We start from the raw sequence: 238,460 nt of genomic DNA, 5'->3' as shown, positions 1-238,460 counted from the left end.
CAGGACCACACCGGACGGACAAGACAGGAGACCACACCGGACGGACAAGACAGGAGACCACACCGGACGGACAAGACAGGAGACCACACCGGACGGACAAGACAGGAGACCACACCGGACGGACAAACAGGAGACCACACCGGACGGACAAGACAGGAGACCACACCGGACGGACAAGACAGGAGACCACACCGGACGGACAAGACAGGAGACCACACCGGACGGACAAGACAGGAGACCACACCGGACGGACAAGACAGGAGACCACACCGGACGGACAAGACAGGAGACCACACCGGACGGACAAGACAGGAGACCACACCGGACGGACAAGACAGGAGACCACACCGGACGGACAAGACAGGAGACCACACCGGACGGACAAGACAGGAGACCACACCGGACGGACAAGACAGGAGACCACACCGGACGGACAAGACAGGAGACCACACCGGACGGACAAGACAGGAGACCACACCGGACGGACAAGACAGGAGACCACACCGGACGGACAAACAGGAGACCACACCGGACGGACAAGACAGGAGACCACACCGGACGGACAAGACAGGAGACCACACCTTACTTACAATACATTATACCACACCTTACTTACAATACATTATACCACACCTTACTTACAATACATTATACCACATCTTACTTACAATACATTATACCACACCTTACTTACAATACATTTTACCATACTATTGTGTTTTTCTTATATTACATTGCTGCTATTCGATACTCAAATTCATAGACATTTCGGCACTCGTTATTTTTGGTTTGTACAGTCCTGATAAATTTGATATAACTTTGTTCTTTTACAGAATAATTTGAGAGTTCTCCAGTCTTTATACTCAATATATTTATTACATCCATTACCATTTCATGGACGAGAGTACATCAGGTGTTTATGTAATATCGTCCACCTGTTCCTACACGCTGTAGTCGTATATAATCATTTTGGGACGAAACGTCTCTTACATTTCGGCATTTGCACGCGCGGGATATTTTCAAATGTCTTGGCCGAGACGTAACATAGCGTTCTATCATAGAGCATGGCTTTGTACATGCCACGCTAACCACCGCCTTTGGCCCACGCCAGCCGAAGGGTTCATGGTTGTTATTTCAATTACTACCAATAATACTAGTCTTACTGTATCCCATTGTATTTTCTAGTACTGTTTATACATCATGTGATTATATGTGTATTCTCCTCGTCTTGATAAAGGGTCGGATTGCCTCGAAAATTTGACATATCTCATTGTCCACACTGTTAGAATTACTTCTTTACCATATATACTTTATCGGACAGGAGATATCACTGTATCTACACGACAGTTTTAACAGATAACGACCGTGACATCAGACATGATCATAATCTAGGTGACAGGTTCGGCAATATCAACACGTAACCTTCTCGCCGCCTCATCATATCGCCAGTACCATAAAACTAATTTATCGGCGGAATGCGAGTCTTGTACAGAGATTTGTTTGGTTTGTTTGGTTTAACGTCCTATTAACAGCCAGGGTCATTTAAGGACGTGCCAGGTTTTGGAGGTTGAGGAAAGCTGGAGTACCCGGAGAAAAACCACCGGCCTACGGTCAGTACCTGGCAACTGTCTCACGTAGGTTTCGAACTCGCAACCTAGTGGTGGAGGGCTAGTGATAAAGTGTCGGGACACCTTAACCACTCGGCCCCCGCGGCCCCACAAAGAACAGAGAAAGATGTACAGAGAAAGGTTGAAGTAGTCCTCGACCAATACATATACACGACCTAAATCCATTGTTTCATTGTGACACCTATGTCCATCCATAGTTTGTAAAACTGATAACAGCTGTAAAGTTTTTTTGTGTTTGCATGTGTCAAGGTTATTAAATATATATATGCATACCGACAGCGATATTCAATAAACTACTAGTGTTTCTCGGTTAATATCAAGATAATCTGCTCACGGTCAATAATACGTACCATGTAAGTTCTCGCAACTCATAATACTTATTATTTTGTTAGAGCAAAAAAAAAAAGTCATTTTAATAATACTTTACCAGAATGACAATCGCTCCCGGTTAAATACGTAGAGTTCTATCCGTGTACTTATACATATATATGTACATATATCTCTTATTGTAATCCGTGTACTTATACATATATATGTACATATATCTCTATCCGTGTACTTATACATATATATGTACATATATCTCTATCCGTGTACTTATACATATATATGTACATATATCTCTATCCGTGTACTTATACATATATATGTACATATATCTCTTATTGTAATCCGTGTACTTATACATATATATGTACATATATCTCTATCCGTGTACTTATACATATATATGTACATATATCTCTATCCGTGTACTTATACATATATATGTACATATATCTCTATCCGTGTACTTATACATATATATGTACATATATCTCTATCCGTGTACTTATACATATATATGTACATATATCTCTATCCGTGTACTTATACATATATATGTACATATATCTCTATCCGTGTACTTATACATACATATGTATATATCTCTATCCGTGTACTTATACATATATATGTATATATCTCTATCCGTGTACTTATACATATATATGTATATATCTCTATCCGTGTACTTATACATATATATGTACATATCTCTCTATCCGTGTACTTATACATATATATGTATATATCTCTATCCGTGTACTTATACATATATATGTATATATCTCTATCCGTGTACTTATACATATATATGTACATATATCTCTTATTGTAATCCGTGTACTTATACATATATATGTACATATATCTCTATCCGTGTACTTATACATATATATGTATATATCTCTATCCGTGTACTTATACATATATATTTACATTCTGTGTTGCATTTGTCTGTATGTCGTTAGTAAACCAAATTGTATTCATGAGACTGTATACTACAATTTACAGTGATTCGGTCAGTGGAGGAATATTACAGCTCCAGGTGTTGTAGGTTTAACAATGGCCGCCAGTTACTTTCGGCCTAGAGATCTTTCGAATGCTAGCATTTATTAACAGAAGCCACAACAAAAAATAAAGCAATGTCACAAGTTATGAGAGTATAATTTTATAATACTAAAAATGTAGTCAACACGAAATTACTATAAGCGCCATTCTTGATCTATACGAAATTATCAAACTGTCAATGTCGTCACACTCACAGGGGCTCGTTTCCAAATTTTCAGAAATGAAAGACACGACAACATTAAAAGTCAAGTATTTATATAAAAAAAAATCTTGTAAAAAAAAATCGGGAGTATCGGCATAGTTTCCGGTTGTGTATGTATATGCCTACTGGATTTTAGGTTTGTGATTATTCACTGGTAACAAAGGCCTACCTTACAAAATCGAGCCCCTGTGAAGTTGAAAATCGTCTGCTAAGTTAGCGACACTGATGTGACCGGTTAGACTGGAATCTGTTTCGAACGAAATATCCTTGGAATCGTTTTCACCTACTATCAAGACAACTTTCATTAAGAATTAAGAGCTGTTATTCTTCTGAAAATAACGTAAATCCAGTCAATACCAGAAACATAGGAAGTGTTTCCGAGGAATCGAGTCTGTCCTGTGCAATGCCCGTTCAACGCCGCATTACTTCTAAATGTTAATCGTACATCATTGCGCATAAAAACGGTTTCGATTTTAAACAATCAGAAATTATGTAATTATGAACAATTTGACGATACCTACACACGTATATGAAATATAAAATAAAGCCAAATTTGTGCAAAAACTACTGTATGTGTTTGCTATTAATAACGTCATGAGGGACTATTATTATTATTATTTCTTTATTTCCTCCAAATTGAAGAGTTCCGGTATTTGAACTTGATGACGTCAGTGATAGGGTAAGTGGCAAATTTAAACGCGTCATAACCTACAGTAAATAAAAAATCTTTATGAATGTAAATATAAGCATTGAACTGTTACCAAATGGTAGTATACAGTCGATATGAATAGAATTTGGGTGACAGATAAATATTTCATGTCGCCCTAACGGGCGACATTCTATTTATCTGTCACCCAAATTGTATTCATATCGACTGTATACTACCATTTGGTAACAGTTCAATGCTTAAATATGTACATATATCTCTATCCGTGTACTTATACATATATATGTACATATATCTCTATCCGTGTACTTATACATATATATGTACATATCTCTCTATCCGTGTACTTATACATATATATGTATATATCTCTATCCGTGTACTTATACATATATATGTACATATATCTCTATCCGTGTACTTATACATATATATGTACATATATCTCTATCCGTGTACTTATACATATATATGTATATATCTCTATCCGTGTACTTATACATATATATGTACATATATCTCTATCCGTGTACTTATACATATATATGTACATATATCTCTATCCGTGTACTTATACATATATATGTACATATATCTCTATCCGTGTACTTATACATATATATGTACATATATCTCTATCCGTGTACTTATACATATATATGTACATATATCTCTATCCGTGTACTTATACATATATATGTACATATATCTCTATCCGTCTACTTATACATATATATGTACATATATCTCTATCCGTGTACTTATACATATATATGTACATATATCTCTATCCGTGTACTTATACATATATATGTATATATCTCTATCCGTGTACTTATACATATATGTACATATATCTCTATCCGTGTACTTATACATATATATGTACATATATCTCTATCCGTGTACTTATACATACATATGTATATATCTCTATCCGTGTACTTATACATATATATGTACATATATCTCTATCCGTGTACTTATACATATATATGTACATATATCTCTATCCGTGTACTTATACATATATATGTACATATATCTCTTATTGTAATCCGTGTACTTATACATATATATGTACATATATCTCTATCCGTGTACTTATACATATATATGTACATATATCTCTATCCGTGTACTTATACATACATATGTATATATCTCTATCCGTGTACTTATACATATATATGTACATATATCTCTATCCGTGTACTTATACATATATATGTACATATATCTCTATCCGTGTACTTATACATATATATGTACATATATCTCTATCCGTGTACTTATACATACATATGTATATATCTCTATCCGTGTACTTATACATATATATGTACATATATCTCTATCCGTGTACTTATACATATATATGTACATATATCTCTATCCGTGTACTTATACATATATATGTATATATCTCTATCCGTGTACTTATACATATATATGTATATATCTCTATCCGTGTACTTATACATATATATGTACATATATCTCTATCCGTGTACTTATACATATATATGTACATATATCTCTATCCGTGTACTTATACATATATATGTACATATATCTCTTATTGTAATCTGAACCGTCAGTCATGTACCCAGTTCAGGAATAAGCCTTCAAAACAAGTCCACTGGCATTGATTTTGGCATAAAGCCGGAACAGGACGGGGCGATATTACTTCGACGCATTTGATTGGTCAATATTAAAATCGATGAAATAGACACTGATTCTTGACCACTAGTTGCCTCTTTCCGGGCTTTGGCAAAGTATTTAGTCCGTTCCAATTTCGGCCAAATGCCAAAAATTGGTTTTCCCTTTTAATGTCAGCATAATATGACCGGGTGGATTGTATGTCTTCAGCAGTATGATTCAGTGAGATAGCACTATAAAGACGGCGTCATTTAAGGGTAAACTTGAATACTTTTTTAAGTTATGGAGATATAACTAAAAAAAACCGGAGGTTTCTCAAAACTAACCGCAAAATGATGAGAGTACACTTCGTTTTTTGAGTTATTTTTTAACATTTAGCCAATTATAATACTCTTTACAAGCAATTTAATTTCATTAATATGAGAGAAAACACTTGGGATCTGAAAGTTTCCGTTTGGTATTTGAGTTATATCATTGTAATTAGTAAAATATATTGATATTTGATAGAATATACTTGGTATTTGAAAAAAAAAAATCGGATTAAAATGAGATGTTGCTCGATACAATGTATTTCTAAGAAAAGCGCGATATTTCTGAAAATAGACATTTATGGTATATGAGAGAAATCTATATGATGTAAACTAGATATTGTGAAATATTTTACTACATAATGTCATATCTAACCCAGACTATAAACATTTTACTACATAATGTCATATCTAACCCAGACTATAAATATTTTACTACATAATGTCATATCTAACCCAGACTATAAACATTTTACTACATAATGTCATATCTAACCCAGACTATAAATATTTTACTACATAATGTCATATCTAACCCAGACTATAAACGTATCCAGAGTGTTATTTGAACATTAGTATCCGAAGTAATCCAAATGGACAGGATATTGATCCAAATGGACAGGATATTGATCCAAATGTAGCTTGATTTAGACAAAACATTTTATCTAAGGTTTATTTACGTAGCAAATCCAGTGATATTTTACAAGCTTATAAATCACTTTTCTATAGAAATGGAACGTAAGTTACTTGATCAATCGTTAATATGTATCATGACTAACCATGGGTCTTCATATCAATCGTTAATATGTATCATAGCTAACCATGGGTCTTCATTTTGACATTAACTTCAGCTGCCTGATTATTTAGGCAAAACATGCGTAAACTATAAGTTTCAGGAGAACACAGAAAGCTCATGTGGATCAGACATATTGCACAAAATAGCCATGCTGTTATGGTCCCAAGTGTCTACAGCAGGTAGTGTAAGCATTTGTTTGCCAGGACCTGACTTTAAAGCATAAACATTGATTTTCTTTTTACCTTGAAATGCAAATGGCGGCTGTGATCAATATTAAAGAATTGTGAAATATAGAACATTATAATCATCAAAAACGATCTAATAAAGACACTATGAAGAAATCTGAACATAGCAAGAAGCCCGATTTTAGGAAAAAATAATTCAACTGCAGAATTAGAGGTAAAATTGGCAGATTTCTGAAAATAACCCTCGAAAACGTTCTTCTTACTGTACTATGATGTCTCAATAGTATCTAATATGGGCAATTTTATTCATTGAAATGCCTCCCTATATACCATAATTGTGCAATATACATGTAAGTCACAACCGCCATTTGCATTTCAAGAAACTTCTGTTCCTTGCACCACAGGTTAATATTTACAGATAAATCATTAACCCCAACTCCGACTATTTCTGGTTAATATTTACAGATAAAACATTAACCCTTTTACTATTTCTGGTTAATATTTACAGATAAAACATTAACCCTTTTACTATTTCTGGTTAATATTTACAGATAAAACATTAACCCTACTCCAGTATTTCTGGTTAATATTTACAGATAAAAACATTAACCCCGACTCCTACTATCTCTGGTTAATATTTACAGATAAAACATTAACCCCCTACTCCTACTATTTCTGGTTAATATTTACAGATAAAACATTAACCCTACTCCTACTATTTCTAGTTAATATTTACAGATAAAACATTAACCCCGACTCCTACTATTTCTGGTTAATATTTACAGATAAATCATTAACCCTACTCCTACTATTTCTGGTTAATATTTACAGATAAAACATTAACCCCAACTCCTACTATTTCTAGTTAATATTTACAGATAAAAACATTAACCCCGACTCCTACTATTTCTGGTTAATATTTACAGATAAAACATTAACCCTACTCCTACTATTTCTAGTTAATATTTACAGATAAAAACATTAACCCCGACTCCTACTATTTCTGGTTAATATTTACAGATAAAACATTAACCCTACTCCTACTATTTCTTGTTAATATTTACAGATAAAACATTAACCCAACTCCTACTATTTCTGGTTAATATTTACAGATAAAACATTAACCCCAACTCCTACTATTTCTAGTTAATATTTACAGATAAATCATTAACCCTACTCCTACTATTTCTGGTTAATATTTACAGATAAAACATTAACCCTACTCCTACTATTTCTGGTTAATATTTACAGATAAAACATTAACCCTACTCCTACTATTTCTGGTTAATATTTACAGATAAAAACATTAACCCTTACTCCTACTATTTCTGGTTAATATTTACAGATAAAACATTAACCCTACTCCTACTATTTCTGGTTAATATTTACAGATAAAACATTAACCCTACTCCTACTATTTCTGGTTAATATTTACAGATAAAACATTAACCCTACTCCTACTATTTCTGGTTAATATTTACAGATAAAACATTAACCCTACTCCGACTATTTCTGGTTAATATCTTCAGATAAAACATTAACCCTACTCCTACTATTTCTGGTTAATATTTACAGATAAAACATTAACCCTACTCCTACTATTTCTGGTTAATATTTACAGATAAAACATTAACCCTACTCCGACTATTTCTGGTTAATATTTACAGATAAAACATTAACTCTACTCCTACTATTTCTGGTTAATATTTACAGATAAAACATTAACCCTACTCCTACTATTTCTGGTTAATATTTACAGATAAAACATTAACCCTTTTACTATTTCTGGTTAATATTGACAGATAAAACATTAACCCTACTCCTACTATTTCTGGTTAATATTTACAGATAAAACATTAACTCTACTCCTACTATTTCTGGTTAATATTTACAGATAAAACATTAACCCTACTCCGACTATTTCTGGTTAATATTTACAGATAAAACATTAACCCCTACTCCTACTATTTCTGGTTAATATTTACAGATAAAACATTAACCCTACTCCGACTATTTCTGGTTAATATCTTCAGATAAAACATTAACCCTACTCCGACTATTTCTGGTTAATATTTACAGATAAAACATTAACCCTACTCCTACTATTTCAATAAGGTGTGAGAAGGCTATCTATCTCAGAGCTGTTTTAAAACAGGCAGTCTGATTGGTTGAGTATTATAATTTAAGTAGCTGTCGACAGTCCCGATTATACGGAAACCGAATAGGACCAATATAAAAATAATAACTTAGTTGGTATCATTAAAAAATAAATAAAAAATCTCGTATATACGAGTTTATTTCTCGTAATAACCAGATTATTTATCGTATATACGAGTTTATTTCTCGTAATAACGAGATTATTTCTCGTATATACGAGTTTCCTTCTCGTATATACGAATTTATTTCTCGTAATAACGAGATTATTTCTCGTATATACGAGTTTCCTTCTCGTAATAACGAGTTTCCTTCTCGTATAACGAGTTTATTTCTCGTAATAACGAGATTATTTATTCGGCTTCCGTACGATTACCTGTTCTAAAACTGCTCTAAGATATATAGCCTACTTCCGTTCCACACTCGATACAATGTCCGCTATCACGACCGTTTTTGGCCCATCTTCTTATCATTAAATCATTGTCACACGACAAAAGTATAACATGCATTGAAACTTATTGAAGCTCATCCCCACTCCTGACTTTTCCAGTGTTACATCTTGTTCATATAGAAGAGGAGCTAGTTATCTATTCTATGAATATTAACCAGAAACAAACGAATGCACTAATGTAATGTTTACATGGTGAATCTTAAGTCCATATGTCGTTATGTACCTGTCCTGCACCGATCGTTTCCACGGCATTGTTGCCCGCGAAGCCCTCCTCTATATAGATCATAACCGGAAGCTCAAGCTTTGATTCGTAAAGCTCCTTCAGTGTGAAGACTTTCCTCTGTCGTCTAAATATTGACGCCATCTTGCTTACATCAAAGAACAAACATCCGTGTATATACTTCTGTTGTTATCAGTCAAATGTGTATTTTATTTGGGTGATAAGAACTAAACCATCCGAGCATAAGTGTCAATCATTCATGTATTATCTCATATATATATAACCTGAGGACGGGTGAACTCACCGCGCGGCGTTCATAGACACACGGTATGTTGTATGGTATGGTATCCACAGACACACGGTATGATGTATGGTATGGTATCCACAGACACACGGTATGATGTATGGTAAGGTGTCCACAGACACACGGTATGATGTATGGTAAGGTGTCCACAGACACATGGTATGTTGTATGGTATGGTATCCACAGACACACGGTATGATGTATGGTATGGTATCCACAGACACACGGTATGATGTATGGTATGGTATCCACAGACACACGGTATGATGTATGGTAAGGTGTCCACAGACACATGGTATGATGTATGGTAAGGTGTCCACAGACACACGGTATGATGTATGGTGTCCACAGACACATGGTATGATGTATGGTATGGTATCCACAGACACACGGTATGATGTAGAGTGTCCACAGACACATGATATGATGTATGGTGTCCACAGACACACGGTATGATGTATGGTGTCCACAGACACACGGTATGATGTATGGTGTCCACAGACAGACGGTATGATGTATGGTAAGGTGTCCACAGACACACGGTATGATGTATGGTAGTGTGTCCACAGACATACGGTATGATGTATGGTAAGGTGTCCACAGACAGACGGTATGATGTATGGTGTCCACAGACAGACGGTATGATGTATGGTAAGGTGTCCACAGACAGACGGTATGATGTATGGTGTCCACAGACACACGGTATGATGTATGGTAGGGTGTTCACAGACAGACGGTATGATGTATGGTAAGGTGTCCACAGACAGACGGTATGATGTATGGTGTCCACAGACACACGGTATGATGTATGGTAGGGTGTTCACAGACAGACGGTATGATGTATGGTAAGGTGTCCACAGACAGACGGTATGATGCATGGTGTCCACAGACACACGGTATGATGTATGGTGTCCACAGACAGACGGTATGATGTATGGTGTCCACAGACACACGGTATGATGTATGGTGTCCACAGACACACGGTATGATGTATGGTAAGGTGTCCACAGACACACGGTATGATGTATGGTAGTGTGTCCACAGACATACGGTATGATGTATGGTAAGGTGTCCACAGACAGACGGTATGATGTATGGTGTCCACAGACACACGGTATGATGTATGGTAGGGTGTTCACAGATACACGGTATGATGTATGGTAGGGTGTTCACAGACAGACGGTATGATGTATGCTAGGGTGTATACAGACACACGGTATGATGTATGGTGTCCACAGACGCACGGTATGATGTATGGTAAGGTGTCCACAGACACACGGTATGATGTATGGTAAGGTGTCTACAGACACACGGTATGATGTATGGTGTCCACAAACACACGGTATGATGTATGGTGTCCACAAACACACGGTATGATGTATGGTAAGGTGTCCACAGACACACGGTATGATGTATGGTGTCCACAGACACACGGTATGATGTATGTAGAGATACAGAGCTTAGAGGAGTAGAATTTAGAGACACAGAGCTTATAGGTGTAGAATTTAGAGATACAGAGCTTAGAGGTGTAGAATTTAGAGAGATACAGAGCTTAGAGGAGTAGAATTTAGAGACACAGAGCTTATAGGTGTAGAATTTAGAGATACAGAGCTTAGAGGTGTAGAATTTAGAGATACAGAGCTTAGAGGTGTAGAATTTAGAGATACAGAGCTTAGAGGTGTAGAATTTAGAATACAGAGCTTAGAGGTGTAGAATTTAGTGAAACAGAGCTTAGAGATGTAGAATTTAGAGAGATACAGAGCTTAGAGGTGTAGAATTTAGAGACACAGTGCTTAGAGGTGTAGAATTTAGAGACACAGAGCTTAGAGTCGTAGAATTTAGTGAAACAGAGCTTAGAGGTGTAGAATTTAGAGATACAGAGCTTAGAGGTGTAGAATTTAGTGAAACAGAGCTTAGAGATGTAGAATTTAGAGAGATACAGAGCTTAGAGGTGTAGAATTTAGAGATACAGAGCTTAGAGGTGTAGAATTTAGAGATACAGAGCTTAGAGGTGTAGAATTTAGAGAGATACAGGGCTTAGAGGTGTAGAATTTAGAGATACAGAGCTTAGAGGTGTAGAATTTAGAGACACAGTGCTTAAAGGTGTAGAATTTAGAGAGATACAGATCTTAGAGGTGTAGAATTTAGAATACAGAGCTTAGAGGTGTAGAATTTAGAGATACAGAGCTTAGAGGTGTAGAATTTAGAGATACAGAGCTTAGAGGTGTAGAATTTAGAGAGATACAGGGCTTAGAGGTGTAGAATTTAGAGATACAGAGCTTAGAGGTGTAGAATTTAGAGACACAGTGCTTAAAGGTGTAGAATTTAGAGAGATACAGATCTTAGAGGTGTAGAATTTAGAATACAGAGCTTAGAGGTGTAGAATTTAGAGAGATACAGAGCTTAGAGGTGTAGAATTTAGAGATACAGAGCTTAGAGATGTAGAATTTAGAGATACAGAGCTTAGAGGTGTAGAATTTAGAGGGATACAGGGCTTAGAGGTGTAGAATTTAGAGATACAGAGCTTAGAGGTGTAGCATTTAGAGATACAGAGCTTAGAGGTGTAGAATTTAGAGATACAGAGCTTAGAGGTGTAGAATATAGAGAGATACAGAGCTTAGAGGTGTAGAATTTAGAGAGATACAGAGCTTAGAGGTGTAGAATTTAGAGATACAGAGCTTAGAGGTGTAGAGTTTAGAGAAACAGAGCTTAGAGGTGTATAATTTAGAGAGATACAGAGCTTAGAAGTGTAGAATTTAGAGAGATACAGAGCTTAGAAGTGTAGAATTTAGAGATACAGAGCTTAGAGGTGTAGAATTTAGAGATACAGAGCTTAGAGGTGTAGAATTTAGAGAGATACAGAGCTTAGAGATGTAGAATTTAGAGATACAGAGCTTAGAGGTGTAGAATTTAGAGAGATAAAGAGCTCAGAGGTGTAGAATTTAGAGATACAGAGCTTAGAGGTGTAGAATTTAGAGATACAGAGCTTAGAGGTGTAGAATTTAGAGATACAGAGCTTAGAGATGTAGAATTTAGAGAGATACAGAGCTTAGAGGTGTAGAATATAGAGATACAGAGCTTACAGGTGTAGAATATAGAGATACAGAGCTTACAGGTGTAGAATATAGAGATACAGAGCTTAGAGATGTAGAATATAGAGATACAGAGCTTAGAGGTGTAGAATATAGAGATACAGAGCTTAGAGGTGTAGAATTTAGAGATACAGAGCTTAGAGGTGTAGAATTAAGAGATACAGAGCTTAGAGGTGTAGAATATAGAGATACAGAGCTTACAGGTGTAGAATTAAGAGATACAGAGCTTAGAGGTGTAGAATATAGAGATACAGAGCTTAGAGGTGTAGAATTTAGAGATACAGCGCTTAGAGGTGTAGAATTTTTAAATACATAGCTTAGAGGTGTAGAATTTAGAGATACAGAGCTTAGAGGTGTAGAATATAGAGATACAGAGCTTAGAGATGTAGAATATAGAGATACAGAGCTTAGAGATGTAGAATTTAGAGATACAGAGCTTAGAGGTGTAGAATTTAGAGATACAGAGCTTAGAGGTGTAGAATTTAGAGATACAGCGCTTAGAGGTGTAGAATTTTTAAATACATAGCTTAGAGGTGTAGAATTTAGAGATACAGAGCTTAGAGGTGTAGAATTTAGAGATACAGAGCTTAGAGGTGTAGAATTTAGAGATACAGAGCTTAGAGGTGTAGAATTTAGAGATACAGAGCTTAGAGATGTAGAATTTAGAGATACAGAGCTTAGAGGTGTAGAATTTAGAGATACAGCGCTTAGAGGTGTAGAATTTTTAAATACATAGCTTAGAGGTGTAGAATATAGAGATACAGAGCTTAGAGGTGTAGAATTTAGAGATACAGAGCTTAGAAGTGTAGAATTTAGAGATACAGAGCTTAGAGGTGTAGAATTTAGAGATACAGAGCTTAGAGGTGTATAATTTAGAGATACAGCGCTTAGAGGTGTAGAATTTTTAAATACATAGCTTAGAGGTGTAGAATATAGAGATACAGAGCTTAGAGGTGTAGAATATAGAGGTACAGAGCTTAGAGATGTATAATTTAGAGACACAGGGCTTAGAGGTGTAGAATTTAGAGAGATACAGAGCTTAGAGGTGTAGAATTTAGAGAGATACAGAGCTTAGAGGTGTAGAATTTAGAGAGATACAGGGCTTAGAGGTGTAGAATATAGAGATACAGGGCTTAGAGGTGTAGAATTTAGAGACACAGAGCTTAGAGGTGTAGAATTTAGAGAGATACAGATCTTAGAGGTGTAGAATATAGAGATACAGAGCTTAGAGGTGTAGAATTTAGAGATACAGAGCTTAGAGGTGTAGAATTTAGAGAGATACAGATCTTAGAGGTGTAGAATATAGAGATACAGAGCTTAGAGGTGTAGAATTTAGAGATACAGAGCTTAGAGGTGTAGAATTTAGAGAGATACAGGGCTTAGAGGTGTAGAATTTAGAGATACAGAGCTTAGAGGTGTAGAATATAGAGATACAGAGCTTAGAGGTGTAGAATATAGAGATACAGAGCTTAGAGGTGTAGAATTTAGAGACACAGAGCTTAGAGGTGTAGAATTTGGAGATACAGAGCTTAGAGGTGTAGAATATAGAGATACAGAGCTTAGAGGTGTAGAATTTAGATACAGAGCTTAGAAGTGTAGAATTTAGATACAGAGCTTAGAGGTGTAGAATATAGAGATACAGAGCTTAGAATCACGGAGTATAATGATTATTATCAAAAAGGTTGATACATGAAATAGAAAATAAGATGAAAAAAAGAATAAAGCTACTATATTGGTGGAGGAATACTTATTTTTAAAACCCCTATAATAATAATACAATATAATGCAATGATTACAGTATCTTAAGATTATAATGATTTTCTGAATAATTAAATTTGATAGGAAATGTAAATGTTGTAACTTGGTCTCAGCATTAAGGTCCTGAGCTGTCTATCTTAGAACATATGTGTTACAGTAGAGTAACGTTATCTCGAACTTTGATAGAAACAGAAATAACCTACACAAAGTACTTATTCATTTTTATTACCAACATGTCACTCTTTACTTCCAGTACAGCTATCTGCTGTTACACGTGTTTCTTACATTACGTATGTATCCGTTTGTTGTTCACACGTAAACGTCCATACTATTACGTCCGTCGTTTATATATAAACAGTCAGTTTCAAACTTAGTATATGGTTTGTTCTTCATGGCTTCGCCGCCATCTTTGTTCCAACCAGGAACAGAGTTTAAATGAAGATAACAGCGGATATTGAGACGTCATCAACTTGTGTGTACAAACTAATGAATATTCATACATATTAATTTGAGATTATATTTCTAGAGTTTCCAGCATGGCAGCGACAAGTTTCTGTACGTCTTTACTTCGTAAGACTCCGGCTTCTAAAACTTCCTTGTGGTTTGCGACCTGTTCTACATCATACTCCATCACGGCTTTGTTGGTAACCAGAGACATTCCAAACACCTCCATTCCACAATGAACTGCTACAATCACCTCAGGGCACGTGCTCATACCTAGACATGACAAATGTATTATATGCAATAGTGTCGTGGCATTATTTTCACGTTTTGTGCTTTTACCGAAATTAAAAGTAAAAACCTGTTCTGTTGATACATTTGTATTTGATTTTCAATTGATATTTTTATGCAAATTAACTCTGTTCTTGAAAAGAGCGAAAATTTTACCAACTGTTGTAATGATGTTCCTCGCTAAATTTGATACACCAAGAATATTTCATAAACATAATTCTAGGTAAAACAACTGTCTTTAATTATCTAATGTCGTATGATGGGATACAGTGTTAAATGTATTATCTATTGTCGTATGGTGGGATACAGTGTTAAATGTTTTATCTATTGTCGTATGGTGGGATACAGTGTTAAGTGTTTTATCTATTGTCGTATGGTGGGATACAGTGTTAAGTGTTTTAAGACATAACCTTGTTTTTATTATTAACGTTACAATCAGAAATGTCAATCAAATATCATTACAAGTCAATTTTAATTCTAGAATTTTGACTTTAAATCTTACTGTTTGCAACTCTTCGTTAAAAAACTTTCCAATTAAAATTACCTACTCAATGCGATATCTAAAATAGAAGATATTTATTTTACCAGCTACCGGCTACTTTTTGAAACTTCTACCAACATCCCGTGCCTACCTACGACATCAACACCAATGTTATTAAGAAATTTGCACTCTGTGACGGTCTCGTAGGAGGGTCCAGCAAGCATACAGTACACTCCTTCGTGGATGGCGAAACCTTCAAATCCAAGCGTCTTGGCTGTATGCTTGGCATGGTCACGCAGACGCTTGGTGTATGCTTTTGAGATTGCCGGGAAACGGGGACCAAATCTTTAAATGAAAATATAAAGAGAATTTCCTATTATTTTACCTTGAAGACAAAATTGGAATGAATAGGGCATGTCCTTCACATTGCAATATACTATACTGTAAAACTCGTTGTTCAAATGATTTGGTGGTTTATGCCTTAAAAATAAAGCACATGTGATGTCTTTATATCAAATAAAAGAAAATGAAAGTTCGATTCCTTGTTCGATTTCTGTCTGACCATCTAAATCGTTACGTACAGAGGATGGTCCCTTCAAAGTCAGGTATGATTGTATATGACGTTACAAGGGTGAAAAAAAATGTCGACAGTAAATCGATTCTGTTTCTAGTGACTAACTGTGAAGGAGAATACCCACACCAAACACACGAGCAGGTATCCAACGCTCTCCCCAAGCCTCACTTAACAATACAACGTCCTAATGTGCAGGACTTGTCATACGTTACCATATTCAGTAATTGTAATTATTATTTTTGCATATCGTACGCGCATTGTCATTGGACAATAAGACCAAACCTGTTCACATGTAAAAACCTGCAAACCTTGTAGAACAAAATAATACTAACCTGGTGACGTCAGATCATGGCATATCAGACAATGACATTAGTGACATAATTACACAAACATATGTAGCGTGGAAATATATTTCACGCTTATGTTTATTAAATTAGAAATGTAGTTTAATTGTACTATTGTTTAGGGTAATATAGTAGTGGGCTATGTAAATGTATTACATAGGGTGTGTATAGGGTCTATATATGTATGTGTATATACGGGGCAGCAGGGAGCTAGTTTTCCTTATAAGGAGTTGTTTACATTCTGTAGCATCGTGGAGCTGTGTATTAGGGCCCAACCTGATTGACAGGTTGCATAAGGCCCGTATAAATTTAGTAACAGGTCCTATTTATAACTAGTGTTTAACCAATCAGAGAGAGTGAGGAGCGAGCTGTAAGTAGGTCGGAGGAGCGAGAGGAGCAGGTCTTAACCAATCAGCGTGAGTGAGGAGCGACAGAGGAGCCAAATCTAGGTCGGAGGAGCAGATGTTAGCCAATGAAAATGCAGTATGAAAGTGGTATATAAGGGGTGAAAGTGACGAAAACAAGGAGATAAAGTTTTGCTTTGGGAAATACTCCACGCAACTTGTGATAAGATATTGATACTTGGATTTAACTTACATTTTTATGGGATTTACTAAGTGTGTTATTCTCACTATGGAATACATATTACTACTGGAAGTTATCACCCGTGGATATTATGTGAAACAGTGTATATTCGATGCGAAGTGTGTACATGTGTACGTCTGAATGGTATTTATGTGAACCTAATGCATGATATGTTGAACTTCATAGATGTGTAAATAAAATTATGTGAACTTTAGTCTGGTGTCATAGTTGTCCCTGCCGTAGTCAGCTTCCATCTCGAACTTTTATTAATAGCGTCTCGTGTATACCCGAGTGGAACGCTACAATTGGTGGCAGCGGTGGGATGGAATGTTTTATGACTACGGTAGCTGGACTTTCACATTATAAGACTATTTGGATTTTACATCTGTGATAATTTTCGACAATGATATTCCGGACACACCAAGGAGACCATCTCAGCGTGGGCTTACTTCACCGCGTGTGCGTCGAAATTTAAGTTTTGATTTCGATGAGGGTGAAGTCGGGAATAGCGATGGGTCAAGTAGCCCGGCTCGGACTTTAAGAAGTCCAGATGTGGATACACCGGATGTGAACGATATTCCGCATGTAGGGCAAAGGACTCCGGGGAGTAGTTATGGATGTGAGACTACTTCACAGGCGAGAACCACTAATTCACGCATAACGGGGAATCAATACAAAGGATTTATTTTGAAATGGATTCTTGTGTTGGTGTGTTTGGGAAGTTGTGTTGGTATTCTGTACCACAGATACCCCAACCACGTCATCGTCTGTTTCACTAAGGAGTTTATAGTTTTGGGAACTCTTGTGATACTCCTGTTAATCACATGTTCGCTCGTAGTGAAGTTGTTACGGAATCCCATGATGATAGACATGGTGCAAAATATGTCTCAGGGATTAGATGTATTGGAGACGCCCAGTCGTGAATATGGAGAGCAGTCCACCCGGAACGATATCAGTTTAAGGGGTCAACAAGTTCCGTTGAAGCGGACATTCAGTGGTACCGGTAAAGATATATGGAGTGAATATATCCGGTATTTCGATAATGTAGCTGACCTGAATGGCTGGACACCTGCCCGGACTTTGCGTATATTTTTCACTGTACTGCGTGGTCAAGCCGAGGTGTATGCTTACGGTCTGAATAATACCGTTAAGCAGGACTGGGATACATTAAAGAATAAAATGGACGACCGGTTTGGCCACAGATCCATGAAAGAAAGTTATGTAGCGGAGGCTAAATTAAGGAAACGGAAAACAGACGAATCGTACAGAGATTTCGTACAGACTATGGAAGACTTGTACAGACGAGCATACCCCAACAACAGAGAATATGTGGAGGAGAGCAGTTTAAAAACTTTCCTTAATAACTGTCATTCTTCCGATAATTTCCGTTTAGCGGTTAAACGCATGCGCCCCAAGACATTACAGGAGGCGGTGACATTTGCCATGCAGGAGGAATGTATTCTGTTGGGAGAAAAACGGAACGCTAAGGACCAAAAGCGCTCAGTGTACAATGTGCAAAATACCTCGTCAGCCAAGCAACCCGGAAACGGAAGTACCGGGAAACGTACCACCAAACCGCCGAAACCACTGAAGTGCTTTGAGTGTGGTAGTGAAGAACATCTGAGAAATAAGTGCCCGGATGTTAAGAGAAATTCGATCTCCAATCAAACAAATGAACTGTCGTTAAACGAGTCACGGCTGGAGCAGTAGGCCGTGCGTCCGCCGAGCAGGAACAGAGGCCTAATACAGGAGTGAAACAAAATTTAACTGTACCCAGCGGAACCTTGAGACAAAAAGAAATTGTCCTAAGTGACGCCGAAAACAGGGATACATAAACAGATTTTTGTAGTGCTATTTCTTCCGCGGGAAACTGCAGACAGGGAGAGATTAATAACTTACTCGAAGTGAGAGTAAAGTGCGATGCTGCTATGAAAGTGCGTGGTATGGTGGAAGGTACGCCTTTAATCTGGAAAGTCGACACCGGAGCGAGACGGACTTTTATCACCGAAGATACCTACTATAGCATTTATGGAAAGGATCGTCCTATATTGGAGCCTGCTCGTTCCAAGTTCGAGACAGCCGATGGAAACGAGTTGTCGGTGTTAGGGACTACTATTATGTGTTTGACTTTTGGCGATATTAGTGTAAACTTTAGAGTTTTTGTGGCCAATATTAAATCAAATTTATTGGGCCAGGACTTCATAACTCAATTTAAATGTCAATGGGACTATGACAACTGGATGTTTATCATCACGGACAGAAAACCTAAAGATGAATCTGTCAACAAAAACGGATTTAAAAGCAGCAGAGTGGTCAGTATGGACACTGTAACTATACCTGCTAAACACGAAATGGTGGTGAGATCAAGACTGACCAGAACAACTAACTCACATGTTGGAGTTCTCGTACCTGAGAAAGTGTTTATTCATTCTCACGGATTAGCATTAGCGAATGTTCTCGTTGATACTTCACACAAATCGCTATATACGAGATTATTTAACCCTGGTGACGAGCCAGTCACAGTGAAGAAAGAGACCAACATGGCTGTTTTTGTACCGGTGAAAGATATCGGCAGGACTGTTTCAGACGTTGATAACATTGCCGAGCACGATGACATGTTACCGGAATATTTGGTGGAAATGTACGAACGTGGATGTACTAACCTTAATTCTGAGGAACGTGCGCAGTTCAGGCAGTTCTTGATAAAACACCAGACCACATTTGCGGATCCTAAAGGAAAGATGGGAAGAACTACGTTGGGCGAGCATACTATAAAATTAAAGGATCCCGTACCATTTAAGGAGGCACCACGGAGAGTGTCTATATACAAACGTAAAATCTTGGATGAAGAAATAGCCAAGTTAGAACAACAAGGATTGATAGAGCGATCGGAGAGTCCATGGAGTTCACAACTTGTTTTGGTACAAAAGCGGGACAATTCCTGGAGAGTGTGTGTGGATTACCGGCGACTTGATGAGAAAATTATTAAGGATGCCTACCCCATTAGTCGTATTGACGACAATCTGGACGCGTTGAGTGGAGCTAAATGGTTTTCATCTCTGGATCTCAATATGGCTTATCATCAGGTGCCTATGAACGAAGACGACAAAAAGTTGACAGCCTTCGCCACTCCAAGAGGGGGATTGTACCAATATAAAGTGATGGCGTTTGGTTTGACTAACGCCCCGGCCACTTTCTCCAGAATAATAAGGAAAGCGCTGAGTGGATTACAATGGAACATTGCAGTGCTTTATCTGGATGATATTATTGTGTACGGGAAGGATTTCGGACAACATTTGGACAACTTGACGGCAGTCTTGGAAAGGCTTGACGGTGCCAATTTAAAGTTGAAGGCCAAAAGTGTCACTTTTTCTGCAGAGAAGTGACGTTCCTGGGACACGTGGTGTCAAAGGATGGCGTCCGGACCGATCCTTCAAAAACAGAGGCAATATCGAAGATGAAAGCGCCAGAGACCGATTCAGAGTTAAGAAGTTTCCTAGGACTAGCATCCTATTACAGGAAGTTTGTGAAAAACTTCGCATTAATAGCGAAGTGTCTGCATGACCTTACCCAGAAAGGTAAACCATGGATGTGGACGGAAGAACATTCCAAGCTTTTAATGAACTGAAGGAACGGTTAACCTCGACTCCCATTTTGAGCTATCCAGACGTGAACGGGGGAAAATTCATACTTGACACGGATACCAGCAATTACGCAATAGGGGCAGTGTTGTCACAAGTCCAGGACGGCCAGGAAGTAGTTATTGCGTACGCAAGTAGGACTCTTAGTAAGGCTGAGCGTAATCATTGTGTTACCCGGAAAGAGATGTTGGCCGTGGTTTTCTTTGTAAAATACTTCCGGCACTATCTCATTGGACGTGAATTCTTGTTACGGACGGATCATGGATCGTTGACGTGGCTGTACAAATTCAAGGAACCAGATGGGCAGATTTGTAGATGGATACAGCGACTGAGTCCATTTGATTTTAAGATACAACATAGGCCTGGGAAACGTCACTGCAACGCCGACGCCATGTCTAGATTAATTAATGATAAAGCCGCAAACAATGCAAAATGCCGTTGGATATTTATGTTCACCGCGCAAACTTTCCAAAACGTGAGCTTCGTTGTAGACATTCTACAAACAATGGTAAAATATCAGATAGAGTCATTCTTTTTCGAATATATCCTTTCTGGTACGTGCTGTAGAGAGTTTCAGTGGAAATCGTTTGTTAAGAAAGTCGTGACAAACTATCATTTTGATGCATGGTGTCAAACGTGCGAAACTCGTCCCGATTTGTTATACTATAGAGCTGTCCATCAAGATATTGGACCAAATCCACTATGGTTACTGACTTTGAAGTTCCCTAAAATGACATGGAAAATCTGTGAACTAATCAAACTTTCCTACAGAGTTGATCTCAAAAATGTGATGTGCAAACTGTGCAATAAAGCTGTTAACAACGACGTTAAGCACTTTCTATTACAATGTCCTGCACTGTTCCAAAGCAGAGACATGTTACTCGAACAAATTGTTAATTGTATAAGTGTTGACAAGTATGTGCAATACGATATGATAGGAGAAGACGAGAAGTGTTCATTCATACTCGGCGGAAGGCACGACATCATCTTGGGTGACGAGGAATGGGACAATTTAATTGTTGCTATTAGTGACAAACTTACTGAGATGTTTTCCGAAATGACCAAACTTCTTCAGAAGCGTTCTTGACTTTTTATAATCTGATCAGAACCATGATTATGTACATAAAATAATTCTTTGTTTAAATCGTTACACACAAAATGACATGATAATGTAATCTCTCAAGAGGAAATAAAGAATGTGTCTGTCTGTCTGTCTGTCGGTAAGGCTGAGCGTAATTATTGTGTTACCCGGAAAGAGATGTTGGCCGTGGTTTTCTTTGTAAAATACTTCCGGCACTATCTCATTGGACGTGAATTCTTGTTACGGACGGATCATGGATCGTTGACTTGGCTGTATAAATTCAAGGAACCAGATGGGCAGATTTGTAGGTGGATACAGCGTCTGAGTCCATTTGATTTTAAGATACAACATAGGCCTGGGAAACGTCACTGCAACGCCGACGCCATGTCTAGATTAATTAAAGATAAAGCCGCAACGTGTAAACAATGCAAAATGCCGTTGGATATTGAACAATCCGAGGCTATCGATACGAATATGTCGAAATTACAGGACATTCCGGAAGTAATAATAGACAAACCTGAAGTGGACATAATCGATCAACCGGAAGTGGATAGTATTGAAAGCATAAAGATACTTTTCAAACCGGATATGAACTGTAGAACTCATTTAGCGTGCCAATATGGGGACGCGCCAATACACAGAATTCGATGTCTGAATGGATTTATTAATGAGACTTTTAGATGCTGAAAAGACATTCAATGGATTTTATTGTGTGACCATTTTAACGAACCTGGTACATGAATAATGAACTTTATTTGGATAACGGTACGTTCTCCGATATTTGGTCCGGATATGATAAACACTGTGTTAACGATTAACTTTAACCATAAAAGCGAACATTACGTTATCATCATGTGGAACATTTTTCTACTAATTGTGATATTTTCTCACTGGGTTTACATCGTGTTTTGTGTTCATAACATTATGATTGACGCTGTATTTTATTTGAATCATTTGTGATTGAAATATTATTGTGCGAGTGAGTTGATAATGTAAACCGTTTTCAATGCTTATACATGTATATTGAACATTTTTCTGAAATAGACAGGATTTGATTGTTATCTCTTTAACTTTTGTCGGAGAAAGTTGGGGGTAGTGTAGCGTGGAAATATATTTCACGCTTATGTTTATTAAATTAGAAATGTAGTTTAATTGTACTATTGTTTAGGGTAATATAGTAGTGGGCTATGTAAATGTATTACATAGGGTGTGTATAGGGTCTATATATGTATATGTATATACGGGGCAGCAGGGAGCTAGTTTTCCTTATAAGGAGTTGTTTACATTCTGTAGCATCGTGGAGCTGTGTATTAGGGCCCAACCTGATTGACAGGTTGCATAAGGCCCGTATAAATTTAGTAACAGGTCCTATTTATAACTAGTGTTTAACCAATCAGAGAGATTGAGGAGCGAGCTGTAAGTAGGTCGGAGGAGCAGATGTTAGTGGAGATAAAGTTTTACTTTGGGAAATACTCCACGCAACTTGTGATAAGATATTGATACTTGGATTTAACTTACATTTTTATGGGATTTACTAAGTGTGTTATTCTCACTATGGAATACATATTACTACTGGAAGTTATCACCCGTGGATATTATGTGAAACAGTGTATATTCGATGCGAAGTGTGTACATGTGTACGTCTGAATGGTATTTATGTGAACCTAATGTATGATATGTTGAACTTCATAGATGTGTAAATAAAATTATGTGAACTTTAGTCTGGTGTCATAGTTGTCCCTGCCGTAGTCAGCTTCCATCTCGAACTTTTATTAATAGCGTCTCATGTATACCCGAGTGGAACGCTACACATATGACATCAGTAAAATTATCAAATATTGTGATCTATACTGTAAAAAGATCTAGTGTTGTTGTTGTTGATAACGATGTTGTTGTTGTTGTTGTTGTTGTTGTTGTTGATAACGATGTTGTTGTTGTTGTTGATAACGATGTTGTTGTTGTTGTTGTTGTTGATGATGATGATGATGATGATGTTGTTGTTGTTGATAACGATGTTGTTGTTGTTGTTGTTGTTGATTTTGTTGTTGTTGATAACGATGTTGATTTTGTTGTTGTTGATAACGATGTTGATGTTGTTGTTGTTGTTGTTGTTGATAACGATGTTGTTGTTGTTGTTGATGATGATGTTGTTGTTGATAACGATGTTGATGTTGTTGTTGTTGTTGATGGTGATGATGATGTTGTTTTTGATAACGATATTGTTGTTGTTGTTGTCGTCGTTGTTGTTGTTGTTGTTGATAACGATGTTGTTGTTGTTGTTGATGATGATGTTGTTGTTGATAACGATGTTGATGTTGTTGTTGATGGTGATGATGATGTTGTTTTTGATAACGATGTTGTTGTTGTTGTTGTTGTTGATAACGATGCTGTTGTTGTTGTTGTTGTTGTTGATAACGATGTTGTTGTTGTTGTTGTTGATGATGTTGTTGTTGATAACGATGTTGATGTTGTTGTTGTTGTTGTTGATGATGATGATGATGATGATGTTGTTGTTGATAACGATGTTGTTGTTGTTGTTGATAACGATGTTGTTGTTGTTGATGATGTTGATGATGTTGTTGTTGTTGTTGTTTTTGATAACGATGTTGACGTTGTTGTTGATAACGATGTTGATGTTGGTGTTGTTGATGATGATGATGTTGTTGTTGATAACGATGTTGATGTTGTTGTTGTTGTTGTTGTTGATAACGATGTTGTTGTTGTTGTTGTTGATAACGATGTTGTTGTTGTTGTTGTTGATGATGATGATGATGTTGTTGTTGTTGATGATGATGATGATGTTGTTGTTGTTGTTGTTGTTGATAACGATGTTGTTGTTGTTGTTGTTGATGATGATGTTGATGATGTTGTTGTTGTTGTTGTTGTTGTTGATAACGATGTTGATGTTGTTGTTGATAACGATGTTGATATTGTTGTTGTTGTTGTTGTTGATGATGATGATGATGATGATGATGATGATGATGATGTTGTTGTTGTTGATAACGATGTTGTTGTTGTTGTTGTTGTTGATAACGATGTTGTTGTTGTTGTTGATAACGATGTTGTTGTTGTTGTTTTTGTTGTTGTTGTTGTTGTTGATGTTGTTGTTGTTGTTGATGATGATGTTGTTGTTGTTGTTGTTGATAACGATGTTGTTGTTGTTGTTGATGTTGTTGTTGTTGATGATGATGTTGTTGTTGTTGTTGATAACGATGTTGTTGTTGTTTTTGTTGTTGATGATGTTGTTGTTGTTGATGATGATGATGATGATGATGATGATGATGATGATGTTGTTGTTGTTGTTGTTGTTGTTGTTGTTCCAGATTTTAAACTGTTCTCTCACCTTTCATCATTTTGTCCCCGTAGAGGGTTCATTCCAGCAAATCCTGGCATGTTGACGTGGTCCTTTATAATCATGAGGTCGCCTATCTCATACGACTGGTTCAGACCCCCAGCAGCGTTAGTCACAAAGAGAGTCCTCACGCCCATCAGCTTCATGACTCTTATAGGCAGGGCAGTCTGTCGATGTAACAAATACATCACCAAAGGATTAATTAGGTTAAACACTCGGGATCTAGTCAACAGAGAACCCGGTGTAAAATTCGAACCATAGATATCTCATTCAGACTGCTTCACCTTTTTACAGCATTTAGTTTTATGACGTATTTGAAAGACATATATTCCTTATTTATATATCTATCTATCTACATTAATTTTGTACTTCATAAACGAATATCTTTGGCAACTGAACATTGTATATCTGGACACTATTTCCCAGCTTGTTCGTGACTACAGGTTGTTGAAGCGGTTAAGACAATGTTTACTAGATATCCATTTACCTTTTGTATTGAAATCCCTTCATAGAAATGTACACGTCCCTTCATCAGGACCACGGGCTTCCCTCCGAGCTGTCCAAATACCAACTTTCCTGCATGGCCGGTCACTGTAATCCGAACAGGATTAAAATCAAAATATTTAAAAGAAGGTCTGCATGTGTCATTATTGCTTATAAATCTAGAGCTTTACATAACACATAATTATTTACATAAAATGACAAATGAAATGCAATTCAGGAACGGGGAATAACTCGTACTGAAGATTTTAGAAAAAAATGTGGGTAATTGTTTCAATATGACGGTTGTAGAAAGTGCAGAGAGGGGAGTCTTTTACGGTGATCACATGTAAACAAATATTTGTACTAATTATTCCATGTATTATTCTGTATTGAAACCATTTAAGTTTACAGTCTATGGTGGATTTAAATGGGATTATATTGATTTTTTTCCACCATATTGTGTCTTTCACCAAATCAAGTTCTTCGGACCATTTAGTTATGTATTTGTTGTTTGTTTTGATATTTTTTACTTATAAACTATATATAGAAGAGCCTCTTTGTTTATTTGTTATTATATGATGTATGTGGGTTGGACAGTGTGGTAGTAAGATAGTATGGTATCTGTTTTGGAGTACATTCCATGCTGTTGTGATGGCTTTCCGAAGACCGTAAAACTGAGTAATTGGTGGATAAAAATGATGTTTTATGCAGAAAGCTTCATAAGACTGGATCAACTCTCCATTTTCATCTAATAAATCATATATATATATATGTCTTTAGCACGAGTACAGAAATATGATACACGTAAACTATAAATATATATATAAATATATAAAAAAAAAAAAAAAAAAACAGACTTTGCCGCAAGGCCTTTCTGCCCTCTCAGGCTTCTTCAGGCGGACTGAAGAAGCCTGAGAGGGCAGAAAGGCCTTGCGGCAAAGTCTGTTTTTTGTTATTTTTTTTATACATTCACCTTCGCAAGGACAGATTTCAATTTCTTTTATAAATATATATAATTAAAAGTAAATAGTGTCCTTGTGATGGATATACATAGTAATAACAATAAAAAACACAAACTAGAAAATCACAAGCGCTTTCACATGCTTTCATTACACCTGAAGAGCTTGCTCTCAAAGCAATCAATCAATCAATCACGTGTATAATAAAGTACATCAACAATAAGGTCATGAACTCGACACTGAACGATAGCCCCTTCACGAGACTTGACAGGGGTTGTGCAACGTGTGCAAGTAATCTTCATTGTAAGATGAAGAATTTGTCCCGCGGCCAGACTGACCTCCAGTTTACCTGTGTAAATATTTCCCGTATTTTTCATTTGATGACATTATTTTACCTGTGCTGACAGGAAATCCAGGTATTTCCTCATAAGCCATGGTTTCATCGTCCTGTACCATATTGGCCAGTTCTCCTAGCCCTGATCCACAGACGATTCCGACCACAGGTCGACATTTAATTTTGGCCATGATATCATCTGCTAACTTCTTGACTTCCAGATAGCTATCCGCTTCACTTTAATATGTAAAATGAAAACCTTTATCATAAGATAATGAAAACACTTACATGTGAACAAACTCGCAATTACAACTGAAAATCGATTAAAACGAGAACAATGTATGCAAACAATGTAGATTAATACTTTGAATCTTTATTTTTTGTCCGTATTCTGTCCTCGTTTTGTTTATTTTGTCCGTATTCTGTCCTCGTTATGTCTATTTTGTCCGTATTCTGTCCTCGTTTTGTCTATTTTGTCCGTATTCTGTCCTAGTTTTGTCTATTTTGTCCGTATTCTGTCCTCGTTTTGTCTATTTCATTGGTATTCTGTCCTAGTTTTGTCGATTCTGTGCGTATTCTGTCCTAGTTTGTCTATTTTGTCCGTATTCTGTCCTCGTTTTGTCGATTCTGTCCGTATTCTGTCCTCGTTTTGTCGATTTTGTCCGTATTCTGTCCTCGTTTTGTCGATTTTGAATTAATCAATTACTTAATTTTAAGAATAATTACAGTTAAGTTTTAATGGTAATATTCTCTTTAGTTCTTGAAACATCAGCATAACGATAAATATAGTCGATTTCGTGTCATTTACAATATCAGCGAAATACCAAACTGATTAATGAAGGAGTTAATTCTCACACCCTTGTAAATTTGAACTTTAAACCTATTTTAAATAGCTCATTTAAACACAATACTGTGGATCAACAGTTCCATAGATTTCTTACATATCTAAAGGGCACCAATCTACGTCCTCAACAAAATCATTAAATAACTGAATCAATATTGGACCCGAGTGTTTGAACACGGCAAGGAAGTTTTACGTAAACACATACACACCTTCAATATTGACCAATCCGATAGTACCATAGTTACACACCCTCGATCTATAAATAACTATATTTCACCCCACACTGAATACCACAATGAGTCTCAGACTGACCAGTGTTACGTGTACGTGTAAATATCAGGTGTCCAGCTTTGTCCAGGAAAGAGGTCATTGTGAGTTTAAAAATACCCTGCCAGCGCTGGACGTCAAAACTAGTGCTCTCAAAGTGAAGGTTCCGAGTTCCATTGAAGTAAAATGGAACTCGAAACCTGTTCCGAGTTCCGGAACTGGTTCCTAGTTCCGTTTATCTTGGTTCCGAGGAACCTTCCCGTGCTGTTCTCTCCTCATTGACAATGGATACTCACAGACCATGAACCTCTCTTTATATCCATGAATCTCCTTAATTTGCATGCACTTCATTAGGCCTAATATGAAATATTCGAGTGAATTTTCGTTCGTGATTTAATCTTTAAAGTTTTAGGCCGTCCTTAAATGACCATCGTATATGATAGGACGTTAAACAATACACAGGGGAGGCCGTCCTTAAATTACCACAGATGTTGAACCTAACAGTTTAAATGATAATTCCCTAAGCTACATTGGGCATTTATACAAGTTTAGAGAACAATGCATATTAGTATATCCATGTTTATCCTACTTTCCAATTTAAAATGGTTTGGCTTGATGAAGTTTAACTTCCTATAAACAGCTATGACCATTAAGGATGGCCTCTGTGGTGTATGCGAGATCGATGTATGTGGTGAGTGCGAGTTTTGGGAGGCTACGGTATGTTCATGTTTTTCTCTTGTGATAGCTGACTTTATAGTACAATCTCACTGAAAATACAAATAAAATGCTGCAACCTCCGAATGTACCTATCACACAGGGGAAGCCGTCCTTAAATTACCATAGTTTATGATAGGACGTTAAACAATACACAGTGGAGGCCAGCGGCTGCCGTCCTTAAATTACCATAGCTGTTGCCGAAGGCACCTGAAAACGAACGAATCAATCATCCCACCTATTCAAAGATGGTGAACTTCAAACAAAAGTAACAACTTTTGAAATAAGAGATATTGTCTCAAGAACGGTAGTTTCTAATTCTCATTATCACCAACAAAACTAGTTGCAGTCAATCTATATTTATATTTTCGCACAGGAAATCCTTAAAATGCTGTACAAAATCTCTTATCTAAATAAGTAAAATTCATCGATAGTTGAGCTATTGTATATATATATAAACCAAACCCAGCTTTAAAGTCTTGAAGGGCGAACTTCTGAAGTTGTGGTTAAAGTTGTTTGTATTGTTCCATAAATATCTTATGTTTCATCATTTACGCTTTCCGAGATAAAAAAAAATCTTTCTAATATACCAACGATACAATAGTATAACTAACTACCACCGACCTTCACATTTCCTCAAATTCATTGGTAAAGGAGCTTTAGCGTTCGTCACGCTTGATCAAGCACACACTACCAATACGTTCATACACAATTTGAAATTTGTTTTTATCAATACCATTGTTTTGATTTAAAGTAAAAAGAAAGAATTATATAAGCATTGTTAAAATCAACGTACCCCATCGTTCCATTCATGGTTCGCCGGACTCGGAAGGTTCGTAAACTGTAGTTCCTGTCAGTGACTACTGACGCTGTGAACTCTACACCTGTGTACAGTACCTGTAGTATAGATATTCTAGCCTTTGTTGGTATTAATATATAGGTATATATAGATCTTTACGGCTAGTATTTACTATACACACACGTACTCATTTCATATGTATACATATGCACAGTACCAATCTGACATGGTCATTTATAATTCTATGTACTTACAAGATTTTTTTCTCGTTTTTTCCTGGTTTTTACGACAAAATATGTGGGGTTTTGTGTGTGTGTTTTTTTGTTTTTGTTTTTGTTTGTTTGTTTGTTTGTTGTTTTTTTTCGATAAATGTTTAAAAGGGATAATAATTTCCTGTGTAGAATATTTATTCATTTATCTATCTATTTATTTATTTATTTATTTACTTATTTATTTATTTATTTTGTCCACTAACCATAACAACCTTTCCGGGTATTTGCCTTTAAATGTCATATACAAAGATGCTTACATAATATGCTCACTTGTATATTTATGATATCCAGATCATAACGTGTAGCACGTGCTTGTTTAGACATACGTTTTTGGAATACAAAACAATATTTACCCTGAAAAACAATAGAGGGCACGTAATGGCAAGCACTCTGAATATTTCACGGACCCCATACATAATTAATGTTTGGATTTCCAGCTACAGTCAATTACGCCAAGTCTCATTACAATAGTTGTTACCGTTTGTAGTTAGACTACAATGGAATTATGTCATAAATGTGGATTTTTATGAAGACCCCCATCACACATCTAGTGATTGATATATCTTCGAAATGTAATTTATACAAACATATTGTGGATACCTTCAATACTCAATTTTATCTTATTAAGCCAATTGATTATAAAGGGCCTGTTTCCAAAATGGCCCCTTCTCTGATTCAAATTTCCTGTTGGTGGTTTGCCCATGCCGTTGTGGTCACAAATCTATAAAGTATAAAGATTTAGGTCACTTGGTTTGTTTTTATGGCTCCTCAAAGTTGTACCTTTCAGAAGCTGTCTAAGTGTTGATAAAATGTGCATATTATGTAAAATATTAATGAAAATCTAATCAAATGATGGTCACCGTAAAGAATACATTCATGGCATGATTATGACAAAAAATCATGTTTCCATCGCGACATTTGGCTGTTTTATGGAAGAAACAATCTCAAAAATGCCATTTTCGATGATAACATTTTAGAGAATACACCCTTTTATGGGCGTTGGATGCAAACCAATTTTTATCCTATTAAACAGTACGTAATATGCTATTGATGAGAGGAAAAATCATCAACATGTAAGTGGTCGAACATTTTCAAATCTTGGGTTGAATTAGCCTATGGTTGAATTGCCGATTTTCGACTTTCTTTAGATAATTAACAAAAACACGAGAGTATTTGCTCGGTATGTTGAGAATATGTACACAGATATGAAAAAAGGTGAGAGAAACACTTTTTCATAAAAAAAATCCAAGATGGCTACTTCACAAGTCCCCGTGGTTGAAGACATTGGCTGACAAATAGACAGAACAACAAACAAAACGTGTTCCTTATGATTTTGGTTGGTTTTCGCATTTACGGAAGTGTTCATAGCTACGGGTGATTGTATAATACCTATATTTATAAGTTTGGTTAGTCACATGGTAACGGGGATCTTTCATATCGAGCCCCAAACATACTTTCGACATATGCACTCCGTTGCCGCATGGAAAACTATTTCAAGTTTTGTCGGAATTTCTTCACCTGTGGTTGTAATGGTCGAGGGTTTTCCAGCGCCCTGTAATACCCAAGGTAGTACAAGATACTGGAGATGTGCGCACACATTCCCATCGTTCTCTCTCCAACTGGGCACTGGCAGTAGTAGTCCTTTATTGGGGCCTCATCATCGGGTGAAACGGTGAACCGTATCCAAACGTTATATTTCGTTTGGCTTTTGTGTCGAGAATGTATTTGACATCGGAGAAGGTCTGGGGAGTGCTGGTAAAGCCACACCTCATAGTCTCCGTCATCACTTAAATGTTCGGCGATGTAACCAGGAGCCAGAGATATCTGATACATTCCACACGTAATGGTTCTCAAGTAATCGAGATCGAGACGGGGAAACAGTACGGAAGATGCATCCATCTTGACAAACTCGGACCTTGCACGTCTAGATAGATCCGGATCTGTCTTGACTCTCTGAGCTTAACCATTCGGTGTTGTCAAACGGTCCTTCATACGTTCAGCCATTAGCCTATCTTTGGCATCTCTCTCTGGAGATCTCTGGTAGATCGGTCCTCTAATACCATTCAGACAGGCTGTGACGGTTCGAAGCAAAGCCTCGATGACATTGATAAAGCTGTTAGACACCAATTGTGTTCGGAAGAACGTTCAGTGTTTCAGACGACCATGATAGGATTCCACAATCCACCTCGATTTGGTGATAGTTCTGTCAAGATTTGCTTGGACGTCAGAATGTTGACTTTGACCGGGTTTCAGGTATGACGGCATGCTAGCATTGAGGCCAGAGGCTTCGAGAACTGGTAGGACATCTCTAAAACCTCGGTCAACGACAACATTGTCATCTGGTTGTAGCCAAGTAACTAGCTTGTCCATGACTTTTTTTTGTAATTGTAGCATCATTTTCGCTGCCAGTGAATGGTCCTACTGTGTCCAGAATGTAGCCATCTGGTAAGGCGATGCTCATGAATTTGAGATAGTTTCTCTTCTTCTGGCCACAGTAGGACATTCTCTGGAGCTTGTGGTTGGAGCTTTTCTGGATATAAATATAGGTGCCATCTAATATGGCAGTGGCTTTATCTCCAAGAAATGCTTCTGAAAAGACAGTATTGTGCCCGAGCAACTGTTCTCTTGTCAAGTGATCCGGACCTAGAAATTGTGGGACTATCGATGTGTCTAATGCCTGTACTATGGAGTGGAAAGTTTTGGACACACTTGACTTGGAAATTCCAAAAAGAGAAGAACACTGACTCCAGGAAATGTCGGTTTTCAGTTTTACCCAGAACAGTAATAGAGCATCGTGTGTAGTCTTGGTATATATACCAGATGAAAGATATGGGGAACAGTGCGAGGATTTCGAGGAACTGATCTTTGGACCAACCTGTCCAGGCCATGCATGCCGAGTCATCAAGAGAAGAAAAGCTTATTGCAAACGCAGACTGGTTCTGTGAAAGGACGTGCGACACCTCTAGGATGTCATTAATGATTTCGAACGATTTTGATGGTAACTGAGATTCCAAGGAACCTCTACAATCAAGGACAACCTCTGTAGACGGATCTAAGTCGTTACCAATAAGGTGAATGGAGCAGGAACTTGATTGGGTAAACTGTTGTTACATGCCACTGCAGAAAGAAAATCTCGCCTCGTAAGTAATTAAATTAAATGTGTTTTGGAAATTAAGATGACAGTTTTCATATATAGTGTTCTTGTGTATATTTAGAATGTATGTTACTTATATTGAATGGTACAGTTTAGATTATGACGTCATACTAGCATGACGTCATAGACTTGCAATACGTAAATGCTGAATTGATATGCATCAGTTACAAGTTTTCAAAATCATTATGTTATTCATTATTATGTGTCGTAAGTATATTGCCTGTGTTGTGTCCTCCGCCATCTTGTCATTCAAGTTGCAATATGTATACATATTATATGAATATGTGTTATCCTATATGCTGTGTTGCATCTGGAATAAATAAATTGAATTGAAAAGTGCTACAGTGTAAGTATACTTCCGAGAGGGACCAGCTCTGGTGCTGTTTAATTAACATCAATGATATTCTGTTAAGTGTCTGTTTACACTCGCTTCCAGATTCTGAGATATTACATGTATCAATTGGAGGAAATATTACCTACGAAATTAGTGAAGACGAGATGAATGAGTTCGAGAACAAAATCAGTCATTTTTGTGTACAAAATGTGTAAACTATACTTTGCCTGAAGTATACAATAGTTTTGTTTAAAAAAAATACTTATATAAAGTATAATTTTGTATAAGCTATATGCACACGTAGTAAAATATACCGATATAACATGAGATATACCAGTATACGCGTATGAGGAGGTACCACATCGCCAGTAGGAGTCGCCCCCACCCTTGTGTGACCCAGACCCACAAAGGTGTTCTCCGCAGCTGTGGTTTGGTTTGGTTTGTTTAACGTACTATTAACAGCCAGGGTCATTTAAGGACATGCCAGGTTTTGGAGGTGGAGGAAAGCCGGAGTACCCGGAGAAAAACCACCGGCCTACGGTAAGTACCTGGCAACTGCCCCACGTAGGTTTCGAACTCGCAACCCAGAGGTGGACGGCTAGTGATAAAGTGTCGGGACACCTTAACCACTCGGCCCCGCCCACAGCTGTGGTCTGTATTTTAGATTATGTTACATTACAGATAGACTCCTCTATTTAATGTATGTATATATACGTCGATACTTGAATTGTCTATATAGTTATGCATTAGTATTGTGTATCACGTATCAATATATTATAATTAAGTTTAAACTTTTTAGGTAAACTCTAATATCATCTATTGATTTTACACTTTTAATACAAATTCATACATATCAAGTGTATATATGTCATGTTTATTATGTTATTGCACAGGAGGCTTTGTGTGTATGTTATATATGATCGCTATATAATAACAACAGGAGAGACATAACCTTAACACCAACAGGCGACACCTGTCCTTAACACGAACAGACGAGACCTGTCCACAACAGCGAGACTTGTCCTTAACAACAACAGACGAGACCTGTCCTTGACAACAACAGGCGAGACATGTACTTAACACTAACACACGATGCCTGTCCTTAACACCAACAGGCGAGACATGTACTTAACACTAACAGACGAGACCTGTCCTTAACACCAACAGACGAGACCTGTCCTTGACAACAACAGGCGAGACATGTACTTAACACTAACAGACGAGACCTGTCCTTAACACCAACAGACGAGACCTGTCCTTGACAACAACAGGCGAGACATGTACTTAACACTAACAGACGAGACCTGTCCTTAACACCAACAGGCGAGACCTGTCCTTAACAACAACAGACGAGACCTGTCCTTAACAACAACAGACGAGACCTGTCCTTAACACCAACAGGTGAGACCTGTCCTTAACACCAACAGGCGACACCTGTCCTTACCAACATCAGACGAGACCTGTCCTTAACACCAACATACGAGACCTGTCCTTAACACCAACAGACGAGACCTGTCCTTGACAACAACAGGCGAGACATGTCCTTAACAACAACAGATGAGACCTGTCCTTAACACCAACAGACGATACCTGTCCTTAACAACAACAGACGAGACCTGTCCTTGACAACAACAGGCGAGACATGTACTTAACACCGACAGACGAGACCTGTCCTTAACACCAACAGACGAGACCTGTCCTTAACACCAACAGACGAGACCTGTCCTTAACACCAACAGGCGAGACCTGTCCTTAACACTAACAGGCGAGACCTGTCCTTAACACTAACAGGCGAGGCCTGTCCTTAACACTAACAGACGGGACCTGTCTTTAATACTAATAGGTGAGGCCTGTCTTTAACACGAACAGACGGGACCTGTCTTTAATACTAATAGGTGAGGCCTGTCCTTAACACTAACAGACGAGACCTGTCCTTAACACCAACAGGCGGGACCTGCCCTTAACACCAACAGGTGAGGCCTGTCCTTACCACCAACAAGTGAGACCTGTCCTTAACACCAACAGGTGAGGCCTGTCCTTAACAACAACAGGCGAGTCCTGTCCTTACCACCAACAGGCGGGACCTGTCCTTACCACCAACAAGTGAGACCTGTCCTTGACAACAACAGGCGAGACATGTACTTAACACCAACAGGCGAGACCTGTCCTTAATACCAACGACGAGAGTTGTCCTTAACACCAACAGGCGGGACCTGTCCTTAATACCAACAGAGGAGACCTGCCCTTAACAACAACAGGTGAGACTTGTCCTTAACAACAACAGGTGAGACTTGTCCTTAACAACAACAGACGAGACCTGTCCTTGACACCAACAGACGAGACTTGTCCTTAACACCAACAGGAGAGACCTGTCCTTAACACTAACAGGCGGGACCTGTCCTTAACACCAACAGACGATACCTATCCTTAACACCAACAGGAGAGACCTGTCCTTAACACGAACAGACGATACATGTCCTTAACACCAACAGGCGAGACCTGTCCTTAACAACAACAGACGAGACCTGTCCTTAACACCGGCAGGCGAGACCTGTCTTTAACACTAACAGGCGGGACCTGTCCTTAACACCAACCTTACTTTTGAACACCAAGCAGAGAGCAGCGAGTACGGGTCCTATTGACGGTTGATCTGTGACCGAACGCACAAACTGGAATCATTTGCAGAACTTATCAGTGATATTAAGGACATAATTGAGCTGGTCTGTCCTTCTATAACTCGTCATTGATGTTAGGGATATCATGGAGCTGGTTTGACCTTCTAGGACTCATAATTGATGTTAGGGACATTATAGAGCTGGTTTGTCCTTCTAGGACTCGTCAGTGATGTTAAGGACATCACACATCTGTTTTGTCCTTCTAGGACTCGTCAGTGATGTTAGGGACATCATACAGTAGTTTCGACCTTCTAGGACACGTCATTGATGTTAGGGACATCATATTGTTGTTTCGTCCTACTAGGACTCATCAGTGATGTTAGGGACATTATAGAACTGGTCCGTCTTTCTAGAACTCACAGTGATGCAAGAGACATCATACAGCAGTTTGGTCCTTCTAGGACTCGCCATTGATGTTGGGGGCATAATATTAATAGAGCTGTTTTGTCCGGCTAGGAACTCATCAGTGATGTTAGGGACGTTATAGAGCTGGTCTGTCCTTCTAGGAGTCATAAGTGATGCCATTGCACTAAGCTTTTACCCAAAAGGTCGAAATAAATATCAAATTCTGGCTGGGGAGGCACATCAGCCCCGTATTTCAATGAATTCTATCATTTTCAATATTGAATTTCAAATGAACGTCCAGTAAATTTGTATATTGTGAACCGTGTCAATTTGAAAGGTGAGATATACATAAGCATTTAGTGTCAAATTCGACCTTTATGAATGCCCCGTGTTTGATATATGTAACTATATACATGAACATGAATTGGCTTAGAGTCTAATTTGACCACTTCGTCAATATCGTGAAATCTGGATTAAAACGTCCTATAAGGAGAAGGTGTATAGGACGGCTGAGAAGGTCCACGCTGATGTTCTACCTAGTAGCATTATTTTTGTCAAAAGCATGATATCCCTGATCATCATGATTAAGTGGAAAGAATCATCTTCCATTTCTCTATGTATATTCTCCGTTTTGGGTGGTTTTATATTTTTTGTGCAAAACAACATTAGAAGCTATGTTTTGACCAGTAATTATTATAGAACACTTTGTAATTTCTCTTTGTGAAATAAATTAATCCCATTTATTCACAGTTTATATGCACCATCACGTTCCGCGACACTAAAATTAAATTTCAACCTAACTTGATAGCTTCTTTGCGAAAATCTGTTTTCAGCTTTTCATTTTAAAGTCTGATACCACAAAGCAATTAAAGGAGCACTATCGAAATATTCGATTAGAAATAATCTATGGATATCAACAAATTTCTTATGAAAAAATATATTTTGTGAATTACTGTACATACCAAGTTTTTTTTATGTTGTGTACATGCCCCCAATTTTATGCAACATATCAAAGTACTGAAAGTCATGAAAAATAGAGGAAAATGTTGCAAAAAGTACATCAAATGATGACGTTCAATAATAATTCGATTGTTACTCATTATGTTGTCGAGTGATATAATAAGTAACCACGCCATACAGCTCCGTGTAGTCTACCATTTGGTTATATTTACATTTACACTGCAGCACAATACAATAATAACTAGAAATGGGATTCTCTGTACAAATATATGTATATCGAATATTAAATCCAAAGATGATATCTCGTTTGGGATTTATGTCGGGATTCTCTGTACAAATATATGTATATCGAATATTAAATCCAAAGATGATATCTCGTTTGGGATTTATGTCGGGATTCTCTGTACAAATATATGTATATCGAATATTAAATCCAAAGATGATATCTCGTTTGGGATTTATGTCGGGATTCTCTGTACAAATATATGTATATCGAATATTAAATCCAAAGATGATATCTCGTTTGGGATTTATGTCGGGATTCTCTGTACAAATATATGTATATCGAATATTAAATCCAAAGATGATATCTCGTTTGGGATTTATGTCGGGATTCTCTGTACAAATATATGTATATCGAATATTAAATCCAAAGATGATATCTCGTTTGGGATTTATGTCGGGATTCTCTGTACAAATATATGTATATCGAATATTAAATCCAAAGATGATATCTCGTTTGGGATTTATGTCGGGATTCTCTGTACAAATATATGTATATCGAATATTAAATCCAAAGATGATATCTCGTTTGGGATTTATGTCGGGATTCTCTGTACAAATATATGTATATCGAATATTAAATCCAAAGATGATATCTCGTTTGGGATTTATGTCGGGATTCTCTGTACAAATATATGTATATCGAATATTAAATCCAAAGATGATATCTCGTTTGGGATTTATGTCGGGATTCTCTGTACAAATATATGTATATCGAATATTAAATCCAAAGATGATATCTCGTTTGGGATTTATGTCGGGATTCTCTGTACAAATATATGTATATCGAATATTAAATCCAAAGATGATATCTCGTTTGGGATTTATGTCGGGATTCTCTGTACAAATATATGTATATCGAATATTAAATCCAAAGATGATATCTCGTTTGGGATTTATGTCGGGATTCTCTGTACAAATATATGTATATCGAATATTAAATCCAAAGATGATATCTCGTTTGGGATTTATGTCGGGATTCTCTGTACAAATATATGTATATCGAATATTAAATCCAAAGATGATATCTCGTTTGGGATTTATGTCGGGATTCTCTGTACAAATATATGTATATCGAATATTAAATCCAAAGATGATATCTCGTTTGGGATTTATGTCGGGATTCTCTGTACAAATATATGTATATCGAATATTAAATCCAAAGATGATATCTCGTTTGGGATTTATGTCGGGATTCTCTGTACAAATATATGTATATCGAATATTAAATCCAAAGATGATATCTCGTTTGGGATTTATGTCGGGATTCTCTGTACAAATATATGTATATCGAATATTAAATCCAAAGATGATATCTCGTTTGGGATTTATGTCGGGATTCTCTGTACAAATATATGTATATCGAATATTAAATCCAAAGATGATATCTCGTTTGGGATTTATGTCGGGATTCTCTGTACAAATATATGTATATCGAATATTAAATCCAAAGATGATATCTCGTTTGGGATTTATGTCGGGATTCTCTGTACAAATATATGTATATCGAATATTAAATCCAAAGATGATATCTCGTCTGGGATTTATGTCGGGATTCTCTGTACAAATATATGTATATCGAATATTAAATCCAAAGATGATATCTCGTCTGGGATTTATGTCGGGATTCTCTGTACAAATATATGTATATCGAATATTAAATCCAAAGATGATATCTCGTCTGGGATTTATGTCGGGATTCTCTGTACAAATATATGTATATCGAATATTAAATCCAAAGATGATATCTCGTCTGGGATTTATGTCGGGATTCTCTGTACAAATATATGTATATCGAATATTAAATCCAAAGATGATATCTCGTCTGGGATTTATGTCGGGATTCTCTGTACAAATATATGTATATCGAATATTAAATCCAAAGATGATATCTCGTCTGGGATTGATGTCGGGATTCTCTGTACAAATATATGTATATCGAATATTAAATCCAAAGATGATATCTCGTCTGGGATTGATGTCGGGATTCTCTGTACAAATATATGTATATCGAATATTAAATCCAAAGATGATATCTCGTTTGGGATTTATGTCGGGATTCTCTGTACAAATATATGTATATCGAATATTAAATCCAAAGATGATATCTCGTTTGGGATTTATGTCGGGATTCTCTGTACAAATATATGTATATCGAATATTAAATCCAAAGATGATATCTCGTCTGGGATTTATGTCGGGATTCTCTGTACAAATATATGTATATCGAATATTAAATCCAAAGATGATATCTCGTTTGGGATTTATGTCGGGATTCTCTGTACAAATATATGTATATCGAATATTAAATCCAAAGATGATATCTCGTTTGGGATTTATGTCGGGATTCTCTGTACAAATATATGTATATCGAATATTAAATCCAAAGATGATATCTCGTTTGGGATTTATGTCGGGATTCTCTGTACAAATATATGTATATCGAATATTAAATCCAAAGATGATATCTCGTTTGGGATTTATGTCGGGATTCTCTGTACAAATATATGTATATCGAATATTAAATCCAAAGATGATATCTCGTTTGGGATTTATGTCGGGATTCTCTGTACAAATATATGTATATCGAATATTAAATCCAAAGATGATATCTCGTTTGGGATTTATGTCGGGATTCTCTGTACAAATATATGTATATCGAATATTAAATCCAAAGATGATATCTCGTTTGGGATTTATGTCGGGATTCTCTGTACAAATATATGTATATCGAATATTAAATCCAAAGATGATATCTCGTTTGGGATTTATGTCGGGATTCTCTGTACAAATATATGTATATCGAATATTAAATCCAAAGATGATATCTCGTTTGGGATTTATGTCGGGATTCTCTGTACAAATATATGTATATCGAATATTAAATCCAAAGATGATATCTCGTTTGGGATTTATGTCGGGATTCTCTGTACAAATATATGTATATCGAATATTAAATCCAAAGATGATATCTCGTTTGGGATTTATGTCCGGATTCTCTGTACAAATATATGTATATCGAATATTAAATCCAAAGATGATATCTCGTTTGGGATTTATGTCGGGATTCTCTGTACAAATATATGTATATCGAATATTAAATCCAAAGATGATATCTCGTTTGGGATTTATGTCGGGATTCTCTGTACAAATATATGTATATCGAATATTAAATCCAAAGATGATATCTCGTTTGGGATTTATGTCGGGATTCTCTGTACAAATATATGTATATCGAATATTAAATCCAAAGATGATATCTCGTTTGGGATTTATGTCGGGATTCTCTGTACAAATATATGTATATCGAATATTAAATCCAAAGATGATATCTCGTTTGGGATTTATGTCGGGATTCTCTGTACAAATATATGTATATCGAATATTAAATCCAAAGATGATATCTCGTTTGGGATTTATGTCGGGATTCTCTGTACAAATATATGTATATCGAATATTAAATCCAAAGATGATATCTCGTTTGGGATTTATGTCGGGATTCTCTGTACAAATATATGTATATCGAATATTAAATCCAAAGATGATATCTCGTTTGGGATTTATGTCGGGATTCTCTGTACAAATATATGTATATCGAATATTAAATCCAAAGATGATATCTCGTCTGGGATTTATGTCGGGATTCTCTGTACAAATATATGTATATCGAATATTAAATCCAAAGATGATATCTCGTCTGGGATTTATGTCGGGATTCTCTGTACAAATATATGTATATCGAATATTAAATCCAAAGATGATATCTCGTCTGGGATTTATGTCGGGATTCTCTGTACAAATATATGTATATCGAATATTAAATCCAAAGATGATATCTCGTTTGGGATTTATGTCCGGATTCTCTGTACAAATATATGTATATCGAATATTAAATCCAAAGATGATATCTCGTTTGGGATTTATGTCGGGATTCTCTGTACAAATATATGTATATCGAATATTAAATCCAAAGATGATATCTCGTTTGGGATTTATGTCGGGATTCTCTGTACAAATATATGTATATCGAATATTAAATCCAAAGATGATATCTCGTTTGGGATTTATGTCGGGATTCTCTGTACAAATATATGTATATCGAATATTAAATCCAAAGATGATATCTCGTTTGGGATTTATGTCGGGATTCTCTGTACAAATATATGTATATCGAATATTAAATCCAAAGATGATATCTCGTTTGGGATTTATGTCGGGATTCTCTGTACAAATATATGTATATCGAATATTAAATCCAAAGATGATATCTCGTTTGGGATTTATGTCGGGATTCTCTGTACAAATATATGTATATCGAATATTAAATCCAAAGATGATATCTCGTCTGGGATTTATGTCGGGATTCTCTGTACAAATATATGTATATCGAATATTAAATCCAAAGATGATATCTCGTCTGGGATTTATGTCGGGATTCTCTGTACAAATATATGTATATCGAATATTAAATCCAAAGATGATATCTCGTTTGGGATTCATGTCGGGATTCTCTGTACAAATATATGTATATCGAATATTAAATCCAAAGATGATATCTCGTTTGGGATTTATGTCCGGATTCTCTGTACAAATATATGTATATCGAATATTAAATCCAAAGATGATATCTCGTTTGGGATTTATGTCGGGATTCTCTGTACAAATATATGTATATCGAATATTAAATCCAAAGATGATATCTCGTTTGGGATTTATGTCGGGATTCTCTGTACAAATATATGTATATCGAATATTAAATCCAAAGATGATATCTCGTTTGGGATTTATGTCGGGATTCTCTGTACAAATATATGTATATCGAATATTAAATCCAAAGATGATATCTCGTTTGGGATTTATGTCGGGATTCTCTGTACAAATATATGTATATCGAATATTAAATCCAAAGATGATATCTCGTTTGGGATTTATGTCGGGATTCTCTGTACAAATATATGTATATCGAATATTAAATCCAAAGATGATATCTCGTTTGGGATTTATGTCGGGATTCTCTGTACAAATATATGTATATCGAATATTAAATCCAAAGATGATATCTCGTTTGGGATTTATGTCGGGATTCTCTGTACAAATATATGTATATCGAATATTAAATCCAAAGATGATATCTCGTTTGGGATTTATGTCGGGATTCTCTGTACAAATATATGTATATCGAATATTAAATCCAAAGATGATATCTCGTCTGGGATTTATGTCGGGATTCTCTGTACAAATATATGTATATCGAATATTAAATCCAAAGATGATATCTCGTCTGGGATTTATGTCGGGATTCTCTGTACAAATATATGTATATCGAATATTAAATCCAAAGATGATATCTCGTCTGGGATTTATGTCGGGATTCTCTGTACAAATATATGTATATCGAATATTAAATCCAAAGATGATATCTCGTTTGGGATTTATGTCCGGATTCTCTGTACAAATATATGTATATCGAATATTAAATCCAAAGATGATATCTCGTTTGGGATTTATGTCGGGATTCTCTGTACAAATATATGTATATCGAATATTAAATCCAAAGATGATATCTCGTTTGGGATTTATGTCGGGATTCTCTGTACAAATATATGTATATCGAATATTAAATCCAAAGATGATATCTCGTTTGGGATTTATGTCGGGATTCTCTGTACAAATATATGTATATCGAATATTAAATCCAAAGATGATATCTCGTTTGGGATTTATGTCGGGATTCTCTGTACAAATATATGTATATCGAATATTAAATCCAAAGATGATATCTCGTCTGGGATTTATGTCGGGATTCTCTGTACAAATATATGTATATCGAATATTAAATCCAAAGATGATATCTCGTCTGGGATTTATGTCGGGATTCTCTGTACAAATATATGTATATCGAATATTAAATCCAAAGATGATATCTCGTCTGGGATTTATGTCCGGATTCTCTGTACAAATATATGTATATCGAATATTAAATCCAAAGATGATATCTCGTTTGGGATTTATGTCGGGATTCTCTGTACAAATATATGTATATCGAATATTAAATCCAAAGATGATATCTCGTTTGGGATTTATGTCGGGATTCTCTGTACAAATATATGTATATCGAATATTAAATCCAAAGATGATATCTCGTTTGGGATTTATGTCGGGATTCTCTGTACAAATATATGTATATCGAATATTAAATCCAAAGATGATATCTCGTTTGGGATTTATGTCGGGATTCTCTGTACAAATATATGTATATCGAATATTAAATCCAAAGATGATATCTCGTTTGGGATTTATGTCGGGATTCTCTGTACAAATATATGTATATCGAATATTAAATCCAAAGATGATATCTCGTTTGGGATTTATGTCGGGATTCTCTGTACAAATATATGTATATCGAATATTAAATCCAAAGATGATATCTCGTTTGGGATTTATGTCGGGATTCTCTGTACAAATATATGTATATCGAATATTAAATCCAAAGATGATATCTCGTTTGGGATTTATGTCGGGATTCTCTGTACAAATATATGTATATCGAATATTAAATCCAAAGATGATATCTCGTTTGGGATTTATGTCGGGATTCTCTGTACAAATATATGTATATCGAATATTAAATCCAAAGATGATATCTCGTTTGGGATTTATGTCGGGATTCTCTGTACAAATATATGTATATCGAATATTAAATCCAAAGATGATATCTCGTTTGGGATTTATGTCGGGATTCTCTGTACAAATATATGTATATCGAATATTAAATCCAAAGATGATATCTCGTTTGGGATTTATGTCGGGATTCTCTGTACAAATATATGTATATCGAATATTAAATCCAAAGATGATATCTCGTCTGGGATTTATGTCGGGATTCTCTGTACAAATATATGTATATCGAATATTAAATCCAAAGATGATATCTCGTTTGGGATTTATGTCGGGATTCTCTGTACAAATATATGTATATCGAATATTAAATCCAAAGATGATATCTCGTTTGGGATTTATGTCGGGATTCTCTGTACAAATATATGTATATCGAATATTAAATCCAAAGATGATATCTCGTTTGGGATTTATGTCGGGATTCTCTGTACAAATATATGTATATCGAATATTGAATCCAAAGATGATATCTCGTCTGGGATTTATGTCGGGATTACATTGCACAACGTATTAAATCAGCTGAGTGTTGATGTACAGGAATCTCAAAATCACCTTGTGTAGTCAAATCAACTTTTATATTATACAAGGACCTCTTTAACTGATATCTGCCACATACCAGAGTTCTAAATATTCTTTATCTAACGTTGGGAAGTCCGACAGCTCTACTGATTCTATTTTCTCACAATCTTTCCTGGTCCCTTTGTAGAGATCTGAGTCATCTTTCACTCGTTTTGCAAGGTAATTTTCTCTTGCATTAAGATCTTTTACTCGTCTGGCAATTCTGGCGCCTGTTTCTAGTTTTAGTGAAGTTGGCTGGTAAATTGGACCTCTCAACCAGTTTATTAAAGCTGCCACAATCTTCAGTAAAGTTGAAATAAAGTCGAGAAAATAGCTAATGAAAGTTCTGTTTTAAAGAATCTAAATTGTTTCAATCCTGAACGATAGCTTTCCTGCTTGTCTTTGTAATGTATCTGACAGAATTCGTGTTTTCTGTATTCTGTTGGCTTTCTCTCGGTTTTTAAAAAAATTGGCATAAAATGCTTGTACCCAGATCCATTTAGCTTTGAAAGAATATCTCAAAACCCACGATCTGCGATTAAAATATCATCTTCATTTAATATTTCGCTAAGTCCATTTATAAACGACAGAATTTTCTCGGTGATTTTCGCTACCAACGAACGATAATCATAAACTTTACGTATTTTCGTTTCTTTTGACCACAATAACGGTTTCTTTGGAAGGTATGGGAGTAGATTACAATGGAACAGTTTTAAAGTTATCCGAACAGACACCATATATCTTGTTAATAAAATAATGAACAGAAGGTGATTGGTAGATAAGTTAACGCTAATCTCAAGTAAGTCATTGATAACATCCTTAGACTTATCTTCTAAAGGGTCAGTTAACCTATCTCGATTAGACAAATCAACATTAATGATTCCTTTCCAATTAGATGTTCTGAACATAATCTTGAGGTTTTTGAGTACCAAAGGTTATGTTTAAATATCAGCTGCTGCCTTCCTTTGGTTTATGGTTTATTTTGTTTAACGTCCTATTAACAGCCAGGTTCATTTAAGGACGTGCCAGGTTTTGGAGGTGGAGGAAAGCCGGAGTACCCGGAGAAAAACGACCGGCCTACGGTCAGTACCTGGCAACTGCCCCACGTAGGTTTCGATCTCGCAAACCAGAGGTGGAGGGCTAATGTTAAAGTGTCGGGACACCTTAACCACTTGGCCTTGCCTGCTATGGAATGACATAGTGTCTTCCATATACCACTGGTGCTTATTGCATATACTCCAATTTCGGTGAGATAATACAGATCTTCAAAGTTAGACTGTCTTAATCAGTAGAGTTCAGCAGAAATCTTCAATTTCGTCTTCACTTCTAGAAGGATCTTGTCTCTGACGTTTTTTTGAGTACTTTAAATAACATTTTGGACATTAACGCGGATCATCATTCTGTTCAAGATCTACATCGTCCTCTTAAAGAATGACGTTCATCCATTTTTGTGGACGTTGTGGATTCCTTCCACTGTCAATTAAACTTTAACCTAATTCCACAGCCCATTAAACTTTAACCTAATTCCACAGCCAATTAAACTTTAACCTAATTCCACAGCCCATTAAACTTTAACCTAATTCCACAGCCCATTAAACTTTAACCTAATTCCACAGCCCATTAAACTTTAACCTAATTCGCCCATTAAACTTTAACCTAATTCCACAGCCCATTAAACTTTAACCTAATTCCACAGCCCATTAAACTTTAACCTAATTCGCCCATTAAACTTTAACCTAATTCCACAGCCCATTAAACTTTAACCTAATTCCACAGCCCATTAAACTTTAACCTAATTCGCCCATTAAACTTTAACCTAATTCCACAGCCCATTAAACTTTAACCTAATTCCACAGCCCATTAAACTTTAACCTAATTCCACAGCCCATTAAACTTTAACCTAATTCCACAGCCCAAACCAACACAAGACTTTTCCATAGGTGTGCCATTATTAAACTTTAACCTAATTCCACAGCACTGAACCAACACAAGACTTTTCCATTTCAGATCACTTTCAGATAAATGATATTGAGGAACAACTTAATAGGCATAGTAATAGCATTTATACATAGTAGACTATATCAACACAAATAAAGTACATACATTCTACTGCTTGTGTCCCACAGTGTGCTCGTTTTTAACCCTTGCGTTTTATAAAAAGTTACTTCATGACCTTTCTTTGAATGCAAAAATCTTTTGTTATCCAGTAATTTTTAATGTACAATGTACATGTTTGCCTGTACTTTAAGATTAATACACCAACATGTTTTTAAACAACAAAATTTGATAGTACCTCAACGACATTTGCACTGTATCCACTTAACGAAAAAGAGGTTTTTCAAGATGCTAATTTTTTTTATGGTTATTTTTTTTTTTTAGAAAAGCTGTATTTACAGTTTCAATTTTACACATTTATAATAAACACACACTTTTTTATATAAACATAATTTGTAATTTATAAAGTACTTTTTTACGAGATATGTATTGAATTTATCAGAGACAGTACAGGGTACATATTTTTTGTACAGAAATTATTATTTTTTTCAGAAACCATGTTAGGTGGTGTTGCTTTTTTAGCATTTACGGATTAGCCACGGGTGTGCGTATCATATTAACCAAGTTAGAATGAATTCCAAATTAAATAAAACAAATGATAGTCGAAAATGTGATTTCCCCATGTAAAATTTACCCCCTCCCCATAGGCAAACGTGAGATCCCAGGGGTCACGAAATTCACAATTTTGGTAAAACATCTTCAGATTCTTCTATCTATAAAGAGTATTAGATTCTACCTTATTTGGGTCTTATGAAGAAGTATTTTGAAATTACAGTTAATTTGACCCTTTTTGACCCAGCCCCTCAAGTCCCTGGGAGTCGGTCAATGCCAGTATGAATGTATACTATTGAACAAACATCTCATACTGATAATTCTAACCAAGTATGTATTACTTTCCAATGTCAATTGGAACAGATAGTGGTCAAAAATGTGATTTCCCTATATAAACTATAGTAAAATTTACCCCCACCCCAGGGGGAAACGTGAGACCCAAGGGTCAAGAAATTCACAATTTTGGTAAATGACCTTATCATAAGACCTTTCTATCTATGAAGAGTATTTGATTCTACCATATCTGGGAGTTGAGAATTAGATTTTTGAAATTTTGATCAATTTGACCATTTTTGGCCCCGCTCCCTATTAGGCCCCTGGGGGTGTGACCATATAATTCACATTTTTGGTTGACCTTTAGCCATAGAAGCTTCCTGCCAAATTTCATCGGACTTCGTTCAGTGGTTTTGGAGAAGAAATCGAAAATGTAAATTGTTTATGACCGACGACGGACCACACTGGACAAAAGGCAATCACAATACGTCAACTGAGACTTTGTCTCGGGTGACTAAAAATAGAAATGTTACCTTGACAGTCATTTTGACAGAAGTAATCCCTAAAGATATAAAATACAGGGAAAAATGCAGGTACTGGTGTTTGTAGCCCGAGTTTCCTCTGGCCCCGACACCATGTCTGCCTACACCAGACATGGTGTCAGGGCCAGAGGAAACTCAGGCTATGGTGTTAGGTACAGTATATCACTAAAGCAGATCTATTTCAGGTCAGTCTACAATTCAGCAGTAAGACTTAGAATGCTTTGTATAATTGTTTTATTTATTTGTCGACATACAATGGTAAATATAATTGTTTTGATAATACATTTAATGTTGACATGGACTTTTGCACAAACTTCAGTAACTTAAGTTTGATATTGGATTTACATTGTGTTTTTCTTTCATTTTAAATTGTTTTTCTAAGTTGTTACATATGTATAAGATATATTTTTTCCAAAGTATGTACACTGCATTGCACAGAAACCTGACACAAGTCCCTAATCCCTAATAATATAAGTAATATGGAGTGTGGTTTGGAGATTCAGGCCAAGCATACCAAAATAAGGCAAAACTGTCAAGTCCAAAACACTGTAAAAACCAGTGTGAGAAAATAGTTTTTGCCTGACTTTCATAACAATAAAAAAGCAAAAATAATATTTAAGAAAATAAAAACATGTGTAGTTTCCAACAATCACAATAATCATTAACAAATAAAACAAAAAATCACAGAACTCATTTAAATACAAAGGATTTTTCAGATCAGGTAATGTAAATGATCCATATAAAATGTAAGTTTCACCAAGGGCACTACAAACTTGTTAACTTTTGATCAAGTGCCTGTGTGCAAATAACACGAATTTCTAAGTAATTAGTTATTAAAGGCAGATGTTTCTTACTTCAAATATTTCCCCTAAAATACTTTTAAACATATAAATATCATTTTGTACAACAATGGATTTTGCATCTCTTAACAATAAATATGGCTTTATATCCAATATTACAGAGAGTTTATCTTCTAAGTTCCATGTTTATTTCCTGTGAACAGGCCAATTAATGCATACATCTTTGGATATTAAGTTTGAGTGACCCAAGGTTTTGTTGTAAATATTACATACTTAGACTTTTATAGTAGGATTGTTAGTCTGAAGCTTACATATCAAATGTATATCCTCACATTTATAATCCCAATGTTATTACATTAAGTTTGTAACTAAAGAATGTTAAAATTATAACAACTTAAGACTAAGAGATCTACTACAAATTAACCAGAATACAATTAGAACGACTTATAACTGAGAGAACTAATCCAAAACCAAAATAAAATTAGAATGCCTTATAACTGAGAAATCTACTCCAAATTAACCAGAATACAATTAGAACGACTTAAGGGTGAGAGATATATTCCAAATCACCCAGAACGCAATTATCACGATTTATAACTGAGAGATCTACATTTAAGTAACAACCACTGAAATGAACTATGATTATATGATTAACAAGAGGCCCAGAGGGCATGTATCACTCACCTGGATATTTCAGTAATTATGTAAAAATAAACTAATTTAAGTTATACCAGGTATTTCAAATATTTTCCTACTTTTGAACTGCCTCTGCTAGCAATGGTTCAAACTACAGGTGGACCAAATCCTGTTATATTCTCAAAATAGATTTCTGAAACCTTTTTTTTTCTATATTCCCCTATTGGGCCCCCTTTGTTCCACCCCAACAGGGTCACATCCTCCACTTATACAACATTAGATTTTCTTTACCCAGTAATATTCCAGACAAAATTTCTTAAAAATAAATTCAAGTGTTCAAGACTAGTAGGGATTAAAAGGATTAACCTCAATTTCCCCTATTTGGCCCCACCCCTCCAGCCCCAGGGTAGTCACACCCTCCATTTATACAACATTAGATTCCCTTTGTCTAAAAATGCTCTAGACCAAATTTCATCAAATTCCATTATGGTGTTCAGGACTAGAAGCAATTTAAATGATTTAGCCCAATTTTCCCTATTGGGCCCTGCCCCTCCGGCCCAAGGGGAGCTACACCTCCATTTATACAACGTTTGATCTCTCTTGCCCAATGATACTCTAGACCAAATTTCATCAAAATCCATTCATGCGTTCAGGAGTAGTAGAGATTTAAAGGATTTACTCAATATCCCCTATTTTGCCCCACTCCTCCAGCCCCAGGAGAGCCACACCCTCCATTTATGCAACGTATAATCTCCTTTGCCCAATAATGCTCCAGACCAAATTTCATCAAAGTCCATTCAGGCGTTCAGGACTAGTATGGATTTAAAGGAAATGCTGACGGCGATGGACGACTGATGCTACACCATGGCATAAGCTCACAGGCCCTTTGGGCCAGGTGAGCTAAAAATATCATAAAAGCAAAACTTGAAGGGTTTATCACACAGATCATTATACAACAGAAGTTACAGGGTTTGTTAAAACTATTGTTATATGAATCATAACAAAAAAAAAAACAAAAACAAACTCATCATGTCATAATAATTTCATAAATTGTGGTCCTTTGTCAGATTTAATTCAAAATTACACCTGTGGAATGCTGAAGGGAATTTTATATTCTTATATGCATCCGCCCAGCCATCAACAAATTGACTAAAAGGGGTGTGTGCATGGGGTCAGTGTAGGTATAGGGGTCAGTGTAGGTATATATACAGTAATTACACAATTATTAATTATTAAATCTACAGGAAAATTATCAAAGGAATTTTCTTAATTCTTCGTAAGTTATAAGATTTAACACTCTTAACATTTTATTGCTAAAACTTAAGGGTTATTTTATTAAAAGTTACTAGTAAATGTCAATTAATTAAGTTTTTTAAACATGTGATTATATATACAAGTCTAATAAAAAGAAAAAAAACAAATGATACTTTGTGATACCATATAGATTGGCTGTCCAGCAGTAGTTTTTCTTCACTAGGTTCACTTCAAAAATACCAAGGAGCGTAGCCTGGTGGCAAGAAATGGTACTAAGGGTGAGGTAATTCTGGATGCAATATTCTCCATCAAAAATAACAAATAAAAGGGAGATAACTGCAACAGAAAACTCCATGTTATTTTACCTGCTATATTGAGAAGTTTTCTTAAGACTTATGAATTGTATGGAAAAATTTAAGATGAAATCCACAGGACGAAATACTATTAAACAGGTGATGGATTTATGTAAAGTTATCATTGCACATCATTACAATAATAGTTATATGAACTTTGGTTCTTCTGTCAGTAACAAAAAATAAAATGTCAAAACATACTTCTGTAAAATGATTTTATACAAAAACAAAATAAACAACAAAATATAATGTTTGAGATTCTCAAAACAGCTTTGTTAAATCTGAAATTAAAAGAAAAATGAAAATCTTTTTATATGACAACTTTTTCAAACAGAAACAAATATAACAAAGTTTCGTTTGTCATTTAAGGAACAAAATAAAAATAGAACAATAGAACAAAACAGATTACAACAGTGGACAATTTTTACAACCCACACCACCAGTACAACATATACATACAAATCTCGCTCGTCAATGTTAGTAATGATACTGTCTGTCATTGGGAGATACCACTACAACAGATACGGACAAATCCCGCTCTCGTCAATGTAACGATACTGTCTGTCATTGGGAGATACCACTACAACAGATACGGACAAATCTCGCTCTCATCAATGTAAGTAACGATACTGTCTGTCATTGGGAGATACCACTACAAAAGATACGGACAAATCCCGCTCTCATCAATGTAAGTAACGATACTGTCTGTCATTGGGAGATACCACTACAACAGATACGGACAAATCTCGCTCTCGTCAATGTAAGTAATGATACTGTCAAAACTTGACAACATGTCTTTAGTACATGTATACATCACATGTTGGTGAATCTTCACACTGAAATGGTGTTGTTGCTTCCATAGCTATATATATATACAATAGATATATTTAAAAACAAAAACAACTCCAGGTAGGTAAAATTCTATTCCTTTGTTATTCAATATGACACCCCAGAACAATGTCCAAATCCTGAATCTTATTCTTGATTAAGTCTTCTTTAATAAGGAAAATAAACTGCGTAGTTGAATGTGTAAAATGTGATTAATTATTTAAAAGGACAAATATCTACACAGATGTGTAAATTATTATTTAAGGGCCATAAGTGGTCTTTAAAGTCATCTCGCTCACTTACAAAGTAGTAAATAAAACCTGATGAAATATATTGTCTTTATGGTTCAAATTAACGTAAAAAATTATCCAGATACTTGCCCTAGCTGTGAGCCTGCAACACACATCTTCAGACTGAGAAACAAACAAGAAATCAACACACATCTTCAGACTGAGAAACAAACAGGAAATCAACACACATCTTCAGACTGAGAAACAAACAGTCAATCACAGTACCTTAACAGTCTTAAATCAATTTTACATTTGTAAACTCGACTAAATAAAACTAACTCGACTAAATAAAACTGAGGCAGCAGTACAATTATTGTTTTACCTAAATCAGAGATGGAGACACATATAAATAAATTTGTTAAATCAATATCATAGTTTATCAATAGCAATGGAAGGCCGATAATTCATATTAATCAGGTCACATACTGGCCAACATCAGGTCACAAATTATTATAAGATCTGAGAAATGTTCTTTTCTGTTATGATAAGATATATTCCGTGGAGTGTGTGTTATAGTCACCTGGTCAAGAGAGGTGTCCATCACTGAGGAACAGTTTAATGAGACATTTTGAAATTCATAGTAAAATACAGAGCCAAAAAAATGTATCTGCATATCAAACTTGTATTTACTTAACAACATTTCCCTAAAATAATCAATGGAACATTTCTGTAAGGTTGATATCCTAATATTGCTTTTCTCTTTATTTTCAGTCTAAAAAAAATTCTCTTGTATTCAAAAAATTCAACATCCAGAATTGAAACTGAGAACTTCAACATTTTGTTCATTATTGAATAGAAACAGGTAAATTCTAACTGGAATCAAGGAGGGGCAGTGTCCCTTTGTGATCTGCCACCGTCTTCCTATAAATGCATGACCTCAATTTTTGTTTAACTTTAATGTTAGACATATTATAATCGTTTCCGTAACGACAACAAAATATACTCTCTAGAAAAGTTTCTGTGTCTACATATTTTCTTAACAGATTCACAGACCAATTATACTCCGTCTGTGATTTACAGACCAATTATACTCAGTCTAAGAATCACAGACCATTTATACTCCATATATATACACAGGCCAATCAAAAGTTGTGTCAAACCACAAATGGATTTTAATTTGCATTATGCTTTCTACAGGTTGGCCATACAATAGCTGAGACTACAATTTTTTTTAATTAAATCTTAAACTTCATTCAACAAACAAATATATATACATGTATACATATATATATATAACATCTCTATAAACAAACGTATTTACATTGTTTTATGTGAGGATACATAACAGTAACTGATCAGAATAAATACTGCTTTGTGACTAGGTACATTGAAAAACTTGGACGAGAACATCAAATTTACAATATTTGAAAAAAAACCTATAAATACATGTTGTCCCATCAACATACCACAACAAACCTTTTAAATATCCAACGATGTTTTATCGATGCAATCACAACATGATGCTGAGTTTTTTTTTTAATTTAAAGCAACTGGGCCGTCATATACTTTTCCCCATCACAAACTGGAGAATAATTTGTTCATATGTGTATATATGCAGTACGTCAACTTAAGTTGTGGGATAAGTTTTCTCCAATGGGTTGATATATCTATCTAGCCCCCAAAAAGAATGAAAGGCCGAGTCGAAAAACTTACTGTGAATAAGCTAATACATTACATTTGTAGCTTTCAACCATCAATTCTCTAGCCTACAGCTGTAATCATTTTAATTTACCAGAGTTATTTCCCTTTGTTTGACAGGCGATGGGTGTCACGAATGCACTGTTATATGCTACGGTAGTACTAACATCTAAAATTATCACTTCTTAATTTATCCAAAAATTGACACAACATTGATTATATCAAATTAGTCAGATTGATCATTTCACCATAAACATTGAAATTATGAAAAATAAAAAAAAAATTAAAAAAAATAAAACTGTTTGGTGTTCGTTTCCTGTTTCAAACTAGGGGGAGATAATAGACGAATGTTTCTGACTGTTTAATGGAGGCCAGCACACCTCGACAAAATGACACACTCATTATCTTCATCATTTACACTTGACGCATTTTAGAACATTTTAATGTTTCACATTTTAAATATGACTTTCATGAATTATTTTCTCTTGTCTGAAAAATGTCTGAATTTGTTTTCTTAATTTCTGATAAAGTATAGGGTTAACACCAAATTACAACAGAATACATTTCTTACCTGTATAATAAGATAGTAAAATAAACTATAAACTGGACACAGATATGTCAGTATTTCTGTTACAGAAAACAAATCAAGTTTTATGTAATGTGATACTGTGAGGATAGCTATATATAATACCATCAGACACAAGTTTATAACATTGTCCAATCTCGATGGTGGATATCCTAACACAGGCGTGGATCCAGGCATTTGGAAAGGGGGGGGGCAGTATTTTAGTGGTAATGCGAGCGCCATAGGGGCGAGCCAAATTTTTTTTGGCGAGGGGTCTGGGGGCCAAAATTTCGGAAAATCTTTTAAGTTGTAATAGCAATACATGAATGTATACTGTAGGGGAAATGTGCCATCATGGGAAAAAGAAAAAAAAAGTTATGAAAATAAAAAAAGAAACATAGGTAGATGTCTAATAAGGAATTGTTTGTTCTTTACAAATAATTAGCCCACAATTATAAAATATTTTTAACATTTAAGTTTGTTCTCTTTCTTTTTATTCTCCTTATTTTTAATGATTGAAAAAAATTGTATAAAATGCAATAAAATGTTGATCATTTTAACATACTGTTAAACTTGTTAGTGAAATTGTTTTTACAGCATATTGATAACTCAATTTTTAAACGTAGTTCAAGAAAATGGAATGTACAATTTACTATTATACCTAAACACAAATAACAACCGTATTATTACACACAACATCACATGTAAAATATAACTGAATAATTAATATTTAACATTGAGTTCTATATACAATATCTTAAATAAATATAGGGTCATTATAACCATAATCACATTCATTTTAATTTTGTGAACACAATACCACTTATTTTTTTCAGTCTGAATCATAATCGTCAAAGTTTTCTCCTCTTACAACTTCAGACTGATGGTAGCGCCCCCTGTTGGCAAAATCCTCATTATCTTCCGTGAGCTGAGCAGCCATAGTGTGAACTGCGGGGGTTGATGGTGCTACTACTATTTCCTCATGTACTGGTTTTCCTCTCCTGAAATGTGAAAACAGATGATAAAATTTACAGTTTAAACAAGAGATTACAGAGGGATCTTCACCAGGTGCCCACCAATAAGTGAACAATATCAGTCAAATGAAAGACTGATCTTTTCTCTTCTTTTTCCTTCGTTCAGTCTTCCATCAAAACATTTATAAACTGTATATAATACAATATAGCAGGAGTAACCTGCAATAGTCAAAATCAAAGATGACCATACCCTCTGTCATCCATTTAGTTCTTTCAATAAGACTTGCTACTCCTATAACATAAGAGGCCCCTGATCAGCCCATTTTTCTATCGGTTATAATGATTTTTCCGACTGTGCCTGTCAAAAGTATCTTGCTGTGTAAAACCTCTAAAATTGTTGGAGTATAAGACTTGCATGCAAAAGTGGAGACCAAGGGGAATCTCTACATTTAAATTTGAGAAAGACCCATAATGGCCATTTAGTACTTTAAGAAATTGTTAATGAAGTTTCAATTGTCAGAATCCAAGATGGCTGCCTGTTGGCCATGTTGTTGTCAGGTTGGTCCTATACATGAATATGCATAACCAGGGATCAAGGGGAACCTACATATGGAATTTGAGAACTAGCAGTAACAAACTTCAATTGTCAAAATCCAAGATGGCCACATGTCAGCCATGTTGTTTTCCGATTGGTTCATATACCAAAATGCAATTTGCACAACTTAATATAGGAATCAAGGGGACCTACACATGAAATTTGAGAGCCACCCGTTCAGTACTTTCCGAGAACTAGAAATAACAAACTTCAATTGTCAAAATCCAAGATGGCCACTTGTCCATCATACCCACAGATGTACACTAGCTATAATTGCTTTAAGCTAACTTTGCTATCATTGACACATTGTTCATTTAAACAAACATATATATCTTACCTGCAACACCGCTGGACACCCTCCTTGACCCATTCATAAAAGTTAAAATCAGCAATACCTGTAATACACAATATACAGAATGTTTATATAATGAAATGGTTCTTTTTCATAGTTTGATGTACTTTATTAATGTATCTGTATAAATATCATACATGCACCTGTACCGGCCTGTCCTAGGCAAAAGCCCAGGACAGAGAATAGATGTTGTTCCTCTGCCTCCAAAGGTAGTCTGACTCAATTAACAGATACAAGCTGGTCCTTTCATACATGTGAACAGGCCAATTCTGCTGACAAGTACTGCAAACATAAATGTTTGACCTCTAGACCTCTATTACATCACACTATTACATGATTTTATAGGGAATAACAGGCCATGGGTAACTACATCAGTAAGTCAATACACTTTGGCCAGGTAAACACAATGGTCAGACATTGGCCAGTTAAGCACAAGGGCCAGACATTGGCCAGGTAAACACAAGGGTGTGGTATACGTATTGGCCAGTTAAGCACAAGGGTCAGACATTGGCCAGGTAAACACAATGGTCAGACATTGACCAGTTAATCACAAGGGTCAAACATTGGCCAGGTAAACACAAGGGTCAGGTATTGGCCAGTTAAGCACAAGGGTCAGACATTGGCCAGGTAAACACAACGGTCAGACATTGGCCAGTTAAGCACAAGGGTCAGACATTGGCCAGGTAAACACAAGGGTCAGACATTGGCCAGATATACACAAGGGTCAGACATTGACCAGTTAAGCACAAGGGTCAGACATTGGCCAGGTAACACAAGGGTCAGACATTGGCCAGGTATACACAAGGGTCAGACATTGGCCAGGTATACACAAGGGTCAGGTATTGGCCAGTTAAGCACAAGGGTCAGACATTGGCCAGGTAAACACAATGGTCAGACATTGGCCAGTTAAGCACAAGGGTCAGACATTGGCCAGGTAAACACAAGGGTCAGACATTGGCCAGATATACACAAGGGTCAGACATTGACCAGGTAACACAAGGGTCAGACATTGGCCAGGTATACACAAGGGTCAGACATTGGCCAGGTATACACAAGGGTCAGACATTGTCCAGGTAAACACAAGGGTCAGACATTGGCCAGATAAACAAAAGGGTCAGACATTGGCCAGGTAAACACAAGGGTCAGACAGCTTTACCTAGGAAGTGTGGAAGTCTCGTATAGATCGATGTGCGTATGTGTGTGGATAGGCCTGTCGACTGGTGTAAGGTGTATGTGAGAACTATGCAAGTGTCACTCGATTGTTGTATCTACTGGGTATGTGTACGATGTGGGAATGGGATGGTAGTATATGTATATGTAAATACCTTTATTGTTTACGGTCGCTGGGAAGTCTGTAGTCCGCCATGTTGTATGTACGCGTATGTTTCCGTCGAGTGTTAGTTGTCGTGTGATTGGTTGGGTGTATCTGAGTTTGTGTGTGTTGGTTCGGCGCCACTGATTGGCCCGTTGTAGGGTATTTATAGCGGGTGCACGTGTGTTTCGTGAGTCCGTCGGTAGCCGTCAACATGTTGTCTGGGTGGGGGCTGTCAGGTACGTGTCTGTGTATTATATTATATATTCATTGTCGGGGAAAAGCCGGGAGCTGGCCCCATGTTATATGTCATTATGTAAGCTCGTCCGTAGTATGTGCGTGTCTGTCCCAGCGACTTGTATATTGTTATGTTGACTAAGTATATGGCTAGAGAATAAACTTTAGAGAAATGTTTATGACTTTCGTTTTTCTTGAACTACCGAAAGCCCCAAGCCAGAACCTGGGTCAGGTGTGCAATAGGCAATACGCCTACAGAAGTATCTGGGACTAGCTTGGTCTATATACACACTTACCTGGGAAGTATCTGGGACTAGCTTGGCCTATATAAACACTTACCTGGGAAGTATCCGGGACTAGCTTGGTCTATATACACACTTACCTGGGAAGTATCCGGGACTAGCTTGGTCTATATACACACTTACCTGGGAAGTATCCGGGACTAGCTTGGTCTATATACACACTTACCTGGGAAGTATCCGGGACTAGCTTGGTCTATATACACACTTACCTGGGAAGTATCCGGGACTAGCTTGGTCTATATACACACTTACCTGGGAAGTATCTAGGACTAGCTTGGCCTATATACACACTTACCTGGGAAGTATCTGGGACTAGCTATATAGGTTGGCCTATATACACACTTACCTGGGAAGTATCCGGGACTAGCTTGGTCTATATACACACTTACCTGGGAAGTATCTGGGACTAGCTTGGCCTATATACACACTTACCTGGGAAGTATCCGGAACTAGCTTGGCCTATATACACACTTACCTGGGAAGTATCTGGGACTAGCTATATAGGTTGGCCTATATACACACTTACCTGGGAAGTATCCGGGACTAGCTTGGTCTATATACACACTTACCTGGGAAGTATCCGGGACTAGCTTGGCCTATATACACATATACTATAAGGGCTGCGGTCAACTCGGCTAGGCCATACCCCCATTGTATAGAAAACATTATGAAAAAGCACACCAGTGTCTGAAACATAGAACAAGAAGAATTTTATACTCAAAATTAAATGTATATGCGCAATTAAGGATTTCAGATGATTTCTTTATAAACAAGAGATCCCAGAGGGATCTTTGCACCTGCCATTGAATCATCTTTATTATTCTTATGAAAGACTCATCTTTTCTCTAAATAATTTGATAATATGGGGAGCATATGTATGAAGTCTAAGATTGTAGGAAGGACTTTGTGAAATACATCAATAACAAATTTCAACTGTCAACTTCAAAGCTTGCCATCTGCTGTTAGCCATTTTATCATCCCACATCACACCTTAATTTAAAGGCCACAATTAGTAATAGAAGGACCCCAAGAGGAGCCTGTGAAATATGAGAAATATCCCTGCAGTAGCAATAACAAACTTCAACTGTCAAAATCCAAAATGGCTGTCTGTCTGCTTTTTCATTTTCCTAATCAGACTCAGAGCTGAATGGGCACATAGAGGATCTTAAAAGGAGACTATGTTGTACGCCACACTTCTGTTCTTCATCTGAGTTTGAAACAGTACAATGAGTTTCAGGAGCTTCCCAATAGAATGCTTTACACTAGAAAATTTTTGTGTTTTTAAATTTTTTCTAAAAATATCTTTCTAAAGTATTTAAAATAAAAACAAGAATTACTGTGTTTTCGTCAAATAGTACAAAAGTTTATCACAGGGAGGCCTCATTTGTGAATCACTACAATCTTATAATTGATGATTCAGCAAAAAGGATGACCAAAGGCGGCTTATTTTTGAGCAGTGGCTTATTTGTGTTCGGGGCTTCCGTGTTGACAGGGACTTATATTTACAGATAGATACAGTACTTATATTTACAGATACAGTACTTATATTTACAGATAGATACAGTACTTATATTTACAGATAGATACAGTACTTATATTTACAGATAGATTCAGTACTTATATTTACAGATAGATACAGTACTTATATTTACAGATACAGTACTTATATTTACAGATACAGTACTTATATTTACAGATACAGTACTTATATTACAGATACAGTACTTATATTTACAGATACAGTACTTATATTTACAGATAGATACAGTACTTATATTTACAGATACAGTACTTATATTTACAGATAGATACAGTACTTATATTTACAGATAGATACAGTACTTATATTTACAGATAGATACAGTACTTATATTTACAGATAGATACAGTACTTATATTTACAGATACAGTACTTATATTTACAGATAGATACAGTACTTATATTTACAGATAGATACAGTACTTATATTTACAGATACAGTACTTATATTTACAGATACAGTACTTATATTTACAGATACAGTACTTATATTTACAGATACAGTACTTATATTTACAGATAGATACAGTACTTATATTTACAGATACAGTACTTATATTTACAGATAGATACAGTACTTATATTTACAGATAGATACAGTACTTATATTTACAGATACAGTACTTATATTTACAGATACAGTACTTATATTTACAGATACAGTACTTATATTTACAGATACAGTACTTATATTTACAGATACAGGACTTATATTTACAGATAGATACAGTACTTATATTTACAGATACAGTACTTATATTTACAGATAGATACAGTACTTATATTTACAGATAGATACAGTACTTATATTTACAGATTGATACAGTACTTATATTTACAGATAGATACAGTACTTATATTTACAGATACAGTACTTATATTTACAGATAGATACAGTACTTATATTTACAGATAGATACAGTACTTATATTTACAGATACAGTACTTATATTTACAGATACAGTACTTATATTTACAGATACAGTACTTATATTTACAGATACAGGACTTATATTTACAGATAGATACAGTACTTATATTTACAGATACAGTACTTATATTTATAGATAGATACAGTACTTATATTTATAGATAGATACAGTACTTATATTTACAGATACAGTACTTATATTTACAGATACAGTACTTATATTTACAGATACAGTACTTATATTTACAGATACAGTACTTATATTTACAGATACAGGACTTATATTTACAGATAGATACAGTACTTATATTTACAGATACAGTACTTATATTTATAGATAGATACAGTACTTATATTTACAGATAGATACAGTACTTATATTTACAGATAGATACAGTACTTATATTTACAGATAGATACAGTACTTATATTTACAGATAGATACAGTACTTATATTTACAGATAGATACAGTACTTATATTTACAGATAGATACAGTACTTATATTAACAGATAGATACAGTACTTATATTTACAGATAGATACAGGACTTATATTTACAGATACAGTACTTATATTTACAGATACAGTATTTATATTTACAGATAGATACAGTACTTATATTTACAGATAGATACAGTACTTATATTAACAGATAGATACAGTACTTATATTTACAGATAGATACAGTACTTATATTTACAGATACAGTACTTATATTTACAGATAGATACAGTACTTATATTTACAGATAGATACAGTACTTATATTTACAGATACAGTACTTATATTTACAGATACAGTACTTATATTTACAGATACAGTACTTATATTTACAGATACTTACAGATACAGTACTTATATTTACAGATACAGTACTTATATTTATAGATAGATACAGTACTTATATTTATAGATAGATACAGTACTTATATTTACAGATAGATACAGTACTTATATTTACAGATAGATACAGTACTTATATTTACAGATACAGTACTTATATTTACAGATAGATACAGTACTTATATTTACAGATAGATACAGTACTTATATTTACAGATACAGTACTTATATTTACAGATAGATACAGTACTTATATTTACAGATAGATACAGTACTTATATTTACAGATACAGTACTTATATTTACAGATACAGTACTTATATTTACAGATACAGTACTTATATTTACAGATAGATACAGTACTTATATTTACAGATAGATACAGTACTTATATTTACAGATACAGTACTTATATTTACAGATACAGTACTTATATTTACAGATACAGTACTTATATTTACAGATAGATACAGTACTTATATTTACAGATAGATACAGTACTTATATTTACAGATACAGTACTTATATTTACAGATACAGTACTTATATTACAGATAGATACAGTACTTATATTTACAGATAGATACAGTACTTATATTTACAGATACAGTACTTATATTTACAGATACAGTACTTATATTTACAGATACAGTACTTATATTTACAGATAGATACAGTACTTATATTTACAGATAGATACAGTACTTATATTTACAGATAGATACAGTACTTATATTTACAGATACAGTACTTATATTTACAGATACAGTACTTATATTTACAGATACAGGACTTATATTTACAGATACAGTACTTATATTTACAGATACAGTACTTATATTTACAGATAGATACAGTACTTATATTTACAGATAGATACAGTACTTATATTTACAGATAGATACAGTACTAATATTTACAGATACAGTACTTATATTTACAGATACAGTACTTATATTTACAGATAGATACAGTACTTATATTTATAGATAGATACAGTACTTATATTTACAGATACAGTACTTATATTTACAGATAGATACAGTACTTATATTTACAGATACAGTACTTATATTTACAGATAGATACAGTACTTATATTTACAGATAGATACAGTACTTATATTTACAGATAGATACAGTACTTATATTTACAGATAGATACAGTACTTATATTTACAGATAGATACAGTACTTATATTAACAGATAGATACAGTACTTATATTTACAGATAGATACAGGACTTATATTTACAGATACAGTACTTATATTTACAGATACAGTACTTATATTTACAGATAGATACAGTACTTATATTTACAGATAGATACAGTACTTATATTAACAGATAGATACAGTACTTATATTTACAGATAGATACAGTACTTATATTTACAGATACAGTACTTATATTTACAGATAGATACAGTACTTATATTTACAGATAGATACAGTACTTATATTTACAGATACAGTACTTATATTTACAGATACAGTACTTATATTTACAGATACAGTACTTATATTTACAGATACTTACAGATACAGTACTTATATTTACAGATACAGTACTTATATTTATAGATAGATACAGTACTTATATTTATAGATAGATACAGTACTTATATTTACAGATAGATACAGTACTTATATTTACAGATAGATACAGTACTTATATTTACAGATACAGTACTTATATTTACAGATAGATACAGTACTTATATTTACAGATAGATACAGTACTTATATTTACAGATACAGTACTTATATTTACAGATAGATACAGTACTTATATTTACAGATAGATACAGTACTTATATTTACAGATACAGTACTTATATTTACAGATACAGTACTTATATTTACAGATACAGTACTTATATTTACAGATAGATACAGTACTTATATTTACAGATAGACACAGTACTTATATTTACAGATACAGTACTTATATTTACAGATACAGTACTTATATTTACAGATACAGTACTTATATTTACAGATAGATACAGTACTTATATTTACAGATAGATACAGTACTTATATTTACAGATACAGTACTTATATTTACAGATACAGTACTTATATTACAGATAGATACAGTACTTATATTTACAGATAGATACAGTACTTATATTTACAGATACAGTACTTATATTTACAGATACAGTACTTATATTTACAGATACAGTACTTATATTTACAGATAGATACAGTACTTATATTTACAGATAGATACAGTACTTATATTTACAGATAGATACAGTACTTATATTTACAGATACAGTACTTATATTTACAGATACAGTACTTATATTTACAGATACAGGACTTATATTTACAGATACAGTACTTATATTTACAGATACAGTACTTATATTTACAGATAGATACAGTACTTATATTTACAGATAGATACAGTACTTATATTTACAGATAGATACAGTACTAATATTTACAGATACAGTACTTATATTTACAGATACAGTACTTATATTTACAGATACAGTACTTATATTTACAGATAGATACAGTACTTATATTTATAGATAGATACAGTACTTATATTTACAGATACAGTACTTATATTTACAGATAGATACAGTACTTATATTTACAGATACAGTACTTATATTTACAGATAGATACAGTACTTATATTTACAGATACAGTACTTATATTTACAGATAGATACAGTACTTATATTTACAGATAGATACAGTACTTATATTTACAGATAGATACAGTACTTATATTTACAGATACAGTACTTATATTTACAGATACAGTACTTATATTTACAGATAGATACAGTACTTATATTTACAGATACAGTACTTATATTTACAGATAGATACAGTACTTACATTTACAGATACAGTACTTATATTTACAGATACAGGACTTATATTTACAGATACAGTACTTATATTTACAGATACAGTACTTATATTTACAGATAGATACAGTACTTATATTTACAGATACAGTACTTATATTTACAGATACAGGACTTATATTTACAGATACAGTACTTATATTTACAGATACAGTACTTATATTTACAGATAGATACAGTACTTATATTTACAGATAGATACAGTAATTATATTTACAGATACAGTACTTATATTTATAGATAGATACAGTACTTATATTTATAGATAGATACAGTACTTATATTTACAGATACAGTACTTATATTTACAGATAGATACAGTACTTATATTTACAGATACAGTACTTATATTTACAGATACAGGACTTATATTTACAGATACAGTACTTATATTTACAGATAGATACAGTACTTATATTTACAGATACAGTACTTATATTTACAGATAGATACAGTACTTATATTTACAGATACAGTACTTATATTTACAGATAGATACAGTACTTATATTTACAGATAGATACAGTACTTATATTTACAGATACAGTACTTATATTTACAGATAGATACAGTACTTACATTTACAGATACAGTACTTATATTTACAGATACAGGACTTATATTTACAGATACAGTACTTATATTTACAGATACAGTACTTATATTTATAGATAGATACAGTACTTATATTTACAGATAGATACAGTACTTATATTTACAGATACAGTACTTATATTTACAGATAGATTCAGTACTTATATTTACAGATAGATACAGTACTTATATTTACAGATAGATACAGTACTTATATTTACAGATAGACACAGTACTTATATTTACAGATACAGTACTTATATTTACAGATAGATTCAGTACTTATATTTACAGATACAGTACTTATATTTACAGATACAGTACTTATATTTACAGATAGATACAGTACTTATATTTACAGATACAGTACTTATATTTACAGATAGATACAGTACTTATATTTACAGATAGATACAGTACTTATATTTACAGATACAGTACTTATATTTACAGATAGATACAGTACTTATATTTACAGATAGATACAGTACTTATATTTACAGATACAGTACTTATATTTACAGATAGATACAGTACTTATATTTACAGATAGATACAGTACTTATATTTACAGATAGATACAGTACTTATATTTACAGATAGATACAGTACTTATATTTACAGATAGATTCAGTACTTATATTTACAGATAGATACAGTACTTATATTTACAGATACAGTACTTATATTTACAGATAGATACAGTACTTATATTTACAGATACAGTACTTATATTTACAGATAGATACAGTACTTATATTTACAGATAGATACAGTACTTATATTTACAGATACAGTACTTATATTTACAGATAGATACAGTACTTATATTTACAGATAGATACAGTACTTATATTTACAGATAGATACAGTACTTATATTTACAGATAGATACAGTACTTATATTTACAGATAGATACAGTACTTACCCCAAACAGTGCAAGCCAACGATTGCAAAATAATGAATACCAAGATCTTGGCATTTTGGTAATTTCTGTACTGCGTGGTTTCTTTGGAGGCTCTGTAAAAACAAGAGAGGTTTAGAGCTACTAATGAAAAAGAATTATATCTTGTAATAAGTCAATGTGAGATATACATTTTTGTACACCTGGTAAAAAACTTTGACTCGAAGAAATGAGAAGGTTTATTGCAGGATAACAAAATATCAACATTTAATATGGTTTTACTGAACAGCGAAATGATACGGGAGTAGGTTTTACTGAACAGTGATATACAGTAGTAGGTTTTACTGAACAGCGAAATGATACGGGAGAAGGTTTTACTGAACAGTGATATACAGTAGTAGGTTTTACTGAACAGTGATATACAGTAGTAGGTTTTACTGAACAGTGATATACAGGAGTAGGCTTTACTGAACAGTGATATACAGTAGTAGGTTTTACTGAACAGTGATATACAGTAGTAGGTTTTACTGAACAGTGATATATACAGGAGTAGGTTTTACTGAACAGTGATATATATATACAGTAGTAGGTTTTACTGAACAGTGATATATATATACAGTAGTAGGTTTTACTGAACAGTGATATACAGTAGTAGGTTTTACTGAACAGTGATATACAGTAGTAGGTTTTACTGAACAGCGAAATGATACGGGAGTAGGTTTTACTGAACAGTGATATACAGTAGTAGGTTTTACTGAACAGTGATATACAGTAGTAGGTTTTACTGAACAGTGATATACAGGAGTAGGCTTTACTGAACAGTGATATACAGTAGTAGGTTTTACTGAACAGTGATATACAGTAGTAGGTTTTACTGAACAGTGATATACAGGAGTAGGTTTTACTGAACAGTGATATACAGTAGTAGGTTTTACTGTACAGTGATATACAGTAGTAGGTTTTACTACTGAACAGTGATATACAGGAGTAGGTTTTACTGAACAGTGATATACAGTAGTAGGTTTTACTGAACAGTGATATACAGTAGGTTTTACTGAACAGTGATATACAGGAGTAGGTTTTACTGAACAGTGATATACAGGAATAGGTTTTACTGAACAGTGATATACAGTAGGTTTTACTGAACAGTGATATACAGTAGTAGGTTTTACTGTACAGTGATATACAGTAGTAGGTTTTACTACTGAACAGTGATATACAGGAGTAGGTTTTACTGAACAGTGATATACAGTAGTAGGTTTTACTACAGAACAGTGATATACAGGAGTAGGTTTTACTGAACAGTGATATACAGGAGTAGGTTTTACTGAACAGTGATATGCAGGAGTAGGTTTTACTGAACAGTGATATACAGGAGTAGGTTTTACTGAACAGTGATATACAGTAGTAGGTTTTACTGAACAGTGATATACAGTAGTAGGTTTTACTGAACAGTGATATACAGAGTAGGTTTTACTGAACAGTGATATACAGGAGTAGGTTTTACTGAACAGTGATATACAGGAGTAGGTTTTACTGAACAGTGATATACAGTAGTAGGTTTTACTGAACAGTGATATACAGTAGTAGGTTTTACTGAACAGTGATATACAGGAGTAGGTTTTACTGAACAGTGATATACAGGAGTAGGTTTTACTGAACAGTGATATACAGGAGTAGGTTTTACTGAACAGTGATATACAGTAGTAGGTTTTACTGAACAGTGATATACAGGAGTAGGTTTTACTGAACAGTGATATACAGTAGTAGGTTTTACTGAACAGTGATATACAGTAGTAGGTTTTACTGAACAGTGATATACAGAGTAGGTTTTACTGAACAGTGATATACAGGAGTAGGTTTTACTGAACAGTGATATACAGTAGTAGGTTTTACTGAACAGTGATATACAGTAGTAGGTTTTACTGAACAGTGATATACAGTAGTAGGTTTTACTGAACAGTGATATACAGTAGTAGGTTTTACTGAACAGTGATATACAGTAGTAGGTTTTACTGAACAGTGATATACAGTAGTAGGTTTTACTGAACAGTGATATACAGGAGTAGGTTTTACTGAACAGTGATATACAGTAGTAGGTTTTACTGAACAGTGATATACAGTAGTAGGTTTTACTGAACAGTGATATACAGTAGTAGGTTTTACTGAACAGTGATATACAGGAGTAGGTTTTACTGAACAGTGATATACAGGAGTAGGTTTTACTGAACAGTGATATACAGTAGTAGGTTTTACTGAACAGTGATATACAGGAGTAGGTTTTACTGAACAGTGATATACAGGAGTAGGTTTTACTGAACAGTGATATACAGGAGTAGGTTTTACTGAACAGTGATATACAGGAGTAGGTTTTACTGAACAGTGATATACAGGAGTAGGTTTTACTGAACAGTGATATACAGTAGTAGGTTTTACTGAACAGTGATATACAGTAGTAGGTTTTACTGAACAGTGATATACAGGAGTAGGTTTACTGAACAGTGATATACAGTAGTAGGTTTTACTGAACAGTGATATACAGTAGTAGGTTTTACTGAACAGTGATATACAGTAGTAGGTTTTACTGAACAGTGATATACAGGAGTAGGTTTTACTGAACAGTGATATACAGGAGTAGGTTTTACTGAACAGTGATATACAGGAGTAGGTTTTACTGAACAGTGATATACAGGAGTAGGTTTTACTGAACAGTGATATACAGTAGTAGGTTTTACTGAAACAGTGATATACAGGAGTAGGTTTTACTGAACAGTGATATACAGTAGTAGGTTTTACTGAACAGTGATATACAGTAGTAGGTTTTACTGAACAGTGATATACAGTAGTAGGTTTTACTGAACAGTGATATACAGGAGTAGGTTTTACTGAACAGTGATATACAGTAGTAGGTTTTACTGAACAGTGATATACAGTAGTAGGTTTTACTGAACAGTGATATACAGGAGTAGGTTTTACTGAACAGTGATATACAGTAGTAGGTTTTACTGAACAGTGATATACAGTAGTAGGTTTTACTGAACAGTGATATACAGGAGTAGGTTTTACTGAACAGTGATATACAGGAGTAGGTTTTACTGAACAGTGATATACAGGAGTAGGTTTTACTGAACAGTGATATACAGTAGTAGGTTTTACTGAACAGTGATATACAGTAGTAGGTTTTACTGAACAGTGATATACAGTAGTAGGTTTTACTGAACAGTGATATACAGTAGTAGGTTTTACTGAACAGTGATATACAGTAGTAGGTTTTACTGAACAGTGATATACAGGAGTAGGTTTTACTGAACAGTGATATACAGTAGTAGGTTTTACTGAACAGTGATATACAGGAGTAGGTTTTACTGAACAGTGATATACAGGAGTAGGTTTTACTGAACAGTGATATACAGGAGTAGGTTTTACTGAACAGTGATATACAGGAGTAGGTTTTACTGAACAGTGATATACAGGAGTAGGTTTTACTGAACAGTGATATACAGTAGTAGGTTTTACTGAACAGTGATATACAGTAGTAGGTTTTACTGAACAGTGATATACAGGAGTAGGTTTTACTGAACAGTGATATACAGTAGTAGGTTTTACTGAACAGTGATATACAGGAGTAGGGTTTTACTGAACAGTGATATACAGGAGTAGGTTTTACTGAACAGTGATATACAGTAGTAGGTTTTACTGAACAGTGATATACAGTAGTAGGTTTTACTGAACAGTGATATACAGGAGTAGGTTTTACTGAACAGTGATATACAGGAGTAGGTTTTACTGAACAGTGATATATAGTAGTAGGTCTTACTGAACAGTGATATACAGGAGTAGGTTTTACTGAACAGTGATATACAGGAGTAGGTTTTACTGAACAGTGATATACAGTAGTAGGTTTTACTGAACAGTGATATACAGTAGTAGGTTTTACTACTGAACAGTGATATACAGGAGTAGGTTTTACTGAACAGTGATATACAGTAGTAGGTTTTACTGAACAGTGATATACAGAGTAGGTTTTACTGAACAGTGATATACAGGAGTAGGTTTTACTGAACAGTGATATACAGGAGTAGGTTTTACTGAACAGTGATATACAGTAGTAGGTTTTACTGAACAGTGATATACAGTAGTAGGTTTTACTGAACAGTGATATACAGTAGTAGGTTTTACTGAACAGTGATATACAGGAGTAGGTTTTACTGAACAGTGATATACAGTAGTAGGTTTTACTGAACAGTGATATACAGGAGTAGGTTTTACTGAACAGTGATATACAGGAGTAGGTTTTACTGAACAGTGATATACAGGAGTAGGTTTTACTGAACAGTGATATACAGTAGTAGGTTTTACTGAACAGTGATATACAGTAGTAGGTTTTACTGAACAGTGATATACAGTAGTAGGTTTTACTGAACAGTGATATACAGTAGTAGGTTTTACTGAACAGTGATATACAGGAGTAGGTTTTACTGAACAGTGATATACAGGAGTAGGTTTTACTGAACAGTGATATACAGTAGTAGGTTTTACTGAACAGTGATATACAGTAGTAGGTTTTACTGAACAGTGATATACAGGAGTAGGTTTTACTGAACAGTGATATACAGGAGTAGGTTTTACTGAACAGTGATATACAGTAGTAGGTTTTACTGAACAGTGATATACAGTAGTAGGTTTTACTGAACAGTGATATACAGTAGTAGGTTTTACTGAACAGTGATATACAGGAGTAGGTTTTACTGAACAGTGATATACAGGAGTAGGTTTTACTGAACAGTGATATACAGTAGTAGGTTTTACTGAACAGTGATATACAGGAGTAGGTTTTACTGAACAGTGATATACAGGAGTAGGTTTTACTGAACAGTGATATACAGTAGTAGGTTTTACTGAACAGTGATATACAGTAGTAGGTTTTACTGAACAGTGATATACAGGAGTAGGTTTTACTGAACAGTGATATACAGTAGTAGGTTTTACTGAACAGTGATATACAGTAGTAGGTTTTACTGAACAGTGATATACAGGAGTAGGTTTTACTGAACAGTGATATACAGGAGTAGGTTTTACTGAACAGTGATATACAGTAGTAGGTTTTACTGAACAGTGATATACAGTAGTAGGTTTTACTGAACAGTGATATACAGGAGTAGGTTTTACTGAACAGTGATATACAGTAGTAGGTTTTACTGAACAGTGATATACAGGAGTAGGTTTTACTGAACAGTGATATACAGGAGTAGGTTTTACTGAACAGTGATATACAGGAGTAGGTTTTACTGAACAGTGATATACAGGAGTAGGTTTTACTGAACAGTGATATACAGTAGTAGGTTTTACTGAACAGTGATATACAGTAGTAGGTTTTACTGAACAGTGATATACAGGAGTAGGTTTTACTGAACAGTGATATACAGTAGTAGGTCTTACTGAACAGTGATATACAGTAGTAGGTTTTACTGAACAGTGATATACAGGAGTAGGTCTTACTGAACAGTGATATACAGGAGTAGGTTTACTGAACAGTGATATACAGTAGTAGGTTTTACTGAACAGTGATATACAGGAGTAGGTTTTACTGAACAGTGATATACAGGAGTAGGTTTTACTGAACAGTGATATACAGGAGTAGGTTTTACTGAACAGTGATATACAGTAGTAGGTCTTACTGAACAGTGATATACAGGAGTAGGTCTTACTGAACAGTGATATACAGGAGTAGGTTTTACTGAACAGTGATATATACAGTAGTAGGTTTTACTGAACAGTGATATACAGTAGTAGGTTTTACTGAACAGTGATATACAGGAGTAGGTTTTACTGAACAGTGATATACAGGAGTAGGTTTTACTGAACAGTGATATACAGGAGTAGGTTTTACTGAACAGTGATATACAGTAGTAGGTTTTACTGAACAGTGATATACAGTAGTAGGTTTTACTGAACAGTGATATACAGTAGTAGGTTTTACTGAACAGTGATATACAGGAGTAGGTTTTACTGAACAGTGATATACAGGAGTAGGTTTTACTGAACAGTGATATACAGTAGTAGGTTTTACTGAACAGTGATATACAGTAGTAGGTTTTACTGAACAGTGATATACAGTAGTAGGTTTTACTGAACAGTGATATACAGTAGTAGGTTTTACTGAACAGTGATATACAGGAGTAGGTTTTACTGAACAGTGATATACAGGAGTAGGTTTTACTGAACAGTGATATACAGTAGTAGGTTTTACTGAACAGTGATATACAGAGTAGGTTTTACTGAACAGTGATATACAGTAGTAGGTTTTACTGAACAGTGATATACAGTAGTAGGTTTTACTGAACAGTGATATACAGGAGTAGGTTTTACTGAACAGTGATATACAGTAGTAGGTTTTACTGAACAGTGATATACAGTAGTAGGTTTTACTGAACAGTGATATACAGGAGTAGGTTTTACTGAACAGTGATATACAGGAGTAGGTTTTACTGAACAGTGATATACAGGAGTAGGTTTTACTGAACAGTGATATACAGTAGTAGGTTTTACTGAACAGTGATATACAGTAGTAGGTTTTACTGAACAGTGATATACAGTAGTAGGTTTTACTGAACAGTGATATACAGGAGTAGGTTTTACTGAACAGTGATATACAGTAGTAGGTTTTACTGAACAGTGATATACAGGAGTAGGTTTTACTGAACAGTGATATACAGGAGTAGGTTTTACTGAACAGTGATATACAGTAGTAGGTTTTACTGAACAGTGATATACAGGAGTAGGTTTTACTGAACAGTGATATACAGGAGTAGGTTTTACTGAACAGTGATATACAGTAGTAGGTTTTACTGAACAGTGATATACAGTAGTAGGTTTTACTGAACAGTGATATACAGGAGTAGGTTTTACTGAACAGTGATATACAGTAGTAGGTTTTACTGAACAGTGATATACAGGAGTAGGTTTTACTGAACAGTGATATACAGGAGTAGGTTTTACTGAACAGTGATATACAGGAGTAGGTTTTACTGAACAGTGATATACAGTAGTAGGTTTTACTGAACAGTGATATACAGTAGTAGGTTTTACTGAACAGTGATATACAGTAGTAGGTTTTACTGAACAGTGATATACAGGAGTAGGTTTTACTGAACAGTGATATACAGTAGTAGGTTTTACTACAGAACAGTGATATACAGGAGTAGGTTTTACTGAACAGTGATATACAGGAGTAGGTTTTACTGAACAGTGATATACAGTAGTAGGTTTTACTGAACAGTGATATACAGGAGTAGGTTTTACTGAACAGTGATATACAGTAGTAGGTTTTACTGAACAGTGATATACAGTAGTAGGTTTTACTGAACAGTGATATAAAGTAGGTTTTACTGAACAGTGATATACAGGAGTAGGTTTTACTGAACAGTGATATACAGGAGTAGGTTTTACTGAACAGTGATATACAGGAGTAGGTTTTACTGAACAGTGATATACAGTAGTAGGTTTTACTACAGAACAGTGATATACAGGAGTAGGTTTTACTGAACAGTGATATACAGGAGTAGGTTTTACTGAACAGTGATATACAGTAGTAGGTTTTACTGAACAGTGATATACAGTAGTAGGTTTTACTGAACAGTGATATACAGTAGGTTTTACTGAACAGTGATATACAGGAGTAGGTTTTACTGAACAGTGATATACAGGAGTAGGTTTTACTGAACAGTGATATACAGTAGTAGGTTTTACTGAACAGTGATATACAGGAGTAGGTTTTACTGAACAGTGATATACAGGAGTAGGTTTTACTGAACAGTGATATACAGTAGTAGGTTTTACTGAACAGTGATATACAGTAGTAGGTTTTACTGAACAGTGATATACAGGAGTAGGTTTTACTGAACAGTGATATACAGGAGTAGGTTTTACTGAACAGTGATATATAGTAGTAGGTCTTACTGAACAGTGATATACAGGAGTAGGTTTTACTACAGAACAGTGATATACAGGAGTAGGTTTTACTGAACAGTGATATACAGTAGTAGGTTTTACTGAACAGTGATATACAGTAGTAGGTTTTACTACTGAACAGTGATATACAGGAGTAGGTTTTACTGAACAGTGATATACAGTAGTAGGTTTTACTGAACAGTGATATACAGGAGTAGGTTTTACTGAACAGTGATATGCAGGAGTAGGTTTTACTGAACAGTGATATACAGGAGTAGGTTTTACTGAACAGTGATATACAGTAGTAGGTTTTACTGAACAGTGATATACAGTAGTAGGTTTTACTGAACAGTGATATACAGTAGGTTTTACTGAACAGTGATATACAGGAGTAGGTTTTACTGAACAGTGATATACAGGAGTAGGTTTTACTGAACAGTGATATACAGGAGTAGGTTTTACTGAACAGTGATATACAGTAGTAGGTTTTACTACAGAACAGTGATATACAGGAGTAGGTTTTACTGAACAGTGATATACAGGAGTAGGTTTTACTGAACAGTGATATACAGTAGTAGGTTTTACTGAACAGTGATATACAGTAGTAGGTTTTACTGAACAGTGATATACAGGAGTAGGTTTTACTGAACAGTGATATACAGGAGTAGGTTTTACTGAACAGTGATATACAGGAGTAGGTTTTACTGAACAGTGATATACAGTAGTAGGTTTTACTGAACAGTGATATACAGTAGTAGGTTTTACTGAACAGTGATATATACAGTAGTAGGTTTTACTGAACAGTGATATACAGTAGTAGGTTTTACTGAACAGTGATATACAGTAGTAGGTTTTACTGAACAGTGATATACAGTAGTAGGTTTTACTGAACAGTGATATACAGGAGTAGGTTTTACTGAACAGTGATATACAGAGTAGGTTTTACTGAACAGTGATATACAGTAGTAGGTTTTACTGAACAGTGATATACAGTAGTAGGTTTTACTGAACAGTGATATACAGTAGTAGGTTTTACTGAACAGTGATATACAGGAGTAGGTCTTACTGAACAGTGATATACAGTAGTAGGTTTTACTGAACAGTGATATACAGTAGTAGGTTTTACTGAACAGTGATATACAGGAGTAGGTTTTATTACTGAACAGTGATATACAGTAGTAGGTTTTACTACAGTGATATATAGTAGTAGGTCTTACTGAACAGTGATATACAGGAGTAGGTTTTACTACAGAACAGTGATATACAGGAGTAGGTTTTACTGAACAGTGATATACAGTAGTAGGTTTTACTGTACAGTGATATACAGTAGTAGGTTTTACTACTGAACAGTGATATACAGGAGTAGGTTTTACTGAACAGTGATATACAGTAGTAGGTTTTACTGAACAGTGATATACAGTAGGTTTTACTGAACAGTGATATACAGGAGTAGGTTTTACTGAACAGTGATATACAGGAGTAGGTTTTACTGAACAGTGATATACAGTAGTAGGTTTTACTGAACAGTGATATACAGTAGTAGGTTTTACTGTACAGTGATATACAGTAGTAGGTTTTACTACTGAACAGTGATATACAGGAGTAGGTTGTACTGAACAGTGATATACAGTAGTAGGTTTTACTACAGAACAGTGATATACAGGAGTAGGTTTTACTGAACAGTGATATACAGGAGTAGGTTTTACTGAACAGTGATATGCAGGAGTAGGTTTTACTGAACAGTGATATACAGTAGTAGGTTTTACTGAACAGTGATATACAGTAGTAGGTCTTACTGAACAGTGATATACAGGAGCAGGTTTTACTGAACAGTGATATACAGTAGTAGGTTTTACTGAACAGTGATATACAGTAGTAGGTTTTACTGAACAGTGATATACAGGAGTAGGTTTTACTGAACAGTGATATACAGGAGTAGGTTTTACTGAACAGTGATATACAGGAGTAGGTTTTACTGAACAGTGATATACAGTAGTAGGTTTTACTACAGAACAGTGATATACAGGAGTAGGTTTTACTGAACAGTGATATACAGGAGTAGGTTTTACTGAACAGTGATATACAGTAGTAGGTTTTACTGAACAGTGATATACAGTAGTAGGTTTTACTGAACAGTGATATACAGTAGGTTTTACTGAACAGTGATATACAGGAGTAGGTTTTACTGAACAGTGATATACAGGAGTAGGTTTTACTGAACAGTGATATACAGTAGTAGGTTTTACTGAACAGTGATATATATATACAGTAGTAGGTTTTACTGAACAGTGATATATACAGTAGTAGGTTTTACTGAACAGTGATATACAGTAGTAGGTTTTACTGAACAGTGATATATGCAGTAGTAGGTTTTACTGAACAGTGATATACAGTAGTAGGTTTTACTGAACAGTGATATACAGGAGTAGGTTTTACTGAACAGTGATATACAAGAGTAGGTTTTACTGAACAGTGATATACAGTAGTAGGTTTTACTGAACAGTGATATACAGTAGTAGGTTTTACTGAACAGTGATATACAGTAGTAGGTTTTACTGAACAGTGATATACAGGAGTAGGTCTTACTGAACAGTGATATACAGTAGTAGGTTTTACTGAACAGTGATATACAGTAGTAGGTTTTACTGAACAGTGATATACAGGAGTAGGTTTTATTACTGAACAGTGATATACAGGAGTAGGTTTTACTGAACAGTGATATATAGCAGTAGGTTTTACTTAACAGTGATATACAGTAGTAGGTTTTACTGAACAGGGATATACAGGAGTAGGTTTTACTGAACAGTGATATACAGGAGTAGGTTTTACTGAACAGTAATATACAGGAGTAGGTCTTACTGAACAGTGATATACAGTAGTAGGTTTTACTGAACAGTGATATACAGGAGTAGGTTTTACTGAACAGTGATATACAGTAGTAGGTTTTACTGAACAGTGATATACAGTAGTAGGTTTTACTGAACAGTAATATACAGTAGTAGGTTTTACTGAACAGTGATATACAGGAGTAGGTTTTACTGAACAGTGATATACAGTAGTAGGTTTTACTGAACAGTGATATACAGGAGTAGGTTTTACTGTACAGGGATATACAGGAGTAGGTTTTACTGAACAGTGATACACAGGAGTAGGTCTTACTGAACAGTGATATACAGGAGTAGGTCTTACTGAACAGTGATATACAGTAGTAGGTCTTACTGAACAGTGATATACAGGAGTGGGTCTTACTGAACAGTGATATACAGTAGTAGGTCTTACTGAACAGTGATATACAGTAGTAGGTCTTACTGAACAGTGATACACAGGAGTAGGTCTTACTGAACAGTGATATACAGGAGTAGGTCTTACTGAACAGTGATATACAGTAGTAGGTCTTACTGAACAGTGATATGCAGGAGTGGGTTTTACTGAACAGTGATATACAGGAGTAGGTTTTACTGAACAGTGATATATACAGTAGTAGGTTTTACTGAACAGTGATATACAGTAGTAGGTTTTACTGAACAGTGATATACAGGAGTAGGTTTTACTGAACAGTGATATACAGGAGTAGGTTTTACTGAACAGTGATATACAGTAGTAGGTTTTACTGAACAGTGATATACAGTAGTAGGTTTTACTGAACAGTGATATACAGGAGTAGGTTTTACTGAACAGTGATATACAGGAGTAGGTTTTACTGAACAGTGATATACAGTAGTAGGTTTTACTGAACAGTGATATACAGTAGTAGGTTTTACTGAACAGTGATATACAGTAGTAGGTTTTACTGAACAGTGATATACAGAGTAGGTTTTACTGAACAGTGATATACAGGAGTAGGTTTTACTGAACAGTGATATACAGGAGTAGGTTTTACTGAACAGTGATATACAGTAGTAGGTTTTACTGAACAGTGATATACAGTAGTAGGTTTTACTGAACAGTGATATACAGTAGTAGGTTTTACTGAACAGTGATATACAGTAGTAGGTTTTACTGAACAGTGATATACAGTAGTAGGTTTTACTGAACAGTGATATACAGAGTAGGTTTTACTGAACAGTGATATACAGGAGTAGGTTTTACTGAACAGTGATATACAGTAGTAGGTTTTACTGAACAGTGATATACAGTAGTAGGTTTTACTGAACAGTGATATACAGTAGTAGGTTTTACTGAACAGTGATATACAGTAGTAGGTTTTACTGAACAGTGATATACAGTAGTAGGTTTTACTGAACAGTGATATACAGTAGTAGGTTTTACTGAACAGTGATATACAGTAGTAGGTTTTACTGAACAGTGATATACAGGAGTAGGTTTTACTGAACAGTGATATACAGGAGTAGGTTTTACTGAACAGTGATATACAGGAGTAGGTTTTACTGAACAGTGATATACAGGAGTAGGTTTTACTGAACAGTGATATACAGTAGTAGGTTTTACTGAACAGTGATATACAGTAGTAGGTTTTACTGAACAGTGATATACAGTAGTAGGTTTTACTGAACAGTGATATACAGTAGTAGGTTTTACTGAACAGTGATATACAGGAGTAGGTTTTACTGAACAGTGATATACAATAGTAGGTTTTACTGAACAGTGATATACAGGAGTAGGTTTTACTGAACAGTGATATATACAGTAGTAGGTTTTACTGAACAGTGATATACAGTAGTAGGTTTTACTGAACAGTGATATACAGGAGTAGGTCTTACTGAACAGTGATATATGCAGTAGTAGGTTTTACTGAACAGTGATATACAGTAGTAGGTTTTACTGAACAGTGATATACAGGAGTAGGTCTTACTGAACAGTGATATATGCAGTAGTAGGTTTTACTGAACAGTGATATACAGGAGGAGGTTTTACTGAACAGTGATATACAGGAGGAGGTTTTACTGAACAGTGATATATATATATACAGTAGCAGGTTTTACTGAACAGTGATATACAGGAGTAGGTTTTACTGAACAGTGATATATATATATACAGTAGTAGGTTTTACTGTACAGTGATATATTATATAGCTGTACTGGCCATTGATCAACAAATAATGAGATCACGGTTTCTAATGTACTTTTGACTGACTGATACAATAATGTATAAAATAACTTTTAAGAGTTTGTCAATAAAAGCAGAATCATATATTGCTTAGATAGTTTTAATTCAAAAGCTTTACAAATAAGCCCTCCGCAAACTTTAATACTAAACTTTTATACAAGGAAAGGGGGCTATTTTAGGATAAATACAGTAAATTAGTTCAATGGCAATATAAAGCAACGTCCCAGACAAATTGTTGATGTCAGACCAAATGACGGACAAATCTGTAATTCCCTTCAGTTAAACCAGTGGAGAGTTGTGATACACACAAGGGTAAGATAATTAACATAATTTATCAATTATCCTTAACTGATTTTTAACCATTCTTTTTGAAAAATCAATTAGAGTATGAGAAAAGTTCTTAATATATCCATGATTTCAAAATTCCAATAAGTCCATCAGCTATACCATTTTAAAATTTGGAAATTTTCAGGTATAATTTAGTTTGTCAAATTGAAGTCTAAAATGTTATTTTCAAGGTCAGTTTTACAACACAAAATCTCCTCCATGAAGTTAAAAAAAAATCGTCAGTTATACAATTAAATCACTAAAAGTATTAAATGATAGGATTTGAAATTTCAATAAAAACTTGTCAACCCCACCTGCAGCATCAGCAGCTCCAGAAGTTCCCAATTTCTCTGGTAAAAGTAAAGCCGTATCACTTTGTTCTGAAAATGTATCAAGTGACTTAGATTTTTTTGTCGCGTCAAAGTCGGCCTCTGGCGTAGTACTTCCACTTCCAATGCTGCCCTGACGCACTAGATGGTGCTGCCCCCTTTGAGTCATTCTCTCCGGAAATAATTTATCCAAATCACTGGCAAATTTTTCAAATGAATCTTTTGGGCGTTGACCTTCTAAGTGTGTTCCTGTAGCCCCGTAATTCCCAGTTACTGTGCCGTTGATCGCATCTCCCTGTGACGTTGCACTCCGAACCTTTTTAGAATTAGTTGGGGTAACATTGAGATTTCTTTCACGTTCTTGTCTTTTTTCATACGTCATGGCTAATGCAAAATAGGAATAGTTGATGGCAGCGTACGTCATCATGAATGCTGTGGTGACTATAGGAGCTAATGTGTTCACATCTCCCACACATATAAATAATAACACAACAAGTGTCACGAGAATTAGGGAATAGATAGGGACTTTGTTTGGTCCTCTCTGGAAAGATGAAAATGATCAACTCATTAGTTCAAAAACATACTAGAGATGTACATAAACAAGCAAAAGTATAAAGGAATAAGTACTAAACTGTTAATCATAAATTATAAAGGAATAAGTACTAAACTGTAAATTAAGTACTGAACTGTTAATTAAGTACTGAACTGTTAATTAATGTATAAAGGAATAATTACTGAACTGTTAATTAATGTATAAAGGAATAATTACTGAACTGTTAATTAATGTATAAAGGAATAATTACTGAACTGTTAATTAATGTAGAAAGGAATAATTACTGAACTGTTAATTAATGTATAAAGGAATAATTACTGAACTGTTAATTAATGTATAAAGGAATAATTACTGAACTGCTAATTAATGTATAAAGGAATAATTACTGAACTGTTAATTAATGTATAAAGGAATAAGTACTGAACTGTTAATTAAGTATTGAACTGTTAATTAATGTAGAAAGGAATAATTACTGAACTGTTAATTAAAGTATAAAGGAATAAATACTGAACTCAAGTGTTAATTAATGTATAAGGGATTATTATTGAACTGTTAATTAAAATATAACTTAATACAAACAATTTCACATATTTTATGAGATGCTTACACTCCAGAAAACTAACAAATTATGTTTTTTACTCGTTTAAAATTTAACCTGACCATATCTTAAAATGTTCCCAGTGTAGTTAGTAGTAAAACTGTTACATATGAGCTGTTCTTTCATGGTGGAAAAAGACAAAACTTTCCTGGTGTACAGTTTTTATTTCCTAATTGTAAATGTAGTCTTTTTCAATGGTTCTAGTTTATGTGGTTTGCAGCATTTTCTTGAATATCTCACAAAATAATATTAATTAAATATTCCTTAACAAAGATTAATAAGTACTTGTATAAATACTTACTCCTTGGCCAAGAACCCGTATAATTGGAATGACATTTTCATTGGCAATAGACTGGAGGATTCTGGGAGGTCCGTAAAGACTGCCCATGCACGAAGAAACGGAAGAAATATACAGGCCAATCAGCCACACATAGCCGACGAACGCCACCTAAACACACAACAAAAATATCATAAAACACAGAACTAATACAATTGAATTTGCTTCACTGATTCACTTTACTGATACCCTAACACTCCATACATTTTGTAATATAAACCTTAAACAAGAGGCCCATGGGGCCTGTATCGCTCACCTGGTTGGATTTGACCAAATGTCAAAATAATGTTCATGTTCAATTTGTTAATACACATACTCTCTAAGGGACTGAAAGACCCTATGGATTATTTTTACAACCTAATTGTGTTTGAAGAAACTAAGTCCCTTAGGGTGGGGAAAGACCCTTGGGCCTATTTTTACATCAGAATTGTGTTTATCCCTTAACGTCCAGCGATGTTATACATAGTTATGGGATGGAGGGTCACAGTAACCATTTATGCAAAATCTGTTCCCCTTTCACCAAGGATGTTTCTGACCAAATTCGGTTCAAATCCATTTAAAACTTTATGACTAGGAGCGATATAAAGACAGATCTCTATTTCCCCTATTTGGCCCCACCCTTCAGGCCCCTTGGGGGTCAGAGTCAATATTTACATAAACGTTCTTTCCCCTCTTCCCCCAAGAATATTCCAGACCAAATTTGGTTCAAATCCATACATAACTTTATGATAAATAGCGATTCATAGGATAAACCCCTATTTTCCCTATTGGGCCCCGCCCCTAATGCCCCTGGGGGTTCAAAGTAAAAATTTATACAAACACAGTTCCCCTTCTCCCAAGGATGTTCCTGACCAAATTTGGTTCAAATTCATTCATAACTTTACGACTAGTAGCAATTTAAAGGATTAACCCCTATTTCCCCTCTTAGACTCCGCCCCTCAGGCCCCTGGGGGTTCAGAGTAAAATTTATACAAACTCTGTTCCCCTCCCCCCAAGAATGTTCCTGGCCAAATTTGGTTCTAATTCATTCATTACTTTATGACTTGTAGCGATTTAAAGACTAATCTCTATTTCCCCTATTTGGCTCCGATCCTCAGGCCCCTGGGGGTTCAGAGTAAAAATGTATACAAACTCTGTTCCCCTTCTCCCAAGGATGTTCCTGACCAAATTTGGTTCTAATTCATTCATAACTTTATAACTAGTAGTGATTTAAAAGATTAACCCTATTTCCCCTATTTGGCCCGGCCCCTCAGGCCCCTGGGGGTTCAGAGTAACAATTTATACAAACTCTGTTCCCCTTCCCCCAAGGATGTTCCTGACCAAATCTAGTTAAAATCCATTAAACCTTTATGACTAGTAGCGATTTAAAGACTAATCTCTATTTCCCCTATTTGGCCCCGCCCCTCAGGCCCCTGGGGGTTCAGAGTAAAAATTTATACAAACTCTGTTCCCCTTCTCCCAAGAATGTTCCTGACCAAATTTAGTTCAAATTCATTTATAACTTTATGACTAGTAGCGATTTAAAGGATTAACCCTATTTCCCCTATTGAGTCCTTTGGGCCAGGTGAGCTAAAAATAAGTCAACACAAACTGTCTAAGGTAAGGATAAATCACTCAATTCAGATACTACCAGTACACAAACTTGACCATAATGTACCTGCATACCATGTCAGATGTTCAATTCTTGAAACATTGGCCATGAAACCTAATCATTATACTCTTGTTCAAAGGGTATGAAAAGGGGAGATAACTCACCTCCTTAGCTATCATCTAGTCAAGGATCTAAAAGGGGAGATAACTCACCTCCTTAGCTATCATATTGTCATGGATCTAAAAAGGGGAGATAACTCACGTCCTTAGCTATCATATAGTCGTCAAGTAGGTAGGATCTAGCACAAGTAGCTCCCAGGACCAAAGTGAAGGATATGTACAGGATGGTTCTAAAATACAAGAAAACAAATTCTACATACTCACATAACATTATCATATTATCTCACCTAACATTATTAAATAAAATATATCTCTCAACTTACAATAAAATCAACAGGGTTAAGATCTTTGAACTTACAGAAATCAAGGGTCAAGATCTTTGAACTTACAGAAATCAAGGGTCAAGATCTTTGAACTTACAGAAAGCAAGGGTCAATATCTTTAAACTTACATAAATCAAGGGTCAAGATATTTGAACTTACAGAAATCAAGGTCAAGGGTCAAGATCTTTGAACTTACAGAAATCAAGGGCTAAGATCTTTGAACTTACAGAGATCAAGGGTTAAGATCTTTGAACTTGCAGAAATCAAGGGTCAAGATATTTGAACTTACAGAAATCAAGGGTCAAGATCTTTGAACTTACAGAAATCAAGGGCAAGATCTTTGAACTTACAGAAATCAAGGGTTAAGATCTTTAAACTTACAGAAATCAAGGGTCAAGATCTTTAAACTTACAGAGATCAAGGGTCAAGATCTTTAAACTTACAGAGATCAAGGGTCAAGATCTTTCAACTTACATAAATCAAGGGTCAAGATATTTGAACTTACAGAAATCAAGGTCAAGGGTCAAGATATTTCAACTTACAGAGATCAAGGGTCAAGATCTTTCAACTTACATAAATCAAGGGTCAAGATCTTTGACATAATAGAAACCTCATAGTCTCTGATCATATGGAAACACAGAGCCAAGGTCTCTGAACTTATGGAAATATGTAAAAGTAGAGAGTATAGGTCACTTTACTAGCTCAGACTAGCAGGGATTTCCCTTAAGTGGTAGGTTGTTTCCCTTGAGAGTTTGACTAAACCTATCACCCTCAAACAGACAATTATTATGGGGTATTTTACTTTAGTGACACCAAGCTTCTTTTGCCTCCGTTAATCTGATAATTCCAGGGTGTTTACTCACGCGACACCTAGTGAGGCGAGGGTGCCGTTTGGGATGTTGTGGAATGGATCTCTGAGATCACCACTCATATTAATTCCAGCGAGGATGCCGGTCACCGTGGAGAAGAAAAGTCCCAGAATGCTGAAGAAATTCTCGCCCTCTTCGTAATCGGGCCCCGAGTTGTTACGTAGGTTGAACTCGGAATAACCAGTAACTCCGTGTTCTGTGAACATAAATAAATTTTAAACAAGCTCCTTAAAATATACATTTTTTAGTCATTTTAAAACAATTGCGAAAAGAAGTTATCCTAACTTCTATAAACTAATCATTGACCTAGATTGAGGCATGCGAGGGTGAAAACCCACAGGGGCAGGCAGGTGATCTAGTCATGTCTGATCAGGGAATCCAACCCCAGCCACCTTAAGGTGAAAAGCAAGCACTTTACCAGCACCACTGAGCCACCTGACCACCAAACAAGATCCTTATCTTCATGTAATATATGGAAAAGTTCACCATTTTCTGTTCAATTTTGTTGATGTTGTTTTTTCCAATATTTATCATTTTTTAGAATTGCATCCTCAAAAAACATCAACCGATTCAAGAATGCCTTGAAAATAAAGCTCACCAATATCTGTGTGTAGAAAAGAGCCCACAATCATATCCATGGCCGACAGGAAGAGCGCCATCAGTAGTACAAGCTGTAGTCGGATCACCCACTTCACTCCGGCCACATTTATACCTAGAACCAAACAGCTCACAGTCTAATACATGTAGACCTGCTTTATCAGTAAGCACCTTTTTTTTTTTTAACTTTTCAGCCTTTTTTTCCATGATTTAAATTTTGTGTGGTTTTACCAACAATTGAAGCAACAGAATATCTTTATCAAGAAAATGATAAAAAAGACAATTTTTTCCATTGAATTAGTTTTAAATGCATCTATTTTTTAGTGACTCTATTATAGGATAAGAGGCCTAATGGGCCTGCATTGCTCACTAATGATTTATGTAACTTTTAAGTTAACTTTTGTCATTGATGTAGATGGAATACCTCTTCATTTCACGGATAGTCAGGATTTTCGTTTGATATTTTTATTGAGAAGAAGCTGTTTAAATGAAAATAATGACAGACGACCAACAGACAGATGACAGACGCCTCATCACCACATGAGCTCACTTGCCCTTCAGGCAGATGAGCTAAAAAAACCCAGAAAACTTTGAAATAAATTCTACACTTTTACTAAAGACAAAGGTATAATACTATGGTAAACCTTTCTATTTTACACTTCATTCAAGAAACTTTGGTGAAGTCTACATTAAAGAATAATTTATACAAGACATTTTCAATTGTTTTGGATAGCATATGGTGGGCCTTCTGTATGATCCTTAGTGAGGTAGCCACCAGTTACAACAAGGAGACTCTAAATGACCCTGTTTCTTGCCAATGTGACAAACCCCGTCTGACAGTACATACCCAGGAGGAGTAGAACCAGTCCGACTGCCACACCCTTTGCTATCCACTGGTTTTCTACGTGGGCTAGACCCACGATAGATTCTCCAAACCCCATCACTGACAAAGAGCAGCTCACAGACTGTAAAAGGAAAACAATTATATGTTTGTTATAAAAATCAGCTACCGAAAATGTACTAATACACTGCTCACTCACAAAACAGTGTTATAATACACTGCTCACTCACAAAACAGTGTTATACAATAATACACTGCTCACTAACAAAACAGTGTTATACAATAATACACTGCTCACTCACAAAACAGTGTTATACAATAATACACTGCTCACTAACAAAACAGTGTTATACAATAATACACTGCTCACTAACAAAACAGTGTTATACAATAATACACTGCTCACTAACAAAACAGTGTTATACAATAATACACTGCTCACCCACAAAACAGTGTTATACAATAATACACTGCTCACTAACAAAACAGTGTTATACAATAATACACTGCTCACTAACAAAACAGTGTTATACAATAATACACTGCTCACTAACAAAACAGTGTTATACAATAATACACTGCTCACTAACAAAACAGTGTTATACAATAATACACTGCTCACTCACAAAACAGTGTTATACAATAATACACTGCTCACCCACAAAACAGTGTTATACAATAATACACTGCTCACCCACAAAACAGTGTTATACAATTATACACTGCTCACTAACAAAACAGTGTTATACAATAATACACTGCTCACTCACAAAACAGTGTTATACAATAATACACTGCTCACCCACAAAACAGTGTTATACAATAATACACTGCTCACCCACAAAACAGTGTTATACAATAATACACTGCTCACTAACAAAACAGTGTTATACAATAATACACTGCTCACTAACAAAACAGTGTTATACAATAATACACAGCTCACTAACAAAACAGTGTTATACAATAATACACTGCTCACTCACAAAACAGTGTTATAAAGTAATACACTGCTCACTAACAAAACAGTGTTATACAATAATACACTGCTCACTAACAAAACAGTGTTATTCAATAATACACAGCTCACTAACAAAACAGTGTTATACAATAATACACTGCTCACTCACAAAACAGTGTTATAAAGTAATACACAGCTCACTAACAAAACAGTGTTATACAATAATACACTGCTCACTAACAAAACAGTGTTATACAATAATACACTGCTCACTCACAAAACAGTGTTATAATACACTGCTCACTCACAAAACAGTGTTATAATACACTGCTCACTCACAAAACAGTGTTATAATACACTGCTCACTCACAAAATAGTGTTATAATACACTGCTCACTCACAAAATAGTGTTATACAATAATACACTGCTCACTCACAAAACAGTGTTATAAACCTACAATGTCCAGATTTACCATATTCATATTATTGCAAAGAATTTACAAAAAAATTATTTCGGAATTGGTAGATATCGTTTCCTAAATATTTACATTTGCTCCGCATTTCCCCATTGACACAATACTAAGAGGCAGTTGCCACCATACGCCTATAACACCCAGTGCCTCAGGCTATAACACCCAGTGGGTCATGTGACATTAAAAAAGGCGGGATTTTTTTGTGTTGGTTTAGTTTTTTTCAAAGTTGACGGAAATGGTAAGACAATGTAAATATAAGTATTGAACAGTGGTTTTAATGTTGTTATAGTCGATATGGCGGCAAGATGTACGGTGGGCAAATGTAGCATGGGAACCTAAATGGGAACCTAACGGGTTCCCATGCCATTTGCCCACCATACATCTTGCTGTCATATCGACTATAACAACATTAAAACCACTGTTCATTGGTTAAATTAAGGAATTTACCTGTGCAAAGCAGTAAATGACACCAATACTTCCTCCAATTCGAGCTCCCAGAACATGAGACAGAAGGAAGTAGACACCACCTGACTCCATCTTACATCGCTCACACACACCAATAGCAGACAAGGCCACTATCAGGACTATCACCACGGCAACGATTATTGTCAAAATCGTCAGGCCTATACCGGAATTTCCCTGAGAAAATAAAACATTGATTAGTGATTTCAACAGTTTCAAAATAAAGGAAAATATATCATGTGCTTGAAAGCTTCAAAAGGCTGTGATTTTGTACTGTAAAAGTTTTTTATTTGAATGGTTTTTGTTCCCACCTTTTTTAAATGGTTTTTGTTCCTTTTTTATTTAAATGGATTTTGTTCCCATTTTATTTGAATGGTTTTTGTTCCCAATTTATTTGAATGGTTTTTGTTCCTATTTTACATTTGTATATGAATGGTTTTTGTTCCCTTTTTTTGAATTTTTTTTCCCATTTTATTTAAGTGTTTTAATTTTGTTCCTATTTTGTTTGAATGCGTTTTGTTCCCATTTTATTTGAAGTTATTATTTAACTGCACTAATTTATGCAGTTTTTGTGAAAATTTTGAAACAACAATAATTTTCTGTGATTTTAACCGTATCCTAAATTAGATTGCAAATAATGCCATGTGTATAGTTTACCTATCAATATTTTAAAATTAAACCACCGTGTCAATAACCCCTACATGTCGTTTACTTATTGAAATCACGAAATTAAACCCCATGAAAGTTATCGCATTAACAGCATGTCATAAATATCATACAAGAGATATATGTAATAATTACCCAGGTATAAAGAACTAATTGTGACATCATAAATGATTAAGGACATCTTATAATAACTGTCACATGATTGTCACATGACTGTCCATGTAAAAACAAACACAATATCTAAGTTGAAATATTTCTGTCTATACTGAAATCAATTTGAAAGTTTTTACTTACATTCTCTTAAATTAGTTCTTTCTATTTTGAAATCAATTTAAATTTAAATTCTCATAAATCAGTTATATGATAAACAGAATCTTACACTCTTAGACTTAAGATCCTCTATTTGCAAAATAATTCTAAACCAATGGGGCTAATAAGGGCTTGTTTTTACTCAAATCTTTTTTGTGAAATCCAAGGTCTATCGACCGGCAGGACATACCACGATCCATCCCATACGTAGGAAGATGATGACACCCAAGATGTTGATCATACAGGAAGTAAACACTCCGTCCCATGTTCCGAATAATACCGGCTCCGAAATAAAGAAGTTAGCCTTGTACCATGGCTTCTGTGGTGACAGACTCTATAAAACACAAAATAGAATGCTGGAATTAATTGAATCAGTTTTGAGAGAACAATTTTTGAAACATGCTAATTTCCTATTTCTAGGGTCAAGATTGGCTTAAGAACATGTTTTTAACATTGATTGAGACTTTATATATCATGTTGGTGACATTGTAATTTGATACATTGTATATTGTTTTAACAGTGGTATATATACAATGTAACACCATACAGGCATTTGGTGCAGAAAAAAAAATCATGATTTTAAAATCTACAAATTTTTTCAAATACTTCGGTTTCAAAAGGAACAACACTTTTTTTCTTATTATATCTATTTGATAATCATTTGCAATCCAAAAATATAAGGTCATTGGTTTTCTTAATCCCTATATAGCTTGTTATTAAATTTAAGAAATAGCGATAACGATCTTCAATTGTCAAAATACAAGATGGTCGCCTGTTGGTTTGAGAAAGATCCTTTCAGTACTTTCTGAGAAATAGCAATAATAAACTTCAATTGTCAAAATCCAAGATGGCTGCCTGTCGGCCATCCTGTTTTCCAATCAGTCCTAAAATTTTATAGATTTCTTTAATTTCAAAATCCATGTTAGTACTAAATTTTATCTACGGATAAGCTAGCCTAGCTCGAGCTCATTAATATTTGATCTCCCTCTTCAATTTTGGATTTTTCAATCTAAAAGTGGTTCACAAGTGAGCCCTCTCCACATCAACTTTGATATCAAACTTTAATACTCTTGGGCCTAGGTGGGGATTTTTGAAGATAAATACACTGTAACAAATGCATTTCACAAATAAGCCATCAAACTTCTGAATCAAAATTTCTGACTAGGGGATGGGAGGTTTATTTGAGAATAACACAGTAATGTGTGAGACAGAAATCTGTGTTTAGCAGTGTCAGGCTTATCAGGAGAGACACAGGGAGACACAATCAATATTGACAATCTGAATGGTGACAGTGTGCTAAATATAGTAATGTCAGCAGCATAATGTACCAATCAATCGCTATGGAAACATCAACATGGGGTCAGCATAAGGTTACTCTGTAAGGGTATATCACATTTACAGGGACTTAGTACCCTGTTTCTCTGAGTGTCAAATCAAGGACTTTTAAAGGAATGTTATCTGTATGCTACCCTCCCCTGACTAAAACCAGATGATTATACTAATTAATAAGTAGCTACATATAAATCATGACTTTTACAAACAATTACAGATAATCAATGCCCTAATCAATACAGTATTTCATACAATGGTGATCTGATACGCATTTCCACCTGTCAAGTAAGTAAACTCCAGCAAAACGTGACCCCATACCTCTTCACGTCCGATCAGGGAATCGAAACTCTGGCTGCCTAACTAGGTGAAAGCTAAATAAGGCATTAGCAATCTCTCATCTCAACATTAGGGGCTTTTGGTTTTTGGCCGGATGAATTAGATGGATGGTTTTTTTTCTGTTTATTAAGTATGTGACAAAAGAAATCAAACACATACAGGTTTGTTCAGTGGAGAGGGGTATTCTCAGCCCTCGAGTAATAGTTTGGCTGAAAAAGCATATGACAAGCCCCTTGCTCACAGACTAGCCAAACGCTTATGCTGAAGTTAAGATATCTCATTGTCCACGTCAGAACAAACCCATGTAAGATTGTATTAGTCAGGGACAGGATGTACTCAGGTACAGACAACATAATGTATGGGATAAGACAGGCAACAGAAGGCCATTGATTTTATATTTCTTACAGTAATTCAATACCCCTCCTTTCCGGCCTTTGTATTATAAACTGTCCTGGTGCATCTACATAACAAACATGCACCACCACCATCACCACCACTGTGTGATTCATTGGATCGTAAATTCACTGAAACAGACCTCACAACTTGCCTGATTTACATATATATACATGTATGTATCTCAGAATCAAACAAGTCATGTGACCTATCAACATTTCACATCAAAGTCTAGATTTTCTAGGAACTGGGTGTAAAGTATTATTTTATTCTGACTTTTGTATACCTCACAGTATGAATCAGAGTTATGTACATTATACATAATGGAAATTTTATATAATTTCTACATCAATGGCACAATTTCCTAACTAACACTAAATGACTATAAATCGACGACCCACAGTCAGATTATAGATCCTAACCCACAGTCTGACTATACATCCTAACCCACAGTCTGACTATAGATCCTAACCCACAGTCTGACTATAGATCCTAACTCACAGTCTGACTATAGATCCTAACCCACAGTCTGACTATAGATCCTAACCCACAGTCTGACTATACATCCTAACCCACAGTCTGACTATAGATCCTAACCCACAGTTCGACTATAGATCCTAACTCACAGTCTGACCATAGATCCTAACCCACAGTCTGACTATACATCCTAGCCCACAGCCTGACTATAGATCCTAACCCACAGTCTAACTATACATCCTAACCCACAGTCTGGCTATAGATCCTAACCCACAGTCTGACTATAGATCCTAACCCACAGTCTGACTATAGATCCTAACCCACAGTCTGACTATAGATCCTAACCCACAGTCTGACTATAGATCCTAACCCACAGTCTGACTATAGATCCTAACCCACAGTCTGACTATAGATCCTAACCCACAGTCTGACTATAGATCCTAACCCACAGTCTGACTATAGATCCTAACCCACAGTCTGACTATAGATCCTAACCCACAGTCTGACTATAGATCCTAACCCACAGTCTGACTATAGATCCTAACCCACAGTCTGACTATAGATCCTAACCCACAGTCTGACTATAGATCCTAACCCACAGTCTGACTATAGATCCTAACCCACAGTCTGACTATAGATCCTAACCCACAGTCTGACTATAGATCCTAACCCACAGTCTGACTATAGATCCTAACCCACAGTCTGACTATAGATCCTAACCCACAGTCTGACTATAGATCCTAACCCACAGTCTGACTATAGATCCTAACCCACAGTCTGACTATAGATCCTAACCCACAGTCTGACTATAGATCCTAACCCACAGTCTGACTATAGATCCTAACCCACAGTCTGACTATAGATCCTAACTCACAGTCTGACTATACATCCTAACCCACAGTCTGACTATAGATCCTAACCCACAGTCTGACTATAGATCCTAACCCACAGTCTGACTATACATCCTAACCCACAGTCTGACTATAGATTCTAACCCACAGTCTGACTATAGATCCTAACCCACAGTCTGACTATAGATCCTAACCCACAGTCTGACTATAGATCCTAACTCAGTCTGACTATAGATCCTAACCCACAGTCTGACTATAGATCCTAACCCACAGTCTGACTATAGATCCTAACTCACAGTCTGACTATAGATCCTAACCCACAGTCTGACTATAGATCCTAACCCACAGTCTGACTATAGATCCTAACCCACAGTCTGACTATAGATCCTAACCCACAGTCTGACTATAGATCCTAACCCACAGTCTGACTATAGATCCTAACCCACAGTCTGACTATAGATCCTAACCCACAGTCTGACTATAGATCCTAACCCACAGTCTGACTATAGATCCTAACCCACAGTCTGACTATAGATCCTAACCCACAGTCTGACTATAGATCCTAACCCACAGTCTGACTATAGATCCTAACCCACAGTCTGACTATAGATCCTAACCCACAGTCTGACTATAGATCCTAACCCACAGTCTGACTATAGATCCTAACCCACAGTCTGACTATAGATCCTAACCCACAGTCTGACTATAGATCCTAACCCACAGTCTGACTATAGATCCTAACCACAGTCTGACTATAGATCCTAACCCACAGTCTGACTATAGATCCTAACCCACAGTCTGACTATAGATCCTAACCCACAGTCTGACTATAGATCCTAACCCACAGTCTGACTATAGATCCTAACCCACAGTCTGACTATAGATCCTAACCCACAGTCTGACTATAGATCCTAACCCACAGTCTGAATATAGATCCTAACCCACAGTCTGACTATAGATCCTAACCCACAGTCTGACTATAGATCCTAACCCACAGTCTGACTATAGATCCTAACCCACAGTCTGACTATAGATCCTAACCCACAGTCTGACTATAGATCCTAACCCACAGTCTGACTATAGATCCTAACTCACAGTCTGACTATAGATCCTAACCCACAGTCTGACTATAGATCCTAACCCAGTCTGACTATAGATCCTAACCCACAGTCTGACTATAGATCCTAACCCACAGTCTGACTATAGATCCTAACCCACAGTCTGACTATAGATCCTAACCCACAGTCTGACTAGAGAGATCATAACCACACAGTTTCTGACTATATATCCTAACCCCAGTCTGACTATAGATCCTAACTCAGTCTGACTATAGATCCTAACCCACAGTCTGACTATAGATCCCTAACCCACAGTTCGGGACTATAGATCCTAACCCACCAGTCTTAGACTATAGATCCTAACCCCACAGTCTGACTATAGAATCCTAACCCACAGTTCGACTATATATCCTAACTCACAGTCTGACCATAGATCCTAACCCACGTCTGACTATAGATCCTACTCACAGTCTGACCATAGACCGACCTGATCTGACTATGAATTAACCCGTCTGATATGATCATCAACCGTCTTATAATCAACACGTTGGTAGATCTACCATCTGACTCCTAAACAGCTGCATTTAGATCCACCACATCGTCGACTTGTGCTAACCGTCCTCAACATTGACTATACTCTGGTCTCGCCAGGACTCTGTGCTACCACTTGACCAAACCACTCCAGTCTGCGACTTTTCCTCTCCGCCTCGACTGATCCTACCACGCTGCACGATCCATCATCCAGTTGTATGATCTACGACCCACAGTGGTAAAAATCGACCAAGTTGTGGTCCCGTCTTATAATCCTACATAGTTGCTGGCATTCTAACACTTTACTATAAAATTACAGGACATGTCTAATATGTATTGATCATAGATTAACCCAGCCCACTGATCATTAACATACTAATAGATCCAACCACAGTTGGATATCAGAAACTAAAGTTGGTTGTCCTCAAACGACAGATGACTATAGAAAAGTTGAAATATAGATCCTAACCCACAGTCTGACTATAGATCCTAACCCATAGTTCGACTATAGATCCTAACCCACAGTTCGACTATAGATCCTAACCCACAGTTTGACTATAGATCCTAACCCACAGTCTGACTATAGATCCTAACCCACAGTCTGACTATAGATCCTAACCCACAGTTCGACTATAGATCCTAACCCACAGTCTGACTATAGATCCTAACACACAGTATGACTATAGATCCTAACCCACAGTTCGACTATAGATCCTAACTCACAGTCTGACTATAGATCCTAACCCACAGTTCGACTATAGATCCTAACCCACAGTTCGACTATGCCATATGGAGTAGGTCCATGTTATATCTTTGTTACGTTATGACAACTTACCTGGTATGTTACATGTGTGTTGTAGTGTGCTTGTAGTTTATATAATACATATGTATATTCACCCTTTGATAAATACCCTGAATTTCATGACCTAAACATTTTGTAGTGACCTTGAACTTAACTTGCACTAATTGATCCTTCCTTTATAAATGATATAGACCTCGTTCTATATATGGCTCAAATCGGGGTTGCTACAATAAAATCAACCTTTTTGTTTTATCTAAATGACCTTGATACTGAAATGACATTAACCTTGTCTGGTTCATCAACTCTTATAAACCTTGGTATTACCTGATCCTCTCTAAACAGCTCATTTTGCTTTCCATCGTCGACTTGTTGGTAACCGTCCTCAACATCTGCGGGTGTATACCTCTTTGTCTCGCCAGACTCCTGTTGGTCTGCACTGAGTCCAAAACGACTCCAGTCTGGCGACTTTTTCCTCTTCTGCCTCGATCCTTCACCTGCCGATGCCATCAGTGCAGCGTTTTCATCGGACGACCCAGACATAGTGGATAACAACTCACAAAGTTTGGTCCGTCTTTATATCCCATATTTTCGTGGCATTTTAACTTTCTCCTAAAATTAAAGAACATGTTATTAATATGTATTGATCAATATTAACTCCAGCCTATGATCATGTACATATTAATTACATCCAATCCAGTTTGGAATTCAGAAAATAGAAGTTGGGTTCCCTGAAAGGACATATATGTATTTAGAAAGATTGTTGATAATGTACATAGTCTTCCATTAAGTTGATTCCTTGATGTTGAAGGCAATATCCAAGACTTTAAATGGAAATGTTATCATCTCTCAATACACATGTACACATCTCTCAATACACATGTACACATCTCTCAATACACATGTACACATCTCCCAATACACATGTACACATCTCTCAATACACATGTACACATCTCTCAATACACATGTACACATCTCTCAATACACATGTACACATCTCTCAATACACATGTACACATCTCTCAATACACATGTACACATCTCTCAATACACATGTACACATCTCTCAATACACATGTACACATCTCTCAATACACATGTACACATCTCTCAATACACATGTACACATCTCTCAATACACATGTACACATCTCTCAATACACATGTACACATCTCTCAATACACATGTACACATCTCTCAATACACATGTACACATCTCTCAATACACATGTACAGACAGGCTTCAGGTAAAATCAGAGCAAAACATTTTGTGATGTACCCAGCCTGTTTACCAATATAGCTTAAAAAAGGTGGAAATTTACACAAGGGGAACATTTATACGTATTACGCTGAGTCCTTTTGATTACAAAAAATTTCCCCGTGCATATTATTTTGCTATCAATTTGCGCAATCTCGAACTTCAAACAAAGGTGGATCAATCGCAAAAATTACTTCTATGTGTATGTTTACATATCGAAATCGTGAAATTTACAGTATCAAAATATATATCCTACAACTAACTGAAACTCAAATCAATGTAATACTGCAGGCAGAATATACACTATAGCTATCAAATAGTGCCGTCAAAACACTGTATATAGCTATCAAATAGTGTCATCAAAACACTGTATATAGCTATCAAATAGTGTCATCAAAACATTATATAGCTATCAAATAGTGTCATCAAAACACTGTATATAGCTATCAAATAGTGTCATCAAAACACTGTATATAGCTATCAAATAGTGTCATCAAAACACTATATAGCTATCAAATAGTGTCATCAAAACACTGTATATAGCTATCAAATAGTGTCATCAAAACACTGTATATAGCTATCAAATAGTGTCATCAAAACACTGTATATAGCTATCAAATAGTGTCATCAAAACACTGTATATAGCTATCAAATAGTGTCATCAAAACACTGTATATAGCTATCAAATAGTGTCATCAAAACACTGTATATAGCTATCAAATAGTGTCATCAAAACACTGTATATAGCTATCAAATAGTGTCATCAAAACACTGTATATAGCTATCAAATAGTGTCATCAAAACACTGTATATAGCTATCAAATAGTGTCATCAAAACACTGTATATAGCTATCAAATAGTGTCGTCAAAACACTGTATATAGCTATCAAATAGTGTCATCAAAACACTGTATATAGCTATCAAATAGTGTCATCAAAACACTGTATATAGCTATCAAATAGTGTCATCAAAACACTGTATATAGCTATCAAATAGTGTCATCAAAACACTATATAGCTATCAAATAGTGTCATCAAAACACTGTATATAGCTATCAAATAGTGTCATCAAAACACTATATAGCTATCAAATAGTGTCATCAAAACACTGTATATAGCTATCAAATAGTGTCATCAAAACACTGTATATAGCTATCAAATAGTGTCATCAAAACACTGTATATAGCTATCAAATAGTGTCATCAAAACACTATATAGCTATCAAATAGTGTCATCAAAACACTGTATATAGCTATCAAATAGTGTCATCAAAACACTGTATATAGCTATCAAATAGTGTCATCAAAACACTGTATATAGCTATCAAATAGTGTCATCAAAACACTGTATATAGCTATCAAATAGTGTCGTCAAAACACTGTATATAGCTATCAAATAGTGTCATCAAAACACTGTATATAGCTATCAAATAGTGTCATCAAAACACTGTATATAGCTATCAAATAGTGTCATCAAAACACTGTATATAGCTATCAAATAGTGTCATCAAAACACTGTATATAGCTATCAAATAGTGCCATCAAAACACTGTATATAGCTATCAAATAGTGCTGTCAAAACACTGTATATAGCTATCAAATAGTGTCATCAAAACACTGTATATAGCTATCAAATAGTGTCATCAAAACACTGTATATAGCTATCAAATAGTGTCATCAAAACACTGTATATAGCTATCAAATAGTGTCATCAAAACACTATATAGCTATCAAATAGTGTCATCAAAACACTGTATATAGCTATCAAATAGTGTCATCAAAACACTGTATATAGCTATCAAATAGTGTCATCAAAACACTGTATATAGCTATCAAATAGTGTCATCAAAACACTGTATATAGCTATCAAATAGTGTCATCAAAACACTGTATATAGCTATCAAATAGTGTCATCAAAACACTGTATATAGCTATCAAATAGTGTCAATCAAAACACTGTATATAGCTATCAAATAGTGTCATCAAAACACTATATATAGCTATCAAATAGTGCCATCAAAACACTGTATATAGCTATCAAATAGTGTCATCAAAACATCGTATATAGCTATCAAATAGTGTCATCAAAACACTGTATATAGCTATCAAATAGTGTCATCAAAACACTGTATATAGCTATCAAATAGTGTCATCAAAACACTGTATATAGCTATCAAATAGTGTCATCAAAACACTGTATATAGCTATCAAATAGTGCCGTCAAAACACTGTATATAGCTATCAAATAGTGCCGTCAAAATACTGTATATAGCTATCAAATAGTGACATCAAAATACTGTATATAGCTATCAAAAAGTCCCGTCAAAATACTGTCAAATACAAAACAATAAGCTCCTTAAAGACACTGACTGATGTTATCAAAGCACTCATTTGAAACAGATCCAGAATGTTTCTGTGGCAGGAGTGATGGTTGCTTGGTGAGTAAAGTTGTTTAATTCAGCACAGTCAGGAAGTAAAATTACTCCCTCCTGGGGAACTCCAGATCCACTTTTGTAGAATTACTTCCCAAAACACCTCTAGATAAGCCCTTTTAACATGACATTTATTATACCGCATAAATGACTTGAACCTTTTATTACTAACAAAATGATCATTAGGTTCTGAGGACCAAGGAAAGTAACATGGTGAGTTTGATGATAAAGGCAGGTCATCATTATACAAAGGAACACCAGGTGGATAAAGGATCTAGGTCTGGTCATCTAACTATAAGTCTCAGGGAAAGTGGAATGTTTATTGTAGCTTTTGTCAGGCCTTAAAATTAAGCTGAATAGAATATGTCTGACAGTGTTGATGAATGATTAAACCTTTTAATAAACATGTACACCTCCTTGTAGGTAAAGACGCATGTATGGGGACTAATAGGTATATATATAGCTAATGTAGAAGATCAAGGAAACTGGAGTCACTGTAGAGGGTTGGGTGACCCAGGATTTCCATGTGTGATCTGGGTACCAAATTAACCCCATACATGTACTGTTGTAATTAAAAATATAAGGTGAGTGTGATATCTGGGTATCATATTAACCCCATACATGGACTGTTGTAAGGTGAGTGTGATCTGGGTATCAAATTAACCCCATACATGTACTGTTGTAAGGTGTGTGTGATATCTGGGTATCAAATTAACCCCATACATGTACTGTTGGAAGGTGTGTGTGATATCTGGGTATCATATTAACCCCATACATGTACTGTTGGAAGGTGTGTGTGATAAAGGGTATCATATTAACCCCATACATGTACTGTTGGAAGGTGGGTGTGATATCTGGATATCAAATTAACCCCATACATGTACTGTTGTAAGGTGTGTGTGATAAAGGGTATCATATTAACCCCATACATGTACTGTTGGAAGGTGGGTGTGATATCTGGATATCAAATTAACCCCATACATGTACTGTTGGAAGGTGTGTGTGATATCTGGGTATCAAATTAACCCCATACATGTACTGTTGGAAGGTGAGTGTGATAAAGGGTATCAAATTAACCCCATACATGTACTGTTGGAAGGTGAGTGTGATATCTGGATATCAAATTAACCCCATACATGTACTGTTGTAAGGTGAGTGTGATAAAGGGTATCAAATTAACCCCATACATGTACTGTTGTAAGGTGAGTGTGATATCTGGGTATCAAATTAACCCCATACATGTACTGTTGGAAGGTGAGTGTGATATATGGGTATCAAATTAACCCCATACATGTACTGTTGGAAGGTGAGTGTGATAAAGGGTATCAAATTAACCCCATACATGTACTGTTGTAAGGTGAGTGTGATATCTGGGTATCAAATTAACCCCATACATGTACTGTTGTAAGGTGAGTGTGATAAAGGGTATCAAATTAACCCCATACATGTACTGTTGGAAGGTGAGTGTGATATCTGGGTATCAAATTAACCCCATACATGTACTGTTGTAAGGTGAGTGTGATAAAGGGTATCAAATTAACCCCATACATGTACTGTTGTAAGGTGAGTGTGATATCTGGGTATCAAATTAACCCCATACATGTACTGTTGGAAGGTGAGTGTGATATCTGGGTATCAAATTAACCCCATACATGTACTGTTGGAAGGTGAGTGTGATATCTGGGTATCAAATTAACCCCATACATGTACTGTTGGAAGGTGAGTGTGATAAAGGGTATCAAATTAACCCCATACATGTACTGTTGTAAGGTGAGTGTGATAAAGGGTATCAAATTAACCCCATACATGTACTGTTGTAAGGTGAGTGTGATAAAGGGTATCAAATTAACCCCATACATGTACTGTTGGAAGGTGAGTGTGATATCTGGGTATCAAATTAACCCCATACATGTACTGTTGGAAGGTGAGTGTGATATCTGGGTGTCAAATTAACCCCATACATGTACTGTTGGAAGGTGAGTGTGATATCTGGGTATCAAATTAACCCCATACATGTACTGTTGTAAGGTGTGTGTGATAAAGGGTATCATATTAACCCCATACATGTACTGTTGGAAGGTGGGTGTGATATCTGGGTATCAAATTAACCCCATACATGTACTGTTGGAAGGTGAGTGTGATAAAGGGTGTCAAATTAACCCCATACATGTACTGTTGTAAGGTGAGTGTGATATCTGGGTGTCAAATTAACCCCATACATGTACTGTTGTAAGGTGAGTGTGATAAAGGGTATCAAATTAACCCCATACATGTACTGTTGTAAGGTGGGTGTGATATCTGGGTATCAAATTAACCCCATACATGTACTGTTGTAAGGTGAGTGTGATATGGGTATCATATTAACCCCATACATGTACTGTTGTAAGGTGAGTGTGATAAAGGATATCAAATTAACCCCATACATGTACTGTTGGAAGGTGAGTGTGATATAGGGTATCAAATTAACCCCATACATGTACTGTTGTAAGGTGAGTGTGATATCTGGGTATCAAATTAACCCCATACATGTACTGTTGTAAGGTGAGTGTGATAAAGGGTATCAAATTAACCCCATACATGTACTGTTGGAAGGTGAGTGTGATATCTGGGTATCAAATTAACCCCATACATGTACTGTTGGAAGGTGAGTGTGATATCTGGGTATCAAATTAACCCCATACATGTACTGTTGTAAGGTGAGTGTGATATCTGGGTATCAAATTAACCCCATACATGTACTGTTGTAAGGTGAGTGTGATAAAGGGATATCAAATTAACCCCATACATGTACTGTTGTAAGGTGAGTGTGATATCTGGGTATCAAATTAACCCCATACATGTACTGTTGGAAGGTGAGTGTGATAAAGGGTATCAAATTAACCCCATACATGTACTGTTGGAAGGTGAGTGTGATATCTGGGTATCAAATTAACCCCATACATGTACTGTTGTAAGGTGAGTGTGATCTGGGTATCATATTAACCCCATACATGTACTGTTGTAAGGTGAGTGTGATATCTGGGTATCAAATTAACCCCATACATGTACTGTTGTAAGGTGAGTGTGATAAAGGGTATCAAATTAACCCCATACATGTACTGTTGTAAGGTGAGTGTGATAAAGGGTATCAAATTAACCCCATACATGTACTGTTGTAAGGTGAGTGTGATAACTGGGTATCAAATTAACCCCATACATGTACTGTTGTAAGGTGAGTGTGATAAAGGGTATCAAATTAACCCCATACATGTACTGTTGTAAGGTGAGTGTGATATCTGGGTATCAAATTAACCCCATACATGTACTGTTGTAAGGTGAGTGTGATAAAGGGTATCAAATTAACCCCATACATGTACTGTTGTAAGGTGAGTGTGATAAAGGGTATCAAATTAACCCCATACATGTACTGTTGTAAGGTGAGTGTGATATCTGGGTATCAAATTAACCCCATACATGTACTGTTGTAAGGTGAGTGTGATAAAGGGTATCAAATTAACCCCATACATGTACTGTTGTAAGGTGAGTGTGATATATGGGTATCAAATTAACCCCATACATGTACTGTTGTAAGGTGAGTGTGATAAAGGGTATCAAATTAACCCCATACATGTACTGTTGTAAGGTGAGTGTGATAAAGGGTATCAAATTAACCCCATACATGTACTGTTGTAAGGTGAGTGTGATATCTGGGTATCAAATTAACCCCATACATGTACTGTTGTAAGGTGAGTGTGATAAAGGGTATCAAATTAACCCCATACATGTACTGTTGTAAGGTGAGTGTGATATCTGGGTATCAAATTAACCCCATACATGTACTGTTGGAAGGTGAGTGTGATAAAGGGTATCAAATTAACCCCATACATGTACTGTTGTAAGGTGAGTGTGATAAAGGATATCAAATTAACCCCATACATGTACTGTTGGAAGGTGAGTGTGATATCTGGGTATCAAATTAACCCCATACATGTACTGTTGTAAGGTGAGTGTGATAAAGGGTATCAAATTAACCCCATACATGTACTGTTGTAAGGTGAGTGTGATATCTGGGTATCAAATTAACCCCATACATGTACTGTTGGAAGGTGAGTGTGATATCTGGGTATCAAATTAACCCCATACATGTACTGTTGTAAGGTGAGTGTGATATCTGGGTATCAAATTAACCCCATACATGTACTGTTGTAAGGTGAGTGTGATATCTGGGTATCAAATTAACCCCATACATGTACTGTTGTAAGGTGAGTGTGATATCTGGGTATCAAATTAACCCCATACATGTACTGTTGTAAGGTGAGTGTGATATCTGGGTATCAAATTAACCCCATACATGTACTGTTGTAAGGTGAGTGTGATAAAGGATATCAAATTAACCCCATACATGTACTGTTGTAAGGTGAGTGTGATATCTGGGTATCAAATTAACCCCATACATGTACTGTTGTAAGGTGAGTGTGATAAAGGGTGTCAAATTAACCCCATACATGTACTGTTGTAAGGTGAGTGTGATATAGGGTATCAAATTAACCCCATACATGTACTGTTGTAAGGTGAGTGTGATATCTGGGTATCAAATTAACCCCATACATGTACTGTTGTAAGGTGAGTGTGATAAAGGATATCAAATTAACCCCATACATGTACTGTTGTAAGGTGAGTGTGATAAAGGGTATCAAATTAACCCCATACATGTACTGTTGTAAGGTGAGTGTGATAAAGGGTATCAAATTAACCCCATACATGTACTGTTGTAAGGTGAGTGTGATAAAGGGTATCAAATTAACCCCATACATGTACTGTTGTAAGGTGAGTGTGATATCTGGGTATCAAATTAACCCCATACATGTACTGTTGGAAGGTGAGTGTGATAAAGGGTATCAAATTAACCCCATACATGTACTGTTGTAAGGTGAGTGTGATATAGGGTATCAAATTAACCCCATACATGTACTGTTGTAAGGTGAGTGTGATAAAGGGATATCAAATTAACCCCATACATGTACTGTTGTAAGGTGAGTGTGATAAAGGGTATCAAATTAACCCCATACATGTACTGTTGTAAGGTGAGTGTGATATCTGGGTATCAAATTAACCCCATACATGTACTGTTGTAAGGTGAGTGTGATATCTGGGTATCAAATTAACCCCATACATGTACTGTTGTAAGGTGAGTGTGATATAATGGGTATCAAATTAACCCCATACATGTACTGTTGTAAGGTGAGTGTGATAAAGGGTATCAAATTAACCCCATACATGTACTGTTGTAAGGTGAGTGTGATAAAGGGTATCAAATTAACCCCATACATGTACTGTTGTAAGGTGAGTGTGATAAAGGGTATCAAATTAACCCCATACATGTACTGTTGTAAGGTGAGTGTGATATCTGGGTATCAAATTAACCCCATACATGTACTGTTGGAAGGTGAGTGTGATATCTGGGTATCAAATTAACCCCATACATGTACTGTTGTAAGGTGAGTGTGATAAAGGGTATCAAATTAACCCCATACATGTACTGTTGTAAGGTGAGTGTGATAAAGGATATCAAATTAACCCCATACATGTACTGTTGTAAGGTGAGTGTGATAAAGGGTATCAAATTAACCCCATACATGTACTGTTGTAAGGTGAGTGTGATATCTGGGTATCAAATTAACCCCATACATGTACTGTTGTAAGGTGAGTGTGATATAATGGGTATCAAATTAACCCCATACATGTACTGTTGTAAGGTGAGTGTGATAAAGGATATCAAATTAACCCCATACATGTACTGTTGTAAGGTGAGTGTGATAAAGGGTATCAAATTAACCCCATACATGTACTGTTGTAAGGTGAGTGTGATATAGGGTATCAAATTAACCCCATACATGTACTGTTGTAAGGTGAGTGTGATATCTGGGTATCAAATTAACCCCATACATGTACTGTTGTAAGGTGAGTGTGATATCTGGGTATCAAATTAACCCCATACATGTACTGTTGTAAGGTGAGTGTGATAAAGGGTATCAAATTAACCCCATACATGTACTGTTGTAAGGTGAGTGTGATAAAGGGTATCAAATTAACCCCATACATGTACTGTTGTAAGGTGAGTGTGATATCTGGGTATCAAATTAACCCCATACATGTACTGTTGTAAGGTGAGTGTGATAAAGGGTATCAAATTAACCCCATACATGTACTGTTGGAAGGTGAGTGTGATAAAGGATATCAAATTAACCCCATACATGTACTGTTGTAAGGTGAGTGTGATATCTGGGTGTCAAATTAACCCCATACATGTACTGTTGTAAGGTGAGTGTGATATCTGGGTATCAAATTAACCCCATACATGTACTGTTGTAAGGTGAGTGTGATATAGGGTGTCAAATTAACCCCATACATGTACTGTTGTAAGGTGAGTGTGATATCTGGGTATCAAATTAACCCCATACATGTACTGTTGTAAGGTGAGTGTGATAATAGGGTATCAAATTAACCCCATACATGTACTGTTGTAAGGTGAGTGTGATAAAGGGTATCAAATTAACCCCATACATGTACTGTTGTAAGGTGAGTGTGATAAAGGGTATCAAATTAACCCCATACATGTACTGTTGTAAGGTGAGTGTGATATCTGGGTATCAAATTAACCCCATACATGTACTGTTGTAAGGTGAGTGTGATAAAGGGTATCAAATTAACCCCATACATGTACTGTTGTAAGGTGAGTGTGATAAAGGGTATCAAATTAACCCCATACATGTACTGTTGGAAGGTGAGTGTGATAAAGGGTATCAAATTAACCCCATACATGTACTGTTGTAAGGTGAGTGTGATAACTGGGTATCAAATTAACCCCATACATGTACTGTTGTAAGGTGAGTGTGATAAAGGGTATCAAATTAACCCCATACATGTACTGTTGTAAGGTGAGTGTGATAAAGGGTATCAAATTAACCCCATACATGTACTGTTGTAAGGTGAGTGTGATAAAGGGTATCAAATTAACCCCATACATGTACTGTTGTAAGGTGAGTGTGATAATGGGTATCAAATTAACCCCATACATGTACTGTTGTAAGGTGAGTGTGATAAAGGGTATCAAATTAACCCCATACATGTACTGTTGTAAGGTGAGTGTGATATCTGGGTATCAAATTAACCCCATACATGTACTGTTGTAAGGTGAGTGTGATATCTGGGTATCAAATTAACCCCATACATGTACTGTTGTAAGGTGAGTGTGATAAAGGATATCAAATTAACCCCATACATGTACTGTTGTAAGGTGAGTGTGATAAAGGGTATCAAATTAACCCCATACATGTACTGTTGTAAGGTGAGTGTGATATCTGGGTGTCAAATTAACCCCCTACATTTCTTTTTAAAAAGGGGGTTTGATAAGGGGGTCCCCAAAATTAACCCCCTACATTCTGTTGTAAGGTGGGTGGGGATTCTGGGGGTCAAATTTCCCCCTACTGTTGTTTTTTAAAGGGGGGGGTGATAAAGGGTTTCAAAAAAAACCCCCCTACATGTCTTTTTTAAGGTTTTTGGGGGATAAAGGGTTCAAAATTTAACCCCCCTAAAATTACGTTGGAAGGTGTTTTTATATCGGGTTTTCAAATTAACCCCATAAAATTACTGTTTTGGGAAAGGGATTAAGGATTAATTTTTTAAATAATTCAAATTTGTTTGGGGTCAAAACCCCCCCCAAAATTTCCAAAGGGGGATGGGTTTAAAACCCCGAAAAGTTTTTTTAAGGGGGTTGTACTAATTGGGGTTAAAAACCCCCCCCGCTTTTTATAATTTTTTAAAAAATATCAAATTAACCCCCTTCTTTCCTTTTTAAAAATGGAAAATTTTTAAAATTACCCTTTTTAAATTAATGTATAAAGGGACAAAAAAATTAAACCCCTAAATTACTTTTTTTTGGGGTTTAAAAAAAGGGGATCAAATTAACCCCAAAAACTTTTGGGAAATATTTGAATTTGGGGTAAAACCCCCACATGCTTTTAATGGGGTGGATCTTCCCCCAAAAGTCTGTTTTAATGGTGTAATTTAAGGAAAATTCCTTCATTTCTTTTTAAATTAAAAAAATTTAAAAAATGTAAGTTTAATAAATGTGAAAAAGGGATTAAATTTTAAACCCCCTAGGAGGAAATATTGTTTTTGTCAAAATTCCCCACCCTTTGTTGAATTTGTATATCCCCCAAAACAATTAAACCCCATACAGATTTTTAAAGGGGGTATTCTTTTAAAAATTAAATTTCAAAATTTTCTTGTTTTTAATAAAAAGGGTAAACTTTTACCCCCTCATTTTTTTTGGTTATAAAAGTGGATATTTTCAAAAAACCCAAACAAAGGATTTTGAAGGGGTGTTTAAAATTTAAAACCCTACATTATTAAAATTTGAAAAGGGAACAAATTAACCCAAAATTCAAAGGGGTGGGAACGGGGAAACCCCCCCATTCCGGGGGGTTGGGATTTTGGGAACAAAAACCCCCCAGTACGGAATAAATTGGGAAAAGGGCAAAATTAAAACCCCCCCACAGATTTGAAGGGAAAAAATCAATTAAAACCCCCCCACAGATTGGAAAGGGAAAAAGGGGAACAAAAAACCCCCAAAATGAGTTGTTTTTGGGTTAAAAGTGAACGGGTTTTCAAATTAACCCCCATACATGGACCGGGTTTTAATAGGGATAAGGGGCCCCTTCCCCAACATTTACCCAAAATATGTATAAGGGAAACTATTTAAACCCCAAAGTTGGAAATGATGTGAAAAGGAAAAACAAAAACCCCCCCTTTTTCATTAATTTGATAAAACCCCAAATTAAATTTTAAATTAATTTTGGAATATAGTGTTTCAAAATCATACCTATTGAAATCAAAACTGTCATCACAGCACAAAACAAGATAAATTTCATAAATTTACTACAATGTTGAAAATATAATGTATGACAAATCAAGCTGACAAAACTTTAGAAATATATAGCCAATGGAGTGGAACAGGACAATACAATGCTTGACTGGAGTGATCTCCCCAACAGTTTTGTGTACATGTGTGTAATGGACAGATCTGCATTGAAACCTTACAAAAATAAAAAGTGTAAGTCTATACCAATGTATATAAGTAGTATATTTAAAGCCAGAGAGAGCTCATCTGGTCTGGTCAATGTCACACTTGTCTGACTTTGTATATACCCACAACCATCATAGGTACAAGTCATAAACACTCATGAATATACAAGGGTATTCGTTGCATAATTAAGACTTGAATTTTATACAAATTTTACTTGTTTTATAGGTGTATATATACCAATCATGACTAAAGCTCATAACTTGATGTATAATTTCAGAGAAAACAGAAAAAATTTGGATTTTGGATGTAGAAACTCAAGAATGCATGACATCTATAACATCTGAACAGGAACAATCAGGTGACAGCAATCACAGATCTGAACAGGAACAATCAGGTGACAGCAATCACAGATCTGAACAGGAACAATCAGGTGACAGCAATCACAGATCTGAACAGGAACAATCAGGTGACAGCAATCACAGATCTGAACAGGAACAATCAGGTGACAGCAATCACAGATCTGAGGTTGTTGAGTGGGATATATTTCAAGGTGCACAGCAGGTGAAGGAATTCAAAGCCACCTGATATGCAGCAGTGGACCAGTTCTTAATAGGGATGAGGGGGCCCATAGTCTCTCTCACACATCTATGACCAAAACAACTACATGTATAACATCTATAAACAAAGTGTAGCCAAATGACTTCTGCACAAAGAAGGCAAAGCCACTTGCATTAATTTCTGATTACCACATAATTAATGTATATTATTTATAGTACTATAGTGTAGACGACTTTTTAAACTATTGTTAGCATCAAAATATCTTTTCCTGTGGTCAGTTTGGATTCCTGTGGTCAGTTTGGATTCCTGTGGTCAGTTTGGATTCCTGTGGTCAGTTTGGATAAGTGAAATTGGTGAGAATATACCCGACAAATACAGACTACCTAAACATAGGTAATTTGGGAATCAGGTAACAGAGAACACTGGATGATACATTTTAATATCTACTCTGTATAAATAAATACTTATACTTTCTACTGGAATCACAATTTCATATTACTTCCTTTAAATAACGCTCTCTTCTTGTAAAGTCAAGTGGTCTAATAAATATAATTGGCTGTGCTTTTCAAAAATGACAATTCTAAAATCCCGTTTTGGAAGGTATAAAATCATTTCACATAAATACAGCAGTACACATATTTAACCAATAAAACTAAGGCATTTTTCTTGCTAATCATTTCAAACACCTCTCATGCTTGTCATTTCTTGACCGTTATACTCCATCGACTGTATTTGTTCTATGTTTAATACAGACTCTATGTAGTGTATCACTATCTACATGTAATTATAGATAAGCATGTCATACTAGAATGTCAACATATTTAGCGTATTAATCAATAACATCACCATATATATCATCACAAAATCTCTCCATATATCATATCACATGTGAGAATAGCAAGTACACTGCATTTAATCCATGGATCCAATGATCTGATCTATAGATTAACATTAATAAAATTGTATCTATATGTTGAATAGATTTCAGATCATTACCATATGTATCATTCAAAAACATCTAAAAATGACAGTTCAAGCTAACTCTGACACAGCATCTGTAGCATCTGTTAATCTATGTTTTATAGTAAATTCTCATCTAAACAATCAGAGTCAACTGAGCCCAATATCTATAATTACAGTATACAACGTTCCCATATGTGAAGAAATCTAAACGCTTCACAAACCTTTACATGTTGGTAAATATAGCTGTGAAAATTCCTACAGCCGAAGGCTACCTGGTAGCAAGGAAAGATTGCAATCACCACCGTGCAAATATGAAATTATGGGGTGTCAAATATGCTTATAGTCCATATTACAGTCCAGTAGAAATCTACCTTGGTGACAATTTGCTGGAGTCCACACAGTGAGGTAGCTGAAGTCAGCATCTCAAGGATTGCTACACACACTATAATGTACCAGCCTTCATCTTAATGGGGCCCCAGAAGGGGTTTCTGGTATGTCAGACTTAATGTTCTCCTGTTGTAAATTGTATGTATCAAAATGTAATTGGCACAAGAAGATGTTATAAGCTTACATTATACAGTATGATTTTCACAACTATATATATATTTTTATAAATTAATTACATGTGCACTAGGTGGGCCATCTATTGTATATAGGGTATTCTTCACATTACATCACATCCATATCAACGTGATAATAGACCCGAAATATATCAATAAGTAAAATTAACAATCGAGTGTCAACGACCATACTTGTTCTACAATTACCATTATATACGTATACATGCATGACTGCGCAAGATATTTCGTACAATGAATACGTAATTTCATAGCTTATATATATATATCATCACTGTTTAATTCCATTCTCACTATATATATATATATAATAGGCAGTACTTGGTATAGTGCAGCAAACAAAACCTTAAAAAATAAAGAAATGGCAAACTGGCTAATTGGCATTCAACGCAACAAGTCAGACACTTTAAAATGACATAAAACATATATATGGAGTTATCTTTCTGGCATCAAAGCGGTAACTAAAATTAAATTCTGTTCATACAGACCATGAAAACATAGCCCATTGTCCTGGCTATTGAAACTGTCAAACACAGGCTAGTGGTAATACATCAAGATGGGACATGTTCAGAATACTGGGTGTTCATGATCACAACAGCTGAAGCATGTTCAGAATACAGATCGAGTGTTCATGATCACAACAGCTGAAGCATGTTCAGAATACAGATCGAGTGTTCATGATCACAACAGTTGAGGCATGTTCAGAATACAGATCAAGTGTTCAGGATCACAACAAGTCAACAGTTGAGGCATGTTCAGAATACAGATAGAGTGTTCATGATCACAACAGCTGAAGCATGTTCAGAATACAGTAGTGCGAACAACAGCCTTCAGCTTGATTCAAATCCCTTAAGTGCTGACAATGATTTTCTAGAAAACAAAATGTGACCTTGACCTAACATTCCTTATATTCATATTTGTCCGAGATAAATAAAATGTTCACTTTTATACTGTATACAGATCTCTACAGACAGGTGTGAAGGTAGAGCGTCGAGTGTCCCACCACTTTTATACTGTATACAGACCTCTATAGACAGATGTGAAGGTAGAGTGTCCCACCACTTTTATACTGTATACAGACCTCTACAGACAGGTGTGAAGGTAGAGTGTCCCACCACTTTTATACTGTATATACAGACCTCTACAGACAGGTGAGAAGGTAGAGTGTCCCACCACTTTTATACTGTATACAGACCTCTATAGACAGGTGTGAAGGTAGAGTGTCCCACCACTTTTATACTATATACAGACCTCTACAGACAGGTGTGAAGGTAGAGTATCCCACCACTTTTATACTGTATACAGACCTCTATAGACAGGTGTGAAGGTAGAGTGTCCCACCACTTTTATACTGTATACAGACCTCTACAGACAGGTGTGAAGGTAGAGTGTCCCACCACTTTTATACTGTATATACAGACCTCTACAGACAGGTGTGAAGGTAGAGTGTCCCACCACTTTTATACTGTATACAGACCTCTACAGACAGGTGTGAAGGTAGAGTGTCCCACCACTTTTATACTGTATACAGACCTCTACAGACAGGTGTGAAGGTAGAGTGTCCCACCACTTTTATACTGTATACAGACCTCTACAGACAGGTGTAAAGGTAGAGTGTCCCACCACATTTATACTGTATACAGACCTCTACAGACAGGTGTGAAGGTAGAGTGTCCCACCACTTTTATACTATATACAGACCTCTACAGACAGGTGTGAAGGTAGAGTGTCCCACCACTTTTATACTGTATACAGACCTCTACAGACAGGTGTGAAGGTAGAGTGTCCCACCACTTTTATACTGTATATACAGATCTCTACAGACAGGTGTGAAGGTAGAGTGTCCCACCACATTTATACTGTATACAAACCTCTACAGACAGGTGTGAAGGTAGAGTGTCCCACCACTTTTATACTGTATACATACCTCTATAGACAGGTGTGAAGGTAGAGTGTCCCACCACTTTTATACTGTATACATACCTCTACAGACAGGTGTGAAGGTAGAGTGTCCCACCACTTTTATACTGTATACATACCTCTATAGACAGGTGTGAAGGTAGAGTGTCCCACCACTTTTATACTGTATACAGACCTCTACAGACAGGTGTGAAGGTAGAGTGTCCCACCACTTTTATACTGTATACATACCTCTATAGACAGGTGTGAAGGTAGAGTGTCCCACCACTTTTATACTGTATACAGACCTCTACAGACAGGTGAGAAGGTAGAGTGTCCCACCACTTTTATACTGTATATACAGATCTCTACAGACAGGTGTGAAGGTAGAGTGTCCCACCACATTTATACTGTATACAGACCTCTACAGACAGGTGTGAAGGTAGAGTGTCCCACCACTTTTATACTGTATACAGACCTCTACAGACAGGTGTGAAGGTAGAGTGGCCCACCACTTTTATACTGTATACAGACCTCTACAGACAGGTGTGAAGGTAGAGTGTCCCACCACTTTTATACTGTATACAGATCTCTATAGACAGGTGTGAAGGTAGAGTGTCCCACCACTTTTATACTGTATACAGACCTCTACAGACAGGTGTAAAGGTAGAGTGTCCCACCACTTTTATACTGTATACAGACCTCTACAGACAGGTGTGAAGGTAGAGTGTCCCACCACTTTTATACTGTATACAGACCTCTACAGACAGGTGTGAAGGTAGAGTGTCCCACCACTTTTATACTGTATACAGACCTCTACAGACAGGTGTGAAGGTAGAGTGTCCCACCACTTGTATACTGTATACAGACCTCTACAGACAGGTGTAAAGGTAGAGTGTCCCACCACTTTTATACTGTATACAGACCTCTACAGACAGGTGTGAAGGTAGAGTGTCCCACCACTTTTATACTGTATACAGACCTCTACAGACAGGTGTGAAGGTAGAGTGTCCCACCACTTTTATACTATATACAGACCTCTACAGACAGGTGTGAAGGTAGAGTGTCCCACCACTTTCATACTGTATACAGACCTCTACAGACAGGTGTGAAGGTAGAGTGTCCCACCACTTTTATACTGTATACAGACCTCTACAGACAGGTGTAAAGGTAGAGTGTCCCACCACTTTTATACTGTATACAGACCTCTACAGACAGGTGTGAAGGTAGAGTGTCCCACCACTTTTATACTGTATACAGACCTCTACAGACAGGTGTGAAGGTAGAGTGTCCCACCACTTTTATACTGTATACAGACCTCTATAGACAGGTGTGAAGGTAGAGTGTCCCACCACTTTTATACTGTATATACAGACCTCTACAGACAGGTGAGAAGGTAGAGTGTCCCACCACTTTTATACTGTATACAGACCTCTACAGACAGGTGAGAAGGTAGAGTGTCCCACCACTTTTATACTATATACATACCTCTATAGACAGGTGTGAAGGTAGAGTGTCCCACCACTTTTATACTGTATACAGACCTCTACAGACAGGTGTGAAGGTAGAGTGTCCCACCACTTTTATACTGTATACAGACCTCTACAGACAGGTGAGAAGGTAGAGTGTCCCACCACTTTTATACTGTATACAGACCTCTACAGACAGGTGTGAAGGTAGAGTGTCCCACCACTTTTAAACTGTATACAGATCTCTACAGACAGGTGTGAAGGTAGAGTGGCCCAACACTTTTATACTGTATACAGATCTCTACAGACAGGTGTGAAGGTAGAGTGTCCCACCACTTTTATACTGTATATACAGATCTCTACAGACAGGTGTGAAGGTAGAGTGTCACACCACTTTTATACTGTATACAGATCTCTACAGACAGGTGTGAAGGTAGAGTGTCCCACCACTTTTATACTGTATACAGACCTCTACAGACAGGTGTGAAGGTAGAGTGTCCCACCACTTTTATACTGTATACAGACCTCTACAGACAGGTGTGAAGGTAGAGTGGCCCACCACTTTTATACTGTATATACAGATCTCTACAGACAGGTGTGAAGGTAGAGTGTCCCACCACTTTTATACTGTATATACAGACCTCTACAGACAGGTGTGAAGGTAGAGTGTCCCACCACTTTTATACTGTATACAGACCTCTACAGACAGGTGAGAAGGTAGAGTGTCCCACCACTTTTATACTGTATACAGACCTCTACAGACAGGTGTAAAGGTAGAGTGTCACACCACTTTTATACTGTATACAGATCTCTACAGACAGGTGTGAAGGTAGAGTGTCCCACCACTTTTATACTGTATACAGACCTCTACAGACAGGTGTGAAGGTAGAGTGTCCCACCACTTTTATACTGTATATACAGACCTCTACAGACAGGTGTGAAGGTAGAGTGTCCCACCACTTTTATACTGTATACAGACCTCTACAGACAGGTGTGAAGGTAGAGTGTCCCACCACTTTTATACTGTATATACAGATCTCTACAGACAGGTGTGAAGGTAGAGTGTCCCACCACTTTTATACTGTATATACAGACCTCTACAGACAGGTGTGAAGGTAGAGTGTCCCACCACTTTTATACTGTATACAGACCTCTATAGACAGGTGTGAAGGTAGAGTGTCCCACCACTTTTATACTGTATACAGACCTCTACAGACAGGTGTGAAGGTAGAGTGTCCCACCACTTTTATACTATATACAGACCTCTACAGACAGGTGTGAAGGTAGAGTGTCCCACCACTTTTATACTGTATACAGACCTCTATAGACAGGTGTGAAGGTAGAGTGTCCCACCACTTTTATACTGTATACAGACCTCTACAGACAGGTGTGAAGGTAGAGTGTCCCACCACATTTATACTGTATACAGACCTCTACAGACAGGTGTGAAGGTAGAGTGTCCCACCACTTTTATACTATATACAGACCTCTACAGACAGGTGTGAAGGTAGAGTGTCCCACCACTTTTATACTGTATACAGACCTCTACAGACAGGTGTGAAGGTAGAGTGTCCCACCACTTTTATACTGTATATACAGATCTCTACAGACAGGTGTGAAGGTAGAGTGTCCCACCACATTTATACTGTATACAGACCTCTACAGACAGGTGTGAAGGTAGAGTGTCCCACCACTTTTATACTGTATACATACCTCTATAGACAGGTGTGAAGGTAGAGTGTCCCACCACTTTTATACTGTATACAGACCTCTACAGACAGGTGTGAAGGTAGAGTGTCCCACCACTATTATACTGTATACAGACCTCTACAGACAGGTGAGAAGGTAGAGTGTCCCACCACTTTTATACTGTATATACAGATCTCTACAGACAGGTGTGAAGGTAGAGTGTCCCACCACATTTATACTGTATACAGACCTCTACAGACAGGTGTGAAGGTAGAGTGTCCCACCACTTTTATACTGTATACAGATCTCTATAGACAGGTGTGAAGGTAGAGTGTCCCACCACTTTTATACTGTATACAGACCTCTACAGACAGGTGTAAAGGTAGAGTGTCCCACCACTTTTATACTGTATACAGACCTCTACAGACAGGTGTGAAGGTAGAGTGTCCCACCACTTTTATACTGTATACAGACCTCTACAGACAGGTGTGAAGGTAGAGTGTCCCACCACTTTTATACTGTATACAGACCTCTACAGACAGGTGAGAAGGCAGAGTGTCCCACCACTTTTATACTGTATACAGACCTCTACAGACAGGTGTGAAGGTAGAGTGTCCCACCACTTTTATACTGTATACAGACCTCTACAGACAGGTGTGAAGGTAGAGTGTCCCACCACTTTTATACTGTATACAGACCTCTACAGACAGGTGTGAAGGTAGAGTGTCCAACCACTTTCATACTGTATACAGACCTCTACAGACAGGTGTGAAGGTAGAGTGTCCCACCACTTTTATACTGTATACAGACCTCTACAGACAGGTGTAAAGGTAGAGTGTCCCACCACTTTTATACTGTATACAGACCTCTACAGACAGGTGTGAAGGTAGAGTGTCCCACCACTTTTATACTGTATACAGACCTCTACAGACAGGTGTAAAGGTAGAGTGTCCCACCACTTTTATACTGTATACAGACCTCTACAGACAGGTGTGAAGGTAGAGTGTCCCACCACTTTTATACTGTATACAGACCTCTACAGACAGGTGTGAAGGTAGAGTGTCCCACCACTTTTATACTGTATACAGACCTCTATAGACAGGTGTGAAGGTAGAGTGTCCCACCACTTTTATACTGTATATACAGACCTCTACAGACAGGTGAGAAGGTAGAGTGTCCCACCACTTTTATACTGTATACAGACCTCTACAGACAGGTGAGAAGGTAGAGTGTCCCACCACTTTTATACTATATACATACCTCTATAGACAGGTGTGAAGGTAGAGTGTCCCACCACTTTTATACTGTATACAGACCTCTACAGACAGGTGTGAAGGTAGAGTGTCCCACCACTTTTATACTGTATACAGACCTCTACAGACAGGTGAGAAGGTAGAGTGTCCCACCACTTTTATACTGTATACAGACCTCTACAGACAGGTGTGAAGGTAGAGTGTCCCACCACTTTTATACTGTATACAGACCTCTACAGACAGGTGAGAAGGTAGAGTGTCCCACCACTTTTATACTGTATACAGACCTCTACAGACAGGTGTGAAGGTAGAGTGTCCCACCACTTTTAAACTGTATACAGATCTCTACAGACAGGTGTGAAGGTAGAGTGGCCCAACACTTTTATACTGTATACAGATCTCTACAGACAGGTGTGAAGGTAGAGTGTCCCACCACTTTTATACTGTATATACAGATCTCTACAGACAGGTGTGAAGGTAGAGTGTCACACCACTTTTATACTGTATACAGATCTCTACAGACAGGTGTGAAGGTAGAGTGTCCCACCACTTTTATACTGTATACAGACCTCTACAGACAGGTGTGAAGGTAGAGTGTCCCACCACTTTGATACTGTATACAGACCTCTACAGACAGGTGTGAAGGTAGAGTGGCCCACCACTTTTATACTGTATATACAGACCTCTACAGACAGGTGTGAAGGTAGAGTGTCCCACCACTTTTATACTGTATATACAGACCTCTACAGACAGGTGTGAAGGTAGAGTGTCCCACCACTTTTATACTGTATACAGACCTCTACAGACAGGTGAGAAGGTAGAGTGTCCCACCACTTTTATACTGTATACAGACCTCTACAGACAGGTGTAAAGGTAGAGTGTCCCACCACTTTTATACTGTATACAGATCTCTACAGACAGGTGTGAAGGTAGAGTGTCCCACCACTTTTATACTGTATACAGACCTCTACAGACAGGTGAGAAGGTAGAGTGTCCCACCACTTTTATACTGTATACAGACCTCTACAGACAGGTGTGAAGGTAGAGTGTCCCACCACTTTTATACTGTATATACAGACCTCTACAGACAGATGTGAAGGTAGAGTGTCCCACCACTTTTATACTGTATACAGACCTCTACAGACAGGTGTGAAGGTAGAGTGTCCCACCACTTTTATACTGTATATACAGATCTCTACAGACAGGTGTGAAGGTAGAGTGTCCCACCACTTTTATACTGTATATACAGACCTCTACAGACAGATGTGAAGGTAGAGTGTCCCACCACTTTTATACTGTATACAGACCTCTACAGACAGGTGTGAAGGTAGAGTGTCCCACCACTTTTATACTGTATATACAGACCTCTACAGACAGGTGTGAAGGTAGAGCGTCGAGTGTCCCACCACTTTTATACTGTATACAGGCATCGAAGATATTCTATTATTATAATTATATAGTTTTTACACAAAATTTGTAAACAAGTTTTTTCCTTTTGTTAAAATTTGCCCTAGACTTGCTCTTTGTATTTCTACAACTGACTTGAAACATTTGTCAGTTGTATATATACAACATAGAAAAAAATCAATGTTCTCATTTTTCAACATGGAACATAAATTGCTTAATTACTGAAGACAAATTATGTTGGAATTGGTTTACCGGTACTCAAACGAGTATTGCTTATTGTACAGTAATTATAATACAACTTTTTGTTTAAACTATGGTACAGTCTAAAGTATAGTTATTTTTTATGTGAAGGAACCATTTCACATTACCTGAAAATTTTTAATACTCTGAAAATGAATAAAAAGTTGTTTGGTCAATATTCCAAGTGACACAATTCAAAGCAGCCTTTTTTTCATTTTCTAACCTTAGAAATGAGCTTATAATGATGATATAAAATTTTAGACAGAACTAATTTAATTTTAATTTGGTTGATAAAAACTTTCACAAATTCCATAATGACTTCTTTGTATCAATAAAAGAATGATTCCTATCTGTTTCATTGATGGGAATCGGTCGGAAAACACATGATTTTGGAAAGTATCAAAATTTTAATGCAAACTAGTTTAACCTAGTGTAACCTATTTTAACTCAACATGATGATAACTTTTCAACACAAGTGAAAATAAAAAGAAGTACTAGTACAAAATCATTTCTGTCCCACACCAAATGACATCCTGGTAGAATTACAATTCATGTCTGTCCCCAACCAAGGGGCACCCGGGGGGAATGTACAAATTTAGGGCTGCCCCACCCAAAAGGGCACCTGGTAGAATGTCTATATTTTGTCCCCCCCCAATGAATCCCGGGTAGAAGACAATATCATTTTTGTCCCAACCAAAGTGAATCCTGGGAATTACAATATCCTTCTGTCCACACCAAAATGACATCCCCCGGGGAGAAAATCAAATTTATGTTGTCCCAACCAAAATGAATCCGGGGGAGAAATTACAATATCATGTCTGCCCACCCAAAGGACCTCCTGGGTAAATGCAATACATTCGTCCCCCCCAAAATGAATCCTGGGGAAATTCAATATCTGCTGCCCCACCAAAATGACATCCCGGGAGAAGTCTATCATGTTGTCCCACCCAAAAATAATCCTGGGTAGAATGTACAATATCATGTCTGTCCCACACCAAAGTGACATCCTGGGTAGAATGTACAATATCATGTCTGTCCCACACCAAAGTGACATCCTGGGTAGAATGTACAATATCATGTCTGTCCCACACCAAAGTGACATCCTGGGTAGAATGTACAATATCATGTCTGTCCCACACCAAAGTGACATCCTGGGTAGAATGTACAATATCATGTCTGTCCCACACCAAAGTGACATCCTGGGTAGATATGTACAATATCATGTCTGTCCCACACCAAAGTGACATCCTGGGTAGAATGTACAATATCATGTCTGTCCCACACCAAAGTGACATCCTGGGTAGAATGTACAATATCATGTCTGTCCCACACCAAAGTGACATCCTGGGTAGAATGTACAATATCATGTCTGTCCCACACCAAAGTGACATCCTGGGTAGAATGTACAATATCATGTCTGTCCCACACCAAAGTGACATCCTGGGTAGAATGTACAATATCATGTCTGTCCCACACCAAAGTGACATCCTGGGTAGAATGTACAATATCATGTCTGTCCCACACCAAAGTGACATCCTGGGTAGAATGTACAATATCATGTCTGTCCCACACCAAAGTGACATCCTGGGTAGAATGTACAATATCATGTCTGTCCCACACCAAAGTGACATCCTGGGTAGAATGTACAATATCATGTCTGTCCCACACCAAAGTGACATCCTGGGTAGATAATGTACAATATCATGTCTGTCCCACACCAAAGTGACATCCTGGGTAGAATGTACAATATCATGTCTGTCCCACACCAAAGTGACATCCTGGGTAGAATGTACAATATCATGTCTGTCCCACACCAAAGTGACATCCTGGGTAGAATGTACAATATCATGTCTGTCCCACACCAAAGTGACATCCTGGGTAGAATGTACAATATCATGTCTGTCCCACACCAAAGTGACATCCTGGGTAGAATGTACAATATCATGTCTGTCCCACACCAAAGTGACATCCTGGGTAGAATGTACAATATCATGTCTGTCCCACACCAAAGTGACATCCTGGGTAGAATGTACAATATCATGTCTGTCCCACACCAAAGTGACATCCTGGGTAGAATGTACAATATCATGTCTGTCCCACACCAAAGTGACATCCTGGGTAGAATGTACAATATCATGTCTGTCCCACACCAAAGTGACATCCTGGGTAGATAATGTACAATATCATGTCTGTCCCACACCAAAGTGACATCCTGGGTAGAATGTACAATATCATGTCTGTCCCACACCAAAGTGACATCCTGGGTAGAATGTACAATATCATGTCTGTCCCACACCAAAGTGACATCCTGGGTAGAATGTACAATATCATGTCTGTCCCACACCAAAGTGACATCCTGGGTAGAATGTACAATATCATGTCTGTCCCACACCAAAGTGACATCCTGGGTAGAATGTACAATATCATGTCTGTCCCACACCAAAGTGACATCCTGGGTAGAATGTACAATATCATGTCTGTCCCACACCAAAGTGACATCCTGGGTAGAATGTACAATATCATGTCTGTCCCACACCAAAGTGACATCCTGGGTAGAATGTACAATATCATGTCTGTCCCACACCAAAGTGACATCCTGGGTAGATATGTACAATATCATGTCTGTCCCACACCAAAGTGACATCCTGGGTAGATAATGTACAATATCATGTCTGTCCCACACCAAAGTGACATCCTGGGTAGAATGTACAATATCATGTCTGTCCCACACCAAAGTGACATCCTGGGTAGAATGTACAATATCATGTCTGTCCCACACCAAAGTGACATCCTGGGTAGAATGTACAATATCATGTCTGTCCCACACCAAAGTGACATCCTGGGTGAAAGTTATTTTACAAGAAAACAGTTTTAAAAGCTACCCCAATAAAATAATTTAAATTCAAAAAACAGTTTAAAATTGAAAATTTGTTCAAAAAAACTTCTGACAAAAACGGGTTAAACCTATCAAACACAAATTAATTTTTTGTTTAATTTTTGTTTCCCCAAAAACACCGGGTATTAAGACTGCCCCAGGTTTTGGAGGGGAGGAAACTGGCCCGGGAAAAACCCGGGGTACAGTCTTACCCAAAATCCCCCCGAGGGTTTCAACTTTGCAAAACCCGGGGAGGCAGTTTAAAATGCCGGGAAAAAAAAACCTTGGTAATTAACCATCGGGCCCCCCGTGCCCCTTCGTTACACCTTCCACCGGCCCCCGTGGCCCCTTTGTAAAAAAACCTTTAACCCCTCCCACTGTGCCCCCCTTCACTGAATTTTAAAATTCAATTCAAGTTTCCACACAAATTATGTCCCCTATATTGTCCCCCAAGCCCCTTTATTATAGTTTCAACCCCCTTTGGGGGTTATTAAATTTTCATCGCAGAAATTCAAACGGGTTGTAAATTTTTTAAAATTGTAAAAATTTCAAAGGGGAAATCAAATTCGTCAACATTTTTTCCCCGTGGGGAACCCCTAAAGCCAAATAATTGGGAAATGTAAACTGCGTTGTCAACCAGGACACATATTATTTGTTTTGGGCCCCCATTTGAAACAACTTTGCAAAAGCACAACCTGTAAGGCAAAGCAGGGGCCCAAAATAATCCTGGGGGTGTACATTTTTCTTTTTTACACCAGGCAAAACTTAATTGGACATCTTTTGTTGTAAAAAAAATTGAAAATAAAATTTTGTAACCTTGAATCCCCTATAAAATTATTCCTGTCACAAATCTGTAGGAGCCTATGTCTGTAAAGTACAAATTTTTAAAGGTAAATTATGCTTTTCCCCAAAAAAGTGACATTTGATTACTTCTGAACATGATCCTGGGGGATGTTTCTTTCTTTAAAACCCAAAACCTTACATGTTGGTAAATATAGCTGTGAAATTCCTACAGCCGAAGGCTACCAGGTAGCAAGGAAAGATTGCAATCACCACCGTGCAAATATGAAATTATGGGGTGTCAAATATGCTTATAGTCCATATTACAGTCCAGTAGAAATCTACCTTGGTGACAATTTGCTGGAGTCCACACAGTGAGGTAGCTGAAGTCAGCATCTCAAGGATTGCTACACACACTATAATGTACCAGCCTTCATCTTAATGGGGCCCCAGAAGGGGTTTCTGGTATGTCAGACTTAATGTTCTCCTGTTGTAAATTGTATGTATCAAAATGTAATTGGCACAAGAAGATGTTATAAGCTTACATTATACAGTATGATTTTCACAACTATATATATATTTTTATAAATTAATTACATGTGCACTAGGTGGGCCATCTATTGTATATAGGCTATTCTTCACATTACATCACATCCATATCAACGTGATAATAGACCCGAAATATATCAATAAGTAAAATTAACAATCGAGTGTCAGCGACCATACTTGTTCTACAATTACCATTATATACGTATACATGCATGACTGCGCAAGATATTTCGTACAATGAATACATAATTTCATAGCTTATATATATATATCATCACTGTTTAATTCCATTCTCACTATAATAGGCAGTACTTGGTATAGTGCAGCAAACAAAACCTTAAAAAATAAAGAAATGGCAAACTGGCTTATTGGCATTCAACGCAACAAGTCAGACACTTTAAAATGACATAAAACATGTATATGGAGTTATCTTTCTGGCATCAAAGCGGTAACTAAAATTAAATTCTGTTCATACAGACCATGAAAACATAGCCCATTGTCCTGGCTATTGAAACTGTCAAACACAGGCTAGTGGTTATACATCAAGATGGGACATGTTCAGAATACTGGGTGTTCATGATCACAACAGCTGAAGCATGTTCAGAATACAGATCGAGTGTTCATGATCACAACAGCTGAAGCATGTTCAGAATACAGATCGAGTGTTCATGATCACAACAGTTGAGGCATGTTCAGAATACAGATCGAGTGTTCATGATCACAACAGCTGAAGCATGTTCAGAATACAGATCGAGTGTTCATGATCACAACAGCTGAAGCATGTTCAGAATACAGTAGTGCGAACAACAGCCTTCAGCTTGATTCAAATCCCTTAAGTGCTGACAATGATTTTCTAGAAAACGAAATGTGACCTTGACCTAACATTCCTTATATTCATATTTGTCCGAGATAAATAAAATGTTAACTTTTATACTGTATACAGATCTCTACAGACAGGTGTGAAGGTAGAGTGTCCCACCACGTTTATACTGTATATACAGACCTCTACAGGCAGGTGTGAAGGTAGAGTGTCCCACCACGTTTATACTGTATATACAGACCTCTACAGGCAGGTGTGAAGGTAGAGTGTCCCAACACTTTTATACTATATACAGACCTCTACAGACAGGTGTGAAGGTAGAGTGTCCCACCACTTTTATACTGTATATATAGACCTCTACAGACAGGTGAGAAGGTAGAGTGTCCCACCACTTTTATACTGTATACAGACCTCTACAGACAGGTGTGAAGGTAGAGTGGCCCACCACTTTTATACTGTATACAAACCTCTACAGACAGGTGTGAAGGTAGAGTGTCCCACCACTTTTATACTGTATACAGACCTCTACAGACAGGTGTGAAGGTAGAGTGTCCCACCACTTTTATACTGTATATACAGACCTCTACAGACAGGTGTGAAGGTAGAGTGTCCCACCACTTTTATACTGTATACAGACCTCTACAGACAGGTGAGAAGGTAGAGTGTCCCACCACTTTTATACTGTATACAGACCTCTACAGACAGGTGTGAAGGTAGAGTGTCCCACCACTTTTATACTGTATACAGACCTCTACAGACAGGTGTGAAGGTAGAGTGTCCCACCACTTTTATACTGTATACAGATCTCTACAGACAGGTGTGAAGGTAGAGTGTCCCACCACTTTTATACTGTATATACAGACCTCTACAGACAGGTGTGAAGGTAGAGTGTCCCACCACTTTTATACTGTATACAGACCTCTACAGACAGGTGAGAAGGTAGAGCGTCGAGTGTCCCACCACTTTTATACTGTATATACAGACCTCTACAGACAGGTGTGAAGGTAGAGTGTCCCACCACTTTTATACTGTATATATAGACCTCTACAGACAGGTGTGAAGGTAGAGTGTCCCACCACTTTTATACTGTATACAGATCTCTACAGACAGGTGTGAAGGTAGAGTGGCCCACCACTTTTATACTGTATACAGACCACTACAGACAGGTGTGAAGGTAGAGTGTCCCACCACTTTTATACTATATACAGACCTCTACAGACAGGTGTGAAGGTAGAGTGTCCCACCACTTTTATACTGTATACAGACCTCTACAGACAGGTGTGAAGGTAGAGCGTCGAGTGTCCCACCACTTTTATACTGTATACAGGCATCGAAGATATTCTATTATTATAATTATATAGTTTTTACACAAAATTTGTAAACAAGTTTTTTCCTTTTGTTAAAATTTGCCCTAGACTTGCTCTTTGTATTTCTACAACTGACTTGAAACATTTGTCAGTTGTATATATACAACATAGAAAAAAATCAATGTTCTCATTTGTCAACATGGAACATAAATTGCTTAATTACTGAAGACAAATTATGTTGGAATTGGTTTACCGGTACTCAAACGAGTATTGCTTATTGTACAGTAATTATAATACAACTTTTTGTTTAAACTATGGTACAGTCTAAAGTATAGTTATTTTTTATGTGAACGAACCATTTCACATTACCTGGAAATTTTTAATACTCTGAAAATGAATAAAAAGTTGTTTGGTCAATATTCCAAGTGACACAATTCAAAGCAGCCTTTTTTTCATTTTCTAACCTTAGAAATGAGCTTATAATGATGATATAAAATTTTAGACAGAACTAATTTAATTTTAATTTGGTTGATGAAAACTTTCACAAATTCCATAATGACTTCTTTGTATAAATAAAAGAATGATTCCTATCTGTTTCATTGATGGGAATCGGTCGGAAAACACATGATTTTGGAAAGTATCAAAATTTTAATGCAAACTAGTTTAACCTATTTTAACTCAACATGATGATAACTTTTCAACACAAGTGAAAATATACTAGAATGTACATAGTACAATATCATGTCTGTCCCACACCAAAGTGACATCCTGGGTAGAATGTACAATATCATGTCTGTCCCACACCAAAGTGACATCCTGGGTAGAATGTACAATATCATGTCTGTCCCACACCAAAGTGACAACCTGGGTAGAATGTACAATATCATGTCTGTCCCACACCAAAGTGACATCCTGGGTAGAATGTACAATATCATGTCTGTCCCACACCAAAGTGACATCCTGGGTAGAATGTACAATATCATGTCTGTCCCACACCAAAGTGACATCCTGGGTAGAATGTACAATATCATGTCTGTCCCACACCAAAGTTGTATTCATCCTGGGTAGATAATGTACAATATCATGTCTGTCCCACACCAAAGTGACATCCTGGGTAGAATGTACAATATCATGTCTGTCCCACACCAAAGTGACATCCTGGGTAGAATGTACAATATCATGTCTGTCCCACACCAAAGTGACATCCTGGGTAGAATGTACAATATCATGTCTGTCCCACACCAAAGTGACATCCTGGGTAGAATGTACAATATCATGTCTGTCCCACACCAAAGTGACATCCTGGGTAGAATGTACAATATCATGTCTGTCCCACACCAAAGTGACATCCTGGGTAGAATGTACAATATCATGTCTGTCCCACACCAAAGTGACATCCTGGGTAGAATGTACAATATCATGTCTGTCCCACACCAAAGTGACATCCTGGGTAGAATGTACAATATCATGTCTGTCCCACACCAAAGTGACATCCTGGGTAGATAATGTACAATATCATGTCTGTCCCACACCAAAGTGACATCCTGGGTAGAATGTACAATATCATGTCTGTCCCACACCAAAGTGACATCCTGGGTAGAATGTACAATATCATGTCTGTCCCACACCAAAGTGACATCCTGGGTAGAATGTACAATATCATGTCTGTCCCACACCAAAGTGACATCCTGGGTAGAATGTACAATATCATGTCTGTCCCACACCAAAGTGACATCCTGGGTAGAATGTACAATATCATGTCTGTCCCACACCAAAGTGACATCCTGGGTAGATAATGTACAATATCATGTCTGTCCCACACCAAAGTGACATCCTGGGTAGAATGTACAATATCATGTCTGTCCCACACCAAAGTGACATCCTGGGTAGAATGTACAATATCATGTCTGTCCCACACCAAAGTGACATCCTGGGTAGAATGTACAATATCATGTCTGTCCCACACCAAAGTGACATCCTGGGTCAGAATGTACAATATCATGTCTGTCCCACACCAAAGTGACATCCTGGGTAGAATGTACAATATCATGTCTGTCCCACACCAAAGTGACATCCTGGGTAGAATGTACAATATCATGTCTGTCCCACACCAAAGTGACATCCTGGGTAGAATGTACAATATCATGTCTGTCCCACACCAAAGTGACATCCTGGGTAGATAATGTACAATATCATGTCTGTCCCACACCAAAGTGACATCCTGGGTAGAATGTACAATATCATGTCTGTCCCACACCAAAGTGACATCCTGGGTAGAATGTACAATATCATGTCTGTCCCACACCAAAGTGACAACCTGGGTAGAATGTACAATATCATGTCTGTCCCACACCAAAGTGACATCCTGGGTAGAATGTACAATATCATGTCTGTCCCACACCAAAGTGACATCCTGGGTAGAATGTACAATATCATGTCTGTCCCACACCAAAGTGACATCCTGGGTAGAATGTACAATATCATGTCTGTCCCACACCAAAGTGACATCCTGGGTAGATAATGTACAATATCATGTCTGTCCCACACCAAAGTGACATCCTGGGTAGATAATGTACAATATCATGTCTGTCCCACACCAAAGTGACATCCTGGGTAGAATGTACAATATCATGTCTGTCCCACACCAAAGTGACATCCTGGGTAGAATGTACAATATCATGTCTGTCCCACACCAAAGTGACATCCTGGGTAGAATGTACAATATCATGTCTGTCCCACACCAAAGTGACATCCTGGGTAGAATGTACAATATCATGTCTGTCCCACACCAAAGTGACATCCTGGGTAGAATGTACAATATCATGTCTGTCCCACACCAAAGTGACATCCTGGGTAGAATGTACAATATCATGTCTGTCCCACACCAAAGTGACATCCTGGGTAGAATGTACAATATCATGTCTGTCCCACACCAAAGTGACATCCTGGGTAGATAATGTACAATATCATGTCTGTCCCACACCAAAGTGACATCCTGGGTAGAATGTACAATATCATGTCTGTCCCACACCAAAGTGACATCCTGGGTAGAATGTACAATATCATGTCTGTCCCACACCAAAGTGACATCCTGGGTAGAATGTACAATATCATGTCTGTCCCACACCAAAGTGACATCCTGGATAGAATGTACAATATCATGTCTGTCCCACACCAAAGTGACATCCTGGGTAGAATGTACAATATCATGTCTGTCCCACACCAAAGTGACATCCTGGGTAGAATGCATTATTTACAAGAAAACAGTTTTAATAAAGTCTATACATATAATAAAAATGATTAAGATTCAAAAAGATCAGTTTAAAATTGATAGAGATTTGTTGACAAAAAAACTACTGACAAAAATCAAGGGTTATAACTCTATCAAACATCACGGAATTAATTTTTTTGTTTAACTTTTTTGTTTAACGTCCTATTAACAGCCAGGGTCATTTAAGGACGTGCCAGGTTTTGGAGGTGGAGGAAAGCCGGAGTACCCGGAGAAAAATCACCGGCCTACAGTCAGTACCTGGCAACTGCCCCACGTAGGTTTCGAACTCGCAACCCAGTGGTGGAGGGCTAGTGTTAAAGTGCCGGTACACCTTGGTACACCTTAACCACTCGGCCACCGTGGCCCCTTCGTTACACCTTAACCACTCGGCCACCGTGGCCCCTTCGTTACACCTTAACCACTCGGCCACCGTGGCCCCTTCGTTACACCTTAACCACTCGGCCACCATGGCCCCTTCACTGAATTAAAGGATTGCACATGCTTAAAGATTTCATCAGCACAACATTATGTCGTATATATTGTCATCAAGCCTGTTATTACTAGTTTCAACCCACTTGTTAACTTATTAATTATGGACATCTGCAGACAAATTCAACTGAATTGTCAACATCTTTTTAATTGTAATAATTACAGAAGGGATCAAGATATCAGTATCACTATTTGTTCCCCGTGGGGAACCCCTGAAAGCCAAATCAATAATGAGGATAGGATGTAGAGCTAGCGTTTGATTGGCAGACACAAGGAGGCAACATATTGATTTGTTGGCTGGGTTTTCTCACATTGAAACAACTGGCAGATAAAGCTACAGACCTTGTAAGGCAAGCCTTATGTGGCCCTATATATATATATACCTGGGGGTGCTGACAGTTGTCTTATTAGGATAGCTGACCATGGCAATCTCATACTTATCTGGACATCTTCTGTTGTAGAATAGAATATATTTGACAGATAAATGTATTTGTAACCTTCGATTATGGCCAGCTGCATATTATTCCTTGATCACATATTATCTGTAGTGAGGACTGATGTAGCTGTGAGAAGTAGCAATTTACATGGATATATATATATGTGGCTTCAATCATTACAGCTGAGGCATTTGTACTTACTTCTGAACTATAGAGTCATGTCGTATGTATCTCTCTTTAAACAGGAGCTTTAATCGACCTTCATACTAAATTATTGTTTAGGGTGTTTGGGTATATGTACGTGGCAGTGATATATATGGACCGGGTTCGATTCCCCAATCTAACATGAAAAGGTCACCTGTCCTACCACATGGTGTTTTCCCCAGGTACTCCAATTTCATCCCGCAATAATTATAAATAAGACCCCTTGTGTGCTTCTAACCACGTCAAGAGAGATTACTGTAAGTTGATATAACTTTTTAGTTTACATTTACTACTTATATCGACTGGTATGGTCCAAATATTACAAAAATATACATTATTTTTGGTGAACTGAATTAATGGAGGGGTTGACTTCTGTGAACAGAATTAATGGAGGGGTTGACTTCTGTGAACTGAATTAATGGAAGGGTTGACCTTCTGTGAACAGAATTAATGGAGGGGTTGACCTTCTGTGAACTGAATTAATGGAGGGGTTGACTTCTGTGAACTGAATTAATGGAGGGGTTGACCTGTGAACTGAACTAATGGAGGGGTTGACCTTCTGTGAACAGAATTAATGGAGGGGTTGACTTCTGTGAACTGAATTAATGGAGGGGTTGACCTTCTGTGAACTGAATTAATGGAGGGGTTGACCTTCTGTGAACTGAATTAATGGAGGGGTTGACCTTCTGTGAACTGAATTAATGGAGGGTTGAGATCTGTGAACTGAATTAATGGAGGGGTTGACCTTCTGTGAACTGAACTAATGGAGGGGTTGACTTCTGTGAACAGAATTAATGGAGGGGTTGACCTTCTATGAACTGAATTAATGGAGGGGTTGACCTTCTGTGAACTGAATTAATGGAGGGTTGAGATCTGTGAACTGAATTAATGGAGGGGTTGACCTTCTGTGAACTGAACTAATGGAGGGGTTGACTTCTGTGAACAGAATTAATGGAGGGGTTGACCTTCTATGAACTGAATTAATGGAGGGGTTGACCTTCTGTGAACTGAACTAATGGAGGGGATGAAATTGACTTCTGTGAACAGAATTAATGGAGGGGTTGACCTTCTGTGAACTGAATTAATGGAGGGGTTGACCTTCTGTGAACTGAATTAATGGAGGGGTTGACCTTCTGTGAACTGAATTAATGGAGGGGTTGACTTCTGTGAACTGAATTAATGGAGGGGTTGACCTTCTGTGAACTGAATTAATGGAGGGGTTGCAATTGACCTTCTGTGAACTGAATTAATGGAGGGGTTGACCTTCTGTGAACTGAACTAATGGAGGGGTTGACTTCTGTGAACTGAATTAATGGAGGGGTTGACCTTCTGTGAACTGAATTAATGGAGGGGTTGACTTCTGTGAACTGAATTAATGGAGGGGTTGACCTTCTGTGAACTGAACTAATGGAGGGGTTGACTTCTGTGAACAGAATTAATGGAGGGGTTGACCTTCTGTGAACTGAATTAATGGAGGGGTTGACCTTCTGTGAACTGAATTAATGGAGGGGTTGACCTTCTGTGAACTGAATTAATGGAGGGGTTGACCTTCTGTGAACTGAATTAATGGAGGGGTTGACTTCTGTGAACTGAATAAATGGAGGGGTTGACCTTCTGTGAACTGAATTAATGGAGGGGTTGACCTTCTGTGAACAGAATTAATGGAGGGGTTGACTTCTGTGAACTGAATTAATGGAGGGGTTGACCTGTGAACTGAATTAATGGAGGGGTTGAATTCTGTGAACTGAATTAATGGAGGGGTTGACCTTCTGTGAACAGAATTAATGGAGGGGTTGACTTCTGTGAACTGAATTAATGGAGGGGTTGACCTTCTGTGAACTGAACTAATGGAGGGGTTGACCTTCTGTGAACTGAATTGATGGGGGAGTTGACCTTCTGTGAAGTTAGAAGGAGATATTGATACACATAATTGTGTGTAGTCGAAACCAAAGGGCAACTTTAAATGATGAAGGTGTATATATGTTGCAAATATGGGAAACCTTGGTTTAGACACAACAACACAAAAAATAGTTCACATGTTTATATACAGAATATATACATTAAAAGAACCTCCTTGCAAAGAATCAGCCTCCTAATACCGTTATTAAGTGAATGGTGAGCAATTACAAAATCATCAAAGGGGAATAACTCCACAAATACGGGGGAAAGGGGCACGATTTTTGTGTGCGACACTCCGGCTCATCAAGATGTATATTTGTGTCAAGTATGGAGAGCCTGGGTCGAGTAGTACTGGAGATATGGTCCGGACACCATATGTGCCCAAAGTAAAATCATCAAAGGGGAATAACTCCACAAATAAGGGGGTAAGGGGCATACTATGTATATTTGTGTCAAGTATGGAGAGCCTGAGTCGAGTAGTACTGGGGTTATATGGTCCGGATAAGTAAAATCATCAAAGGGGAATAACTCCACAAATAAGGGGGTAAGGGGCATGATTTTGGTATTCGACACTCCGGCTCATCAAGATGTATATTTGTGTCAAGTATGGAGAGCCTGGGTCGAGCAGTATTGGAGTTATGGTCCGGACACCATATGTGCCGCCCGGACGCCAACATGATAACATAATACGTCCCGTCTTTCGACGGGCGAATAAAAATATTACTTATAATAAATATTTGGTTTATAAGTACAATCTATTGATTATCACGTTCATCCTTAAATATATCTAGATCAACAAGATGTATCAAAATACATATGAATGTAGCAGGCTACATCAGCATGTTTAAATATAAATTCGTATTCAAAAATATTATATAACTTATAATAAAAATGTATTTCATGTGCACCTCAATGCATGCTGCAGATGTTTACTTACATTATACAGATAAACTTTTACCATTTCTTTCATTATATAATTGTTATGGTAATCATCGACTATCAGTATTGTATATCTATATGTTAATTGCCTCTAGGCAAAGATCACACCTGTGATACCTATATATTTATATATATATATACCACTGAATCATGAAGGTGGTCCACTGACATTTATTTACCATTGAAAAAGACAGATAAAAAGGCTTTTAAAGTACATTCTCCAAGTCCATCTAGAATTTTGTTTGTTGACTCCAGACTCCTTGAGCTCTCATCTTTTGTAGTTTGTACCATATTCATTCTCAGTTTACATTGGCAGGGCCCCTTCAGCGATAAGTTTAAGTATTAAAATTTGACGAGGGCTTATTTGTGAATAACTTTTACCTTACATTTCATATGTAAAAGGAGATACATAAATAAACCGTATTTATATATTACAATTATAAAATAAGTTATATCAACTTATCATTAATCACAGATTTTGACCTGGATGGAAGTGCACGAAACAGGAGTATACTATAGTATAATTATATAAACCCCCATGGTCAGGTAGGTACCTCTACATTTTGGATAACAGTTTCAACAATACAATAATGTTGATGAAAACATTATTTATTTTACAACAATTGTGAAATAATGAGGTTACATATCAACTTATATTAATCACACTTGTAGGCTCTGATAGGGTTAGGAGCTAGGTAACCAATTAGAGTACATCCTATAGGGGAATGAAACCCTTGCCACCTAGATGCAGGCTTTTCCCTGTAATTGTGTTATGCAGGGTCCCAGGGACCCTCAGACATGAAATGGGAGTCCCATTTTGAAATGCATGCAGGAGTCCCATGACAGCAGTTAAGTAAGTAATAAAATACTTTTGTTTGTTTGTTTGTTTTTGTTTAACATCCTATTAACAGCCAGGGTCATTTAAGGACGTGCCAGGTTTTGGAGGTGGAGGAAAGCCGGAGTACCCGGAGAAAAACCACCGGCCTACAGTCAGTACCTGGCAACTGCCCCACGTAGGTTTCGAACTCGCAACCCAGAGGTGGAGGGCTAGTGATAAAGTGTTGGTACACCTTAACCACTCGGCCACCGCGGCCCCTCAATAAAATACAATACAAACACCGCGGCCCCTCAATAAAATACAATACAAACACTGCGGCCCCTCAATAAAATACAATACAAACACCGCGGCCCCTCAATAAAATACAATACAAACACTGTGGCCCCTCAATAAAATACAATACAAACACAATACAATACTAGTATCTTAACATCAACTGTTATTTCTTTATTGTATGGCAGATTTTGGAATTACAATGCATCCCAAGGGAGCTCAGACACTTAGTTTGGGGGTCATTTATATATATGTTTTTACTGTGTTTTAATTATATATAAGACGCAGGAAACCTGTGTCAGGGAAAACCCTGTAGATGAAAGGCATGTTTGTTACCACTGTGATACCCGACCAACCAAGGATATATTTTGTTTACCATGGTAATTTTTAAACAGCTCAGATCAGAAACAACATCTTAACATTTTAAGATACAATTACACTTTAATCAGTATTCATTTTTTTTTTTTTTTGTATACATAATGTATTTCATAATACAAATGAAGACCTATACTGTACAGGTATGTAGATCTACGTATTAATAATTAGTTTATTTATGAATCATAATTATTAAATCCATTCAGTTGACTACAGAATTATTTTGTGTTACTAAACCTGGTATGAATCATATACAAGCTAAAACAGTAAAGTTAGGCACAATTGATTGTGACGTATATATATATACATGTATTGATATTTGGTATTAGGGTCCCTGCAGACCAGGGTCATACAATGTACTATCCCCTTCAAGAGTCGAACTAAAAGATTTTTTTGGGAAAAAGCCTGCTTTTGACATATTTTGGACTGAGACTTTTTAAGTGGATACAAACTAAGTTTTTGATGCAAATGTTGAAAGGCATTAATATCATATACTTTATAATTCTGCAAGGGTACTGATATTTGACATTAGGTTCTCTCTGGAGTAAGAATATATATACATATATGCTATCACATGCCAGAACTGAAATATTTTTGGAAAAAAAACCCTGCTATTTGACATGTTTTAATTTGACTTAAATTTTTGAAAAATTCTTGCATAATAATTGAAATTAGATTGGAATATCCCAGTCCTCTATGTCTTCATTTACTCCCGAGACTTATCTCCAGGTCCTATCACATGAATGTCATTTTGATCTGATGACAATCTGTCGCAGGGCTGGATTAATCCCTTACACTTGATCAAGATCATATCATATAGAAAATAAAATAAACAAAGTTGAAAAATCTATATTTCACAAATGTTTTTGCATGTAAACAACAAGTGATAATCAATTGCACTCCATTATCAAAAACATCAATATCTGAATCCTGTTAAGTCTATATTAACCAAAAATGTAACATATTGCAACAAAAAGTTGGAAACTAATCTACATCTATAACAGCTATCACAAAATGATCAGCCACCACAGCTGTGATGCAACTCGTGTCAGAGTTTCATCAATAATAAAACAAGTCACCACCCAAACATAATGTCAATAATGCACAATCAGCAAAGATGGTGTTATATCAGCAAAGATGGGGTTATATCAGCAAAGATGGTGTTATATCAGCAAAGATGGTGTTATATCAGCAAAGATGGTGTTATATCAGCAAAGATGGGGTTATATCAGCAAAGATGGGGTTATATCAGCAAAGATGGGGTTATATCAGCAAAGATGGGGTTATATCAGCTTCATTGGAGTAGGCAATGAAACTCTTTAATTTTCTCAATTTCCAGATAAAAAAATGTGTCCGTTGTCTGCATTTGGAAGGTGTCCACTATATATATACAATATGATTATCATATTGGGGGTTCTCAATGTGGTGGCTGTTATAAGCTGGGTGTCCACTGTATAAGCTGGGTGTCCGCTATAACAGGTTTGACTGTATACATGTATGTAACAGTTCTGAATTAAAATACAGTATTATGATGGTGCAGAATGAAGAGTATAAAGGAATCGAAAAAAAAGAAATACAATTATAGTTTATTTTCTGCTGGAACAGAATATCATAGAAATATCTTTGATACACAAACACTAAAAATGATGTATCAATATATGGCTGCATCTATTCCAGTAATGCTGTTTGAATTGGTGAACATCAACATTTCCACTTCAAGAAGAATTAAACTTCTGTCTATTAAAAGATTTCCATAATTCTGTTATCAATAAAAGGGAGGGGGGGGGGGGGGGGGGGGGGGGATATATGGTCTAGACCCCCCCCTCCCCTTTTTTTTTCGGATGAGGAATCTTTTTTGTAGTCTTAACGTGTAGTCATGCTGGTCAAATAGGGTCTAAAGTACCCCCACCCCACTTATCAAAAACCCTGGATCCGCACCTGATCCCGAAAGATTGCAAATTTGTTATATTTGGCGGCCCCCAGAAAAAAACTCGCGCCTATGGTGCTCGCATTATCACTAATTTACTGCCCCCACCTTTGAAAATCCTGGATCCGCGCCTGGACAGCACAATCTTACCAGATTTACCTGATGAGAATTTCGCTATTTTGACCCCCGGAAGCAATCTAAACTATACATTCACAATAATTTTACTACCAATCAAAAGTGCTCATACATGTACAATGTATACTGAAATGTGTTGTCCATGCTGACCAGCCAGAACTGAGCCTAGAGCCTAGTTTCTCCTTTTGGTGTGAAATAGCCCAAGGTTCCTCTAGCCCTGACTATAAACCAGACATGGTGTTAGGGCAAGAGGAAACTTGGGCTAGTGTGAAAATGCACTGAAATGATAAAATTCTATACACTTTAGCTGTAGTTCATATTGATGTCACACCAGTATACATCTGTAAAAGTGGAAAGCAGGAATTTCCCCTTAGCCTATATATAGCTACTGGTAAGATGTTTGCCTTCAGAGTGAAAGGCCGCTAGTTCAAAGCCAAGGATGGGCAGGGTATTTTTCATTACTCCTTCCTTATACAGACTTGGTGCCATTGAGACCACTCCAAGTCAAAGCTACGTGTACATGTATATATATATATATATATATATAGATTGTGGGGAAAGGCTTTCTTGGCGCAATAGAACCTGGGTTGTGGTTATCTTGTGGGCAAAGACTTTGCGAAGGAGGGAGCTCAATAGTGTAAATTGGAGATCGAGAACAATTGTATTAAGATCACCTTTCTACCTTACAGACTAGCAGGAATTTGTCTTTTGACTAGTGGCCATGGTAGGATGTTTGCCTTGCGAGCCAAAGGTCAGTAGTTCAAGCCCCAGGATGGGTAGGGTATTTTTCATTACTCCTTCCTACTACACATCAACTTTATGGCTACAACATATGTATACATATGTAAAGAGCTTATTTAGTGTACAGTACTAATAACTTTGTACAACTGTAATCTTTATATACGTACGCATGTACATGTATAGCTAGATATCAGTCACTGGGTAATGATTTGTTAAAAAGATACATAAATTTCAGGTTATGAGTTTTGTCACTGATGGAAAGAAAAAGATGCATATATAAATTATATATTGACAATTTATTTGTCTGTACTGTCGTTATTACTACTTCACAAATTATACATATATATACCATTGCAATAAAAATACTTCTTTTAATTTTTTTTGTATCTTTTTTTTAGTTTGAAGGTTTTGGAATGTTTTACAATCAACTATGTGCCTTTGCATCTAAATCTTCTTCATTACTGCATAACTTCAAAAAAAGCAATCCGTATTTATACTATATATAGACTAGTCTAGTTGTATTATCTTAATTAATTAAAACATTATTAAATGTAATTTATAATTAGAGTCGAAAGTACAATCCTGTGGGTTTTTTTTTAATGTAACATACCACACTCACAGAACTCCCAATATCATAGCTATCTTTATCAGAGTGGGAGTCTTTGACCATGAGACCATGTATTCTACATATAAGATAATAAGAGATCTACTGTATATAGAGTGTGCTCTCTCTATATATAACTGTATATTATATGCTACCGTACAGGTAATTGAATACGCTTAGCATCCACCTACTGTATAGACTAAAATAGTGAGCAGCATTAATGTAAAATGACATCAAACATAACATACAAACGGCAAACGATATCAAATTAAGTCAGTTCTCATACAATATACCTTACCTGTATCATCCACGAAAACACCAAACACATACTTTCATTATTGTCATGCGGGGTCAATATTCGACCTTTACCCTTTACCTCGAGTAAAAGCTTTGAGCCAATCAGCATGCTTATCACATCATCCGTCGGAAACGGGAACCTGCCACGACTAATTATTCACAAAAGTAAATATGTGATTTTTTTTGTTATTTGTTATCTAAATAGTAACAAAACTAAAATATTAAGCTCAAATTGACGCACTCAATAAATTTCAACGACGATGAATTAAATAATCACATTTTCCGTCTCCTTTTCGACCAATCACAACTCACGTTTCTTTTGCAGACAGTCTACGTTTGGTCAAAACACCGGGTAAGAACAAGAATGTTGATTAGGCTAGTTTGTGTAATTTTAGTGCAACGCATCGTCAGTGTCTAGTTATTTTAAATATATTTATTTAACTGTTGATATATATAAACCAAAATTTTCGAAAACAGAGATAAAAACGGCATGCCAACCCGTAAACCGGTTTGGCCCTTTAGACTACACGTGCTGATGTGGCAGACCTACTGTACACATTGACTTTTCAATCATAGGCTGAGTTTCAATCTTAAATGAAGATAAACTTTTAAAAGAAAGAAACTTTCATTTGAAATAACGTAGTGGAAGCTAAATTATCCCGATTGTGTTTGTGCGTGTAATGGCCGTGTGAGTGATGGTATGCATTTCCACATTTGGCTGAATGAGAGGGTGGGGTGCAAAGCTAACGGGATGTTTTGAAATTGAGAGATATTTTATAATGATCGAGGTGTATCCGCTTCAGAATAGCGAAAGTTTGCTATACTTTCAAGGAAGAAAAACATTAAATATGCAGGTTGTCATTTGTTTCAACAATTTTCGTATTTTCAGATGATTTTATTGAATTCAAATTACCATTTATTTGGAAGGTGTAAAAACTGAAAACTTTGTCAAAAAATGTAAACTTTACAAACCAAAGTTGTTTATATAAGCAAGACAGCTGTCATGCATAAACTCAAATTCCAAATTGAGATGCTGTTTACATAGAGCTCGCTCAATTGTAAAAATATACAGTCGTTTTACAAAATTGAGATTGTTATGACTTTCCAAGAAAGGAATTCCAAACTGTTCAACCTATATCTAGTGAATTTCTGTGACAGCTAGTTTCAACTTAACAGATCTAGATGTCTATAGGTTGAGTATTCAATTGAATGTTGAAACAACATTGGAGCTATGAGATCATATTCTATAATTAAGTGTACCAAGCTTAAAACATAAAAAAATGTTCAAATCAATAACTAAAAGGTTATTTTTCATCTAGTGTTAATTCCAACGGTGACTACCCAATCATGAAGACCAGTAGCAGCAGTCCTGTTTTTGGGATGTCTTGGCTTCTCAAGATGTCTCCTGATAAGCAGGACACCCTACTTAAGATGTCTATCCTCACTATAGCTGGAATCTTGTGTAAGTTTAATTTTCTGTGTTTCTGTTAAACAACCAAATCTAGGCTTTGGAAAGGCAGAGTGTCGATTATATCCATATTTTTCGTTGTCTTTTATACACTCATACTACACCTATATAGTCTTGAAATCATTGGCCTAAAAAATAACAAGTGTTCCACTGACCATATATTTTCAGGCCTACTCTGAATTATTTTGTCTATTTTTATTGAAGGACTATAAAAGTTGGATTCATTCTTCTGTAAAAGCTTGTTTAAAACTATTAATTGATAAAAAAAACCTTCCTGATCAATATATACCATGTAATCTTATTTTCTTGACATGTTAGTAGAAACATATGTTATTAATTCTGTAATTGTAATTTTATTTCCCATTCAACTTCCTTCCAGTTTTATTTTAGACTGGAAGTATATACAGTGGGAAACATAAAAAATTTAGCTTTTTTATTTGATTTTCCCTTTGAAGGAAACATCATAATAAAGCAAAAAAACATTTTAATGTGCTGATGCATGTTCACATGATCATTCAGATGATATCCCTCACATTATTCAAAGAGAAGAACCAGAAAAAAACACTAACCAGTAATCCAGTCATAATCCATGGGTCAACACAAACATTTTGACCAGAAGTAGAAAATGGACTTAGTCTTCTCTCATGAAGTACAATGATTGATGTACATTAATGGAACTTTTCAAACTTCAGTTGGAATCTTTATTCAGGAGAATTTTATGATTATTTAGTATATATATGACAAACACTATATATACTAAGACAATAAATGTTGGTGTCACTGAAGATTTCTTTGTAGTTCCAAAGTGTTAAATTTTGACGGAATATATATATACTAGGGATATTATATAATGTTTTAAAGAGTCAGTGTGAGTTTGCAGATTTATGGATACTTTTATAATTCTTTTTAAGCTTTTTCCACAAGGCTGTTTTCTGTGTTGAGATTTGAGAGTGTTATCCACGAATTTGATCCCTACTTCAATTATCGTACAACACGTTACCTGACAGAAGAAGGCTTCTACCAATTCCATAACTGGTTTGATGACCGAGCCTGGTACCCACTGGGCCGTATCATTGGGGGAACCATCTATCCAGGTAATGTTCACTCATCCAGGTAACAGACAAAAGTGTCTGAAGTATAGCATTAATAATCAATGTTTTTCCTGGCCAGTTTTGGAAATTGGCTCATTGCAGAAATTGGGAATATTTTGTTTAGGAGGTAATTTTTAAATGAATAACATAAATGGCCGGATTTTGTGTCCTCACATGGAAAATATCAGTTTTACATATTTTGATAGTTTTGTTTACCTCATTGCGAAAATTAGGCAACTTGATCAATTTGAAATGGGGTCTTTTAAGTGTGTTAACTAACATGAGATATACCATTTGATTTATCAGGAATATTAAACACATTGTTTCCTAACATAAGATATACCATTTAATAGATTAGGACTATTACATACATTGTCAAATTATCTAGCAGGGCTTTTTCTGGGGGCTTTTTGGGGCCATTAATGGGCCCCATTCCCAATTGGAATAATTTCATTTTAAAGCTAAATTCCTGAAATTTGCAGTTTACTCCTGAAAAAAATCTTTCCCAATTCACCAGTTTTCTTCCCAAAATGGGACAAAAAGGCCCCACCTCAAACCAGTGAGAAAAAGACCTGTCTATAACCTTCGAGTATGTTAGATTGGACAACAATGATGACCTCTGTTGTGTTTTGTACGGTATGTTTACTTGTTTGTAAATATCAGTTTTAATGGCTTAGCAAAATAATATATATTTTGATTTGAAAACAGGTTTGATGGTGACCTCTGCGGCATTGTATCATGTGATGAACTTTTTCCACATCACCATTGACATCAGGAATGTTTGTGTGTTTCTGGCTCCTCTCTTCTCCAGTCTAACCACACTCGTCACTTACCACTTCACCAAGGAGCTCAAGGCAAGTTTCATCAATATTGTGATGTATTGAGATGGCCTCTAGTTAAAAAATTTAAATACCTGATATCTGTTTTTGTAACTTTAGGTTTTTCCAATAAACATACATATCTACATAACTGGAGGGCTGCTTGTTTGTCACACAAGAACCATAAAAACTGATCTAATTGAAATGATTTTATATAAAAAGACTCGTTTTCTGCCATACTCACTGTAGATTGAATTTCTGGAGCCTCTCACCGAAGATATTTTACTGTATATCATTAAGTTCAAGTATAATACCTTTACAATATATCTGGCACTAAGATATTAAAGCTCAGTAAAAATTCTAATAAATCTAATAATCCTTACCTAGTGTTATCCTGGCCACCTGGGCTAATTATAGGATAAATAAGGTATTTAATTGATATATTGTGATGACATTGGCAATTTCTACAGATGATTTTCTAGTATTTTTGTGTAAAATTCATTGCTGATACTTTCATTAATTAAAATTATCCATATTTTCTATTGATTTAAGTGTCCTTGAAGCATTACATTTATTTACATGTATTAGAGTTTAATTCATGACCTGTTAACAGAATGGTTAGAATTTTTGTGTGATTTTGTCCTTATATTGCAGGATGCTAGTGCGGGTCTAGTAGCAGCAGCCATGATTTCCATAGTCCCAGGTTACATCTCCCGTTCAGTGGCTGGGTCTTACGATAACGAGGGTATTGCCATCTTCTGTATGTTGTTGACTTACACCCTGTGGATAAAGGCAGTGAAGACAGGCTCCATTTTCTGGGGATGCTTGTGTGCTCTAGCTTACTTCTACATGGTGAGTATTACAAGATTTCTCGCACGTTTCTGAGGAACAAGCCATAATAAGTGATTAACAGGTGCTTTTTCCATCTCGGTTGTGTCACATTACACAATGAAGCACTCAAATATTACAGAATATTAAGAAAAAAGTGAAAATAATTGTCTCCCCAGAAAATGAGGGGAGACGTAATGTATTAGTACTTATATCTTCTTCAACAATACACTGCTGTGAGGTCATGTTGAACGTATTGTCAAAATCAAAGGTCGAATACAATTTCTTCGAATATTTTGTATCCAGTGATAACTTTTAAACTGTTCAAGTCATTATACCTTCATTGAAAGTAGCTGTAGACCTTTATATCACAACTGATGATATGCAGTGCTCTGCATTGGATGATTGTGACCTTGACCTCAAGGTCAAAGGTCAATTGAGTTCAAAATATTTAACGCCTAGTAAAGGAGAAGGGGAGATCTAGTTTTGTACTTTGATAATACTTGCTGTGCTGTTCTTACTTGCAATATAGCAATTGTGCATCATGTATAGAAAATTATTATCATTAATAATCCTTGGTTGGGATTCTACTATTTATATTGGTAAACTATTTAGTATTATGTGGCTATTGACACCACAAACAATGAACAACTCTTTTTTTGTAATTTTTGCTTGGTTTAATAAAAAGTTGTTTCTCAACTTTCTTTGCAAGCTAACACTCTGTACTCTGCCTGTTTGTGGTGGTGTGCAATTCAAAGTCTTGCTACAGTGAGTGGTCAGCTGGTTACCTCTTTGACCTTGGTTTACTGGCCAGAGGTCATCATACCATCTGGTACAGCTATTAAAAACATAATCCTCTTTATTTTCAGCTTCCTATTGTCTGTGTTTGACTATAGCTAAATGGTGACCTAGAGAGAATCAAAGGAATTTTCCAGTCATGGTTTTTATGTCGCTGGCTGCAACAATTTGAGAGCACATTACTGTATTAAGTTAAACTTCATGTGACTTATATTTCATGCCTGACTCAGTCGGACCTAGTTTGTGGGGAGTAAATTTTCCTTTCGCGGGGGAATATTGCTTGCTATTTGTGTCAATCTGATTTTTGTTAGACTTGTATATGTTTCTAGCCTTTATCCTCATAGAACAGAAGTCCCAAGATTCATCATAATTCAAATGTGGACACCATCTTGGAGAACTATACCATTATTTCAGTAATACTCGACTACAAAGGGGTAGCCAGGTGACCGTGGATTTTTTAGCAATTTCAGACGTCATCTCACTATTTCTCAAAAAACAGAAGAGTTAGTCTCTTCAATCCCAAGCATCAGATCTGAATTTCTGGAGTCAGAAACATTCTCTCAAGGGTCTACATGATGGCCCGTACAACACATATTTTCCTCTTCACTGATTTATTGTATTTGACAGGTGTATTTGACGAGGGTCTACATGATGGCCTGTACTACATATATTTTCACTGATTTGTTGTATTTGACAGGTGTCATCTTGGGGAGGATATGTGTTTCTCATCAACTTGATCCCTCTTCACGTTCTTGCCCTGATGATGACTGGCCGATTCTCTCATCGCATCTATGTTGCATACTCCTCGGTAAGCGTTATACACTGTATTTATCTGCAAATCAGCCTCGTTCTTCATTTTTAGGTTACCCACGTGCACCTAAAAGGCAAGTGAGGTTACTCTTTAGTGCAGCATCCATTGTCTTTCTAGCGTCAACTTTTGTGTGGATCAACAGCTAACATCCTTGGGTGTTGATATTTACATGAGTAAACTATATGTATTTTCTAGGTCAGAGAAATCATAGATTATAAAAAATTTATAACATCTTCTTAAAAAAATTTAGTAACAAAGCAAACTCATACTTCAATAACACAATAAATATTTTATCTTAAACCAATTTCTCAGATCAGAGGTGAGAGAAACATTCCCATTGGGCCTCTTATTGCAGAATCATCAATTTTAGAATAGTGAGCTAAAAGTGGTTTCATCATTAAGCTCTCCTCAGACTTTAATACGTAACTGTTATTCTAGGGGAGGAGGATTATTTGAGGATAAATACAGTACTCAGAAAAATTTAAATATCTGGATATGTTTTAAAAAATAAATCACTTACAACTTACATAAAATAATATAAAATTTGATTATTAACTCCACATGTTTCCATCTAAATTTGCAAATTTAAATATTCATATTTACTCCTTACACTTCACCAAAAAATGTGTCGTCTGTCCACACATTCCTCTGAGAGGAATCAGTTTAGGTTGGTTATTAAATCTAATTGATATAATTATGTTTGATGTCAAAGTATCCTTTCAAGTCTATATACTCTTCAGGTCATTTGTATATGAGATGCTTTCTCAGAAAATCATGCGATATTGAAATTTCTCCATGAAATCACTGTATGCTCCTGTAGAATTGAATAATAACCAGATATAGTGTTTGATGTCAACTGAACTAACCACATTTAACTGTTCTTTCATTTTCTAGGTGTACTGCTTGGGAACAATCCTGTCCATGCAGATCTCTTTTGTGGGTTTCCAGCCTGTACAATCCAGTGAACACATGGCTGTAAGTTTTATATTGGTATTTTATAGTAAGCTGACTTTATAGGGAAAATACAGTGAAAATGGGAAATGTATAGGATCTAACTCCATCAATATACATGTGTTTTGATTATGATTTAAATGTGGTCCTCTTCCAGGCTATAAAATGTTGGGAGAAAATATCAAATATCACACTTTATACATTTTGCCTCCTAGACGTCCATTCCTTCTTTCTTTGACTTTATGGGACACTCTAGTGTCCATCTTTACCAGGAAAATACATTCTTATAGTTATCCGCCCTAAAGTCTATATTTAAGTCAGTGACATGATAATATTGAAAGGGAGGCAACCATGTAATATAGGTTTGGGTGAAAATTATATGCTGGTTCCAGGCAAGATTCCGGTACACAGACTGTGAACTTTATTTTGGTTCCAGACAAGATTCCGGTACACAGACTGTGAACTTTATTTTGGTTCCAGACAAGATTCCGGTACACAGACTGTGAACTTTATTTTGGTTCCAGGCAAGATTCCGGTACACAGACTGTGAACTTTATTTTGGTTCCAGACAAGATTCCGGTACACAGACTGTGAACTTTATTTTGGTTCCAGGCAAGATTCCGGTACACAGACTGTGAACTTTATTTTGATTTCAACAACGGCTTTATTAAAAATTGGTTGTTTAATTAGTTTTTGTAGAAAGTTTGATTTTTAGCCCAAAACATCAGATGGTAGGCTATTCAAATTGTCCTGTGTCTGCCATCTGTCCGTAAACAATTCTTATCACTATTTCTTGAAAAGTACTTCACATGTAGATTCCCCATTGCCCCTAGTTTTGAGTCTGATCAGAAATCGAAATGGCAGATACATGTAGCCGGTGCTCTTGTAATTTGATGCTTGAATATGTATTTGATATACAGTCAAACCTGTCTATAAAGACTGCCCAAAAGGAGGCAGAAAAACGGTCACTATAGACAGGTTGCCTTTATAGACAGGTCAAAATTATCGCACCAACCAGTTCTGTTTAGATCTTCCTTCATATGTAGGTTACCCATGTAATCAAACAATAAAGAGGAAGTGGGGAATGATTTCATAGGACCGATAAAGGCCAGTCAATGGTGGGTGCCAACATCTCTTTATTACATATAGACCAGAATGAAATATGGACATGTCAAATGATATTTGATTTGTGTAGTAGCTACATGAAGTTACGTATACATTTGCTTTAAAGAGAGATGTTCATAATTGGTGAAATAAAAATAAAAGAATTATATTATGTATTATTTCAGGCCTTCGGCGTGTTTGGTCTCTGTCAGATACATGCTTTTGTTGACTACATTCGATCCAAATTGACCTCTGAGCAGTTCAACACCTTATTTAGGAGCATCATCCTCTTGGTCGGAATTCTGGGAACAACTGCTGCAGCCATTGCCACAGCAACTGGCAGTATCCTTCAAAAAGTCAACTGGCTTTGTTTTAATTTTTCACAGGCATGAGGGATTTATGCTCCGTCGGTAACCCACACTCCCGAGATTCTCGTTTTGGCTCTAAAATAGCAGCCAATAAAAAGCCAGCTTACATATAAAACTTTGGAACTCTAGTGGGAAACATTTTTTGGCGATCCCCATCTTGGGGGCCGCCACCAAAGCATGCAATATATTTGTTACTAATGGTCAATGAATTTATGGACAAATACACATCTTGATTTTTAGGTAGGACTCTGTCCATGAGCACTTTATCACTATTCCTCCACCCCTGGGTCTCGAGTTAGAAACCCACGCGAGGCAGTTCCCTGGTACAAATCCATTAGTGTCCAAATGCATAGAACAGAGAATACCAAGTAGCTACAAAAACAAAAGTCTCCTTCAATACCATAATTTCCAGCTTGGGATCTAAAAATAAAATGCTCTAAGGTTGTCAAAGAAATATTAAAAAGCAACTTAACAATAAAATATACATCATGTTTGCCTTGAGCTGATGATGAATATTATAACCTTAACTGTGATAAGAAATCTCGCCATGGACTGGACGTTTCTACTCCTTGCTGGACCCATCCTACGCCAAAAACAACATCCCCATCATTGCGTCTGTATCCGAACATCAGCCAACCACATGGAGTTCCTTCTACTTTGACCTTCAGCTTCTTGTTTTCATGTTCCCGGGTAAGTTAATTAGATAATAGGTAGTGGATACATAACTCTGGCCTGTGATGTTACTCACTAAACGTTAAATCTCCTATATTTAGGCTCTAGTCAGAGGTGTATGGTGTGGCCTTTCATCCACAAGTTGGATTAAGAACTTGGTAGTTTGTCATGTACTCATGAATAGTTAAGTGATAGGTTGCTGACATTTTGTATGAAAGTTGTTTTGAAATCATATTGGGGGAATTAAATTTATTTTTTTTTACATCAAAAATGTTTTTATTAAAAAACAAGAACTTAAATTTTGCATTTGAATCATCTTGATTAAAGCAGTAGCAAATGCTCAGCACCATTATTGTTATTCTGGTGTTTTCCATTCTTGTAAAATAAAAAAAATCTAGGTTTAAATACTTTGAAAATCTATTATTAATTATTATCTATTATTATTATGAATTGACAGTACTTTTAACATGAGTATTATTATTTCACAGTGGGTCTCTACTTCTGTTTCACTCACTTGACTGATGCCAACATCTTCATCATCATGTACGGAGCCACCAGTATCTACTTCGCGGGTGTCATGGTGCGTCTGATGTTGGTCCTGGCTCCAGTTATGTGTATCCTCTCAGGAATCGGTATCTCGGCCACTCTCATATCGTATATGAAGAACTTGGACATCACAAAGAAAGCCAAGAAGGCCAAGAAAGGGGAGATAACCAACTATCCATTTAAGAATGAGGTATTGTTTGCCGAGTGTGTCTTTAGGTCATAGGTACTATTATCAGATGTAATTGCCTGCTTTCTCCTGGGAGTCCACTTCATATGATTATCAAACCAGGGGAACAACTATAGGTTTCCATCCCTCTTGTACCTGTACATAACACCAAAGTTTAGCCCTACTCTTGTGCTTTATTCCTTGAGGGATTTTTATCATCAAACTTCACACTTTGATAATGGACTATGATAATGGACTATAATATTTTTGGACAAGTTTGGGTTCAGAGTTTTTGGGTAAGGGTCAAGATCACTGTTAATGATTTAGCGAGGGCCTGTGTGCTTGTTATTTTTGATAAGCTTAATTTTTATGTTTAATAAATACTTAAGAGAAAGTTTATCAGCAAGTTAACACTCTGTACTCTGCCTGTTTGTGGCTGTGTTCAATTCAAAGTCTTGCTACAGTGAGTGATCAGCTGGTTACCTCTTTGACCTTGGTTTACTGGCCAGAGGTCATCATACCAGCTGGTACATTTTGTTATTAGTTCACCTGCCCGAAGGGCAAGTGAGCTTATGCCGTGGTGCGGCGTCCGGCCGTCCGGCGTCAACTTTTTCATTCAAACAACTTCTTCTCAATAACCAAGAGGCCCAGGGACTTGATATTAGGCCTGTAGCATGCTGGGGTGAAGGACTACAAAGTTTGTTCAAATAAATGACCTTGACCTTCATTCAAGGTCACATTGGTCAAATAGGCTATAATCTTCAAACGACTTCTTCTCAATAACCAAGAGGCCCAGGGACTTGATATTGGGCCTGTAGCATGCTGGGGTGAAGGGCTACAAAGTTTGTTCAAATAAATGACCTTGACCTTCATTCAAGGTCACATTGGTTAAATAGGCTATAATCTTCAAACGACTTCTTCTCAATAACCAAAAGGCCCAAGGACTTGATATTAGGCCTGTTGCATGCTGGGGTGAAGGGCTACAAAGTTTGTTCAAATAAATGACTTTGACCTTCATTCAAGGTCACATGGGTCAAATAAGCAATAATCTTCAAACGACTTCTTCTCAATAACCAAGAGGCCAAGGGACTTGATATTGGGCCTGTAGCATGCTGGGGTGAGGGGCTACAAAGTTTGTTCAAATAAATGACTTTGACCTTCATTCAAGGTCACATGGGTCAAATAGGCTATAATCTTCAAATGACTTCTTCTCAATAACCAAGAGGCCCAAGGACTTGGTATTGGGTCTGTAGCATGCTGGGGTGAAGGGCTACAAAGTTTGTTCAAATGAATGACCTTGACCTTCATTCAAGGTCACATGGGTCAAATAGGCTTTAATCTTTAAACGACTTCTCCTCAATAACCAAGAGGCCCAGGGACTTGATATTGGGCCTGTAGCATGCTAGGGTGAAGGGCTACCAATTTTGTTCATATAAATGACCTTGACCTACATTCAAGGTCACAGTTGTGAAATCGGCTTAAATCTGTAAACAATAATTTTGCGATAGCCAAGAGCCTCCGAGACCTGATATTAGGCCAATAGATTGCTGGAATGAAGGACTAGAAAATTTATTAATAGGAATAAACCTAGCTTACTATGATATTTGAATAAAGAGGTAATCAGCATAGTATCTGTAGAAATGACCTCAATCAACTTCAAAGTTGCTGTAGAGCCAGGTGAGCGATACAGGCCCATTGGGCCTCTTGTTAAAATTTTGCACAAATTTGTCAGTTTTTGGTATACTATGCCAAAGTGAAATCTAAACCAAGGGGTTACTTAATTAAGATTGTACAGTAGTGAGAATGTGACCTCTTGGTATGGATCTGATAACAGATTGTTTATACGATGAATATAAGATTATCTCAACTCTGTCCAATGTGGACACATAAGTGATGATTCAAGAGGCCAAAGAGTGGAACTGGGAAGTCATAGGATAAGTTGCTGTGGATTTTCAGAATAGGTGATAACTCTAAAGAATTCATGGGGAAACAAATTATAATATTGTTTCATTTTTCATTGCATTGTATGCTTATCAAATGACTCCCATAAAAAGTTGAGGTTTTAGAAAAAGCGCTTTAAAGAAAAGGGGTTTTTTTTGCTGAAATTCTGAAAAACAGACTTTTTTATTTTCCCAGAAATTTGTACTTTCAAGGCAAGTATTCTTTGTGATGTTTAGCTCACCTAAGTGGCTGTGGTGAAGTGTCCTTCATCTGGCTAACTGCCTGGCTTCAACTTTTCCATTTAAACAACTTCTTCTCAATAACCAATAAGCCCAGAGACCTGATATTGGGCCTGTAGCTTGCTGAAGTGAAGGATACAATTTTATACAAATGAATTACTTATGATCACAGCCTTCCTCATCACTTACTATTAAATTGATATTTCCTTATCTTAGGTAGCCTTGGGTGTGGTTTTTAGCTCACCTGCCCGAAGGGCAAGTGAGCTTATGCCGCGGTGCGGCGGCCGGCCGTCCGGCGTCAACTTTTTCATTCAAACAACTTCTTCTCAATAACCAAGAGGCCCAGGGACTTGATATTAGGCCTGTAGCATGCTGGGGTGAAGGGCTACCAAGTTTGTTCAAATAAATGACCTTGACCTTCATTCAAGGTCACATGGGTCAAATAGGCTATAATCTTCAAACGACTTCTCAATAACCAAGAGGCCAAGGGACTTGATATTGGGCCTGTAGCATGCTGGGGTGAAGGGCTACCAATTTTGTTCAAATAAATTACCTTGACCTACATTCAAGGTCACAGGGGTGAAATCGGCTTAAATCTGTAAACAATAATTTTGCGATAGCCAAGAGCCTCCAAGATCTGATATTAGGCCAATAGAATGCTGGAATGAAGGACTAGAAAAATTTTAATATGAATAAAACTAGCTTACAATGATATTTGAATAAAGAGGTAATCAACATAGTATCTTTAGAAATGACCTCAATCAACTTCAAAGTTGCTGTAGAGCCAGGTGAGCGATACAGGCCCATTGGGCCTCTTGTTCATGATCACAGCCTTCCTCATCACTTACTATTAAATTGATGTTTTACTATTTTAGGTAGCCTCGGGTGTGGTTTTTATGATCACAGCCTTCCTCATCACTTACACCTTCCATTGTACCTGGGTGACCTCTGAAGCCTACTCCAGTCCTTCCATCGTCCTCTCCGCTCGGGCTGGAGATGGTGGCAGAATTATATTCGACGACTTCAGAGAGGCTTACTACTGGCTGAGACACAACACCGCTGAGGTATGTACCTGATATGATAGGCTGGGGAGATATAACACTACTGAGGTATGTGTACCTGATATGATAGGCTGGGGAGATATAACACTACTGAGGTATGTGTACCTGATATGATAGGCTGGGGAGATATAACACTACTGAGGTATGTACCTGATATGATAGGCTGGGGAGATATAACACTACTGAGGTATGTACCTGATATGATAGGCTGGGGAGATATAACACTACTGAGGTATGTGTACCTGATATGATAGGCTGGGGAGATATAACACTACTGAGGTATGTACCTGATATGATAGGCTGGGGAGATATAACACTACTGAGGTATGTACCTGATATGATAGGCTGGGGAGATATAACACTACTGAGGTATGTACCTGATATGATAGACTGGGGAGATATATCACTACTGAGGTATGTACCTGATATGATAGGCTGGGGAGATATAACACTACTGAGGTATGTACCTGATATTATAGACTGGGGAGATATAACACTACTGAGGTATGTACCTGATATGATAGGCTGGGGAGATATAACACTACTGAGGTATGTACCTGATATGATAGGCTGGGGAGATATAACACTACTGAGGTATGTACCTGATATGATAGGCTGGGGAGATATAACACTACTGAGGTATGTGTACCTGATATGATAGGCTGGGGAGATATAACACTACTGAGGTATGTACCTGATATGATAGGCTGGGGAGATATAACACTACTGAGGTATGTACCTGATATGATAGGCTGGGGAGATATAACACTACTGAGGTATGTACCTGATATGATAGGCTGGGGAGATATAACACTACTGAGGTATGTACCTGATATGATAGGCTGGGGAGATATAACCGCTGTATTTAATATGTTTGCTGTATAATGGTATATCAGACGGGTGTAATATAACAAAATAAATACGGGCAAGAATTGAAAATTACATATTAGTTTGTCAATGAAACTTTGTAAAATAGATAAGGGGTTTATTAGATTCAGTTCACATACTACATGTATGTCAAGAAATGTCTATAAATTACAGTTACAACGACATTGTAGGAGATTACCAGACATTTCCTGATTACATTGTGTCACTTCTTATGTACATGTATATGTATATATGTAACCATTTAGGAATATTACCGACTGCACTGAGACAATAATTCATGTGTAAAGGAGTTAGCTGTTAGGCTGGCTAAGAAAACACTATTTACCTATTGATTAAAAGTACCAGAATAATTATCATTGTGATTTCACTCTGATCAATAACAAAAAAACAACTGGCTAAGAAAACACTATTTACCTATTGATTAAAAGTATGAGAATAATTATCATTGTGATTTCACTCTGAACAATAACAAAAAAACAACACCAGATTACTCTTTCTGTTTTCATTCGATTTTACAAGTTAAAAATCAGTCTGTTCTACACTTTCTTCACAAAATATATCGTAAGAAAGGGGTTTAGCTAGCTGAATTATACACACTCACCACAAACTTCTGTCAGTCTATGGTGAGTGGTGTCATAACTCTAGTTTATTACTATGATATATAAAGAAGGATCAATTCCTTACATCACCACTTCGTTCTTTGACCGATTTTGAGAATGAACAGTTTTGGGAAGTTACACTGTAATCAAATTTGAGGTCATCAAAAATAACAATTTCAGAGAGACAAATTGTAAACATCAAATGTTTATTTTATCTATGTCATCAGAAAAAGGTATGCTGACCCACCTTATCTAGTATAGTAATACTACAGGAAGTTTTTCGGCATAGCCGTATAATATTCTTTTGGCGCCGGATATGAGGCGACAGGTGGCGTTACTGGTCAAGATGAAGTATGTGATTGGTCAGTGTAGCAGTAAATGCAAAATGCAGATATGCAGTTAAAACGAAACAAAGTTAAGAATACAAGCTGAATAAGTGGATGTATCTTTTCAAATGACACATTAATATAATTATATTCCTGATTCAAATGCAGTCTTATCACCAAAATGATTCAAACCGATATAATTTTGTTATCCTTGCTGAAACGCATTAGTTCGTTGATTTATTTCACCAGCAGTTTTACATTATAACCACTAGCACTAAAATTATGCCGTTTAGGCCAAACAAAATTAATGTCTTGTTTCTCAGGCACATTTTTCCAAAAAAGGATGAGGGAGGGAGTTTTTTTTTTTTTTTTTTTACTACCTAAAAATGTGATGAGGGAGGGACTTTTTTATTTTTTTCTCTCAGTCACATAATGATACATATACATGAATCATGTAATTTGAAATTGTGTCAATTGTTAAATGCATAAAATGAATAAAGAAATCTTAATTTTAAACTATTGTCTTTATTTTCTGGTATTAAACTTGCAATTTAAATTGAAAAACAATTGAAATACAATTTTATGTTCAATGTTCACCAGATGTACACAAGTGATCAGGAACTCCCTATGTTTTAAGATTTGGTTCTTACATAATGTCCAAACAGTTTTGTTGCTTCGTTTACCTTCAAAGACATCGATCATTACTTTATCAAAAACATCAGCTTTCCGTTTGCCGATCGCGGCCGACACATCATGATCTGTGAATTTTGGCGGAAACGACCAGTCGTCGGGACCAAGCGATCCATCGCGCAGACCCTTGTAAAGTTCGCCAAACGAACAAGTGTCGCTATAATTCGATATGATTGTCCAGGGTAAAATAACACTGCCAGAAAAAGATATTTGAATGGAAATCATTGCTACCATGTGCAATCGAAAAATCAAGCTTCTAAAAGATAAACAAACGTTTCAATGATCTGATTTGGGAGATTCTAAAACACGGATCGGGCAAGTTCCGGATATTGCGGCAACCAACGTCGAATTTTTTCCGGAATTTATTTTTCGGCGCGGACGTTTTTATTTTTTTGATTTCAATAAAAAGTGAGTGGTGCAGGGGGTTCATATTGGATGCGGGCGGGCCTGAGAAACAAGAAATTAATTTTATTTGGCCTTATCTTTTTTTGTTATTATTGGTTTTGTATATATAATTCCTCCTAGCAAGCTGTGCATTATGAAGCCAGTATACTTCAGTGCCTTCTTTGTACACTTGCCACATGCAAGTCGGGGGCAATTCCTGTTACAGAGAATCATTCTTTGGAGACATCAAGGCTTCTGAAACACGTGTATACGCTGTCTTATTCTATTGTGACTGAAAACAGTGTAAGGTATAATAAATTATGTATTCACCTGGAGAGTTGTTTTCCCTAAAAATTACATATTTTTCATGTGAATATTGTAGACCCTTCAGGGAAGGAGGTAACTCCATTTCTTGCAATGCATAGGCAAAAAATGTTTGAGAAATATTTTCAGTTTTTCTTGAATGGGTATTTGAAAGTATCTTGTCATTTAAGTTTTTTTTGTGTTGATATTTACAGGATGCAAAGGTTATGTCTTGGTGGGATTATGGTTATCAGATAACAGCGATGGCCAACAGGACTATACTGGTGGACAATAACACGTGGAACAACACACACATATCGCGTGTTGGTCAGGTAAGTGTTTACAACAACACACACATATCCCGTGTTGGTCAGGTAAGTGTTTACACCTGTACAACACACACATATCATGTGTTGGTCAGGTAAGTGTTTACACCTGTACAACACACACATATCCCGTGTTGGTCAGGTAAGTGTTTACACCTGTACAACACACACATATCATGTGTTGGTCAGGTAAGTGTTTACACCTGTACAACACACACATATCACGTGTTGGTCAGGTAAGTGTTTACACCTGTACAACACACACATATCACGTGTTGGTCAGGTAAGTGTTTACACCTGTACAACACACACATATCACGTGTTGGTCAGGTAAGTGTTTACACCTGTAACAACACACACATATCCCGTGTTGGTCAGGTAAGTGTTTACACCTGTACAACACACACATATCACGTGTTGGTCAGGTACGTGTTTACACCTGTAACAACACACACATATCCCGTGTTGGTCAGGTACGTGTTTACACCTGTACAACACACACATATCACGTGTTGGTCAGGTAAGTGTTTACACCTGTAACAACACACTCATATCCCGTGTTGGTCAGGTAAGTGTTTACACCTGTACAACACACACATATCCCGTGTTGGTCAGGTAAGTGTTTACACCTGTACAACACACACATATCCCGTGTTGGTCAGGTAAGTGTTTACACCTGTAACAACACACACATATCCCGTGTTGGTCAGGTAAGTGTTTACACCTGTAACAACACACACATATCACGTGTTGGTCAGGTAAGTGTTTACACCTGTACAACACACACATATCCCGTGTTGGTCAGGTAAGTGTTTACACCTGTAACAACACACACATATCCCGTGTTGGTCAGGTACGTGTTTACACCTGTAACAACACACACATATCCCGTGTTGGTCAGGTACGTGTTTACACCTGTAACAACACACACATATCCCGTGTTGGTCAGGTAAGTGTTTACACCTGTAACAACACACACATATCGCGTGTTGGTCAGGTAAGTGTTTACACCTGTACAACACACACATATCCCGTGTTGGTCAGGTAAGTGTTTACACCTGTAACAACACACACATATCCCGTGTTGGTCAGGTAAGTGTTTACACCCGGGTCCAGACAATACCGACATTTATCTCCCCTTACACATAGGCTATCTCTCACACACCATGGTTTCCAGTACACCCTTAAGACTCCCGGAATTAGCCAAAATGATATATAACATTTGGGTGTGAAGGGACATGACTATTATTATGTCAATGGTTTTAGGCTTCAGATTTCTGAGAAATGTTTCAGGCTTTTCAGATTTCTGAGAAATGTTGGTTTGACTTATGAAATTGAAGCCAGTTTTCCTTCAACAAACTTTGACTTAATGTCCCATTATAATAACTTTGAGATATTGACTAAATAAGAAAATGTCCCATTATGGTAACTTTGTGATATTGACTAAAAAACATAATTTCATACTTAGAAATTAACTAAAATCTGAAAATTGTATTTGTTTGGTATGAGAAATATTAAGTTTGTGTGAGTTTTTGTGCCAAGCTGCTACAAAGTGGTCAAAGGCATAAAGCGCAATCTTGCATCCATCAACAAATTTGGTTAAAGAGTTTTGCTGAATTTGTCATTCATTTATTAATGGTAATTGGTTGCATATTGAAATTCATTTTGAATCAAACGTTTCTGTGCAGTCTAATCTGAACTGTTAGATTTTGTGTACATCTTCATAAATGGTTTAGATACATTCTCTTTATTTCTTTTATTATATTTTATTTTTTAATTTTTTTTCAGGCCATGTCATCAACAGAAGATAAAGCATATGAAATAATGCGTGAATTAGATGTTAATTACGTGCTTGTCATCTTTGGTGGATTGACAGGGTATTCCTCTGATGGTAAGAATTTGATACATGTAACTTAAAAGTCCTTACTGTCATAGAATATGGTCATAGAATTCTAAGTTGCCTTCTGGCCAAGAAAAGTCTTTAAAGTTGTAGAGAAAGTTCTGTTTACAAGATCATGATAAGATACTTGAAATGCTACCAAATGCAATTTTTTAGGTCACCTGAGACAAAGTCTCAAGTAACCTATTCCAATCGCCTTTTGTCCGTCATCGTCTGTCGTCCGTCCGTAAACAATTTACATTTTCAACTTCTCCAAAACCACTGAACCAAATTCAATGAAATTTCGCAGGGAGCTTCTATGGCTAAAGGTCAACTAAAATTATGAATTATATGGTCCCCATCACCCAGGGGCCTGAGGGGCAGGGCCAAAAAGGGTCAAATTGACTAAAACTTCAAAAATCTTCTTCTCTACTCTCAGATAAGGTGGAATCAAACACTTTTCATAAATGAAAGGGTCTTAAGATACTTTACCAAATTGTGAATTTCATGACCCTAGGGTCTCACGTTTGCCCCTGGGGAGGGGGTTAACTTTACTATAGTTTATATAGGGAAATCACATTTTTGACTATTATTTGTTGGATTTCTATTGTAATTCATTCTAACTTGGTTCAAATTATCAGCATTGGATGACAGTTTGATGGTATGTACATGTTGGCCCTGGTTGACCCCCAGGGGCTGGTGGGCGAGGCCAAAAAGGGTCAAATTGACTGAAATTTCAAAAATCTTCTTCTCTACTCTCAGATATGGTAGAATCAAATACTCTTCATAGATGGAAGGGTCTTGAGTTGCTTTACCAAAATTGTGAATTTCATGAACCTGGGGTCTCACGTTTGCCCCTGGGGAGGGCCAACATGTATGCACATGTTGGCCCCGACTGATCCCAAAAAGTGTCAATCAAATTTCCTGACATATTTCAAAAATCCGGTGACCGTTAAGGCCCATGGGCCTTTTGTTTATTCAAATCGCTCGTGGTCAGTCGTCCATTCTGCAGCAATCCTTGTTATTGCTGTTTTTTGAGAAAGACGGGAAGGATTTTTCTCAAACTTCATAATATTATGTAGGTTGCCCTTGGTCCCTAGTTGCACTCATTTGATTTTGAGTCTGATCCAGGAGGGGAAAAGGCCACAAGATGACCATCTTTGATTTTGAAATTTTGAAGTTTGTTATTGCTATTACTTGTACTTTAGAAGTACTGGAAGGATTTTTATCGAAATTCACTACCCGTTTGATTTTAAATCTGATCCAGAAAACAAACGGACTGAAAGTTTGGTGTTACTATTTCTAATTGCAAGTTCTAGAATCTCTCTTAGATTTCATATGTAGGATCTCTATGTTATCAAATCATTGAAGTAAAGCTCTGTCTTACTTTGAATAAATAAAAATCATTCGATGGTGGGTACAAGGTCTATCTTTGATCTCTTGTCCTTCTGCTAGGCTCCAAAGTGTCATGTGAGCAATCATCTATGAACTAACTAAAATTAATTATCGTTCTAATTGTAGTGGTTAACAAATGATTGCAGCAAAAAGAACCTGCTTTCACTCAAATATTGTGATGGGCTAATTTTCCTTATAAGTCCCCTGCCGTTTGAAAAACGGTGGGACTATAGGTTTACCCTCCGTCTGTCTGTCTGTCTCTGTCACGCAATAGTTGTCCGGACAACTCCTTCTAAAGTACTACTCCGATTTTAACGAAACTTGGTCTACATGATCAGTATAACATGTAGTTGTGCATCCCACATTTTTTTCCCCGAAAAACCAATTTTCAAAATGGCCGCCGACTTCTCATTGGTTGAGACTTGTCCGGGCAACTCCTCCTAAAGTACTACTCCAATTTTAACGAAACTTGGTATACATGATCAGTATAACATGTAGTTGTGCATCCCAATTTTTCTTTTCGAAAAAAAACATTTTTCAAAATGGCCGCCGGCTTCTCATTGGTTGAGACATGTCCGGACAACTCCTAAAGTACTACTCCGATTTTAACGAAACTTGGTATACGTGATCAGTATAACAGGTAGTTTAAAAAATGGGAAATAAATAGGTGCACTCCTGGGTCAGGCAGGGGACTTTGTATTGCTGTTGCAATACTATCCATACTTGTTGAGTTTGTTTTTCAATTTTGCTACATTTAGCAATTTTATTGTATCCTCAAAAATGTCCTCTTTTTTTTTTAATTTTCTCCTTTTTTAATTTTAGGAGTTCCTACTATGTACATTTATTTAATAAACTTTTTTCGTCTTTTTGTGTTTGTATGAAAATACAATGAAAAATTACTGAATTATTTAATACACCGTCATACAGATATCAACAAGTTCCTGTGGATGGTTAGGATTGGAGGGAGCACAGATCGAGGAGCTCACATAAAGGAATCTGACTACTATACACCACAGGGAGAGTTCCGTATTGATAAAGACGGTTCCCCGACCCTCCTTAACTGTCTGATGTACAAAATGTGCTATTACAGGTTCGGGTCAGTCTACACAGAGGGAGGTAAGATTCTAGTTTATTACAGAGTTATCTCCCAACAAAATGGCTGCCATTTCCTGGCCTCTTGATTGGTCCAAATTTAAATAGTCTGTTTTTAATGAAATTTGGTATGTAGGTGCACCATGGGACATTGGTCACTTTCACCGCTTCACATTTATACAAAATGTTGGCCATTTCCGTCACTTTCGTGGCCTCGGTTTCACATTTATACAAATTGTTGGCCATTTCTGTCACTTTTGTGGCCTCAGTTTCACATTTATACAAAATGTTGGCCATTTTCGTCACTTTCGTGGCCTCAGTTTCACATTTATACAAATTGTTGGCCATTTCCACCACTTTTGTGGCCTCAGTTTCATATTTATAAAAATTTTATGCCATTTCCGTCACTTTTGTGGCCTTGGGTTCACATGAATTGGCCCCTGTACAACCATTCTAGTTTGCTTTGACATCTAGATTATAATATGTATGGCTTCTTCATGACTCAAATTTCAAATTGCCTTGAAATAGACGGATACTTCTCAAACTTCACATGTAGGTTTTACTTGCTTTGACAGGTGGCCATTTTGGATTTTGAGGGTTGAAGTTTCTTACCATTATTTAATGAGAGGTATTGGAGTGATATTTCTCAAAACTTCATGTGTAGGTTCCACTTGATCCAATTCAAGTTGTGTCTATTTAATTTTGGGACTGATTGGGAATACAAAATAGACGACAGACAGCTTTCTTGAATTTTAAAAGTTGAAATTAGTTACCAGTTTCAGAAAGTTCTTAAACTTCATATCTAGATTTCCCATGTAGACAACGATTCATATGACCGATAAACAGTAAATAGTGGGCAACACGATCCCTCAGGGATCTCTTACTATATCTTATCAGCATAAAAAAATAGTTAGGTGTTTGGATTAATGATGTAGTTATATTCACTTTTGTTTTTACATTTCAGGAAAACCCACTGGTTACGACCGAGTACGTAATGCTGAAATTGGAAACAAAGATTTTGAACTTGATGTTTTAGAAGAAGCTTACACAACAGAGCACTGGCTCGTCCGCATTTACAAAGTGAAAGATTTAGACAACAGGGGACTCTAAACAGTGTTGTAGCTGTCAGAAAAGACATTTATTTTTAATATACTGACATGTAATTATGCTGATGATAGACATTTCTCACTGGAAGTATTTAATATCATATGAGTGCAGTTCATGTAACATCCAGTTTTTATAAATCCTACATAACATTTTGTCTCAAGATTTTAAAAAAAGTAATATGTTCAGTTGAAGAGATATTTAAGAATCAATTTATTAAGGTTAAGATTGAAAGGAAACTGTTTGTGGTTGTCTCAATTATTGTGACTGGGGATATTTTTTTCTATCAGTTTTGTGAAAAGACCCCAAAAAACAAGGAAATTTTAAAAAGAGTGATGGGAGTGAGAAGATTTTCGATTTAATTTAAGATTCATGGAACAACAGGAAAGTTTATAACTTTTACATTCAAGCCACATTTATCTCCACTCTTGTCATCCAGAAGTTTACAATCCAGGCATTTGTTCTTGAGAACTGATTTTCAAAACTATAATTGTGTGTTGAGTTGTAAAGTCATATAAAGAAATATTGTGCCTGTTCTTTCTTTCCTTGAAATCTGTGTTGTATTCAGGTTATAAAAGTTTTCATTCTTTGATCCTTAAAATATGACTAAACGCAAACATTGATAAATAAAAAACAGAACCAGCTCTACATTGCATGGATGAAAGTGTTCAGTATTGATACTGAATTAGTGTTTTGAAAATATTATGCCTATGTAAATTTTGACAAAACCAGCTATTTCAGTATTTGAGGAACCGGGACACTTAACCCATGACATTGTCCCTCACACTTTTTATAAAGACAGGTTCAGAACCAGACATAGAGATCTTTAATAGAAGAACCTATGCATATGTCACATAAAGCAAAATTTGGTATCTCAAAGCCTGTTTCAGAATTTTAATTTGTTAAGTGTAAAGAATGACTTCACTTTAGTTTATAAGCTATGATACAAATTTGGTTTAAAGTGGGATTCTATACTGCTGGAGTAGCTTGTGTCTCCATCTGCTGACAGGGACTGGTGATGTTCTCAATATTTATTGAGGCAGATTCCATGTTTCTGATCATCTTACAGATGAGTTTATTCTTTTTGGCAAAAAACAAAATAATTAATTTGAAGTTGAACAAATATACAAACTATAAACATCCATATTTTAGCCACTATAATTGAAGTACGTATATCTAATTTCAGCATAAAGCACAATAATAATTTAGGTAATGTTTTCAGTGCACTGCTAAAATTCAAAAAGATGCTATTTTAATCCATATTTAAGGTGTACAAGGATAGTTATCGAGGTTGCCATGTTTTGTAATTTTGTTTACAACATTTTTGTTTGACTGAAGTGCTACTACTGGTCTTTTGACACAACAAGCTTTAATCAGTCAATAATGAAATTTAATAATAACAGGATTCCCATTCTTCATACTTCAGTATCTTTTCTGAAATTATGATTTTCTCCACCATTTCTTATTGTAGTGGCTAACTTGAAGGAGAAATTGTGAAGTTTTAACTTTTTCAGATTCACAAAATGCTTAGCTTTAATTCTGCAGTAGTGCTACTGACATTTAAAAACCTTAAGTATATTATCTACTTAAACAATGACCAGAGAACATGGAAAGAATTTCAGTATTTGGTGAATATGCATTCCTAGAGAAAATGAAGACTAGTAGTGAAAGAGAGTGTACTTGTCTCTGTGTTAGAGCTTTGTTTAGGTCATCACATCTCGTTATTAACTGTTAGGGTGAACATTGTATACTTTCATTGTCAGAAATAAAGTTATCTTTTATTTAAGATGTGTATCTTTTTTTTATGTTGGTTTAAGTGGAAATAAATATATTTCGGACCATAATATGATCTTACCCCAGTGAAGAGATTTGAGAAAATTTTGACATGAACAACTATAATGGATTATTGTTAGCTTGTCTGGTCTGAAGGACTGGTGAGCTAATGCCATGATGCATGTCTGTCTGTCATTCATAATATTCAAAGATAAGTTGCACATTCAACTGAAGTTTGATTAATTTATATTAGTATTTGCATTTCTTTAAATAGATCGTATACACAATATTTAGGTTATAAACCTTTATTGTGAGAGCGATATGAAAACAACATGGCGGACAGGCGGCCATCTTGGATTTTGACATTTGAAGCTTGGTATCGCTAAATCTAAGAAAGTACTGAAGGGATCTTTCTCGAATTAAACATGCAGGTTTCCTTTGATCCTAGTTGTGCATATTCCACTTTGGGAGCAATTGGAAAAGAACATGGCCGACAGGCAGCCATCTTAGATTCTGACCATTGAAGTTAGTTATCGCTATTTCTCAAAAAGTACTGAAGGGATCTTTCTCAAATTTCATATGTAGGTTCCTCTTGATCCCAAGTTGTGCATATTGCATTTTGGGATTGATCATAAAACATGGCCGACAGGCAGCCATCTTTGATTTTGACTATTGAATATTGTTATCGCTATTTCTAAGAAAGTAACCAGGGGATCTTTCTAAACTTTCATATGTAGGTTCCCCTTTGTCCTTAGTTATGTATATTGCATTTTGGGACCAGTCTGGAAACAACATGGCCGAAAGGCAGCGATCTTGGATTTTGACAATTGTAGCTTGTTATCGCTATTTCTTAGCAAGTGATGAAGGGGTCCTTCTGAAATTTCATATATTGGTTCCCTTGGGATTGATCAGAAATTAACATGGCCGACAGGCAGCCATCTTGGATTTTGACAATTGAAGTTAGTTATCGCTATTTTACATAACATACTGAAGAGTGAAGGGATCTTTCTAAAATTTGGTCCCTATTTACGCATATTGCATTTTGGAAGCAATCTGAAAACAATGTGGCCGACAAGTCTCAAAAACCAAGAGACCCAGGGACTTGATAGTTGGCCTTTAGCATGCTTGGGTGGAGGGCTACCAAGTTTGTTCTATGGAATGACATTGACCTTCATTCAAGGTCACATGGCATCAAATAGCCTAAAATCTTTGAACGATTTCTTCTAAATAACAAAGAGTCCCGGGGATTTGATATTGGGTCAGTAGCATACTTGAGTGAAGGGCTACCAAGTTTGTTCAAATGAATGACCTTGACCTACATTCAAGGTCACGGGTATCAAATTGGCTAAAATCTTGAAATGACTTCTGAGAGGCCTAGGGAGTTGATATTTGGACAGTAGCATGCTTTAATAACGGCCTAAAAATTTGTTTAAATGAATGACCTTTACCTACATTCAAGGTCATAAAGGTAAATGTTCCCTTTAGTTTGTCAAAGGTGTGAAAAGCCCGTCAAATTGTCCATGACAATTTCTAGTTACAATTGTATCACTTTTTTGTAGTGTATTATACAATTAATTTCATCAGGGATCCTGGTAGTCACTATACTCATGACTTGCACCACAAATGATAGAACAGTATTGTAATAGCAGTTGTAGAAGCTATTTGCAGTAGATTTTAATCCATTTAATCCATTACAGCAAGGTTTGTTCTGATTAAATAATTTTGTTCTCCAAACACAATGCACTTATCATGAAATTGCAAAAGTGCATTGTTAAAAGATTCTATATAATGTGTATCGAGACAGCATTTGTATTGTTCCAGCTATTTGTATACATGTAGCTTCTTTAAAAATGTTGTCAAGCATGTTTAGGTCATTTGACATATAGTCATCATGTTCGTCCGTCGTCGTGTGCCGTCCGTCGTGTGTAAACTTTTCACATTTCAAACTAATTCTAAAGTTCCACTGGTGGGATTTAGCTGAAACATTCCTGGAATGATCCTGAGATGGTCCTGACCAAGTGTTGTAATTTTTTGGGTCAGTCCGAAATTCAAGATGGCCGCCATATTGAAAAACACACTTTAAACTTCTCCAGTTCCAATGGTGCCATTGAGCTGGAAATTGGTGAGGATGCTATGGGAGGGGAGTCAACAAAGTATTGTTATTTTCCAGCCTCGTGAAAACTGACATGGCAGCCACGGCGGCCATTTTGTAACATGATTGCGCAATCATGGTTTTCCTGAACAACACCTATTTCAAACTTCTTCTCAAGTTCCACATGTGGGATTTAGCTCTAACTCTAAAGTTATCCTGAGATGGTCCTGACTAAGTGTTGTTATTTTTTGGCTCAGTCCGAAATCCAAGATGGCTGCCATGGCCAACAGTGCCACCATACTTGTTACTGATTATGTATACTACAATAGTCCAAGAGTTTTATAGTCAGATGACCGTTAAGGTTTGTGCTGCGTCTGGTGATTTTATAAGATATTTTGTTGGCTCATAGCTGGGATCTGTTTTACATCTGGATGAGTCAAAACATTTTGGTTGTTCTCCTTGATGATGTTGAACATAATTTAGTGTTTTTACATTCCTCCCACAATTTTTCATGGACAAATATAGGTGGGTTTTTATGGATGAAGCTTTGTCACTTAGCTCTTCATGCCATGTTTTCCCTCGCAGACGTAACGGCCCGGATGTAATTGTCTTGGCCTCCCTTCCTATCCCTTTTGTGCAATGTCGTGTGCCATTTGCATTTTCTGTTGTGGAACGTTCCTTATTTACAAAGCTTATAACTTGACTGTTTCTATCATGTGCGAGGAACTTTATAGGATAATCTTCTTCGTCAAAATAGTCCTAGATTTTTTTTCCCGCCTACTAATTCATGTTTTTGTGAATATATTTCATCCTTTTTACTGACCGTCACTGCCTTCAAGATCTTATGAGTTTTAACTCCTATGCAAACTACATCACTGAAATGTGCATTTTTTATGCCAACAGTGTCGCGCATCTGTAAGTATATCTATGTCTTTATGTATCTCCTCTGGGTTTTCTAACGTTGCAGCTGTTGTAACAATTTCCTCCAAGAGTGAATCTTTGGAGTTGGTCTCCGTTTCATCCTCTACAATTCAAAAATATTCATATTGTGTAAACAAAAGCCCAGAGGTTAGATAAGCATGTGCCATTTTCAGGTTGGCCAAAAGTTTCCCAGAACTGGTATAGGGTGGCCACTGGAACAGATGTTCATATTGTTCACAACCTTTTGACAAACTTCCACAGTGACGAAATTGTGTTGTATTTCTGATAAGGAGATCCCTATCGCTCTTCCCCGAATTATTTTGGTCATCAATTGTTAATGGATGATTTTGTGCAGACAAATAGTTCCGCATTCAATGCATCTTCTTCTGAAGTACATTAATACCATGAATCAGGTTTGGCTGCGTGATTTCGATCATTTTCTGTAGGCAGACAAGAGTCAATGAAATAGTCCATTACTCTGTAAAGAAGTGCAAATGTTGAGACTTTGTTGTAGTGACCTTCTCCCATGTACAATTCCACTTTATCATCTTGTTGTAGTGACCTTCTCCCATGTACAATTCCACTTTATCATCTTGTTGTAGTGACCTTCTCCCATGTACAATTCCACTTTATCATCTTGTTGTAGTGACCTTCTCCCATGTACAATTCCACTTTATCATCTTGTTGTAGTGACCTTCTCCCATGTACAATTCCACTTTATCATCTTGTTGTAGTGACCTTCTCCCATGTACAATCCACTTTATCATCTTGTTGTAGTGACCTTCTCCCATGTACAATTCCACTTTATCATCTTGTTGTAGTGACCTTCTCCCATGTACAATTCCACTTTATCATCTTGTTGTAGTGACCTTCTCCCATGTACAATTCCACTTTATCATCTTGTTGTAGTGACCTTCTCCCATGTACAATTCCACTTTATCATCTTGTTGTAGTGACCTTCTCCCATGTACAATTCCACTTTATCATCTTGTTGTAGTGACCTTCTCCCATGTACAATTCCACTTTATCATCTTGTTGTAGTGACCTTCTCCCATGTACAATTCCACTTTATCATCTTGTTGAATAGATCAGTTTTATCTTCTTCCTCTTTGTAATAAAAATCAAGTCGTCCTCTCAACAGATACTTTTTCTGGTTTTTCTTTTCATTCCGGAGTTTGTGTGCTTCAGCATTATCTGATGCATAACGCTTTCGATTTTGTTTCAATTCTTCCTTTATTCTTGAGACTGGTTCTCTAATGTTTCCCTCCATTTTATTACCATATTGTGTTACCAGGTACAGCTCATGTAAAATACCCAACTCACTGGGGACAAATTTGGCGCAACCAATACAATGTTTGTGTTGTGTCTTTGTGTGTAATGTTTTAGTATTACTTCATATAGCAAGGAACAAGTTGAAACATACATATTTTTTTCATTGGCCTTATTTGTTTGGAAGCAAAATGTCTCTTAGTTGATGCCAATTATTTGTGAAATATTTCAGCAAGATATCAGGAAGTTATAATCAAATGTCTGGTTAACATTTAGGGGTAAACAACGTAAAGGCAAAGGAACCGACCAGTTTTAGTTATATACACATGCCGATATCCGTACCACCACCCCTCGTCCCCCTCCCCATCACATTCCTCTACACACATTTTCTATTGTCCTTTCATTTTCCCGCACTTTTCAGTATAGCTGCAGACATGGCAGGGAATACATCAGATAAAAAGAAAGAGCAGTGACAGGCGATCGAGACATGTTTTAACATGAACGAATGGGATTTAAATATAGTTCAGGAAAAAGAATACGGATGTGAAACTGAATCGAATAATACAAAGGGAATATTAATCAGTGAAGACAGTACACACGTCGACACACGTACATGTGATCAAGGGGGTCCTGATGGGGAACCTGGAAACATTGGACAGGAGTTAGATGTGGAGGATCATTGCTAATGCAACCCATGTGGAACCCTATTACGACAGTTATGATTAGGAAATGGGCAATCAGTCAAACCAGGAAACAATAAGATCAGAAAAGATAAATACAGAAAATTTTGGAAACTGTTAGAAAGTAGAAGTATTTGGAGAAACCAAATATACTTGGAAAGAAAACAACGTGCTCTGCAGTCAAATGCTGATGATGTGTGGACATCGTATGGTACCAGGAGGGAGATTATGTCTTTGTGTGTTCTAAATCTAGTGCGATCTTTGTACCCTTATCCCAAAAACATACCCTATGTTGGCCATCAATGGCAATGACTTAACATTTGTTAGAAGATGAATAAATAATCTAGGAGTCTAAATAAGATCATCTGATGGTGAGTATGGAGGGTTAAAAGTGACATAAGTCAAACATATTATTTTCATTCTTTTTTCTTACTTTTTTTTTTACTTTTCTAATTGCAACTTCTCATTATTTGTCATTACTGCTTTATTTCTCACAATATTAATGCTTCATTTTACGTTATTACTTTTTTTAATTCAAAACTCTTTATTTTAACATTTTATCTTCAATTTTGCATTTTGTCTTTTTTTTTTTTTTTTTTTACTATTGTTTAGATTTTATATTTAAACTTTAAAGTTTGAAATAAAACTGTATTGTTCTCCAATTTTACAACTTGTAAAATAACTATTATTGCTAAAACATGTTACATGAAAGATGAAAACTAAAAATGAAGAGAGAAAGAAAGGGGAAAAAGTAAGAAATAGAAAGTTAGAATTATGTCCCAAAAAAACCCTTACGCATTTATCATCTTCATTCTATCGCCAGAGGGTGCTCAAATCAATCGCTTCGGAAGTAAGGATTACTCCCTACAGCAGCCATGGCAACAGTGACTCTCAAATTCCTACCAATGCCCGACTGAAACACTTCATCATTGTTTGGATTCAGCTTTGGCCCTAAATTATACACTCACTGCTTTTTATCCTTAATATTCGAAATAATATCAATATTATATCCTCAGATGATAAAATCCTAGTTTAAAAAGAAGTGTTTACGACACCGAGCCCGTTTTTTCGTGTCTGCTCCGGTTGAATGGCACAGGCAGTAGGCCAAGAGCTCGAAGTACTAGACTGGTTTTCGTAGTTCCGCATATTATACAGCAATCAAATTAAAATCTAGATGGTCATTCTCACTATGTTATGAGCTACGTGTAGTGATAATGACCATTTAGATTTTAATTAGATTGATCATACAGCGCCCGTACTGCCAGTTCCAAGACTTCGGATATAGGCATATATCAATCGATGATATTGCCGAAAATTGATTCAATATATTAATTTCATTTCGGGACTTTCCCCATAGTTCAAAGTCAGTATCAAGCGTCTTTGTCAGTGGTCCGTGTCAAGCAAATTGGGAGATTGTCTATTTTTTTTATTCGAAAACTTCTTCAGTAGTGTTGGGAATCGCTAATAAGTTCATTATCAATCATCATCATATCGATAATTGATCGATATGAATAGAACTTTAGGGAAATATCTTATTACCCATGTAATTTAATACAAAATACGATACGTACAAAACAGATACCACAACACAAGTTCAGTACAAGACATGATGGACAAACTCAACTGGCCCACACTTCAAACACGTAGACTCAAGACCAGACTCATACTATTATACAAAATCATTCACCATCATGTCGCAATAGACCCACACGGCATCATGCACCCAGCAGACCCTAGGACAAGGCAAACACACCCCTACACCTTCATACACCTATCTGCCACCAATGACACATACAAATACTCCTTCTTCCCACACACAATAACACAATGGAACCTCCTCCCGGTGGCAGCAGTACAATGCTCTACACTAGAGATCTTCAAGGCAGATCTCAAACACACACCATAAACACACCCTCATAATGTTTTATCTTATAGTTTCCACTAAAAAAAAATAATTTAAAAAAAAAACAAAAAAAACTCCCACTGTACCCAAATCCCTGCACTTTTTTAATTCTTTTAAAGCATACAACGATCCTTCCCGCAACTGTAATCGTCATTTTTGACGGAGGTTTGTCAATCAAAGAAGAATATCAAGTAATTAGCAAGTTTTAAATTATTTATGTGAATTTGACCAATAATTCATGTAAAGGAAGCTTAATAATGCATAATAAATCATATTTTTATTTTTAAATATTTTTTTTCAACCTTTTATCAGGTAGCAGTGTACACCAGTTTGCCCTGGAGTTTCTGAAAATTAAGTGGCAAATTATCTCTTACTCTTATATATATTTACTTTGTTATTTGTTAGCTTTGTTTATCACCCTTTTGTTTGAGTCAGTTTGAGGCAGGGTCTCCTTGTAGTAGTTAGTGACTACCTCTGAACAACATGCAGGAGACCTGTCTGTCCACATGCCATCCAGGAAATGGAGCTTACCAAGCAAAATAAATCATATTTTCTTTTCAAATAAATGATTTAAACTTCTTGTAAGGTAGCAGTGTAGACCAGTTTGCCAAGATTCTAAAAAAGAAGTAGCATCTTTAAGTCTGAGGCTGGGTCTCCTTGTAGTAGTTGGTGACTACCTGACTGAACAACATACAAGAGGCCCATTGCATGCCATCCAGAACAAAAAGGGTAAAGTGGTCTTGCCCAAAGACATAACCATGACAGCACATACCGGACCGATTGTCAGCTTCCCTTTTCTTCTGCAGGATAACTGTTCAAACTATACTTCTTCTATATATATAATACTAATATACTTGGTGTATTTGGTTTAACGTCCTATTAACAGCTAAGTTCATTTAAGGACATGTCAGGTTTAGAGGTGGAGGAAAGCCGGAGTACCAGGAGAAACACTACTGGCCTACGGTCAGTACCATGGCCAGTTAACTTCCAACGTAGGTTTCGAACTAACAACCCAGAGGTGGATATATAGTGATATTAAGTGTCATGACACCTTAACCACTCGGCCACCGCGGCCCCTCAATAATAAATAATTAACTATCTCACAGTGGCAATAGTACCAAAGAAGTGAAAATTGTGGAAATTTGTTTCTTAATATCTAAATGGATTGAAATTGAGAGAGTAGTTCTACAAAATGAAATGAAAACCATATTTTATGCAAAGTCTCAAAAACATTTTAATGAATTTTTTTTAAGAAGAACATAGAGGATAATTACTTGCGGTCTAAGGCCTGCAATTTCAGTACCTGTTTAAAACTTTTTAATTTTTATTTGTCACAGTTGCAATTGTAAAAGATGTGAAAAGAAAAGAAAATGGTGTTATCCCAATATCAAAATAGTTTGATATTGAGAGAATAGTTATACAATATGAAATTAAAACCAGATTTTATGTAAAGTTTCAAAATCCTGAATTTGTTTCTTCAATAGAATATAGAGGGAAATTAACTGCAGTCTTTGGCCAACAATTTGTAACACCCTTCCTAATGTAAATGTTTGCATATGGTGGTGTTGGCCTAAAAAAAAAGAAACGTAAACTTTTTACATGTACACTAGTCCTACTGTAGTGTTACTGTATTTCACCTGTGTGGAGATGACATTATGAAGAAGACTATCTTGTAGAATGGTTATCATTAAATCCTGGTCATTGTTTGAATTTGTCAAATAATTTTCTATAATACCTTTATATAAGTAAAGTTTAAATTCAAAAGATAAAAAAAACAACTACTTTGTTCCCCAACATTGAATTTAACATAGTGCAACACAATAAATACATAATAGTTCTAAAAACTTAAGTATAAATTTGTCAGAATTGGTGTCTTGCACAGTGTTTCCTTTGTATATGTAAGCGAAAGGTTGAAATATGTCGGAATGGTATTTAAAGCAAAGATATTTCAAAATTTACCAATTGCTACCTATGTGCAGATGAAATTTTGGAGAAAAACTATTTTGTAACATAGTGATAACAAAATATTAGTAATTCTTTAATTTTGACAAGTAGTTTTCTATTATACCTTTTGTAATAAGCTGAAACTGATTACAAATTCAAAAGACAAAACTACAACATGGTTCCACACCCTAAATTAGTTAATTAACTTAATGTGATATAACAATCAACATAATTTTAGTAAAATTTTCTCAGAACAGGTTTCACGCACATGGTTTTCTTTGGCACATGTAAGCCAAGGGTTGAAATATGTTGATATGGAATTGATAATAAAGCAACTTATAGATATTTGAAAATTTACTAATTCATGAAATTTCAAAGTCAACTTTTTTTGTAAAATTGTGATAGCTAAAACCTGGTAACTCTGATTTTGTCAAATAATTTTCTATCTTATACTTTTTTGCAATAAATTGAAATTGATTTAATTTTAAAAGATAAAAAAAAAATGCATGACATCTTTCTATACACCCAAAGCAACAGAATTTTTCCTAATGCAACATAATAATTGACAATATTTTAGCTTAAAATTTGTCAGAGCAGCTTTCTTGCATATTGCTTTCTTTGGTGCATAAACATATCTAGATATTTCATTAAGAATTTGAGAAAAGAACTTCTATTACTGAAAAAGAATTATTTAATATACTGCTAGTGTGTACTGAAGTACATGTACAGTATACGTAGTTCCTTGAAAGTTCGTGTCATCGTAAGCTAATATGTACGAGATATGATTCTCGAAACGTAAACAAATATCAGCTGATCAAGACATCAAAGCATAAACTAACGACACAGTAATTTCATTAGAGAGGCTTACCCGCAGACGGACCGGTAAACGGCACAATTCCGATCACTAAATAAACTTCAGTACACGTTTCTATGTGACAAAATTAGAGGCTTACCGACTTTATTTCTTGAAAACAATTACAGAATATGTATTTAAAAGACGTTTTAAAACTCAACCTGAGAGGGAAATGTATGGAATATAGCGGCAAATCTTCTTTGTAAATCGCCGCTGCCTTTGAAGTTATCACTGTGCGGCACTGTGCACGTGCTTGTTTCTTTGATGTGTCAATCAAATTAGACTTATTGCGGGTTGCGATTAAATAAATAATATTAAAAATGAGGTTTTGATATCACTTTTCAGCGTTTTATAAGGAAAATAAAATGAAAAACTCAACAATTCCAACAATCTGTCATGTGTAAAAAAATCTTTTTCTATTAGCCAATTTTTCTGATCTCTCTGCGGGCAAGCCTCTTTAAACAAACAAACAATAAAGACATTAAATATTACATATTTAAACGTCGCCTATCTCTAAAACGTGAATGAACACGTAACATTTACACTAGACCTAGGAAACCTACTGGAAACCTACGACTCCGTAAGAGTTTAGATTTGTTATCGAAAAGATGAACGCTGGTCTAGCTGATTGACCCACTTCCGTCACAAAAGTTGAGCGATGTCGTAAAACGACACGGAAAAATCGTCAAAAACAAACATTTTATTGGTACACAAACGGTGTGTCAATGCTAATAATTACATATCTAATAAGCACAATGCCTAGGATTTAACCGTTTTGATAAAATCATAATATGGAGTTACCAGGTGGTGGTTGGGGGAGCGCCCCGTGATTATATATTGATGTTCAGATTTTACTGCCCCCTGGTGTAAGAATAGTTTGAAAAAATGCATCAAGGGTTTTTTGGGACATAATTCTGAAACACTTACATTGTTGTGAAACAAAATATACTTAAATAACCAAATAGGAAAAGAAGAAATTGCGATATTAAACCACTAAATTTGAAAACCATAAAACTATCAAGCAGAAACTGAAAAAATGACATATTAAATCAAAGTTTTTGGTCACAAAATAGAAATAGCCGACTAATATCTAAAATTGTTAAACACAATTTTACTTAGTGTATAGCATCAGTCTGCAGCAATAGGAATATAAAACAAAGAAACACACTATCTACCGCTGAATAAAAGAAATTAAATATCAACACTTATCACGATGTAAAAATAAAGAAATGAAAAAATAAGATAAAGGAACAATAATCAAAACAATAAGTTAAATGGTTAAACAAACAAGAAAAGTTCAACATATAATTATGTCCCTTTTAACCCTCCATAGGTGAGTACATTGTTATTGCATGCTTTGATTTCCCACCATATAGGAGGAGTCTAATGGAGTAAACATTACATATGACCCTTTTAATTCAGCCACTACAATGCTCAATCATCCACAGGTCATTAGATCTTAATGAATGTCTTTTTAATACAAAACTATTTGAAAATAACCCCTCCAAATCTGTATGATGTCAATTTCAAATTTGCCTCTCCATTATGGGAACTCTCGGAAATCTCGCCTTTTATATGAGAGGTGGGGTTTAAAATAAATACAGAATATTTCATACCGTGACTACTGTTATAATATTTAGTACATTGTAAGATCAGGAGATTTAATTTTATTACCTAGAATAGACAAATCTTCTAACATTTCATGTTTGATTACTTAAATTATCTTTTATTTGTGATGGAATATGAGCTGTAGCTGAAATAGGAAGGAGAATGAAAACAAAATCAGCCCAGGCCGACCTTCGAACTTGCAACCTTTCGCTCCCGTAGCATAGGCTAAAGTTAAATTCCCACTAGTCTGAGCTAGTAAGCTGACCTTATACCCTCTTCTTCTACAATATATGGCGCCACAGATGAAAGGGTCCCAGGGTCACGGGATTCGCCGTTTTGGTTGGATACCTTGGGACCTTTTCATCTGTGGGTCTTGAGGGAACTGTTTTTGAAATTTCGATTAATGTGGGGCCCCCACCGAATACCCACAGAGGTGGTATAGGGTTTCGTGTGTCTTCGGGGTCGAATGCGATATGAGGCAGGGCTATGTGACCGAAAGAGTTACGGTACAGGCACCGTGTCGTGATACTTTACTAGTTGTATTCCAGTCAACTCAGCTGTGAATGAGTACGTGGTAGGGAATTGTCATTTGACAGTATCATAAGGCAGTATTTCGTGTAAAGGATTATCATTAGACAGTATTATAAGGCAGTATTTCGTGTTTAGAATGGACGATGTGTAGGTAGCGCACACAGGTTATCGGGCATGTGTAAGGGTGCTTGTAGATAAGGATCTCTATCTGCAGGCACAAACCTGTCATGGAGATAGTTGATGAACTGTGGTTTTGACATTAGAACAAAGAAAGACGAATCTGTGTTTTTCATTCTGAATGATACTAATTATCCTGCCCAACAAGATTGGCGGCCGATATAGAAAGTGATTCTGTCCGTCCAATGGCATCTCCTAAACCGTTCAATATAACCGCAAAAAATGGTCTAGTAGTTCCTTCTGCTACAGAGGAGTTGTCAACTTTGGTAATTCTTTGGTTATCATAGAAATAGTCAAGTCCCCTGTCAATGATCTCAGCGTGTCTAGAACATGTACACACCCACATTGCGTGGACTATCGCTCCAATGTGTTTATTAGACTCACCGCTTGTGTTCCACCATTTATACATACATATATAACATTACTTCGAAACCTTCTATCTGACACTTGTCGAGTTATCATGCCTCGGTCTTTTAAAAATATTATTCAACCACACTGACAGAGAATCCAGTGAACATTTCGGTTTACTAATTTGATGGTATAAGTATTCTTCCATAGAATCCATAAGTATCTTGAAATTCAAACTCTATTCGATGGAATGAGCTTGATATTTAAGAAATTACCTGAAAAGCTCTGGTTGCTCGATTACTTTGGATATGGTGAGACGTCCACCAGTTGCTACATGCCGTTGAAGGAAGAGTTTTTTTACTTATAAATTCAACGTTTGGAAGGCATGAGCTTTTACCTGTGAGAAATGACAGGGTTACCTGTATAACAAAGGTATACTGGCATGTTACCCTAGCGAAGAATATCACTGGTGTTATTATTCCCTTTTTTGGAAAACTCCACTTTCAAATGGTGCCAAGTTTCCGCAGCAATGTGGCTATCCTCAAGGACAGGGTTGATATGTCACTTTGTACAATATCATCAAAAATGTCATGAAGTCTCCATGCTGTTTTCAGCAGGGACAGTTTTAGCCGAATCATCTTGTCAGGAACGTGACAACGACAAACTTGAGGAAGTGAGTACAAAGTATTTCGAACATGATTCACCAGTTGGCTTGTAATACTGCATTAATTTGTTAGTCTGCATCATGGGGAGGACAATTTCCCTTCCTAATCCAGGCGGCCATTGTAACTATATGGCCCAGCAGTGCAATGTCTTCTGTAGTTCCTCTGGCTGACTACGGTACGGTGTATCATTTCCTCTGGCTGACTACGGTACTGTGTATCCTTTCCTCTGGCTGACTACGGTACTGTGTATCCTTTGTGGCTTTGTGTGATGGTAAACTCGAGATTACAGACCATGATCACAGTATTGAATAAGGCTGTCAGGGAAGTTAATATGTTGATACAAACATCGACTCTTCCCTTGGTTCACTGCAGACTGTTTACCATTCATATGTTGTCGTATAATTGTCATTTGTTTCACCAACTTAACCAAGGCACGCTCAATACATACACTATTGACGACAAGACTTAACACGAAAGCGTTTGAAAGTACACTGTTCCTCGACGACAACACCCATGCTTATATAAATCTAGGTCACATCATCAATACGAGAACCACGTGATAACCCAACGTCCCTGAAAGACGAAACAGTGATTTTATATCCTTAAAAAGCATCACTGACGAGTCCTTGAAAGACGAAACAGTTATTTATATATCCGTAGCATTATTGACGAGTCCTTGGAGGACGCAAGTTATTGGATATCACTTCAAAAGCATCACTGACGAGTCCTTGAAGGACGAAACAGTTATTGGATATCACTTAAAAAGCATCACTGACGAGTCCTTGAAGGACGAAACAGTTATTGGATATTCCTAGCATTACTGACGAGTCCTTGAAAGACGAAACAGTTATTTATATATCCGTAGCATTATTGACGAGTCCTTGGAGGACGCAAGTTATTGGATATCACTTCAAAAGCATCACTGACGAGTCCTTGAAGGACGAAACAGTTATTGGATATCACTTAAAAAGCATCACTGACGAGTCCTTGAAGGACGAAACAGTTATTATATATTCCTAGCATTACTGACGAGTCCTTGCAGGTCGAAACAGTTATTTTATATTCCTAGCATCACTGACGAGTCCTTGAAGGATGAAACAGTTATTATATATCCCTAGCATTATTGACGAGTCCTTGAAGGACGAAACAGTTATTTTATATCCCTAACATCACTGATGAGTCAATTGAAGCCATTCTCGTTGTACCAAGGTATTGTTACAGGTTACACTGTTTTGTCATTCCGTGCTACAACAAAGGCTCGCAAAAATGAAAACGTTTAAGGGTCATTTCATGAAATCACACGTGAGATGAAAGACGTACAATTTCCTATTTCAGTGTCAAGGTTTAGTAAAGATCAAGGTTAAGGTTGCTTGACTTTATATACGTCTATATCACTAAAAACGTTTCTAGTCCCGTCACCAGCGAGTTAACGTCTTGGCATATCTTGTATAATAGATAATAGATTAATATCGATAGTTAGGATATGGTCAGAATAAAGAGGGGGGAGGGGGGGGGGGGGGGGGGGGGGGGGGGCTTTGTATACGAAATAATCAACCAATTCAACAATATCCCGCTATAACAATGTCTTGAGGGATTGTTACATAATAAAACCATGTTTACGAGATTTAATGTATACAATATTTCTAGCGTTAGTGCAAGAATATTCAAACAGAAATGTAATATCCGACAGGTTTTCCTAATAAGTACCAGCCCATTGTTTTCCTGCCAGTCCCACGACGTTTGAAACAGAAAATTGATTTTGTAATAAAATTAACGGCCTATTGTATTATGTGCGTTGTTCGTGTAAAATTCAATAGAACAAGAGTCTGGAGTAGACAAGTAGCGAAGGAGACTGGCAGTACTGGCGGGTAAGGATAGCGGTCGATAACGCATGACGGAAGACATAAGGCCGAAACTGCCAGCACAGCACAACGAAACAAAAAATCCAGCTATCCAGTCAAAACATATCTAAAAATAGACAACCCTAACACATATCTGTCGCCGTGGTAATGGGGGATCGAGCTTACCCTTCGAGTGATAGATGGTGAGTATTGACATGCTAACTCTATTGTCTAGAAATCACATTTTTCATTTCTCTAAGGTGTCCATTTTTAATCGTTATCAGAAGATGTGAAAAGGTGTTGATTGTTGAATGATTGTAAATTCATTTGAGGATACGTGAGTGAAAATGGGGTGCTTCTCGAATCCACGTTCTGGACCAGTAAACGTGTATATAGGAGATGGTCTAGCATGGTTATATCCTGTACATTTAGTTTGTGACTCATGTCAAATATATATATTATTCATATATACCTCGAGTATATTGGAGATGTATTCACACAGTATATGTGAAATACAATAATGGCTTGTGTGTGTTACACATGTCCTTTATATATTACAGTGTACATGTTGTTTGATGTTGTATAGTTGAGACGAATATTCACGTCTCGGTCGATGGAATAGACCCTGACTGAATTACAACAATGTATAATTATCGTATGTGTATTGCAACCCGGAAGCATGTACAAGTGTATTTCTTATCACTCTATCAATTGGTTATAAAGACCAGTATGCTTCATATACACGTATGGCAAATTTTGTGGGGATCCCGGCGGGTTTAAATGGGGTTAGATCATACTCTATCTTATGGTATAATTATCATAGTAAAAAATAATATACACATATTTCGTTACCATGACAGAAAGAGAAGCTTTATGTTTTATACAATGATGTCTAACGTACAAGTAATCTCGTAGTGTGATTTACCAACCACCAGACCAGGGTATTTTAATAGGGCCAGTTTTATAACGACCCTGTCAATGTTACCCCCCCCCCCCCGACCCTGTCAATGTAACACCCCCCCCCCCCCCCCCCCGACCCTGTCAATGTAACACCCCCCCCCCCCCGACCCTGTCAATGTAACACCCCCCCCCCCCCCCCCCCCCCCCCCCCCCCCCCCCGAGAAAAGAGGCGAATATTATATTAAAGTAATTCATAAAATGTTTATACACCAAGACAGTAGATACACATGTCAATCAATCCACTGGTACCAAAGTATCATAAAACATCCTCCCGTACATCTGGAACCTGTGCTACCGTGGTGTCGAATTAGACCATAATTAGCCCATCCCTTTGACGGGGTTTGTTCAAGACTACATATTTTGGTACTAAGTTACACCTTAACCAGCTACCAACCCTCGTAAACATGTCAAGTTAAATTCTAAAAATAGCTTATCTGCATCTACTTTGAAATCGGACATATGAAGAGACCTCAGTTTACAATGCCAGACCGTTCTATATTACAGAAATAGCTGTTCAATTTCAATTTCAACATATTTTATTGACTGATGTTAATATCAAGATAGGATAGGACATCAGACAGAGCCTATATAAGTCCTCTCCTTACATAAAACAGGTAAACAAACTTAAACATATTTACATACAACCAATATGGATTATACAATAAGAAGGGAGGTATCTTCTTAGTTAGTTCTGATTTTTACATGATTAGAAGAAAGTAACTTCTTAAAAGATGATTGAATTGTTGTGAGATGTATAGATATGCCTATTTGGTCAAATTGAGCTTATTCCCCCAACAGCTACAGAAATAGCTGTTAACATAAAGTACGAGTAACCTTAATGTCAATCTGTGAACAATCTGTTAACACCCGTGGTTTTAGTCCACACTGTGGACTGTTCGTCACATGTGATATATTTTATCAACCACGGTGTCGTTAACATGCAGCAGCGTCCTAGCCTACCACATCGTCTGTTTACTGGTGTGGAGCTCCACTGAACCGTTTGTAAGAAAGAGAGAACGCTTGGTTAAGTACACAAACCAAGATCGTTTTACATTAAATGTCTGGATGAAATGTAAACCGTCAACCAACAAAAAGGTAGTGTAAACAGGAAGATATTTACACATACTTAAATACCATACGTCATAATATATTTGTCGGGAGTAATAAATTGTACCTTCCGTCCCCAGCATGATCGTAAGAGGTGACTAAAGTTGGGATCTTCCTTCTTCCCAGACACTGTTTTTCTTTTGGCCTTTAATTGAGCCCCCGAGAGAAAAACTTTGGGTTCTGATCCCTAAGCCGAGACATACCAGAGTCTATCACAATGATAGTTACTTTAACTGATTACCGTTCAGTATTTTGGGAGGAGGACGGCTGGGTCGCCCGTTGTCAATGTAATCGGGTGAGGTGTCCTGCTGGATGTCTTCAGCAATATCACCGTGCACGTGTGCAGCCTCACAATCGGGGATGCGGTATTGTGGAATATGGGGAGTCGGCACCGAACCAACAGACCTTACAGGACAAGGACAATTACTATCTTCTTCTAAACGTATCTATTTTACTTAAATACTGTGCATGGGTTGAGGGGATGTTTCGGTGACTTCAGTGTCTAAAATATTTAGTACACTTCCATGCCAAATGAGCAAACACTCGTGGACAATGTCAATACTATGCTAAATTCGCTATGATTTCACCAGACATGGTGACAGGGCCAGAGGAAACTCGGGCTAAATGGGAATAAGTCCTTGACTGTCGAACTAACTATATGTAAACACCGTGATAGGGGAAGCAGATATATTACTTTACTGAAAAATAATTGAAATCATCAAGCTTATCGGACAAATACTTTCAGAATTTGGTCACTTGTGTATTGGCTCATTGTGACAATATGCTAAGTATACAGACTTAAAATATAACAAGTTTAACATGGTGATGTCTATAAGTTGAGATATTAGGTCGTATGATTAGATCACAATGTCTCTTTGGATTCATCATTTACCTTACGGTTAAGCTAATCCTGTTTTATGTCGGAGAGACGATTAGATTCCTGGATAATCTAATCCGCATTCAGGATCCAAATCCGTATTTTTTATGTTGGTTATAACATACATCAACAAAGTTCCCGATTTGAAATATTGCGATAAAGACACAAAATATATGTTATACATTGTATGTCAAATAATGAATATATACGGCATATATCAAATAATATTTACATTCTGTGTTGCATTGGCCTATATGTCGTTAGTAAACCAAATTGTATTCATCAGAGTGTATACTACAATTTACAGTGATTCGGTCAGAGTAGGGATACAGCCCCATGTGTTGCTGGTCAAAACAATGGTCCCCAGTTACATTCGGCCAGGAGAGATTTCGAATGCTAGCATTTATCTACGTAAACCACCACAAAAAAAGCAACGCAAGTTATGGGAGTAAAATTTAATAATAGAAAAAATGAAGTCGATCGACTCGACACAAAATTATTATAAGCTCTATTTCTGATCTATAGGAAGTGATCAAATTGTCACTGTCGTCACACAGGGGCTCGTTGTCGAATTGTCAGAAATGCTAGACACGACAACATTTAAAGTCCAGCCTTTTTAAAAAAAAAAATCTTGCGAAAAATCGGCAGTATCGACATGGTTTCTGGTTGTGTATGCATACTGAATTATAGTTATGTGGTTATTCACTGATGTCAAAGGCCTACCTTACTCCAAAATCGAGCCCCTGTGAAGTTGAATATCGTCTGCTAAGTTAGCGACACTGATGTGACCGGTTAGACTGGATTCTGTTTCTAATGAAATATCCTTGGAATCGTTTTCACCTACTGTCAAGACGACGTTCATTTAGAATTTAAGAGATGATATTCCTCTGAAAATAACGTAAATCCAGTCGATAGAAACATAAGTGTTTCCGATGAATCGAGTCTGTCCTGTGCAGTACCCATTCAACGCCGCATCACTTCTAAATGTTAACCGTATATCATGCGCCGAAAAACGGCTTTATTTTTAAACAATCAGAAATTATGCAATTGTGAACAATTTGAAGATATCTACAAACGTTTATAAAATATAATATAAAGCCAAATTGTGCAAAAAACATTTCATGTGATTGCTATTGATAACGACATGAGGGACTATATTATTCCTTCTGGAAATTTCGGCTGTTCCGGTATTTGAACTTGATGACGTCAGTGATAGGAGAAGCGGCAAATTTAAACGCGTCTTAAGCTACAGTAAATAAAATAAAATTATGAATGTAAATATATAAATGAATATATACAGTTTATATCAAATAATGAATATATACAGTTTATATCAAATAATGAATATATACAGTTTATATCAAATAATGAATATATGCAGATATAACAGTTATATCAAATAATGAATATATACAGTTTATATCAAATAATGAATATATACGTTATATATCAAATAATGAATATATACAGTTTATATCAAATAATGAATATATACAGTTTATATCAAATAATGAATATATACGGTTTATATCAAATAATGAATATATACGGTATATATCAAATAATGAATATATACAGTTTATATCAAATAATGAATATATACAGTTTATATCAAATAATGAATATATACGTTATATATCAAGTGCTAAATATATACGGTTTGTATCGAATATTGAATATATATACGGTTTATATCAAATATTGAATATATATATATACGGCATATATCAAATAATCAATATATACGGTTTATACTTTACAACAAATAATGAATATATACAGTTTATATCAAATATTGAATTTATACAGTTTATATCAAATAATGAATTTATACGGTATATATCAAATAATAAATTTATACGGTATATATCAAGTGCTAAATATATACGGTTTATACTTTACATCAAATAATGAATATATACAGTTTATATCAAATAATGAATATATACAGTTTATATCAAATAATAAATTTATACGGTATATATCAAGTGCTAAATATATACGGTTTATACTTTACATCAAATAATGAATATATACAGTTTACATCAAATAATGAATATATACAGTTTACATCAAATAATGAATATATACAGTTTATATCAAGTGCTAAATATATACGGTTTATATAAAATATTGAATATATATATACAATTTTATATACGGTATAGATCAAATTATGAATATATACGGTATACATATATATCAAATGATGGATACAATACTGCAACGTGTTTTGTCCATTTAGAACTAGACAGTGATGCCAGGCTCTAGTAGGTTAAAATAAAGACGTTATTTTGCTAAACCAATAATTTTAAAAGAGTATACATGTGTGCACGTTCAAAACTGGAGCGTATTTTCTAGACTGAGTATTATCATTCAACATTTTGATTCCACGAAACATTGAGATTTCAGTTGTCATTTTTTTCTCTTCAGACACATGATACTGATGTCACACATGTGACCCGTGAGAGAAGATGATGTTTAAAACAAGATGGCGGACGAGTACCATTTGTCTGTTGGCAGTGATTACTGTTATTGTCATTATATTGATGAACATACTTGACCTTCGGTTCGGCCTACTGGACAAAGGTTTCACCGTCCAACAGAGCCCACCTCAAGTCTCGCAAGGTAAACACCGCTTCTCGTTAATTTCTTTAAATGTTTCAATTAACCGTAACACTTCATACAGAGCTTGCGTTTCGGGAAAGTTTAATATAATAATTGTCATGCTTGAATTTTATTATCGTCGAAAATACTTCGACTGAGAACGTTTTGGTTTGGTAATAAAATTTCCCGTTAATTATGAAAATACTCCCCGTTGTCTATTATGTTTAGAACGTTTCCTTGTAACGATTGTTTGCATTAATAAATCTAAACATTTTTGTTCTCAGAAAAAAAGACACTTTTTAACTGACTTAATTCGTTGGGAATGTTTTCTACGTTTCTTTATTTTGACAGAAATCTGTGTTCTTCATTTATTGTAAGACCAGAACGCCTATCTACCTACCATGTAGGTATAAAGGTTAGTTTTAACACCTTTATACCTACCATACAGGTGTAAAGGTTAGTTTTAACACCTTTATACCGACCATACAGGTGTAAAGGTTAGTTTTAACACCTTTCTACCTACCATACAGGTGTAAAGGTTAGTTTTAACACCTTTCTACCTACCATACAGGTGTAAAGGTTAGTTTTAACACCTTTCTACCTACCATACAGGTATAAAGGTTAGTTTTAACACATTTCTACCTACCATACAGGTGTAAAGGTTAGTTTTAACACCTTTATACCTACCATACAGGTGTAAAGGTTAGTTTTAACACCTTTCTACCTACCATACAGGTGTAAAGGTTAGTTTTAACACCTTTCTACCGACCATACAGGTGTAAAGGTTAGTTTTAACACCTTTCTACCTGCCATACAGGTGTAACACCTTTCTACCTACCATACAGGTGTAAAGGTTAGTTTTAACACCTTTATACCTACCATACAGGTGTAAATGTTAGTTTTAACACCTTTCTACCGACCATACAGGTGTAAAGGTTAGTTTTAACACCTTTCTACCTACCATACAGGTGTAAAGGTTAGTTTTAACACATTTCTACCGACCATACAGGTGTAAAGGTTAGTTTTAACACATTTCTACCGACCATACAGGTGTAAAGGTTAGTTTTATCACCATTCTACCTACCATACAGGTGTAAAGGTTAGTTTTAACACCTTTCTACCGACCATACAGGTGTAACACCTTTCTACCTACCATACAGGTGTAAAGGTTAGTTTTAACACCTTTCTACCTACCATACAGGTGTAAAGGTTAGTTTTAACACCTTTCTACCGACCATACAGGTGTAAAGGTTAGTTTTAACACCTTTCTACCTGCCATACAGGTGTAAATGTTAGTTTTAACACCTTTCTACCGACCATACAGGTGTAAAGGTTAGTTTTAACACCTTTCTACCTACCATACAGGTGTAAAGGTTAGTTTTAACACATTTCTACCGACCATACAGGTGTAAAGGTTAGTTTTAACACATTTCTACCGACCATACAGGTGTAAAGGTTAGTTTTATCACCATTCTACCTACCATACAGGTGTAAAGGTTAGTTTTAACACCTTTCTACCGACCATACAGGTGTAACACCTTTCTACCTACCATACAGGTGTAAAGGTTAGTTTTAACACCTTTCTACCTACCATACAGGTGTAACACCTTTCTACCTACCATACAGGTGTAAAGGTTAGTTTTAACACCTTTCTACCTACCATACAGGTGTAAAGGTTAGTTTTAACACCTTTCTACCTACCATACAGGTGTAAAGGTTAGTTTTAACACCTTTCTACCGACCATACAGGTGTAACACCTTTCTACCTACCATACAGGTGTAAAGGTTAGTTTTATCACCTTTCTACCTACCATACAGGTGTAAAGGTTAGTTTTAACACCTTTCTACCTACCATACAGGTGTAACACCTTTCTACCTACCATACAGGTGTAAAGGTTAGTTTTAACACCTTTCTACCGACCATACAGGTGTAACACCTTTCTACCTACCATACAGGTGTAAAGGTTAGTTTTAACACCTTTCTACCTACCATACAGGTGTAACACCTTTCTACCTACCATACAGGTGTAAAGGTTAGTTTTAACACCTTTCTACCGACCATACAGGTGTAACACCTTTCTACCTACCATACAGGTGTAAAGGTTAGTTTTAACACCTTTCTACCGACCATACAGGTGTAACACCTTTCTACCTACCATACAGGTGTAAAGGTTAGTTTTAACACCTTTCTACCTACCATACAGGTGTAACACCTTTCTACCTACCATACAGGTGTAAAGGTTAGTTTTAACATCTTTCTACCTACCAAACAGGTATAAAGGTTAGTTTTAACACCTTTCTACCTACCATACAGGTGTAAAGGTTAGTTTTAACACCATTCTACCTACCATACAGGTGTAAAGGTTAGTTTTAACACCTTTCTACCGACCATACAGGTGTAAAGGTTAGTTTTAACACCTTTCTACCTACCATACAGGTGTAAAGGTTAGTTTTAACACCATTCTACCTACCATACAGGTGTAAAGGTTAGTTTTAACGACTTTGTATGAATTTAAATAACGATGTAGATATCATATATGCTAGAAATGTTTGGGATTATTTGAGACGAAGTGAGTCATCTTGCAGTATACTTTTTGATGAGGATTTCTGTGACATTCATTATTACAAAAACATGTACATATAAAAATGAATAAGTTTACTCTGGTGAATGAGCATGCTTCATATAGTGTACACAAGTGATACAAAAAACACTGTGTTTAGTAAACATATTGAGTTTTACTTTACGTTAACTAACACGCTATTTTTTCTCAGTACAGTTTGTTGTTACTGTGAAAATGAACTGACATGGTGAATATGTTTTAATGTTTAGAACTCTTTGCTATAGTAAAAAGGGAAATAACTCTCAAGATAAAAACGTCTACAAAAAGACACAACATAATGTGATGATATACCATAATATGATCAGGTTATTATGTCTCTCTGTCTTTTATATTGCAGCATCGGTCTTGGTCATCCCGGAAGTTGAAGTGTATACATTCCAGGAAATGACGTCATGGACTCGTGATTTAAACGTGTGTTCATCCATTGATGATCAGATCTACCATGGAGATTTTTTCCGTGTTCCTTTAGAATCTCAGGTTGGCAGTTTGTCCGTATTTATCCATAATCCAACCAAGGATGGACTTTCCGGGAAAATCTACAAGGAACGGAGATGGGAGCCAAACATCTTAAATGTAATATTGTTGTTTCTCAGAACAGATGATGACACAAATTTTATAGATATCGGAGCAAATATTGGTTTGCATGGTTTACAAATCGCAAAGTACGGACGTAAAGTCTTAGCTTTGGAAGCTAGCTCACATAATGTCCAGCATATCTGTGCCTCGACGCACTACGGACGTTTCCATGACTACGTTAAAATTATATATAATGCTGCAGGAAAGGATCACAGTATATCAAACATAATACTCGGAGGTGGTGGAGATCTTACCGGAAATTTTGTGAACATATCAAATATAAGAAAACAGAAATTTAAAACGGATGGTAGATACTCCTACCAGGAAGGCTCTGTCTCAGTACCGACTGTCATGCTTGATGATTTACTGACGTGGCAGCATTTTGCATTATTCAAGAAATCTTTCATCAAAATGGACGTTGAAGGCTCGGAGCATCTCGTGATGGAAGGGGCCAAACGGTTTATGCAAAATTCAGTGATAAAGGGAATTATAATGGAATGGACTTGGCATAAAGGTCAAAGTTCAGCTGAAACAATACTTAATATTATGAAGTCTTATAAATTCCAACCTTACGATTTCTCAAACACCAAAATCACCCGGAAGAAATTCTTTTCACAAGACACTTTGACAAAGTTGTTTCAAAGTTTGAATCCCAATGAATCAAATTCTTGGCCTTCTAATGTACTCTGGGCGCCAGCATCGTAGTCTTAAATGAGTGCAGTTAAGGGAGTTTTGTCTATGGATCTAGTTGTCTCTCTTACGTCAGAAAACATCCTGATATTCAGGAAAACATGAATTCATAAAAGATTTAGGTCAAACCAATGCTTATTTATTCAGGAGCAACTCGTTCTGTGTAACACGAAATGCTCGCTGTGGATAGACATCCCCTATTTTCGTGTTTGATCATATTTTTAGTTGCTACTCCTGCTTAGCGCTCAGCATATTGGGAGTGGGACGACTGGTTCGCCCGTTGTCAGTATAATGTGACCGGGTGCGGTGTGCTGCTGGGTGTCTCCGGCAGTATGCTTCAGTGAGGTAGCACTATAAATCGGAAAAAGATCCGGCCTACCACAAGGAGACTTAACACAAACATACCGCAGCCTCCCAAAACACACATACGCACTCGCCACACGCGTGCATGTCGCACGCACGGGAGGCCGTCCTTAAATGACCTTAGCTGTTAATAGGACGTTAAACAAAATAAACCAAACCAAATCATATTTTGAAAGCACAAAAGGTTACCCTACGAGGATAACCACGAACAGTCAACATTATGAAGTATTTTGAGATAAGCAATTATAGTTTCTCAGCAAGTGAATGGTTGGTACTCAAATAAAGCCTCGCCTTGCTAGATACGATAAGCTTAGTTTTACAGTGTAATGGTGTGCTAACCTCTTTGTATTTGAATAATGATGTGCTATTTTTTATACATGTCATGATGCGCTAAGATGAGTACATTAGAATCTCACTTAAGTTATATGTTGGTAATTATTTTGATACATACTTTACAAGTTCTAACGATGTGTTCCATTTGTATACATCTGAGCTTTTTTAGTTTAATAATTAAATATATAATTCCTTAACAAGATTTAAGATGTGACCTTTGAACTTCATAATGTAACAATTATATAAATGATAAAAGATGTTTAAAAAAACCAATTGTTTAACTGTGTCTGACATGTATTAAATGTGTTCCAGTTGTTGTACCTGAAAAGAGGGGACCAAATTGGCTTACAATTTTGATGATAAGCATAATTGCTCTTATCCTTTCAAGGTCAATGTGCGTGACTATACCTAATATATAATCCGATACATAACCTCAACCTGTCTGTATGAAACATAAGCCTTTCAAACGCGTTAATGAAACATACCTACATGAAATGAATCGTGTATATATAATTCCATATACAATAATGATTTTCATGTCATATAAAATTTTGTCACGTGACGTTTTCTCCATTTCTCCATCTTTACAGATTAGGATGAATTTGTCCATCCACAGTAATTGTTACAAAAAACAATATACATAGTTAAACGCAACTATAACTTAGCGGAATATTTTCAATGCGAAACGTATTTTATATAGGGTAACAGTGTGTTTAAAGCTGTCCACGGAATCAAATAGCGACCAGGCGTCCATGATCTCTTCATAATCTTATCCTTTATAGAGCGAGATTTATTTCTTATTGTTCCTGTATATCTGCTTTTCTCGCTGTAAAAGGGAGGTAAGTATGGTAGCAATAAAACAAATATCAGACCAATGTTAACTCTAGGTTTTTCCAGAACGCTATGTAAGGGAAGCTTTATATTTTAGTTCTCATGACTATTTGTAGAAAACATATGTTATGTGAGAAGTGAAGAGATAATACCATATTTATTCAGTAATGAGTCCAAATGATGGCCGAATAAATACGGTGATTACAGATTGGTTGTTTAAATCCTCGCTTATATAACATCCTCTTATCTACTAGAGTGGATTAGAACTTCAATAAAACACATTTTCTTTGTGGAATATTTTTGTACAATGCGAACAATCACTTCTATTTCATCTGTTATCATTGTATCATTGGTTATCATTTATAAATTTTTTTAACAGGGATATACTGTTTAGTTGGTAATGTTCGCAGGGATATAGTTTCGCTACATTTAGATGATTATCCAGCGAATATTTATGTATTCAAGCAAATATACAGTGTTTACTGCAGAACTTGCACAGGAGTGACTGCGCGAAATTTGATACCCGCGAACTAAAAACCGCGAAATATTAGTCCCGCGAAAATTAACAACTATAAAGTATTAAGAACATTCCATTCGATTATTCGCAGTTCATATCTGGCTTTTTATACAGCGAACACTTTTGAATCGATGTTTTTACCTATACATACGCATTAAACAAGCTTGATGTGGATTATACTTTGTGTTTTATTATGAGCCTATTAAAATCAGATGAAGCTTAATAATATATTTTTTACCACATGGAATTCATTTAGTTATGAACGCATCTTTTGAACATTTGTTACCTGGAATTCCTGTATTCATGGCGTATGATTTGTATCTCGATTATTAAAGCTCAAAACTTATCACTTGAGGAAGACAGGGTGATTTATTTAATCCAAGCTGTGTTATACAATTAGCATAGTGTGTGTGTAAATAGAGAGAGAGAGCGAGTAAAGATAAATGAGAGAAATGGTAGTGACAGAAATAGAATGTACAGTAATAGTAGTAGTGTTTTGGGGGTCTGTACGGTCCCACAAGGTCCCTGTCATGAGAGGTCCCTATAGGTCCCGCTATGGTAATAAAACGAGAGGTCCCGCTATCATGAGAGGTCCCTATAGGTCCCGCTATGGTAATAAAACGAGAGGTCCCGCTATCATGAGAGGTCCCTATAGGTCCCGCTATGGTAATAAAACGAGAGGTCCCGCTATCATGAGAGGTCCCTGTAGGTCCCGCTATGGTAATAAAACGAGAGGTCCCGCTATCATGAGAGGTCCCTATAGGTCCCGCTATGGTAATAAAACGAGAGGTCCCGCTATCATGAGAGGTCCCTGTAGGTCCCGCTATAGTTATAAAACGACAGGTCCCGCTATCATGAACGGTCCCTATAGGTCCCGCTATAGTTATAAAACGAGAGGTCCCGCTATCATGAACGGTCCCTGTAGGTCCCGCTATGGTAATAAAACGAGAGGTCCCGCTATCATAAACGGTCCCTATAGGTCCCGCTATAGTTATAAAACGAGAGGTCCCGCTATCATGAGAGGTCCCTATAGGTCCCGCTATGGTAATAAAACGAGAGGTCCCGCTATCATAAACGGTCCCTGTAGGTCCCGCTATAGTTATAAAACGAGAGGTCCCGCTATCATGAACGGTCCCTATAGGTCCCGCTATGGTAATAAAACGAGAGGTCCCGCTATCATGAGAGGTCCCTGTAGGTCCCGCTATAGTTATAAAACGAGAGGTCCCGCTATCATGAACGGTCCCTATAGGTCCCGCTATAGTTATAAAACGAGAGGTCCCGCTATCATGAACGGTCCCTGTAGGTCCCGCTATGGTAATAAAACGAGAGGTCCCGCTATCATAAACGGTCCCTGTAGGTCCCGCTATAGTTATAAAACGAGAGGTCCCGCTATCATGAACGGTCCCTATAGGTCCCGCTATAGTTATAAAACGAGAGGTCCCGCTATCATGAACGGTCCCTGTAGGTCCCGCTATGGTAATAAAACGAGAGGTCCCGCTATCATGAACGGTCCCTATAGGTCCCGCTATAGTTATAAAACGAGAGGTCCCGCTATCATGAGAGGTCCCTATAGGTCCCGCTATGGTAATAAAACGAGAGGTCCCGCTATCATAAACGGTCCCTGTAGGTCCCGCTATAGTTATAAAACGAGAGGTCCCGCTATCATGAACGGTCCCTATAGGTCCCGCTATAGTTATAAAACGAGAGGTCCCGCTATCATGAGAGGTCCCTGTAGGTCCCGCTATGGTAATAAAACGAGAGGTCCCGCTATCATAAACGGTCCCTGTAGGTCCCGCTATAGTAATAAAACGAGAGGTCCCGCTATCATGAACGGTCCCTATAGGTCCCGCTATAGTTATAAAACGAGAGGTCCCGCTATCATGAACGGTCCCTGTAGGTCCCGCTATAGTTATAAAACGAGAGGTCCCGCTATCATGAACGGTCCCTATAGGTCCCGCTATGGTAATAAAACGAGAGGTCCCGCTATCATGAACGGTCCCTGTAGGTCCCGCTATAGTTATAAAACGAGAGGTCCCGCTATCATGAACGGTCCCTGTAGGTCCCGCTATAGTTATAAAACGAGAGGTCCCGCTATCATGAACGGTCCCTATAGGCCCCTCCATCATGAACGGTAGGTCCCTCTATATAGAAAGCTTCCTATGTGAAGTCCCTAAGAGTCCCTGGATAATGAAAGGTTTCCTAGGGGTCACCGCTTTTCTGGGGTACATATACATGAACTGAGGTTTATGTTCGTCACATTCGATGGCTCAAGCTCACATCGAAGACAAGAAGACATCAGTGTAACAGACAGTTTAACTAACAGAGTCGTTTGCCGTCTTAGTCTCACACAGGAAGTCGTCGTTATGAAACTTAAAGGCGAGCTTAAAATTTGTTTGATTGAAAATGGGAAGAAAACGAGACTATCGGGAGAATTTTTGAAGAAACTTTTTAACTGTGTCAGAGAGCTTGTGGTGTATTTGTACATTTGTAGAAAAATAACATAAGCATCGAAACAGACAGTGTGAGCGTTAATAACTGTTTATCCGTGATAAAACCCCGCCATCCATCATTAGTCAAATGTTGTGATCGTATGAACACTTTTGTACACTGGTCAAGACATCATCACCAGACTCCTCAACAACGGATTGTTTATACTGGGATAGAAGACTGTGTGTGTTTATACTGTGATAGAAGACTGTGTGTGTTTATACTGGGATAGAAGACTGTGTGTGTTTATACTGGGATAGAAGACTGTGTGTTTATGCTGGGATAGAAGACTGTGTGTGTTTATACTGGGATAGAAGACTGTGTGTGTTTATACTGGGATAGAAGACTGTGTGTGTTTATACTGGGATAGAAGACTGTGTGTGTTTATACTGGGATAGAAGACTGTGTGTGTTTATACTGGGATAGAAGACTGTGTGTGTTTATACTGGGATAGAAGACTGTGTGATTTGTTTATACTGGGATAGAAAACTGTGATTTGTTTATACTGGGATAGAAGACTGTGTGTTTATACTGGGATAGAAGACTGTGTGTGTTTATACTGGGATAGAAGACTGTGTGATTTGTTTATACTGGGATAGAAGACTGTGTGTTTATACTGGGATAGAAGACTGTGTGATTTGTTTATACTGGGATAGAAGACTGTGTGATTTGTTTATACTGGGATAGAAGACTGTGTGTTTATACTGGGATAGAAGACTGTGTGATTTGTTTATACTGGGATAGAAGACTGTGTGATTTGTTTATACTGGGATAGAAGACTGTGTGTGTTTATACTGGGATAGAAGACTGTGTGTTTATACTGGGATAGAAGACTGTGTGTGTTTATACTGGGATAGAAGACTGTGTGTGTTTATACTGGGATAGAAGACTGTGTGATTTGTTTATACTGGGATAGAAGACTGTGTGTGTTTATACTGGGATAGAAGACTGTGTGTTTATACTGGGATAGAAGACTGTGTGTGTTTATACTGGGATAGAAGACTGTGTGATTTGTTTATACTGGGATAGAAGACTGTGTGTGTTTATACTGGGATAGAAGACTGTGATTTGTTTATACTGGGATAGAAGACTGTGATTTGTTTATACTGGGATAGAAGACTGTGTGTGTTTATACTGGGATAGAAGACTGTGTGTGTTTATACTGGGATAGAAGACTGTGTGATTTGTTTATACTGGGATAGAAGACTGTGTGTGTTTATACTGGGATAGAAGACTGTGTGTGTTTATACTGGGATAGAAGACTGTGTGTGTTTATACTGGGATAGAAGACTGTGTGATTTGTTTATACTGGGATAGAAGACTGTGATTTGTTTATACTGGGATAGAAGACTGTGTGTGTTTATACTGGGATAGAAGACTGTGTGTTTATACTGGGATAGAAGACTGTGTGTGTTTATACTGGGATAGAAGACTGTGTGTGTTTATACTGGGATAGAAGACTGTGTGTTTATACTGGGATAGAAGACTGTGTGTTTATACTGGGATAGAAGACTGTGTGTGTTTATACTGGGATAGAAGACTGTGTGTGTTTATACTGGGATAGAAGACTGTGTGTGTTTATACTGGGATAGAAGACTGTGTGTTTATACTGGGATAGAAGACTGTGTGTTTATACTGGGATAGAAGACTGTGTGTGTTTATACTGGGATAGAAGACTGTGTGTGTTTATACTGGGATAGAAGACTGTGTGTTTATACTGGGATAGAAGACTGTGTGTTTATACTGGGATAGAAGACTGTGTGTGTTTATACTGGGATAGAAGACTGTGTGTGTTTATACTGGGATAGAAGACTGTGTGTGTTTATACTGGGATAGAAGACTGTGTGTGTTTATACTGGGATAGAAGACTGTGTGTTTATACTGGGATAGAAGACTGTGTGTGTTTATACTGGGATAGAAGACTGTGTGTGTTTATACTGGGATAGAAGACTGTGTGTTTATACTGGGATAGAAGACTGTGTGTTTATACTGGGATAGAAGACTGTGTGTTTATACTGGGATAGAAGACTGTGTGTGTTTATACTGGGATAGAAGACTGTGTGTGTTTATACTGGGATAGAAGACTGTGTGTTTATACTGGGATAGAAGACTGTGTGTGTTTATACTGGGATAGAAGACTGTGTGTGTTTATACTGGGATAGAAGACTGTGTGTTTATACTGGGATAGAAGACTGTGTGTGTTTATACTGGGATAGAAGACTGTGTGTGTTTATACTGGGATAGAAGACTGTGTGTTTATACTGGGATAGAAGACTGTGTGTTTATACTGGGATAGAAGACTGTGTGTGTTTATACTGGGATAGAAGACTGTGTGTGTTTATACTGGGATAGAAGACTGTGTGGTTTATACTGGGATAGAAGACTGTGTGTGTTTATACTGGGATAGAAGACTGTGTGTGTTTATACTGGGATAGAAGACTGTGTGTTTATACTGGGATAGAAGACTGTGTGTTTATACTGGGATAGAAGACTGTGTGTGTTTATACTGGGATAGAAGACTGTGTGTGTTTATACTGGGATAGAAGACTGTGTGTGTTTATACTGGGATAGAAGACTGTGTGTGTTTATACTGGGATAGAAGACTGTGTGTGTTTATACTGGGATAGAAGACTGTGTGTGTTATACTGGGATAGAAGACTGTGTGTGTTTATACTGGGATAGAAGACTGTGTGTGTTATACTGGGATAGAAGACTGTGTGTTTATACTGGGATAGAAGACTGTGTGTGTTTATACTGGGATAGAAGACTGTGTGTTTATACTGGGATAGAAGACTGTGTGTGTTATACTGGGATAGAAGACTGTGTGTTTATACTGGGATAGAAGACTGTGTGTTTATACTGGGATAGAAGACTGTGTGTGTTTATACTGGGATAGAAGACTATGTGTTTATACTGGGATAGAAGACTCTGTGTGTTTATACTGGGATAGAAGACTGTGTGATTTGTTTATACTGGGATAGAAGACTGTGTGTTTATACTGGGATAGAAGACTGTGTGTGTTTATACTGGGATAGAAGACTGTGTGTTTATACTGGGATAGAAGACTGTGTGTGTTTATACTGGGATAGAAGACTGTGTGTGTTTATACTGGGATAGAAGACTGTGTGTGTTTATACTGGGATAGAAGACTGTGTGTGTTTATACTGGGATAGAAGACTGTGTGTTTATACTGGGATAGAAGACTGTGTGTTTTATACTGGGATAGAAGACTGTGTGTGTTTATACTGGGATAGAAGACTGTGTGTTTATACTGGGATAGAAGACTGTGTGATAATGTGTGTTTATACTGGGATAGAAGACTGTGTGTGTTTATACTGGGATAGAAGACTGTGTGTGTTTATACTGGGATAGAAGACTTGTTGTGTTTATACTGGGATAGAAGACTGGTGTGTTTATACTGGGATAGAAGACTGTGTGTGTTTATACTGGGATAGAAGACTGTGTGTGTTATACTGGGATAGAAGACTGTGTGTGTTTATACTGGGATAGAAGACTGTGTGTGTTTATACTGGGATAGAAGACTGTGTGTGTTTATACTGGGATAGAAGACTGTGTGTGTTTATACTGGGATAGAAGACTGTGTGGTTTGTTTATACTGGGATAGAAGACTGTGTGTGTTTATACTGGGATAGAAGACTGTGTGTTTTATACTGGGATAGAAGACGTGTGTGTTTATACTGGGATAGAAGACGTGTGTGTTTTATACTGGGATAGAAGACTGTGTGTTTATACTGGGATAGAAGACTGTGTGGTGTTTATACTGGGATAGAAGACTGTGTGTTTATACTGGGATAGAAGACTGTGTAGTGGTTTATACTGGGATAGAAGACATGTTGTTTATACTGGATAGAAGACTGTGTGTGTTTATACTGGGATAGAAGACTGTGTGTGTTTATACTGGGATAGAAGACTGTGTGTGTTTATACTGGGATAGAAGACTGTGTGTGTTATACTGGGATAGAAGACTGTGTGTGTTTATACTGGGATAGAAGACTGTGTGTGTTTATACTGGGATAGAAGACTGTGTGTGTTTATACTGGGATAGAAGACTGTGTGTGTTTATACTGGGATAGAAGACTGTGTGTGTTTATACTGGGATAGAAGACTGTGTGTTTATACTGGGATAGAAGACTGTGTGTGTTTATACTGGGATAGAAGACTGTGTGTGTTTATACTGGGATAGAAGACTGTGGTGTTTATACTGGGATAGAAGACTGTGTGTGTTTATACTGGGATAGAAGACTGTGTGTGTTTATACTGGGATAGAAGACTGTGTGTGTTTATACTGGGATAGAAGACTGTGTGTTTATACTGGGATAGAAGACTGTGTGTGTTTATACTGGGATAGAAGACTGTGTGTGTTTATACTGGGATAGAAGACTGTGTGTTTTATACTGGGATAGAAGACTGTGTGTTTATACTGGGATAGAAGACTGTGTGTTTATACTGGGATAGAAGACTGTGTGTGTTTATACTGGGATAGAAGACTGTGTGTGTTTATACTGGGATAGAAGACTGTGTGTTTATACTGGGATAGAAGACTGTGTGTTTATACTGGGATAGAAGACTGTGTGTGTTTATACTGGGATAGAAGACTGTGTGTGTTTATACTGGGATAGAAGACTGTGTGTGTTTATACTGGGATAGAAGACTGTGTGATTTGTTTATACTGGGATAGAAGACTGTGTGTTTATACTGGGATAGAAGACTGTGTGTGTTTATACTGGGATAGAAGACTGTGTGTGTTTATACTGGGATAGAAGACTGTGTGTGTTTATACTGGGATAGAAGACTGTGTGTTTATACTGGGATAGAAGACTGTGTGTGTTTATACTGGGATAGAAGACTGTGTGATTTGTTTATACTGGGATAGAAGACTGTGTGTGTTTATACTGGGATAGAAGACTGTGTGTGTTTATACTGGGATAGAAGACTGTGTGATTTGTTTATACTGGGATAGAAGACTGTGTGTGTTTATACTGGGATAGAAGACTGTGTGTGTTTATACTGGGATAGAAGACTGTGTGTTTATACTGGGATAGAAGACTGTGTGTGTTTATACTGGGATAGAAGACTGTGTGTGTTTATACTGGGATAGAAGACTGTGTGTGTTTATATTGGGATAGAAGACTGTGTGATTTGTTTATACTGGGATAGAAGACTGTGTGTTTATACTGGGATAGAAGACTGTGTGTGTTTATACTGGGATAGAAGACTGTGTGATTTGTTTATACTGGGATAGAAGACTGTGTGATTTGTTTATACTGGGATAGAAGACTGTGTGATTTGTTTATACTGGGATAGAAGACTGTGTGATTTGTTTATACTGGGATAGAAGACTGTGTGATTTGTTTATACTGGGATAGAAGACTGTGTGATTTGTTTATACTGGGATAGAAGACTGTGTGATTTGTTTATACTGGGATAGAAGACTGTGTGTTTATACTGGGATAGAAGACTGTGTGATTTGTTTATACTGGGATAGAAGACTGTGTGTGTTTATACTGGGATAGAAGACTGTGTGTGTTTATACTGGGATAGAAGACTGTGTGTGTTTATACTGGGATAGAAGACTGTGTGATTTGTTTATACTGGGATAGAAGACTGTGTAATTTGTTTATACTGGGATAGAAGACTGTGTGTGTTTATACTGGGATAGAAGACTGTGTGATTTGTTTATACTGGGATAGAAGACTGTGTGTGTTTATACTGGGATAGAAGACTGTGTGTGTTTATACTGGGATAGAAGACTGTGTGATTTGTTTATACTGGGATAGAAGACTGTGTGATTTGTTTCATGTGTGGTGTCACTTTAAAGCAATGGAACTATTTCGACGAGACCATAACGGGACATGTTAGGTGGCCAAAGGACTGTCTCTTCCAACACATGTTATTCGTGTTATAGACACTGGGGGAAGGTTCACTTTTTGTCAGTTGCGAGTTGGAAAATGCGAGTTGCGAGTTGGAAAATGCGACGAGTACGCTTTCAGTATCCAGACTGTGCCGACAGATGCCATTGTAAGGAGTGTGAAGTGTGGGTACACTCAAGCAATATCGAATCACTCCAAGAGAAAGGTTGGTCGTACGATAAAAGGGAGATAAAAGAGGAACAAATGATAGAGTTGTTGAAGTTATTGGTAAAACTGGTGGAAGAAGACGGATATACCGACGACGAATATATTAGATTGCTATTTGTATTTAATGAACATATAGGTGCTGAAGTAACTCTGTAAAGGGTACGGACTTGTTCGATAAAAGATTCCAGAACTATTTGTTAGAAAAAACTGAACTAAACGCCTATTTGACGATATTGAAAAAAAAACTATCGTATCTTTCCTATGCATATGTGGTTAGATCGAAAATAACGGAACTTCCTGTTTGTTCGGGATGTAAAGAAGGGCTTGCCAATCAACTAGGACATCCATGTGTGATGCTTTCAAGTGATGATGTAATTGATATTTATTTTGATGAAGCACTGATCCGTGTTGATAATTTAGAAGTGGAAAAGACTTGCCGTGAACTTGCCATACATTCGTGTATATACCTACGAGTACATTACATCATTTCATTCAGGATGATGGTTTGCGAGACGAGAATCACGTAAAACAACGTTATTGTGATAAAATAAAGAAATACGTGAAGAAAATCGCTGACGCTGCAACACATCTATTCATTTAACTGTGAACAGTCGGGAGATAGGTAGACGTATACGGGGTAGAGATCATTTAATTGTGAACAGTCGTAGATAGGTAGACGTATACGGGGTAGAGATCATTTAACTGTGAACAGTCGTAGATAGGTAGACGTATACGGGGTAGAGATCATTTAACTGTGAACCGTAGATAGGTAGACGTATACGGGGTAGAGATCATTTAACTGTTAACAGTCGTAGATAGGTAGACGTATACGGGGTAGAGATCATTTAACTGTAAACAGTCGTAGATAGGTAGACGTATACGGGGTAGAGATCATTTAACTGTGAACAGTCGGAGATAGGTAGACGTATACGGGGTAGAGATCATTTAACTGTGAACAGTCGTAGACAGGTAGACGTATACGGGGTAGAGATCATTTAACTGTTAACAGTCGTAGACAGGTAGACGTATACGGGGTAGAGATCATTTAACTGTGAACAGTCGTAGATAGGTAGACGTATACGGGGTAGAGATCATTTAACTGTGAACAGTCGTAGATAGGTAGACGTATACGGGGTAGAGATCATTTAACTGTTAACAGTCGTAGATAGGTAGACGTATACAGGGTAGAGATCATTTAACTGTTAACAGTCGTAGATAGGTAGACGTATACGGGGTAGAGATCATTTAACTGTGAACAGTCGTAGATAGGTAGACGTATACGGGGTAGAGATCATTTAACTGTTAACAGTCGGAGATAGGTAGACGTATACGGGGTAGAGATCATTTAACTGTGAACAGTCGTAGATAGGTAGACGTATACGGGGTAGAGATCATTTAACTGTGAACAGTCGTAGATAGGTAGACGTATACGGGGTAGAGATCATTTAACTGTGAACAGTCGTAGATAGGTAGACGTATACGGGGTAGAGATCATTTAACTGTGAACAGTCGTAGACCTAGACGTATACGGGGTAGAGATCATTTAACTGTGAACAGTCGTAGACCTAGACGTATACGGGGTAGAGATCATTTAACTGTGAACAGTCGTAGATAGGTAGACGTATACGGGGTAGAGATCATTTAACTGTGAACAGTCGTAGATAGGTAGACGTATACGGGGTAGAGATCATTTAACTGTGAACAGTCGTAGATAGGTAGACGTATGCGGGGTAGAGATCATTTAACTGTTAACAGTCGTAGATAGGTAGACGTATACGGGGTAGAGATCATTTAACTGTTAACAGTCGTAGATAGGTAGACGTATACGGGGTAGAGATCATTTAACTGTGAACAGTCGTAGATAGGTAGACGTATACGGGGTAGAGATCATTTAACTGTAAACAGTCGTAGATAGGTAGACGTATACGGGGTAGAGATCATTTAACTGTGAACAGTCGTAGATAGGTAGACGTATACGGGGTAGAGATCATTTAACTGTGAACAGTCGTAGACCTAGACGTATACGGGGTAGAGATCATTTAACTGTGAACAGTCGTAGATAGGTAGACGTATACAGGGTAGAGATCATTTAACTGTTAACAGTCGTAGACCTAGACGTATACGGGGTAGAGATCATTTAACTGTGAACAGTCGTAGATAGGTAGACGTATACGGGGTAGAGATCATTTAACTGTGAACAGTCGGAGATAGGTAGACGTATACGGGGTAGAGATCATTTAACTGTGAACAGTCGTAGATAGGTAGACGTATACGGGGTAGAGATCATTTAACTGTTAACAGTCGTAGATAGGTAGACGTATACGGGGTAGAGATCATTTAACTGTGAACAGTCGTAGATAGGTAGACGTATACGGGGTAGAGATCATTTAACTGTGAACAGTCGTAGATAGGTAGACGTATACGGGGTAGAGATCATTTAACTGTTAACAGTCGTAGACAGGTAGACGTATACGGGGTAGAGATCATTTAACTGTGAACAGTCGTAGATAGGTAGACGTATACGGGGTAGAGATCATTTAACTGTTAACAGTCGTAGATAGGTAGACGTATACGGGGTAGAGATCATTTAACTGTGAACAGTCGTAGATAGGTAGACGTATACGGGGTAGAGATCATTTAACTGTGAACAGTCGTAGATAGGTAGACGTATACGGGGTAGAGATCATTTAACTGTTAACAGTCGTAGACAGGTAGACGTATACGGGGTAGAGATCATTTAACTGTGAACAGTCGTAGATAGGTAGACGTATACGGGGTAGAGATCCTTTAACTGTTAACAGTCGTAGATAGGTAGACGTATACGGGGTAGAGATCATTTAACTGTGAACAGTCGGAGATAGGTAGACGTATACGGGGTAGAGATCATTTAACTGTGAACAGTCGTAGATAGGTAGACGTATACGGGGTAGAGATCATTTAACTGTGACCAGTCGTAGATAGGTAGACGTATACGGGGTAGAGATCATTTAACTGTGAACAGTCGTAGATAGGTAGACGTATACGGGGTAGAGATCATTTAACTGTGAACAGTCGTAGATAGGTAGACGTATACGGGGTAGAGATCATTTAACTGTGAACAGTCGTAGATAGGTAGACGTATACGGGGTAGAGATCATTTAACTGTGAACAGTCGTAGATAGGTAGACGTATACGGGGTAGAGATCATTTAACTGTTAACAGTCGTAGATAGGTAGACGTATACGGGGTAGAGATCATTTAAGTGTGAACAGTCGTAGATAGGTAGACGTATACGGGGTAGAGATCATTTAACTGTGAACAGTCGTAGATAGGTAGACGTATACGGGGTAGAGATCATTTAACTGTAAACAGTCGTAGACCTAGACGTATACGGGGTAGAGATCATTTAACTGTAAACAGTCGTAGATAGGTAGACGTATACGGGGTAGAGATCATTTAACTGTTAACAGTCGTAGATAGGTAGACGTATACGGGGTAGAGATCATTTAACTGTGACCAGTCGTAGATAGGTAGACGTATACGGGGTAGAGATCATTTAACTGTTAACAGTCGTAGATAGGTAGACGTATACGGGGTAGAGATCATTTAACTGTTAACAGTCGTAGATAGGTAGACGTATACGGGGTAGAGATCATTTAACTGTGAACAGTCGTAGATAGGTAGACGTATACGGGGTAGAGATCATTTAACTGTAAACAGTCGTAGATAGGTAGACGTATACGGGGTAGAGATCATTTAACTGTGAACAGTCGGAGATAGGTAGACGTATACGGGGTAGAGATCATTTAACTGTGAACAGTCGTAGACCTAGACGTATACGGGGTAGAGATCATTTAACTGTGAACAGTCGTAGACCTAGACGTATACGGGGTAGAGATCATTTAACTGTGAACAGTCGTAGATAGGTAGACGTATACGGGGTAGAGATCATTTAACTGTGAACAGTCGTAGACCTAGACGTATACGGGGTAGAGATCATTTAACTGTGAACAGTCGTAGACCTAGACGTATACGGGGTAGAGATCATTTAACTGTGAACAGTCGTAGATAGGTAGACGTATACGGGGTAGAGATCATTTAACTGTGAACAGTCGTAGATAGGTAGACGTATACGGGGTAGAGATCATTTAACTGTGACCAGTCGTAGATAGGTAGACGTATACGGGGTAGAGATCATTTAACTGTGAACAGTCGTAGATAGGTAGACGTATACGGGGTAGAGATCATTTAACTGTGAACAGTCGTAGATAGGTAGACGTATACGGGGTAGAGATCATTTAACTGTTAACAGTCGTAGACAGGTAGACGTATACGGGGTAGAGATCATTTAACTGTGAACAGTCGTAGATAGGTAGACGTATACGGGGTAGAGATCATTTAACTGTTAACAGTCGTAGACAGGTAGACGTATACGGGGTAGAGATCATTTAACTGTGAACAGTCGTAGATAGGTAGACGTATACGGGGTAGAGATCATTTAACTGTGAACAGTCGTAGATAGGTAGACGTATACGGGGTAGAGATCATTTAACTGTTAACAGTCGTAGATAGGTAGACGTATACGGGGTAGAGATCATTTAACTGTGAACAGTCGTAGACCTAGACGTATACGGGGTAGAGATCATTTAACTGTGAACAGTCGTAGACCTAGACGTATACGGGGTAGAGATCATTTAACTGTGAACAGTCGTAGATAGGTAGACGTATACGGGGTAGAGATCATTTAACTGTGAACAGTCGTAGATAGGTAGACGTATACGGGGTAGAGATCATTTAACTGTGAACAGTCGTAGATAGGTAGACGTATACGGGGTAGAGATCATTTAACTGTAAACAGTCGTAGATAGGTAGACGTATACGGGGTAGAGATCATTTAACTGTTAACAGTCGTAGATAGGTAGACGTATACGGGGTAGAGATCATTTAACTGTGAACAGTCGTAGATAGGTAGACGTATACGGGGTAGAGATCATTTAACTGTTAACAGTCGTGGATAGGTAGACGTATACGGGGTAGAGATCATTTAACTGTGAACAGTCGTAGATAGGTAGACGTATACGGGGTAGAGATCATTTAACTGTAAACAGTCGTAGATAGGTAGACGTATACGGGGTAGAGATCATTTAACTGTTAACAGTCGTAGATAGGTAGACGTATACGGGGTAGAGATCATTTAACTGTGAACAGTCGTAGACCTAGACGTATACGGGGTAGAGATCATTTAACTGTTAACAGTCGTAGACCTAGACGTATACGGGGTAGAGATCATTTAACTGTGAACAGTCGTAGATAGGTAGACGTATACGGGGTAGAGATCATTTAACTGTTAACAGTCGTAGATAGGTAGACGTATACGGGGTAGAGATCATTTAACTGTAAACAGTCGTAGATAGGTAGACGTATACGGGGTAGAGATCATTTAACTGTTAACAGTCGGAGATAGGTAGACGTATACGGGGTAGAGATCATTTAACTGTTAACAGTCGTAGATAGGTAGACGTATACGGGGTAGAGATCATTTAATTGTGAACAGTCGTAGATAGGTAGACGTATACAGGGTAGAGATCATTTAACTGTGAACAGTCGTAGACCTAGACGTATACGGGGTAGAGATCATTTAACTGTGAACAGTCGTAGATAGGTAGACGTATACGGGGTAGAGATCATTTAATTGTGAACAGTCGTAGATAGGTAGACGTATACGGGGTAGAGATCATTTAACTGTTAACAGTCGTAGATAGGTACACGTATACGGGGTAGAGATCATTTAACTGTAAACAGTCGTAGACAGGTAGACGTATACGGGGTAGAGATCATTTAACTGTGAACAGTCGTAGATAGGTAGACGTATACGGGGTAGAGATCATTTAACTGTTAACAGTCGTAGATAGGTACACGTATACGGGGTAGAGATCAGTTTGTAGACATTGACATTGATGGTGATGAGATTTCCGTAATCGTTGAAGACCGCGGGAGACGTCGTAGATACATTTGTCCTATATGTATTTATTTTCGTGAAAACTACTCTGACAGAGGTGAGAAACGACTTGTGGAACATATTGGAAGAGTACCCAAAAGATACTTTGGTAGAATCGTTTTAAATCACACTGTGGGAAAGAATATTAGCAACATATTTATTCTTTCTACTTATAGATGGACTCTGCTACCACTCATCCAGTTCATCGATGACGACTGTGTTGATCGGATGATGACATTTTATAATTGGAACTGTAAACCTCGCCAGACGCCATATCAGCTAGTTTGTGACAGATTTTATTACCGAGGTGTCGGCGACTATGTGACTTGTTATAACTGTGGGACAACATTAAAATATTGGGAACATTAAAACTTGTCAGTGACATGTATTGACAAACATTGTGTTTTACCGTATCCCCCCAATTCAAGCCTTGTATAGATATGGAATTATCATCAGAAGGCGTCAATATGCAGAACTTGTAAGTTTTAGAACAAATCAAGAGAAAAGGTGTGGTTACATCTATCATTGATTTAAAGAGGCTTGCCCGCAGAGAGATCAGAAAAATTGGCTAATAGAAAAAGATTTTTTACACATGACAGATTGTTGGAATTGTTGAGTTTTTCATTTTATTTTCCTTATAAAACGCTGAAAAGTGATATTAAAACCTCATTTTTTTAAAATATTATTTATTTAATCGCAACCCGCAATAAGTCCCCGCTATAAAGTGGAGTCTAATTTGATTGACACATCAAAGAAACAAGCACGTGCACAGTGCCGCACAGTGATAACTTCAAAGGCAGTGGCGATTTACAAAGAAGATTTGCCGTTATATTCCATACATTTCCCTCTCAGGTTGAGTTTTAAAACGTCTTTTAAATACATATTCTGTAATTGTTTTCAAGAAATAAAGCCGGAAAGCCTCTAATTTTGTCACATAGAAACGTGTACTGAAGTTTATTTAGTGATCGGCGATGTGCCGTTTACCGGTCCGTCTGCGGGTAAGCCTCTTTAAGAAGGAAAAGGGTTGGGATGTATATTTAGCGAATTTTAATCTAATAAAAATCAAATCCAGTCATGTTGTGGAGAAAGTGTTGACAGATAGCGACGTCGAGGTTCACGATAGGATTTGTGCATTATTTGTCGGAAGGAAACGAAAAGCTCTGAAGAAAATATTACAAACTGGAATCAAATTCAAAGTTCATACAACAGATGCTGACCACATATTGGTCTCTGGAAAAGACGCTGAAGTGGTTAAGAAAGCGGTTGAACTAATCACACCACATATCGACAAAATAAAAAGAGAAATTCAGAGTAAGGACTACGAGAACGTCTTTACTGACGAAGACGAGGACATTCGTTACAGGATCTGTGGATTGTTGATTGGTAAAAATGGAGAGAACATAGACAGGATCAGATCAGACATTGGACTTAATTTCCCCGTATTAGGAAGTAAAGATGGCCATATACGTGTCTCTGGGACCGATGCAGAAGTAGTGAAACGTGCAGCAGATAGATTGACACTTGGAATTAAAAAAAAATAGAGAGGATATAGAAGTATTTGATCAAAAATTAAATTCATGATAAACTCCAATGCTGACACTTTATATGGGATGCATGTCATGATTTTTATCTCGCCTGCTACAAATAGACTACTCCTATACGTATATGAGGTCTTATTCCACCTGATTACATTGGTTACATGGCAGCCTGTGAAAAGTTTCCTGTCGTGTAAACCCTTAATATTATTGGAGTGCAAATAGACCAGTGTCAAAAGCTTTTGCATCAGCACTTGTATCTGGTAATTCTCACCCAGAATTATGATACAATAACCTCGCTATGTCGATCTCTGAGTATAGTTCATATCGTTAAATGAGCAATTTAAATATGTAAATGAGATATTATCTCCAATTTTCACTATTCGCTCATTCACTACATGTACGTTTAACAATAGATGATATAGGCGCTTATTTTACTTTTCTTAATTGAGAAAGTATCAGATTATTTTTTCTACAAGTTTCATGCAATTTGTGCCGAAATACACACACACACATAAAAAAATTATTTGAAAAAAAAAGTTTTTCTCGTTGTGTATAATTGTTATAATTTACATTAAAACTTATTCAGCTTGCATTTAATCTTAACTTTGTTCCGTTTTTAACTGCATATCTGCATTTTGCATTTACCGCTACATTGACCAATCACATACTTCATCTTGACCAGTAACGCCACCTGTCGCGTCATTTCCGGGGACAAAAGAATATTATACGGCTATCCCGAACTAGAACACAAGCATTCTACAGCTGAATAAGAAATTCAGAGATGTTTAAATGTTTATCTCTTCAACAGTTTGTTTTTTCAGTTTGCCGGTTGAAAGCAAAACAGCCGACAATTGAAACGTTTTTCGGCGCCCGATAGAACATACACACCGTTAAATGAGGTAACGGTGAAAATCTTGTTACGATTACTAGATCATGTGATACAAATTACGATGATATTCTCGGGAAATAATTTAAATTAATATTTGTTTCTTATCAAAGCATATACATGTATATGTAAAATTCGATGCAATATAATTGTTTTTGATTTTTAAAGTCTACAGTTGTTAGGGAAACACTATTTATAGTGTTTGGACAGCACCACTAACTGCCATACTTATTATAGAAGAGATAACTTTTACATGTATCTATTATGTTTTGTGCAATGCTTTCATTGGAAAATTATTTTGTTCAATTGTTTTCATTGGACAATGATTTTGTTTTAAAATAACTTGACCAAATCATCTTGATCTGGTGAAATAAATTATGTTATTTAAAAGAAAAATGCATTTGCTGATGTTTAGCTCACCGAAGGACAGGTGACCTGATGCCGTGGTGTAGTCCGTCCGTCCGTCGTCCGTCCGTATGGCCGTACTCTTTAAACAACTTCCCAATACACGAGAGGCTCGGACAACTGATGTGGGCCTGTAGAGAGGCTCGGACAACTGACGTGGGCCTGTAGAGAGGCTCGGACAACTGACGTGGGCCTGTAGAGAGGCTCGGACAACTGACGTGGGCCTGTAGAGAGGCTCGGACAACTGACGTGGGCCTGTAGAGAGGCTCGGACAACTGACGTGGGCCTGTAGAGAGGCTCGGACAACTGATGTGGGCCTGTAGAGAGGCTCGGACAACTGATGTGGGCCTGTAGCATACTGAGATGAATGACTTCTTAATTTATTTAAGTGAGTTTACTCAATCTTATCTTTGAATAAAGTGATTATCTGGTCTAGATCAACTTAGAAGTTGCATCAGAAGCAGGTGAGCGATACAAGCCCATTGGGCCACTTGTTGTTTTCATTTACCTTAGAGAAAATCTAAAGTGGCTGTGTTCTTTGTACCTGAAACAGGCGTAAACTTCTGGGCACAAAGAACAACATGTTTATATGTATTATGACTGGAATAATGATTTTATCTCTAAATACATGTATACATGATGAATTTTATGTTTTTGCATGTATTAACATATTTTCAAAATCTAAATTTTATCTTTAAAAATTACTTTCATTGTTGGATATTTGTATCAGTTGTAAAAACTTTACGTTCATTTAAACCGACTGATTAAGTATGGAAAGTTCAAGGTGTGACGTCACTTCGTCCTTAATACACCTCTGTTCTCAAACATACACAACATGACCGATTGGTTTAGCATGTGGTAGACGCATGCTGCCACAGTATAATAACACATGTTTACCTGTGTTGGTTCTGGGCGATGTCAGCAACCACCAGATATCCCAATTTACACACTATCTATATAAAAAGGTAGGACGTTTTTGTTTGTTATATTGGCACCTAAAACATATTAGATCCTACAGCCCTAAACTTGAATCCAAAAGTCCTAAAAATTCTAAGTATAGAAAATACCTTACAAACGAATAAAATTTGAAATACCGAACGTTTATGACTGAAGTAACCAGTCGCTAGACGTTCATGATTCTGCCAAAATGGCGATATTAACATTTCCCTTTTTACATCTATCGAGTCCTCTCGTGTGTTTAGAGTTAACAAGATGGCAATCGGACAGCTATTTTAGGTAACCAGCAGTTCACGTTGTTCTCCAACTTCCCCATCTAGGTTTTGATATATTTTGAAAAACATTTTTTCAGTCGCTTCCTGTAGGACTGACGAGTCCTAGAAGAGCACATCAATCCTTCCATTTAGACATGCAGGGTACGGCCACTGACAGATAATTAATGCTTGAACATACAAAATATCTGTCTAATATAACTAGATTAGGAATAAAATAAAAACTTAATCAAATTGTATAACATGTTGCTATCATATAAAATACATACCGGGGTATGGTAGGCCTAACGACATGTACACTACACGGAAGTTACGTTCATAATGAAACCGCGAAAATAAGAGCGCTAGGAAAATTAAGTGTTCTTAGGTATGTTAAATGATAACAACCTAAACACGAGTATTCACAATCACTTAACCCACCAGTTATAATGTTATAAAATGTACTGATTTATTTCCAAAAAAAATTATCTTAATATATAAATGTTGTAAATGAATCACGTTCTCGCAGCTGTCTAAAGACTACATTTTGTTTTGCAAAAATGATTTTAAACTTAATGCGTCCCAACCTATCCTGATGTTTATCATAAATATACGGCACGATTTATTCTCCATGTAAAACATATTAACAAAATACAAGCACACATCTGTTTAATTACAATGACCTTCTGACATCAGTTTGAATATGCATTTTGGGAACATAGATATATTTTCTCTTCGACCTTAACTTAATGGTAGAGTTTTAGCCTGCAATATTGTCCCTGTAAAATTCGCGTGTATCAATTATTGTTTTCAAAGTTGTCAATATTTCTTTTCTTTTTTTTTTGTCCGTTCCATGACAAATTTATTTATTGTGGTATGTTAATGACACTATCTGATTTGACCCCAAGTAATGATTCTACAGTCTACGCTATTGTTTTAGTAATGGTTTTTAGCTAGAAAAGTGTGTTATTTCCATCCAGTATTATCGACCCCACCGTAAGATGTTATCTCAGGAAATGTATAATATCAGGTATATTTGTATTACAGGGTGACAAATTTTACACGTGGGCTGATTTTACACGTGGGCTGATTTTACACGTGGGCTGATCTTACACGTGGGCTGATTTTCAATAATATAATCTCTACCTACGGGCTTCTCGCCATTCATTTATCAATGAATGATTCGAATCGTTTATTAATTTGGCTGTTTCATCGTTTTCATCGCACTGCATCGTACTTCATCGTATTCATCGTAATTCATCGTTTTCATCGTACTTCATCGTTTTCATCGTACTTCATCGTACTTCATCGTACTTCATCGTTATCATCGCACTTCATCGTTTTCATCACCTTCATCGTTTTCATCACATTTCATCGTTTTCATCACATTTCAGCGTTATCATCACACTTCGTCGTTTTCATCGTCTTCATCGTTCTTCATCGTCTTAATCGTACTTCGTCGTTTTCATCACACTTCATCGTTTTCATCGCACTTAATCGTTTTTATCACACTCGATCGTTTTCATCACACTTCATCGTTCTCATCGCACTTCATCGTTTTTATCACACTTCATCGTTATCATCGCACTTCATCGTCATCATGTTTCATCGCACTTCATCGCTTTCATCGCACTTCATCGTTTTCCCGGTTGATTAACATACTCAACAGTAACTGCAGAATAAGTACAGAAGAGTTAATGTTTTATAAATCGTCTAATGTAGATAACCGAGTTAAGTTTAAAACCGTTGAGAGATGGTACCGACATATTACCATATTTCCATGTAAGGTAAAGGGGTTGTACTAAACGGAAACTCTATCTTTTCTTATTATTAAACTTGCACACTCTCGCTTTCAATCGAATCTAATTACTGTTAACATAATTCAACAGAACTCTATGGATTGTATGATGGGTAAAACATGATATCATCTGTTACTCTCTTTTTTCTAGTTACAACACGTGCCTATCTAACATATAAACGTGTTTGTGAAAATAGAATTATACTATGTTTATGTTCGTGTTTTGATGCTAATAAGTAAAAACCTTTGTGCCTGTAGCGCGAGCTGTAACTTTGATATGAGGTACGATTAAAGCACTCTCAGTCAGAAACATTTTATAAGGCTTGATTTTATCTTACGGACATCTTTCTGGACGATGCAGCTGAAGCTGAAGCCAGTTAAGTGGACAAATCGGTCCATATCCGTAATAAATGATAACTATTCTGGTAAGTAGACCGTGGAGAGCGGAATTGGTTAAAATGTGATCTACTGTAAAGGAGGGAAGGTAAGATGATCTACATCATCACGTGACCTCCTATAGATAGAAACATCAGTTTACGGACGGTTATAAGATCCCGTGACTAAAATGATTATCTAAAACTACAAGTCACGAGTGATGCTATATGTGTCTTTAATACTTTTTTTGTAATCGTCGTTTTTTCCATGTGAGTGTTGTCCAGGAAACGTGACGTTTTATTTTCAGCTATAAATTCGTTATAGATCTACATTAGATACCTATATCCATTGTTCCTTGTAACCAGTGTACACCTGTCGGGACAGAGAATCTCACGGATATCGAAATAAACAACTAACAGGTAAGTCCACTGTCACAATCATTCTACAATAGACACAGAGTAATTGTTTTATCAATATAACATTATCATAACCACGGATCTAATGCTGTATGTTTATTAGACAATTGAATTAAAATTGTTCTGGTGCAGATATGGGAAACAAATACTATTTGATCACAGTTATATTATTTCCTTTAAAAGGATTTTACAATTCGAAAACAATGCTTTAGCTTTGACATATACATGAATAGGCTAGGTAATTGAGACGGTGCTGTAAGGAAATTAAAATTAAAGATGATGCTATCATTTAATGTTCCACTTTTTATTGAAAGCAGTTGTTCCGAACCTCATACTTGGTAAATATCTGGTGATCTTCCTGATAAAAATGTATCCAATAGTCATGCCAGTCGGTTATAATACAATTTGATAATACAATATCATCTGTCCATTGTCAACACTGTCATTGTCTGTTGTTATTGACTACTGTCCGTTATACCTTGCCTGATTTATTGCCCGCTGTCAGTCCAATTGTAGTTGGTATCTTTTGATTGTTATTTGTAATTTTCTCTTCAGTTATTTGTTACGTTTTTGTTCATTGTCAGTATTTTTGTTTTGTTTTTGTCATTTTGTTGTTTTGGTTATATTGCCAGTTATATTGTTGATTGTCGTTACATCGTCAGAACTGTTGTCTTTGTAGTTACATTGCCAGTACTGGTTTTGTTTATCGTTATATTGCCAGTACTGTTTTTATTTATCGTTATATTACCAGTACTGTTTTTGTTTATCGTTATATTACCAGAACTGTTTTTATTTATCGTTATATTACCAGTACTGGTTTTGTTTATCGTTATATTGCCAGTACTGTTTTTATTTATCGTTATATTGCCAGAACTGTTTTTATTTATCGTTATATTACCAGAACTGTTTTTATTTATCGTTATATTGCCAGTACTGTTTTTATTTATCGTTATATTGCCAGTACTGTTTTTATTTATCGTTTTATTGTCAGAACTGTTTTTATTTATCGTTATATTACCAGTACTGTTTTTATTTATCGTTATATTGCCAGAACTGTTTTTATTTATCGTTATATTGCCAGTACTGTTTTTATTTATCGTTATATTGCCAGTACTGTTTTTATTTATCGTATATTACCAGTACTGTTTTTATTTATCGTTATATTGCCAGTACTGTTTTTATTTATCGTTATATTACCAGTACTGTTTTTATTTATCGTTATATTGCCAGTACTGTTTTTATTTATCGTATATTACCAGTATAGTTTTATTTATCGTTATATTGCCAGAACTGTTTTTATTTATCGTTATATTGCCAGTACTGTTTTGTTTATCGTTATATTGCCAGAACTGTTTTTATTTATCGTTATATTACCAGTACTGTTTTTATTTATCGTTATATTGCCAGAACTGTTTTTATTTATCGTTATATTGCCAGAACTGTTTTTATTTATCGTTATATTGCCAGTACTGTTTTTATTTATCGTTATATTGCCAGTACTGTTTTTTTATCGTTATATTACCAGTACTGTTTTTATTTATCGTTATATTGCCAGTACTGTTTTTATTTATCGTTATATTGCCAGTACTGTTTTTATTTATCGTTATATTACCAGAACTGTTTTTATTTATCGTTATATTACCAGTACTGTTTTTATTTATCGTTATATTGCCAGTACTGTTTTTATTTATCGTTATATTACCAGAACTGTTTTTATTTATCGTTATATTACCAGAACTGTTTTTATTTATCGTTATATTGCCAGTACTGTTTTTATTTATCGTTATATTGCCAGTACTGTTTTTATTTATCGTTATATTACCAGAACTGTTTTTATTTATCGTTATATTGCCAGTACTGTTTTTATTTATCGTTATATTACCAGAACTGTTTTTATTTATCGTTATATTGCCAGTACTGTTTTTATCTATCGTATATTACCAGAACTGTTTTTATTTATCGTTATATTGCCAGTACTGTTTTTATTTATCGTTATATTGCCAGTACTGTTTTTATTTATCGTTATATTACCAGAACTGTTTTTATTTATCGTTATATTACCAGAACTGTTTTTATTTATCGTTTTATTGCCAGTACTGTTTTTATTTATCGTTATATTACCAGTACTGTTTTTGTTTATCGTTATATTGCCAGTACTGTTTTATTTATCGTTATATTACCAGTACTGTTTTTATTTATGGTTATATTGCCAGAACTGTTTTTATTTATCGTTATATTGCCAGTACTGTATTTATTTATCGTTATATTGCCAGTACTGTTTTTATTTATCGTTATATTACCAGAACTGTTTTTATTTATCGTTATATTACCAGTACTGTTTTTATTTATCGTTATATTACCAGTACTGTTTTTATTTATCGTTATATTACCAGAACTGTTTTTATTTATCGTTATATTGCCAGAACTGTTTTTATTTATCGTTATATTGCCAGTACTGTTTTTATTTATCGTTATATTACCAGAACTGTTGTTATTTATCGTTATATTGCCAGTACTGTTGTTATTTATCGTTATATTGCCAGTACTGGTTTTGTTTATCGTTATATTGTCAGTACTGTTTTTATTTATCGTTATATTACCAGAACTGTTTTTATTTATCGTTATATTACCAGAACTGTTTTTATTTATCGTTATATTACCAGTACTGTTTTTATTTATCGTTATATTATCGTATATTACCAGAACTGTTTTTATTTATCGTTATATTACCAGTACTGTTTTTATTTATCGTTATATTACCAGTACTGTTTTTGTTTATCGTTATATTGCCAGTACTGTTTTTATTTATCGTTATATTGCCAGTACTGTTTTTATTTATCGTTATATTACCAGAACTGTTTTTATTTATCGTTATATTACCAGAACTGTTTTTATTTATCGTTATATTACCAGTACTGTTTTTATTTATCGTTATATTACCAGTACTGTTTTTGTTTATCGTTATATTGCAAGTACTGTTTTTATTTATCGTTATATTGCCAGTACTGTTTTTATTTATCGTTATATTACCAGAACTGTTTTTATTTATCGTTATATTACCAGAACTGTTTTTATTTATCGTTATATTGCCAGTACTGTTTTTATTTATCGTTATATTGCCAGTACTGTTTTTATTTATCGCTATATTGCCAGTACTGTTTTTATTTATCGTTATATTGCCAGTACTGTTTTTGTTTATCGTTATATTACCAGAACTGTTTTTATTTATCGTTATATTGCCAGTACTGTTGTTATTTATCGTTATATTGCCAGTACTGTTGTTATTTATCGTTATATTGCCAGTACTGGTTTTGTTTATCGTTATATTGCCAGTACTGTTTTTATCTATCGTATATTACCAGTACTGTTTTTATTTATCGTTATATTACCAGAACTGTTTTTATCTATCGTTATATTACCAGAACTGTTGTTATTTATCGTTATATTGCCAGTACTGTTTTTATTTATCGTTATATTACCAGTACTGTTTTTATTTATCGTTATATTGCCAGAACTGTTTTTATTTATCGCTATATTGCCAGTACTGTTTTTATTTATCGTTATATTACCAGTACTGTTTTTATTTATCGTTATATTGCCAGTACTGTTTTTATTTATCGTTATATTGCCAGTACTGTTTTTATTTATCGTTATATTGCCAGTACTGTTTTTATTTATCGTTATATTACCAGAACTGTTTTTATTTATCGTTATATTACCAGTACTGTTTTTATTTATCGTTATATTGCCAGTACTGTTTTGTTTATCGTTATATTGTCAGTACTGTTTTTATTTATCGTTATATTACCAGAACTGTTTTTATTTATCGTTATATTACCAGTACTGTTTTTATTTATCGTTATATTACCAGTACTGTTTTTATTTATCGTTATATTACCAGTACTGTTTTTATTTATCGTTATATTACCAGTACTGTTTTTATTTATCGTTATATTACCAGTACTGTTTTTATTTATCGTTATATTACCAGTACTGTTTTTATTTATCGTTATATTACCAGTACTGTTTTTATTTATCGTTATATTACCAGTACTGTTTTTATTTATCGTTATATTACCAGTACTGTTTTTATTTATCGTTATATTACCAGTACTGTTTTTATTTATCGTTATATTGCCAGTACTGTTTTTATTTATCGTTATATTACCAGTACTGTTTTTATTTATCGTTATATTACCAGTACTGTTTTTATTTATCGTTATATTGCCAGTACTGTTTTTATTTATCGTTATATTGCCAGTACTGTTTTTATTTATCGTTATATTGCCAGTACTGTTTTTATTTATCGTTATATTGCCAGTACTGTTTTTATTTATCGTTATATTGCCAGTACTGTTTTTATTTATCGTTATATTGCCAGTACTGTTTTTATTTATCGTTATATTGCCAGTACTGTTTTATTTATCGTTATATTGCCAGTACTGTTTTTATTTATCGTTATATTGCCAGTACTGTTTTTATTTATCGTTATATTGCCAGTACTGTTTTTATTTATCGTTATATTGCCAGTACTGTTTTTATTTATCGTTATATTGCCAGTACTGTTTTTATTTATCGTTATATTGCCAGTACTGTTTTTATTTATCGTTATATTGCCAGTAACTGTTTTTATTTATCGTTATATTGCCAGTACTGTTTTTATTTATCGTTATATTGCCAGTACTGTTTTTATTTATCGTTATATTGCCAGTACTGTTTTTATTTATCGTTATATTGCCAGTACTGTTTTTATTTATCGTTATATTGCCAGTACTGTTTTTATTTATCGTTATATTGCCAGTACTGTTTTATTTATCGTTATATTGCCAGTACTGTTTTTATTTATCGTTATATTACCAGTACTGTTTTTATTTATCGTTATATTGCCAGTACTGTTTTTATTTATCGTTATATTGCCAGTACTGTTTTTATTTATCGTTATATTACCAGTACTGTTTTTATTTATCGTTATATTGCCAGTACTGTTTTTATTTATCGTTATATTGCCAGTACTGTTTTTATTTATCGTTATATTACCAGTACTGTTTTTATTTATCGTTATATTGCCAGTACTGTTTTTATTTATCGTTATATTGCCAGAACTGTTTTTATTTATCGTTATATTGCCAGTACTGTTTTTATTTATCGTTATATTACCAGTACTGTTTAGTTTATCGTTATATTACCAGTACTGTTTTTATTTATCGTTATATTACCAGTACTGTTTTTATTTATCGTTATATTGCCAGTACTGTTTATTGCCAGAACTGTTTTTATTTATCGTTATATTGCCAGAACTGTTTTTATTTATCGTTATATTGCCAGTACTGTTTTTGTTTATCGTTATATTGCCAGTACTGTTTTTATTTATCGTTATATTACCAGTACTGTTTTTATTTATCGTTATATTACCAGTACTGTTTTTATTTATCGTTATATTGCCAGTACTGTTTTTATTTATCGTTATATTGCCAGAACTGTATTTATTTATCGTTATATTACCAGTACTGTTTTTATTTATCGTTATATTACCAGTACTGTTTTTATTTATCGTTATATTACCAGTACTGTTTTATTTATCGTTATATTACCAGTACTGTTTTTATTTATCGTTATATTACCAGTACTGTTTTTATTTATCGTTATATTACCAGTACTGTATTTATTTATCGTTATATTACCAGTACTGTTTTTATTTATCGTTATATTACCAGTACTGTTTTTATTTATCGTTATATTACCAGTACTGTTTTGTTTATCGTTATATTACCAGTACTGTTTTTATTTATCGTTATATTACCAGTACTGTTTTTATCTATCGTTATATTACCAGTACTGTTTTTATTTATCGTTATATTACCAGTACTGTTTTTATTTATCGTTATATTACCAGTACTGTTTTGTTTATCGTTATATTACCAGAACTGTTTTTATTTATCGTTATATTACCAGTACTGTTTTGTTTATCGTTATATTGCCAGTACTGTTTTTATTTATCGTTATATTGCCAGTACTGTTTTTATTTATCGTTATATTGCCAGTACTGTTTTTATTTATCGTTATATTACCAGAACTGTTTTTATTTATCGTTATATTGCCAGTACTGTTTTTATTTATCGTTATATTACCAGTACTGTTTTTATTTATCGTTATATTACCAGTACTGTTTTTATTTATCGTTATATTGCCAGTACTGTTTTTATTTATCGTTATATTACCAGAACTGTTTTTATTTATCGTTATATTGCCAGAACTGTTTTTATTTATCGTTATATTGCCAGTACTGTTTTTATTTATCGTTATATTACCAGAACTGTTTTTATTTATCGTTATATTGCCAGTACTGTTTTTATTTATCGTTATATTACCAGTACTGTTTTTATTTATCGTTATATTACCAGTACTGTTTTTATTTATCGTTATATTGCCAGTACTGTTTTTGTTTATCGTTATATTGTTACATTACAATACCAGAACGATTTGTTTACCATTCTTGCATGGAAACATTGACCTTTGAACTTGCGTATGAAAATATGACAGGGTACGTATTTACAATGTTTTGTTTACATACTTTTATAGTTACAAGTTTTTATTTTAATTGAAACTTTATTTATCGTTATACCAGTACATGATATTCGTTCAGCCGACTTTGTTGTATTTCGATTACAGTAAATCGTTTTCCTTTTATTATCGTAAACCTCGTTTTAATGATTTGCCTACGAACGTTAAGAGTATTTATTACGAATTCCAGCTGTTTTAACGTTTTTGAGACAATCGTATTCCAGTACTGTTTAATCGAAACGTACGTTTATTCACGTTATCACACTACAGTCTTCGGTCTTTTTTTTTGTTACCTCGTTAACGGTATGAACTGTTTTATTAAATAACAAACGTTTTATTTACCTGTTTAATGTATATTCAGATGTTTTACGTATTAAAGTTTAATCGTATCAAATGTTTTATTGTTATTATATGTTTATTATCGATATAAGACGAACGTTTTTACCGCGTTTTTTTGTAACGTCACGTTGGTTTTCGTATATTGTACAATTTAAGTTACAAAGGGTTATTTTTTAATTTGAAAACTTAACTTTATAATCGGTTGCCTATACCAGTGGTCCACGAGTAGATAGCTGTCGTTCCGAGCCGCCGGCCCTTTGCCCTCCTGTAACTGTGTGCGATCAACCGTCAAAACATGTCGTTCCTTTCGGGAGCATTGATCACGACACACCTTCAGTTTCTATGGATGTTGGCCTAAGAACGGCATCACAGAGTCAAACATCCATATCTAACACTTCCAGCTGTTTAAACTCTGGGTTGATGACCAACAGCGTATTCCACGGGTGCACATTTAACTTCGGAAAACTGTAAACTCCTCAATGATCACACGTGTCAGCGGCTGAGCGGGTAGCGAGTGCTTCGGTCGCGGTTTGTTTTCTGTTACTCTCGATGAACGCGTGATGAAATGTTTCTTAAAATGAAAAAAACACGCTTTATTTACCATTGTTAAATGTATAAAAATAGCATGTTTGACAATATTAAATATGATAATCTATCAAAATGTTTTTGTTATTTATGTTAATATCATAATAAAAAACAGAACTATTTTTTACCGCGGAAAAAAAGTCTCAATTTGTTGTGAAGCGTCACGATTGGTTGTTCTAATAATTGACTCCTCCCACTATGTCCGACTTTTATATGATTTTTTTTATTTACAAAGAAAAAATATTGTAATCACAAAGACTTATAGAAACAACATCCGTAAGTGTAAATATAGGGATTTGATTTCACTTTTATGTTAACCATGCTTTTATGGAGCAATTCCTCTAAGAATATATTTTATGGGGCGCTATTCTTAGAGGAATTGCTCCATAAAAGCATGGTTAACATAAAAGTGAAATCAAATCCCTATATATTGTCAGTACTATTACTTGGTTACGTTATATTGCCAGTACTATTATTTGGTTACGTTATATTGTCAGTACTGTGGCTTGGTGACATTATGTTGTCATAACTGTTACTTGGTGACGTTATAGTGTCGGTACTGTGGCTTGATGACGTCATAATGTCAGTACTGCGGCTTGTTGACGTCATAATGTCAGTACTGTTGCTTGGTGACGTCATATTGTCAGTACTGTTGCTTGGTGACGTTATATTGTCAGTACTGTTGCTTGGTGACGTTATATTGTCAGTACTGTGGCTTGATGACGTCATAATGTCAGTACTGCGGCTTGTTGACGTCATGACGTCAGTACTGTTGCTTGGTGACATTATATTGTCAGTACTGTGACTTGTTGACGTTATATTGTCAGTACTGTGGCTTGGTGACGTTATATTATCAGTACTGTGACTTGTTGACGTTATATTGTCAGTATTTTGACTTGGTGACGTTATATTGTCAGTACTATGGCTTGGTGACGTAATATTGTCATAACTGTTACTTGGTGACATTATATTGTCATAACTGTTACTTGGTGACATTATATTGTCAGTACTGTGGCTTGTTGACGTTATATTGTCAGTATTTTGACTTGGTGACATTATATTGTCAGTACTGTGGCCTGGTGACGTTAAAGTATCAGTACTGTGGCTTGGTGACGTGGCTTGGTAACGTTATATTGTCAATACTTTTGATCTATGTCGTTATATTGGAATTGTTTATATCTTCCTTTTGATGATAGGCGTAACGCATTGTTTTCTTTACGGTAGACGTAACACATTGTTTTCTTTACGGTACACGTAACACATTATTTTCTTTACGGTAGACGTAACACATTGTTTTCTTTACGGTAGACGTAACACGTTGTTTTCTTTACGGTAGACATAACACATTGTTTTCTTTACGGTAGACGTAACACATTGTTTTCTTTACGGTAGACGTAACACATTGTTTTCTTTACGGTAGACGTAACACGTTGTTTTCTTTACAGTAGACGTAACACATTGTTTTCTTTACGGTAGACGTAACACATTGTTTTCTTTACGGTAGACGTAACACATTGTTTTCTTTACGGTAGACGTAACACATTGTTTTCTTTACGGTAGACATAACACATTGTTTTCTTTACGGTAGACGTAACACGTTGTTTTCTTTACGGTCGTCGTAACACATTGTTTTCTTTACGGTAGACTTAACACATTGTTTTCTTTACGGTAGACTTAACACGTTGTTGTCTTTACGGTAGACGTAACACATTGTTTTCTTTACGGTAGACGGAACACATTGTTTTCTTTACGGTAGACTTAACACGTTATTTTCTTTACGATTGTTTGCTTTACGGTAGTCGTAACACATTGTTTTCTTTACGATTGTTTTCTTTACGGTAGACGTAACACATTGTTTTCTTTACGGTAGTCGTAACACATTGTTTTCTTTACGATTGTTTGCTTTACGGTAGACGTAACACATTGTTTTCTTTACGGTAGACGTAACACGTTGTTTTCTTTACGGTAGACTTAACACATTGTTTTCTTTACGGTAGACGTAACACATTGTTTTCTTTACGGTAGACGTAACACATTGTTTTCTTTACGGTAGTCGTAACACATTGTTTTCTTTACGATTGTTTGCTTTACGGTAGACGTAACACATTGTTTTCTTTACGATTGTTTGCTTTACGGTAGACGTAACACATTGTTTTCTTTACGGTAGACGTAACACATTGTTTTCTTTACGGTAGTCGTAACACATTGTTTTCTTTACGATTGTTTGCTTTACGGTAGTCGTAACACATTGTTTTCTTTACGATTGTTTGCTTTACGGTAGACGTAACACATTGTTTTCTTTACGGTAGACGTAACACATTGTTTTCTTTACGGTAGTCGTAACACATTGTTTTCTTTACGATTGTTTGCTTTACGGTAGACGTAACACATTGTTTTCTTTACGATTGTTTGCTTTACGGTAGACGTAACACATTGTTTTCTTTACGGTAGACGTAACACATTGTTTTCTTTACAGTAGACGTAACAAATTGTTTTCTTTACGGTAGACGTAACACATTGTTTTCTTTACAGTAGACGTAACACATTGTTTTCTTTACGGTAGACGTAACACATTGTTTTCTTTACGGTAGACGTAACACATTGTTTTCTTTACGGTAGACGTAACACATTGTTTTCTTTACGATTGTTTGCTTTACGGTACACGTAACACATTGTTTTCTTTACGGTAGACGGAACACATTGTTTTCTTTACGGTAGACGTAACACATTGTTTTCTTTACGGTACACGTAACACATTGTTTTCTTTACGGTAGACGTAACACATTGTTTTCTTTACAGTAGACGTAACACATTGTTTTCTTTACGGTAGACGTAACACGTTGTTTTCTTTACGGTAGACGTAACACATTGTTTTCTTTACAGTAGACGTAACAAATTGTTTTCTTTACGGTAGACGTAACACATTGTTTTCTTTACGGTAGACGTAACAAATTGTTTTCTTTACGGTAGACGTAACACATTGTTTTCTTTACAGTAGACGTAACAAATTGTTTTCTTTACGGTAGACGTAACACATTGTTTTCTTTACAGTAGACGTAACACATTGTTTTCTTTACGGTAGACGTAACACATTGTTTTCTTTACGATTGTTTTCTTTACGGTACACGTAACACATTTTTGTCTTTACGGTAGACGTAACACATTGTTTTCTTTACGGTAGTCGTAACAAATTGTTTTCTTTACGGTAGACGTAACACATTGTTTTCTTTACGGTAGACGTAACACATTGTTTTCTTTACGATTGTTTTCTTTACGGTACACGTAACACATTGTTTTCTTCACGGTACACGTAACACATTGTTTTCGTTACGATTGTTTTCTTTACGGTACACGTAACACATCGTTTTCTTTACGGTAGACGTAACGCATTGTTTTCTTTACGGTAGACGTAACACATCGTTTTCTTTACGGTACACGTAACACATCGTTTTCTTTACGGTAGACGTAACGCATTGTTTTCTTTACGGTAGACTTAACACATTATTTTCTTTACGGTAGACGTAACACATTGTTTTCTTTACGGTAGACGTAACAAATTGTTTTCTTTACGGTAGACGTAACACATCGTTTTCTTTACGGTACACGTAACACATCGTTTTCTTTACGGTACACGTAACACATTGTTTTCTTTACGGTAGACGTAACGCATTGTTTTCTTTACGGTAGACGTAACACATCGTTTTCTTTACGGTAGACGTAACACATTGTTTTCTTTACGGTAGACGTAACGCATTGTTTTCTTTACGGTAGACGTAACACATCGTTTTCTTTACGGTACACGTAACACATTGTTTTCTTTACGGTAGACGTAACGCATTGTTTTCTTTACGGTAGACGTAACACGTTGTTTTCTTTACGGTAGACGTAACACATTGTTTTCTTTACGATTGTTTTCTTTACGGTAGACGTAACACATTGTTTTCTTTACGGTAGACGTAACACATTGTTTTCTTTACGATTGTTTTCTTTACGGTAGACGTAACACATTGTTTTCTTTACGGTAGACGTAACACATTGTTTTCTTTACGATTGTTTTCTTTACGGTAGACGTAACACATTGTTTTCTTTACGGTAGCCGTTACACATTGTTTTTTTTTACGGTAGCCGGAACAAATTGTTTTCCTTACGATTGTTTTCTTTACGGTAGAGGTAACACGTTGTTTTCTTTACGGTAGACGGAACACATTGTTTTCTTTACGGTAGACGTTACACATTTTTGTCTTTACGGTACACGTAACACATTGTTTTCGTTACGGTACACGTAACACATCTATATGTTTTACCTAAAGAAATCATTTCTGATCTATAGCGGGAATGTGTACGAATCATGCTGTCGCGAAGTCCCTCCAGACACGGTTGGCTAATGATCCTATGTAAGTAAACATATATCTAAAATTAAATCTTAGTTTGTTTTGACAGGTATAGATCGTTTGTAAGTACATGTAAATAACAATTCAAAAATGAAATTCTGTTGTTGTGTACTTGAAACCATTCTGTGATGAATTCTGTAAATTCTACATTTTGTCAATAATCATGTGATACTATTAGGTACTCATTAAAATTATTCCAACTTTTATTTTAATATTTAGGTTTCTTTTGATTTTAATTTGCTACATTTTGTAAGAAGGCTCATTTGTCTGAATACAGAAATCAGGATTGTGTATGGTTATAGTTTCTTGATTAAGATTCCATATCAAATGAAAATTCACGATCAATTTCTCTAATAAACCTTCCAGACTACTCGAGATGTAGTTTGGTTAACGTTTTGTTTATTGATACACCTTTTAGGCTGGTCCTGAATAGGATGGCGTCACAGAACGGGTCGGTCAACTTGGGCTTGGTAACGTTGTGACTTTTCATATCATGATGTTAATTTCTTTAAAAAGAGAGAGAGAGACAAACAAATAGATAGAGAAATATTCTATAAATAGATAACTCCATTGAAAGTAAAATGATATAAATGTCTTTTCGTGTATAATATGAAAGTTACCGTTCCCCACCAAAATCAGTTGATTGTAACTATACCCGATAGTCCAGCATTCAACATTACTGTTTTTTAACACTTTTACCAAATTGAGTAACTATGTCCTGTGCATGTAAATAGACATACGTCATTATTTAATTTGTATGTAACATGGATCATTATATATGTAAAACATGTCAAATTAGTTCAAACATCAAAAGAAACGTACTAATTTCTCTCTCAGGGATTTCCAAACTTCGCCCCTCCGAACCACATCGTCCAGGCCCTCAGTGAAGCGGCGACAGGAAACAATCACATGTTACATCATTACACCAGGCCCTACGTAAGTACACCGGGCCCTACGTAAGTACACCAGGCCCTACGTAAGTACATCAGGCCTTACGTAAGTACACCAGGCCCTACGTAAGTACATCAGGCCTTACGTAAGTACATCAGGCCCTACGTAAGTACACCGGGCCCTACGTAAGTACACCAGGCCCTACGTAAGTACATCAGGCCTTACGTAAGTACATCAGGCCTTACGTAAGTACATCAGGCCTTACGTAAGTACATCAGGCCCTACGTAAGTACACCAGGCCCTACGTAAGTACACCAGGCCATACGTAAGTACACCAGGCCCTACGTAAGTACACCAGGCCCTACGTAAGTACACCAGGCCATACGTAATTACACCAGGTCCTACGTAATTACACCAGGCCCTACGTAAGTACACCAGGCCATACGTAAGTACACAAGGTCCTACGTAAGTACACCAGGCCCTAAGTAATTACACAAGGCCATACGTAAGTACACAAGGCCCTACGTAAGTACATCAGGCCCTAAGTAAGTACACCAGGCCCTACGTAAGTACATCAGGCCCTACGTAGGTACACTACGTAATTACACCGGGCCCTAAGTAAGTACACAAGGCCCTACGTAAGTACACAAGGCCCTACGTAAGTACATCAGGCCTTACGTAAGTACACCAGGCCCTAAGTAAGTACACAAGGCCCTACGTAAGTACATCAGGCCCTACGTAAGTACATCAGGCCCTACGTAAGTACACCAGGTCCTACGTTAGTACACCAGGCCCTACGTAATTACACCAGGCCCTACGTAAGTACACAAGGCCCTACGTAAGTACACAAGGCCCTACGTAAGTACACCAGGCCCTACGTAATTACACCAGGCCCTACGTAAGTACACCAGGCCCTACGTAAGTACACCAGGCCCTAAGTAAGTACATCAGGTCCTACGTAAGTACATCAGGCCCTACGTAAGTACATCAGGTCCTACGTAAGTACATCAGGCCCTACGTAAGTACATCAGGTCCTACGTAAGTACACCAGGCCCTACGTAATTACACCAGGCCCTACGTAAGTACATCAGGTCCTACGTAAGTACATCAGGCCCTACGTAAGTACATCAGGCCCTACGTAAGTACACAAGGCCCTACGTAAGTACACCGGGCCCTAAGTAATTACACCAGGCCCTAAGTAATTACACCAGGCCCTAAGTAAGTACACAAGGCCCTACGTAAGTACATCAGGCCCTACGTAAGTACACAAGGCCCTACGTAAGTACACCGGGCCCTAAGTAAGTACACCAGGCCCTACGTAAGTACACCAGGCCCTAAGTAAGTACACAAGGCCCTACGTAAGTACATCAGGCCCTACGTAAGTACACAAGGCCCTACGTAAGTACACAAGGCCCTACGTAAGTACACCAGGCCCTACGTAATTACACCAGGCCCTAAGTAAGTACACAAGGCCCTACGTAAGTACATCAGGCCCTAAGTAATTACACCAGGCCCTAAGTAATTACACCAGGCCCTACGTAAGTACACCAGGCCCTAAGTAAGTACACCAGGCCCTACGTAAGTACATCAGGCCCTAAGTAATTACACCAGGCCCTACGTAAGTACACCAGGCCCTAAGTAAGTACACCAGGCCCTAAGTAATTACACCAGGCCCTAAGTAATTACACCAGGCCCTACGTAAGTACACCAGGCCCTACGTAAGTACACAAGGTCCTACGTAATTACATCAGGCCCTACGTAAGTACACCAGGCCCTACGTAAGTACATCAGGTCCTACGTAAGTACATCAGGCCCTACGTAAGTACATCAGGCCCTACGTAAGTACATCAGGCCCTAAGTAATTACACCAGGCCCTAAGTAATTACACCAGGTCCTACGTAATTACACCAGGTCCTACGTAATTACACCAGGTCCGACGTAAGTACACCAGGCCCTAAGTAATTACACCAGGTCCTACGTAAGTACATCAAGCCCTACGTAAGTACACAAGGCCCTAAGTAATTACACCAGGTCCTACGTAAGTACACAAGGTCCTACGTAAGTACATCAGGCCCTACGTAAGTACACAAGGCCCTACGTAAGTACATCAGGCCCTGTGCAATTACACCAGGCCCTACGTAAGTACACAATGCCCAACGTAAGTACACAATGCCCAACGTAAGTACACAATGCCCAACGTAAGTACACAATGCCCTACTTAAGTACACCAGGCCCTACGTAAGTACACAAGGCCCTAAGTAATTACACCAGGTCCTACGTAAGTACACAAGGTCCTACGTAAGTACATCAGGCCCTACGTAAGTACACAAGGCCCTACGTAAGTACATCAGGCCCTGTGTAATTACACCAGGCCCTACGTAAGTACACAATGCCCAACGTAAGTACACAATGCCCAACGTAAGTACACAATGCCCAACGTAAGTACACAATGCCCTACTTAAGTACACCAGGCCCTACGTAAGTACACAATGCCCTACTTAAGTACATCAGGTCCTACGTAATTACACAAGGCCCTACTTAAGTACACCAGGCCCTACGTAAGTACACAAGGCCCTACGCAATTACACCAGGCCCTACGTAGGTACACTACGTAATTACACCGGGCCCTACGTAATTACACCAGGCCCTACGTAGGTACACTACGTAATTACACCGGGCCCTACGTAATTACACCGGGCCCTACGTAAGTACACAAGGCCCTACGTAAGTACACCAGGCCCTACGTAGGTACACTACGTATTTACACCGGGCCCTACGTAATTACACCAGGCCCTACGTAGGTACACTACGTAATTACACCGGGCCCTACGTAATTACACCGGGCCCTACGTAAGTACATCAGGTCCTACGTACGTACACTACGTAATTACGCCGGGCCCTACGTAATTACACCAGGTCCTTCGTAGGTACACTACGTAATTACGCCGGGCCCTACGTAATTACACCAGGTCCTACGTAATTACACCAGGCCCTACGTAAGTACACAAGGCCCTACGTAATCACTGTATCGTAATACATTATTAAAACAGGCCCCACGTAAGTATTAAAACACAGATAATGCCGGCATTAAGGCAATAAGACCAGGTACACAGCAGTGATAAGCGTCTTCTCTATTATCGACACACCCACCGTTAACATAGCAAACTAACAGAACCACAAACATATCAACAAACATCGGATTCATATCGCACAAGGAAACACAATTCTAAATTATATTATAACGTCTTCACTAAAACGTCAACCTTAATCTCTCTAACCACTGTCAAACTTGGTAATGTTGTCAACCTTAATCTCTCGAAACGCTGTGACACGCGGTAATGTTGTTTTTTATCAATCTTAATCTCTCGATTACTTATGCAGTAATTTCTGGCCATGTTTTGTATATACTAGGGTCATTTTCATTTCTGGCCATGTTTTGTATATACTAGGGTCATCCTCGTCTAGTGAATATCCTAGCTAATGTGTACTCGAAGCTTCTATCCATCACTTTGGACCCGTCTGACCATATATTGACCACTATAGGAGCATTCCAGGGTTTATCATCGATCTGCCAAAGCATCATCTACCCTGGAGATGAGGTAAGTAAAGGAAGTACTTATACTAAGTCATTGGAGTGGTGTCATTTTGATGTTTCTCCCATCACGCATGAAGTAGGAAGCATACTTTTTGATGAAGCTGACCTGTTTCAATGTCTTTTTTCACAAATCGAAGCGTATGATGCTAGTAAGTGTAGATTCAATATACTTATTGAAAAGCATACAGTTAAATTCTGGTTACCAGAGGCCAAGTCTTATCCCCGAGACGAAACAATCCTCAGCCCTGAAACATTATTATTATTATTATTATTTTTTTTTACAAAAATCGTTTTCAACCATGATTATTAATACATCGAATGCTTCATGCCGCGTAGATTTAACACATACCGGTATATATGTCGTGTAGATTTAACACATACCGGTATATATGTGTCGTGTAGATTTAACACATACCGGTATATATGTCGTGTAGATTTAACACATACCGGTATATATGTGTCGTGTAGATTTAACACATACCGGTATATATGTCGTGTAGATTTAACACATACCGGTATATATGTGTCGTGTAGATTTAACACATACCGGTATATGTGTCGTGTAGATTTAACACATACCGGTATATATGTGTCGTGTAGATTTAACACATACCGGTATATATGTGTCGTGTAGATTTAACACATACCGGTATATGTGTCGTGTAGATTTAACACATACCGGTATATGTGTCGTGTAGATTTAACACATACCGGTATATATGTCGTGTAGATTTAACACATACCGGTATATATGTCGTGTAGATTTAACACATACCGGTATATATGTGTCGTGTAGATTTAACACATACCGGTATATATGTGTCGTGTAGATTTAACACATACCGGTATATATGTGTCGTGTAGATTTAACACATACCGGTATATATGTGTCGTGTAGATTTAACACATACCGGTATATATGTCGTGTAGATTTAACACATACCGGTATATATGTGTCGTGTAGATTTAACACATACCGGTATATATGTCGTGTAGATTTAACACATACCGGTATATATGTCGTGTAGATTTAACACATACCGGTATATGTGTCGTGTAGATTTAACACATACCGGTATATATGTGTCGTGTAGATTTAACACATACCGGTATATGTGTCGTGTAGATTTAACACATACCGGTATATATGTGTCGTGTAGATTTAACACATACCGGTATATATGCCTATATGTTGTAGGTTATCCTGCTGGAGCCTTTCTATTCCCCGTACAAGAACATGTTGGAGATGCGAGGAGCGGTGCCTGTGTATGTCCCATTGCGCCCTGTGAGTTATATAGGCGGGTGTATCACATAAAATACATTTCACATAGTGTGCAATAGTATTACAATCAATACCCTGGTACTTCAATCATACGGAAATGAAAAGTGAATGAACAAATTGTTGTTTCTCCTAAAAGCTTTACCATATCTACATCGGCCATTCAACTATAGATACCTGTTATTGACATGCCTGCAGTTTTTACATTAGCCAGTTTAACCAAGCATACCTGTTATTGATAACTAAACATTCCTCTAATTGACATGCCTGAAGTTTATAATCAGTCAATTTAATTAACCATACCTGTTATTGATAACTAAACATTCCTCTAATTGACATGCATGAAGTTTATAATCAGTCAATTTAATTAAACATACCTGTTATTGATAACTAAACATTCCTCTAATTGACATGCATGAAGTTTATAATCAGTCAATTTAAGTAAACATACCTGTTATTGATAACTAAACATTCCTCTAATTGACATGCATGAAGTTTATAATCAGTCAATTTAATTAAACATACCTGTTATTGATAACTAAACATACCTGTTATTGACATGCCTGAGGCTATCCAATGCGTTTTGGTCACCAGTATGACGACGGCAGTGGTCAGAGCAGTGCTAACTGGGTATTTGATAAGAAAGAGCTGGAGAGTGCTGTCACAGACAAAACTAAAGCGATTTTCCTGAATACGCCAATGAATCCACTTGGGAAGGTAAGTTAAAAACAAAATGTCTGCCTTTTAAGATAAGATCAGTTTGCATTGAACATTTTTAATATTTCCCTTCCTGTAATTTACTCCCAGGCGTTGACAAGCGGGGGAATATGGGTCAATTGACTGAAATTCGTCTTCTTACAACCAAGATGTTGTAAAACTGAACACTCATCATTGATGGAGGGGTCTTAAGGTGCTAAAATTCTAAATGAATTTCATGACCATGGGGTATCATATTTTTCCTGATATTGACTTACATCCATGTATTTATCAACCTTTACACGGTTGTTATATTAACCCTGATATAACTTATCTTTACATGACGTTAATCGGTTGTTATATTAACCCTGATATAACTTATCTTTACATGACGTTAATCGGTTGTTATATTAACCCTGATATAACTTATCTTTACATGACGTTAATCGGTTGTTATATTAACCCTGATATAACTTATCTTTACATGACGTCAATCGGTTGTTATATTAACCCTGATATAACTTATCTTTACATGACGTCAATCGGTTGTTATATTAACCCTGATATAACTAATCTTTACATGACGTCAATCGGTTGTTATATTAACCCTGATATAACTAATCTTTACATGACGTCAATCGGTTGTTATATTAACCCTGATATAACTTATCTTTACATGACGTCAATCGGTTGTTATATTAACCCTGATATAACTTATCTTTACATGACGTCAATCGGTTGTTATATTAACCCTGATATAACTTATCTTTACATGACGTCAATCGGTTGTTATATTAACCCTGATATAACTTATCTTTACATGACGTCAATCGGTTGTTATATTAACCCTGATATAACTTATCTTTACATGACGTCAATCGGTTGTTATATTAACCCTGATATAACTAATCTTTACATGACGTCAATCGGTTGTTATATTAACCCTCTGATATAACTAATCTTTACATGACGTCAATCGGTTGTTATATTAACCCTCTGATATAACTAATCTTTACATGACGTCAATCGGTTGTTATATTAACCCTCTGATATAACTAATCTTTACATGACGTTAATCGGTTGTTATATTAACCCTCTGATATAACTAATCTTTACATGACGTCAATCGGTTGTTATATTAACCCTGATATAACTTATCTTTACATGACGTCAATCGGTTGTTATATTAACCCTGATATAACTTATCTTTACATGACGTCAATCGGTTGTTATATTAACCCTGATATAACTTATCTTTACATGACGTCAATCGGTTGTTATATTAACCCTGATATAACTTATCTTTACATGACGTCAATCGGTTGTTATATTAACCCTGATATAACTTATCTTTACATGACGTCAATCGGTTGTTATATTAACCCTGATATAACTTATCTTTACATGACGTCAATCGGTTGTTATATTAACCCTGATATAACTTATCTTTACATGACGTCAATCGGTTGTTATATTAACCCTCTGATATAACTTATCTTTACATGACGTTAATCGGTTGTTATATTAACCCTGATATAACTTATCTTTACATGACATCAATCGGTTGTTATATTAACCCTGATATAACTTATCTTTACATGACGTCAATCGGTTGTTATATTAACCCTGATATAACTTATCTTTACATGACGTCAATCGGTTGTTATATTAACCCTGATATAACTTATCTTTACATGACGTCAATCGGTTGTTATATTAACCCTGATATAACTTATCTTTACATGACGTCAATCGGTTGTTATATTAACCCTGATATAACTTATCTTTACATGACGTTAATCGGTTGTTATATTAACCCTCTGATATAACTTATCTTTACATGATGTCAATCGGTTGTTATATTAACCCTCTGATATAACTTATCTTTACATGACGTCAATCGGTTGTTATATTAACCCTCTGATATAACTTATCTTTACATGACGTCAATCGGTTGTTATATTAACCCTCTGATATAACTTATCTTTACATGACGTCAATCGGTTGTTATATTAACCCTGAAATAACTTATCTTTACATGACGTTAATCAGTTGTTATATCAACCCTCTGATATAACTTATCTTTACATGACGTCAATCGGTTGTTATATTAACCCCCTGATATAACTTATCTTTACATGACGTCAATCGGTTGTTATATTAACCCTCTGATATAACTTATCTTTACATGACGTCAATCGGTTGTTATATTAACCCCCTGATATAACTTATCTTTACATGACATCAATCGGTTGTTATATTAACCCTGATATAACTTATCTTTACATGACGTCAATCGGTTGTTATATTAACCCTCTGATATAACTTATCTTTACATGACGTTAATCGGTTATTATATTAACCCTGATATAACTTATCTTTACATGACGTTAATCAGTTGTTATATTAACCCTCTGATATAACTTATCTTTACATGACGTTAATCGGTTGTTATATTAACCCTGATATAACTTATCTTTACATGACGTCAATCGGTTGTTATATTAACCCTCTGATATAACTTATCTTTACATGACATCAATCGGTTGTTATATTAACCCTGATATAACTTATCTTTACATGACGTTAATCGGTTGTTATATTAACCCTCTGATATAACTAATCTTTACATGACGTCAATTGGTTGTTATATTAACCCTGATATAACTTATCTTTACATGACGTCAATCGGTTGTTATATTAACCCTCTGATATAACTTATCATTACATGACGTCAATCGGTTGTTATATTAACCCTGATATAACTTATCTTTACATGACCTCAATCGGTTGTTATATTAACCCTCTGATATAACTTATCTTTACATGACGTCAATCGGTTGTTATATTAACCCTGATATAACTTATCTTTACATGACGTCAATCGGTTGTTATATTAACCCTGATATAACTTATCTTTACATGACGTTAATCGGTTGTTATATTAACCCGGATATAACTTATCTTTACATGACGTTAATCGGTTGTTATATTAACCCTGATATAACTTATCTTTACATGACGTTAATCGGTTGTTATATTAACCCTGATATAACTTATCTTTACATGACGTTAATCGGTTGTTATATTAACCCTGATATAACTTATCATTACATGACGTCAATCGGCTGTTATATTAACCCCCTGATATAACTTATCTTTACATGACATCAATCGGTTGTTATATTAACCGTCTGATATAACTTATCATTACATGACGTCAATCGGTTGTTATATTAACCCCCTGATATAACTTATCTTTACATGACATCAATCGGTTGTTATATTAACCCTGATATAACTTATCTTTACATGACGTCAATCGGTTGTTATATTAACCCCCTGATATAACTTATCTTTACATGACGTTAATCGGTTGTTATATTAACCCTCTGATATAACTTATCATTACATGACGTCAATCGGTTGTTATATTAACCCTCTGATATAACTTATCTTTACATGACGTCAATCGGTTGTTATATTAACCCTGATATAACTTATCTTTACATGACGTCAATCGGTTGTTATATTAACCCTGATATAACTTATCTTTACATGACGTCAATCGGTTGTTATATTAACCCTCTGATATAACTTATCTTTACATGACGTCAATCGGTTGTTATATTAACCCTCTGATATAACTTGTAACACAGGTATTCAACAAGGAAGAACTCCTAGAAATCTCAGACCTTTGTGTAAAGCATAACTTACTGTGTGTGGCTGACGAAGTCTATGAATGGCTGATTTACGACCGAAAACAACATGTTCGGATAGGTGTGTATTTAATCTACCACTTCCTAGTGTTTTTCTTTCACCATTACCTTTTATCATGTATCTACATTATAATATCTACGTGAATGTAAACATGCTATTTTAAAATCGTGTGAAGTTTGAAATGGTTGATCCTAATTAACATCCCTAGTAGTTCAGTTGTCATTACCGAGAAATGTCCATATTAGGAAAGGCTTATTTCAAGGAAAGGCTTATTTTAAGGAAAGGCTTATTTTAATCAGGTTAACCTTTGATGGACACACGTTATATTTTTAGAATCAGACCTTCCACACACTATCGAACGTAATATAGTGTATTATATTCATTTTTCATAATATGCTTAGTTTTAAGCGAGTTTCGCTCGTAAGAAACTGCAGGCTTATTTCAGGAGTTTTAAGTGAGATTCGCTCGTAAGAAACTGCAGGCTTATTTCCAAGATAGGGTTATTTTTGTGGTTTTCGGGTATTCTTTTTCGGTTATGTTTCCCTTTCGCTTTATCGATTTTGGGTTAGATTTTGTTTACATGCTACCATTCTTTCGAAAATTCTGTAGAACTGTTGTTTTAGGTAAGATATATCAGGTAAACTGTGTGCGGTAGGCCATGGTGTGCTATAGATACATAGCTCGCTGTCTCATCCTAGCCGTGTGATTAATGACAAGCGATCTATTGTAGGTATATCATTATGGTAATGTGAACAGAATCTAAATGAAGGTATTATCTGTTTCCCTCTTTGTTGAAAATTACCATGATTTAATAAAAATAATCTTAAATGGATGAATAAACACAGATAGGAAATTTGAATTTCAAATAAAATGGAATCCATGTTTACATGTTGACCTAACTGTGCTGTACACTTTTATTCCGTATTAATGGTATCAGCACGATTATATAATTTCCTTACAATGATATTTTTTGCCGTTTAGCGAGTTTCCCCAACATGTGGCAGCGCACCATCACCCTGGGAAGTGCGGGGAAGAGTTTTAGTGTGACTGGGTGGAAGGTTGGCTGGTGTATAGGCCCTAAACACCTCATCCAGGTTCTTCAAAACTACCACTTCTCCGCCATTCGGACAAGTCCCACTCTTACTCAGGTAAATGTCGACAACCTGAAAATACGTCAGAAAAAAATGGCGTCCAAAAGGCCAGATTAGAAGTTTCTTAAAAAAAGGCAAACACGGAAGTCATCGAAACAAAGGATGTAATTTTCTAACACAGAAAATCTTTCACGAAACTCCTTACTATAGCCTATTTTTCAGTGTTAGGGTCAGGACCCACCCACCCTTTTCGAATGAGGAAAGTTTAAAAAAAACGCCTATGCCAAACATGTGATTCACAAGTTCCTCATGATAACTCACGAGTCCTAGAAAGATGAAAAAGCTACACGAGGCAGTATGATTAGTTTTGAAGATCTACTGTCTAAATCGCCAAATACATTGAAAGGTACTATATGGCATTGTGGGTTTTTTGTTCAATTTTTACCCAGGATTCAACAGTTGACAATACCTTGTCATTACAATAGACATTGTGTATCTTTTGTTCAATTTTTACCCAGGATACCACAGTTAACAATACCTTGTCATTACAATAGACATTGTGTATCTTTTGTTCAATTTTTACCCAGGATTCAACAGTTGACAATACCTTGTCATTACAATAGACATTGTGTATCTTTTGTTCAATTTTTACCCAGGATACCACAGATAACAATACCTTGTCATTACAATAGGAAGCAGTAGCCGTAGCGCTTGAGAAGGAGCTGCCCATCCTCTACACACCTGAGTCCTACTTCCAAACGTTGTCGAAAGAAATGGAGGGAAAGAGGAATAGACTGTGTAAATACCTTGACAATGCAGGGTTCAAGGCCATTATACCAGACGGAGGTTACTACATTGTAGCAGACATATCGAATATACTACGTAAGTAATACAGAATATTACCTACGTAAGTAATACAGAATATTACCAGGAATTATATAACGGTACCAGACAGAGTGGCTTTTATTTGTGATATATGAGGTATAGTGTAAAATGTATGATGCCATTTTGATAGTGTCCATCATATCATTAAAATCAAATATCAAAACATTAAACGATTATTACTTACACAGGATACCATTGATTTGTTACCTGTCCTCGATTTCATCCCTTTAAACTTCTAAATAGTTTCCTATGACTAATCTCAAACCCAATAATGCGCTTCCCTAAGGAAAGTTCGGAAACAGTGTTTGGAATCCAAAAAGTCGAGCTTCTCAAAGTCTTGTGACCTTTCAGGAACTAATCTACCTTGATGACATGCATTTGTTTTGTTTAAGCGCGTTCTCAAGAGAACAGAGACATATCTGAAGAAGCAACAGACTACAGATTTGCAAAATGGGCAGTTACAGAAAAGGTAAGTAAATACGTAAGATAAAACGTAATACCTATAAATATGGTACAAAAGACATACAGGATATTAACATGTTTCAAAACCATTGAGCTAGCGACAGTAGAGCAAAGATTAATCTGCATCATATAGCTGTTTGTTTCGTCCTTCTACGACTCGTCAGTGTTACTAGGGACATCATACAGCTATTTCTTCCTTCTACGACCCGTCAGTATTACTAGAGACACCATACATGTATTTCTTCTTTCTATGACTCGTCAGAGTTACTACGGACATCATACAGGTACATGTATTTCTTCTTTCTATGACCCGTCAGTGATGCTAGGGACACCATACAGCTATTTCTTCCTTCTACGACCCGTCAGTGTTACTAGGGACACCATACAGCTATTTCTTCCTTCTACGACCTGTCAATGGTTCTATGGACATCATACAGATATTATTTCCTTCTATGACCTGTCAATGGTTATATGGACATCATACAGATATTTCTTCCTTCTACGACCTGTCAGTGTTACTAGGGACAACATACAGATATTTCTTCCTTCTACGACCCGTCAGTGTTACTAGGGACACCATACAGATATTTCTTCCTTCTACGACTCGTCAGTGTTACTAGGGACACCATACAGATATTTCTTCCTTCTACGACCCGTCAGTGTTACTAGGGACAACATACAGATATTTCTTATTTCTACGACCCGTCAGTGTTACTAGGGACATCATACAGATATTTCTTATTTCTACGACTCGTCAGTGTTACTAGGGACACCATACAGATATTTCTTATTCTACGACCCGTCAGTGTTACTAGGGACATCATACAGATATTTCTTATTTCTACGACTCGTCAGTGTTACTAGGGACACCATACAGATATTTCTTCCTTCTATGACCCGTCAGTGTTACTAGGGACAACATACAGATATTTCTTATTTCTACGACCCGTCAGTGTTACTAGGGACGACATACAGATATTTCTTATTTCTACGACTCGTCAGTGTTACTAGGGACACCATACAGATATTTCTTCCTTCTATGACCCGTCAGTGTTACTAGGGACGACATACAGATATTTCTTATTTCTACGACTCGTCAGTGTTACTAGGGACATCATACAGATATTTCTTCCTTCTACGACCCGTCAGTGTTACTAGGGACATCATACAGATATTTCTTCCTTCTATGACCCGTCAGTGTTACTAGGGACATCATACAGATATTTCTTCCTTCTACGACCCGTCAGTGTTACTAGGGACACCATACAGATATTTCTTCCTTCTACGACTCGTCAGTGTTACTAGGGACATCATACAGATATTTCTTCCTTCTACGACCCGTCAGTGTTACTAGGGACATCATACAGATATTTCTTCCTTCTACGACTCGTCAGTGTTACTAGGGACATCATACAGATATTTCTTCCTTCTACGACCCGTCAGTGTTACTAGGGACACCATACAGCTATTTCTTATTTCTACGACTCGTCAGTGTTACTAGAGACACCATACAGCTATTTCTTATTTCTACGACCCGTCAGTGTTACTAGGGACATCATAAAGCTATTTCTTATTTCTATGACCCGTCAGTGTTACTAGAGACACCATACATATATTTCTTCCTTCTACGACTCGTCAGTGTTACTAGGGACACCATAAAGCTATTTCTTATTTCTACGACTCCTCAGTGTTACTAGGGACATCATAAAGCTATTTCTTATTTCTACGACTCGTCGGTGTTACTAGAGAGACCATACAGCTATTTCTTCCTTCTACGACTCGTCAGTGTTACTAGGGACACCATACAGATATTTCTTCCTTCTACGACCCGTCAGTGTTACTAGGGACAACATACAGATATTTCTTATTTCTACGACCCGTCAGTGTTACTAGGGACAACATACAGATATTTCTTATTTCTATGACCCGTCAGTGTTACTAGAGGACATCATACAGATATTTCTTCCTTCTACGACCCGTCAGTGTTACTAGAGACACCATACAGCTATTTCTTATTTCTACGACCCGTCAGTGTTACTAGGGACATCATACAGCTATTTCTTATTTCTACGACTCGTCAGTGTTACTAGAGACACCATACAGCTATTTCTTATTTCTACGACTCGTCAGTGTTACTAGAGACACCATACAGATATTTCTTCCTTCTACGACTCGTCAGTGTTACTAGGGACACCATACAGCTATTTCTTATTTCTACGACTCCGTCAGTGTTACTAGGGACATCATACAGCTATTTCTTATTTCTACGACTCGTCAGTGTTACTAGAGACACCATACAGCTATTTCTTATTTCTACGACTCGTCAGTGTTACTAGAGACACCATACAGCTATTTCTTATTTCTACGACTCGTCAGTGTTACTAGGGACACCATACAGCTATTTCTTATTTCTACGACTCGTCAGTATTACTAGGGACACCATACAGATATTTCTTATTTCTACGACTCGTCAGTGTTACTAGGGACACCATACAGATATTTCTTCCTTCTACGACCCGTCAGTGTTACTAGGGACATCATACAGATATTTCTTCCTTCTACGACCCGTCAGTGTTACTAGGGACATCATAAAGCTATTTCTTATTTCTACGACTCGTCAGTGTTACTAGGGACATCATACAGCTATTTCTTATTTCTACGACTCGTCAGTGTTACTAGGGACATCATACAGATATTTCTTCCTTCTACGACTCGTCAGTGTTACTAGGGACACCATACAGATATTTCTTCCTTCTACGACTCGTCAGTGTTACTAGGGACAACATACAGATATTTCTTATTTCTACGACTCGTCAGTGTTACTAGGGACAACATACAGATATTTCTTATTTCTACGACCCGTCAGTGTTACTAGGGACATCATACAGCTATTTCTTCTTTCTACGACCTGTCAGTGTTACTAGGGACATCATACAGCTATTTCTTATTTCTACGACTCGTCAGTGTTACTAGGGACACCATACAGATATTTCTTCCTTCTACGACCCGTCAGTGTTACTAGGGACAACATACAGATATTTCTTATTTCTACGACCCGTCAGTGTTACTAGGGACACCATACAGATATTTCTTATTTCTACGACTCGTCAGTGTTACTAGGGACACCATACAGCTATTTCTTCCTTCTACGACCCGTCAGTGTTACTAGGGACATCATAAAGCTATTTCTTATTTCTACGACCCGTCAGTGTTACTAGGGACACCATACAGATATTTCTTCTTCTACGACCCGTCAGTGTTACTAGGGACATCATACAGATATTTCTTATTTCTACGACCCGTCAGTGTTACTAGGGACAACATACAGATATTTCTTATTTCTACGACCCGTCAGTGTTACTAGGGACATCATACAGCTATTTCTTCCTTCTGTTACTTGGGGTGTAAGAAGCCTATGAGGCGACGGAGAAAACTCGAAAAGGTCGACAGAAATGGATTGACTGATACATCCTTGTCACTTAACATTGTATCAGATTATATAACACAAATCTAGTTTCAATGTAGACTAATCAGTAAACAAATATAAGTAAACATTCATACAACAATATCCCTCCTTTGATATGCTTTCAGTACCACAGATTGATATCTTCGAATCAAGAATTTCTGCTTCTTAATACATTTGCCACTAATATGATATAAAGCGTTTCATATATTCGCTATTAAAAGATACGGCTGTCATAAATGTATTTTTTTTATTCGCCACTAAAAGACTACAGCCATCATAAATATTATCTTTTATTCGCCACTAAAAGACTACAGCTATCATAAATATGTTCTTTTATTCTTATCAATAGATATCATCGTTTTCCTTTAATTTTACATAGACTCAAAGTAATGTTGTTGTTCAATTTGTTTGATTTCTTTCAGAAACTCTGCGTGCTGCCTATGTCAATATTCTACTCGGAGGCTCACAGATACCTGTGTGAGAAATACGTCCGCATTTGTTTTGTGAAGGTGATTTTTTTAAGTCAATTAAGTTTTTTGGTCAGTTATTGATTTCTAAGTCAATGGTCAAGATTCATACTTTAGTGTGTTTTATCGCTAGTACTTTGAAATGTCATAATAGAGTGTCAGGCTAGAAAGGCGTGGCCGTGTTGTATAGACACGACTTATTAAGTCATGTGATTTGATTCAGTTCAATACCGCTTAGTAGTAGCACACACCGGTACCCTTAACTATCAATATCCATTAAGACGGGTAAACTTTACTGTCAGTATCCATTAAGACGGGTAAACTTTACTGTCAGTATCCATTAAGTCCGGTAAACGTTACTGTCAGTATCCATTAAGACGGGTAAACTTTACTGTCAGTATCCATTAAGGCGGGTAAACTTTACTGTCAGTATCCATTAAGACCGGTTAACTTTACTGTCAGTATCCATTAAGACCGGTAAACTTTACTGTCAGTATCCATTAAGACGGGTAAACTTTACTGTCAGTATCCATTAAGACGGGTAAACTTTACTGTCAGTATCCATTAAGACGGGTAAACTTTACTGTCAGTATCCATTAAGACGGGTAAACTTTACTGTCAGTATCCATTAAGACGGGTAAACTTTACTGTCAGTATCCATTAAGACGGGTAAACTTTACTGTCAGTATCCATTACGTCCGGTAAACTTTACTGTCAGTATCCATTAAGACCGGTAAACTTTACTGTCAGTATCCATTAAGACGGGTAAACCTTACTGTCAGTATCCATTAAGACGGGTAAACTTTACTGTCGGTATCAATTAAGACAGGTAAACTTCACTGTCAGTATCCATTAAGACCGGTAAACTTTACTGTCGGTATCCATTAAGATAGGTAAACTTTACTGTCAGTATCCATTAAGACAGGTAAACTTTACCGTCAGTAACCATTAAGACGGGTAAACTTTACTGTCAGTATCAATTAAGACAGGTAAACTTTACTGTCAGTATCCATTAAGACGGGTAAACTTTACTGTCAGTATCCATTAAGACGGGTAAACTTTACTGTCAGTAACCATTAAGACGGGTAAACTTTACTGTCGGTATCCATTAAGACAGGTAAACTTTACTGTCAGTATCCATTAAGACAGGTAAACTTTACTGTCAGTATCCATTAAGACAGGTAAACTTTACTGTCAGTATTTATTGAGTAATTTGAATTATATAATTTCTGATGCTGCTATTACATTTCATATCCTCGTTTTTCTACGTCAGTTCTATAACCAAATGCTAAGATAATGAAGCTATAATAGCTGGGATTTTGTTTGATTTAAAGATATTTAATTCTGATAAACAAACGGATAGGCCACAAGTTATAACAACTGATAAAATACCTCATATTTACTGTATTGTCCTAATCATAGAGATCCTCATCAGTTTGGTCTGAATCAATTTTGATCGTTTAAGTAATCAATGTTTTGTTCCATATTGTAAAATTATGACATGAAGTAAAAATTTATATCATTAAGAGATAACTTAATAAACCATTTTGATGCAACACTAATAAATCTATTTTTCTAATTATTTATCATATTTGCTATTAATTTTGAGTGATGTTTCTTGATAGTTATGAAATAGTAATAATATGTATTCCTGGAAAGCACGATACAAGCACAGATCACATCGCATACTGAGTGAACAATTCAACATGATTTTATAAATATACATATTACAAATCATGCTTGAATGATTTATAACAGTATAGCATGAAAACTATAAGACACCATTATACATGTAGTTGTCTGTCACGTGACAGTTGGGGTAGAGCTTATTTTCTTTGTGGACCTCTAGTAGATATAGAATCTAGATATTTATCATTATAAACAGTATAGTGTTTATTTTATAGACGGATGATACGTTGGAGAAAGCGAAAGAAATACTAGACGAGTGGTCGGACAGTTGAACAGACAGGAGTGGATGTATACAAACGGAGGCCTCCGTAAACCTGGCGATTCGTAACTTAGATTTAGTTAAAGACTTTAGCTAGTAGAGAGTGACTGAATATTCATAGTAATGACTAGCCAGTGTTAGAAGTAGGTGTGATTCAAATGATAGACGCAAACAGAAATATATTGACATGTATTTTGACAGGACAGGCTTTAGGTTAAACGTGTTACAGTAATAATCACTCAACTTTAAACAGATCGAGTTATACACATATAATCTTTTATCTAACAGATATTTGTAAGTGGATTTAATATTTATTGATGCAAATTTCAATTAATATTAATTAATATTTATAATGATACTGTATATTGGTCTTTCTAATACTAAACATTAACAAGAACCAATTAAAGTTTATCAAGAAATAAAATTTTATAAAGATACAAGTCCTATGACATTTCTACATGTTGTATGAAGCCCATAAATGTTTTCACTTGACAATCTTCTATAATACTGAGGTAAACCACCAACTAATCATGCATTTCATTTTTCTTTTAAATAATTATATTATTCTATTATTTGGAATACATATTATATGGATAAATTGTTTAATGATATAACTTTACTCAATATATCGTGTTATTTTACCACCAGGAATAACTAATCGATAACTGTGCAGGTGTTTCACCAGGAGTAAATTA

The 238,460-nt window shown here is 36.3% G+C and overlaps 5 protein-coding genes across 6 annotated transcripts; 3 read left to right on the top strand and 2 right to left on the bottom strand.

Moving 5' to 3' along the window:
* Positions 1 to 15,031: 15,031 nt before the first annotated feature.
* Positions 15,032 to 30,113, bottom strand: LOC117317117 (purine nucleoside phosphorylase-like). Its single transcript, XM_033871914.1, has 6 exons — positions 30,010 to 30,113; positions 27,450 to 27,625; positions 26,100 to 26,203; positions 25,604 to 25,779; positions 16,187 to 16,380; positions 15,032 to 15,539 (listed from the first exon to the last, which is right to left on the bottom strand). The coding sequence occupies exons 1-6, from the start codon at positions 30,024 to 30,026 to the stop codon at positions 15,337 to 15,339; spliced, it is 870 nt and encodes a 289-aa protein (XP_033727805.1). The 5' UTR covers positions 30,027 to 30,113; the 3' UTR covers positions 15,032 to 15,336.
* Positions 30,114 to 48,909: 18,796 nt separating this feature from the next.
* On the bottom strand, positions 48,910 to 136,332 carry LOC117317116 (solute carrier family 12 member 8-like). Of its 2 annotated transcripts, none has more exons than XM_033871912.1 (14): positions 136,268 to 136,332; positions 95,019 to 95,303; positions 89,105 to 89,248; positions 87,925 to 88,116; positions 86,050 to 86,167; positions 85,204 to 85,317; positions 84,600 to 84,801; positions 83,556 to 83,643; positions 81,668 to 81,814; positions 80,201 to 80,756; positions 66,567 to 66,658; positions 59,398 to 59,515; positions 56,963 to 57,020; positions 48,910 to 56,057 (listed from the first exon to the last, which is right to left on the bottom strand). In XM_033871912.1, exons 2-14 carry the CDS (start codon positions 95,232 to 95,234, stop codon positions 55,889 to 55,891), a joined length of 2,214 nt encoding a protein of 737 aa, XP_033727803.1. In that variant the 5' UTR covers positions 95,235 to 95,303; positions 136,268 to 136,332; the 3' UTR covers positions 48,910 to 55,888. The 2 variants fall into 2 exon arrangements, with proteins under 2 accessions (XP_033727803.1, XP_033727804.1); XM_033871913.1 differs by lacking the exon at positions 136,268 to 136,332 and adding an exon at positions 109,193 to 109,377.
* Positions 136,333 to 136,588: 256 nt separating this feature from the next.
* On the top strand, positions 136,589 to 159,900 carry LOC117316129 (dolichyl-diphosphooligosaccharide--protein glycosyltransferase subunit STT3A). Its single transcript, XM_033870628.1, has 15 exons — positions 136,589 to 136,618; positions 137,586 to 137,728; positions 138,646 to 138,828; positions 139,534 to 139,679; positions 140,298 to 140,495; positions 141,967 to 142,077; positions 142,975 to 143,055; positions 144,321 to 144,477; positions 145,041 to 145,193; positions 145,664 to 145,911; positions 148,943 to 149,131; positions 152,534 to 152,650; positions 154,433 to 154,535; positions 156,846 to 157,034; positions 157,975 to 159,900. Exons 2-15 carry the CDS (start codon positions 137,614 to 137,616, stop codon positions 158,118 to 158,120), a joined length of 2,136 nt encoding a protein of 711 aa, XP_033726519.1. The 5' UTR covers positions 136,589 to 136,618; positions 137,586 to 137,613; the 3' UTR covers positions 158,121 to 159,900.
* A 14,864-nt stretch (positions 159,901 to 174,764) lies between these two features.
* LOC117317009 lies at positions 174,765 to 184,477 on the top strand. The gene is made up of 3 exons (XM_033871786.1): positions 174,765 to 174,922; positions 180,097 to 180,291; positions 183,229 to 184,477. The coding sequence occupies exons 2-3, from the start codon at positions 180,138 to 180,140 to the stop codon at positions 184,170 to 184,172; spliced, it is 1,098 nt and encodes a 365-aa protein (XP_033727677.1). The 5' UTR covers positions 174,765 to 174,922; positions 180,097 to 180,137; the 3' UTR covers positions 184,173 to 184,477.
* A 22,783-nt stretch (positions 184,478 to 207,260) lies between these two features.
* LOC117317146 (kynurenine--oxoglutarate transaminase 3-like) lies at positions 207,261 to 238,460 on the top strand. The gene is made up of 13 exons (XM_033871942.1): positions 207,261 to 207,392; positions 219,205 to 219,268; positions 219,684 to 219,735; positions 220,103 to 220,201; positions 223,606 to 223,755; positions 224,950 to 225,036; positions 225,625 to 225,747; positions 229,386 to 229,506; positions 230,428 to 230,594; positions 231,230 to 231,419; positions 231,815 to 231,891; positions 235,773 to 235,859; positions 237,722 to 238,460. The coding sequence occupies exons 2-13, from the start codon at positions 219,210 to 219,212 to the stop codon at positions 237,776 to 237,778; spliced, it is 1,269 nt and encodes a 422-aa protein (XP_033727833.1). The 5' UTR covers positions 207,261 to 207,392; positions 219,205 to 219,209; the 3' UTR covers positions 237,779 to 238,460.

This window comes from Pecten maximus, chromosome 18 (genome assembly GCF_902652985.1).
Source record: "Pecten maximus chromosome 18, xPecMax1.1, whole genome shotgun sequence".
NCBI classification, from domain to species: domain Eukaryota; kingdom Metazoa; phylum Mollusca; class Bivalvia; order Pectinida; family Pectinidae; genus Pecten; species Pecten maximus.
Note: the sequence above shows the minus strand (reverse complement) of the source record. Positions and strands in the feature narration are given on the sequence as shown.

Coding starts and splice junctions, on each gene's coding strand:
- LOC117317117 (XM_033871914.1), bottom strand. Junction 25,780..26,099: donor AAGGGATTTCAATACAAAAG/GTAAATGGATAT, acceptor TTACATCGACAG/ACTGCCCTGCCTATAAGAGT. Junction 16,381..25,603: donor CGGGGACAAAATGATGAAAG/GTGAGAGAACAG, acceptor TTTCATTTAAAG/ATTTGGTCCCCGTTTCCCGG.
- LOC117317116 (XM_033871912.1), bottom strand. CDS start 95,234: ATGTCTGGGTCGTCCGATGAAAACGCTGCACTGATGGCATCGGCAGGT. Junction 89,249..95,018: donor AGCTGTTTAGAGAGGATCAG/GTAATACCAAGG, acceptor TGTGTTTTATAG/AGTCTGTCACCACAGAAGCC. Junction 86,168..87,924: donor TCATTTACTGCTTTGCACAG/GTAAATTCCTTA, acceptor TTCCTTTTACAG/TCTGTGAGCTGCTCTTTGTC.
- LOC117316129 (XM_033870628.1), top strand. CDS start 137,614: ATGAAGACCAGTAGCAGCAGTCCTGTTTTTGGGATGTCTTGGCTTCTC. Junction 152,651..154,432: donor ACATATCGCGTGTTGGTCAG/GTAAGTGTTTAC, acceptor ATTTTTTTTCAG/GCCATGTCATCAACAGAAGA. Junction 157,035..157,974: donor GTCAGTCTACACAGAGGGAG/GTAAGATTCTAG, acceptor TTTACATTTCAG/GAAAACCCACTGGTTACGAC.
- LOC117317009 (XM_033871786.1), top strand. CDS start 180,138: ATGATGTTTAAAACAAGATGGCGGACGAGTACCATTTGTCTGTTGGCA. Junction 180,292..183,228: donor CCCACCTCAAGTCTCGCAAG/GTAAACACCGCT, acceptor TTTATATTGCAG/CATCGGTCTTGGTCATCCCG.
- LOC117317146 (XM_033871942.1), top strand. CDS start 219,210: ATGTGTACGAATCATGCTGTCGCGAAGTCCCTCCAGACACGGTTGGCT. Junction 223,756..224,949: donor TCATCTACCCTGGAGATGAG/GTAAGTAAAGGA, acceptor TATATGTTGTAG/GTTATCCTGCTGGAGCCTTT. Junction 230,595..231,229: donor CAAGTCCCACTCTTACTCAG/GTAAATGTCGAC, acceptor TCATTACAATAG/GAAGCAGTAGCCGTAGCGCT.